This window comes from Oryctolagus cuniculus, chromosome 16 (genome assembly GCF_051225735.1).
Source record: "Oryctolagus cuniculus isolate XC-2025 breed Fujian yellow rabbit chromosome 16, ASM5122573v1, whole genome shotgun sequence".
Taxonomy (NCBI): Eukaryota; Metazoa; Chordata; class Mammalia; order Lagomorpha; family Leporidae; genus Oryctolagus; species Oryctolagus cuniculus.
The window spans coordinates 61807455-62094788 of NC_142882.1; the positions used below are offsets into that span (position 1 = coordinate 61807455).

General features: G+C 43.6%; 1 protein-coding gene across 1 annotated transcript; it reads left to right on the forward strand.

The window, feature by feature from the left end:
* The first annotated feature begins 64832 nt into the window (after positions 1-64832).
* NPSR1 (neuropeptide S receptor 1) lies at positions 64833-231728 on the forward strand. The gene is given in 9 exon segments (NM_001204444.1): positions 64833-64979; positions 97415-97547; positions 182835-182938; positions 193936-194029; positions 201428-201629; positions 213950-214026; positions 226992-227078; positions 230627-230807; positions 231638-231728. Coding segments are annotated over 9 exon segments (1116 nt in total).
* Positions 231729-287334: the final 55606 nt, after the last annotated feature.

The window sequence follows — 287334 nt, forward strand, 5'->3', positions numbered from 1 at the left end:
CAGCTGGATGCACAGAGAGGGAAGGAACTGATGGCACTGAAGCCATAACACACACTAAGGGCTGTCAGGGTTCTTGACAGTTGCTGCTGCTTATACATTTCAAGTCCACCTGCGTGTTGGACATGTTTCCATTAAGCAGTGTTGCTCTGGGCTCTGAGTGTATAATAAAGAGCACCCTGGCATGCACAGGATTAATAAAATTCTCCCCTGCTATGGCTTCTTATTGCTCTCAACTTACATAATGATATACAGAGCTTGTTATGCTTTGGCTTTTCAATGAAAAATGAGTCTCATGAAAGGTGAATCAGTGGAGCCTGAAGATTTTATTTGTAACAAGAGCCTCATATTCTTAATACTTAAAATCACCTCTTGAGTTTGAAAAGCTGTAGGAAAATTACCTTAATACATAATTTCTATATTTTTTTAAAAAGTGTTTTCTCATACATTATTGTATTTGACTTGTGGCAGTCCTGTGAGAGGCATAGATACAACACGTGCTGGGCCTGGAATAGAAACTTAGGCCTTCTCTCTTTAAAAATAAAATGGTCTTTTTGGAGGTAAAAACAACAAACATTCTTGTAAAAAAAAAACTAAACAAACAAAAAGCTTTATAATTAAATAATTCCATTAAAGTGCACCTCAGAGATAAGCAGTATTACCTTGTGCTTTAGCATCTAAGATGCTCTTATCTGTTCACACTTACCAGCAATAAAATGCTCTTAAAAACTTCCAACATCACATATAGACTTTCCAGTTGTAATCATTCCCTAACAGAGCAACATAGCTTTATTTCTACCTAGATTAGATCCTCTTTAAAACGTAATCAGTAAATGATACTTTTAATCTGACTGAATTGAATACATTATAAAATATTCAGGAGATACAGAGAAGTCACTAGAAGTTAACTTAAAAGTTCCCTGTATGCCCACTCCTTTTAGTGAACAACTGCTATCTTTTTGTTGTAAATCCTCCCAGAAATATGTTTTCTACTACAGGTAAAGAGATTGAAAGGTGTGGCCGACACAGTGGCATAGCAGGTAAAGCTGCTGCCTGCAGTGCTGGGGTTACATATGTAGGCTGGTTCAAGACCTGGCTACCCCAACTCCCTGCTAAAATGCCTGGGAAAGCAGTGGAAAATGGCCCAAGTCCTTGGGCCCCTGCACCCACGTAGGAGACCCAGAGGAAGCTCCTGGCTCCTGGCTTTGAATCCGCCCAATTCCGACCATTGCAGCCATTTTGGTAGTGAACCAGCAGGTGGAAGACCTCTCTCTCTGTCTCTCCCTCTCTCTCTGTAACTCTGCCTCTTAAATAAATAAATAAAACCTTTAAAAAAGAGAGATTGAAAGTGACATGCACAAATTTATCAACATCTATTTGCATATGTGTGTATATGTATGTGTACACACTATATGTGTGTATGTGTGTACACTATATATATGTATATATATTCAGTTTATATCTGAATACACACACAAGGCGGTTTCAAAAAGTTTATGGAAAATTTTTATCTTTGAATTCCAGTTTCCTACAAACATTTTGAAGAAACTTCATATATATTTTCTATGTACAATATTGTAATCATGCTAGAGACTGTTTTGTAACCATACTCCTTTTTATTGAAAAATACATGGTGATATGTTCCATTATCCCATGAAGCTGTGTTAAGACTGAAATGAAATAATGTCAGGAATTGCACTGTGTTAAGCTGATTTTTGAGCGTTCGTGATAACAGTGTGTTTTTCTTAAGGAGAAGCTCAAAGCTCTTCTCCATTTCACCACACTCTTGAGAAACAGGGATTGGGAGGAAGAGATCAAGGTTAAGAATGTTTTATTGCTCAGTGTCAGTGAATGGTATCTCATTGCCTTGTAGAAAGCTGAGCTCTTCCTCTGGTCCCTTAGTGTCGTTTTCCTGTGTTTGCCTTTTATACTGCAATCCTGTGTTGTTATGAAAATGTTCAAACACTTAGGAAAATATAAGGAGCTAGGAATTACACGCTTGTGTATTCTCCTACCTGAGTCCACCGACTGCAGTCGTCCATGCCCATTCTCGTTACTCCGTGTCTGAGGTCATTCCTGGTATTCTCTCCGGCACGTTCATCCTCCAGCCCAGGGAGGCCAGGTGGATCTTTGTTCCAGCACTCCACCTTTCCTCAGGGCTCCTTTCTATGTGTGTGCAGCTCTCTGACTTGTTAAGGCACCTGTAGAAGAAGGGATTTCAGTTCCAATACCAGTCAACGTGAGGAAGTCAGTCCCACAGATTCCCAAAATTCATTTTACAAATTAAGTGGACCTTATTCAAAATATGTGTGACCAGAAGTGCTTTAGATCTCAGAATTTTTCAGATTTTGGAATATTTGCATACATGTAGGGAGATACCTTGGGAATAGGACCCAAGTCAAAGTGTAAAATTCACTTACGTTTCATGTGTACCTTATACACATGGCCTGAAAGGAATTTCATGGAATAATTTTAGTGTGCCTGCGTTTTTATGGTATTTCATCACATGGGGTCAGATTTGGAATTTTCCTCTTGTGGTATCATATCATCCCTCAAAAACTTTTGTATTTTGGAGTATTTTGGACTTGGGATTTTCATATCAGGAATACTCAACCTGTACTACAAAGAAGTTGTTTTTGTTCTTGAAAATGGTTTGTATTGATCTTTTAGCCTTGATGCACATAATCTAAAATGTCAGACATGCCTGCTATTTCATAATGCAGTAATTCGCGAGGACAGCACAGGCATTTATCCTAAATATATTGACCATTAAAAGTACAGCATTTTAGGAAACAACTCTATGCCCAAATTCTGCATGGAACTGTCTCAGTGCCTGTGGTCTAAGTGGTATCCAAGCAGCTAAAAAAAAAATTGCAAGCAGAGAGCTGAGCCGATTCTCCTGGAGTTCAGTTCCCACCAAATGACACTACAGCATTAGAGGGACGGCTCAACTTTCTGTGAGGCAGTGAGATACCATTCACAGCCACTGAGCAATAAAATACTCTTTGACCTCTTCATCTCAACCCCTGTTTCTCAAGAGTGTGGTGAAATGGAGATGAGCTTTGAACTTCTACTTAAGAAAAACACGTTATTTTCATGAATGCTCAAAAATCAACTGACACAGTGCAGTTCCTGACATTCATTATTTCATTGGAGGCTTAATGCTGCTTTGTGAGATAATGGAAAATACCACTCAAATCTCAAACAGTGTGTTGGAGAGCAAGGCTCAGAGGCTAAGATGGGTGCTTACACTTAGCTCTTTTGACCCCTAATTCATGGCTCCTTCTATTACCTCCTTCTTATCTCTGCTCAAGAGTACAGAGAAACTTTGGTCAAGATAGAAGAAGATAACAGGTAAAGCAGATTTATTTGACAGCTTTCATCATTCCATAACATGATGTCTATAAAAGTCATCTTGCTTCAAGGAATTTAAGAAATTCAACCCTGAGGAAATGATTGAAGGGAACAGTGCTCTTGCATCAAGGCCCCTTAGCTCCCATTCTGCTAAGACGAAACGAGGCGCTAAGTGCCCACCTGAGAAACTTCCCTGCAGTAACGGGGCAGGAACCATTCATCAACAGGGCATTGTTGACACCATTCTGCTCTGGGCTCTCTGAGGAGCACCTCCGCAGCCTTTGAGATGCAGCGAAACCTCAGTAATCTGCAGTCATGAAAATGAAAAATCACTGAATGGGTGGCAAGTCAGTGGCTCCTGTGCAACTAATATGAAGTGACTCCTTTTTCCGTGCCCCAAAGCACTCTAATCAAAGGGTGGGACTAAGCCCTGGCATCTCCAAAGATTTGTCTCCTCGGTGTAAGTTGGTGGGAGTCCCTGAGTTGTTCTCAGGAGTCTGTTTCCAAGTATCTACCTCTCACATGCACTTTCATGGAGTTCTATTAAAACGTGTCTCTGGAAGACCCTGAGAAGTCGCCATGCCTTGCTTGGATACAGTGGGATTCGTTATCCATGAACTAAGAATACATTCAAAGGCATTTCAAAACATTGATGGAAAACAGAATTAAAAAGTTTATATTTGAGCAAAAGATTTTGAAAGCTATGCAGTTTTTTCTCGATATGCATTTTCCATGAACTTTCTGAACATCCCTCATATATTATTTCTACAATAATAGACCATCTTATTTTGTGCATTTTATTGGTTTTGGAAGGATTAAAAAAGCTCACACCTGGTGCCAGAGCTGTGATGTAGCAGGTAAAGTTGCCACCCGTGGTGCCAGCGTTTTCATATGGTCCCGGTTGCTCTACTTCCAATCCAGCTCCCAGCTAATGTGCCTGAGAAAGCAGTGGATGATGGCCCAAGTCCTTGGGACCCTGCACCCACATGGGAGATCTGGAAGCTCCAGGCTCTTGACTTTGGATCAGCCCAGCTCCAGCCACTGTGGCCATTTGGGGAGTGAACCAGTAGATGGAAGATTATCTGGAAGATTCTCTCTCTCTATCTCTCTCTCCTCTATCCTCTCTCTCTTTCTCTCTCTCTCTCTCTCTCCCTCTGTCTCTCTGTAACTCTGCCTAAAAAAAAAAATAAGTAAATCTTTAAAAAACAACCCTCACACCTGAGTCTCTGGAACTTAGGAATGATTCCTCCCTATGATTGAAAGAACATAAAGGAATAGAATGGTGAGAACTCAGAAGAAGTAGCTCCCTCCCCACATTGTCCAAATGAAGTAGATATGGAAACTCAGGTTTCAGTGCATTTTTGAAAATCCTACCCTAATATATTTGTACTCAAGTATTCAGCCCCTCTGATCTTAATTAAGTTTAGTTATCCAAGTATAAGGTTTCAAGAATTCAGCTGTCCCATTCATGGAAGCATCTACAGCAAACCTTATTCTCTTCAGAGACCAGATGTAAGCACCTTCTGACTTTCCTACTTGATTGAATTCTAGGATTGTTTCTCAATCAGCCACACTAAATCCTCTCTCTGTCTTACTTCCCAGTCAACATGGAAAATTAAGCAAAATCTAGTAATGATTCATGGCACGGTTTGGCTGCCCTGGCCCCACACAGTCACAGGCCCTGTCGCCTCACCTGTAAGATGACCTCTTCCACTGAATTACGGTGTTTCATTCATTGTGCTTGGTCCCTGACTTCCGCTCCTGCTGACCTTCTCCTGTTGCTGCCTCCATTTTTATTTTAATAACAGCCTGTGGTGCAGACATCAAGTGGTTTTTAGTTAGTCCTGGTGAATCACACAAAGAGAGTAGGAGAGAAATTTTGAAGGTTACCTAGTCAAATGTCTTCCTTTTTTAAATCCAGAAACGAAGTCTCAGGAAGTGAAGTAATTTTCCTAAGGTGTCACTGCTTGTTTTTTGACAGAAACCCAATGTGATCTCAGCACTATATTCTTCAGTCACACACCACTGGTCCAAAATATTTCTATCTGTTAGAATCTGTTATGAAGAAATACTCTGAGGAAGCCCAAATATGACGGGGGTAAACTCAACACAGAGGTGAGTCCTAGAGGTTCACCGGCTGGCACCTCTTGTCACTCCCTGCCCTGGCACCACCAGGACACTCTAGGGAAATGATAATACAAATGTTATGAGAGATCAGGGCCTGCGCCGTGGCTCACTAGGCTAATCCTCCGCCTTGCGGTGCCGGCACACAGGGTTCTAGTCCCGGTCGGGGTGCCAGATTCTGTCCCAGTTGCCACTCTTCCAGGCCAGCACTCTGCTGTGGCCAGGGAGTGCAGTGCAGGATGGCCCAAGTGCTTGGGCCCTGCACCCACATGGGAGACCAGGATAAGTACCTGGCTCCTGCCATCGGATCAGCACGGTGTGCCGGCCTCAGCGTGCTGGCCATGGTAGCCATTGGAAGGTGAACCAACGGCAAAGGAAGACTTTCTTTCTGTCTCTCTCTCTCTCACTGTCCACTCTGCCTATCAAAATATAAATAAATAAATAAATAAAATAAAAAACAAATGTTATGAGAGATCTACAGAAAATAATTGAAAGAGTTGCTCAGGACACAGGAAAAGTAATTTCTCCAAATGTAACATATAAATGGTCAATAAGCACATAAAAATATGTTCAACAGCAAAAATAATTAGGGAAAAGCAAACGAAAACCATAATAAGATACCACCTGACACCGTTTAGGATAATTGTTACCAAAAATGGCAGAAAATAGCAAGTGTTGGCAAGGACATGGAGAAACGCAGACCTTTGCACACTATTGGTAGGAATGTGAGATGGTACAGCCACTGCAGAACACGGTACAAGGTACCTCAGAAAGTTCCTGGACAATGGATATAAAAGGGTGAGCATGAAAGACATCAGCAAGGCACTGACTGGAAGCAGAGTGAGCCTTCACCAGACACTTCACGCATGAAGCTGGCACTTTGATCTTGGACTTCCCGGCCCATGAGAAATAAGTGTCTGCTGTTTATAGATTACCCAGTCTAAGACACCAAGTTACAGCTGCGACGCTTGGAGCACTCAGGTTAGGATGGAGAGTAAAAGCAACCACAATTAGAAAGTCAGGGATCCAGACCCCAGTGGGTCACGTTGCTCTCCTAGCTCTTGGAAATCATCAACCTTTAGAAGCCTCAGTTTCCTTGTACACAGCGTGTTGCTCAGTATAACTGTGGGGAATTCTAGGTTTTCTGCTATTTTAAATATTTCTGAGAGATGTTAGAATGAATGGAGGTGGTATATGAGCCTAGAGGCTCATTTGTTTTCTAAAGCCCTTGAAGGGTGAGAAAGGAAGCCTTGTTCTGAGATGCAAGGGGCAGTGATCCAATCCTCTTCAGGACTGACTAGCTCCCTGGTAGCTATCAGTAATGTCATGTGTTTATGTATTTATGGACAAAACTACTTGGTCAAGAAACAGTACCTTTATATCAAAACCGTTTGTTTCTTTCATTGCTTATTGTGAGTGTAAAAAATAACCAGGGACATAAAATAGATTCTATCCCAGAATTAACCTGTGTCTTTGTTTCAAGATGTATTTTATTTAACAAATACTTCTACAGCCATTACTATAGGAAGGGACCATTTGGAAAGCTCTATAGATATTTTCTAGTATGATGTAAATAATCCTTTTTATAGATGAGAAAACTGAGATGCAGAGAGGTTAAGTCATTTTCTCAGTTTCACAGATGGTAAGCAACGGGGTTAAATTTAAAACTCATAGCACATTAGAGAGCTTCTATTCTTACCTATTTCATTATTTGGCATCACTGAAAGTAAAATGTCATTTTTAAGAAGTTTCTTGACACTGTATAAACTGAAAACTGAAGTCACCAGCCTCAAACAATGTTCTGGGGGTGCTTGGGAGCCAACAACCAAAGTTAGAATGATTTCCCTAATCTCCTCTTGACTGTTGGAATGGTATAAGTACTTAATCCCCTTCCTGCAGAGTATTAATCGTTAGCAAGTGGGAACCTCCTGGAAATTCTGAGGGATAAAATAAAGTGGGTCTTGCAGGCAGAGCTGTATTTTAATTGCACTGCCTGGATTAGCAACATGATGAATGAGCAAGTCTGGGGCTATGGTAGAATCCCCTTCCACTAAGCTTTCCAGAGGTTGTTGGACCAGAAGCTGCACTCAACACTACAAACAAAAGGTTTGTAATGGCTTTAGGAGAGGTGACCACTTTCAGAGGGATAAGGAGGAGACTTTCTGTAATTAACTAAGTCAAAGCTCGAAAACCTAAAATGTCTGTTTGCTGTCCTTGCTGATATTAAAGAGAACTGGTCTCTCCTTACCACGCTTGTCTGAGAGTCCATCATAAGGGTACAGCCCAATAAGACATCAAGACAAGTGCCTGAATTGAAGCATAGAGAGGGCCTCTCCTTGCATGTAGGGGGTGGGTCTGCATCTGTGCTGACTCAGCTATCATGGGCTGAGTTGAGGAACAATGCAATTGCATCTTCAGTAGGGCAAATGTCATGTTAATGGGAGAGTTTTAATTCGTCAATTGAACCAACTCCAGTTTCTCTCTGGAAGAACGTACATAATCATGGTGGCTGTTTTCTGTTCTGGAAGCAGCCAGCTACACATTTCTTGATAGAAGAAGCAAACATGCAGTTTAACCCAAGTACTCTATTCCATGCCTGACAGCAAGTAATACATCCCTCCCCTCTTCACAATCAAAGAAAGTCTGGATGGAAAAAGATGACTTCATCAACAAAGAGCAGTAGACTAGGATTAGTGCTGGTTAGATATGGGGAGGGAGTCAGGAGTCAAGCAGATACGTTCGTTGCATGAGAAGACATGGACGGTCCTGAAGCAGGAGTCACAGGCGGGGAGGTGAAGCACAGGAAACTGTTCAGGTGGAGACAGTTGGTTTGGTTTGAAGACGGGCCGTCCCACACGGGACACTCTGCAAAGGTCATGCTTCTGATTTCTCCCCTAGTGTATCACTCTCCTCCCAAGAGTACACGAGTATGGATTAACCAGATGTTAGAACTCCCAGTCCTCAAATGCTGTACTGGTTTGGGATACTTACTTTAACCCTTTAATAAGGACAGTGGGGTGGGGAAATGGAGGTACTGATAAGACAGATATGCAAAAGCAAACAAAGCCCTGGTGTGTAGTATTTGCCAGTTTCCATGGAGTAAAACATTTGCTGATTTCAGTAATGGATGCCACTCAGTGCAGAGTTTGAAAGTGATGTCCCATCATTCTCTCCCACACCAGCGTCTGGGGTCCACATCTACTTCAGAAAGCAGTCAATGCCTATGAGTACTTAATATAAAATTGCATAAACTAGCAGAAGATGATACACACTTAATGGGTTATAGGTCAGTTTCCTTGATTTTGTTTTTCTTCCTGCAGAGGTTTTAAAGGAATGAGTATCATCCAGGTAATGGCCATGAAAATTTAAGGTGATTGTAATCTCTTTTCAGTGTCACAGTTCCATGACCCTCTGTGTTCACACAACCCAATTAGCCCTCTGCAACACCCAGGGACTAAGATCCACTCGGCCTGAAAAACAAGGCAAAGATTAAGCAAAATACCACTTCCATGCTGGCAGTGGTGCCAGCAACAGCACTGGAACAGGTAGCTTGAATCTGTGATCAACCCAGTTTAAATAGGAAATTCTGGAAGTCAGGGATCTGGGAGGCGTAGACATTTCTGAAATGGGAAGCATGAGGGGAGTAGCTGAGATTCCGTGTTCTCTGCAGGAAGAACAGCACATAGAGGGGCTTAGAGGGGGAGGCCATGGGAGAACGTGACAAGCTGAGCAGATGCTTACCCTCACACTAACAATACCAGGCCAGAGCCAGGTTCCTGAGACTTCCTATGGATTATTGCTCCTGCTGAGAATTGCAACAGAGGGAAGCATTGCCCAAAGGGCAGCGTTACCCATATGTACCTCCCCAAGCAGGTAAATTCAGATTCCTGCAAGTGGATGTCCTTCCCCATGAAAGAGGATAAAGAGATCACCCCACAACCTTCTCTGCACTTTTTTAAAAAAAATTGATTTTTTAATTATTTGAGAAGTGGAGTTACAGAGAGAGGGAGAGACAGAAAGAAAGGTCTTCCTTCTACTAGTTCACTCCCCAAATGGCCATAACTGCCAAAGCTGAGCTGATCCAAAGCCAGAAGCCAGGAGCTTCTTCAGGCTCTCCCACGTGGGTGCAGTGGCCCAAGGACATGGACCATCTTCCACTGCTTTCCCAAGTCATAGCAGAGAGCTGGATCGGAAGAGGAGCAGCTGGGACTTGAACCACTGCCCATAGGGGATGTCCATGCTGCAGGCAGAGGCTTAGCCTACTATGCCACAGCACCAGCTCTACCAAATTTATTTTTCCCTTAGCTTATTGTATTTGACTATTAAATTTTTGGTGACTGAGAAGTATGACTGCTCCATTAGGAGATAAAGTCAGCACAGATCTTTAGAGATGACCTGCTCCCACCTTCATTAGACCCCTCTCCAAGCAGGACCCCTGCTTCTCTCATATTCCAATGAGACTACTGATGGGTACTGCATAATTTGCCTCCACGACATTCAGAAATTGCCCAGATCAGTTAACTAATTGGGGCGAGTCCAAGGTCATTTGCTTCCCAAGTCTGAAAATGTGTTCTCTATTTTATTTCTTATTCCAAATTATGCCCAACCAGCATATTAGAGGTTCTGCAATGAAAACAAACGAAGGAAATGCCAGCCAAATAGATATATTCTGAATTCAATTATTAAAACTGCTCCCTTTGTCAAATTCTGGGCAGAAACTGAAGTTCAAAAAGTAACAAACACTCTTTGCTTATTGAAGTCCAAAGTTCACATCTTCTAATTTCATCCTCTGCTCATTTCAGTTCAAGAGGTCTCCTTAGAACTGTTAACACCTGTAATGGCTTCCGGCAGGACTCTGGAACAGTGGAAGGCCTCCGCCTTCACACTGCTGACTCAGATCCATCCAGTGTCTCAGACCCCTCGGGGAAGTCCTCAGGCCCAAGGCCCCTTGACGTGGCTTCTCATTAGCACATGAGCTCATTCTTTCTCATCTTCTGAATCTCTCCTGCCCCTCCCAAACTCCCAGGTCTCCCCTTCCTTTTTAGCCTCCTCTCCAAAAAAGAGTGTTAGGATGGAGTTAAAATGCATTGGTGTGCAGCTGACTCATCTCCAGCTCCTAAAAACACTCTCAATTGTTTAGGAAGAAGCCAGAAATTGGACTTTCATGTTGGATTTTAATCTGTTAGTAGAAAAGAGTAAAACCCAAACACTTTTCCTCTTCTGCTTTGGGGAGATTATAGTCCCTAGTGTTCATCCATTTGCCCTGATGAGCTACGTCGCCAGGCAAGACTCTCCTCTCCTTGCCTTCCAAGTGTTTCTGAGCATTAAATATGGAAGGAACAAAAAAAAAAAAAAAAAAAGAAAAGAAAAGAAAAAACAAAGCAAAACAAAACAAAACGGGAGGATTTTCCTGCTGGACTTCAGTAAAAGAAGCTTGGTAATGTCCTTTAGGGACCATGCCATATGAGGAAGGAGAGCCATTGGTTTAGAAACATTGTCTCACAGAGAAGAAAAGTAGTTTTACCTAAAACCCCAATACCAACTATTTTTTCCTAACTATAACATCCAACTTTGATTAGTAACTTCTGACATTTAAAATTCAGCTCTTCAATCTCCCTTCTCATTAAAAAGGATCTTTAAAAATAGCCCTCACTCCTGACCTTATTACTGAATGGTTGATTTTTTAAAAAGTATTTATTTCAAATGTAGAGTGACAGAGAGGAAGGGGGGAGAGGGAGAGAGGAAGAGAGGGAGAGAGAGAGAGAAGAATTTCCTATTGGATTGTTCACTCCCCAAATGCCTGAAACAAGTAGGGCTGGGATGGGCCAGGCCAGATCCAGGAGCCAGGAACTCCCGCTGTGGTCTCCCTTGTGGGTTGCAGGGACCAAGTACTTGGGTTATCATCTTCGGCCTTCCCAGGAACATTAGCAGGAAGCCAGATAGAAGTGGAGGAAATGGGACTCAGACTTGCACTCAGATATGGAATGTGGGCATCCCAAGTAGCAACTTATTCCTCCACTGCACCACAATGCCTGCTCTTGGATGGCTCCCTTGTTAAATAAAGGCTTTCACTACAAAAGTAGGACACGCATATTAAATATAATTTGAGACCCAGAAAAGTAGGCAAAAGGAAAAGAGCAGACTTATCCTTGTTACTAAAGAAAAACACTGTTCACATTTCAATGTATTCATTTAGATTTCTCCTCAGTTTTTATGCTTCTAAAGTATTTCTTTAGATTGAAAATAGGTCAATTACCAATAAATTAAGCTATTCATTTAATGTAATTCTAAATTGCAAGGCTTCATTAGAATGCAATTTTAACATAATTCCCTGTGGATTTCTTTTAGAACTTGATTAATTCTTTCTAAAATCAACTTAAGTATAAATGATTGAGTCCACAGTTTGGATACAAATGGAGTGTCCCCCCAAGGTATCATGTGTTGAAATTCAGTTCCCTGCTTAATGTGACTATGGTGCTTGGACATTGGGTCTTTAGAGAGTGATTAGAGTACATCATTAGGATGAAGTCCCCATAATTGAATCTTGTAGCTTTGTAAGAGAAAGACAGGCCAGACAGACACCCAGACAGACCCATGCACTCCCCGCCTCTGACTATGTGATGCCATGTGATACCCAGGGCCTTGCCAGCAAGATGGTGAGAGTGCTAGACTGGCACTCTCAGAAACATGATTGAAAATAAACCTCATGTTATAAAGTAGCCTGTCTCTGGTATTTCTTATAATTATAAAATGGACTACAGCATTGTACAAGAAAATATTTGTTTTTGTATTTTAAAATATTTCAAATAGTACAGGAAAGTATAAAGAAATTTCAACAAGCACACATAAATTTAACAACTTTTAACATTTTGCCATATTTGCTTCTTCTGTAAACATTATATATATAGGCAAATTTTAAAAAACAGGTGGATATATTAATATCATACAAAGATTGGAAAATGGTATATTATTACCTAAGGGGTATAAGTCAATGAAGACAACATATATAAATATCTAAATACCAAATATAGGACTTCCACATATTTTAATATATGTATATGCTACTTTATTATTGAGGGCTTAAAGCTTCTTTTTTCTATTTGTTCATTCAATATATCCTAGGATATTGCTAACTGTAGTCTTCCCCACTATGCTGTGTAACCCTAGAAACTTATTCCTTCAAGCTAACCTTGGTTTAGTACCCATTATCCTAACTCTCTACCACCCTTACCCCTCCAACCACTAGTAATCCACATTCTGTGTTTAGATTGAAGTTTTTTTAAAAAAAATCTCACTTATTAGGGATAAAATGTGGTAATTGTTTTTCTGTGTCTGCTTTTTTTCACATAACTTGATATCCACTTAGTTCTATCCATTTTTCTCTAAATGCCAGGATTTAATTCCTTTATAAGGTTGAATAGTATTCTATTATGTATATTTATCACATTTTCTTTTTTTAATACGCCTTTATTTGAAAGACAGAATTCCATATGGTGAGAGAGACAGAGAAAGAAAGGAAAGATATTTCAACTGCTGGTCTTAATCTAATTTTCTGATAATTGACACCTTGGCTGATTCCATATCTTGGCAATAAAGAAAACAATGCTGCAATAAACACAGTGGAGCAGGTATCACTTTGATACACTGATTTCATTTATTTTTGATGTGTGTTCAGCAGCAGGAATACCGGATTATATGGCAGTTCTATTTCCAGTTTTTAACTAAATCTTCATATTGTTTTCCATAATTGATGTATTAATTTGCATTTCTGCCAACAGTGTATAAGAGTTCCCCTATCAGGGCCGGCGCTGTGGCACAGCAGGTTAATGCCCTGGCCTGAAGCGCCAGCATCCCATATGGGCGTCGGTTCGAGACCAGGCTGCTCCACTTCCTATCCAGCTTTCTGCTGTGGCCTGGGAAAGCAGAAAATGGCCCAAGTCCTTGATCCCCTGCATCCACGTGGGAGACCTGGAAGAGGCTCCTGGCTCCTGAATTTGGATCAGAGCAGCGCCCGGCCATTGTGGCCAACTGGGGAGTGAACCAGAGGTTGGAAGACCTCTCTCTCTCTCTCTCTCTCTGTCTCTCTCTCTGCATCTCCTCTCTCTGTGTAACTCTGCCTTTCAAATAAATAAATAAATAAATAAATCTTAAAAAAAAAAAAAAGAGTTCCCCTATCTACATCTTGGCAAGCATTATTGTTTTCTGTCTTTTTTGTAACAACCATTCTTGACAGGGTGAGGCGCTATTTTGTTTTGTTTTGTTTTATTTTGATTTATATTTCCACGATAGCTAGGATGTTGAGCATTTTCCCCCTTTTATACTGAGCATTTTTCATGTATTTGTTAGCCATTTTAACTTCTTTTGAGAAATGTCTATTCACATCCTTTGCCCATTTCTTTGCTGGATTGGTTGTTTTTGTTGTTGAGGTTTTAAGTTCCCTGTGTATTCTGGATATCAATCCTTTGTAAAACAAGTAGATTGCCAATATTTTCTCCCCTTATGTTGGGTGTCTTTTCAGTCTATTGTTTCCTTTACTTGGCAGAAACTTCGTAGTTCGTTATAACCCCATTTATCTAGTTTTGCTTTTGTTGCCTGTGCTTTGGGGGTCTTATCCAATAAATCATTGCCTACACCAATGTCTTGAAATATTTCCCCAATGTTTTCTTCTAGAAATTTAATAGTTTCTGGTCTTACATTTGGGTATTTGATCCTCTACACCCAGAAGGGAGACTGAAAGAAGCTCCTGGCTCCTTCCTGGCTTGCAGTCATTTGGGTAGTGCACCAGAGGGTGCAAGATACCTTTCTCTCCCTCTCTCCCTCTCTCTCTCTCTCTCTCTCTCTCTTTCTCCCTCTCTCCCTCCTTCTGTCTCTGACTCTTCCTTTGTCTCTGTAACTCTTTCAAATAAATAAGTCTTAAAAAAATTACCTTGCTTTACTATTTGAAAAATCAATGTAATTCTGCACATTAATGAAAAAATTAAATATCATTTCAATAGATTCAGAAAAGATATCTGATGAGAAAATATTAAATGATAACAAAATATCTCGGCAAGCAGGTATAGAAGAGAGAGTCCTGGGGCCAGCATTGTAGTGTAGCAGCTCTCCGTGTCCAATCCAGCTTCCTGCTAATGTGCCTGGGAAGGCAGCAGAGCGTGGCCTGAGTGCTTGGGTCACTGCTCGCACATGAGAGATCCAGATGAAGCTCTTTGCCTCAGCTCCAGCCATTGTGGCTACTGGGGCATAAGAAGGATGAACCAGTGGATGGAAGATCTCCCTCCCTCCCTCCCTCCCTCTCTTTCTCTGTAACTCTGCCTTTCAAATAAATAAATAAATCTTAAAAAATGAAAGAGAAGAGAACTTCTTTAATTTGTAAAGAGTCTCTGTAAAAGCTCACAGAAAATACTAAATGCAGTCATGAAATGTTGAAAGTTTCTTCCTTGAAATCAAAGAGACAGGATATCAGTCTTTTTAAAATTTTTATTACTATAAAGAGAGCAATTTTAGATATTACATAGGCACATTATTTTTGTTTTGTTTTGTTTTGTTTTTTTGGACAGGCAGAGTGGACAGTGAGAGAGAGACAGAGAGAAAGGTCTTCCTTCCTTTGGTTCACCCTCCAATGGCCGCCATGGCTGGCGCGCTGCGGCCTGCACACCACGCTGATCCGATGGCAGGAGCCAGGTACTTCTCCTGGTCTCCCATGGGGTGCAGGGCCCAAGCACTTGGGCCATTCTCCACTGCCTTCCCGGGCCACAGCAGAGAGCTGGCCTGGAAGAGGAGCAACCGGGACAGAATCCAGCGCCCCAAGCGGGACTAGAACCCGGGGTGCCTGTGCCGCAGGCGGAGGATTAGCCTATTGAGCCGCGGCGCCGGCCGGCACATTATTTTTGACAGGCAGAGTCAGACAGTCAGAGAGAGAGAGACAGAAAGAAAGGTTTTCCTTCCTTTGGTTCACCCCCAAATGGCCGCTACGGCTGGCGCTGCACCGATCCGAAGCCAGGAGCCATGTGCCTCCTCCTGGTCTCCCATGCGGGTGCAGGGCCCAAGCACTTGGGCCATCCTCCACTGCCTTCCCCGGGCCACAGCAGAGAGCTGGACTGGAAGAGGAGCAACTGGGACAAGAGCCCAGGGTACCAGCACCGCAGGCAGAGGATTAGCCAAGTGAACTGCGGTACCGGCCTCATAGGTACAATTTTAAAAGTACAGTATTTTTCCTCCTCCTCCCTCCATCCCTCAATTCCCCTTCTTCCTTCCTTTCCTTTTTTCTTTAATTTTTGCAAAATACAATTTCAATCCTCTTTATTTTTTTATTTATTTTTTTATTTTTTTTAATTTTTGACAGGCAGAGTGGACAGTGAGAGAGAGAAACAGAGAGAAAGGTCCTCCTTTTTGCCATTGGTTCACCCTCCAATGGCCGCCGCGGCCGGGACTAGAACCCGGTGTGCCGGGGCCGGAAGGCAGAGGATTAGCCTATTGAGCCACGGCGCCGGCCTAATTTCAATCCTCTTTATAATTACAGGATTAATGCAGCACTAACCACAATATTCAACAAATAAAATGTAGAAAAACCACAGTTCCACAGGAGTATAAACAAGGACTAAAAACAACTGTCAAATCACAAGACGTTTATTTCATTCTTACACATTTTGTATTCTAAATTAATTCCCACATATCAGAGAAAACATGATATTTGTCTTTTGACAACTGGCTTATTTCACTTAGCATAATTGTTTCCAGTTGCATCCATTTTGTTGCAAGTCAGGATTTCATTCGTTATTATGGCTGAGTAATATTCCATACTGTGTATATACCACATTTTGATTATCCAGACATCAGTTGATGAACATCTGCATTGATTCCATATTTTAGCTAATGTGAATTGGGTTGCAATAAACTTGTGAGTAGAAAAAACTGTTTCATATTTCATTTGGTAAATTCCCAGGAGTGGGATGGCTTGGTTAGATGGCAGATCTATTTTCAGATTTCTGAAGAATCTCCATGCTACCTTCCATAATGGTTGTACTAGTTTACATTCCCACCAAGAGTGTATTAGGATACCTTTCCCCCATATCCTCATTATCATTTATTATTTTTTGATTTTTGGATGATAGTCATTCTAACAGACGTGAAGTAAAACTTCATTGTGGTTTTTTTTTTGGTTTTTTTTTTTTTTTTTTTTTTTTTTTTTACAGGCAGAGTGGACAGTGAGAGAGAGAGACAGAGAGAAAGGTCTTTGTTTGCCGTTGGTTCACCCTCCAGTGGCCTCTGCAGCCGGCACGCTGCGACCAGCACAGCGCACTGAACCGATGGCAGGAGCCAGGTACTTATCCTGGTCTCCCATGCGGGTGCAGGGCCCAAGCACTTGGGCCATCCTCCACTGCACTCCCTGGCCACAGCAGAGAGCTGGCCTGGAAGAGGGGCAACTGGGACAGAATCCGGCACCCCAACCGGGACTAGAACCCAGTGTGCTGGCGCCGCAAGGCGGAGGATTAGCCTAGTGAGCCGCAGCACCGGCCCTTCATTGTGGTTTTTATTTGCATTTCCCTGATGGCTAGTGACCCTCAGCATTTTTTTCATGTGTCCATTGGCCATTTGTACTTCATCCTTTAAAAAATGTCTGTTCATGTCCTTTGCCATTTCTTAACTGGATTGTTTTGTTGTTGAGTTTCTTGAGCTTTTTATAGATCCTGGATATTAATCCTTTATCAGTTGGCACAGTATGAAAATATTTTTTCCATTCTGTAGGTTGGTTATACCTTCACTTTGTTGAGTGTTTCCTTTGCAGTGCAAAAGCTTCATAGCTTGATGTAATACCATTTATCTTTTTTTGCTTTTATTGTTTGTGCTTCTGGAGTCTTTTCCAAGAAGTCTTGACCTATACTGATGTTTTGCAGTGTTTCCCCAATGTTTTCCTATAGTAATTTGATGGTATCAGGTCACAGATTTAGATCTTTGATCCATTTTGAGTTGATTTCTGTGTAAGATATAAAGAAAAGGTCTTGTTTCATACCTCTGAACGTGTAGATCCAATATTCCCAATACCATTTGTTTAAGAGACTGTATTTTTCTCCAGGGAAGGATTTTAGTTCACTTGTCAAAGATTAGTTGCTTGTAGATGCATGGATTAATTTCTGAAGTTTCTATTCTGTTCATTGGTCTATTTTTGTGCCAGTACCATGCTTTTTGATTATAACTGCCCTGTAGTATGTCATGAAATCTGGTATTGTGATGCTTCCGGCTTTGTTTTGGTTGTTTAAGATTGCTTCAGCTATTCAGGCTCTTTTGTGTTTCCATATGAATTTTGGATATTGTACAAGATTTCCTTCTCAAGGCAATAAGACAAGAAAAAAATAAATAACTAAAGCTACTTATGAAAGAAAGTTTTATTTCAGGTCATGCTTCTAAAGGCTCAAGTCCAAGATTGGTAGGCCCGACTATTTTGATATCTGGTGATGTTCTTGCAGGTAGAGTCCCAGGGTAGCGGAGTGAACATATGGCAAGAAAGAATATATCTGTCTGTCTATGTCTCTCCTTATAAAGTCATGAAGATTTAATCATGGAGGCTCCATTCTACCCGACAGATCCAACCCAATCATCTCCCCCCCAACAACAAAAAAAAAGAATCCCTAGATTTGAAGCCATAAGTCTAGCTTCCACCCCCTTAGTGCCATTCACATAAGACTTATAGGAAATGTTTACCATATGGCCTTTAGGAGACATTCAACATGCAAACTCATACCCAACCATAGCAGCATTTCATGGTGAAGTTTCCATCGACAGCTTCTGTCCTTTCCCCTAATGCTTATACCCTTTGGAGACCTCTCTGAGTGTGGAAGACTAGTTATTGGAAAGGGGCATTTTTGACACCATGTGCTCACAGTAATGGGTCTCAACTTCTCTGAAGCTGCTTGACCAAGAGGGAACACTTGGGTCTCTCTCCTTGGAAAGTTCTAGAGAAATGTTAAGGAAGAACTCCAATACTTGGGAAGTAGAAAAGAGGGATAAATTCCTTCCATGAGACATTTCTTCCTCCTGGAAAGTAAGCCTTGGGGATACTCTCAAGAGATCCTCGGAACAGATAGGACTTACTCAGTCTGGTGAACGGATCAGAGAAACATGACCCACTGATCTGATAGGGGTCTTCATTCTTTTTTTGTGTTTACCCTTATCAAAGTCAAATAAAATGAAGAGATGAACCTCCAATAAAGGAACTTTTATTTTGGAGTGGAAAACAGGATTGCAATCTGGGATACACATGTACAAGCTGGGGTGGCTTCTGGTATGGGCAGAGAACAGAGGAAAGTTTGGGTGCTTTATTAAGACCCCAAAACATGCACAAGTTATTATATCATTGGCAATTTCAGCAGTTGAGGGAGCCAGCAGGCTTTGATTAGCAAGTGTGATAGTTACTATAGAGAGCTAAGCAAAGACAGGGCAGGCTGTTCATTGCTTTGGTTCTGTGAGAGAGTTCTGGAGCAGATTCTGTGATCTGAGTGTTTCGCCTTCTTTCCTGTGGCCCCACTGGCTCATTGTAGTGGAGTATGATGTGAATGATACCATTTTTAGAATGAATTTGCACATTCTTCGTATCTCAGCTTATCATTCCAGTCATATAATAAGACTCACGTAGATGTGCAGGGCAATCCTTATCGAATTGTCATCATTTCTTCTGAAATGGTTTTTGAATAGGTTGCGCTCCCTCTGTATTTAGAACTGTGTGGTACACCACATTGTTCCCTTTCCCGTTAGTCCCTTGAATAGTCCAGGAACTTGGGCTAGAAAACTAAATATCCCCATTATTTTCACAATGTAAAAATAAGTATTTCAATATCTGACTTTATAAAAAGTTTTAGTTTGGTAAAAATTCTATTCACATACCTCATTATGAGAGCAAAGGAACAAATTTTCATAGAACTTTTAAAAATTATCCTTTCATCTCATTAAAAAACAAAATGCAAAAATCCATTAGGAATTTATGCTTCCTCTTTATATGAAAGGTTATTGTAGACAATACAGTAAGAAAGTGCAAATAAAAAAGGGAGAGCATCCTAATAAATATTCAGTTAGCAAAATATCCCAAATGTCAAATCCATATTTCTTTTATTTTCTTGCAATAAAAACTGAAACAGTAGCTGAATGAAAGTGTAGATCAAAATGAATTGTTTTGAAAGATTACACAGATCCTTTCTATCATAGAGGTCACAATTCATAAAGAGAACATGTTGAAAATATGTTTTGTGAGCTCAGCCTGACAAATTGTCTTATGTCCTTAGCTTTCAGAAAAGAATTTTAAAAAACAGAAGATGTTTCAGGGTTGGCTCTATTCCTAGTTTTGTTCTGGTCAATATTTTTGTTAATGGCTAGGAGGCGGACAGCGATGGTTTGCTGATCTAATAACCTTGGCTGCAGAGTGAGGAGAGGTTCATTCTGGCTACTCAAATGAGAAGTTGGAGAGGTCTTCAAAAATTTAATAGAGAATTCACATTGTCTTTAAATTCCATTTTCATGAAAAATTTTTTTTGACAGTCAGAATGGACAGTGAGAGAGAGAGAGAGACAGAGAGAGAAAGGGCTTCCTTTTTTTCCGTTGGTTCACCCCTCAATGGCTGTTGTGGCCGGCGCGCCGCGCTGATCCGAAGCTGATCCGAAGCCGAGAGTCAGTGCTTCTCCTGGTCTCCCATGCGGATGCAGGGCCCAAGGACTTGGGCCATTCTCCACTGCCTTCCCGGGCCACAGCAGAGAGCTGGCCTGGAAGAGGAGCAACCGGGACAGAATCCAGCGCCCCAAGCGGGACTAGAACCCGGGGTGCCTGTCCGCAGGCGGAGGATTAGCCTATTGAGCCGCGGTGCCGGCCAATGAAATTTTTGAATTGCCCTCATAGAAATTCATATATGAAAGGGTAGAGGCGGTGTCCAATATGGACCACCATATGAGAAGGGAGCCATGCCCTATCATCTAGCCATGTGTTTATTTGGCTGCAGATTCAATGTAGACAGTGCTGTGTGACTCCCAATGTAGTTAATGTAAGTCCTAGCTTCAAGTCAGTGTGTAAAAGTAAGGTCATAGTCCCAATGTGTGCTGATGCATGAAAAGGTTGAGTTTTAGATCCCAATCAGCACTGAAAGGTACTGGAGAACTGGATCAAGTTCAGGAAAGCTCAACCAACATGTTGAAGGCATCAAAATTGTCTGATGGAAGCTACTGAGAACTAAAGAAGAGGGAGCAGTTGTGGAAAACAAGATATGTTTCTTCATAGCTTTGAAGGGCTGTCATGTTAAGCTGCTGCCTGGGATACCAGCATCCCACATCACAGCACCAGTTCAAGCCTCAACCGTTCCACTTCCAACACAGTTCCCTGCTAATGTGCCTGAGAAGGCAGCAGGAAGTGGCTCAAGCACTTGGATCCATGCCATCCTGGGATCTTGGCTTCTTTGCAGCTGTTTGGGGAATGAAACAGTGGATGGAAGATTTCTTTCTCTGTCTCTCTATCCCTGTTTTTCTGCCTTTCAACTAAAATGAGTATTATAAGAACCCCACAGCAGGTACTGAAGCCAGGTGCTCTGCAAAGGCTGTCAAGGATTAGACTGGCTGCCATTGCAGAGGGAGGCAGACATGAAACCCACGCACTGAGAAGCTAGGAAAGAACAGTATGCCTAGGTTGGAAAGGAGGGCCCCATTACTGAGGCCAAGCAGATCTTTAGCGATGTTTGGGGATTACTTGGATTAAAAACAATGGGACTGGGGGCCGCCGCCGCGGCACCGGCACACCAGGTTCTAGTCCCAGTCGGGGCACCGGATTCTGTCCCGGTTGCCCCTCTTCCAGTCCAGCTCTCTGCTGTGGCCCGGGAGGGCAGTGGGCCCTACACTCGCATGGGAGACCAGGAGAAGCACCTGGCTCCTGGCTTCAGATCAGTGCTATGTGCTGGCCACGGCAGCCATTGGAGGGTGAACCAAAGGAAGGAAGACCTTTCTCTCTGTCTCTCTCTCTCTGACTGTCTAACTATGCCTGTCAAACACACACACACACACACACACCACACACATAATGGGACTGGGGTTGTCTAAATATTGGAGGGTTGGCTTGAGCTGCCTCTGTAATGTCCTCCATACCAAAACTCAGTAATGCAATACATGTGAATCAGGAGTGCCTGTGGTGTCTTCTTTCCACCTGTTATTGTCACATGAAAATTCTTCCTCTGTGTTCTGATTTCTTCAGGGACCGCAGTAGGAATTCTCTTTTCTCTTGCATTTAATTCCCCTTCTAGTACTCATTACATCCTGTCTTTTACTACCTTGCTAATTTTTATGTCTGTCATCTCCATTCAGTTGTGAGTCTGACATATTAGAGATGGGCTCTTGCTCACTGTCAATTGCATACACTTTGCCTCAGAGATTTTCAGACAGGAGTAAGTGCAGTTTTGTAAATAGTTACATAAGAAATTATAAAAAAAATCTCTGTAAGAAAAAGTGGTTGGTGAAAGACCTCAAAGACCTTTTACATGGAATGCAAAACTTGAGTAAGCTGAAGCTTAAATGCTCCATTATATAACCAAATGGCATTGTGCTTATGTAAAAAAAAATTGATTTCTTCTGAACTGGAAAACATCCATTACATGTTGAGAAAACTAATGTTTTCCAAGGTCAATTAGAACGCTTCTCAGAATGCAAAGAATAAAAAATCAAGAATTCAGAAAAACAGACAGGACTTGTTAGAGCCTTGTTTGAGCCCCAGCATTCTCATTAAGCTGAGTCAGACATGCTGGGCAACCAAACCCAGAGCCAACAATTGTCAGTCTCCAGAATCATTCTACCTACATGAACCTGAGGCCCAGAAATAACTTGTAAATTTGTGATCTTCACGCTGCAAGAAGAAGCTATAAGTTGTCTAGCCATCGAAAGTTGGGAAAACTTTAGCTATAAATGAAACCAGGGGAGCTGTCAACTTGTCCGCTACAGTTAAGCAAAGCCTAAGTGCTTGCACTAAGAAGAATAGGTAACCTTGACATAAATATATTTGAGACTGTCAAGGAAATTTATCAGAAAAGTTTCTTTTAATGGCAGAAACACAGTATTTGATATCATTGATTATAATCACTTTTAATTTTTAAATAATTTATCTGTGTCACTATTTGTCCATGCATTTACTATTCATCAACATCCATTACACATAGCAAGGGTCCAAAACACAGAATAAAGAATCCCTGTTGTCAGGGAGATGATAACCCCCTTGGGGTATAGATCTGAGGTTTAACAAAGGCTGGTGCTAGGAAACAAGGCACAGAGGAGAAGACAAGGGGATTGAAACCGTGAGCTCTCCTCTACCTCCTCTATCTCCTGCTGCTGCTGCTGCTGCTGAGAGGAACAGGCTATCTGGGCAACCTGGGAGCACGTGGTTTAAGCAAGGGTTATGGCAAAGGTGCCAAAACACTACCAGGGCAAAGAAGCAAAGTGATATCCAGACCCACCACCACCCAGCCTAATCCAGCTCAGTCTAGCCTGACCAAGCTCAATCCAGCACTGCTGAATGGCGCCATGCTTCTGATTGATCCAACTGTTTATGTCAGGAGCTCCTCTAAGGGCTGGGTGTGCTAGAACAGGAACTCTGCCTCTGAAGGAGCTCACAGGAACTGGCCATCATCAGAGTCAGTGGGGAGCACCAATGACACCACTCTCCAGGTTCTTCTAGATTGAAGTTCACGGCATGTTCTAGAGATGTGTGGTGGATGATGTTCACCTGCACACCATGAAGCCATGAATGTAACCCATCTGGGGAGTGAACTAGCAGACGGAAGACCTCTCTCCCTTTCTCTCTCCTCCCCACCCTTTAACTCTTCCTTTTGAATAAACAAAAAAAAGGGAAAAAGAAAAGAAAGCTATCTTTTCTGAGACTACCTATTTCAGTAGAGGTACTCATTCCCTTCTCTGGGCTGCATGGCTGTTGTTCATAACTCTCACAGGATTCATCATATGGCCTTTTGACTATTGTCATGTGTCATCTTTCCAGCTAGACTGTGAGTTCCTTGAGATGAGTCACTGTTCCCTTCACCTCTGTTTCCCCAAGGCTCATCCATGACTGGTACAAAGTTTACGTGCAGTAAACCTGTTCATACAAGCTAAAGAAAGGGAGCCTGTTCAATATTCTGTAGACCGCATTCTCAGCTTCTTGTAAGTGTCCTCAGCAGCTGAAATGGTCCTTCAGGACAAAGATGGTGACTTTTTAAGATCTGTGTAGCCCCAGGATAGCCAAGTGAATCATAGGTGCATGACAATCATTTGTGGAATGAATAAAAGGATACATTCTCAAAGTGGTTTCCTTAGAACATATGCTTTTTACTAACATGAAGTATAAACCAGTATTTTATATCAGATAAAGAGAATAGCAATCAAAATTAGATAGCATATTATAGGCAGCATGTTTACTTGATAGAATAAATCGGCAACCTTATGAGTATCCTAATCCTTGCTCCTCTAGCAAATTATGTCAGTGGATCACTCACTGAGCTTTCAAAACACGCAGTTTCAGATTCCACCTCAATTATTGAATCAATCTCTAAAAATGAGTTTATACAGATTTTTACCCAAATATCTCCAAGATTACCCAAATATCTCCAGGACTGAGAACCACTCTGGTCCCCTAATTTACTTTCCCTGTGATTTGAAGCCAATTTTTAATTTATCTAAGATTCCTCAATATTTTCATTTGTAAAAGGAAGATAATTGTTATGCCTAACTCCTAAGGTTGAGGAATACTGAAATGAAATAATCCCACAATGTTGAACATAGTGCCTAAAATACTGAAAGCATTGTTACTGTTTTATTAACAACTCCATTTTTCTTACTCTAGTAGAGGCCATGCCATTGCCTATGAGCCATTACTGCCATTTCTTGGCCAACTCTTGTCACTGCAGGCTCCTGTCCTTTGTACTTGAATACTCAATACTGCACCAAACTGCCAGGCCTCACTAAACATGTCAAGTAAGAGACAGGCATGTTTATAAAATTCCACCACTCTTCCTTCTATCAGTCTCTGTGGTAAAGTCCCAAGAGCTCCCAACTATTTCTACACATTAAATTATTTGAACCTCATTTAGTCTTGAGGTGACTTCTTGTTGAAGAAGGAAAAGCAACAGAAAATACTGTAGGATGAAACATTTTACTTCTCTCAAAGGGTGAAAATGGCCTGAGGAAAACTATTGCATTGGAAATTGTTTTGAAATATAATTTGGATTTATTCACTGATTTCTTGATATTATTCCTCTAAATGTCCTTATCTCTCTAGTGGACTTTTGTGGCATCAATTTCCATGGCATTAAAAAGGAGGCAAATGTGCACTCTCTGTGCAAATCACAACTCGCACAAACTCTAAGATAAGTTCAAAAGCCAATTTATATAACAGTATTAAGGAAAGCAGGTAAATATATCTAAGGAAAGTAAGTCCTTAAGCTAGGAAAATGAGTGTCATTGAAGACAACAGTCCAGAATTTCGAACATTCTAAGAGAGTGGAAATGAGAGGAAGGTAGAAACAATGTTCTAGAGTTGAAAAAAACCAGCCGAACTCAGCAATGGAAGAAGCATCAATATAGTGTCTACTATGCACATTGTTTGACGTATATGACGGTGCATCAAAAGGTTCATGAAAAACGAAAGTTCATCAAAATGTAAGTTTAATGAGTATAACGTTAATACGGGTACCTTTGTGTTGATGCAGTACCCTCGTAATCCGCTCTGCAGCTACTTCCCAGCTTTGTGTCTCGCCACATTTCCTCACAGCACACACACCTGGTAAGTTTGCCTCCTGGACCTCTCCTGCCCTTCAGTGCCCCAGACCCCAGGAAAATGTCCTGACTTACACGTTCTATTCATCTTTGCTCTTTGTCACCTCCTACATCAGCCATTTCAAAGATCAGTCCTTTTTTAAGACTCCCCCAACACACCCAGGCTGGCTGCCCTACAGAATCCCATCACACATCATTTATGCTTCCGTCAGCTCATCACTCATTAAGATTCAGTATCAATTTGCTGATGACTGTGCATTAGACTGTCAGCTCATTAAAAGCAGGGACTATGCCTGCTCATTGCTCAAATACCCTGCATTAGATTTAAGACAAGTTTTTATTGATTGAATGGATGAAGGATATAGCTGGAAGGGAGAATTATTTCTGGTAAACAGTTAAAAATCAGAGATTCAGAACAAAAAGAACTGCAGTATCCTAGTTGCCAAGTGAAGAGTGTCAGGAAGTCGATGTGGACTGAAGAGGGGAACTCAAAAATATGTAAGGAATCTATACCATACTTTTTGGCTCAGAAATCCCACTTCTAGGACTCTACTCTGAAAATAAACCTTTAAAACTAGGAAAAAGTATATACGTGTAGTTATGAATTGTTGCATTATATCAGTAACAAATCCATCGGTGAAGGGCCATAGCGTACTTAACAATGGATCATGATATGTATCTTAAAGAGATATGTGACCTCTATGCACTATTTAAATGATTACTAGGATATGCTTTCAAGTGAAAAATACATAACAGTGTTTATTGCATGCTACTTTTAGTTTAAGAAGAAAGAGCAGATATAATATATTTCTAGGAAACACAAATCAAGTATGTACATTTATATTTGCCAAATGTAAAAGAGATGGTGAGCCAAAGACATGAAAATGAGCACTTTGAAGAAATCTGATAATACCTTTAGTACTACATATGGTTCTGACCTTCAAATGAATGTGAATGTTTTCATATAGTCAAAAGTAAAATTAAATCAAAACAAAATACCAAATTTAAAACTAAACAAAAGAATATAAGCATATATACATATATATGCATATATATAAACAACAACAAAAATAATCAATGGAAAAATTATTTCAAGTAACTCTCAAATCAGAACTCCATATAGCTTTAATGTGATACAGAGCACAGCACTGTAACAACAAAATAAACAGCCAAGAAAGTTTAAATTTTGTTCAAGTTTAATCTCTATTCAGGTAATCAAACTGTTTGGATTTATTGTTATTAATTAAATTGGTATAATAATTTTTAAACTATTCTATGTGTACTACAAGATAAGGCAAATAAGCAAAAATATTAATGTAATTAGGGCATTAAAGAAATACATGTCAAAATTTAAGAAAAACTTTGTAATAAAAATATCAATTGGCATTTGCAATTTTTATTTTCTACTTCTGACATCAAATAGGATCTAGAAGCAGCGCCATCCTATTCGTACTAATATTGCTCTCCATCCCCAAATAAAAAGCAACAGAGATAGGAAGGAAAACATAAAAGCTCTTCTATACAAATACTGCTAAGTAATAAATGGAGAAGGGATTGTAGAATTATAAAAATCACTATTTTTAATTCTAAGTGTAATAATTGATCTGAACAGTGTTTAATGCCAATGGATGCTAAGACCATGAGAAGTAGTAGGGTCCCTCAAGATATTCTCCTGTGCTGAAATATCACAGGTTGATTTTCTAATGAACTGCAAATTGGGAAAGTTACTGTTACAGTGGAGCGATCTGATGGCTACCACATTAACTGAAAGATAAAAGAGCCTCATGAATAACCGATCAGTCTGTTATTATGGGGTTCTTGACATAATGTACCATAACAAATGTAACATCAGCTGTGAGGTAGTCTTACATACAATATTTACTCCCATCTAATTAAACGTCTAGATCTGGTTTTCAATGTACAGGAACTACAGATAGAGAATAATAACTAGCAGCACACAGAAAACAATGAGTCTGATCCAGATTTTGGAACAATCTGCCTGATAACTGATTTGGAGTCATCAAAGAAAAATGACAACATCATGGAAAACAATATGAAGGCTCTAGAGCTAATGAACATGAAGAGAGGGCAGTCATTGTGATGTGGGAGATTAAGCTGCTGCTTGTGGTGTCTGCATCCCACAGGAGAGTGCCTGGGCTCAGGCCCCATCTCCACACTCAATCCAGCTCCCTACTAATGCACAACTTTTGAAACAGCAGATGATGGCCCAAGTATTTGGGTCCCTGCCACCCACAAGGGAGACCCAGAGGAAGTTCCTAGTTCTTGGTTTTCACCTGGCCTAGCCCCAGCTATTGGGATACTTGGGAAATGAACCAGCAGATGGAAGATATCATTGTCTCTCTCTCCTTTGTCTTTCAAATTATTAAAAATTAAACAAACATAAAAAAGAAAAGAAATTTTAGGGGTCAGCGCCGTGGCTCACTTGGTTAATCCTCTGCCTGTGGCGCCAGATTGGCATCCCATATGGGCACCGGTTCTAGTCCTGGTTGCTCCTCTTCCAGTCCAGCTCTCTGCTGTGGCCCAGGAAGGCAGTGGAGGATGGCCCAAGTGCTTGGGGCTCCTGCACCCGCTTGGGAGACCAGGAAGAAGCACCTGGCTCCTGGCTTCGGATTGGCATAGCTCCAGCCATAGCGGCCATTTGCGGGGTGAACCAACAGAAGGAAGACCTTTCTCTCTGTCTCTCTGTCTAACTCTGCCTGTCAAATAAATAAAAAAAAGAAATAAAGAAAAAAAATTTTATAGCCAAGTAGAGTATGTCAATTTTTATTATATCTCTATTAAAATTTCTACATTATTACTATGGCATTATTTTCACAGAAATGGAAAAATCCACCCCAAAATTCACAGGGAATTATGAGCTACCACAATGCCTGCCCTTCTTTCAATCTCTTTGGGTAAATGTATTCCTAGATTTTTTTGTAGCTTTTAGAAATAGGGTTGCTTTCTTGATTTCTTTCTGAGTTGCTATTTATATATAACAGTGCCACTGGTTTTTGTATGCAGATTTTATATCCTGCAACTTTGCTGAATTCATTTATTAGTTCTAACAGGTGGCGTGTGGAACATATCACAAACAATGAATTTAATTTGCTTACTTCCCATTGAAATTCCTTTTTTTATTTCTCTTGCCTAATTGTCTAAGGCATCCATTACTATGTTGAATAAAATCAATAAAAGTGAGCATCCTTGTCTTGTTCCTGATTTTAGAGAGAAAGACTTCAGGTTATCCCAGTTCAGTATGGTGCTAGCTCTTGGTTTGTTCTATATGACCTTCCTTATGTTGAGATACGTCCCATCTATATCTAATTTGTCCAAAGATTTTATCATGAAAGGATGCTGGATTTTATCAAATGTCATTTTGGCATCTATTGAGATGATCATATGATCTTCCTTCTTCAGTCTATTGCTTTGCTTATCATGATTAGTGATTTGCATATGTTGAAGCATCCTTGCATCTCTAGATTATCTTTTTAATGTACTGTGGCCTTTAGTTTGCATTTGTTTAGCTTTGCATTGATGTTCATCAAGAATATTGGCCTATAGCTTTCATTTATGCCGTGTCTTTGTTTGATTTTGATTATCCAGGTAATGCTGGCCTCAAAGAATAAGTTTGGGAGAATTCCCTCTTTTTTCATTTCTCAGTATACTTTAAATTGATGTTATTTCTTCTTTAAATGACTGGTAGAATTTGGCATTGAAGCCTTTGTGTCTTGGACTTTCCCTTAGTTAGACTTTTAATTGCTGAGTCAATATTTCTATTCCTTCTCTGTTTAGGTATTCTGTTTCTTCATGACTGAGTATTGTTAAGGTTTATCTGCCCAAGAATGTGTCCATTTCCTCTAGGTTATTAAATGTGTTCCCATACGACTGTTCATAAAAATCTTTCATGATCATTTATCCTTTGGTAGTGTCAGTTGTAATGTCTACTGGTTTTACTTAATTGAGTGCTTTAATTCTTAATTGCTAGGGCCTTGTCAACTTTGTTTAGCTTTTCAAAGAAGTGGCTGTTTGTTTAGTTGATATTTTGTATTTTTTAGTCTCTATGCCATAAATTTCTGCTACAAGTTTTATTATTTCTTTTCTGCGACTAATTATGAGTTTGATTTGTTGTTGTTTTTCTAATTCCTTGAGTAGCAATGATCAGTTGTTTATTTGAGTTCTTACTTTTTGATGAATGTGTTGATGGTTATACATTTTCCTCTTGGTTTTACTTTTTCTATATGCCCTAGGTTTTGGCTTGTTGTGTTTCTATTTTCATTCTAATTTTATTGCATTGTGGTCAAAAAAGATACTCAATATTATTTATTTCTTTAAACATTTCTTGAGTTTTCTTTTGTGATCTACTATATTATCCACCGTGGAAAGTGTCATATGCTGTTGAGAATACTGTGCACTCTCCAGCTGTTAAGATAGAATGTTTTATAGATGTCTGTTTTGTCCAGTTTATCTAGGGTTCCATTTAATTCTGCTATTTCTTTGTTGATTTGAATTCTGGTGAATTCTTCTCTCCATTTATATCTTTTTAATATTTGTTTCATACATTTGGGTGTACCGAGCATGTATGTATTTACAATCGTTATATTCTATTGCTTGACTGAACTGAATCATTATGTACTAATACTCCTTATGTCTTCTTTTTTTTAAAAAAAGATTTATTTATTTATTTGAAAGTCAGAGTTACACAGAGAGAAAAGGAGAGGCAGAGAAAGAGCGAGAGAGAGGTCTTCCATCCACTGGTTCACTCTCCAGTTGGCCACAATGGCTGGAGCCGTGCCGTTCTGAAGGCAAGAGCCAGGAGCTTTTTCTGGGTCTCTCATGTGGGTACAGGGGCCCAAGGACTTGGGCCATCTTCTACTGCTTTCCCAGGCCATAGCAGGGAGTTGGATTGGAAATGGAGCAGCCGAGACTTGAACCGGCTCCCATATGGGATGCCAGCACTACAGGCAGTAGCTTTACCAGCTACACCACAACGCCAGCCTGAGAACATTCTTGATATGTGTGTATAGCTACCTTGCTAGTGAATTTTCTACTTTATGATACATTTTTCTTACTTGTTACCATCTCTTTATTTCAGTTTGAAGAATTCCCTGTAGTATTTCCTATAAGACAGGTCTGGTGGTGACAGACGCTCTCAGATTCTATTTGTGTAGAAATGTCTTCATCTTTCTTTCATACGTGAAGAATAGCTTTGCTGTTCTTTGGGTATATTCTTGGTGACAGTGTTTTTCCTTTGGTACTGTGAAAGTATTATTCTACTTGCTCATCACTTGTAGGATTTTTGCTGAGAAGTCTGCAATCAGCAAAACTGAGATACTTTTATGTTTTATTTCAGAATTCTCTCTTTATTTTCAACCTTGGGGAGATTGATAATAACATGAATTGGGATAGACTTGGCTGAGTTGAATCTGGTAACCTCTGACATTCCTGTACTTGGACAGTGTTTTGAATACACTTGTTATTGTTATCTCTTTGAGTATACTTTCTACCCCTTTGGCACTCTCAAGTTCCTCTAAATCCCCAGTAACTCATATTTTCTCTCTTCATACTGTCCCAACAGTTCTATAAACTTTCTCCATTCATCTCCATTGTTTTTCCTTTTTGTGCCCAACTGTGTATTTTTAAATAGTTTGCAATTTTGCTTGCTAATTCTTTCTTCTCTTTGATCATTCTGTGTAGATACCTTCTATTGCATTTTTCATTTCATTTAGTATACTGTCTGTCTAAGGACTTCTATTTTCTTTTTAAGATTACTTCCTTCTTTTGCTCAAATCTTACTTTTGGAGTATTACATTATTTCTCTGTGTTCTTTTGAATTTCATTGTTTGCTTAAAACAGCTATTTTGAATTCTTCATCTGAAAACCAGTTCCTGGCTTCATCTGAAAGTCAAGTGCTCATTTTGTTCATTAGGAGAGTTAATGGATCCCTGGAAATTCTTGAGTTCATTGTTTTAGAACATTCTGTGTACACTGAGAGATTATTTTCTTCTTGTCTTTGTAATTTGCCTTTATTTGTGTCTGTCTGCCAAAAATTCTCAGCAGATTACTCATTTTCTCTTAGCCTGTGGATTCCTCTGTTATTTCAGCATGAGATAGCACCCTAGGCTGGGGTTCACTATAAGTCTTCTGTTGTGACTGCTTTAGTTTTAGAGGACATCTCACACCCAGATTTGACCCAAATTGATAGCATGTGTGTTGTTCAGAATGAACTGGAGAAGTGTCCTAAAGGATAGTCTGTCCCCACAATTTTCATCCTGGGGCTTGTGTAGACCCAGATGTTTTGTCCAATGACCACCAATGTTGCAAAGCTAAATTTCCATAAATAAATTTAGCAGAAGCATAGTGCAAAAAAACTAAGAATTTTTGTTATAGCAACTTGAGAAAAATAAACACCAAGTGACAAATGTATTTATTATTCTCAAGTTATCCCGTAATTAACATAATTTCAATCAAAATGCCAATAATTCATTGTTGAACATGCAGATTTAGTGCTTCTCAAAAACCCTTTAAAATACAATTTCAAGAATACACATTTTTCAAATAAATCTGAGAAAAAACATGTACTAACATGCACTACTGCATGTAAATCACATGGTAATGTTAGAAGAAAAGCTGGCATTTAGTATTAGGTATGAAGAAAATATCAGTTATTGTTATCATCCTAATTTGTTCATTATTGTCATCATCATCTATTACTCCATTTTGGTAGTTATATGAAATATTTTAAGCTGGATTGAGGGAAATTGTGCAAAATTTTGTAAAAGCAAAAAAAAAAATCCAAAGATTCACCCTCTAACAGGTTCATTTCATCATAAGGAAACTGCCATTAGAATATAGTTAGACTGAGACCATGTCTCAGTAATGAACACATCCTACAGCCCCTGCCTCTGGAACTACGGTATTTTAAAAAATTCACAGAGGCCGGCGCCATGGCTCACTTGGCTAATCCTCTGCCTGAGGCGCAGGCACCCCGGGTTCTAGTCCCGATTGGGGTGCTGGATTCTGTCACTCTCTCACTGTCTATAACTCTACTTGTCAAATAAAAAAAATTCATGGAAAAATGGAATCAAAAGAGAAACATTTTTGTGTAAAAATTTTTGAAAAAACAGATGTATAGCTTTTTTATAAAGTGCATTTTCATAAACATTTTTTTATAGATTATTATTTTTTTTAAAGATTTTATTTATTTATTTGAGAAGTAGAGTTACAGAGAGTGAGAGGAAGAAACAGAGAGAAAGGTCTTCCATCCGTTGGTTCTCTCCACAATGGCCACAACGGTCGGAGCTGTGCTGATCTGAAGCCAGGAGCCAGGTGCTTCTTCCTGGTCTCCCATGTGGGTGCAGGGCCCAAGCACTTGAGCTGTCTTCTACTGCTTTCCCAGGCCACAGCAGAGAGCTGAATCAGAAGAGGAGCAGCCAGGACTAGAACCGGTGCCCATATGGGATGCCAGCGCTGCAGGTGGAAGATTAGCCTACTGCACCATGGCGCCGGCCCCCCCCCCATACGCTTTTTGAAGACGCCCCTCCCACCCCATATTTGGGTAATTGGAGAGACAGATAGGAATATGCAGGGCTGTAACTCAGTCTATGGAAAATTCTTCCAATCATCATATATGTAACAATTGTAAATGGGAATTCGGTTCTCAATAATGCCTAATCAAAGTGGAATTCTCTCTTGTCAGAAACATGTTAAATAATTCAGTGGTTACAATTATAAGCTCACTATGGTCTTTTTCTTTCTTTCTCTTTTTTGATGAGAATTACGTAAAATTGAGTTTCTCAGAATTCTTGCATTGTGCAGCCGTGAACTGCAGCAGGACTACTGGCAGCACTTACCTCTGTGTTTGAAGCAGCATCTTTTATGCCTTCCCATTGATTGGATCATGTCTTAGCATACGTCACGCACCTTGTATGGACAAAGTCTGTTGGTTCCAGATTAAATGGCACACAAAATTGCTAAGTAAAATACTTGATACTTTCTAAAAAAAAAAAAAGAATATAGTTAGACTAATGGGTAAAGATTGATGTTATAGCTTTGTAATGACAGAAATGGAGACATTCTAAGAATGAGGCATATTGAATATATTATGGCATATCTATAAAATAATGTTGTTTCAGCAACAGATTCATTGTTTGCCACAGTCCATCAAACTATTAGTGATAAAAATGAGAGAACTGAGAAGCCAAATAGGCTGAATGAGGTAGCACAGAATTTAGTAAGAGCAGAAACTGCTAACACCTCTGAGCCTGAATTGATTATGGGAGGAAGTGGTATTACTGGAACCAGAACTTGAGACTTCCTGGGTGAGCCACTGTTCTATTAGGGACCTGAGCAAAGTCCCAGAGAATCGTAAGTCCATAGGTGAGAAGTGTGTCCAAAGAAGTGACTCAGTTGCTGTCAGGAGTAACACACAAAGCAAACAGAAATACCCTGCCTTATCCTTTATAGTCTTCCACCAATTCCTTCTGTTAGTGACTCTACCTAGATACAAGAAACTAGATAGATAGATAGATAGATATAGATATAGATATAGATATAGATATAGATATAGATATATATCATACCAGGGTAATGGCTTTAATTATGGAGTTCATAGTTACCACAGAAATAAATAAATAGATAGATAAAAGGCAGAGTGACACAGAGAGAGAGAGAGAGAGGGAGCGAGATCTCCCATCCTCTGGTTCATCCCCCAGAGATCTCCACTGGGGTCTCCTCTGTGGGTAGTAGGGATGCAAGCATTTGGAGCATCATCTGCTGCTGCCCCAGGCACATTAGCTAGAACAGAAGCAGGGCAGCTGGGACTCAAACTGGCACTCTGATATAGGATGCCAGACAGTGGCCTCAATCATATTTATTTTTGTACTTAATTTTCTATATGGCTCTCAAATCAATTCACGTTCTTCACGCCCTTGACTCTTCTTGAGAATAGCTGTAGTAATTGAATCCTTCTTTCTGTAGCCCTTGAGGAATCTTCTCAATATGCATGTGCAAATTTGCTACATGACCACTTTTTCTTCTCATAATTATTCATTGAGTTGACATCTTGTTACTCTTTTCCCTAACTCATAAGATCTCAGAAAAGAACATATCTTCCATCCACGAATGTGAAGAATATTTGCTGTTCCTTGTATTTGGCAGAAGTAAAAATTGAAGGGCAAAAAGAAAGTGATTGGAACACTGACTCAGAGGCAGTGAAGAACAATGCTAGAATTATTGCAAATATCTAGGCTGATTAAAGCAAGTAGCCAGCAAACTCAAGCACCTCCATGATTTACTCTGGGCTCATGTGAGTCACTGTAATAAACAGCTCTCCGTTACTCTGTGGAGTTCCACATCAAAGGTCTCTAATCTTGAGGCCACAGAGGCTGATGACATGGTAACCCACTTCATGATCTCATTATTGCAGTCTTTGCTCTAGCAGAACTGAAAATGTCTGTGTCCTACTCAACTTCCTGGCCATATATTTAAAGGTTTGATTAGGCATTTCAAAAAGCCTTATGTAGGCAAGAAAAACACTACTACTATTGTTTCTTTTGTTAAGTTTTTTTTTTTTTTAAGGTAGCTAGACAGAGACAGGAAAACAGAAAGAGATGTCCCTCTTTGCTATTTCACTCCCTGAATACCTACAAGCACCAAAGCTGGGCAAGGCTGAAGCCAGGAGCCAGGAGCCAGGAACTCAGTCCAGGTTTCCCATGTTGGTGGTAAGGATGCAACTACTTGATCCGTTACCTGCTGCTTCCAAGAGTGCACATTAGTAGGGAGCTGGGATTGGAAGCAGAACTGGGACTCTAATTTAGACCCACCAGTGTGGGATTTGGGCATTTCTAAGGATATCTTAACTTCTTAACTGCTGCAACAAATACCCACTCTCCAACTGCAACTATTTCTATCTTAAATCTTAAATGATGTGCGTTGTTTCTCTTTGAAATTCCTTGGCTCAAGCTTCTTAGAAGTAAAATAGATAATCTCTCTCCAAAATGTGGTTACACACTCTTTCTTTTATGAATTCTAGACCTGATTAGAAACTTCATTTGCCATCTGGCTCATTTGTATGAATTCCAAAAAAACTGGATTTATGAATTAAAAAAAGTTACATCCTTCTATAAGTACCCTCTAGTAACAGTACCACGGTGAAGGTTGACAAGTGAGATTTTCATGCATAGGAAAGGGACTCTCAGCTTCCTGCCAAAGTCTGTTCCAGAGTTAGAGAATGCTAGGAATCAGACAGCACAACTTCAGCATAAATAGGACTCTTTGGTTCCAAAACAATTATGAAAGCATAAGGTGCCTTTTCAACTCCTAAATATTTTAAAGTATGCTCATATATCCTCCTGTGCACTATTTGACTCATTGTCTTCCAAATGATGCTTTAATTGGAATGAGCAACTTGGGGCCATGTGAATCTAGAGAATGGTCACAAATGGTTAATAATTAAAGTCCCATTCCATGGAAATCACTGAAAAACCACATGGAGATTAATGAATTCTTACCCAGGCAACATATGGTCTTTAACTACAACAGATATATGAATGTGTGCTATGTTTATAAATTTCTAATTTTTCAAAATGTTTCAACCAGTTCAAATTAATTTTAAGCATGTGTTGCTTCTTAAAACACACTCCATCTTTTGATTCACAACATAAAATTAATTTTTTTCACTTGAATCTTTCACTGATGTGAGTAATCAGATGTCAGCTGTGTAGAGAAACCCATTTCACTCAAATCACAGATAAATGACATGCTAGACCAATGATATTTATTTCTTCAAAAGGTTTTGCCTACCCTATTTTTTTTTTCATAGGCAGAGTGGACAGTGAGAGAGAGAGACAGAGAGAAAGGTCTTCCTTTGCCGTTGGTTCACCCTCCAATGGCCGCCGCAGCTGGCGCACTGCACTGATCTGATATTTTCCACACAGTTTCTTTCATTATAAGATCTATGTTATTCATTATTTTTCCCATGTTTTCCCAAAGAAAACTGTGGAGCCAAGAAGGAAAATGACTACCACCAGGGTCACACATGGCTCCCACTCTTTCCTGGAATTTCCTAATCTACTGTCTACATTTATTGATGAGGAAGGTGATGGTCATGATGATGATGATGATGACAACAATGATGATGATGATGCTGGTATTTTCTATTTCCTTCCATCAAAATCTAATTGGCTTGCACTATAATGCTTTTTATAGCACTTTTGCATTAATATACTTATTTAATTCATACATCCACTCTGGAATAGGTTGGAAAAATGTACTTTTGTCAGTCACGTAAAAAAATTAAACAGTTTCACAAAATTATACAGTTATTAAGGATAGGTGAGACCTCCTAACCTCCAGTAAGCAATGTCTCTGTGATATCCTGGGTAAAAATTGTGTTTTGATATTGCATGTACTTAGGTTGGAAGTTTTTCCCAAACTCTTTATTATCTGGGTAAATGTGAATTTAGAAAAACTCCTTAAAATGATCCCTGGGTTTCAGGGCCCTCAACAGCAAAATGGAGATAATAGGTAACACCCATCATATAAAACACTTGGCAGAGTTGTCTACACATCCTAGACTTTTAATGTGCAGTTGTGGAGATTCTACTGAGCGCCTTCCTTTCCAGTCAGTTAAAATCATCTTTCATTTCAAATGAGACTCTTACTAAATGAGAGTGGATTGATGCAATAAAGTATGTCTATAAATTAATTTCAATAATTCCTAACAATTGACATGGAGTTCCTATTATGTGCCATGTACTGACTATTCTAAAATGCTTTATGTATAAAGCTACGTATTACTGTTATCTTCATCTCATACATTAAGAAACTGAGGCACAAATAGCTAAAGTAATTTCCAAGAATCTTGTAACAAAGAGTGACAGCTGGGACTTGATCCAACTAACCAAGTACTAGAGTTCTCCAACTGTGTGTCTGTTCTGATATCTGATATAAACAGCAAGAATTAGTTTTAAAGCAATGAATCTTATTTTTAAGTGACAGATATCAGGCTGGTTAATTTTGTTTTCAATAAATGCTCCTTAATAATATTTTTACTGTGACAATATGGAGCATGATATTCTGATTCTACTAGAAATTTGTCATGCACTAGAGAAGGGAAAAGAAGAAAGGCTAGCAGTGTAGATAAGTTCACATTACCAAATAATTGGCAAAGCAGCTTTTCTATTTGAGGAAGATATAGGAGTGGAAATTGAAATCATTGACAAGAACTGAGAATGTTGAGAGGTTTTATTCTGGGACTGAAATTACTTAGCTGTGGTTGGCATCATCCTTGCCAAACTTGATGGTCATAATATAAACACTGAATAGGGGCTGTAACAGTTATCTCAGACTTAACGCAAATACCCAACACCCCACCCGCAGTTGACTTTGCCACCTTGTGGCTACAAATTGTGGCAGCAATTGATCTTCTTTTTTTTTTTTTATTTGACAGGTAGAATTGTAGAGAGTGAGTGAGAGAGAGAGAGAGACAGAGAGAAAGGTCTTCCCTCCATTGGTTCACTCCCTAAATGGCCGCCACGGCCAGCGCTGCGCCGCTCCGAACTCAGGAGCCAGGTGTTTCCTCCTGGTCTCCCATGTGGGTGCAGGGGCCCAAGCACTTGGGCCATCCTCCACTGCCCTCCTGGGCCACAGCAGAGAGCTGGACTGGAAGAGGAGCAACTGGGACTAGAACAGGTGCACATATAGGATGCCGGCGCCGCAGGCAGAGGATTAACCAAGTGAGCCACGTGTCAGCCCCAGATCCTCTTTTCATATGATCCAATTTTAAAATCCTTTCTTAGTTTATTTTCCCATAATACACATTAACCATAAAATTTTTGAAGACTTTCTATATGCATAGATGTCAAGAAAATTTTGCACCAAAATAATCTTTTAATTCCATTTTCCACCAGCCTTTTGGAGTAGCCTTGTACGTTGCCAGTGGACATTTTAACTATTGCTCTGTGGTTGGTATTCAATCTTTGCATCCTCTCTCTAAATACAATTACACTTACCCTGAGAGGTAGGGGTTCTGGAACTTGGAAGGGGACGATAAGATGAAACAGGAAAAGTTTGTTGTTAGAAAGTGGTTATCTACTTAAACATTTGGGAGATAGTGTAGGGACAGGTAAGGATGAGGATTTGAGAGGAGGCTCACACAACAAAACATTAAAAAAGCTAAAAGGTAACCAGGGAAGTAATTACTATGGCCCATTAGAGTAAGAGTAATCTATAGGACAAGCATTAAACACATGATAAACACTTAAAAATGAAAACTAATTAAAAATGTCACTGATACTGCCTAAGTTAAAGACAAATCACACTTGAGACTTTCGTGTTATTTGCATAAGGAAAGTTATTCATTTCTGAGAGAATTAAGAGAGCCTAACACTGAACTCAGGCAACAACCTGGTCAACCATGTGAGATTTACTCTCCTGTGGGGCTTTAAAACAGAAATTGTTTGACAGTCCTTCTGCAAAGAGATGGGATCCATGCTTGTCTCTGAATCGAGCTAGGTTCATGATTGCATTGTAGAGGACGGTACAGTAAGGAGGATACTAAATGATTTCAAAGGCTTGCTCACAAAAGGTCATGTAGTTGGGCCATGCTTGCTCTTGTATCCCTGAGCCACCAGGTATGGTGTTCAGTTGTCCTGGGGTTGCCGTGCTGTGAGGAAGCCCACGCTGCATGAACAGGCTGAGTGTGGGCACTTTGGTCAACATTTCCAGTTGAACTCAGCATTGGAGCCAAGCCAGCATAAGTACCAGACGTGTGAATGAAAGGTCTCTAAAAGATGTCAGCCCACCAACATTGTAGTCACGTGATGTTTTCATGCTTTCCTAGGGTGACTGTAGAGAAAACTGGATAGTAAAAAACCATTTGGGCTATGCCTTGTCCAAATTCCTGATGTATAGAATCTACACCCACAATCAAATGGTTGTACCACTAAGTTTTAGGGTGACTTGTTATACAGTAATAAACTTTTAAGCTAGGAAAATTATAATATTAACGTTTCAGGTATTTATAAAATGCTGTTTCATATTATCATGATTTAGATGCTTAGTGCTTGATAGGTATAATTCATCCCAATGACAGAAAGAAAGAAAAGTAAAAAGGTAACAGCTCAAGAAATTTCTACTAGTATAATTGAGTTTGGTTAAAGCAGACAGTGCATAGAAATAGCACACAAGTCTCTCCCCTAAAACCCTTACTAATTAAAGTTCCCTGGGAGTGGGTGTTTAACATAGTAATTAAGATACCTGTGTCGTCTTGGCTCAGTTCAAGAATCTGGCTCCTGATTCCAGCTTCCTGCCAGTATGGGTCCAGGAAGGCAGTGATGGCTCAAGTAAGTGGAGTTCCTGCAACCCACATGATGGTCTTCTACTGCAATCCCAAGTCCTGGCATATCCCTGACCACTGTGGACATTCGATAGGTGAACCTGTGGTGAACCTGTACTCATGCTTGTTTCTCTCTCTCTCTCTCTCTCTCTCTTCAAATAAATAAAAAGCAATAACAAATTTAAAGTTCCCTTAGTGCACCTTAGGTGCAGTGATTCTCAAACTTTGGTGTACATCAGATTCACCAGAGGAACTTGGTAAAAAACACATAAATCCAGGCCTGTGCCTACTCCATTAGCCTGATTCTCTCGTGGTTGTTAAGTCTTCTGGTGATTCTGAAATGCTGAAGTTGAGATTCACTAATGTGCTGTTAGGGAAGTTCAATAAAGAAACAAATGGGCTGTAGAAAAGATGGCAACATTTCCTGCCCTTCATCCTACTACATTTAGGAAAATCTTGAGGAACGGCCTAGCTGTAAGGCAAAGCAAGTGAAGTGGTTTTTTGCATCATATCTCACTGAGAAGCAAGTTTCTTTTCTTTTTTCTTTTTTTAAAGGTTGATTTATTTATTTGAGAGGCAGAGAGAGAGAAAGAGAGAGAAAGAGAAGTCTTTGATCCACTGGTTCACTCCCCAGATGGCCACAACGGCTGGAGCTGCACCAATTCAAAGCCAGGAGCCAGGAGCTTTCTTGGGGTCTCCCACATCGGTGCTGGAGCCCCAGGACTTGGGCATCCTCCACTGTCCTCCCAGGCCACAGCAGAGAGCTGGATCAGAAGCAGAGCAACCGGACTCGAACCAGCACCCACATGGGATGCCAGCACTGCAGGCAGCAGCTCCACCTGCTACGCGGCGGTGCCAGCCCTGACAGTTTCTTAATGGTAGTACCTTCCCACTTGATTTGAGGGACCACATAGTGTGCACACACACACTATTTATCCGACGCTGTGTGCCATGTCATCACAACAGGACAGACAAGACCAATTTACTTGCCAACCAAGTATATAGGGGCATGTTATCAATCCTTAAGACACAGAAAACCTCGGCCCCCAGTCAGATGCTCACAAGGGAAGCTGCTCCATCGGGGACTAAGGGAGCAATCTGCAATGTTAAGAATACTCTTTCTTTTGGAATATTTTCATAACTTGACATCAGATGAAGTGGTTGAAAGTATGAGAAAATACACATGAAGAAAAGCCTGAGATCTGTCTGTCCATACTCTTGCTCCTTTCTTATAGTCCTCAATCTAAACAGCAATGTTTAGTATCTACTTTTGAGGTGAAACACCTCACCACACCAGGATAGGGAAATAGCAAGGCTGTACAGAAGTGATTCTTTTCTAATGCGAGTAAAGTGATAAATAACGACAACACATTTAGAACCCAAAATATATAAGGAACTCTTAGAACTCAAGAAACAAATAAGAGCTGGCATTGTGGTGTAGTTGGCTAAGCCTTTGCCTGTGGTGCCAGCATCCCATATGGGCGCCAGTTCATGTCCCAGCTGCTCCACTTCTTTTTTTTTTTAAGGTTGATTTATTTATTTGAAAGGCAGAGCTACAGAGAGGCAGAGGCAGAGAGAGGTCTTCCATCCACTGGTTCACTCCCCCAGATGGCCTTAACAGCTGGAGCTGCACACATCTGAAACCAGGAACCAGGAGCTTCTTCCAGGTCTCCCACATGGGTGCAGGGGTCCAAAGACTTGGGCCATCTTCTATTGCATTCCCAGGCCATAGCAGAGAGCTGGATTGAAGTGGAGCAGCCAGGACTGAAACTGACACCCATATGGGGTAGGGGGAGTACTGGAACTGCTGGGGGTGACTTTGCCCACTACACCATAGTGCTGACCCCTGCTCCACTTATGATCCAGCTCTCTGCTATGGCCTGGGAAGGCAGTGGAAGATAGCCAAAATGCTTGGGCCTCCGCACCCACATGGGAGGCCCATACAGAGGAAGCTCCTGGCTCCTGGCTTTGAATCAGCCCAGTTCCGTGTAGTGAGCCAGTGAATGGAAGACCTTTCTCTCTGTCTCCTTCTCTCTGTCTCTAATTCTGCCTCTCAAATAAATAAATAAAATTTAAGAAGACAAATAACCCATTTTTCAAATGGGCAAAGGACTTGAATAAACACTTCAACAAAGAAGATCTTATTCAAAAGTATAAATAATTCAAATGTCTACCAGTCAGATTGAATAGGCAAAATGTGGTATGTACTTACAATGGAATACTTTTCAACAATAAAGATATAGGCTAAACTTTGGGTGAACCTCAGAATCATATACTGCATGGAAAAAGCCTTATGCAAAAAAAAAAAAAAGATTAATACAGCTACAGCTACAGTAAAGTGGTTAGTAGTGGCTTGGGGCTGGGATGGATAATATGAATGACTATAATTGGGCCTGATGAAAATGTGCTAAAATTGGATTGTGGTGATGGTTACATGCCTTTATAAATTTGTTAGAAGTCAATTTACTTGGTTTTTAAAATTTGTATTAATATAGAAAACAGATTTTATGTATTTCATAGATAAAATTCTAAGACAATAACCATAATCACCTTTCTTCTTCTCTCCCTCCCTCAATCCTCCTCCTTCTTTCTTTTCTTTTTCTTTAATTTTTGCAAAAACATAATATCAACCCACTCTATAGTCACAGGCTTAATGTACTTGTATATTTGACATGGGCAAATTTCATGGTATGTAAATTATATCAAAACAAAACTATTTTAAAAACCTCACTATAGAATCGACTTTAAAATTCTTCCAAAGTTAAAAAAAAATAAACTAGATATGTCATGAAAAAATAGTTTATTACTTTGAAAAAAATTGTTCCAGGATCAGGATAAATTCTTAAACTCTGAGAATTGTTTAAAGTACATAAACTAAGTAATAATAATATTAGATAAAAGTGTACTGAATCTTTATTATATACCAGGCACTGTTCCAAGTGTGTCATGTCATTTTATCCTACCAGGGATAAGATGTGGGCCATATAAGATCCACAAAGTCATTCAGTCTGGCCCTGCTACAGTAACCACAGGTTGAACTCAAAATTCATTAAGTCTATGATGAATTAATTCTTATGTTGAGGATTGTGTATGGCCCATTAACTATACACAAGATTGATATTGAATTCCTTTTACTTGTAAACACTGACGTCTGACTAGAGATGAAAGGTGAGATGTAGGATTGGACAGATTTATATGCAAATGAGGACTTTGGTGCCACCCAAGTTTGTCACAACAGTTATCTATAAATTTTTCAGTGTTATTTATGAAAACTATGGCTTACCCAGAGTAATACAGAAATAGCTGAGAAATGTCTTGGTCACTACATTTTTATCAGCCTCTGATTCTTGAAACACAGAGCCTCATAAATAAATAAATAAATATTACAAAATGCGAGTCATGAGGATATAAATTATTTTTTTAAAGTAAATGATAATTATCAGGGAGAGAAGTTCCTCTACTTAACAGTTTCATGTAAAGATAAGTAAATTTGATTCTTTGGGGGAAAAAAGGATTCGAGAGTTTTGAAACTTCTAGGAAAAAAAAACAAGTAGAAAGGATGGAATGAAAGACTCACTGCTGTCCGTCGTCCCTTCCTTCACTGCTCCAAGCCATGGCCCACAGTCAGTTGTGGCTTCAGCTTAATCCTATGTGTCAATCATGCTCACTTTCTTCTCCTGAGGAGACCTTCCAAAAGGCTGACAGTTGGTGGTACGATTCCATGGTTGTCTGTGATATTAGCATGATATTAAAGGAGAGAAAATGAAATGAAGACACATGGGAAAAAAACTAAATTTCAAAATGTCGAAAAAAATTGAAATCCATGCAGGTTTTTCATAAAGTTCACTTTCTATGAACTTTTTTGAAAATCTCTCATGTAATAGAAAAGATGATTTCATTTTAAGTTTTTTACTTATATCATTTTGTCTTTGAAAATTCTGAAAGCACCTATGAGAGACAACTCTCTGCCTGTCTAGTTAGAAAGCTCACAATATGAGTGACCAAAATAAGCTGGGCTACTTTGATGACCACAAAGGAGATTCAAATTCTTGTATTAAGAATGATACCTCAAAGAACTTGTTAAAGTGTTATTTAATACTTTTAAAGATCTCTGAAATTAATAGAGTCTTCGTTGTTAACTTATTCTTGCACTACTTCCTTCCAAGTTTACTGAGTGAATATTTTTCATTTCAATGTCGTAGCTCCTAGGTTGCATTCTGCCTGAGAGAATCTTATTATAACATTGGTTACACTAGTTTTGAAAAATCATACTGGGTTTTTTAAAGATTTATTTATTTATTTGAAAGGCAGAGTTACAAAGGGCAGAAGCAGAGAGAGAGAGAGAGAGAGAGAGATGAAGAGAGAGAGAGAGAAGTCTTCCATCCACTGGTTCATTCCCAAATGGCCGCAAGGGCTGGAGCTGCACTGATCTGAAGCCAGGAGCCAGGAGCTTCTTCCGGGTCTCCCACTGTTTTCCCAGGCCATAGCAGAGAGCTGGATTGGAAGCAGAGCAGCTGGATCTCAAGCCAGATCCCATATGGGATGCCAGCACTTAGGTGGCAGCTTTATCCACTATGCCACAGTACCAGCCCCTCGTATTGGATTTTAAAAACACATCTTCAAAAGCAGTAGAAGATGGCCCAAGTCCTTGGGCCCCTGCACCCATATGGGAGACCCGGAAGAAACTCCTGTCTTCTGGCTTTGGATCAGCCTAGTTCCAGCTGTTCCATTTAGTTGGAGAGTGAACCAGTGGATGGAAGGCCTCTCTCTTTCTGCCTCTCTGTAACTCTGCCTTTTGAATAAATAATCTAAAAAAAAAAAAAAAAAAAAAAAAACATAGAATGAAAAACTATTTTTTCCAATAAGACAAGTTGAGTCCACAAAAAGAAGAGACAATCTTGAAAATTTAACAAAGGGAAATAATGTCAAGACAACATGAAAACTAGAGAAAATTTTAAAACTATAGTAAAGGATATAAGCAGAGATAGGATTCAGGAAATATATACAGAGACTAAATATGGAATATTTAGAAGTAAATATGAATGGTTAAGCCATTTTTTTCATTAAAGGAAATAAGTAAATAAAAATCTATTTGCAAGATATATTCAAAGGCTGACATTGTGGCATAGGAAGTTAGGAGTCCCCCTGCAGCGCAAGCATCCCATATGGGCGCCATTTCAAAGCCCAGCTGCTCCACTTCTGATTCAGCTCCCTGCTAATGCATCTGGGATAGTAGGGGAGGATAGCCCAAGTCCTTGGGCCCCTGCAACCACTCAGGAGACCCAGATGAAGCTCCTGAATCCTGATTTCAGACTGGCCCAGCTCTGGCTGTTGCAGCCATCTGGGGGATAAACCAACCGATGGAAGATCTCTCTTTCTCTTCTTCTCTTTCTCTCTCTGTAACTCTTTCAAATAAAATTAATAAATCATATATATATATATGCAAAGCCAGGAACTAAGAAAGCTAGGGAACAAAAAGAATGATATAAAATAAATATTAATGGAAAAGCAGAAGGCATCTGTGGAAGAGATGGCTATCTGACAGTCCAGTAGTCCTGTGTAACGGATGACTTAAAGAATTCCAACTTTATGGGCCAAACTGAAGAGGCTGTGTGAATAGGTCTTGACCAAAGAAATACAAGTGAAAGCCGCAGGGGAACTTCCAAGCAAGCTTCTTTAGAAAGAACTAGGCCCCCTTTTACTCTGCCCCCTTCCTCCTTCCACTGGCTGGAAAGCTGACATTGTAAAGCCAGAGGGTCCTTTTTAGGACCACATGGTGACCTGCAGGATGGAAGCAGTTCACAAAGGATGCCAGAACAGGAAGATCCCAGGAGCCTGGGCCACTGATGATGTCATGGGGCCCCCTCACTCCCCGCCCCCTCCCCCTCACCATCTCAACTCTGTGTTACTTACAAGGGTTGGGGGGAGGACTATCCTTTTAAGCTATTCCTATTTAGGTCTCTGTTACTGACTCTCCAAAGCAGTTCTTAACTGATTCCAGATCATATTAATATACAGCAAGTTAAAATCCAAGGCTAAAACATAATAAATATGACAGAGCATGCTTCTACCTGCTGATTGATCTAATCCTACATGAATATGTATGTCATACATCCTCCTATGACAATAATATAACATCAAAACATACAGAGTAAAGCTTGTACAAAACACAAGGAGAAACTTACAGGATTTCCATAACAATGGGAAAGGGACAAATTTCTTTGTGTCTTTGACAAATCTGGAAAACAATGAGTAGATAAGGAAGTGAGATTCTTAAGATTATGGTAGAATCAATAATGGTATTTAACAACATGCATATGAACCATATGAACGTAATTGTGTGCACGTGTCTGTAATTGTCTTGTAAATAGCACTCCTGAAAACTCAGTGACACTTTAAATCCCAATTATTGTGGATATGATTAAATAAATCATAACAGAGAGACTCTAAAACAACTGTTATACTTCTTGATATAAAACCTATATCATGGGAAATCAAAAAGCTTAATACAAAGCACAGGATACAGAATCATGACACTAGAGCATCCAGGAATACATTAGCAGTTATTATAACTTGTATCTCTGCATGTGCAGCTACTTAGTCACCTTTTACATTAGAAAAAATGTAAAACCCTAAAAGCATGAACTACTAAACCATATTTCTTCAGATCCTCTTTAAAGTAGAGCATTGCATTCCATTTCTTTAGGGAATGTATCTCTTAATCACCATGAAGGTGTAACCTCTTGTTCCTATTAGCACAAGCAATTACTAAGTGTAATACTGCATTTATCTTTTCTCCAATATCTGAAGAATTTCTTCCTGACTTTAAAGCAGTTTTCTCGAACTCACTGAACAGTGGATGCTGTTATTTCTCACTACGATTTGGGGTCTCCACTGCCACATCAGAACACCAAGTAAAGAGGAAAAGGCCCCTTGAAAAGGTTCAGTAGTGTGCGGAGCCGACGATTGTTTCTAATTCTGTTTCTGCTTGAAAAACTCTCCTTTACTAAGCACTCTCTGCATCTTTTAAGTGGGGAGAGGAGCGCCCACTTTCAAGGATTATTCTGGGAATTAAACGTTGTGACATCTGTCAAACACGCTGTACAGTCACTAGATGGAATTCCTCCTTTTCTCTCCCCGTGTCCTTCCCTGACCCTCACTCTATAATTAAAACTCCTACAACCATCCACTCTTGCACAGCTTCGAGGAGAGGCACTTAGAGATTCAATGTCCAAATTCTACTGCTGGAATACAACAGTAGCTCAAAACCTTTCATGCAATGCATATTGTATTTTTTAAAAATGTATGGATTGAGGCCAGCATTGTGGTGCACCAGGTTGGGTCACTGCCTACAATGCTGGCACCCCATATTGACATCTGTTCAAGTCCCAGCTGCTCTGCTTGCAATCCAACTCCCTGCCAAGGCGCCTAGGAAAGCAGCAGATGATGGCCCAGGGGCTTGGGCCCCTGCCCCGCCATGGGAGACCCAGAAGGAGTTCTGCATTTCTGGTTTTGGCCTGTCCCAGCGTTGGCAGCTGGGGCCATTTGGAGAATAAACCAGCAAACAGAACATCTTTCTCACTCTGTCTCTACCTCTCTGTAAGTCTGCTTTCAAATAAGTAAATAAATCTTCACACATACACACACACACACAAAATGCATGAATTTCAAAACTTTCTTGTGCCTAAAGGAATGTATCTTATAATTCCATTTTTTCACAAATTTTTGAAGTATCAAGTCTACCATATTTAAGTAACAGATACAGTGTCGGGGCTATTTTAAGCTCAAATGATCAGCTTACTTCTTTGAGAGAAAAGTCAAGGAGGTGAGTGTCTATTCACACCTTAACCCTGAGAAACTTGATCTCTGCAGGCAGTGGCACATTCTGATATCAGAATATCAAAATCCCACTGGAAGTTAATTGTTTCAGAGTCTACACTTATTCACCATTCTCCACACAGGTGGAAAAAGAAGAGTTGCTGTCTTTATTCAAAATAACTGAAAATAGCAAACCCCAAATTTAAAACTCAAACCTCTGACCTCTGCTTCCTCTGAAATCAGAATTTTAATTCTGTTTATGAGTCACTTGGAGATTTATCAGACTGCCTCTGTCGCCTGTTGTGTTTGGGTTACTTTACTCTCTTTCATTGTTTAATCTGGAATGGTTACATCTATATTCTCAACCAAATGGTGGATTGGCCCACATCAGTTGCCCTCTGACAACATCTGATGGTAGACATTTTTCATTTGTCAATTGCTCAAAACACATTTATGATTGAATTTTTAGCCAGTAAAATTTTAAAATTCAATATATTACGCACTTTTTAAAATCACTTTGGAGGTGTCCAAAAAAAAAAAAACTTGAGACTTAGGTAGGAAGAGACTTTATAGGGCAGGATGAGTATGAGAGGGGAAGGGACATCCCAGTAACAGAGGGAGTATAGCGGCTGGCAGAACACTAACATGGTGAGATCTGCAAGCAGCTCAGGGGTTAGGTGGTGGCAGTTGTTTGAAAAGACAGACAGAGCTCCCATCCCCTGATTCACTCCTCAGATGCCTGCTATGGCTGAGGCTGGGCTGGGGCGGAGGTCAGGAGCTGGAAGTCAATCCAAACTTCTCAGCTGGATTGCAAGGTTAATTATTGGAGCCATCATCTGCTGCTTTCCAGTGCACACTGGAATCAAGACAGAGCTGGGTATGGAACTCAGGTCCTCTGATGTGGGGCACGGGCATCTTTCCAGATGTCTTAAGTGCTAGACCAACTGCCAATTCTATTGTTTTTATGGAGAGGAATAAACAAGGCTAGAAAGCGCAAGGTGTGGAGAAGTGGAGTTCTTGGGGTGGTGTGATCCGTCTGTAGACAAAGGAAAGGTCTGTACTAGGACTGAGCTGCCTGGTCCTGCGGGAGGTGAGTGAGGGGTTGGTTGCTGACTTAGGCTGAGAAAGAGCCTAAGTGCAGCCTGGAGGAAGCGCGGTCTTAAACAAAGTTTGTTTACCCAGCATTGTGTTCTGATTGGTCAGTGGGAATAATACAGTGTCGCTAACCACTTAGGAGTTGAAAAGGGAGGTGGGATTGGGAAGGCGTGTATCTGGCCTTATTCCACAAGGAGCATCTGCAGAGAGTTGAAATAAGTGGCTCTGGAACACAAAGGGACGGGACAATTCTCAACTCTCTCTGCTGTCCAGGATCACAGTTCAAAGTTCGAAAAAAGTTCAAAGCTATCAGAAGATGTACAAGAGAAAGAAAAAGCATCTTCTTTAGGAAATTTGGAGACTAGATAATGAACAAAAAAAAAAAATAGCCCACATTTAAAAAATGTAATGATTAAGGAGTGGGAAGGCAACTAACATCCATGGATAAGCATGTCTCATTTAATTCTCCAACATCTTTGTGATACAGACACTGTAGACTGCCCAGTTAATAGATGAGGAAAAAGAGACTTGGAGGTATTAAGTAAATAATGCAAGAACTCATAGACAGGAACCGGCAGAATCAATTTTGTTCCAGATCATGATAACAAAGTCACCATTAATGCAAGAAAATGCTGAGATTTCCACTTAAAATGTGTCCCACCAGCACTCTGGAAATACCTGGGAGCCACAGAATGTCCTATCTCACATAATGCAGGCGTAATAGAAACTTTTGGATCTCAGCGTGCAGTAAAGAACAGTGGTAATCCTCACTGAAATAACCAACAACAACCATTAAACATACATACACAAGAAGCAATGTTATGCTTACAATTTTGATTCCATAAGTTATTTCTTCCAAAACCTATATATTATGGTCAGAACTCTCATAATGAATGGATGGAATATGAAGCTGGAGGGAATTCATGGAACCTTGAACATCTCTCTTCCAAACTCTCCATCACCCTATTTGCTAAGACTGAAATATCTGTCCTAGAGGCAAAGCATTTTCTCCCAGGAAGGTCAAGACTTATAAAATAAATGCTTCTACCTAGCAACTCCAAGGGATACACAGCTGATATGAGACAGATTTTGAGCGAAGCTTTTTCTGGTGAAAATGGAGAAGGGAGCCAGTGACCTAAGAAATTTGACTTCATCTAGAAAAGTAAGAGAATGGATGTCCAGTTTTCTGAATACCAGATTTCAAAGAAGAAAAGTTGGAGAAAACAATACGGGAAGATACTGGAATACAGAACTAAAATGTCAATTTGAAAATTGATGTATTTTGTATCTTAATGGAATTGTGGGCCACTTTACTGGAAGATAAACAAAAATCTCAAATGAGTGATGTTAATACAATCCTTTTTGAAAATAAAGCCTCGTGGCCAGTGCCATGGCTCACTAGGCTAATCCTCTGCCTTGCGGCGCCAGCACCCCGGGTTCTAGTCCCGGTCAGGGCGCTGGATTCTGTCCCGGTTGCCCCTCTTCCAGACCAGCTCTCTGCTGTGGCCAGGGAGGGCAGTGGAGGATGGCCCAAGTGCTTGGGCCCTGCACCCCACGGGAGACAGGAGATGCACCCGGCTCTTGGCTTTGGATCAGCGTGGTGCGCTGGCTGCAGCGCACCGGCCGCGGCGGCCATTGGGGGATGAACCAAAGGAAAAGGAAGACCTTTCTCTCTGTCTCTCTCTCTCACTATCCACTCTGCCTGTCAAAAAATAAAATAAAATAAAGAAAAGAAAATAAAGCCTTGTTTGGTATATTTTTAAAAAAAAGAATATAAAAAGGTCTACAAGCAAAACTAATAAAATCCCAGTCCTTTATAATGATTGTAATATGGCAAGATATTTCAACTTATGCATTCCTTTGCCCCAACAGTTACAAAAGGCAGTTATTTGGAGCCCAAGACTAAAGAGGTGGGCCCTAGCTATCCACTGCTTTGGCTGAGAAAGGTCACTGTGGGACAGATAATTTGTGATTCAAGGGCAGAGGCCCTTTAGAAACCAAATCAGCTCCTAGCTGTTCTTTTGTTGGCGTCTGACAATGGCTCGCACTCAACATTGGTCAATACTAATTGTTCATACGACAAAACTCCACATTACCAATTGTTTGTAGGGAAAACCTTCACATTCAACCCACTCTGGCAATGGGAGGCCACCTGGGTGCAGAATCAGGCTGAATCCGTGTGATCGCAGATGTTGGCCACAGTGGACATTTGAGCTGAGGTTTTCAGATTTTCCATTCTCTGACTGGGGAGAGACTGCACATGTCTCAGGAGTGCTAGAGGTTGGAGAGTGAGCGAAGTGATGAGGGAGAGGGATGTTTCAGTGACTGCCATTGGACTATGTGAGACGCCTTCTGCTGATCTAGATGCTTGACTGACGTTGATTCGTAAGGAAGAGATAGGAAATCTGAGCAAAGGAGACTGGACGTGCACCAGGAACGAGGTGGATTAAAACAAGATGGAACTCCCAAGACACCACCTCTTTTCCAAAGCTTCACAACACAATGTGATTGTGCCCAAGAATAATAAAGTAAACCCATAAAGCAATGTTTTTTAAAAAGATTTGTTTTACTTGAAAGTCAGAGTTATAGAGAGGCAGAGGCAGAGAGAGAGAGTGAGAGAGAGGTCTTCCATCAGCTGGTTCACTCCCCAAATGGCCACAATGGCCAGAGCTGGGCCAATCTGAAGCCAGGAGCCAGTAGCTTCCTCTGGGTCTCCCACGTGGGTGCAGGGGCCCAAGGACTTTGGCCATCTTCTACTGCTTTCCCAGGCATAGCAGAGAACTGAATCGGAAGTGGAGCTGTTATGGAAATCCGAGGTGGGAAGACTCTCTTTGTTCAAATAGACACCAGAAAGACAGTGGAGGATCAAAGTAGTTTATTATGCCAGTGATCTCAGCTGGACTCATTTCCCATGAACTGAGCGACAATCCCAAGTTTCTTACAATATTTATAGGTTCATCGGCATCATACCTTAGCTGTTACAGCATTGGTGGGTTTAAATGGTAGCCTACGTGACTGGACCACACTTCCAATGGTCAGTGGGTCTGGTGTGTTTGTAGAAGAGATACCAGGGGCAGATTTATTAGGACAGATTTATGACTGGAGTTTACAGAAGCAGAACTTAGGATTTCTTTCCTCTGTAGCAAGATCACAGTGGGCAGCTGCTTCACGAGTTCGTTGCAAGCAGCCACTTTTCAAGGTCTGTGTTGGGAGGAGGGGGGTCTGCTTTTCTTTCTTTGTCTCTGCTTGTGGCTGTATTTCCTCTACAGAGCAGCCGAGACTTGAACTGGTGCCCATATGGGATGCCGGCACTATAGGCAGTGGCTTTATCCGCTATGCCACAGTGTCATCCCCCATAAAGTCGGTTCATAGTAGTTTGTGTGAATTTCTTTTTGGATATATCCAAGCCTTGACTGAGTCTTTTGAAATGCTATAGTCCCAGGCCTGGCATTGTGGTGCAGCAGGTTAAGCCAAGCCTGCAACTCCAGCATCCCATGTGGGCACTGGTTCAAGTCCAGGCTTCACCACTTCCTTTTTTTTTTTTTTAATTTTATTTAAGGTATACAAATTTCATGTATTTCAGATATACAGATTTAGGAACATAGTGATGCTTCCCACCTTATCCTCCCCTGCCCACTCTCCCACCAGCTTCCAATCCAGCTCCCTGCTAATGTACCTAGGAAAGTAGTTGAACATGGCCCAAATACTTGGTTCCCTGCACCCATCTGGGAGGCCTGGATGGAGTTCCATGCTCCTGGCTTCAATGTGGCCCAGCTGTGACCACTGCAGTCATTTTGGAGTAAACCAGCAGATGGAAGCTCTCTCTTTCTGTCTCTCTTCTTAGTAGCTTTGGGATCCGCAGAAGAGAAGGCCCACACTTCCGGGAATGGAGAGTCCCTACCCGCACTTCCAGGGATGAAAAGTCCTTGCCAAGATCCCTGCGGGTGCCTAAAGGTCAACCAATGAGGATCAGACCTGCCTCAACTTTTAACCCCCATGCCCTGTATCTACAAAAGGAGCCCTCCCAACCTCTGACACGCGACTTCTCCCAGCCCCCGCTCTGTTGGGACTGGTGAACCTGGCTGGGGAGCAGAATCCCAATAAAAGCTTGTGAATTAATTGACCCATCAGGCTGGGAAGATTTGTTACACACCGGACACCTTGCACTTCTCTCTATGTAACTCTGGGTTTCAAATAAATTAATAAATCTTTTAAAAAAGAAAACAAAGAAATGTCCCAGCCTGGAATCTTTTGCATTCTCAAGTATAAATACTAAACTGAAAAGCCCACCTTCCTGTAGTCAGAAAGGATAAATTACCGAGCAACCCCAGAGCAGAGGAAATCTAAGGGAATGTAGTTAGAATTTGTAAACTTTGTCTCTTCCTCACCTTGGCATTCTTCTTACAGGCTCAAGCAAGATATTTTTAAAGTAAGGCAATGCTTACTTCTAGAAAAAATTGGGGATTCACTATGACTCCCTATTGCTGGAAAAGAGAGAAGAGTATCTGTTGCTGTGGTTTGGAAATGGCTTTAGCGCATTCCCCCAAAGTTTCATGTGTTGCGAACCTGGAGCCCAGTGTGGGTATACTGGGGTGGTGGAACCTTTAAGAGATGAGGCCTGGTGTTGGTAATTAGGTCCAAGGGGCCTCCACCTTCAGGGCTGGATTGAAGCTGTCTCATGAGAGCAGATTGTTATGAAAAGATTGAGCCTGACCCTTCCCTGGTCTCTGGCTTCCTTGTTTGCACATCTGCCCATTCTGCAGGCAGCTGGTTCTCTGCCTCTCTGCCACGTGGTGACACAACCAGGAGCTCTCACCGAGATGCTGATGTCATGCACTTGGACTCTGCAGCCATCAGGACAGTGCGCCAAATAAGCCTATTTTCTTTATATTTTATTCAGCATCAGGTGTTGTTATAACAACATAAAGCAGACTAAGACAATTGTAGCCCAAAAAAACAAATATAACATTTCCCTCCCTCCTTCTCTCTGCACCTCTGAGACTTTGGGTGCCCATTATCTAAACCTGGGTCTCGGGAAAGAAGAGCACACAAATGAGGTCAAGTTCACTGTGCATCCAGGAATGTCAGAAGCAGCCCTCAGGACTAAGGACCAGGGAGGACCAGATAATTAGGAGAGTAGCTCCAGAATTAATACTGAGAAGCAGGCAACAAGGCATCGAAGACCTACCGTCTGTCCTCCCAGAGAAGGGATTTTTCCTCCCTGCGTGCACACTTGAGTCTCTTAGGGAGCTTTAATAAATCCCAGTGCTCAGGTTGTACCCCAGAACAATCTCTTCAGAACCTTTGTAGGTGGGACCAAAAATTGTCACTTTTTAAAGTGGCCCATGTTATTCCAATGTGCAGCAAGGATTGAGAACCTCACTCTGGTAAGCAGTAAACCTGCAAAATACAATACTTTGAGAGAGCCCCCAGTGTTCAGAGGTAACACAGAGCTGTGGTGTTCACTTGATTGTAACCTGTTAATAAACACTTGTCAAAAGCTTGTGTTAGTGGGGTGGAAAGGTGTGGAATGCTGAGCTACCTCTCGTGATATAGTTAGCAAGGACCAGAACTCTCCAACCAGAGTAGATCTCTAGGAGGGTAGTGGTCAGGATTTACCTTGAGCTCTAACCCACTTTTGTGGGATAGCCCGTCTCAAAATCCAGCAAGAATCAGAATCACCTGGAGGCTGTGTTAATTCCTGGGCCACACCCTCAGAGATTAGAATTTGCATTTCTAAGAGGCCCCCAGGTCATCAAGTAGGTCCTTCCAGTCCCTGTGGACATTTTATCTGTTCTAAAGCACTGGTTTTAAGAGGAAATTCCAACTAAATTACTACCCAGTTGAGGTCTTCTCCATTCTTTCCCCCCGACTGCAATATCGCAGGCTTCCGCAACAGGACGTAGCCTGGGATCTTCTACCCTGCAAGCGTTTCCTTTGTAATTCCTGGAAATGAAGTCCCAGAAGCAGGATTTCAGGTGTTGGCTATTGAACCTGGTGACCCTGACACTCTATTGTGGTGTCCTGATTCCCAAATAATACACGAATAGCAGTCACGGATGCAAAAAGCAGAGGATTTATTGCAGACGGCTGGGGCCTTTACCCACACGCATAGCGGTGCTGCGGTGTTGAGGCAGACTCCCTCTCCCCAGCAACTTTACATTCTCTAACAAACAAACACACACGTCACCACACACATAGGCTACTTCCTTATTCTCTATGTGGCAGCTACCTAAATCTGTGCATCTCATGGATGTATTTCAAATGTAAAGGGCTATACAGCACACCAGGGAAGTGGCGGGAAGCAAGGGGCCGTAAATTCCAGCAATTGTTTGCTGAACCTTTGTTTCCAAGAACAGGGCCTATCTCTTTTCTGACCTGAAATGAAGCCTGTCATGGAGGAACATCGGCTTCTCTCTCCAAGTGCTTGTATCTAGCTATTAAACAAGCTACGTAGTACGGAAGCGAGAAGCAGTTAATCCCTACTCTCTCTCTACACTATTATTTGAATTTGCTGTCTGGTCAATCTATACAGTTCTGCAATCATTGATGGAAGAAACTTAGACTCTATGTCAAAAAATATGTTTTTTTTTTTAAGTTATAAAAGCCATACCTTCATATATAAAATATATTTTGCTGTATAAATAGTGTCAACAAGTTTCTCAAACCATACAAGTTTTTTCCTTTTTTTAAAAAAAATCACTTGTTATTTTTATCAAGAACATTTGGCTTCACTTTGAAGCCGTGAATGTCAGAAAGAAATCATTAATTTCATACTCAGACATAAACTCTGGTCTTCCTGGATACAAGATTCTAGGTTTGAAAGTGTATTTTAAATCTTCACAAACACACATTTACCTTATCGCACCCAGAGTGGTTGCTGAGAATTCGTTTAACTTACTGATCTCTATGTGATGTTGCTGCTTTTTCTCTTTGAAGACTTTCAGAATTTTGCCATGCCTTCAATCTTTTTAAATTTTATTAATATTTGTCTACATTTTCCTTTTCCTCTGTATCACGCTTGCAATATCTTTTCAAGTTTTTACCTCTTTGTTTAATCCTAAGAAATTTTCAATAATTTCAAATATTTTCCTCTCTAATGTTTTCCAATTTTATTGGTATGGTAATTCCCAATATTTTAGAAAGGACTATTACAGTGCAAAGACATAAATATCTACTAGATTCTATCATTAATTTTGTTTTGTTTTATCACAGATCTTCACTCCAATAATCTATCAGTTAATCATTTTAGGGCTTTTAAATGCATTTTAGGGAGAGTGATCCAACATGGGAAGCGAGATACACAGCAGACTCATAGAATGGCAGATGTCCTAAACAGCACTCTGGCCTCAGAATCAGCCCTAAAGGCATTCAGATCCAGCTGAAAAGCCCATGAGAGTATTTCAGGCATGGAAAGCCAAGACACTCTGGCAAAAAAAAAAAAAAAAAAAAAAAAAAAAAACCACCCTAAATGAAAGATCTCTGTGAGATCCCAGTGGAAAGAACAGGTCTTCAAAGAAGGAGGTACCTTTCTCTGAAGGGAGGAGAGAACCTCCACTTTGACTATGACCTTGTCTAAATAAGATAAGAGTCGGAGAACTCAAAAGGCTTCCATAGCCTTGGCAACTCATGACTAGAGCCTAGGGAGATTACTGGTGCCATAAACAGGAGTGTCAATTTGTAAAGTCAACAACAGGAGTCACTGTGCACTTACTCCTCATGTAGGATCTCTGTCCTTAATGTGCTGTACATTGAGATGTAATGCTATAACGAGTACTCAAACAGTATTTTTCACTTTGTGTTTCTATGGGGGTGCAAACTGTTGAAATCTTTACTTAATGTATACTAAACTTATCTTCTGTATATAAAGAAAATTTAAAATGAATCTTGATATGAATGGAAGGGGAGAGAGAGCGGGAAAGGGGAGGGTTGCAGGTGGGAGGGAAGTCATGGGGGGCAGGGGGATGCCAATGTAGTCCATAAGCTGTACTTTGGAAATCTATATTCATTAAATAAAAGTTAAAAAAAATAAAATAAAAAATAAAAAAATGCATTTCAAATTATGCCATAGATATCAGTACATTTTCTTCCAAATATGTTGGTATGCAGATCATTAGATAAAGACATACTGATGTTTGTTTTGTTTTTTATTTTGTTCTTTTCAGCTAAAAAATTTGTTATAATGGGATGGCATTTTAGCCTAGTGGTTAATACACCTGCATCTTACACAGAGTATCTGAACTCAGTTCCCACCTCTAGATTATAACTCCAGCTTCCTAGAAATGTAGGCCCTGGGAAGCAGAAGTGATGGCTCCAGTAATTGTATTCCTGCCACCCACACGGGGGCCACTGAATGTATTACTGGTGCTCAGATTCAGCCTTGGCTCAGCCCCAGAAGTTGTGGGTATTTGGAGAGTTAACCAGTCAATGACAGCTCTTTTTCTTCTGTCTGCCTCACTTTCACTGTCTCTCTGCTCCTCAATTGAATGTTTTTAATTATACGTAATAAGATACACAAATCTTAATTGCATCATTCAGTGAATTTTGACAGATGCACACAGCTGTATAGACCCTGATCAAGATACAGAACATTAACCATCACCACAGAAAGTGTCTTTGTACCATTTCCAACCAATGCCCATAGACGCACCCAATGTTCTAAATGGTCTGTCATAGATTAGTTTTGCTTATTCTAAGCCTTAAGATAATTAAATCATATAAGATGTATTCATTTTTATAATATTTAATGTAGCATAATGATTTTGAAATTAACCCATGTTGCTGCATGTATTATCACTTTATTTCTTTTTGCTGCTGGGAAGTATTCCATTGTATGACTATATTCTGATTTATTTACTCATTTTCCTGCAGATGAACACATGGAATCTTTACAGTTTTGGGCTATTATGAATAAAACTGTGATAAACATTCTTGACAAGTCTTTTTGTGGACATATGAAAAGCCTGGGAATAGCTGTATTGGGTCACAGAGTAACTCATGTCCACTGTGCAGTAAATGTCCGGAACTCTCCACTGCGTGGTGTATTATTCTTTTTCTCCTTCTACCAGCATCATGCGAGAGTTCCATTTGCTCTACATCCTCACCAGCTTCTGGTGCTTTTAGTCATTCTGATGAGTATGCAGTGGCGTCTACTGTCCACCTCCCTGATGTTACGGGAAAACGAAGGCAGAGAAATTATGGTTACCTCGGTTGTTTGTCTCACATGAAAGAATTTCCAAGAGGATGGCAAAGAGATTTCAAAGTATTTATTAGAGTCAAAGTCCTCCAGCCAGAGCAGCTTGGAAGAGGGGCTTCAAGAGAGGAAAAACTCAAAGGGACTGGTGGTAGTGGGCTTTTTAAGTACAGTTTTTCGAAGGGAGAAAAAAAAAAAGCTTGAAAATCAGATTGGCATTCAGTTACCAGGTGGGGACAAAAACCATCAAAAGACCTCATTTACGGCCAGCGCTGTGGCTCACTTAGCTAATCCTCCGCCTGCGGCACCGGCACCCCGGGTCCTAGTCCCGGTTGGCCTTCTTCCAGTCCAGCTCTCTGCTATGGCCTGGGAGGACAGAGGAGGATGGCCCAAATGCTTGGATCCCTGCACCCGCATGGGAGACCAGGAGGAAGTACCCAGCTCCTGACTTCGGATCGGCGCAGCGCCAGCCATAGTGAACCAACAGAAGGGAGACCTTTCTCTCTGTCTCTCTCTCACTGTCTATAACTCTCTCTCTGTCTCTCTCTCTCACTGTCTAACTCTGCCTGGCAAAAAGTTAAAAAAAATAAAAGACCTCATTTACAATTCTCCTTCCTGTCTGGCCTGCAAAGGTGGGATAGGTAACTTGTTTTTACAATAATCTGTGAGCTCAGGAAGAGCTCCCTTGCTTTTCTCATGGTAAATTTGGAGATTCTGAAGGAAAGAGTGCAGCCTGTTTGTTCTTGCTAAAGAAAATGTTGTGCATAAGGAAGCAAATATTTTACACCCCAGATTCCACTGGGGTCCCCTGACTACCGATTACCACATCTGACTTCTCACACTGATAATGCACGGTATGAACACTTCTTCATTCCAGCCTCTGTGGGATTCCTGTATAAATCTCTCCATGTTAATTGTTGTGTCTTTTTATTAATGTTATTGACATATCTTTGATTCCGGACTTTTGTCAAATAGATGGAGGTACTTTAAAGCATCCATAGAGAATGTGAACAGATAGATAAGTTTATCTTGGTGCAAAAAAAAATTGAAATCCATGCATAGTTTTTTTCATAATCCACGCATAGTCATTTCTATGAAATTTTTGAAGTATCTTCGTATAGTTTACAAATAATTTCTCTAAACATTGCCTATATACTTTAATTTCTTTTCCAAAAGAGACATTTTCAAGTGTCATTGATGGCATAGACTTAATTTTAATAGAAGTCTAATTTATCCGTTTTCCTTTCTGATTATTGCTTTCTATATGAGGTTTGAGGAACATCTGCCAAGCAAGTAGTAAAAATCGTGTCTTGTGATTTTTTCTACAGCTTTATGGTTTTCAGTCTAAGATCCATACAGGGAGAATTTTGGTTGCAGTGTGAGACATGGGCTGAGGTTCATTTTCCTTTTTATTTGGATATTCAGGTGTTTGGCCCTATTTATTCAAAAGACATTTTATTTCCCATTACATTGTTTGTGCACCCTTGTCAAAAATCAGACACTTATTTAAAAAGCACTCTATTTCTGCATATATGAAGTGTTTTGTTGCAATAGTCTAGTCATCAATCCTTATGACATTTTCAAATGGTCTAGCATAGAAAATCTTGAAGTCAAGTAGTTTAAGTTTTCCAATGTCATTCTTCATTTCTAAGAGTATCTCACAAGGTATAGATTCATTGCACTTCTATATAAATTTTTGTATCACCTTATCAATTTATATTCAGAATCTTGATTTCAATATGACTGAATTTCATTAAATCTATAATCTATTTGCAAATAATTGACATCTGAACAGTAGTGCATCCGCAGCTCCTGCTGATACTTCTCTATTTTCTCGTGTCTTTATTCATTTCTCTCAACAGTGATTTTATAGTATTTAATATCTTTAGTTAAATATAATCCTAATAACTTGAAATCCCTATATTTAAATAATTCTTATGAATTACACATGAAATTATTTCATAAATCTTATTTTCCAATTCTTTCCAATTATTTTTAACTCTTCCATTGGCCCTCATTATAAGGATGTTCACACATTTTGTATTGTACATATTCCTTAACGATTTTTCTATTTTGTCATACTTATCACTTTCAATGTCTTCTGAGAGCTTTTCACCTGTCTTTTAGCTCATTATTTTTCTGCCAATCAAAACATCTATTCAGATTTTTTTAAAGATTTATTTATTTATTTGAAAGTCAGAGTTACAGAGAGAGGGAGAGACAGTGAGAGAACGAGATCTTCCATCCACTGTTTCACTCCACAGCTGTCTGCAATGGACAGTTCAAGACCAGGAGCCAGGAGCTTCATCCAGGTCTGCCATGTGGGTGCAGGGGCCCAAGCACTTGCACCATCTTCTGCTGCTATTTCCAGACCATTTGCAGGGAGCTGGATCAGAAGTGGAGCAGCCAGGACATGAACCGGTGCCTGAATGTGACACCAGAGTTGCAGGCGGTGGCCTACCCTGGTGGGACACAACGCTGGCCCCGATTGAGCTATTTCTCCCTGATGATTTACTTACAGAAGGAACCTCAGCATTTTCAGTTGGTGTTCCTTAGGTGTTCAGCTGCACTCCATCCTGGCCCGTTTCATATGCTTCCCCTCTCAGTCACGAGCACTGAGGGGAGTGTGGAGGGTAGACTTTAAGCCAGTCCATGACACTTGACTCCAGAATTCACACCTGCACGTGACCCTGCCTCTTACGTATGGGCACACTTGTGACTTGCTTCTGTTTTTATGATGGAATTTCTTTTTATTCGTGTTTGAAAACCGTGTAATCAGGTGCCTAAGTAAGAGCACACATCTTACCCAGTGGACCAGTGGTGTCTGTGCTTCAGCCGCCACCGCCACCTTCATGTGCAGTAACCCTCCCCCTGTGCTTATCTTCATGGCACTTAAAGCAACTCTGAGCTCTTCACAGACCCATGTGCAGACATGGACAGGCCCCAAATCCAGAGCAGAATGCTAGTGGATGCTGACCTGAAAAAGGCCATCCTCACAAAAGCCGAAGTGGACACATGGTCATTTACTGTAAGAAATCTGAGGCCAAGAGGAAACCAAATTTGGATAGTTTCTTTTCCTAAAGAAGCAAGGTAGCCTTCGACATTTCTCAGAGTACAGGTTGAAGGACAAATCCATCCAATCAGTGGAATCGATATGTTCATGATGTTTCCAGCAGACGGCTCAGCCGCACAACCTTGAAGTCCAGTTACTTCCAAAGTGTCTTGATTATCCAGTGCCCAAAATTCATTGTCCACTTGGTAGCAGGGCAGCAGTATTGTCCTCACTGACATTTCTATTGTATATTAGTGCCCAGAATGAGCTCTAGAGACAGAGCCCTAGGTTAAGATTCAAAATATCAAAATATATCAGGAACTCGTGTGAAGCTAAGAAGGCTACTCAAGGGGCCAGCACTGTGGCATAGCGGGTTAAACTGTTGCCTGCAGTGCTGGCATCCCATATTGGCACTGGTTCAAGTCCCGGCCACTAAACTTCCAATCCATGTCCCTGTTAATGTGCCTGGGAAAGCAGCAGAAGGTGGTCTAAGTGCTTGGGGCCCTGCACCCACGTGGAAGACCCAGAAGAAGCTCCTGGCTCCTGGCTTCAGATCATCCCAGCTCCAGCCATTTCAGCCATTTGGGGAGTGAACCAGCAGATGGAAAATATCTTTTTCTCTCTCTGACTCTGCCTTTCAAATAAATAGATCTTAGAAAAGGAAGGAAGGAAGGAAGGAAGGAAGGAAGGAAGGAAGGAAGGAAGGAAGGAAGAAAGGAAGAAAGGAAGGAAGGAAGGAAGGAAGACAGGCAAGCTACTCCAACTCTCCAAGCCTTAGTTTCCTTAACTGAGAACTGGGGTGGGTTCTTCTCTGCTATGCCACAGGCACACCTGTGAATTGCTCCTAACCAACAGAATGAGGCAAACATAATAGGATGCATGGGATCACACATATGTGGTTACGTAAAAGTGTTGTATCTGTCTCACTAAAGTGTCCCTTCTGCTGCAGTGGTCTGTTCATTGATTCTTGGGACAATTTCACACTGTCTAGAATTCTGTAGCTTGTACCTTCTGCATAATATTCTACTACGTAAATATGTACACACTTGTAGTTATACTTCATATAAATGAAAATACGCGTACTTGTTATTTTGCCTAATAGTAAGTTTATGGATTTCATCTATAGTGTTATTTTTGCCCACCTATCATTTTTTTTCTTGTTGCTCTACGGTATTTCATAGTATGATGATGTGAAAATTTATTTACTTAATGGATAGGTATACGGTAGTTTCCCCTTTGGAATATCTCACTGATTTTTATCATCGTGAATCTAGGTTGCTTTGATATGTTTCTTTTTTAAAAAAATATTTATTTATTTATTTATTTGAAAGTCAGAGTTACACAGAGAGAGAAAGAGAGGCAGAGGCAGTGAGCGAGGTCTTCCATCTGCTGGTTCACTTCGCAATTGGCCACAATGGCCGGAGCTGCGTTGATCCGAAGCCAGGTGCCAGGAGCTTCCTCTGGGTCTCCCACATGGGTGCAGCGTCCCAAGGACTTGGGCCATCTTCTACTGCTTTTTCAGGCCATAGCAGAGAGCTGGATCTGAAGTGGACCAGGCAGGACTTGAACCGGTGCCCATATGGGATGCCAGCACTGCAGGTGGCAGCTTTACCAGCTATACCACAGCACCAGCCCCAAAATATGTGTATTTTTAAAAGCATATACATTTTTTCCTCAATCTCGTCAACACTTAGGGGTAGCCATACCTTAGTTTCCCCGTGTGAATAGGGAAAAGTTCTTGTTTTAAGTTGCTTTTCGTTACTAGTTTGTCCACGTTGACTTGCCTGTTGCAATTTCCTTTGCTCACTTTGCTGTTGGATTGTTGTCCTCTTTTGGTCTTTGCCCTTAGAGCCCACAGCTCCACCAGTCTTCTGTTCTCCTGTTTGCTGCCGTCAGCGTGGATGAAATGTCTTCCCATCACTCTCACTGTTCCCACCTGGGGTTGTGTGGATTATGCTGACACTTGCCCATGTGATTTCATGGGGGCCATGGTGTTTAGTGCTGGTGGCTAAACAAGCTCCCTCTTAAACAAGATACCACAAAAGAGTGGCTTCACTGTGTTTTCAGTGTGCATCGCTGGGGGTGATGACTGGCAGCAACACAAGCAACCTGGTTCCTATGTTTTTTTGTTTGTTTTTTGTTTTTTTTTTTGACAGGCAGAGTGGACAGTGAGAGAGAGAGACAGAGAGAGAAAGGGCTTCCTTTTGCCGTTGGTTCATTGCCCGCGGTGGCTGGCGCGCTGTGGCCAGCGCACCGCGCTGATCTGAAGCCAGGAGACAGGTGCTTCTCCTGGTCTCCCATGGGGTGCAGGGCCCAAGCACTTGGACCATCCTCCACTGCACTCCCTGGCCACAGCAGAGAGCTGGCCTGGAAGAGGGGCAACCAGGACAGAATCTGGCGCCCTGGCCGGGACTAGAACCCGGTGTGCCGGCACCGCAAGGCGGAGGATTAGCCTAGTGAGCCGCGGCGCCAGCCCTATGGTTTTATATCTGGCCCACTACCCGTATTTGTGTTAACCCCATGCCCCAGCACCCCAGCAGGCATTTGAGGCTCCATGCAGATCAGTCTGTACTACAAGAAAAGCACCTCAGTCTTGGCAATCCTGAAGACGTGGTTGTCAGCTCATTTCCATCACCAGCTGGGGGACCTCGGGCAGCTCACATCCTATCTTGGAGCAGTCTCTTGTAGCGAAGAAGCAGAACATCAGGATGCTCTCCCTGCCTACCTTAGAGAGCTGTTTTGGAAACCAAAGGAAAGAACATGTAAATGCATCTTCCAGGGTCTTCTTTTGTCAAGTAGGAGCAGCTGTTACTATCTTTGCCTACCCCTCTCCAGAGTACCAAGGGTGCTGCCCTTACCTGCTTTCTGAGCTCACCCAAAGCACGGGACCTTGGCAGGAGCTGAGGCAAACACACCTGAGCCCTGAAGTCTTCCCTGGGCACTGCCCAGCCACAGCAGGAGGTCCCAACTTGTGGGCAGACATCGGCCTCGCTCTCTTTGGACTACTGCCCTGTGCAATCAAGATAGTACCACAGATGTCAAGTGTGTGGACACTTCAAAAAGTTTGTGAAAAAAATGGAATTAAAAGACAAGTTTATTTTTGGTGCTAAATGTTTAAAATCCTTGTATGGGCCGGCGCTGCGGCTCCCTTGGCTAAACCTCCGCCTGCGGCGTCGGCGCCCCGGGTTCTAGTGCCTGTTGGGGCGCTGGTTCTGTCCCGTTTGCTCCTCTTCAAGTCCAGCTCTCTGCTGTGGCCCGGGAAGGCAGTGGAGGATGGCCCAGGTGCTTGGGCCCTGCACCTGCATGGGAGACCAAGAGGAAGCACCTGGCTCCTGGCTCCTGGCTCCTGGCTTCGGATTGGTGCAGTGCGCTGGCCATAGCGGCCATTTGGGGAGTGAACCAATAGAAGGAAGACCTTTCTCTCTCTAACTCTGCCTGTCCAAAAAAAAAAAAAAAATCCTTGTATGGCTTTTTTTTTCAATAATACACATTTCTATGGACTTTTTGAATACCCTTTGGGCCAATGTACCATTTGGCTACATTTACTACAATAATGTACACACTGCTAAGCCAAGGGCAGGGTGAGAACTGGAGGTCACAAAGCAAGCTCAGCCGAAATAAATGCATAATTATGATTTGATTTCACAAGTGCAAATATGACCTCCATGAGTGGACCTGCTGATTAATCCAAATTCCTATATTTATAAGCAGGGCACAAGTGAGATTCCACAGTGGAAGTTAGGAAATGCAACTAGGCGATAGGCCTGTCCTTGGAAGTATGTAGAAATCTATGAGGGGCCCCAACCTGCCCTGGGAGGGACTGCGGGGGAAGGAGTGCTTTGCCGGCTACCGGCTCACAACCATCAAGGAGAGAGAGCTGGAGGATGCTCCCTGTTGTCAAGCAGAGCTCTTCAGTGAGGTGGGTTCAGGGAGGGCTCTGTGCCTCTGCTCAGCCGAGCTCCAGCCAGAAGCCTCGGGAGGCAGAGGAGGTGGCGAGCTGCAGCTGCTGCCCAGCTCTTGGGAGGTGAGCTGGACTCCCTTGCTTGCTGCAGGCGTGGGGACAGGAGGCTGAACCCCGCCGGAGCCATGCCAGCCAACCACACGGAGGGCAGCGCCCCTTCCACCCAGAGCACACTGACCCAAGGCTCTTCCCTGGCCACTTGCACAGAAACGGAGACTTTCACCGAAGTGGTGGAAGGGGAGGAGTGGGGCTCCTTCTACTACTCCTTTAAGGTAAGTCCTCGCCTGCCACGCTGACTTTAAGCAATAAGACAGAAGAACTTAAGGGGGCTAACATATCATATCATATTGTGCATGGGTGTCTAAAAAGGATTTAAAAAACAAAATAACAACCTGGGGGGGGGGGGGCTACAGCAGCAACTTCTTCAGTGTGTAACAATCTATATTGTAGCTTCCTGTGAATATACGCTATGTTTTTTGCTGCCGTTGGTTCTGCAAATGTGTGAATCACAAGTATCATTTATGAGTGGATGATTTTTTACTTTCTCCCCTTCCTTAGGCAAAAGCACGTTTAGCTAATCCCACAGCAAGGCTTGAAATGTCTGTTTCTGGTCGAAGTTAGAGCTGGGGACATTTTGCTAGGAACATCAGAGACAGGGAAAGCCCACATCCCGGGCAGTGCCTGATGCAGTGAGAGACGGCACTGAGTAAGGCAGCAAGGACCACAATTTCTTTGTTGATCCATTTCATTGAACACCAGTGAGAAATAGACTGTAGCCAGTGGTGCTCCTGCTTGCAACAAGTTGCCTCCTGGAACAAGTGAAAGAATTGATTTGCAGAGTTTCACCGTCACAGGATCTAAGAGCCACTTTGAGAAAATAATCCTCATTAAGCTACTACTGTTCCTTTTTGTAAAGCAAGACATTGTGAACAGGCACATACCAGGCACCTGGAAAACAGCAGTTTAGTGATTTCTTGGGTCGGAGTGCTGTCTTGTCGGGTTGCTTCCCACACTGTTACACGGCATGTGTAGTGTAAAGATAGTTGACAGGTCTCAAACTGGTTCTATACACAAAACAGGAAGCTACTCAAGGAACATTCTAGTTGTTGCTTTTTTTTTTTAAACCTCTTGATGTTCCTGAAATGATTTAGGTTTTACACGATAAGGTAAAATCACTGTAACATCCACCTCTGGACTGGAGGTTCGCTCCTTTGCGATAGCTCAGAGCAAAACTTTGAGCAGGGAGCTCTCCCCAAGGCGGCTTCACACTCAGGACAGAGATCTTGTAGCACGGCAGAGCCTGAACACATCACTTCCACGGGCTGCAGAGTCCCCTCCCACTGCATGCTCACGCACAGCCCGGCTGCTTAGCTCTGCCGTGTAGCACACAAGGTGCAGTTGGAGTTACCGTTGCCTGAACGACTGACTCCCTGTTTGAAATCAGCCTGCAGATCCAGAAAGCCTACGTTTGCAAGCTTTGTGCACCCAGGAAGCAACTGACTCCTCTCTGACGCTGCCTCTGTAGCCTTTGATATTTATAGAACATGACAGCAAACAGAATGAAGAGAGACTGCCCCTTGCAAAGGAGATAATCATCAGCAATAAGGCAGTTGTTCCGAGACTCAGGCAATAAGCACTCCCGGCTGAAATTTCATTTGCCCTTTTTTTGAATGTAGCACCTGAGGGGATGTTTTGAATACGGGAACGGATCCCTGCCCGCTCTCATCCAGTGTTTGTACTCTGTCCTGGCAACTCCATCGCAGCCCCACGTGGGAGCACGCCCTCTGCTCTCATTGCTGCTGAGCTGTTGGTGGGAAAACAATTGGACCACGGGAATACACAGAAAATCAGAAAGAAGGGAGTTATGTCTGGCCGGGAGCTTAGAATGTTTCACTTCGTCTTTGGAGAGAGGATTCAGTGGTTCCGAGTGACACGGAAGTCAGGGGCGGTGGGGGGCGGTGTTTGTGGGAGTCTGGCTGGCATTTCTTGGCATGATTTTTTCCCCTGGGCCTCCTGGAGCACACCCAGAGCACACATGCTCTGATGATACAGGAAGTTCTTCTGCGAAGCCCTGCTCACGGTAACTCCTTTCATCCTGCTTACCTCTTAAGGAGAAAACCAAAAACTGTGCCCTCTCTACTAGCACCCAAGGGTGTCCTGTAATCTCCGTTACCTTTGCAGAAAGTAGCAGAAAAATAAAAAACGGCCACAGCAGGAGAAGTAGCAGAAGCAACAAAAATAGCAAAAGCTGTGCATCAGCTTTGCTGTGACCTGTCTTGGTGTCAGAGCTGGCAGTGACCTCTGCGAAGTATCTCATTTAATTCTCACACCCTACAGTGTGTCTCTCCGTCTGGACCTGCGTTCCATCTTCACCGGTGTGTGTCTAAATTCTACCCATTCTTTAATGCTCAGCTTGGATTGCTTTCTCCCTGAAGCCCTTCTTGCTTCTTCCCTCCTCTGAATTTCTTTAGTGTCATGAACTGTACCTCTTCCTTGCCACTTACTGCATCACTGTCTAAAACTGCGGTTCCATCGTGTTTGGGGTGGACGTGTTAGAGACATGGGCACCGTGACCTTGGCAGAAAGGAATGCCTCCTGTTAGTTTCATGCACTCTCAAGGCCCCAGCACCAGACTAGGCAAACTCAATAAACATCACCGCTTAACCAAGTGCAGTGGTATTCTTCTGCCACCCACCGACATTTCTGTCAGAACAGGAAAAGAAAGTTTGCTTTCTCCATGACAGAGGCGGGAGTCTTATTGATCAGGATTCTGCCCATCAGTCCCTTCTGCCTGGCCTGGCCTCTTCCAGCTGTATGCACTGAGAGCCCGCTCGCCAGGCACGTTCAGCTCATCCCTAGCCTGTTTCTAAGAAAATGGGACCACAGTAAGCTATGGACACAGTGGGAGGGGTATGGAACCAGTTGTGTGCCACTGGCTGGCACCCAGTACCTGGTTTAGCCCTGGGGATTCACACCCACAGTGTTGTGGCCCTGCCTGGTCATGCCCCTGGGCTTCTAACTTAGTCTGCTACCCAGCACTCGAGCCCTTCCTCTCTGCACCCCAAAACTCTCCCAGCAGCAGACACGGCATCCCAGCCTAGAGCTTACTGGTCCTTCTCTGACAGGCTTCAAGCCTTTTCCTTCCTCCCATGTCTACCCCACGTGCTTGGCTCTGCTCTCACCACACTAACCCACTCAGCCATCCTACCCACCGTGGGGCTTGTTGGAGATCTGCAGGAAGATCAGGGTGAATTCCCCTGCCCTTTCCTTGATCCTGGGCTTTGTGTGACTTAACCCTGTGTGGCCTGGGCTCCAGGTTCTCAGCACAAGCCCTGCTTTGCTTCGCGTGTGCCCGTTTCTTGTGTGGTCAAGGTTCCGCTGAGCTCACCTCCTCAGTTTGCAGGCCACAGCATTAGGGAGCCCCGTGCGTTTCTCAGATCCAACAGAAGTTTCAAGGAAGGTGAGACCTGGCTCTTCAGATAGTGTATGGGGCACCTAGACACAAGGCCATCCAAAGACAAAGATGCACAAAAGCCCTTAATTTTACCAGAGAACTTGCTAGCAATGTTTGCTGAATCCTGCACACTTAGTGATGAGAAACCTAATTAAAAGTAACTGGGAGGGAGACCTGTCTGAACAAGTAAATTACCTAAATTATAAAATCATGCAAATGAAACTCAGTTTTATCACTCTTAGGTGAGGTGAGAAACACGACCCAAGATTGCTGAATGTTGTCTAATGAGGATCTTTCCTGGAACCTCCTTCAGCTGGTAGTTACAAATAATATGCAATTAGCCTAACTATGTTTTATATGTAAATGATGGCTTCTAAGTGCATTGGTGATTGGACACAGTTCGTTTCCTTTGTTTGTACACCCTCCCTGCCGTGCTGCCTTACTGTTAATTTTCTTAGCATACCCTTCTTCCACTTAGACAACAAAAGCACATTTCAGCTCAACCCGTATCCCAATTATCTCACTCTAAGCCTGAGCAAGAGCTTCTTTTAAGACTCTTAAGTGTGCTGTGCTTGTTTTCGCCACATTTAGGTTGGCTACGCATTCCCAAGACCTTGTTCTACCCGATGGGCACCCAGCATTTTCCCTTCTGTGACTGCTGTGTCAACTCCTCTTTCCCCACTCAACCATTCCTCTCAACCTCCCCTTCGCTCATCACGCCTGAGGAGGGACGTAAGATCAACCTAGTCTCCACGAAAAGCTTACATGTATCTGTGGCTTAGAAGGATTGCAAACCATGAGGCACCGAATTCATCAAATCTTGAAAATGTGCTCTGAGATTTTACAAAGCGGTGGCTTGTTTCCTAGCCTAAACAAGAAGGGTCGTTAACGACAGCTCTTGTTTTGGGGGGCATTACGATTGGCACAGCAAAGATCAAGCTTCCTTACAGGAAGGGGGCCGGGTACAGTCCCAGGAAGCAAGGGAGATGTTTCCACAAGCGGGTGTAAAGGCTCATGAATTTTGTTCCAGAAATAGCAGTGTGGCCCAGTTCATCAGCTCGGGGCACCCAGGCGAGTATGCACAAGCCAGGCCAGTTCACGAGTTCACCTGCAGACATGCCTGAGGCCCTTTTAAACAAGAGCCCCCAATTCCATTTTGAACACCCCAAATCCATGCTGCTCCACTTCAATCTTCTTCCATGGCCGTGCTCCTGGGCTTGCTTCCTGCCTTAGATCCCAGGACAATTTGTCAATGATGCCTCTCCCGAGACCCGGGAGCCCTCCTTTTCCCGACCTTTTAATGTATCTCCTGCAGTTTGTGATGAGGGGTCTTGCATGTACATCATGCATTTTTTACATCATGTATTTTTTATCCTCTTCTAATTGGGTTCACTGAAAATGTTCGCTTTTGAGTTTCTGCAGTTGAGTACTGCATCTGTTCTGAAGGGAATTACTACAGATTGTGCTCGGTTAAATAATTATTAAAGTTCTGATTTCTTCCTGCTGACTTCTGCCACCCTAACCTAACACTGCCTTTCCAGCCACTCACCCTGGGTAGACTCTCCCAGGCAGTGTGCCCAGTGCCACTCCAGGCAGCTGACAAAGGTGTACATGTTGCTCATTGGCTCGGCGGGGAGGGCATGCAATTTCCAAGCTATGTACTTCAGTGTGTCACTAATACATCTGAAGGCAGGAACCATAATCTCAGTTAATTCGGAATAAATAGTCATTGCCAAGGTTTTCAGACTAGGAAGGGGTTTCATACTCTCTGTCTCAGGGACAGAACTCCAAGGTCCGTGGCTTTGTGCGAGGTAGGGGTTACAGGGGACAAGAACTAGTGAGGGCTCTGGGTGAGTTGTCATCAGCTGAAATGAAGGGTCCTGTCTGGTCCTCAGAAGTGGTCGTGCTTGCTCGGGGCCCTTGTCCAGTCCCCATCTGGCTCCCATCAGCCCCACGCTCCCTTCTGCAGCAATGTCCCTTTGTCATAAACTGCCCCTCTCCCTCTCTCAATCCCAGTTTAATTTCTGCATCCTCACTTGGCATGGAAAATTGAGCAGCTCCCCACCTGACTGGGCTGCAGAGAACACAGTGGGATTATCTCTGGTCCTCTCTCTCTCTCTCTCTCTCTCTTCCTACATTGGCATTGCAATGATCCACACCTCATGATAACTGGCACAGTCCGGGGGCTGCCTTCCAGGTCAATGTGTAGCAAGTGCGCCTCAGCACCCTTCTAAACTTCTCTTCCCAAACTCAGCAGCATTCTCTCTTCCTTCCTTTTCGTGCTAACCTTTGCAAGGGGGCAAACAGCACACTCATCAGTGTCTACATTTCCCCACCGCTCTCTCCACATCCCTTGCCACTATTTTACCATTTACCCCTCCACGCTCCCTCGGTTTCCTTTCTCTTCTCTATTGTGGGAAAAATGACTACACAGTGTTCTTCCAAACTTGCTCGTCTAGGTTTTCCAGTCTCAAGCTCTAGAGACACATCCTCTTGCAATGGAAAAAGCCATTTCTCATCAAGCCATTTGTGATATTCCCTGAATTTGAAAGCCCAGTGCTGACTGGTTTCTCTCTGTCTGTATTGATAGAGTCAAGATTATATCTTGAGGACAGCAGGGTAGAGCTCTCAAGCTGCCCAAGAGAGATTGTATCAAGGAAATGGGACAAAGCACATCTACAAATGCTTCAAAATGTCACTCTGCCATCCTTAAATAATTTCCGGTTGATACAGTGGGTAGAATGTTTCAAAGTATGCACTCAAGTGGACAAAAAGTGCAGCTTTGTTTTTCTATAACAGCTCAGCTTCTCTCTGGGTCTCTCAACTGATTGCAGAAACCAGATTATTCATCCCTGGGTGAACATAGGTTCCCAAGGAATCCCATCATTGCAGCAGGGCTGTGCAGCCCAGAGCCCAGGCTCTGGAGCCAGACTGCTGGGGCCAAATCGCGGGGCTTCCACCATCTTGCTGTGGGACTTTTGGTTGTTTGCGTCTACCTGTGCCTTGGTTTACACACTGATATTGCGTGTGCTTCGGAGGGTTGTTGTGATAAAGCCTTTAAGAACAGCAAGCAGCCCAGAGTAGCATTTTGTATTAGCCAGTATATTTCCAGGAATTTCTGCTTTTGCTCTTTCCCAAGGCAGTGCCCTGAGAACTGAGGAGCCATCATCATCTAAACGGAAGAAGCTTCTAGAGAGACCACCTCGGCCCAAAGCTTCAGGAGGGCTTCACTGTGCATCCGGCCCTCAGATAACGGCAGGGAACTGAGCTGTTTCTTTTCTCTTTTTATTTTTAAATTAGACTACAAAAATGTAGAATAAAATGTAGCTATTTAGGGAAGATTTCACTTCTTAATTTGTTGTCCTGATATTATGTCTAACTTTTATCTGGAATGCTTAATGGCCCACTACATGAAGGGCTATTTGCAGAGGTGGGGAATTATGCCCTGTCTAGAGAAAGGGAGTGCACATCTCTACTGTGGCAAAAAGATTTTCCAGGCAAAATCACTCAAGGTTTGAGATGAAGCCGTAAGGGATGATGAGTATCTGTATTTTCCCATTTAGGCAATACTGATGGCTGCCTAAGAATGATGGATTTCTTACTCTTGCCAATACTTTGCAGTTTATTATATAATTTCACATGATCACATTTGAACCTCCCATCAGTTTTAGGGGAGGGAATTAAAAGAGCATACTTTTTCAAAGCCAGATATAAAAATGAAGACTGAGAGGAGTTAAGGTATAAACTCCTTAAAAATAATTTTAAAAATCAATAAAAAAAAAAAAAGAAAAAGTAAAAAGAAACAGGATTCTAAGCTGATCTGAGGGTGGATTTGGCTCTGCAACAGTAAAAATCTAAATCCAATAAGTTGAATGCACTGAAGGCTTTTTTGTTCTCACATGACATTTGCAAGCTGGTCACCTTGGACTAGGCCTTCCAGAATAAATGACTGCAAAGGGACATGCAAACCTTCTCTTCTTAGCTTTGGCCTGCAGTGACACACAACTTGAACTTGATCCTGTTAGCCTGGAAAATGTCCCCAGTATGGGAGACAGAACGTATTGCCTAAAGCTTTGCTGGACTTCTACAGGAAGAAACTCAGGTTCTTCAGTCAGGTCTTCTGGCCTTTCCTAGCCCATCCCTTCCCCGCTCCTCTCCTTGCATCCTGCACCCTTTGCAATGGATATCTCACCGTATTCCAAGGATCTAAGGTTCTGTTTACCTTCTCACAAGTGCATTTTTCCTTTGGACAACTCTCTAAGCTCAATTGTCCCTCTTCTGTGAAGACTTTAGGTTCATTTAACACCTGGCATCATCACGATCCCAATGCACAGTCTCTGTGCAACATGATTCATCTCTTGACACGTATGTTCACCTACACCACACACGCACACATACTGATGCACACATGTGCTAGCACATACACAAATACACACAGATTCATTCACACACACACACACACACACACGACACTATATGTCAGTCATTCAGGGACATCCCTACATCCACTACCTCTAGTATAGTGCCTGACACAAAGAGGACTTGTCAGTAAACATTTTATTGAATCAAAGAGCACATCAAGAAAGAATCTATAATGTAACTTTATTCCTAGGGTCTCAATAAGTTCATGTAAATGGATTATGGTGAGTGGAGCCTAACACTATATTCACCAGCCATTGGGCTTGAATTTTTAAAGTGTCACAATTGTTGTGGAGGATTCCTGACACTAGAGTAAGATGTGGTGTGGAGGATGCACAGACAGGCCTGCAGACCTGAAGCAAACAACACCTAAGGCCTCCTTTGTCCCCTTCCCATGCTGCCAGGTTCTTTCCAGGCTTTGGGACCATCCACCTGTGCGCCCCAAGATATCCCCAGATATTGAGCAAGGCACAATGTCAGCCTTCCCATCTCCACTCTCCATATATGGGTTCTGATGCCTGATTATAAAAGCACAGCCACACAGAACTGCAGGGCACGCAGGGCAGAGAGTACCATTTGTGGACGACGTAACTGCTCCAAAGGAGTGAGTGAATCCCAGCCTGTCTAGTAGAATTCTCAATGAGGCCGTCTCCTGCGAGTCGTGTCGCTGCCTCTGCGTACTTTCAGCAGACTGTCCTGGGAATAGTGAGGATGTAGTTGTTTTCTCTGTATTGGACCCTGTACCATGTGCTGGGGAGCCAGAGTATTGACTACTATGTTAAGGAACTAGTAAAACTAGGGTGATAAGTCAGGAAATACAATTAGAATGATTTTCAGCCTTTAAATTCCTAACACCTATGGATAAATATAAATATTTCTCACTCTTATTCAATTTAATTTAAATTTTAAAACAGATTAAATATCATGTCTAAAAATGTCACAGCATAGTAACATGGAATACATTCTTTTAAAGTATATTCTCTCCCTCCCAATGAGGATAGATATCCCTTTATCAAACTAAGTTGAGAATCACAGGAAGGCTTGACCAAGTTATGCTGAAGGCACTGGGGGATTCAGAAATGGACAAAGCAGGTATCTTGCCCACAGGCAGCTCTATATTGGGGGAAACAAGCATTTCATCAACAATTGCATCCAATGTTAAGTATAAGAGAAGAAGATGTAGTGGTGCTCAGGGAGAGATATAAAGAGAAATGAAGGGTTCCTGCATAGAAAGTCAAGGTGTTGTATATTGAATATAAGTAGACTGAAGTCGAGAGCTGTAGGGGAAGAGAGGTAAAAAGAACTGAGTGGACCATCAGATTACATCATATGGACTTTTTTATTGTAGGCAAGAAGAAATCTTTGAAGTTTTACTAGCAAACATACTGAGAGTTCCATGATTCCACGAGATTAATCAGGTTGAAGAGTACTGCATGGATTGCAGAGATGGACAGGGGGAAGGAAAGCCAATCATGTCAATCATGATGCTCTGAGTGTTGAGTGGTCAGTCAGACAAGTGTCTCTGAGATTTGAAAAAAAGAAACAGTGGAATGTCTCAATGCATCACATGTGGGGTTTGGGAGACCATAGAAGGTTGGAACCTCATATGATTGGAAAAGAGAGAGAAGGAAAATTAAATGAAAGTTCAAATTGATAAGCTGGTTCAACACTTATATGGAAGAAAAGGAATATGCATTATAAAATATAACAAAATTCTGAAAAAGATTTAAGCTGGAGAAGCCATGCTGGTTTATAGACTTCCATAAAGCTATCATGTGGTATTGAAGAAAGAATAAACACCCTGATCAATGGAACAGAACAGAAAGTCCAGAAAGAGGCCCACATATTTATGGTCAATTAGTTTTTGACAAAGGTAAAAAGGTAATTCAAAGAGAAAAGTAAAAATGGGGTTGGAACAAAGTCATATGTAAGAAGTGAGGCCCAGCCCATGCCTATCACTGATGAGAAATTAATCCACATGTTATAAACCTGGGAGTAAAACCTAATATAAAATATCTAGGAGAAAAAATGTGTGATCTTGGATTAAGCCAAGATTTCTTACACACAACATGAAAAGCACAATCCATAAAGGAAAATTTTGATGACCTGGGCTTCATTAAAATTAAGAACTCTGTTCTTTGAAAAAAATCTATTAAGAGAATAAAAAGACGAGCTCCATACTAGGAAGATATATCATAAACCTCACATCTAGTAAACTATTTATATCCAGAAAATATTTAGAGTTCAACAGGAAGAAAATAAACAACCCAATTAAAACCCAGAGAAAGATTTGAATAGACAAATCACCAAAGAAGTTACTCAAATTAAAAATAAGCACATAAAAGAAACTAAGTATTATTAGTTATTAAGCAAATCCAAAAAGACCACAATGAAATACCACCACATGCTTATTAGAATGGCTAACATAAAGGCATACAACATCAAGTACTGGCAAGGGTGTAGAGTAACTAGAACCAACATACATTGCTGGTAAAGGCATTTTGGAAATTTTTTTTTTCTGCCATTTTGTATAAATTTAAAGACACAGCACACAATCCAAAAATCCTATTTCTTGGTATTTGTCCAAGAAAATAAGACATATGCCTAAGCAAAAGACTGTATACAAATATTTATAGAGGCTTCATTTGAAATTGCCCAGAGTTAGGGGAAAAAAACCCAAACATTCCTCTGCTGGGAAATGGATAAATTAACTGTGACACGTCCATACGATGGAACATTCTTCAGCAGCGTAAAAGGAATAAAGTTACAGAAACACATGACAACTTGGCTGAATTTCAGATGTGTTTGTTATGCTAAGTGAAAGGAGCCAGACTCAAAATGCTATGTATTATAATGATTTTATTTGCATGACATTCTTGAAAGGGCAAAACACTAACAGCAGAAAAATAAATCAGTGGCTGTCATGGGGTAGGGGTAAGGGAGAGAGGCTGACTGGAAAAGGGGACCGGGGATCTTCATGGATGATGGGACAATTCTCTATGTGGATTGTCATGATGGTTACATATGTCAAAACTCAAGAAGCTGTGCGTAAAAGGGTGAGTGTTCCTCTGTACAAAGTAGACATTGAAAATTGTAATAGAGGCCGGCGCCGCGGCTCACTAGGCTAATCCTCCGCCTAGCGGCGCCGGCACACCGGGTTCTAGTCCCGGTCGGGGCGCCGGATTCTGTCCCGGTTGCCCCTCTTCCAGGCCAGCCCTCTGCTGTGGCCAGGGAGTGCAGTGGAGGATGGCCCAGGTGCTTGGGCCCTGCACCCCATGGGAGACCAGGAAAAGCACCTGGCTCCTGGCTCCTGCCATCGGATCAGCGCGGTGCGCCGGCCGCAGCGCGCCGGCCGCAGCGGCCATTGGAGGGTGAACCAACAGCAAAAGGAAGACCTTTCTCTCTGTCTCTCTCTCTCACTGTCCACTCTGCCTGTAAAAAATAAAAAAAAAAAATAAAAAAGAAAAAAAAATTGTAATAGAGATTTATATCATGAACTCAATTTTCAACATGTTTCATTTTAATTCATAAATCTCGAGTAAGAACATCTTGGTGATACGGAAATACAGCTGAATCATCAGGAGGACATGTAATGAAAAGTAGGCTTAGAAGACATTAGTGCAGGGGCCGGCACCGTGGCTCACTTGGTTAATCCTCCGCCTGTGGCGCTGGCATCCCATATGGGCACCGGTTCTAGTCCCGGTTGCCCCTCTTCCAGTCCAGCTCTCTGCTGTGGCCCAGGAAGGCAGTGAGGATGGCCCAAGTGCTTGGGCCCTGCACCCGCATGGGAGACCAAGATAAGCACCTGGCTCCTGGCTTTGGATCAGTGCAGCTCTGGTTGTTGCAGCCATCTGGGGAGTAAACCAGCAGAAAGAAGACCTTTCTCTCTGTCTCTCTCTCTCACTGTCTAACTCTATCTGTCAAATAAATAAAATATACGACATTAGTGCAGAATTGCACTTATGGATGAACCCCAAAAACAGCAAGCGTTGTTCCAAATGAGCAGAGCGACAAAGTCCTCACGGAACTTAGGTGTCGCTCAAATGTCACCTCCTCAAAGATCTCCTTTGATGTACCTATCAAAATACCGCACCATCCTAGTTTATTGTCTCTTTATTTTTCTTTTTTTTCTTTTCTTTTATTTTTATTTTTTTGACAGGCAGAGTGGACAGTGAGAGAGAGAGACAGAGAGAAAGGTCTTCCCTTTGCCGTTGGTTCACCCTCCAATGGCCGCTGCGGCTGGCGTGCTGCGGCTGGCGCGCTGCGGCCAGCGCACCACGCTGATCCGATGGCAGGAGCCAGGTGCTTCTCCTGGTCTCCCATGGGGTGCAGGGCCCAAGCACTTGGGCCATCCTCCACTGCACTCCTGGGCCACAGCAGAGAGCTGGCCTGGAAGAGGGGCAACCGGGACAGAATCCAGCACCCTGACCGGGACTAGAACCCGGTGTGCAGGCGCCGCAAGGTGGAGGATTAGCCTAGTGAGCCGCGGCGCCGGCCGTTTATTGTCTCTTACAGAACTCATGAGACATTTCATGCATGTTTGTGCAGGTGTTTTCTATCTCATAGTTTCTTTTCTTTTTTTTAAGATTTATTTTATTTATTTGATAGACGGAATTACAGAGAGAAGTAGAGACACAGAGAGGTCTTCCATCCGCTGGTTCACTCCCCAGATGGCTGCAAAGGCCAGAGCCGTGTCGATCTGAAGCCAGGAGCCAGGAGCTTCTTCCCGGTCTCCCACGTGGGTGCAGGAGCCCAAGGACTTGGGCCGTCTTCCACTGCCTTCCCAGGCCATAGCAGAGAGCTGGATTGGAAGAGGAGCAGCTGGGACTAGAATCGGTGCCTATATGGGATGCCGGCACTTCAGGCCAGGGTGTTAACCCACTGCGCCACAGCGCTGGCCCCTATCTCATAGTTTCTAAAAACAATCCCCATGTGTGCAGCAGCTTCACAGTTTCCCCATCTGTGACCTCAGTATGAATAATTATACCATTTTGAAGAATGAATGAGCCCTATCATGGACTTGGCAGTGTGTTAGGCACAAAGTGCCCATGAATTCAGGGCATAATTCTAAGAACATTTTCCAAGGGTCCTCTTTATCCTACCTTACAAAGAGATATCAGTCACTAGCTATTAACCATAAATCTTCAATGTATAATGCTTAGTATTGTGAGAAATGATAATGATGCCCACGAAGTTCAGGAAATACCAACAGGATTGGTGAGAGGAAGCAGAAAATGCGCCTGGAGAAGAGAAAGTGAGAAGGTTCCTGCAACCCATGGTCCCGTGTGACTGAGCCAATAGCTTGTTAGTCTCAGTCCTCTTCACACTTCCCCAGTTAAATCCTCATGTTCCTAGTCTCGCTCACCATTAAAGTCACACTGTTTGGAATACTTAATTGGAAATCTATTAGACACATAATAAAGGTTTTTCCTTTCCTGAAAAAAGGACAAAATCATGGCTGGCATTGTTACTTACCCTTACCCACTTCTTTCTTCCTTAAACTCAAGCACCATGCGCAGAGTTGAAGTAGTTATTTTGTGAGCGTGAGAATTTAAAAGCAAAGCAATTTCAGTGAATGGGGAAAAAATAGAATCCTTTCCTTAAAGATGATATAAAACTAAGAGAGTGTGACTTAGAGACATAGGCTTTGGGTCCAACAACAAGCTTTCTTGTACATTACACACTTTGGAAGTTGCTCTGCCTCCTGACTGCTCTTCTCTGGGCAAAACAATGACGACTTCGTTGCCTGAATGGTGAGGCAGGGATGGAGCTGGTTCTTATGTGGGAGCTAAAGTTTTAGGGGAGAGAAGGCAGGATGTGATCATGTTCATGGGCTTTTGTGAATGTGCAAAGGTTATATTTGCTTCTGGGTCCTCTTCAAGCACCCACTCCTCTCTGTAGGAGAGTTCTATTCACCAACCTCATGTAAGGATCCTCTCCGAACACAGAGTGAAAGGGAGGGAGGGAGGGCTGATTCCTTTCCCTTCAAAGATCAGCCTAATGGGCTCTCCATACACATAATCACCATACCTTTCTAGCTTTTGTACCCACCCAGACCACTCAAGCTATTTTTAAATATAAATAAAGAAGGAATTCCCAGGAACCCCACTCCTTTTTTTCTGTAGTCGGTCTGTCTATCTATCTATCTATCTATCTATCTATCTATCTATCTAGAAGTCCGAGTGACACAGACAGGGAGAGACAGAGAGAGATCTTCATCTGCTGAATCACTCCTCTAATGCCTGCAACCACTGAGGATGAATCAGGTCAAAGCCAGGAGCCAGGAACTCCATCCAAGTCTCCCATGTGTGTGTCAGGAGCCCAAGCAATTGGATCATCCTCTGCTGCCTCTGCGGTGCCTTAGCAGGAAGCTGGATTGAAAGTAGGCGTGGGACTCAACACCAGGCATATTGATGTGGGATATGCATGTCTCAAGTGGTTACATAACCTGCTATTCCAAATGCCCACTTCTCTTCTTCCTTTTGAATTTCATCTTTGAAAGAAAAAAACACAATTCTGCTACAGAGAGGAGTGGGCGCATGGAGAGGACCCAGAAGCAAACATAACCTTGACACATTCACAAAAGCCCAGATAAAGAGCTCTGCCTTCACACAAGGCAGCCTCCTCGGTTCTCATGCCCACATGGGAATTCAGCCTGGACCCTGCATGCTATTGAAAAAATGTTCTTCTCCGTCTTTTCCTCAGTCCTCCTTTTATCTCATCAAAACCTTTTTCTTCAGTAAGCCAATGCCAATTATTGGCCTAGTCACCGTTCTGAGTAGGCTGATCCTGTCCTGGAGGTGTTGCTCTCTGATAGCCCCCAGCCACCTATGGCTGGCAGCCCTTTGAGAAAGGCATTTGTTTGAGATGAATAAGCTCCTGCTCTCCTGAGCCCCCTGAGCATGAGGTCAGCAAAAAGGTCATAGAGGGTCTAAAGGATTCCAGCAGTTCCTTGAAGAAATGACTGCTCCTCTGTTTGACTAAAGCCATGATTTACCCAGGTCTTGGGATTAACACGACACCTCCCCCAGAACTGAGAATTTCACTACCATGCAGATATTGAACTGGAGTGTTTGCTCAAGGAACGTTATTCACAAGTCATTATTTAATAAAAAATGAAAGGGAATATTGTGAGTGCTCAAATGCTGGCTTCTCTTCTTTCATCTCAGTGTAGACTATCACCCTTGGCACACAGAAATTCAAGCAAATAGAAGATACTCTTGTGGCCAAGGATAAATTTGATTCTCTTTCCAATGCTTTTAGGCCTTTTGGAGAATTTGTAGGGTAGGTGAGGATGAGAATAAAAAGGGTATTCAAGAACACTATTAGCCTGTAATCAAGCTGAGAGTACTTTGCTGAATGCTAATTCTGCCAAGCACTTAGTCTCCCATTGATTTGTTGATTTACTCCTTCATTAATCAGATCAAGCTAGTCTATGCTGAGGTAACAAATCACTGAATATGTCCAGTGGGACAAGACTGTAGTGTTTTTCATGTTTATTTTCATCTTCTTAATTTTATTTATTTATTAAAAAGGCAGAGAGGCAGAGAGGCAGAGAGAGACAGACTGAGAGAAATCAACTAGACCACTCCCTAAATGCATGAACACCCAGGACTATACCTGGAAGAGCCAGGAGCTGGGATCCAGGTCTTCCATGTGAATGGCAGGGTCCTCCCTGCTTGAGTCATCACCTGCTGCCTCCAGGGGGCAAGTTAGCAGGAAGCTGGACTTGAACCCATGCACTTTGATACGAGATACAGGTATTCCAGATGGTGTCCTAACCACTATACCTAATGTCCAGCCATTCATGTTTATTTTCTACTTGTGCCACATGTCCACCACTGATTAATAAAAGGTTATTTTTTTACTGTAGCCTCTCAGGGACCTTGGCTGACTGAATCTCTATTTCAACCAGTCCTTGTGAAAGAGGGGTGGGGAGAGCAATATACAGAGAGAAACTTACTTCCCTGACTGTTATAGATTCTTCCCATAATTAACACCTATGGTCAAGTCCAATACCAATGGAGCAGAAAATATAATCCTCCTTCTGGGAAAGGCAGGGGATATTGGTGCTAGGTATCAGTCTACTGCAACCCCTCAAGCTCTGAGAGATCCATTATTATCCTTGATTTACAGAGAAGAAAGTGGCTCAGAGAAGACAAGTTTACTCTCAATAATCAACAATCCAGAACTCAGAGCTCACATCTGATTCAGAAGCACAGGATCCTTCCACCTTATCAAAGGTGCTTCACAGAATCTACTCAGGAGGGTTGCCAAACAAACCAAAGAAAACTGTTCCTGCCCCGAAGCTGGAACACAATTCATATTATGTACCACCGTATATTTAGAGGGTTTATTAGCATATTTAGGTCCATGGGAATTTTTATAATAAAGAAACTGATTTAATTCATCTTCATTTCCCAAATTTATCTGACTCCAGGACACTACAAGTTTATCTCTAATAAGCCACTGTGGAGTAAATAACCCCTGGAACACATATTCTCTCTCTAAGGAAGCTGCATGATAACCGAACAGAACCTACATATATCTGTATGTGCGTATTCAAGCAAGCACAGATTGAAAATATCCAAAATAAATTGTGTTTGTGTTGAATTCATACAGACTCTTTTCTTGCCATTATTCACTAAATAATACAGGACAATCATTTACATGCCATGTACATTGTATGCCTAGTAGGTATTATAAGTAATCTAGAGATTATTTCACACATACAAGAGAATATGTATTGATTATATATAAATATTATGCCATTTTTATGAGGCACTTGAGCACTATGGATTTTGATATCTGAGAAGGGTCCTGGAACTGATCCCCTATGGATATTAAGGGACAAATTATGAGTACTTTGATCTCTACTCTATTGTAGATATTTGGACCTAATAGACCCAAATGTCAGTTTTCTATATTTCAAGAGTCTAGAGCTTAAATACTAATTTGTATGTTAATCTCAGATCTTGGTACACAGCAGACACTTCAATTGTTTATTAAGCAAATATTAATTACTACATAGAGTTGCAGCCCAGTGGGTTATCCAATGATTACTAACATCTGTGGTCTGGTATATTATGGGAATTTAGATGAATTTTCAGAATTTAATTGACTCAAAGCCTCCAATGCAGTCTGTTGGTTAATCTAGAAGTCCCCTTGTGATCCAAGAAAGAATTGCAAGAAGGGCCTCCCACTAAGATGAATGCAGAACATGGATGCTTCTCTTTCTGGTGAAATGCAAGGATTCAGGCATCACCACAAAGCTAGATCAGAGAGTACACAAATGCAGTTCCGTGCTCCAAGTCCTGATTGGAATATGAGCAGTCAGGAAGCTAACAATTAACACTGCTGATAAAACACAATCTGTGCTCCACGGCCCTGATTATGAAACACTCCAGTCATAATCCCCTCGGGTCAGAGTGTAAGCAGTTGATTCTGTTATTCAGCATTTCCTGCCTTCTGACCTAAGAAATAAATATCAGGGAAGTGAGCCTTTGGCTTAGCAGTTAAGCCTCTGGTTGGGAAATCTGCATCCCATAATCGGCGTGCCTGAGTTCAAGTCCCAGATCCCTTCTCTATCCCAGCTTCCTGCTAATGTGAATCCAGGGGGACAGCAGATTATGGTTCAAGTTTCTGGGTCCCTGGCACCCACATGAGCCATTGGGGGATTTAGGCAGTGAACAAATAGATGATATTTCTCTCTCTCTCTCTCTCTCTCTCTCCCTCCCTCTCTCTCCTTTCACTCTTAAAGAAGTAATTTTTAAAGAAAGAAATATGCAGCAGTAGTAGAGTCTGATGAATCACTTCCCTGTTCAGTCCCTGTTGTGTTTTCAGACTTGTGATGACGATTGAGAGGTAGCCTAAAGGAGGCTTAGGCAATACAGGCAATTGAAAAGGGCTTCATGGGGCCAGCACTGTGGCTCAGTGGATTAAAACCCCGGTTTGCAGTGCCAGCATCCCATACAGGCGTTGGTTTGAGTGAAGATGGTCCAAGTCCTTGGGCCCCTGCACCCACATGGGAGATCTGAAACAAGATCCTGGCTCCCAGCTTCAGATCAGCCCAGCCCCAGTCATTTTGGCCATTTGGGGAGTGAACCAGTGGATGCAAGAACTCCCATTCTACCTCTGCCTCTCTGTAACTGTGCCTTTCAAATAAGTAAAAATAAATCAGAAAGAGAGAGAGAGAGAGAAAGGAAGGAAGGAAGGAAGGAACAAAGGAAGGAAGGAAGGAAGGAAGAAAGGAAGGAAGGAAGGAAGGAAGGAAGGGCCCTAAATGGGCAAAACATTTCTTTTTGGCAGCAAGTTCTTCTAACTCAAGACAATAGCCCAAGGCAGACCTTGTCCCACTTTCAGAAGAGTCAGTTCCCAGGACCTGCCCAGCTGCAATTTGTCATTATAAACCTTTCTCTGCTCTGTGGCTGAACTTAAGGGGGTCTTGGTGGCCACTGTCTGTCCTCATCCACCTGCAGTTCTCGCCCTCCTCCATCACTCATACTGTCACCAGGGACACCGCTTGTTGACTTGGCTACCTATACTCATTTATTCAGGCTCAGCAAACAGAGCAGTTACTGTAGGACTCACCTCTTTACCTGCAGTAACCAGCCCCTCCCCAACTTCTACTCCATGTGCTAAACTCTCTCCTTCATAGCAGCTCCCATTGCAAGATTTTTACATGCACTGCCTCTAGCATCTGACTACGAGCTCCTTGTCTTAGCTTTCCTTATAACAAAGCATGTCAAACTTTGCCACCAGATTATCAAAAATTGCTCATTGAACTTCTTACACAGACTAGACTACTGTGCTACTACTACAAGCCAATATAATCATGTCCACAGCTCTATGATTTCCAAGACAGTTTTGCACTTCTGACCTGACTATCATTTCTGCATCAAAGCATCTAAACCAAAGCTTTTCTCTCTGGGTAAATGCTTCCCCTCGTATTTACTATGTGAGAATCCACAGAATGGCTCTCACTTCATGACTGCTGGAGACCATGATGGTCCTTAGCCCCACGATTCACCTCAATAGGCCAAAGTTTCCACTGTACCTGCCATCTAATCCACCTTCTCTTTTATTCATGCAGGACACTTCCGTCAGCTTGTCCTGCCATCCCCTAGACAGATCCTGAGGCATTTCAGAGAGTGCAACCCCCATCTCACAGGGAGTCCTGTGAGTTCACATGCACACTTATATGTAGCTTTATCTAGTTTTCTCAGTTTCTGCCATTTTGATTCCATAAAGCCTTGTGATGCCTGTCATCTTAAGTGAGAATTAGAAATGAAGATGTCCTGGTCACAGGTAATTTCAGGAAGGTGGTTGTGTTGACAATAAGTCAACCGTATTTGCAAGGGTATCTACCAACTGGGTTACTCGAAGGGTGAGGAGAAGGCAGATTTTCAGAAAGGGACTCACCTGAAGGAGCTGGCTGTGGGCAAGAAGGAAGGAGCTCCTAGGGAGCCAAGTCCTGCCCCCCTCAGGACCTCTTCATTGGCCTTTACTGGTTATTGACCACCTAACAGTGCTTCCAAACTGGCAGCTGGCCAGAGGCCAAGAGAAGTTGGGCTATCTCTTGAACAAGAAGTTCCTGACTAGCTGGTTACCGCCCAGCTAGTGGGTCTCCATGTCCTTGCAGTGAGACTCATTCTCCAAGTCTAATTTAGCAGCTTTAAGAATCCAAAGCTTTGGGGTCTTTTCCCACCTGTCTCACCCACCATGACTCATCCTTAATGGAGTTAATGGTTTCAAATTTTTGCTTTTGATATTCCCAACTCACCTAAGGAAATTAATGAGGCTTTAATTGGGGCTCAGAGCACAGGGATTGCAAATGACAGAAACGGCCGGCACCGCGGCTCACTAGGCTAATCCTCCGCCTAGCGGTGCTGGCACACGGGGTTCTAGTCCCGGTCGGGGCGCCGGATTCTGTCCCGGTTGCCCCTCTTCCAGGCCAGCTCTCTGCTGTGGCCAGGGAGTGCAGTGGAGGATGGCCCAGGTGCTTGGGCCCTGCACCCCATGGGAGACCAGGAAAAGCACCTGGCTCCTGGCTCCTGCCATCGGATCAGCGCGGTGTGCCAGCCACAGCGCGCCAGCCGCGGCGGCCATTGGAGGGTGAACCAACGGCAAAGGAAGACCTTTCTCTCTGTCTCTCTCTCTCACTGTCCACTCTGCCTGTAAAGACAGAAACGACACAGTCCTCAGAAACAGGACAGTGGAGTCCTTTGCCTCTTCACTGAGAACTGATGCTGACTCACTGATCTTTCTTTTGAGACTTCATTTCCTGTCTTGGAAAGCAACATAGACTTGCTCCTTCCCAGGTGTGCAGAAAGCTCTGTACATCTGGGACAGATGATATGGCTGCATCTTGTGTGACATTTTTGACTACTATTGTATGATAGCCACGTGTTGTTACAGTGCCCATTCAAATACATTGCGCAGGGACCTTAATTTAGGTGTCACAGTTGTGAATCTGACCCAGCACTAGAAACCCAGCTTCAGACAAATTTTGGAGCAGATGGAAAATGGAGATTTGTATCTCACTTGAAATCTGAAAGTAAATAAGGTGACTTCACTGTCTCTGAACTGAAATGTGAACAGAAAACCAATACAGTAAGCGGTGCACTAACTTTTCAGTCAAGCAAAACTGTTCAGAACCCAGCTGCATCATTTACGAAGAAGGCAACTCAGACGAGTAAATTCTCTGCACCTCATTGCCTTACCTATTAGATTAATGGTGACAGCTCATTGATCAGGTTATGAAGGTCACATGAGCAGTCGTATGGAAAGCTTCTCAAGGGATGTTCGGCCCATCACAACCATCAACAGCAAACATCCATTGTTCTCCTAACACACCTTACAAAGTGATGAATGTGGTTAATTCAAAAAGCTTAGTTCTTATTCACCTTTTAATTGTTGAAGATACTTTAGAATTTTGATCTTCCTATGTCCAGTATCCCAGTGGAAAAGAGGATTGGCATTCCTTGGATCTGGGTAAATCATGCTTCCCTCTCCAAACAAACCAGAAAGATCCAGATTCAACACGAGCAGCGAAATTTTCCAAGATAATTATCAATTCAAATGTCCTTTCCTCTGATCCTAAGTACCTTGGCACTTCTCATCACGCATGTATTCTTCCAAGTGATATTTATTAGGCACTTCCCGTGGGCTAGGTAGATCTCAAACTTGGAGAGGTAACCCAGACCTAAGGGAGGCTTTCACGGGCATCCTTTTGGTATGGAAGGGTACATTGCCCGTGGAGCCAAATCTCAGGCGTCAGCACGGGTCTCATCAAGAAAACCTTGAAATTCTCCTCTCTCTAAATCCCAGCTTGTAATTCCCTGAGTCTACAGAGAGTCAGCGTCACTGCATGGCCTGGTTAATTTTAAGGTGAAAGCCAATCGGTCATGAGATACAAATCAAGAAATTGAGCTGAGAACATGCTAGAGCTAAGAACACGCTAGTCATCAGTCACTGAGAAATCCTAAATTCACCTACTCTTTTGAACCAGTATTTAAACATCTGCCTAGAATTGTGCCTCACATAACCACTAGGGGGCATTTAGTACCCAACTATATTCTGCCATAGACTTGAGAATGGTTTTGGGACACCATCAGTACTGGAATGGGAAGCATGGTAGTGTAGAAGTAACTGTTAGGCTTCAGTAAAATTCCAATGTAGTGATACTGAAAATAGAATGGACAGGGTGAATTCAGGCATTGTTATGAAAAGGTAATGAGTTATTCATCACTTTTCAAACCTTTTCCACATTACATAAAACTAAGGAAGAAAATAAACCAATTTTTGTACTTGTCTACTACACATCAGACACTCAGTTAGACATCACCTTCTTCATCATCTTACATGTCAATCCTTCTGCCCAGGGATAGCTTTTGTTTTTGTCTTCAAAAAGTTATGAGTTAGTAAACAAGTCAGAGAGATTATCATTTATGGTGTATCACAATTTAGTATCAACCAAAGACATTGTCTGCAAGCCAAGCTCTATCATACTGTTCTCTTGCTTATGATACACCAATTCCTTAATGTTTTCCACTTGATTCCCGCGACCATAACTCTCCCAGTCTTCATATAACTCAGGAGCGTGTGTGTGTGTGCACCTAAGAATGCTGCTAAGTGTTTTCATCCTTGATGAACCTTGTCCTGTTTGATTGAGTATAACTTACACACTCTCCATGTTCTATTCTTTCCTTATTACACATACACATTACCCTGTGTCTTGCACACACTAGAGAATAAACAGATATTGTATAAATTCATAAACAAATAAGAAACGTGGTTTTTAGGAAGACTCCAGAGACAGCAGTGGAAAACTTCTTCCATCTGGAAGTTCCCTGAAGCTTAGGATGTGAGGTGAGATGAGCTTTCAATAGAAAACTCCAAAGAGGGAGGAAGGGGATCTTCTTTCACAGGATCTGTTCGGCCTCCCCCACAGACATCACCAATCCCAAGGAGAATAGACCTCAACCTGTTTACAGAGATCCTTGAGCCTGCCAGCCCTCAGGTTCAGAAGAAAAAAGGCTCAGTTGAAGCTGTTACTAATTGTCTCAGCCCCACTGAAAGCTGACTTCCAATTCACAGCAACATCAAACTTGGCTAATTTGATTTGCAGTGTTGTTGCTCCATGCGTCCAGCAAGGCAGATCTGAACTCCAAGCCTACTTTGAAGAGATTGGACACCCTCAATCTGCATCATGCTATACAAGGTCAAGGAAAGCAGTCATTCCCAACCCACTGGCAGCCAGGGAGCTCTTGATTTCTGGAAATCTGAGATTTGGTGTCCAGAGCATACTCACCAACCTGCCATGTGAACTGCAAATCATTTACTCACTTCAGTGTTGGTTTTTTGGAGATGTGGCTTACCTGACAGGCAGTTGTGTGAGGAAAGAGAGGCACAGCACTGCCCTGCCATGCAACACGACTCTGAATCCCTTTGCTAAGTTATCTTCCTCTTGCTAAGTCTCAGACAAAAGACTATCAGAAAGTGTTGTAGTTGAAAAACATTCTGTTCCAGATTAGAAAATAAGGAAGGTTGACACAGGCTGAAAACTGGAGGAATTTCTGGAAGGTGCAGCATAGGTAGGACATTCTGAGATGGGGCAGTCCAACTCCCACTCTTTCTCACCTGAGATACAAGCGTCCCTGGGAAGTAAGGGGAAAGGATTCCAGCAGTTGAGACTGGGGCAACCACCAGCAAGCACATTTCTGTGAAGAGTTCACTGAATGCTGCAAATGGGAAGGGTGGTGGCGAATGCTTTCTCACAGCTGATGGGATGTGGACAGCCGGCTGAGTAACACTTGGAGAGGACTGTCCTATTAAGGAAGACTGCCACTTATCGGCCGCCATCTTGACACTGCTGTCACCTGCTGCCTTGACTTCTTCCAGACATTGCTGTCACCTCACCCACCATGTACACCTGGATTTCTGACTTAGCAAAGAAACATCACCAGCAAGCTGAAGTTTCCCTCCTTGTTCATGTGAGGCTGAAAGAGCTCAGCAGGAAATCCAAAGCCGTCCCAGACAAATGTAAAAATAACCCACCTACCACCACCATTACCCAGGCTGAGGAAAATTGCTGGCATGGTACAGTGTTCTGTAATTCAAAAAAAGAAATTGCTTGAGGTCGTCTAAATGCTTCTCCTCTTGAAACAGATTTCCTGAAAGAAATAGGAGAAAATCTTGGAAAATCTCTCATTTTTATTCTCATCAGGGCTTGAAAAGGACATAGCATCAAACGAAGGGACACACTAGAGTTCAGAAAATAGTGTTTTAGCTGGAAAATACACTTACTTCATTTTATTCGATCATTAAAATGTAAGAACACACAAGAGTAATATCAGAAAATTCACGATCAACAAGGGAAACCTGGTTATGAGGAGGGACAGGGAGTGGGGAAATGCAGGAAAATCCCATGGAAGCCATGCAACGAAATTCCAGAAGGGAGGCCAGAGAGGGAGAAAGCCTAGAAAAATGATGGAAGATGATCTACCCGGCTTCAAAAGTTGAGTCTTTAGTGCACAAAGGTTAGAAAGAAGATCTGATCCAAACCAATTAGTACCTATATTTTAACAATTTTTTTAAAAAAGAGGTTAGATAGGAAAATAAGTTACTGCAAAGAAAAAAAATGGATCTGGGCAACACAACAATGGAGACCGTAATGCATTCTTTCACTTCCACATTCATTCTGCAGATCTACAGAGCTAACAGGAAAACACTAGAATCTCAATATCAAATTCCAGGAAGGTGCAAGAGATGTTCCCTCAACATGTGAAAATTCAAACGTACTCTACACTTACTAAAAAAATTAAAATTGAGTGTATCACTCTACTCAGGAATTAATCTAAACAAAAAATTTAGAGTATCAGACATAATATAAAAGAACAATAAGTAAATGAAACATTGAATTAATAACTAAATAATTCTGGTGATATATTTATGAAACTTTAGTACAATTTTTTAAAATAATTTATGGAAAGAAACGTACAATATATGACAATATATGAAAATTTACAAATAATCTTGGTTTTAAAAATCACAAATTATTTTGACACAATCTGGGGGCATGTAGGGAAGACTAAAAGGTAAAAGGCATTTTTATTTATTATTTAGCAATACAAAGTGAAAATTTATTTTTTTATTTTTTTATTTTTTTGACAGGCAGAGTGGACAGTGAGAGAGAGAGAGAGAGAGAGAGAGAGAAAGGTCTTCCTTTGCCGTTGGTTCACCCTCCAATGGCCGCCGCGGCCGGCGCGCTGCGGCCATAGCACCGCGCTGATCCGATGGCAGGAGCCAGGTACTTCTCCTGGTCTCCCATGGGGTGCAGGGCCCAAGCACTTGGGCCATCCTCCACTGCACTCCCTGGCCACAGCAGAGAGCTGGCCTGGAAGAGGGGCAACCGGGACAGAATCCGGCGCCCCGACCGGGGCTAGAACCCGGTGTACCGGCGCCGCAAGGCGGAGGATCAGCCTAGTGAGCGGCGGCGCTGGCCACTGAAGTGAAAATTTAAATAATCCTTAATGGTTTTAGAAAAAATTAAACTTCACATATTTTCAATTCTTTTGAAGTTGGCTTGTGTGATAAGAGAATAAATAAGCATCAGATTACTAACAGACAAAAGTAATTAAAACACCAGTGACAAAGAAAGCATTAAAAAAATAGAAAAACATTGCTCATAATTTAAAAAAATTTTTTATTTATTTGAAAGACGATTTACATAGAGAGAGGTAGAGACAGAGAGAGAGGTCTTCCATCCGCTGGTTTACTCCCAAGGTGGCTACAACGGCCGGAGTTGGGCTGATCTGAAGCCAGGAGCCAGGAGCTTCTTCCGGGTCTCTCACTTGGGTGCAGGGGCCCAAGGACTTGGGCCATGTTCTACTGCTTTCCCAGGCCATAGTAAAGAGCTAGATCCGAAGAGGAGCAGCCAGGACTAGAACCAGCGCCTATATGGGATGCTAGTGCTTCAAGGCAGGGCTTTAACCCACTGCCCACAGAGTCGGCTCCAGCCTCATAATTTCTTACATTTCATTTACCATGATAAGTTACAATGGATTAAATATTCACAAATGTAGGCCAAGTTTATCAAAAACAAAAATTTGTACTATTTACAGGAGAAATACTTCATTGCAAGTGAAGATAAATGGTTAGAAATATACAGATAAACATAAAAATATACATATCATAAAATCAATATTAGAAAAATTAATATCAGGACAAAATACAAAATGTTAAAATTAATCACAAATAAGCTAAAAGAAACACCAGTAAATGATCTTATATAGATAATTCATTAACATCATAAAAGCAATTTCAGAAATCTTATTGTGTAAAAAGTTCCATCAACAAATACTTAACAAAATTCACATTGTATGACCATAATAAAGTAAAGCATCAGAGGCAACCCCACTGAGGTTACAAGCATAGCAAGATTACCATATATCATATAATTTGATCATTGTTTTGAAGGTTCTAACTAATACAATAAACTGATAAATATATATAAAATAGACATACATTTGAAAGTTAGAGAGAAAATGATTATTTGCCATTGATTTAGCAGTCTCCATTAAAAATACAGAAGGATTAATGAAACAAGTGCTAGAATTAGTGGAACAGCTTTTAACTTTACTGACTTCAAAGTAAATATATTCAAGTGAGTTATTTCCATGTAAACCAACATTAACTATTTGGAAAAATATAATGGTGTAGTGAAAGAAGCCATTTACAACAAAATTTTAAATATGAAATAACTACCTGTAAAAAAAAATAAAGAAAACTGAAAAACTACCCAAGCCATTATAGAAAGCATTTTGACGTTATCCAGCATTAAAGACTTACTCTTTCCTTGTACCAGAATTTCCTCACCTCGAAACACATACTAGAGAACAACATATCTTGATTGCCATAATAGCTCCAACCTGGAAGTCACCAAATGTCCATCAAGGTATGTGAGATAATAGCACGGTCATAGAATGGAGCACTTTCTTCAAATAAAAATGGAAAACCTACAGCTCTATGCAACCACAGGGATGGATTGTAAACCTAGAAGGCAAAATAGTGCGGTTCGGGTAGAGTTTGAATGTGCTTCTCAAAGATTCATATGCTCTGAGTTTGGTCTCTGGTGTGGCATGTTGAGTCATGGTAGGACCTCTAAGAGTGGGGCCTAGTGGGAGGTGGGTACATCGTGGGAGCTCCACCCTGGCAGGGATTCATGCTAGCGTCTTAGTGGGAAATGTTCCCCATAAAAGTGGTTTGTTACGAAAAGACCGAGCCTGTCTCCTGAGTCCCTCTTGCTGCCTGCTTCAACCTAAGATTCCCCCTCTGTAATATTCTCCCATTGTGTCGCTAACCATCACATTAGGATGTAGCTGGAAGGCCCTCCCCTTGGCCATGCCAATGTGGGCACTGAACTCTTCAAACTCCTCAACAGTGAGCTTTAATAAACCTTTTTATACATATCCTAGCATAAGTATTTTGTTATACCAAGTGAAAACCGACTAAGACACAAGCCATAATGAATACCCATGGTATAAAACCACCCATATAAAGTAAGAAAAATAGGCAACACTATTTATGGACTCAAATATAAGTAGCCACAGTAAAATTAAATCAAAGTCAAGTTAGAGCTCGGGGTTTCCTTCATGATGTTGGTAGTAATTACGGGAGTTCTTACTAGATGATTACTGGTTAATCTGTACATGTGTATTTTGTGCACTTTTTATGTGAATGTCTTGCAAGAAAAATACCATACAATAAAATACAGTTGCAAACTGTTAAAATACTTATCACTTATATTACTGAGATTATCCTTAAAGTGGAAGTTATTATTCTAAAAAATCCATCTAAAAGAAAGAAAAAATGAGCTTTTTCCAAATATATAATTTACAAAACAAGAAATGGTCAGTAAGTAGATGTTGAAATGTTAATGGTAATTCATAATAATAAAATATTATAAATATACCTGGGAAACATTAGCAAAAATGCATCCTGTTATTATGATTATTTTGACTTATTCATTTTTGTGTACTGGAAATGTGGATAATTTCTTGATAGAAATTAGTATGTAAGCAAAATCTTATTTCTTTCACTTTAATCTTTCACATCTAGGGGTTTTTATCTAGAAAATAGGCACTTTTGACATTATAAATAGATGTGTTCATAGTATTATTTATGATCGAAAAAAATAGCTGAAATTCAATATCCAAAATAGGCCTACTGAGTAAATTACAACTTACCTGTGTACTGGAGAACTGGCAACCACTGAAGCTATCAGGTGATGTTACGTGTGGGTATTGTCTGGGCATATTAGCAAACAGCTGGATTAAAAGAGGAGCAGCCGATATGGGAAGCTGGTGTTGCAGGTGGTGGCTTGACCCACTACACCACAGTGCTGGCCCCATAAATTACTATTTAAAAAACAAAAAGCCTACTTCTTTAGCTGACGGGAAGATTAAATAAAGTGATTTATGCCCAGTACTAGGAAGTTCTGAGTTCCATTTGCTGTGCTGTAAGAAAAAAAAAGCAAATTCCAAAACTGAACCTTGAAAAAGACCACAATTTGTGGTCAAGAGAGCAAGAGGCAGCAGATATAGATGTTGAGATACTGACTTTGGAATCCTATATCCTCAAATTGTAATGAATGATTTTTCGTTTCTTCTTTCTGTTTTTGTGTATCTTGTTTTGTTTCCAAACACATATTCTGATGATTTTTATTATGAGAAAGACTCTTACTAGGTCCCTCAAATCTAAATGCCACATGAAGCTCTGAGCTCCCCCTACCATGCGTGTGTGTGCGCGCGCACACACATACACACACACATGCACACAATAACCCAAGTCCTGGCCTGCTGCTTCCCTGAATTGTCCCTTCAGATATACCACCTGCTAGGCTTAAACTCTTCCTCTGCCACTTCTCAGTGTTGTCCAATGGGCCTCTTTAAGCTCTAGGATTTACAGCTTCAAGTTCAGCCTTGTAACCTCCTCAAGCTCAAGTCCCCAGAATCTGAACATCAGGGTTTGGTTTCCCTTTTGTGGGGATGGAAAATTCCAACATTCTTTCCATCTCCCCATTCCCCGGACACAGCCCTAGCGTGCAGAGGCCGTAGGGGATTGATGCATAGTCACACTTCACTGTGATGCTGGGAACAGGGCTGAGCACGGAGTCTTGTCCCTGGTAAAGTAAAAATTGAAATGACTTTTGATCAAGGAGAGAGAGAAAAAAATTTTTTTTTTGCACCAATAGGAACAGGATTTATTTAACAATGAGAGACAAAACACAAATTCATGCATGAGCATGGGCTATCCCACTTAAAGAAATACTCATCACAAGTGGGTCAGAGAGTTACCTATAAAAAAGAGAGGAAAAGCCTAAATAGAACCCCAACCAGAGTCTAGAACAAAAAAAGGGCTGTCCCCATTCTCAGCCTCTTTTATAAGGTAAGGAGTGGTATCTTAGCATGTGTTGCCATCTGGGAATTTTACGGCACCTCTATGTGGAGTTTACTGTGATCATAACATCTCCCCTTCTTAGTTCTGGATGAAGATGAGACACAGGGGCATCTTGGGAAGGTGGCCATTGTTGACTGACAGGTAATTCTTTTGGGAGCTACAGAGACCCTAAGGAACAAGGGACAAGTTGCTACACAGTCACTGTCAAAAACTGAAACCACCAGATGGAGCAGTTTTCTGGATTTTGTCAATACCCCGCGGGCCTGAGACATTCCACAAGTGACCAGTCTGTCCCTGGCCTGGCTGTTTCAGTGGACTTGCAAAATTTATAACTGCCCTGTTTGTGTCAGTTCCCAAGCACCAGACTTGATTGATTTTGCTTATCTCCTAAGAATGCTGAGTGTACGAAATCCCTTCCTTTCTCGTGTTAAAAAAAAGCTCCCACCCCTTCCCCGCAGTGGAACACTCATTCTGTTGTTAACCGAATCGGTGTCTGATGGTGTGCAAACCTGTTCTGCACCCACATCAAATTGCCTTTGCTTTCATTTTAAGCTCATGTAGATTTCCTGCTTCACGTCTCCCACCTCATTACAGTCCTGGTCAATTGCTGTTGACGGGTCCTCAGGTCACCCTCGCCCTGTGTCAGTGAACACCTCGCAACTTCACCCCGCCCTGTGGTCGTCCCACTCTCGTTCTGCACCCACCACCCTCAGCACTCCTTCATGTCCATCCTCTCTAACTTCTAAGGCCAAGCTTCCACCCTGGGCCCCAGAAACACACCTGTAAACCCAGGGTAGAGCACTGACGCATCACCTGGATGACTCAGGGGGATGTTGGCTTCAGTCTGGATTTCCGGCAAGGACAGGGGCTGGAGGATTAGCGGCAGGGAACTTCTCTTGTCTCTGAAACTGGTGGGACAGGATGGGGCTTCCTCCTGGCGGTCCCAGCATATCCTGTGCCTATTTGGCTCAGAGGGATTTCGAAGCTCCGAGAATCTGGGTGGACTGGAAGTGCTTATCAGTTCTCTCCTTTGCTCCAATCCATATACTCCCCGCCTCCTCAGCATATTTTGTTTTACTATTTTCAGTCCTTTTCTATATTCCATTCATTAACATCACATGAAACATCACTTTGACTTAAATATTCCTCCAAGTGGCAAAAAAACAACTTGCACAGCGTTGAGTATAGTAAACACAGTAAATAAAAAAACTAACCTCTACACAAAACACTACTGTGTATTTGCTCAGTGTGTTTATAAAATATTTTTTAGGCTGGCACTGCAGCTCACTAGGCTAATCCTCTGCCTGTGGTGCCGGCACCCCGGGGTTCTAGTCCTGGTTGGGGCAGTTCTGTCCCGGTTGCTCCTCTTCCAGTCCAGCTCTCTGCTGTGGCCCGGGAAGGCAGAGGAGGACGGAACAGGTCCTTGGGCCTTGCACCTGCATGGGAGACCAGGAGGAAACACCTGGCTCCTGGCTTCGGATCGGTGCAGCACTGGCCATAGCGGCCATTTGGGGGGTGAACCAATGGAAAGGAAGACCTTTCTCTCTGTCTCTCTCTCTCTCTCTCTCTCACTGTCTAATTCTGCCTGTCCAAAAGAAAAATAAAGAAACACAATATTTTTTAAAGGTTTGTTTTAGTTATTTGAAAGGCAAAGTTACAGAGACATTGAGAAGCAGAGAGAGAGAAATCTTCCATCTGCTGGTTCACTCCCCCAAACGGCTGTAATGGCCAAGGCTGGGCCAGACTGAAGCCAGGAGCCAGGAGCTTCTTCCAGGTCTTCCACATGGGTGCAAGGGCCCAAGCCATTGGGCCGTCATCCACTGCTTTCCCAGGCACATTAGCAGGGAACTGGATTGGGAGTGGAGTAGCAGGGACTTGAGCCATTGCCACAATGCCAGCCACTATAAAATATTTTACAAAGGATTAGGAGAATGTGCACTGCAACCCAAAAGATGTTTGCTGTCTGAGGAAGGGAATCGGTCCAAGTGGACAGCAGCGCCCAAAGAGGATTTGGTTTCATCTGAATTGTTCCAGTTCCCTAAAGAATTTAGTCTTCTGTCATGGAGGAATTTAAAAATAGGTTATTCAAACAATGAGGATAAAGTGCTGCCATGATGGCTAAGCTTAGCATTGAGAGTGTGTCGACCAGGATTCTCCAGCATTCTCCAGAAAAACAGAACCATACTACTATATACTAGTGGTGTGTGTGTGTGTGTGTGTGTGTGTGTAAAGAGAAAGATTTCTATATGTATATTATATTATACGCATAAACACGAGACTGCTTCAGAATTTTGTAGAAATAATGAAATTATCTTATGTTTATTTTGGTGCAAAAATTTTTGAAATCACACATTTTTTTCAGAATGTGAATCTTCCATAAATTTTTTGAAATAAAACATCTATGTCTAAATTTCCAAAATGTTTTGCACCAAAATCAAACTATCTTTTGTTGTTTTCCAAATATTTTGAAGTACCTTCAGAGAGAGAGAGAGAGAGACAACAGGAATTTGCTATGCAAGTGTGCAGGCTGACAACTCTGGGGTGCACAGGGCAGGGTGGAAACTCAGGTGTGGTTTTTATGTTACAGTCTTGGGGAAGAATTCCTTCTTTTCGAGGTAATGTCAGCTTTTGCTTTTAAGATCTTTATGTCGTGGGAGAAAGCCAGTCCACCTTATGGAGGGTCAACTGCTCTACTTAACGTCAATTGAGTGTAGGTGTCAATCACTTCTATAAAATACCACCACAGCAATGTGTTAGACTAGTGTTTGAGCAAACAGCTGGGCTCCACGGCCTAGCCAAGGTGATGTCTAGAAGGCGGCCACCGTGGGAAGTCCTGCAGGCTGCTCTCCTCTTCTGCAAACAGAAGCAGCACTGCGGGCTTCAGTCTCAGACGTGTGTTCTCACCTGGATTCTGCCCAGACCTTCTGGGCGGTGTCTCCATCGGGCCATTCTTCTTTGGATTGCCAGGCTTTCCCTTGGTGCCCTTTGGCCTCATGCTTTTTCCCCACAAAGCAGTCCTGTCCCACACCTGTGTCCAGTGATCCCACTGCCCTGGGCCTCTGCTTGTTCTGAGCTATGGATGTTAAACAGATGGAAAACTCTATTTGAAACAATCAAGGAAAACTTTCTATGAAGGACTTGGCATTTTAAATGAGTCCCATTCCTGCTTTTTAAAAATATTAATTATGCATTACTCAAAGGAACTTTAGTATTGCTATCTTGTGAATTCAATCAAAGGAATAAAAAAAGAAAGGCTAGCCCGTAATCATACGACCATAAAATAAGCACTCTTAACACTCTTCAGTCTTTCGCAGAGTTGTTTTATAGATAGATAGATAGATACAACAGAGTTGTAATCATACCCAAAATACAATTTTATCATATTTTCCCACTCACAGTTATAAATATTTTTCATGTTGCTAATAGTATTCATAGCCATCATTGTTAATAGCTACACAATAGTTCACTGAATTGAAGTACTTGATTTATTGAACCGTCCTGTTATCTTTAAACAAATTTCAATTTGTTGTTACACTAACTATGCCCATCTTTGGATTATAGTGGTTTTTTTTTCATCTTGACCTCTCATATAAAGTTAAAATTACTTAATTAGAGATTATACATACACATGGTTTTGCTTTGTTTTTGCTCTTTCAATGTATATTTTCAAAAAGACTTAAGGGTGCAACACTTTTTTCTGCTGCTGGTGTAAATGAGGTCTATTTGTCATTATTGTCTTGAGAGAAGAACTACTTCAACAGGTGACAGTAAGGGACCAGGAGGTAGATCTCCCAGCACCCTAGCCCAGGTCACACCTTCTGGAAGGAACTTGTTATCACCGCTGCATGGCTTTTGTGTTGCTGTTTCTTACAGACTGAGCAGCTGGTCACTCTGTGGGTCCTCTTTGTCTTCACCATTGTTGGGAACTCTGTCGTGCTGTTCTCCCTGTGGAGGAGAAAGAGGAAGTCGAGAATGACCTTCTTTGTGACCCAGCTGGCCATCACAGGTGAGTAACCTTGCAAGTGGGTGAGGAGGAAGCTGTGTGCAAGATCACTATGGCTCCCTACTTCCAATTATTTTCTCAATGGAGACATAATTCCAGCAGTCCAAAGGCATCAGCAAACCTGGAAGTACTTTCTATGGGGATATAAAATCCATATTTGAATATCATCACCAAAAAATCTAGCTCATTTGAATGTCCAGAAGATTCTGTCATAAAAAAAACCTTTATGGTATAGGCTTGGAAATACCAATATCAGCACCAACAATGGGTTCTATAGGTTTTCATTCCCCCATAGTCCTGTAAAGCCTACTCTATCGTTGACTAAGGTGACATCACCGGATCATCCCACATTGTGAGTTTAAGGAGTATATCCCAGAAAGTGGGCCAGAACCGTTTCTATTCAGTAATAAACAGGAAGCCTCGGTGCTTGGCAGGTGAAAGCTTGTGTTACTTTTGAAATACAAATGATGTGTAACACCACTGCTGGAGGCCGTGTAAGAAACAAGATAAAATCCCTATCGGGATGTTTAGTTTTGCAGACAGCCAATGCGGAGGCAGTGTTCGCACAGCTCCCCTAGAGGGTGAACGGTGAAATATTCTCAAAGAAGAAAGTGATCTGGGAAAGGAAAATACCTCTGGGGAGGAGTGGAGGCCAACAGTAGAGCTCCTGCTCATAAAGAAAAAGGTGAACCCAACCGCAGAGAGAACACTGGGGCACAGACCAGAGAAGAGAGCAGGCCAATGGAGTTCACATTGGTCAGCCTCAGTCAGTCCTGGAGTTTTGACTTCCATGACAGTTGGCTGTCATAATACCTTAATTTGGATCAAACTGTAGGTAAAATGAAAAAAAAATTTTTTAAAAGTGTTGTGTTAACAAGGAGGGATGGCAGATGACTGTCAGAGGGAACTGTCTGGAATGTTACAACCTCTCTGTCAGCTCAGTTGCAGTTGCATCCAGATATGAAAATGGTAACAATGTGACTCACAAGCAAAGCTGAGCCATGCATTGTTGATACCCTGAAACCCCCCTTTCTCTCCCTAATGGAGCATAGCAATTGCCTGGGCCTGACTGGGTTATGGTGGCCAAGGGTGCAAAACAAAGTCACCGTGACAAACTGAAAAAGCAAAGAGAAGGTAAAGTAATGTGAGTTGTAAATGTGGGACTTGTGATGGGGGAATCCTTCAACCTTTTTAACCTGAAGTCTGACTTTTCACTCCTGTGATACTAGGAGTAGAAAGCAATTAAGATCATCCAGCAAATGCTAACAGGCAAAATCCCAGGGTAAAGGTGTCATAGTTCGCTTTCATTGCATTTCTCCAGTTACAAGATTGCAATCTACATTCATTGTGGTTATATATTCTTTGAGAGGGTAAGAGGTTAGAGGTAGCAAGGGTAACACCTGGGAATCTCACATTTTACTACAAGTAATAAATGAACACTATAATTGGAATTTTGCCGCCTATTATCAAAGGGAAAAGTTGTATTTCTATTCTAACTCATAGTCTGTTGTATGAATATGGCTTAATTGCTTGTGCATGTTCTAAATAGTCTACTTCTATTAATTGATTCATCCTGCAAAAGCTCTGTGGAGGGGCTGGCACAGTGGTGCAGCAAGTTAAAGCCCCATCCCACAGTGCTGGCATCCAAAATGGGTGCCAGTTTGAGTCCTGGCTCCTCTACTTCTGATCCAGCTCCTTGCAAATGTGTTTGGGAAAGCAGTGGATGATGACTCAGGCACTTGGGCCCCTGCACCCACACCCAGCCCCAGTCATTGCTGCCATTTCGATAGTGAACCGGCCGATGGAAGACCTCTCTCTCTGTGTCTCTACCTCTCTCTGTAACTCTAACTTTCAAATAAATAAAAATAAATATTTTAAAAAAAAGCTCAATTGGGGCCAGCACTGTGGCATAGCAGGTAAAGGAAATCATTTCCAGAGATCTAAGATTAAAGCTCAAGGAACTAAGATTAGACTTCTTCCATAAGATATTAAAATGCACTCCAAACACATTTCCCTATGATCAGATTCTTTGGTCAAGGAGGTGAAAATAAATATCTGGGGCTTGCATATATTTATGAAAGTTACTCAAGCATCAACTGACATGCCCTATACATTGAGATTTATATAAATTTGGTCTGAGTCTCATCCTATTTCAGTTTTTCACCTGAGACTTCTCCCAATTGTCTGGACCTTATATTATAACCTTTCACTCTTGTTTTGTGCCTCCTACTTCCACTGGACTCTTATCCAACTTCACCAACATCTCATCTCCCTTAGCTCATCTTTGTTTGTTTTTAATCTCATACTGTTCCTAATAAGACACTCCGCCTCTCTTTTATTTGTTTTCCTTAAAATCATCCACAGAAACATGACTTTATATGTTTAAAATACTTTGCTGGATATTTCAGGCAATATAAGGATATTAAATCATTGAAAGGCAAATATCTTGAAATTGGTTATTTCATATTCTCAAAACTTCCAGCTGCCACAAGAAATTTCTCAGTTTTATCTTGCTCCAACCTTGTGTCTTATGTTTTCTTGGCTTCTTCTCTTTCTCTCCTCTAAATGTTTATTACCTTATGGCAATGAGTTTCAATTTTTTTCTGTTTTTTGTTTGTTTTGACTCCTACCAAATCATGACCTTAGAGATACCACATCTTCCAAAAACCAGTTACCAGGATGAACAGATGAACATACACATCCATATTTATATTTTCAAATGTGGTAGCTAAAAATAAATAGGACTGAGTTTTAAAAAATTGTAACATACATAGTGATAGCTCAAGAATAACTGATATGAATTGTTTTCAAAAACTTGGAAAACATTTAAGATCAGTACACCTATTTACAATAATTAGAAAGTCTGGACAAAATGTAAACGTTTCACAGAAGACATCACATAGCTACCAAGACAGCTAAGACTTGAAGGGCCAAGATGTCACAGTGCAGGAAACCCTGAGAGGTTAATTCGTTATTTAACACCACTTTTCCCCTCCAGAAAGTAGGTGATTTAGAAGTGTAAGCTGGAAGTCTGACAAGCTGAATAGAGTTTGAAGTCAGGTACTGTGATACCTCCAGCTTCATTGCTATTGTTTAGAATTGCTTCAGCTATTGGATTCTCTTATAATTCCACATCAATTTTTAAGGTCATTTTTTCCAGATCTAATAAAAATGTCTTTGGTATTTTGATTGGGATTACATTGAATCTGTAAATTGCTTTGGGAAGGATGGACCTTTTGTTTATATTAATTCTTCCAATCAATGTGAACAAGGGAGATTTCTCTATTTTTTGCATCTTCTTCTATTCCTTTCACTAATGTTTTACAGTTTTCATTGTAGAGATCTTTCACATCCTTGGTTATATTTATCCCAAGGTATTTAATATTTACTATAGCTATTGTGAATGATACTGATCTTACAAGTTCATTCTCAGCCATGGCAGTTTTTGCGCATGCAAAGGGTATTGATTTTTGTGTGTTGATTTTATATCCTGCAACTTTGCCAAACTCTCTCATGACTTCCAATAACCTTTTAGTGGAGTTTTTGGGTTATCCTATGTATAGGGTCATACAAATAGGGATAATTTGACTTATTCCTTTCCCATTTTTAAAAAAGATTTATTTGAAAGGCAGAGCTACACACACACACACAGAGGAAGAGACAGAGAGAGAGAGAGAGAGAGAGAGGTAAATGATCCTCCATTTGCTGGTTCACTTCCCCAAATAGCTCCAATGACTTGGGCTGGGCTAGGTGAAGCCAGAAGCCAGGAGCTTCTTCTGGGTGTCCCACATGGGTGGCAGGGGCCCTCCTTGGGGGCATCCTCCACTGCCCTCTCAGACGCATCAGCAGGGAGCTGGATTGGAAGGGGAGCAGCCAGCACTCAAACTGCTCCCATATGGGACGTTGGCGATGCAGGTAGTAGCTTCACCTGGTAGCCACAATGCCGGCCCCCCTCCTTTCCCATTTCTATCCCTTTGATTTCTCTTTTTTGTCTAATGGCTCTGGCTAAAACTTTCAGATCTATACTGAATAGTAATGGCAAAAGTAGGTATCCTTATCTGGTTCCAGATCTTAGTGGAAATGACTCCAGCTTTTCTTTATTCAATATGATACTGGTTATGGGTTTGTCATATATTGCCTTGGTTGTGTTGAGATATGTTCCTTCTATGACTTGCTTAAGGTTTTTATCATCTTAAGAGAGGGAAGTTGAAAGATAGAATGAAAGACTGAATGTCAAGCAGGTAATGCAAATGTGTGAAAGAACCATGGAGATGAGACAAGCAAAGTGTAAACCAAGGAGGACTGGAGAATTGAGACCCAGCCTCAAAGTGCTCAAACTCAATTTTTGTCAAAGGCAGTGCTGATCAAATAATCACACGTGCAAGCCACACTTGGCCTACGGGGTCACTTGTTTGCAATAACTAATATACGTATAATTTTAATAAAAATAAACTTTTTGAAAACCATGTCATTGTAAAGTTCTACCTTAAACCCCAAGTATGATTCCTACCTTTAATCTGGGAGATGGACGATTAAATGTTTTTGGTAGGGTTTGGAGGAATGAGAGCAGGGGAGTGGGGAAGCTTAACATGTCCAGTGAATTAGACAATCATACATTTGACAAAGTTTTAAAATCTATTCTCTTCAAGAAAGATGTTATAAGTTTAAAATTCCTGCTCCAGTTTATTTTATTAGATTTTTTTTGAAACTGAACCATTATATATCTCAGGATCTGTAGCAGTAGGAAATAAAAGTAGATTTTCCTAATGATATCAACTCCTGCCCACCCATACAACCTGAAGTCTTCATAATTATCAGATGACCACCTAGACCTAGATTAAGGATAATGGTGAGTACCCACCCATATTCATGTCTGCGTGTCACTGGAATCCTTCCATCAGAAGACCGGATGTTAGGCTCTTCTGTATGAGAAACACTGGTTCATCCTTACTGACCCAGTAAGGATGATATTAAAACAGAAGCTGCTGGCTTAAACTCAGCATGGGTGAGTTGTTCTTGCATAAAGATGCAGCTATTATTAGTGTTTCCATGCAAGGCTAAATGTGCTCACATAAATGGAGCTGTGATTTTATAGACGTTTTCCTCTTGGCATCCAGAAGCGAGCTGTTTTTGTCTGTCTGGCTTCCATAAGAAAATGCCACAGACTAGGTGATGTAAACAACAGAACTTATTTCCTCCCAGTGCTGGAGGCTGGAAATCCAACATCAGAGTGCCAACAGGTCAAGTTCAGGTAAGGACTCCTCCCGGCTTCCAGATGGCTCCTTCGTGCTGTGTCCTCACACGGCCTTTCCTCGAAGTCTGTGCTCATAGAGAAAGAGAGAGACGGTGAGCTCTCTCCTGTCATCCATAAACAGGGCCACAGGAATAGAAACTTTATGAAATGCTCACTGTGGATCAGCCCCTGTGCTAAATGTTTTATTAAACCCTCACAACAGGTCCAGGCTTGATATAACCATGATCCCCTTTTATAGTCACCGAAAGTAAGACTCAGGCAGATCTTATTCTATATTATGCAGTGAACGGTGGCCCAGAGGTGCAAACCCATGAATTCTTCCCCCAATCCTGAGCTTTCAGTTGCTACAGCATGCACCGCCTCAAGAGGCCCAAGTGTAGTATGGGTGAACTTCCTAAGGATGGTGGAAACCTGGCTAGTTGGGGCAACACTGAGAGCCTGTTATCTACACATGTAATAACAAGACTGAGCAGGCTTCAGCGTGAGGCACTAGGGGTGGAGAATACAAGGGCTGAGTATCAACCTGTGGGAGACATTTGATAATGCTGTGGTTCTTCTAAAATTATCTCTAGTGAACAGTTAGCTGGATTTCCATCCTGTGCAGTAGCACCAGGATTTTCTTCCTAGTGGACAATTACCCATGAAGGGCAAAGTCCTTTGCCCCACCCCCAATGTTTCCCAAATGTGTTCACTTTTTTTTAAGTTTACCTATTTATTTATTTATTTGAGAGTGTGTGAGAGAGAGCACTCAAATTGGTGGTTTACAGTCCCAAATGCTAACAATGGCCATAATTTGGCCAGGTCAAAGCCATGAGACACAAAGTCAATGCAAGGCTCCCACATAGTTAGCAGGGACTCAACTATTTGAGCCAGGACAGAAGTCCACACACTCCTATGTGAGAGATTGGCATCCCATTAGTGTTTTAACTGCTGGATCCAATACTCACCCAGAGAATCGCTTCTTTGAAAATACTCTACAATCATACACATCTCATGTTTCACCTTGTTATTGTCATCATCTGCCAGCATGCAAGAATTGCTAAGAGCATTGATTTCAATTCTCTGATAATGTGCATCCTGTAAGGCAGCAGGTAATGGCTCAAGAATTTGGATCCCTGTCACCCATGTGGGAGACCTGCATTGAGTTCATGTCTCCTGGCATCTGGCCTGCCCAACTATGGCCATTGTTGGCATCGCTAGCTGTGGGTGTTATTGCTACAGTTGTATAATTCATTGTAAAACTGATTAATTTAAATTAATTAAGCAACTTCTAAAGTTAAGTTTGCAGGTCAGAATTTCACTTACAACCTTCTTCGCTTCTTTAGCTCTTTTATTCAGGACAATGAACTTTGCCCAGTTGTGTCTTTGGCTCTCAAGTGTGGCTTTGAAGGAAGACCAAATTTTCTCCTACAGACTATTCAAGCTATGCTGCTTTAGTATATTGATTATTTTGAGCTTAAGGCACTTGAAAAAAGAGCAAATGCACATAGAAGCTGTCTCTGAATCCCTCTTATCTGCCTAAAGACAGAGCCTCCAAAAGGAATTAAATTGTCATAAATCCTCTACCTGGGAGTTTCGCTATCAGGGAAAATTGATTCTTGTCACTGGAGAGAACACTAAAAGTTTCCATCACAACCAGGCTGTCACATGCTATTGTATTCCCATCTGTTATCCCATTCAACTTCCTCCAAAAAAATTTATTCTCCCCAAAATGGCCTATACCACTCCCCTATCTCCCACCTGCCACTGCTAAGGCCGTAGATAAACTCTTAAATCTTATCACTTTTGGTGTACTCACTTTTTATCATAAGATGCCCCATGCATGTAGCACTAAAAATTAACAGATGTGTATATTTTCTCCTATTAATCTGCCTACTATTAGTTTATTTCATAGATTGGAACCTAGGAGGGTTGAGGGAAAATCTTTTGTCCCCTCTATTCTTTTTTTTTTTTTTTTTTTTTTTTTTTTTGACAGGCAGAATGGACAGTGAGAGAGAGAGACAGAGAGAAAGGTCTTCCTTTGCCGTTGGTTCACCCTCCAATGGCCGCCGCGGCCGGCGCGCTGCGGCCGGCGCACCGCGCTGATCCGATGGCAGGAGCCAGGAGCCAGGTACTTTTCCTGGTCTCCCATGGGGTGCAGGGCCCAAGCACCTGGGCCATCCTCCACTGCACTCCCGGGCCACAGCAGAGGGCTGGCCTGGAAGAGGGGCAACCGGGACAGAATCCTGCGCCCCGACCGGGACTAGAACCCGGTGTGCCGGCGCCGCAAGGTGGAGGATTAGCCTAGTGAGCCGCGGCGCCGGCCCCCCTCTATTCTTAAAGCATAATTCAGCTAGCATTATTGACAAAATATCTGAAACACTAATTTCAAGAGCATTTTACCTAGCGCTCCTGAGGGAGAAAAATAAACACTAAGAGGCATTGAAGGGTAAGGCAATACCAATGTTCTTCATTTAATAACATTTTTCATAATGACTCATATATTGAAAACAACCTACTTATAGACCAAAAGCTTTGAATGATCCTTTAAAGAACATTTTGATATCCATCTGGTGTTTGATTTATTTGATTGGCGACTAATGGGATTAGATTCACCCGTCATACATATAACCCAGGCAATGATGGCTTCGGTTTATAAGGATCTATTTTTAACTTATGTAAAGAAGCCCAAAAGTAGCTAATCTATGGCTCCCATGGAGTTTTCTTATATTGGAGACCCAGGATCTTCTGTATTTCTACTCTTTCATCCTCATGGTCAACTCCTGGATGACTCTTGGTTAAAGATGGCGGCTAAAACTGCTGCCATCATGTCCAACTTGTAGTCAGCATGGTAGAAGAGGGAAGGAAGGGCAGAAGGGCCACTCCAACTATGTGAACTCTTATTTGACATTCCTGGGACTCTCATCCATTGATTGTTCCTTGCACCTCATTTGTTGTTTCTAATTGAAGGAAAGCCTGAGAAATGTTTTTTTTTTTTTTTTTTTTTATGTTTGTGACTTGACACTTTGATCAGAATCAGGTTTCATTTCTTTAGAAAGGCAGAATATTAAGGTACTTTTAAAAGTCTATGGGGAAATGGAATTAAAAGATAAGCTTATTTTAGAGCAAAATTTTTTTTGAAATATACGCATCTGAGAGGTCTTCATAAAGTCAATGGAAAATATGTATTATGAAGAAACTATGCAAGTATTTCTAAAGAATTTATACCAGAATAAACTTATCTTTTGATTTCATTTTCCATGAACTTTGGGGAGCAAGCTTACAGAGGTAAGCCGAAGTCTCTGGCACAGGGTGACTTCCATACTTATCCTTCTGTCAGGAACTGAGAAGTTTGGACAATGAATCTGTTTGAATACTCATTTTCTGGCTTTGAGAGTGCTTCGTCCAGAGTGCCGGGCTCTCCTCCCCTGGCTGCCTGTCCTGGCACATCGTGATTAGCACATTCTCCATACGTTGTATTAACCGATTGGAACAGTGTCCTGCTAAGAAGACAAATGCCTGCTGCTGGAGGTTTATGCTTTTCCCCCAGTTTAAGCTATGATGGGCAATAAGTAGTCTCATAATTAAATATTTCAAAGCATGCATTATTATACATTTGGGGGAAGTTTGTAGAAGTGGACTTATTGTATTGAAGGGAGTCTTTTAAATTGTCTAATGCCCTTCTGGGTCGACGAAATCTAAAAGTATGCATAGGAATCTTGGCTGAAGGCTTAATCTTGAGATTGTAAAGAAAACAGAAGCTGCTATTTTGGTGTATTCGTAATTTTCAGCACATCCATTCTAACAGTTTTCTGGATGAATTTAATGACTGTTTACATTTTATGAGCTAAAGTGCCAATTAAAATGTATTAGTCATTTATCATCTTCAGAACTTACTTGTCTGTTTTGTTCAAACGCAATAAAGAAGGGGCGCTAATGAGAGTAATTCCCATTGAGTGTTCAACAAAAGAGAGAAAACATATTTCTTTGGCACACACTCAAATAATTTGTTTTCTCTGGTAGGGCCAAATCTTCTCATATTTGGAGAGGAAATTAGCTTTGCCTCAAAGCACTTTCTGTAGAGTGGTTTACTAATGAACCTAGGAATTCTCTTCTGTTACAACCCTCTGATACATTACCTGAAATGCAAGAGTGTTGGGAGGCTCAGAGAGGGACTGAGGCTGGGAGTGCAAGGTGTTCATGGCATCTGCATCTGTGGAGTTCACTGCCCCTTTCCCGTGTGCATTTCATTCACTTTTTCCGTGCTTTTGAGATGCACAATCAATTAAATTATTTATTTAATTCATATCCATACTAAAATACAGTTAAGACTATGAATTTTTTGAAGCCATACATGTTTATATGAGATTTGAGTGTGTTTATTTTCTAAATATTTTAGTGCTGAAGTATTTCCTTTTCTATACAAGGAAATATTTAGCTGTTGTTTTTGTCTTAACTTTTAGGTGGTTTTACTTTTATACAACATTTTATAATTTACATTTAATTGTAATGTCTTATGGTCGAAGAATATTTTTGAAAGGATTTATGCGCCTTGGAATTTATTGAAAGTGTCTTTGAGGAGTAATATGTATCATTATCTTGAAAACTGTTTAGTGTATACTAAAAATAGGACATAATTTATGTTGTAGAAATAAGCAAAGACCACCCAGATGAGAACAAGAAATGGTTATTTATTCATAGATTGTCATAGCAAGGGAATTAGCCACAATCGCTTGTGTTGGCAAGAACTGAAAGGTGGGCAAAGTGGAAAATCTTTATAATGGAAAATAAGGGAGGCTGTCTGCCTGAGAAAGTTCTAGGCAGGCTAACCAGAAGCACAGCATCCCAGGTGATTGGTTAGGGTACATAGTTGATGTTGGCCCAAAGTTAGAGGCAAGGGTAAATATTAGGGAATTGACCTGTTATTAATTACATTCTGGGGGTTCTGGGCCAATGACTGCATTAGTATTGTTTGGCTTCCCGGAGTAGTTTCTGTAGATAGTAATTTGACTAACGGGATTTGTTAAAGTAGACAGTAGGTTGGATTCCTGGGGTTGTTGCTGCAGGTTGTGAATCGGAATGCTATTTTTATATAGTCTGACTGTTGTCCACATCTATATCCAGTCTCTCTATATGCTCTTTCTAGTTATCTTTTAATGTTTCCTCACTAATTGTGATCTTTAAATTGTTTCCGTTTTTATGTATTTCTTGCCCATTTGATAATCACAAGTAACTAAAAGTGCTGTTAAAAAAACTTTATTTCTCTCATCTGCTCCTCATATGTTTGAATCAATAGTTGCTTTATACAGTTTGACAATTTATTATTTGATTCCTAAAGGCATACCATTCATATACATCCTTAAACTAACACATAAACACACATGCACACCTCTTTTTTTCACTTGCTAGCCTTGCTTTAAATTTTGCTTATATTATATCAATATTAAATTCATCTATCATTTTTATTACATTTGTTTGCCAAGCACTAGACTAAGCATTTGTAACATCCCATTAAAAATATTTTGGACATTTGCCTTCTGCTTTGTGACTATGCTTGCAATAATTATCAATGTGTATTTCTATGTTTAAGTGTTTCAATAATCACACAGAATTGGCTTGCCCATTCTTGGTTCCTCTATTCTGATACTGCTCTCAATTTTCTTCAGTACTTTGGATGGTAATTTTATTTTTCCTTTTTGAATGGGTACTTGGGTGGGATTCCCAACCACCTAGCATTTTTAAATAAGTTTTTCTCTTTCTTCCACAATTATGACAATATAAATAGTTCTGGAAATCTGGAACTCACAATTCAAATTTCCATAGATGTTTGTCTATTGACTTCTGGCATTTTGTGTTACAAAGGACAAGTCTAAAGACAGCCTGAGATTTCTGCCTTTATAGGTGATCAGAATTTGCCTTTTGTTTCTAGAGCTTTTGTTTTCTTAGAGAATTCATCATTTCCCCTGGTTTTGTCTATTTATTGGTCTATCAGTTCTGCTAGTTACAGAGTAAGCTCTTTTGATCTTCAGATTAAAGTGATTCCTTAGTTCATTTATTTATGTCTTGTACTTCTGACTGTCTTCCATTTGTTCTGATCTTATCTTTAATAACACTAACTATATGTTAGTATTTGTAATCTTCCTGCCTCATTTGAATGCCTAGGTTCTGTTCTTCTACTTCTGGAAAAATTATTTAACTTTTTAAATAATTGATTTGATTTTGAGTCCATTATTAGCAGTGTTAATTCTACTTTTTATTGTTTTCCTTTTGCATTTCATTTTCAAATGACACATAAATAATTGTATATACTTCTAGAGTACAGTGTGGTATATTAATATATGTTTACTATGTGAAATGATTAAATAAGATTATTTAAAACCTCATCACCCTACATATTTATAATTTTTCTGGTGAAAACATTTAATAGCTACTTCTTATCAATCTTAGCAGATACAATGCATTATTATTTTTTTTTGACAGGCAGAGTGGACAGTGAGAGAGAAAGACAGAGAGAAAGGTCATCCTTTGCCATTTTTTCACCCTCCAATGGCCGCCGCGGCTAGTGCGCTGCGGCCAGCGCGATGCGGCCGGTGCACTGCGCTGATCCGATGGCAGGAGCCAGGTGCTTCTCCTGGCCTCCCATGGGGTGCAGGGCCCAAGCACTTGGGCCATCCTCCACTGTACTCCCTGGCCACAGCAGAGAGCTGGCCTGGAAGAGGGGCAACCGGGACTGAATCTGGCACCCGACCAGGACTAGAACCCAGTGTGCCAGCACCGCAAGGCAGAGGATTAGCCTAGTGAGCCACGGCGCCGGCCAAATATGTACTTCTAAAACCTGAATTGTCTCTTCACTCTATTAATAGTTCCCTTCTGTGTGCAAAGGTGCTTTGGTTCCATGTAATTCCGCTTGCTTTCGCTTTTGTTGCCTATGTTTTGGAGTCATACCCAAGAAATATTCCTGCTATTTATTTTGAATTTCATTCCATTATGGTCTGAAAAGATACTCAGTGTAACTTCAGTGATTTTTATATATTAAGACTGTTTCGAGGACGGCGCCGCGGCTCACTAGGCTAATCCTCCGCCTTGCAGCGCCGGCACACTGGGTTCTAGTCCCGGTCGGGGCACCAGATTCTGTCCCGGTTGCCCCTCTTCCAGGCCAGCTCTCTGCTGTGGCCAGGGAGTGCAGTGGAGGATGGCCCAAGTGCTTGGGCCCTGCACCCCATGGGAGACCAGGAGAAGCACCTCATTCTTGGCTTCAGATCAGCACAGTGCCAGCCGTAGTGGCCATTTTGGGGGTGAACCAACAGAAGGAAGACCTTTTTCTCTGTCTCTCTCACACTGTCTAACTCTGCCTGTCAAAAAAAAAAAAAAAAAAGACTGTTTCGTGACTTAATATGTGATCTCTTTTGGAAAATGTCCCATGCGAGCTTCTGAAGATTGTGTATTATGCTGCTGTTGAGTGGAATTTGCTATCTATGTCCTGGGACAATTTGCTCTGAGGGGCTGCTCAAGTCTACTATTTCTATATTAATTTTCTGCCTTAATAACCTGTGTTGAAAGTAGAGTATTGAAGTCCTCTTCTATTATTGTACTGCAGTCTACTCTATTGTTCAGATCAATTAATAATTGCTGTGTATATTCATGTGTACTGATGTTTGGTGCATTTGTACTGATATTTGAATTGTTAGATTGTCCTGATCAAAAGATCCCCTCTATCTGAATATAATAATCTTTGTCTATTTTTAATTTGTTATGCACAGTCTATTTTGTCTGATAAAATTATACTTACCTTGCTTTCTTCTGGTTACAATTTCTCTAAAATATCTTTTTTCCCATCACTATTATCTATATGTTTCCTTAAAGCTGAAGTTAGTTTCTTGTAGGTAGCATATTGTTAATATTGGTTTTTCATCCATTCAACCACTCCTGTATTTTGATTGAGTAATTTAATCGATTTGCATTTAAAATAATTATTGGTAGGTAAGGACCTAGGATTGACATTCTGTTAATTCTTTATTGATTGTTTGGTAGTTCTTTTATTCTTTGTTTCCAGTCTTGCTGATTGTGACTTGTTGTATTTCTGTAGTGGCATGCTTTGATTTCTTTATCTTTTGTGCATGTTCTAGAGATTTTTTCATTGTGGTTAACATGAGGCTTACATAAAATATCTTATAGTCAAAATATACTAATTTCAGATGTTAGTTCCTTAATTCCAATTACATACAAAGATTCTTCACTTTTACTTCCTCCCTATTCTCACATTTTATGCTATTAAGGTCATACTTTACTTAAATTGTATATCTGCTAAGCAATTGTTTATAGCTAGAATTGTGTTTACTAGCACATTTATTTCTTAACTCCTTTTTTTAAAAATTTATTTGACAGGTAGAGTTATAGACAGTGAGAGAGAGAGAGACAGAAAGAAAGGTCTTCCTTTCGCTGGTTCACCCCCCAAATGGCTGCTACGGCCAGCACGCTGCACAGATCTGAAGCCAGGAGCCAGGTGCTTCTCCTGGTCTCCCATGCAGGTGCAGGGCCCAAGCACTTGGGCCATCCTCCACTGCCCTCCCAGGCCACAGCTGAGAGCTGGACTGGAAGAGGAGCAACCGGGACTAGAACCTGGTGCCCATATGGGATGCCGGCGCCACAGGTGGAAGATTAACCAAGTGAGCCATAGCGCCGGCCCCTATTTTTTAACTCTTAACACTAGAATTTTTTAAAAGATTTATTTATTTATTCAAAAGGCAGATTTACGTAGAGAGTCTTCCATTCACTGGTTCACTCTTCAAATGGCTACAATGGCTAGAGCTGGGCCAGTCTGAAGCCAGGAGCTTCTTCTGGGTCTCCTACATGGGTGCAGGGGCCCAAGAACTTGGGCCATCTCCTGCTTTCCCAGGCCATAGCAGGGAGGTGGATTGGAAGTGGAGCAACCGGTACTCAAACCAGCACCCATATGGGATGCCGGCACTGCAGGCAGCAGCTTTACCTGCTACACCACAGTGTCAGCCCCTTACACTAGATCTAAGAGCATTTGACACACCACCATTATTGTACTAGAGTATTATAAATTTGTTACCTGTGAGTTTTATATTTTCCTGTTTTCATATTATGACCTCATTCTTCCGTTTCAATTTGAAGAACTTCCTTTGGCATTTCTTGTAACTCCAGTCTTGCGGTCATAAACATCTTCAGATTTGGTTGGTGTTAGAATGTCTTTTTCTTTCCTTCACTTCTGAAGGACTGCTTTGTTGGCCACAGTATTTTTGGCAATTTTTTTCTTTTACCCCTTTAATGTTCCCTGCCACTCCTTCTGGCTTGCAAGATTTCTATTGAGAAGTCCACTGATAGCTTTATGGCAGATTCTTTACAAATATCCTTCAAAAAGCTTATGGAAAAATGGGCTTAACAGATAATTTTATTTTAATGCAAAAATTTTGAAAGCCCTGAATCATTTTTTCTTTATTTACATTTTTTTAAACTTCTATTTAATGAATATAAATTTCCAGAGTACAGCTTATGGATTACAATGGCTTCCCGCCCCATAACTTCCCTCCCTCCCTCTCCCCTTCCATTCACGTCAAGATTCATTTTCAATTCTCTTTATATACAGAAGATCAGTTTAGTATATATTAAGTAAAGATTTCAACAGTTTGCACCCCCATAGAAACACGAAGTGAAAAATACCGTTTCAGTAGTAGTTATAGCATTAAATCACAATGTACAGCACATTAAGGACAGAGATCCTACATGAGGAGTAAGTGCACAGTGACTCCTGTTGTTGACTTAACAAATTGACACTTTTGTTTCTGGCATCAGTAATCACCCTAGGCTCTTGTCATGAGCTGCCAAGGCTATGGAAGCCTTTTGAGTTCACCGACTCTGATCATATGTAGACAAGGTTGTAGTCAAAGTGGAAGTTCTCTTCTCCCTTCAGAGAAAGGTACCTCCTTATTTGATGACCTGTTCTTTCCACTGGCATCTCACTCACAGAGATCTTTCATTTAGGTAATTTTTTTTTTTTTTTTTTTGGCCAGGGTGTCTTGGCTTTCCATGCCTGAAATACTCTCATGGGCTTTTCAGCCAGATCCGCATGCCTTAAGGGCTGATTCTGAGGCCAGAGTGCTGTTTAGGACATCCGCCATTCTATGAGTCTGCTGTGTATCTCGCTTCCCGTGTTGGATCGTTCTCTCCCTTTTTTATTCTATTGGTTAGTATTTGCAGATACTAGTCTTGTTTATGTGATCCCTTTGACTCTTAGTCCTATCATTATGATCAATTGTGAACAGAAATTGATCACTGGGACTAGTGAGATGGCATTGGTACATGCCACCTTGATGGAATTGAATTGAATTATTTACATTTTTATGAACTCTTTGAAGATTTCTCATACATGTGGTAAGTTTTTTCTGTTTCTGCCTTCAAGATCTTCCTTCTGTTTTTGACTTTTGACAATGTGTTTATATGCAATGTGTCTCAGAATATTTTTGCTGAATTTATCTTTTTTGAGGTATTTTGAGCATCCTGATCTGCATGTGCATATACCTCTTACGATGTCAGCAGTTTCTAGACAGTTTTTATTTCTGCAAGTAAGTTTTCTGCCCCTTTGTTTCTCTCGTCTCCTTTAGATATTTGTATGGTTGATAGTGTTCATAGATCTCTTATAATTTCTTTGATTGTTAAAAAATTTGTAACTAGCTAAATTCAAAGTCATTTGTCTTCAAGGTCATTAATCCTTCAGTATCAGAGGTCTGTTATTTAGCTTTTCTATCATATTTTTCATTTTTCTCATTGTATTCTTCAGCTCTGGGATTTGTTTTAAAAAGACTTATTTATTTGTAAGACGGAGAGACAGAAACTCTTCCATTTACTGGTTTACTCCCCAAATGGTCTCAATGGCTGGGGCTGGGCCAGACAAAGCCAGGAGCCAAGAGCCAGGAGCCAGGAACCAGAAACTCCATCTATTCTCCTATGTGGGTAGCAGAGGCCCAAGCATTACATCTATCTGCTGCTGCTTTCCCAAGTGCATTAGCAGGGAGCTGGATCAGAAGTAGAGCAGCCAGGACTCAAACTGGCACCCATATTGGACACCGGTATCACAGGCAGCAGCTTAACTCACCATGCCACAATGACAGCCTCAGCACCAGGATACTTGATTGATTCTTTTTAGGGTTTATAATTCTTTAGTAAACTTCTCATTTTGTTTATGCACTGTTTCCTAACTTTCTTTAGTTATTTATGTATTTTCTTTCATGACATTGAACTTCTTTAGACTTAGTATTTTGAATTCTTTTTCAGAATATTCATGTATCTATTTCTTTGGGATTGGTTACTGGAACTTTATGACTTTCCTTTGGTGGTGTCATACCTGTGTGATTCTTTTTTATCTGTGTAACCTCGCATTTTAATATGCATTTGAAGGAGCAAATCCCTCACTCCATTTTTACCCACTGCTTTCAGCAAGACAGTCTTTTCCTGTTGTAGCTCCAGGTTGATGAGCTTGCATCTGGGATTGCAGTTGAGGGTTGTTGGATCCGGGTTGCAGGAATGATGGTGGAGATCACAGCTCGTGGGTTCATTCCCACAGGCTCTAGTCGATGCCAGTCATATCTGGGCCCTGGGTAGACTGGTCTATCCGAAGCATCTTTGTCTGAGTGGCTGACACCGATATGAGACTCTGTTTCTGGGATTGTAGAGAGCAAGCCTTTCTTTTACCAAGTGCACTAATGCTTCCTCTGCATGTCTGGCTTCCATTTGGATAACTGGATGGGTTGCTGAGCTGGCTATGTTGTCCCAGTCCATGGCTAAGATAACCTGGAACTGAGACAGTGTTGTTTCAGGTCCACAGCTTGGATCAAGAACTTCAGGCCTATCCCTGGGGCCATGGGTAGACTTGTCTCTTGATAGGTTCCTGGGTGAGTGGGCCTGTTCTTAGACTTCATGTGAGAAGAGCTGTAACCAATTAGTAGGGCCATTTCAAAATCTACAGTGGAACCAAGAGCAGTGTAAAAGTTTACTGGAACTCTTTCAGGTCCCACAGAAGGCAGAAATGCTCTCAATCTAGAGGAGAGGGACAAGCATTAATATCCAGGGCCATTTGAGGATCTGGTCAGAGACAAAAGTACGCTTGCCTGCCACGGTGATTCAGACAAGTGCATATCCCAGTGGGACACCAGCTGGACCGAACTGCTCCCAAACCACAGCTCATAGGAGCTGGAGCCAAGCATCAGAGCTAATTGAGAATCTGCTGTGGGCTTGGCAAGCCCAAACCTAGTGGCACTGGTAGGCAATACACACAGCAGTTCCTTATGTGGGTGGTATTGATCATAGACAACAGTTAAAAGGGACGGGAACTAAGATCCCAGACCCCTTCAGGAACTTCTGTGGCAGGCCTATCGAGGTGTGTCTTCTCAGGTTTTCCCACACAAGCAGGGTAACTCCAGGGCTATAGTAAAGATGGATCATAAAGGGTATATTCAGCATCTGCTGTGGAATGGAGGATGGCAAGCCCATCATAGTGGCAGACCCAGGCAAGCCCCCCAGGAGTTCCCTGTACAAGTGGGATACCTCCCCGGCTGCAGGTGAGAGTGGCTGGAGGCCAGACAGGGCCCCTTCAGGGTCTTCTATGGGAAGAAAGCCAGCAAGTCTGTTCCAGTGACAAAGAGATGTGAATCTCCCACCAGTTCTTTGCATCCAGGGTAATTTTATTCTTGGATTCTGACAGAGGAGTGCTGGAGCTGAGACAGAGCCTCTTTAACATCTGTTGTGGAACAGAGGCCAATGAGTCTGTCCTGGTAGCACAAATGGACAAGCCTCCCTCTGGTCCTTGGGTGAGAAGTACGAAGCCGGGATTGCAGCTGAGGTGACTGAAGCTGAGTTATAAAAGAACTTTTGGGTTCACAATCAAGAGTGATGCTGTTGTACAGGGAAGATGGACTGCTAAAGCGCTAGTGTGCCTGGTTCTTCTTAGATCCCTTGGCAGATGACTCAAGGCCAAACGTGGCTGCAGCCAAGCCCGTTGGGGCACGGGGCTATTTCTAAATCTGAATCTGAGACACAGTAGGTGAGTCAGCCACCTTGTTGGGGTCCACACTCTCTAAGCAACCCTCCCAGGTTTTGGGTCCCATCAATGTTTCACAATCCCAAGGCTTGCAGAAAGAGTTTTGCCTGAGGATGAGTATGGAATTCTCATTGTCAGGGGATGTGAGAGACCAACTTCTATTGTCATCATGGTGACGCACCTCTACTTTTTATTGTTTCTAGGGCATCTTTAGATTTGACTTGTCTACAATAAGTTTTTAAACATCCTTTCTAATGCCTTTTTATCTCTGTCAGCCCCTCAGTATTTCCCTTTTCACAACTTATCTAATGTCTAATTATCTTGTCTTTCATCTTTTATTCTACAATGTCAAAGTGTTCCCAGAAGGTAAAGGGAACACAAAACAGACATTACTTTAAACTTAAGTTTATTTCCTGAATTAAAGCTTTTAAAATATTTTTGCTTCTGACATTTTTGTGCTCTTGTCTTCTTACTTAATGCTGAGAATCTCTCTACCAGATCCTCACTCATTCTACCAAAAGTTGCTTAATTAGCTAACATCTGAGTCACTAAACGTGCCTTTTATTGAGATTATTCTTACAGCGGCTGCAGAATGCCATCATTGTTCCCCCTTTTGAGAAGAAATGGCCTAAGTTCATAAAGAAAATCAGTTTCTCTCAAGCAGGAAAAAAAGGGCATTGTCCTATCACTACGGGAATAATTTAACTAAAAGGAATCAACTCTTCTCCCAGTAAGTCTCTTTCTCCTTCAGGCAAATTGGGTTTATTCTCGTTCTTGTGTTTGCTCCACCATTAGCAGTCTGTGCCCTAAGACATGCATTTCACCTTCCTAAGTCTTCATCTTTTCATGTCTAAAATGAATAGCTTATCTCCATGATCTTTAGGAGGCCAGAAGCCATCCAGTTCCAATGGTCCTGTGCTTTTAATTAGAAATTTCCAACTGTAAATATTGAGGGGAGTTTTTACATTATAAGCCTGCTAATTAAACAATTTTTGCTATAGTGAGTGCCAGTCACCTTTATGAGGTGGCTTTGTCACTTAACCACGGAGATATCTGGCTTCTGGCCCATTCAGAAGGAATGTGGCTGAGCAACTAGAGCAATAAGGTTGACTCTGATTTGCCTTAGCCACTCAGCAAACATGGAAGGCAAAGGAGATCCAGATCCTAAGCCTTCCTCCCCATCCTGTTCATGCAATGCTGCATTCACTTGTTAGGTTTATCATTAAAATCACAGAGTAGGTGGTTTAAAGAGATTTCTTTTTTAATAAAGATTTATTTATATTTGAAAATCAAAGTTTCACAAAGAGAGAAGGAGAGGCAGAGAGAGAGGACTTCCATCTGTTGGTTCACTCCCCAACTGGCTGCAACGGCCAGAGCTATACCGATCCAAAGCCAGGAGCCAGAAGCTTCTTCCAGATCTCCCATGCGGGTACAGGGGCCCAAGGACTTGGGCCATCTTCTATTGCTTTCCCAGGCCACAGCAGCGAGCTGGATCGGAAGTGGAGCAGCCAGGTCTCCAACCGGCGCTCATTTGGGATGCCAGTGTTTCAGGCCAGGGTGTTAACCCACTGTACCACAGTGCCAGCCCCTAAAGAGATGTATTTTCTCAGCATTCTGAAAGCTAGAAGTCCACAGTAACACTGTTGCTGGGTTAATTTCACTGTGCCCCTCCTTACAGATGGCTGCACGTTCTGTTTTTCTCATGGCCATACCTCTGTGCATATGGATCTCTTTATTTTTTTTTTGATGTTTTAATGTATCTATTTATTTGAAAAGAAGATGGAGACAGAGACAGACAGAGATCTCCCACTTGCTTGTTCACACCCCACATGCCCAGAACAGCTGGGCCTAGCTATTGCCCAGCAGACAAGGAGCACTATCCAGGTCTCTCACTTGAGTGGCAATGACCCAAGTAATTGAGCCACCACATGATGCCCCCCAACACACCGTGTGCACATTAGCAGGAAGTCAGAACAGGGATCGGAACCAGGATTGGACATTCTCTGATAGGGTGCCTTAACCACTCCAGGAATGTTCTCTTTTTATAAGAACAAGTCATGTTGGATTAGGGGTCACCCAAAGAGCTCATTTTACCTAATGTTTTCAAGGATTTATCTCCAAATACAGTCACATTGTGAGGTCCTAGGATAAGGATTCCAAGACATGATTCTGGGAGAACAGAGTTCAGCCCCTGTCAGGTGCCTACTGACAACTCCTGGGGAGCTCTTGGACACATGCACAGAGAAAGGCTGTGTTTTCTGGAAACATTCTCAGGGAAGAAGGAATCCATCTCAACAGTGTTTTACCAACCTGCACAGGTGCCTCACTAACCTAACTTGAATTACATGCTCATATTTCAACTCTTCCATGTGCACAGCTATACCAATGAGTTGAGGCTGAAGTGAAACGCCCTACTTACAGTGCCTAGTTCAAGTCTCAGCTTCTCTCCTTCGGATCCAGCTTCCTGCTAATGTATACTCAGGGAGGCAGCAGATTCTGTCTCAAATAGCTGGGCTTCTGCCACCCATGTAGGAGACCAAGGTGGAGTTCTAGGCTCCTGGCACCGGCCTGGCCCAGACTTGGCCATGCAGACATATGTGGGAGTGAACGAATAGATGAAAGATCCTCTCCAACTGTTTAACTGTCTCTGTCTCTGTGTCTCTGCCTTTCAAGTGAAATAAAATAAACAAATATTTTTGTTAAATAATCTATTTCTAGAGATTCGACTTTCTCCAAAGCACATGGGTTGAGCAGGTGGAAGGAATAGTTGAGTTGAAAATCAGGAAATCAGGATACTTGAAGATGAAGTGAATTTCAATGTTCACTGCACATCACAAGAGGAAAATAAAGAGTTCCTAACATTCAGAAGCTTGTCGTTAGAGGACGGGACACTAAGATTTTTCTCCAGACATCTGTGCTGGAAAGCTGAGCAGGCAGTGCCTGGATTCCAGAACAGGGCAGGATTAACCTCTGCCCAGGGGTTGAGAGTCTTCTGAATGGTTTTAATATTAAAAAATTATAAAACTAAGAAACATAATATGTCTGGGATTATATATTTAGCCTACTCTATTCAACTCAGGGACACTCACACAAATAAACTACAATTGTGTCTTTTTTAAAGATTATTTATTTGAAAGTCAGAGTTACACAGAGAAAGAAGGAGAGGCAGAGAGAGGAAAAGAGAGGTCTTCCATCTGCTGGTTCACTCCCCAGTTGTCTGCAATGGCCAGAGCTGTGCCGATCCGAAGCCAGGAGCAGGAGCTTCCTCTGGGTCTCCCATGCGGGTGCAAGGGCCCAAGGACCTGGGCCATCCTCCACGGCTTTCCTAGGCCACAGCAGAGAGCTGGACAGGAAGAGGAGCAACCAGGACAGAATCCGGCACCCCAACCGGGACTAGAACTCGGGGTGCCAGCGCCGCAGGCAGAGGATTAGCCTAGAGAGCCGTGGCACCGGCCATGCCAAAGACTCTTAGCATTAAGGATTGTTGTCTGTTCCAAGTGTTCATAATTAAGAGAAGTTTTACAAATTCCGGTGACATTCAGTTCAGTTTGCCTTGGCTAACTATTTCTAAGGCAATCAAAATGTAGTCATTGGGCCGGCGCCGTGGCTCAATAGGCTAATCCTCTGCCTGTGGTGCCGGCACCCCGGGTTCTAGTCCCGGTCGGGGCGCCGGATTCTGTCCCGGTTACCCCTCTTCCAGGCCAGCTCTCTGCTGTGGCCAGGGAGTGCAGTGGAGGATGGCCCAAGTGCTTGGGCCCTGCACCCCATGGGAGACCAGGAGAAGCACCTGGCTCCTGGCTTCGGATCAGCGTGGTGCGCCGGCCGCAGCGCTCCGGCCATGGCGGCCATTGGAGGGTGAACCAACGGCAAAAGGAAGACCTTTCTCTCTGTCTCTCTCTCTCTCACTGTCCACTCTGCCTGTCAAAAAATAAAGGAAAATTTTTAAAAAAATTAAAAAATGTAGTCATTGTTATGGAGCCAGAGGCTAGGCATGATCTATGACTAACTTCTTAATGCTAATCTCACTGTGTCCTCCTTATTTCCCAAGGACTTTTTATTAAAATTTGTCATTGTTTCAGAATTTGAGTAATCAACACTTGCTTTTAAAATGTGTTCTCAGCATTCATTTCAGACTGAGCTAAGCTGTGACGCTCCGATTTATGTGCCTCCCCTCGTCACGCATGACTTTCTGCATCTCACTTGATGCAATTGCTTATAACGAACATGCAGCCTTTATAGACCCCACTTACTCTGTCCATCCAACTCTACATGAAAAAATAAATACTTAGGAAACCCAGCCACTCCTTTTAATATTTATAAATTTATTCATGCACTTATGTATTTGAAAGGCAGAGCTACAGAGAAAGAGAGAAAGAAAGAGAGTAAAATCTTCCATCCGTTGATTTATTCCCCACATGGCCAAAACAGCCAGGGCTTCGCCAATCTGAAGCCAGGAGCCAGGAGCTTCTGGGTCTCCCACGTTGTTGCACTTTGGCCACCTTCCACTGCTTTCCCAGGCGCATTAGCAGAGAGCTGGATCAGAAGTTTAGCACCAGGACTTGAACCAGTGCCCATATGTGATGCCAGCACTACAGCTGACCCTTTGGAGAAAATCTCTGCTGACCGCTTGACTGTTCTCAACTCAGCAGCGTGGTAGTTATTTTTGAAACAAATCTTGCTTCCGCTCACATCCCTCCCATGACTCCCTTCGCCACTCAAGGGTAAAATCCAAAAGGTCACAGAGACCTCTCAGGCTACATGATCTGACTTGTTCTTCAGCTCGTTTCCTTGCCTAGGACCCTTCCCCTCGTTCACTGCATTCTACCGTAAAGGACCCCTTGCTCTTATTCCATTGTTTTAGGCAAATTCCTACAGCAAGGACTTTGAACATGTGGTGTCTTCTTCCTGGAGGGCTCCTTCCCTATCTCATCGGCAGGCTCACTCCTTAGTGCCATTCAAATCCTTGCCCAAATATCAGTTTCTTACCATGATTTTTCTGAACAAGCTAAGCAATAAGCGTGAAATAGTAGTTATTCCATAAATATTTGCCGAGAAAGTGAGTGAATAAACGAATGAGTGAAAAGTGAATGGAAAAATTTATATGTTCTGACACTCCACTAAAAATATAAAAAAGTGATCTATTCCTTTATATTAAGAATTTATTACCATATGCACAGTTGAGGGAATTCAAGAACAGTACCTTGGAACCTAATTTGTACTAAAGTTCCCAGTATAACTAAATGTACAAAGCATATTTGAGTAAAAGAGAGCAAAGTAGAACATAATTTTTGAGAAATGTTCCTGGAAAAACATCCAGCATTTCCTGAAAAATGGAGAGAATTAAACAAATGGGAAACAGGTGTGCAAGGGGGATTCCATAGTATCTCAGGGCCCAGCATAACAAAGCCAAGGAAACAGGGAATAATAATCCATACGCTGCCTGATATTGGGCAAATTATTAGTCTGCCCTTGCTTGGCAGTTTAGTTTTAAAGTTCTGTTCTTGCTCAATCTGTCAATCAATCAGCAGGACACTGAGTGCTGGACAATGCTCCAGAAGGGACTGTGCAGTAAAGGCAAGCCCCGGAAGGGAGCACAGGGCCTTCTGGAGAATACAAGGTGCGGACTTGACTTTATTGGATGACACTCGGGGAGCCACTACCCCAAGACGTGGAAGTAGGGGATAAAAGGCTCTCTTGCCGGTGCCGCGGCTCACTAGGCTAATCCCCCACCTAGCGGCGCCGGCACACCAGGTTCTAGTCCCGGTTGGGGCGCCGGATTCTGTCCCGGTTGCCCCTCTTCCAGGCCAGCCCTCTGCTGTGGCCAGGGAGTGCAGTGGAGGATGGCCCAAGTGCTTGGGCCCTGCACCCCATGGGAGACCAGGAGAAGCACCTGGCTCCTGGCTTTGGATCAGTGTGGTGCACTGGCCACAGCACCCTGGCCGCGGCGGCCATTGGAGGGTGAACCAACAGCAAAAGGAAGACCTTTTTCTCTGTCTCTCTCACTGTCCACTCTGCCTGTCAAAAAAAAAAAAAAGGCTCTTTTATCTATGAAATTTACTAAACAATCAATGACAGGAAGTGACAGAGCCTTCTATACAATAGAACAGTTACTTCACCATGGCCTATTGGTGACATTTAACCTTCTAAAAATGTAAAATACTATATAGACGTATAATATATATGCAGATATATTACATCAACTTATATTTGTATCTTATTTATAATATACTATATATTATATAATATACAATATATACAAACATGTATTCTGCAGACATATATATGCCCAGATACCCATATATACATTAATAAAAGCATAACACTCAAAGAGATTAGTATTCTATACCTTTTTTTTTTTTTTTGACAGGCAGAGTGGACAGTGAGAGAGAGAGACAGAGAGAGAAAGGTCTTCCTTTGCCGTTGGTTCACCCTCCAATGGCCGCCGCTGCAGCCGGTGCACCGCGCTGATCCGATGGCAGGAGCCAGGAGCCAGGTGCTTTTCCTGGTCTCCCATGGGGTGCAGGGCCCAAGCACCTGGGCCATCCTCCACTGCACTCCCTGGCCATAGCAGAGAGCTGGCCTGGAAGAGGGGCAACCGGGACAGAATCCGGCACCCCGACCGGGACTAGAACCCGGTGTGCCAGCGCCGCAAGGTGGAGGATTAGCCTATTGAGCCACGGCGCCGGCCCTATACCTTTTTAATTTAAAAATTTGTGGAATTAAATATCTACTTCTGGGCAAGAGAGAAAAACTAAACTAGGTAACCAACATATTCACTCCTGCAAATCTGTGATAATGCATAAGGCAACACCATGGTCATATATTAATTCATTCAACCAAAACTCATTGAGCGCCTGCCATCACAAAGCTTGTGTTCAGCCGCAGGGACTGACTGGTGAGCAAGCAAGACAGTGCTCCCACCCTAGGAGCAGAAGTCTCGTTAGAGATGGGGGGCAGAGGAGGTGGAGGAAGCTCCAAGACCAGTCAAGCTTCTTGATGTAAGTTTGTTTTAATCTTGAAGCAACCTTCAGATAATTTCAGCATCTCTACAAATAAAAATAAAAATTCTTAGAAATTATGTGAGCCTGGGAAAGAGAGGTGAGTAGGAACGGCTGACTAGAAGCTCAGTCTTCAGTCCTGTCAGGCTGAGGAAAGTCCACCAGGGTTTTGAAAGCCACCTGTTAGTCTCCTGCAGGCCTGCCGAGAGACCTCATCCCACTTGCTACAATAGTCTTCCAGGAGAAATGTGTGTGTCAGATTGGGGGGACAGTAATTTCTTGCCATTTCCCATTTTACAATTTTAACATGTCTTCCTCTACCCCCAGCCCCCACCCCTGATATGTCTTCCCTAAAATGAACTGATCTTGACTTGGGTTAGTTTTGTCAGGTTGTCTGCTGTTCATTCAACATTGACACTGTCTCTAGACTTCCCTTCACATCACAGGAAAGAAGCTTACATTTATATCCCTGACTCACTTTTTCCACTTGTTTCCAGGTTAGTTCTTCCAGGTCAGTCACAAAAGGGTGCAGACATGAGTTTTGAGAAGTAGATGGGAAGAAGAAGCTGACATCCTCTGGTGGCAGGACTCACGGAGCATGAGCAGATGGCACACATCTTGTGGGCCAGTTCCCAGAAATCAGCTGACTTTGCAGTGCTTCCAAAGATTCCTAACATTTGCAGTGATGCGTGGGTGATTCCTGCAAACCACTTATTTAGTTCTGTAATTAGCTGAGGTCACCAGCAGTAGTTTTCTAGCTATTAGGCATGTTGGTTTTAGGAACTCAAATCATAGCTCCCATGACCTTTATTCCATAAGCCTTCTTTGGTATCTGTTTACACATACCCTAGATCCCTCTTATTAGGAATGCCTTGAAAGACTACTTTCTCATTAAAACTGAAAAGTTTGATAGGCATGTAGAGGAAGGATTGGGGATAATTCTTTTTGATATCCATCTCAAGATCTTTAGACTAAATATATGGTGGGAGAGAAAGCAGGAGAGAGTAGAGAGAAATCATTCTCTGTGAATTCCACTCCTAGATCCTACAAATAGTGACTAAACTTCACCTTGCACATCCTTTATTGGATGGTCAAAGAAGTCTCCTAGCCAATAAGGGAAAGCCAAGACTTCATATTTGTCCTGATATTGGATAACTGGCAGGAAATCTTTGTCTGATGGCCTGATCAAACTGAGGAATATGACTTCGGGATCCACCACACGCAGGGCATTCTGTGAGGCACGGCACGGAAGAGAACATTTATATGAAATAATTTTTCATTGAAGGCTTCTATTCAGGACAAAGTTGTAAGAAAAAAATAATCTTAGCAAGTACTAAGGAGTTTCAGAAAAGATAAGAGAATTCCAGAAAGACCTTTCTGGAAGCCATGGATCTGAAATTTTGGGTAGTTTCCCAAAGAGATAGATGAGAAGGTCCTTCTTCTGGCCTAGAAGCCGACACCAAGAGATATGTGGAGTTTTCAGAAAGTGGCAAACAAGTTTGCTCAGTGGGAGAACAGGGATTCCACAGAGGAGTGGATTCATAGATGCACTCATGCACCACTTAACAGCAGGTGCACATCATGAGAAATGTGTTATTAGAGGATTGCCTTCAATTGTGACCCACATAGCATGTACTTAGACGAATGTAGATGGCCCAGGCTAGCTATGGCCTCCCGATACAGTCAAAAGACTCAGTAATACATCAAAGAAAGTGAAGGCTGTTGCCAGCACGACTCAGTATGCTGTTTTTTTTAAAAGATTTATTTATTGATTTATTTGAAAGTCTGAGTTACATAGAGAGAGAAGAGGCAGAGAGAGAGAGAGAGAGAGAGGTCTTTCATCCGCTGGTTCACTCCCCAATTGGCTGCAATGGCTGGAGCTATGCCGATCAGGAGCCAGGAGCTTCCAGGTCTCCCACGTGGGTGCAGGGGCCCAAGGACTTGGGCCATTTTCTACTGCTTTCCCAGGCCACAGCAGAGAGCTGGATCAGAAGTAGAGCAGCCAAGACTCGAACTGGCACCCATATGGGATGCCGGCACTGCAGGCAGCAGCTTTACCCACTATGCCACAATGCCGGCCCCTCGGTATGCTGTTTTACAGCAAGCTTTGTTTTAAGTAAAAACGCACTCTAAAATAATGACAAAAAGAATAGTATAGTAAATATACACACCACTTACACAGTCATTTATTATCATCCACAAATATTGTGTACTGTACATGATTGCACAACCAGCAGCGTCAGCACACTCGGGAACAATGTCTTGTGCTGTAACTTCACGATGGTTATGCATCACTGGGCAACCCACAATTCAGCTCCATTAGAACCTTATGCCCCAGTATCGTATCTGCCTTCTGCCACTGAATAAAATGTTGTATGGGCCGTGGCTATGCTCATACAAGCTCTAGAGCACCTTATAGAATCCAAGAACAGTGATTAACATTCACCATCCTATAAGAGTCAACTGTAAGGGCAATTAAAACGTACACACACACACACACACACACACACACCAGCATCTGGGTCTGACGCCGTAGCCTGATTTCATTGGCCTGTGTCCGAATTAAGGCAATAGCTTTTCAGAGCTCCTTGGATGATTTTAACGTGCAGCCAGGGAGGAGGAACCATGCGCTTGAAGTGTTTAGTACAGCCTCTGCCCAGGAAACGGTAACTTTGTTTCTCTGCTGTCATTCTTTGGGAAAGTAGAGACTTGGGCCGGTGCTTCTTGGGGAAGTGTCCTTCCCATTGCCCCAGAACCACCTGGACGTGGTGGAAGAGCAGCTCTCAGCATTTCCCAGCACTGACTGCACAAGCAACTCAAAGGACAAGCCCAGCAAAAGTCCCGGGTCTACCCTGAGCGGTAAATCAGCATCTCTGGGGATGGAGCCCAGAGGTTGATGTTTCCCCATTAGTTTCCCCACAACCACCACCACGTGGCCTCATCTCTTGTTCCTCATTATAGCTGATCTGTATTTCTCTACACAATTTCAGTTTTCACAATGTGCCTTGTTCTGTAGCTACTTGTTTATATTCTCTGTTACCGTGAAGCCGTGGATATCAAGGACTTTGTTTTATTTTATTTTGTTTTATTTCTGTAAAATCTATTTCTTCTGTCCCTCAGAATACAGTAGAATTGTAACACATGGTATGTATTTAAGAACTGAATTGTATTGTCAGATACAACACATAATGAACCAAAATTCTACAGCCTCTCCACTGAAATATTCAATTTTCCGTTCTTACTTTGTGGCTGTTGTGTTTTATATCCTTTCTTTATGCTGTAGCCAAAGGGATATTTTCAAAGTTCAAATTCATCTAGCTACTAATCTCGGTGATAAGCATAGTAAGATAAATACAGTGGTATTATTACCATGCAGTTAGTTGTAACATTCCATTTGTTGTACTTGTATGAGGGCAAAAAATGATTTATACAGCTCCCTGGTGATTTAAAAATGCATTGAATGCTAAGAATTGCTGCTCCTGGAGTAGGTTAAGGCCAGACTGAAGAAGTCTCCAGGATAGAGAGTTGGAGTATAATAAGTTAGGTCATTGGATCATCAGTGAAATCTTTGAGCAGAGGAACAATGTAAACAGAGATGTATTTAAGCTTATGAGCCAAAATAAAACATGTGGATTTAAGAAGGAGACTTAATTACTTCTGAGGAAAGTCCTTTATTCATTTCTCAATGGGTTTATGTAATCATCTCAGTTCTGTCTCCAGTTTCCTTCCTTCCATAATTATTTTTTCTCCATTTACTTGCCCTGATAGCCTTATTCTCATTTGAGTATCTGTCAAAAGGCTACATTTCAGTATATTAATTCTCTTGCTGAATGGTACAGCTTGAAATTCCATCTGCTAGTTTTATTAAAATTTAAATGGAGAAAAACTCAGTATATTATCTAGGAGATCCATGTGAGCTGCTTGGACCCACAACACATTGTCTAGTGGAGATGGGTGACAAGCAGCAGTTTTTAGGACAGGGATCTTTGATGGTTATTTGGGGACACCTCCCTGAAAAGCAGCCACCATCATTGATTCCCACAGTAAACCAAATTTCAGTTGTCAGATCCATCCTGGCAGAGCAATAGACCACAACTCTGAATTTAATAATTCAGAAGCCAAGAACCTAATCTCTCTTTCCTGAATGAGTTTGCCTCTATATTTGCCTGTATATTCACAGTTTTGCCATCACAGTCTTTTGACATAGGGGAGAAATGTCCAAAAAGATAGAGAATCAAGTCAAAATGTCAGATGGAACAGCCTCTGAAATGCCTTCTTTGAAGCCTGCCATCAACCCCACTCCAAATTATAAAATCAAGAAAAAGAAGCATAATAATTTAAGTCAAGTACAGAAAAGAAAAATCTCCAGGGATTAGAAATGAAGCACCAATCTTGAGGTGGGAAGGCTGTGGGAGCTAAAGCACAGTGGGTAGAGGTGAGAGATCAGAGGCTGGTGTTTCCACTGCTCTGTGGAGAAGTCAGGACCTTAGGTATAGCTCATGGAAGTTTGGAGATGGCAAAGCTTGGCACAGGATGTTACAGGGAGGTGGAAAATCTCCCCTACACCCTGACTTGGAAGTCAGAGCTCTGTCCCAGACCTTTTCCAGGTTCCCTTCAGAAACAGGCACCTCAAGAAATAGGATCAAAAAACCTCCAAGGAATCATGTAAAATCTGGATGCATCCAGGAAGCATTGTTCACATAAACAAGCACCCTGGTTCTGGTCATTGATTGCTGTGTCCTAAGCCACCCCAAATGATAGTAGCTTCAAATACCAGCTTATTGGCTGTCATGTTTCTGAAGGTCAAGAATTAAAGCAAGCCTCAAGGAGGCCACATTTTTTCTTCACTCCATGATTTCTGGACTCAACTCTTGGACTATTGAATGGCATAACTGGCTGCTTGGCGCTGGCTGTTCCCCGTGAAGTTAGCAAGAGCCTCAGCACCAGCCAGGATTAAAGGTACCACACAAGGGTGTATATAACATGAAATGTGGCCTATTGTGGGCATATTTTGGGAGACTGGTAACCCTACCGCTGAAATTCAACAATGTGCCAGTATTTTCCTGTGATTATAGACATCCCAAAGCGAGAGCTAAATAGAAAACATGCAGTAAGAATCAGTCAACTCAATGGCACCCTCTGGGAGTGACCATAAGATGTTCCCATAGAAGAACCACCAAGTCTGCCTCAGAGTTGCCAAAGATGATGGGTCTGTAGGATGAACTTGAAAAGAAGGTAGATGCCTGCTACCAGATCTGGGCTGTGAGCTTCAAGCTGGACTCACTATAAAGCTTATCTGGTGAGGACCCACAGTTATCCAGTTAGACCCAGGCGGTTTTTCTTGATCAGCTGAAGGAGTAAGGCAGAGATGAGGGCTAGCTTGGTAGAGGAGATGTCACATGACTCTAGCTTTGCCTTCAGGAGTGCTGCAGAGACCAGGGGGCAAGTTAATAAAGATGTGCTATTATTTGGAAGGGCATGAGACCACATACACATCTCTAAGAACTTGTACAGGATCACAAACCTCCCATCTCAGCCCCACAGCGAGGATCTCTGAAAAGAAGCACCGCCCCACGGCCCAGGCTGGTGCAACTCACAGTGAGCTTGTGTGCAAAGGTGAGAAAAATGACAATTTCCTTCATGAACCCACTACTGGAGGCAGGTTAATTGAGGACCCCTAATGTGAGAACAGCGATAGGGAGACTGACTGTCAGAGCAGGCATTCTTCACTGAGCAAGGGTCTCTGACTGATCCTTCAGAATAGGGCAGAGAGGTGGTGGTCTCATAATTTGGGCTGCTTGAAAGGCAGCAAAGAAAGACACAATAACAAATTCAGTAAAATCAGGAAAGTTGGGCATGTAAAATGGGCTAGCTCCAAGCCAGCCTTGCTCTTAAAATAAGCAGATAGGAATGTGATTCCAGAAAGTTCTTCTCCCAAAGCCTATTTTTGAAAGCCAATTCAGCCAAAGTAGACAATAAAATAACCAAATACTGACACATTTAAGAAATTCAGGAAACCTTCACATCGTTGGAGTCTCTACTAAGGAAATGTCAGTCAGCCTTACAGAACATTCTATGTCGACTTACCTTAAACTTGTAGCAAAAGCAATGACAGACAATTGCAATATTCCATTTTCTAGTCTTCCTTTATGAATGAGGTCATGCAATGATTTCAGGCCAGTTAAATGTGAATAGAAGTGACTACATCCCTTCCAGATTGAGGACAAAAAAAGTCCTTATAAGATTGACTTGTCTGTCTCTCCACTTTCACTAGTGAGGGTGGAGGCTATGTGCTGAGAAGGCAGAGTTGTTGAATCAAAGTAACTTAGATCCTTGACTCACTGCATTTAAACTTGTTTGCTTCTATATGCACCTGACAACTCACAAATGCTGTTACTCTTGAGATTCAGTGGGCACATCTACGTGGTTCATGAGCACCAAGATTTTTGAGAGTCATCCGTGGGAACCGCACCTGGGTGGGAAAGCTCTATGTTCAGCTTGAAGGAGGAATGCTAGCTAATATAGACTAAGATGGACTTCCATGACAGGAAACTTGAGTGAAGTCAGGATGAGGAAGCTAGTATTTGTTAATTCCAGAGATGGAAGCATGGAAATCCTTGGAGGAGTATGGAGTGTTTGGCCTCCTGAGTTGAGAGTACAAGGATGTGCTACACATCATGCTCCAGACTGAGCTATAAAGGAGTGGGCAATCCATCCCTCAGTGCCCACTTAAAGGACAACCTACATGAGACAAAAAGCATGCCCAAGCCCTGTAGGTGGAATCTTGATGTTTGGATCCTGAGATGATGTCATAATGACACTGCTGTTCATCTGTCGTGGGAGGAAATGGCCACATGTGTAATTACAGATGTATAAAATGATGGCAGATACCACCACCCCCAGACACTGTATCTGGTAGCATGGAAAACTTTGAGGATTATCAGGAAACCACTGCCTTCCTACTTTAACTATTGCCTGAGAAGAGTAGGAGAGCACACAAGTTGGAAGCAAGCATCAGAGACAGGGTTTCTCCTTCAAGTCCCACTTTCCACTGAAAAATCATACAAGTTAATTGACTTTTTTTTCTTATTTTATTACCTCATCTATCAAATGCAGATCAAAGTAGCTCCTTTTTCATGAGGTCAATACAAGAAATATAGTGGGTCAGGACAGATGTTTAGGGCAACGGTTAAGACAAAGCTTGGGATACATACCTCCCATATCAAAAAGTCTGGGTTCAAGTCTCAGTTCTGCTTTTGATTCTAGCTTCCTGCTAATCCACACTCTGGGAGGCAGCAGGTGATGGCTCTCAAGTATTTGGGTCCCAACCTCCTACATGGGAAATTCAGGATTCAGTTATTGGCTCCTGATGTCAACCTGGCCCTGTCACAGCTATTGTGAGCAGAAGGGGAGACCAGCTGATAGAATAACCTTTCTTTTTTCTTCCTTCCTTCCTTCCTTCCTTCCTTCCTTCCTTCCTTCCTTCCTTCCTTCCTATCTTCCTTCCTTCTTTCCTTTCTTCTCCCCCTTTCAAATAAATAAAAATAAATTTTAAAAAATTTCGAAGATACACATATCTTCAATAAATGTTAGATATTATGTTTTTTCATGGATCCCTGAAGACATATGCCAGGCATCACACCCCGTGTTTACCTCTTGCGCTGCTGCATAATGTAGTGCAATCCCTAGGTCTCCCCTCTGGAATGGCATCATGATTGCTGAAGGGCCCTAATTCATTTCTCTGTGTCTCAATTCCCCAAGTCTCTAACTTCCTCTGCCCTTGTCTGCCTTGCACCAAGATAGAATGTCAGGAGCAAATTACCCAGAGTCCACCAGCTGCTGCTGCACTGATGAAAGCTTCCCTGGGAGGCAGGGAGGCCAAGTGATCCTCTCCTTGCTATGATGTAGTGGAAACCAGAAACTCTCCCCACAAGAGCACTTTACTATCCACTCACTTCCTAATGCTTAAAATTCTAGAGGGTCTGACATTTGGTCCAGCAATTAACACACTGCTAGGAATGCTCACATCCTGTATTGGAGTGCCTGGGATCCACTCCTGGCCCCACTTCCACTTCTAGCTCCCTGCTAATGTGCACCTTGGGAGGAAGTAGGTGATGACTCAAGTAGTTGAGTCTCTGCCACCCACAGAAAAATCCAGATTGAGTTCCAGGTTCCTGCTGTGGCCTGGTCCAGGCCCAGTCATCAGTCATTGCAAGCATGTGAGGAGTAAACCTGAGGTGAAAGACAGCTTGCTCTCTTGCACTCTCTCTCTCTTCCTTTCAAATAAAATGACAGAAAATGCATTTTAATTTTTTTTATATTCTAGAGGATAGGACATATTCATTTGGCTAAGATACAAAAATTCCAAGATTTCTGAGGGTACTTCAAAACATTCATGGAAAAGGGAATTAAAAGATAAGCTTATTTTGGTGCAAAAAGGATTTTAAATCTATGTATAATTTATTCATAGTATGCATTCTCCATGAACTTTTTGAAGATCTCTCAAATGAATGGATTTCAAAAAAAATTGCAACAAAATAAACTTATCCTTTAAATCTATTTTTTCACAAACTGGGCAAATCTTATCAGTCACTCATACTTGAGTATGAACAAGTTTCTCAGATTCCTTTACTGGAAGGAGGTTAGATGAGGGGGAAATGTAAGAAAGGGAGAGAGACTTGGACATTCGAGAGGCAGTGACAGAGGGAAAAGATCCAAAAGAGAGCCCTAGGGACCCCAGAGAGGATCACTGAAGAGGCACCCACTGGTGCAGAACTCCTTCTGCTGCAGCTCCCAGATGGCTGTGCCCCAAATGAGACAAACCCCAAAAGGCCCGGTGGGGCTCCCAGAGCCTTGCCCAGGAACAGCACAGCTTCCAACTCCAGGCTGCATAGTGCATCCTGGTGATCTGAGGACCTGGCGCTCATCACCCAGAGCAACAAGCAATCAGGTGCTTCTGGCGCTGCAGGCATTTCCACTAGTGTGGGTGTGTCCTGCAGGGAGACTGGAAGTGCCATCGACTCGGGAGATGCCTGTCCCCTGTTCACTTAGAGGACCCAGCTTCCTCTGAGGCAGGGAAAGTGCCACTGTGGCCCTGAAGGGAGTGTGTGCACAGGAATAAACAATGAATGGTCCAGTCTAGCCATGCAATATCCTGGTATCACATCGAGGGCAGTAGTTTGAAATTTTTTAGTGTACACTTAAAAATTACATTCAGAGCCACAAAAGGAATTTAAATAGTTGGATGAACTAATATCTACAGATACTTACCGTTTTAGAAATTAAAATGGATAAGTTGTAAAAAATATTTATATATAAATAATATTAACTAACAATAATATGTTAGCAAAAATAACATACCTTACCAAAAAAAAAAAAACATGATATTCTCCAAAACCACAAAAAATGATTATATTGCTTTACATCTTTGCACATGTCTTCCATGTCTGTTTGTATATCAAGGCATCACTCACTATATAGCCCCAGGAAACCTCCCTCATACACATGAGAGAGATTGAGGTGAAAAGGCAAATGGTGGCTTAGAATGGTTCTGAAAACAGTTTTGACTTTTCAGCACTCTGGAGACCCTGACGCCACTTGAAGAATCTGTTTGGGAACTTGGCTTTTGGTGACTGGGCTGTTCTGAAACTACCCATTCCTTGATTGCTAAATGCAAGTTTCCAGGACTGGAGGCCAAGGTCAGAAACAGCTCCTTTATGAGGAAGGGCAAGCCTGGGTTTCAGATAAGGAGTGTTGGAGTTGGTACAGTAATACAGTTTAGCGTGGGAGAGAATGGCTGCAGGATTCTTTGCTGCCCTGACTCTTTGCAAGGTTGGGATCCAAGGAAGAAGCAATCATGACCTGAGAAGCAAAGTACCAGGGTCTGCCACCAAACAGCCACAGAGATATAGGGAAGTTGTGACACGCAAGCTCTGAACTCTAGGTAGACATGAACTCAGTATGTAAGTCACACACACAGACCAGCACAATTCGGGAGATGTTGTTACCGTGTTTTACAGATGACAAATCACTTGCTCAACAAAATACCCAGGAGGCACAAAGTGGCAGCGTCCTAATTTGAGTGCAGCTTTACTTGATGTCAAGATCCATGCTTTTCCCAGCCCTCTCGTGCTGGTTTGGTGAGCAGTTGGCAGGGGGCAGAGAGAGATGGAAAATGCACTTGCTCTGGAAGTCTATCCAGAGCCCATGACAGGTGATAACTGTGTGACATGGCTTGGGTGTGCTGGAAGCTTGGCCCCAGTGTAACGATATTGAGAAATGGCAGGACCTTTAAGAGGCGGGACTTGCTGAAAGGTGATTGGGGCAAAAACACCCTAATGAGGGGATTAATGCTGATCTTTTGAAGTGGGGTGTGTGATCCCTTTAGAGTGAGCCGTTGTAAAAATAGCAAGACTGACCCATCCATAATCTTCTGCTTCCTCTCTTCCTTCTTATCTCTCCCACACATGCCTCACCACTCTCACATACGTTAGTTGTTATCATGTGACACCATCTAGCCTGTTGTAATGCATGAGGTCATTACCAGACACAGTTGCCCAACCTGACCTCCAGAATGAGAACAAAAGTAAACTTATTCCTGAAGTTCCCAGATACAGGTGTTTTGTTAAAGCTGCACAAAACAGACTGAGACACTGTGCCAGGAGTACCTGAGCACCCGGTACCTAATGACTGCAGGTGGGAGGTGTATGCCACAAGTGGAAAATAGAACAATGTTCTGACTGGCTGGCTGTGGGGCCAGGTGAGTCTCCCTCACTGTACACATCTGGAACATATCGCATCCCTCACTGAACACACCTGAGTATGCATAGTGTCTCCTGAACCTCAAAGAGGAGGGCTGGGGAGGCTGTTTCTTCCTCTCTCATCACTTATGCTGATGGCAAGCATAATTTGCTGCTTAGCATTTTTCTCTCTCATGAGTAAGTGAGGAGATTGGAAGCAGAGAGTTAGCATGCTGGATTGTTCCGCGCCTTGGCGAAGCAGCAGGTACCTAGAAAAGATCTTCCCTGAGGAACAAAAAACCATAGCACACTGTCCCTAGATAGTGATGACATTCTACTGTAGACACTGTTAGGTTTCAGAAATATTATGGGAAATATGGAAAGGATTTTTCAAACAGCTGGCAGCTCACTAAATAAATATATATTTCATACCTGTTCCTTTTAATGAGGACTCAAAATGTATTCTCATACTGCTGCCAGAGAATGTCCCTAAATCACAGACAGATTGTTCCTATTCTCTTATATATTAAAAAAAAATGCAGATGGCCTTTGGTTAAAGATTGTGCTTGGCTAACAGCCCTCAACACAACCTGTCCCATTTTCTCACTTTAAAAAATATAAGGAAAGGATGAAAACTCATTACTATGGAAAACCACCAGCAACAGACAATCGAATGTCAGAACCATAGAGGATTTGGCACTAATTAGAAGGCATATGGAGCTACACTAAGAAGCACCACGCCAAGGAACTCTCCCCGCCACACCCAGAGTAGCTTCACAGAACGGAGAGCCAGACAAAGGCAGGCACAGGCACAGATCCTCTGCTCAGGGACCTGACACTCAGATGCTGCCGGGCTATGAGGCAAGCAGAGCAGGGACTTCTACAGTACCGTCTACTTCCCGGAACGGAATACAAATCCTAGTGGGATCATTGGAAGAATGTACAGACACACAGGACATAATGTGGTGTGTTCTCCCACAAATCAAATGTGTGAGTTGGGAGAAGCTGTCTGATAACAGTGCTGTGTTGAGCATTATGAGTGTGTGTGTGTGTGTGTGTGTACCTAACAGCAATAATGAAGAATCCTAAACAGTTCTGGACATTTGGAACAACAATTAGGACCCCCACTACTAAGGATCCCACCAGAATGCCTAGGTTCGAAAGTCCCACGTTCAGCCTGGATTCTAGGCTAATGCACACCCTAAGAGGCAGTGGCAATGGCGCAAACACCTAAACCCCTCCTACCCATGCTGGATTGAGTAAACAGCTGTTGACTTCAATCTGGTCCCCATCCCAGCCATTGTAGGAAATTGCGAGAGTGACCAGCAGACGGGAGAGATCTCTTTCAATCTCTCTCTCTCTCTATCTCAATCTCCCCCACACACTTCAAATTAATAAATACTTTTAAAAAAAGAGTCATAGAGTGTCAGGTAATTGAAGGAGAGGAAAACTTCCACTAGACAAAGACCTATCAGAAACTTGGCATTGGCCGGGAGCTGAGCGTGTTGACCCAGCTCCAGATGTCCAGTAAGAAAGGGTGTTATTTGTTCACCATACGATAAGCAGAGAGCAGGAACAAGAGTCATTCACTTGCCATATCTGCTTCTAATTATCAAGTCTGAAGAAATTGGTAATTTTTTTAGAAAGAATAAAGAAGCCATAAATCATGTGGAACTGTAGAAGTGTACTTTATGTATCAACACAATGGGAAAAACATCTGGAAGGCTCAGAAGAAAAGGCTATCGCTTAAAATATATATCTTAGTAATTACAAACAGATATTTCAAGGAAACACTTTTTGAGGCATTGAATGATGTAAGAAGGCATAATAGGAACGGGGTCAAGGCAAAGGTGCAGGGAGGGAACAGAGGAGGACGATCTGAAAGAGCAAGGAGGGGGAAGAAGGCTCGGGGCAACATTCACCCAAGAAGGCACAGTGCATGATCCATCACGAGAATGCCCAGAGAAAGCATAAGCAAATGCAAACAATGCAGGGGAGAAATGGAGGGCAGCAAAGGGTGCATCAAGCAAGGAAAAAATGGGAGAGAGGCAGAACCAAAACGGTAACATGAGAAATCCTTCCTGAGCTTAATCAACCAGGGCAGGAGGACTTGTGGAGGAGCTCACCATTTGTTTTTTAAGATTTTTTTCATTTTATTTCATTTATTTGAAAGACAGAACTACAGAGAGAGGTAGAGACAGAGAGACAGGTCTTCCATCTGCTGCCCACTCCCCAGATGGCCTCAATGGCCAGAGCTGTACCTATCCGAAGCCAGGAGCCAGGAGCTTCTTCCGGTTCTCCCACATGGGCGCAGGGGCCCAAGGACTTGGGCCATCCTCCACCACCTTTCCAGGCCACAGCAGAGAGCTGGATCGGAAGAGGAGCAGTCAGGACTAGAACTGGTGCCCATATGGGATGCTGGCGCTTCAGGCCAGGGCTTTAACCCGCTGCGCTACAGCGCCGGCCCCAGAGCTCACCATTGGTAAGCACAGAAATAGAAAAGAGCGTAGGCCCCGGCTCCACCATCACACCTTGCCAAAGCGTTTTTATTCCTTCACCCAACAAATCCTTACTTTATGCCGACGCTCGTCCAAGCACTGCAATGGTAAATGCTAAAACAAAATAGCCTCCAAGTGTTAAGTAGAACAAAATTGTTTCCTCACAATACCCACAGTGATTTCAGATTTCTTTGAGAAACCAAATAGCAGAACATTGTGAGGAGACACCTACAGATTTTTTTTTTTTTTTTTTTTTTTTTTTTTTTTGACAGGCAGAGTGGACAGTGAGAGAGAGAGACAGAGAGAGAAAGGTCTTCCTTTGCCGTTGGTTCACCCTCCAATGGCCGCCGCTGCAGCCGGCGCACCGCGCTGATCCGATGGCAGGAGCCAGGATCCAGGTGCTTTTCCTGGTCTCCCATGGGGTGCAGGGCCCAAGCACCTGGGCCATCCTCCACTGCACTCCCTGGCCATAGCAGAGAGCTGGCCTGGAAGAGGGGCAACCGGGACAGAATCCGGCGCCCTGACCGGGACTAGAACCCGGTGTGCCGGCGCCGCAAGGTGGAGGATTAGCCTATTGAGCCACGGCGCCGGCAACACCTACAGATTTTTAAAAGGCTATGGTGGGGCTTGTGCTGTGGCGCAGCAGGTTAAAGCCCCAGCCTGCATCCCATAAGGACGCCAGTTTGAGTCCTGGCTCCTGGCTTCAGATTCGCTCAGCTCTGGCCATTGAGGTCGTTTGGGGAGTGAGCCAGAGGAATGGAAGGCTTCTCTCTCTCTGCCTCTATCTCTCTCTGTAACTCTAGCTTTCAAATAAATAAAATAAATCTTAAAAAAAAAAAAGGCCAGTTGGTGACCCAGGGATTGCATGTACTATCAAGTTAACTTTTATGTATGAAACAACAAACCGATATGCAGTGGTTTGAAAACCATGGCACTGATAATGAATGTTTCAAAAGATACATAAAGGTGTTGAACACCAGTGGAGAGCCAGATCAGAATTATAACCTACAATTGAAGGTGGCATGGTATAAAAGTCTGAAATTATTGAAATACAGAAAAGCACAAATAATTGGTAAATTCAGTTATAAACTAAACATGCATATCAAGTATTATAGTAGAAAAATAATGCACATACATGTATATACTTTTAACAATCAGAAGGAAAATTTCCCAATGAATTGTTTAAGAATGGGTATAAAAGTTTCTAAGTAAAGACTTAGTTAATAGTATGTGCTACACCAAAAAGGAAACCTGTTAAAGTGAAATGAACACTATGAGAAATGCTGACTTGATCAGCCCTTGCCCTGACTGTTGATGAACAACTTAATATGTTATCCCTCTTAGTATTTTTTTGTTTGTTCTACTTAATACTTTTCGTTGAATACTGTAATCAATACACAGTTATTCTTAAGTGTTGAAACTTAACTGAAAAGTGATCACTGTTAAATATAAGAGTGGGAATAAGAGAGGGAAGAGATGTGCAATTCGGGACATGCTCAAGCTGATTTATCTCAAACGGTAGAGTTAGAAACATACCAGGGGATTCCAATTCAACCCCATCGAGGTGGCATGTACCAATGCCATCTCACTAGTCCCAGTGATCAATTTCTATTCACAATTGATCATAATGATAGGACTAAGAGCCAAAGGGAGCACATAAACAAGACTAGTGTCTGCAAATACTAACTGATAGAATAAAAAAGGGAGAGAACAATCCAACATGGGAAACAAGATATACAGCAGACCCATAGAATGGCAGATGTCCTAACAGCACTCTGACCTCAGAATCAGCCCTTAAGGCATGTGGATCCGGCTGAAAAGCCCATGGGAGTATTTCAGGCATGGAAAGCCAAAACACTCTGGCAAATAAATAAATAAATAAACACCTAATTGAAAGATCTCCGCGAGTGAGATCCCAGTGGAAAGAACAGGTCATCAAAGAAGGAGGTACCTTTCTCTGAAGGGAGGAGGGAACTTCCACTTTGACTGTGACCTTGTCTAAATATGATCAGAGTCGGTGAACTCAAAAGGCTTCCATAGCCTTGGCAACTCATGACAAGAGCCTAGGGTGATTACTGAGGCCATAAACAAGAGTGTCAATTTGTTAAGTCAACAACAGGAGTCACTGTGCACTTACTCCTCATGTAGGATCTCTGTCCTTAATGTGCTGTACATTGTGATTTAATGCTATAACTAGTATTGAAACAGTATTTTTCACTTTGTGTTTCTATGTGGTTGCAAACTGTTGAAACCTTTACTTAATATATGCTAAACTGATCTTCTGTATATAAAGAGAATTGAAAATGAATCTTGATGTGAATGTAAGGAGAGAGGGAGCGGGAAAGGAGAAGGTTGCAGGTGGGAGGGAAGTTATGGGGGGGAAGCCATTGTAATCCATAAGCTGTACTTTGGAAATTTATATTCATTAAATAAAAGTTAAAAAAAATAGTATGTGCTACAAAGTAAAAAAAAAAAGAGTGGCTTGAAAAAAAATAAAATAATAGTGGGGTTGCTTATATAAATGTAGCTTCTACTCATTATAAAATATAATAGTAGAATGTAGATAAAATTAATTCATGCAGTAATAACCTATGAGATGTTATATTAAACAGCAAGTAAAACCCAATATTTCAGTATAATTCTATTTTGGAAAAATATGTGTATATAAATATACTCAAAATGTGTGTTGAAAATGAAATTACAAGATAAGTTTAGTTTGGGTACCAAAAAATGCCAACTCTGCAAGCTTCGTGAGGGCACAGCAGGTTAAGCTGCTGCTTGCGATGCTGGCGTCCCATATCAGAATGCCAATTGGAGTCTCAGTTGCTCCACTTCTAATCCAGCTCCCTGCTAATGCAACTGGTAAAACAGTGGAAGAAGGTTTAAATCTTTGGACCCCTGACTCCCATATGGAAGACCTGGATGGAGTCCCAGGCTCCTGGCTTAAGCCTGGACATGCCACAGCCATTATGGCCATTTGGAGAGCGAATAAGTGGCTGAAAGATTTCTTTCTCTCTGTCTCCCCCCCCCCCCCACCTCTAGCTCTGTTTTCAAATAAATAAAATAATTTTTTTCAAAATATGCTTTTTCATGAATTTTTTGAAAACCCCTTATAAGCATGAATCTTGAAAAATTTTTGCAACCCAATAAATTTATCTTTTAATCCCATTCTCCATAAACTTTTTAAAGTTCCCTCATAGGTATGTAAATAGAAAATAAAGTCCAGAAATTTCTGCAGTTAAATAGTAGTACATACAGCTGGATGAAAAGGTTTTACGTGCTTCTGGCTTCCTGTTTTATGCTGGTTTGTTTTGGACTCATTGGGACTTCATAATTTTCCTGTAACTTATATGTAAAAGGCTGTACTAATGACCATGCAATGCACCACTATCAATGCAAATCCAAGTGCTTTGACCACCAGGAGATCAGTCTGGAAAACAGAGGCTTCCCTGCTCTGAGTTTCACAAGAGGAGGAAGGGAGTGTGGGGCCACTGATTGTCTGGTGTCGCAGTGGCCTCTTCCAGCCACAATTACCAAACATGACACCAAATTTGAATTAACATTTCCAAGTGGAGAGTGGCGCACTGGTCCTGCTGGAAGCTGTGAGCAGTTACATCCGAGCGGATCCGTCCACCCTGGCTGCTGCAGTCCCCAGGCAGCACTGCCCAAGGCAAGAGTGCTGTGCAGAATTCTAGGGGTGAGTCTCTGCTGAGCACCTCATTACTCCTGAACGGAGAACTCCTGGGAATCCTAGCCCAGCCACGCACAGTGCAGTTGCTCTTTCTAAGAAAATTTCATTTGACCTCCAAGACTTCTAATAGCAGAATGATGTTCCAATGCGCGGTGATAATCACTCTGACTTTCATTAGGACGTCCCCAGGGACACACCACCCAGCACATCAGAGCTGCTGTCACAACGTGACGAGTCACTGCCCTGACGGCTTCTCCCTGAGGACTCCAAGTGCCAGTGAATTTGAACAAAGCATCGCTTCATGTGCAGAAAGAGGGGGAGCAAATTTCTAAATAGCAAAAAATAAAGGTGACCTATAATGAGCATCTTTAGCAGACATTTGCAGTAAGAATAAGTCATTAAGATGTCCATTGCAAGTCTCCATTGAAATGCTTTACCACAGAAGTCTTTTCTCTTGTCTATTCAGCATTTATACATTATAGTTTATAACCACAATGATACTTATAATAGGCTCATGTCTCATTTTATCTTTATTTTATTTTTTTAAAGATTTATTTATTTATTTATTTGAAAGTCGGAGTTATACAGAGAGAGAAGGAGAGAGAGAGAGAGAGGTCTGCTGGTTCACTCCCCAGATGATCGCAGCGGCCGGAGCTGCACTAATCTGAAGCTAGGAGCCAGGAGCTTCCTCCAGGTCTCCCACATGGGTGCAGGGGCCCAAGGACTTGGGCTATCCTCTACTGCTTTCCCAAGCCATAGCAGAGAGCTGGATTGGAAGTGGAGCAGCTGGGATACAAGCTGGCACCCATATGGGATGCCAGCACTGCAGGCGACGGCTTTACTTGCTATGCCACAGTGCCAACTCCAAAGAAATGTTATCTTTTTTGTTTTAAGATCTATTTATTTATATGGGGGGGGGGGAGAAGGAGCAGCCAGGACCTGAACTGGTGCCCACATAGGATGATGGTTAGCAGGCAGCAACTTAACCCACTATGCCTCAGCGCCGGCCCTCATTTTATTTTTATAACAATCACATGAAGCAGGTAACTCAGTTTCTTCCTATGTCATAGAAAAAATTTATCCATTTAGTTGAATTGAAACTCACCTCCCTCATTAATGAATTCCTCTTTTTTTTTTTTTTGGTCAGGCAGAATGGACAGTGAGAGAGAGAGAGACAGAGAGAAAGGTCTTCCTTTGCCGTTGGGTCACCCTCCAATGGCCGCCACGGCCGGCACGCTGCACTGATCCGAAGGCAGGAACCAGGTGCTTCTGGTCTCCCATGCGGGTGCAGGGCCTAAGCACTTGGGCCATCCTCAACTGCACTCCCGGGCCATAGCAGAGAGCCGGCCTGGAAGAGGGGCAACCGGGACAGAGTCCGGCGCCCCGACCAGGACTAGAACCCGGTGTGCTGGCGCCGCAAGGCAGAGGATTAGCCTAGTGAGCCACGGCGCCAGCCAGGAATTCCTCTTTTAAAGAATGTACTGTTGTCAATAATGTGGTGCATGGTTCAAAAGATCTAGAAGACAGGGTTTTGTATACAAAGGAATGATAAAAGTCTAAGGTGATGTATGTATATGCTCATCACCCTTATTTGATCATTATATACTATATACATGTATCAAAATTTCATATTGCACCCCATAAAAATGTAGTTAGTATGTGTCAATCATAACTATTACTTAAAAAAGAATATGTCATTATCAAGAAAGATAGTTATCCATTATACTTTCATTTTGACCTTGTTCCCCCAAACTTGAATTATTAGCTGGTCTTTCCAGAAGTAGAATTAATTGACTTTATTTAAGATTTTTTTGAAAGATTTACAGACAGAAAGAAGGAGAGGGAGAGAGAGAGAGAGAGAGAGAGAAAATCTTCCATTTGCTGGTTCACTTCCCAAATGGCTGCAACTCCATTCAGGTCTCCCACATGGGTGCAGGGTCCAAGCACTTGGACCATATTCCACTGTTTTCCCAGGCACATTAACGGGGAGCTGGATTAAAGTGGAGCAGCCGAGACTCAAACAGGCAGCTATATGAGATGCCAGCATTGCAGTTGGTGACTTAACCCCCTATGCCACAATTCTGGCCTCACTTTGTTTTTATTACTTTGTATAATGAGATCTTGAAAATGGTATAGCTAGCAAAAAGGAAAACTCTAAATACCAGAGTGATATGGCCACAGAAGCAGATTTGGAAAAACAAACTACATTTTTATGGGGTGCAATATGAAATTTTGATACATGTATATAGTATATAATGATCAAATAAGGGTGATGAGCATATACATACATCACCTTAGACTTTTATCATTCCTTTGTATACAAAACCCTGTCTTCTAGATCTTTTGAACCATGCACCACATTATTGACAACAGTACATTCTTTAAAAGAGGAATTCCTGGCTGGCGCCGTGGCTCACTAGGCTAATCCTCTGCCTTGCGGCGCCAGCACACCGGGTTCTAGTCCTGGTCGGGGCGCCGGACTCTGTCCCGGTTGCCCCTCTTCCAGGCCGGCTCTCTGCTATGGCCCGGGAGTGCAGTTGAGGATGGCCCAAGTGCTTGGGCCCTGCACCCGCATGGGAGACCAGAAGCACCTGGTTCCTGCCTTCGGATCAGTGCAGCGTGCCGGCCGTGGCGGCCATTGGAGGGTGACCCAACGGCAAAGGAAGACCTTTCTCTCTGTCTCTCTCTCTCTCACTGTCCATTCTGCCTGACCAAAAAAAAAAAAAAGAGGAATTCATTAATGAGGGAGGTGAGTTTCAATTCAACTAAATAGATGTTATGCAAGTTTTGCTCTAGAACTGACGATCTTTGTTCAGCACTGGCCATGAACTCATTCAGTTCTATCCACAAGCCCACCCAGCTTCACTTCCTGACATCTGTCCTTTTCTGGAAGTTTCCTCTTTTCTGATAACACATGAAGTGCTTGTGCGAATCAGGTGTGTTCAGAATGAGAGAAAAAGTGGGCAGCTTGACTCAGCAGGCCCGAGGTAGGACCCAGAAAGCTGGATTTTCTTAACTCCCTCCTTCAAAGTTTTTCTTATTCAGGTGGTTTGGAGACAAGGCTTTGACACCCTCTGGAGGGCAGTGTTTGGGGGTAGGCACCAAGTGGCTGGGGACATGGAATCACAGAGTCTAGGGTCAAATCCTATCTCAGTGTCTAGCCAGCTGGGTGAACCTGACAAGTTAATTCACCATCTAAGCCTCTTTCCCAGTTTTTCTAAGGAGGGAGATAATACCTGAAGACTAAATGGGACAGCATGCAATGCAAAGTGCCTTAGCACTGTGTACAGATTATTTAGGTGAACAATAAACTGATTCTTCTCATTATTATCACCACAATAGGACAATTACAAAGCAATGTGCATCGTAGTACGCAGTGAAGCCCTCATTTTGTTGAACAGAAGTGGTTCCACAAAAATCCTAGAATGTCTGTTGCCTGTGGGGCTGGGTGAGGGAGATGTCTAATGCAACAGATATGCTACACAAATGGATGATCTATTTAAATTTCGACTTGGAAAGGTGCAAAAAGGGGTAAGGGTCTCCAAAACCTTCCTCAGTACAAACCCTGCTCAGAACAGTACACTGCTGGCTGCCACGGGGCCGTGCAGAAATGACTGTCACAACCACTCCCCAAACTAGCTATAGTCCAAGAAGAGAAAGTGCTCATAAGACTAAAACTTAGTAACGAAGTTGCCATAGACAAGCAGGGCATTTCCATACCACCCACAATGACACTTATGGGGAATTCACTGCATCTTGTCAATTGCAACTGATCTTCCACTGGGATTAGATCATTTTACTCTGAGGTCAGTGCTGATTTTATCGCCAACTATAATTGAGGGGCAAAGAGATTCATTAGCTTACCCAGCTGGTTCATAATGGAACCAGGATTCATGCTCAGATTAACAGATCCCGGAGGCTGCACTTACAACCAGAACCCTCACATGAACTGTGCAGGCAGGTGAGCAAGGATGTGGTAGGGTTTCCAGAATGTGGGTGAAACTCAATTGAGAGACTGTTTTCTGCTTTATATCAGCTAATTGTTCTCACCAGCTTAGTATCAAAAAGGAGTTGGATGAAGAAAATGAGAATATAAGTCATAGACTCAGGGAAAATATTTGCATAATAATCGTTAAGGGACTATTACCCAAAATATGACTACAAATAACCCTTAAAATTCAATAACAAGGAAATGCATGTCCCAAACTTCAAAATTGCTAAAAACATGAACAGAAACCTCACCAAAGAAGCTGTACACATGGTAAATAAGCATATGAAAAGATGCCCACATGTCACCAAAGACGTGCAAATTGAAATAACAAGATACCACCACACATGCATTAGGATGGGCAAAATCTAGAACACTGACAGCATCAAATGCTATCAAGGATATGGAGCAACAGGAACTGTCATTTATTATGGGTAGGAGTGCAAAATGGGATGGCCACTTTAGAAGACAGTGTGGCAGTTTCTTGTAAAACCAAACATATTCTTACCATATGACCCAGCAATCACATCCAAAGTATTAATCCAAAGAAATTAAAGCTTAAGGCCATAAAAAACCCACACGGATGCTTACTGCAAGTTTATTATGATTTCCCGAAGTCTTGAGCTAAGAGCTGTTTCTGAATGCATGGCTTTGGACTGCCCCACCACACTACGTAAGGTCCTGCCTTCCACTTCAACTTGCCTACTGAATCTGAGAGGGATACTGGGGCTCTGCAGTCAGGCGAAGAGCAGGTGAGATGGAAAGCCACCATATGGAATAAAAAAGAAAAGCCTCTCTTTGTAGTAAGTGTAAGGATCCTCAACAAGCCTCCATTTTCTACCCCAGAATTCAAAAAACCGAGGGCTGGAGGTATAAAGCGTTCTGGGTGAGATACAGAAGAGATGCACAGAGCCTGTCACACAGCTGCAGATCTGGCATCCTCCCAGTCTACACTAGTAGAGGTGGTGTGCTGGAGGTGAGTAGATGGGGTGGGGAGGGCAGAGCCAGGGCCCACCCAGAACAGTGATGGTAACTTGCAAGGTGAGATGGTATTTCAGCCTCCAGCAAATCTCCAAAGTTCCAGGTAGAGCAAGTGCTCTGCGTGTAACTGGACTGGCAGGTGTTTGCCCTAGGGATTAAAGTGCTGGTTAAGACGCTTGTATCCCACATTGCAGTGCTTTGGTGCGATGTGGAGATTCAGTCCCAGCTCCTGTCTCTAGCTTCTTCCTCATACAGCAGTGATGGCTTAGGACACTGGGTTCTGCCACCCACATGGGAGACCTGGATTGAGTTGCAGTTCCCAGCCTTAACCTGGCCATTGCAGACATTTAAGGAATGAACCAGAAGATGAGAACTAAGGAGCACTCTCTCACCTCTCTCTCTCTTTCTCTCTCTTAAATAAGTAAATATAAATTCAAACTCAGTAAGAAAATAACTGGACCTCGATCTTCCAAACGGACCCAGAAAAAAAAAATTCTCCCTCTTCTCCTGTCTGCTTACCTAAGGTCTTCAGGAAACAGTCAAGCTTTTGAACAGGGCAGCATCACCTGTGATAGAAATAATCTGCGCTGTAGACCTGGTATTGTGAAAGACCCTCAGGAAAACCCCCTGCACTGGGCTGGAGCGCCCTGCCGACCGCATGCTCTGGCTGTCTTCTCTCGGAGAGCCAGTGGAGCTGAAGACTGTGGGCGGCCCATCATGGTCCCTGTGAGATTCTCCCAAGATAAGCTGCAGCCGGGAACAAAGAGAGAATGTGCAAAGGCTGAACATTCTCCTCACAGCCCTTCTGTGTTTGCAAAGCGCTTTGCTCACCTTTTCTGTTTCCATGAAAGAAGAGAGAAAAACGTGCTCGTCAGTCCCCGGAGAGAAGAATGCAAGTTAGATTAGAACTCACCATGGACAGAGTTTCTGACCTAAGAGCTTTCATCAAGGAGCCCCAGACCTTCTCTTCTGAACCTCTCCCAGGGAGCCACAGCAAGCCCGGATCCAGCACCACTCTGCCTTGTCAAGAGGCTTGCCCTGAGCAAGGTTGTCGCAGTGCAGGTGACATCAGGGACTGCTCAGCGTTTAGGCTTAAGAAGGAATGAAGACCATGGTCTCTCTTTGTCCCTTTTTGTCCTGAAATTCCCATTTCCTTGCGAATAAAACACCAAAGTATGTTCGATCGCAGAGAAAAGTTGAATTTTGCTAAGTTCAGAGCTCATGAAATTGATCACGCTCTGAAAAGATGAGAGCAATAGAAAGATCAATGAACACATAAGAAGAGTCAGTAGTTCAAAAAGAATCCAAGGAAATTAGCTAATGCAATTCCATAAGAAAACAACATAATGAAAATATAAGTGAAAAATGAGTGAAATTATCAGTCTGCAAATGATGTGATTGTCGAAGAAGAAAACACAAGATTGCTTTTGATGAATCAATGGGTCAAATAAGAGATTTAATCAAAGAAGCTGATTACAAACCCCAAAAATATATAAAGCAATTAACTTTTCTATATACTAGCAATAACCAATTAGAAAATATAATAAAAAGATTAAATTTTCAGTACCAATCAAAATACAAAATGCATATGAATAAAATGAAATAATTATAGTGATTTATATGAAGAAGATTTTGAAAGTTTACTGAATGACATTTAAAAATTTTAATAACTGAAAATCCATTAGTAAGGGAACAGAATCAAAAGCCAGAAACAAATCAAATATATATAAGAATTTGCAATTTAAGAAAAATACATTTGAGATGAAAAGAGAGAGCAAGGTGTGAGAAATAAATAGAGGCAAGTCTCTGTGAACCAGCAAATTGATGTCCCTGTCTTTTGATATTTTTTTAAGATTTTATTTTATTTATTTGAGAGGTAGAGTTACAGACAGTGAGAGGGAGAGACAGAGAGAAAGGTCTTCCTTCTGTTTGTTCACTCCCCAGATGGCTGCGCTGATCTGAAGCCAGGAGCCGGGTGCTTCTTCTGGGTCTCCCACGTGGGTTCAGGGGCACAAGAACTTCTACTGCTTTCCCAGGCCATAGCAGAGCGCTGAATTGAAAGAGGAGCAGCTGGGACTAGAACCTGCACCCATATAGGATGCCGGCACCACAGGCGGTCGATTAACCTACTGCGCCATGGCGCCGGCCCTTGTCCCTGCCTTTTGAACACACTTAACCCCAGGCTGCATGAAGCCCTCTGTGCTCATTATTCCTTAGACCTCAACCCTCTTCCTCGAAAGCCTGTTGCTGGCCTCTGATCAATGTTCCTCCAAGGTGTAGAGTCCAGGACCTGTGCTCATCCATGTATGACTAGCAGATGTTGGGCACAGTTCTACAGAGTACATGTGCAAAGCAGGCAGATTCTAAATGGCTAGAAATCTGTTTATTTGGGCAATGTTTAAAACAATTGGATGTGTAAAAATCTGGGTCTGGTGCCAGTAGACGTTTGAGCTAATAGAGTTCAGCCCGCTATGAACAAGTAAGAATTCCTGGGAGCCAGCACACAGAAGCCATACTTCATCATTGGGTACAACAGCTATTTCTATGTGATGTTATAATCTATTTATTTGGTTTAGTGCTTATTATGTTTTTCTCATTAAAATATCAACTCTATGGAGACAAGAACTGTGCCAACACTGTTCATTGCATTTCCTCATTGCCAAAAAATGGAATGACTGAACAGGATGGAGATTTAATAGACAGTCACTAAAGAAAGTTAAGGAGGAAAAGAGGGATGGAGGGAATTTACTAAAATAGGTTAAAGACTCCAAGCCAACCATGAACTTGTTTTTAGGAAATAACCGTCAATAATGAGAGTGGGGGAAAATTTCTCTAAGCATGCCAAGGTAGAAATCATTAAGAAAGACTAACAAGATATGACTGACAAATACAGAATTTATAAAATTAAAATTCAAAGTTACATTTTTAAAATTTAAATGATGTAATTATGTATGAAAGAGAGAGAGAGAGCATGTGAGACAGAAAGCTCCGCCCTATGTGTCAACCCCCCCAAATGTTTGCAATGATCAGGAATGAACTGGGCCAAAGCCAGGTGGTGGCAACACAATCCGGGCTTCCCATGTAGGTGACAGGAAGCCAATTACTTGAGCAATTACCACTGCCTCACAGAGTTTGCATCAGCAGGAAGCTGGAGTCAGGGCCAGAGTCTGGTATTGAACCCAGGCACTCTGATAGGGCACATAGGTGTTTTCACCGGTGTCTTTTTTTTTTTTTTTTTTTTTTTTGACAGGCAGAGTGGACAGTGAGAGAGAGACAGAGAGAAAGGTCTTCCTTTGCCGTTGGGTCACCCTCTAATGGCTGCCGTGGCTGGCACACTGCAGCTGGCACACCGCGCTGATCCGAAGCCAGGAGCCAGGTGCTTCTCCTGGTCTCCCATGGGGTGCAGGGCCCAAGCACTTGGGCCATCCTCCACTGCACTCCCTGGCCACAGCAGAGAGCTGGCCTGGAAGAGGGGCAACCGGAACAGAATCCGGCACCCCGACCGGGACTAGAACCTGGTGTGCCAGTGCCACAAGGCAGAGGATTAGCCTAGTGAGCCACGGCACCGGCTTTCACCGGTGTCTTAACCACTAGGCTTATCACCTGCCTCTAAACTTAAATGTTTCAAAATAAAAATAAAATTATAAACTATTTTAAACATGTATAGCATAAATAATATTTACATAAGTGATAAAGAAGTAGTATACTCATATAGTAAGGACTTTCTACAAATCAATATTTGTAGGCTACGTTCTTAATAATACTTATGGCGGCCATCTGAGGAATAAACAGTGTAGGCAGAAGGTTTCTCTCTCCATTTCTATCACTCCACCTTTCAAATAAATAAGTGAATAAATCTTTTTTAAAAAGTCTTATATTAACAGATAAGACACAAAAAGAAAAGTAATTTATCAGTAAATCTATTTTTAAAATTTAATTTTGCTACACACTAAACAACTGCAATGATAACAATGAACTGACATATTTTCTGGTGTGAAAGAAAGTAGCTTTCAAGAAATTGTAGCGTGTTCAGCCATTTTTATTAAACTGAAATGGTATCAACAAAACATAAAAAAGTACATAGGTTTACATTTTTAGATAATGTCTCATTATTCACCAATATCTATCACTTATGTATAAAAAGTAATTATACACAAAAAATAAATAGTGTGGTCAACCTGTAGCTACCAGTGTGGAGCAATCAAAAAAATAAATACATAAATAATGCCCCAGTACTGAGAACTGCCCCGCTATGTTGTACAGGTCAGTAGCACGGAGAAGAGGTGAGTGTTCTCTGCTTTGGATGAGGGCTGGGAGATGAGAGGTATAGTGCATAGATTGGAAAAACAAATAGAGATTTTCCAGGGAAAGGGACTAACTACAGTCAGATGAATAGAATGTGCAAAGGACAGGACACGAGGCAATGCGGGGCAACGGCAAATGTAGCAAAAACAAGTGAAACTTCAAATTCTCAGTCTCTAGAATTCACAAATGGATATTCAGAGTCTGGCACGGCCCCGGGCTCAGGATGGCTTCTCCCTCGCTGATTATGGGTACAAGGGTTTGATGAGGCTTCTGAAGCCGGGTCTGCAAGAGAGCCAGCAGCGTGCTTCTGCGGTCTCTGCCCCTGTGCAGCGCTGGCACAGTCGTGCGTGTGCCTTCAGGAGAGGGACTCGGCTCCTTTCTTCCGGAAAGATTGCTCACGTTTCTGTTTTTAGCAAGAGAGAGGACAAGTTCGGCAGAGGGAGGAAGGTATGATGGCGGCAGGAAGTGGATGCCTTTAGCACTAGGAAGTGCGACCTAGATGTCAGTGCGTATGGCAGTCAGTTGCCAGCTCACGCCCCCAGGAAGTCGAGTGCAGGAGCAGCCCCCACTCCCGATCTCGGGGAAAACCCACGGCCCTCGCGGCCTCACCATCCAGGAAACCCAACAAGAATCCCCAAGGTCACGTTTTGAGTATTCTCTTTGCCATACCAGAGATTCATGACATTTTATTAATTTTAATGTTAATGAGGCTGGATTTGACTTACCCATGCTTAAAGGGGACTGTGCAGAGAACATCTCTTAAACAAACGAACCTAGTGATCACCCAGCAGTCAAGTTTCAACCAGCCTCCTTTTTGTGTGTCAATCAGCACACACATATACACTGATACAATGAAGCTGCTGTTATGAGAGAGGTACTCAGAAAAGTAGGCTAATTCCTAATGGTAGTGGAGGCCATCTGGAGAGACAAAAAAGGAATTTATAGATAAATGCCCAAGGAGAAAAATATTAACTCATCTAAAGGCTCGAATGTGAACTCGTCCAGCATTTGGAAAGAAGCAAAGGTGATTCATGAAACTGTTCTTGATGATTGCCTGAACCAGTCCAAAACTTGCTCTTCAGAGGCCAGCAATGTCACACAGTGGGTTAAGCACTGCTCATGATGCCAGCATCCCACATCCGAGTGCCAGGTCAAGTCCCTGTTGCTCTGCTACCAATGCAGCTTCCTGCAAATATGCCTAGGAAGGCAGCAGGGGGTGGCCCCTGCAATCCCCATGGGAGACCAGGATCGAATCCCAGGCTGAAGGCTTCTGCCTGGCCAAGCCCCCATCATTGCAGCCATTCGGGGAGTAAACCAGTGGGTAGAAGCTCTTTCTATCTCCATTTCTATCATTCTGCCTTTCAAATAAATAGTGACTAAATCTTTAAAAAATTCTTTCAACTTATATGTAAAATAAATGAATGATAAAATAGTGGTTAACAGGTATCTGATGCTTTACAAGAACACAAACAGAGCAAAAGAAGCACATGATGCAAAGTAGAAGTTAGTTAGAAGCTTTGGAAAATAATTTTCTGTATAGAATTTAGATATTAGCCCTTTGTGAGAAGAGGGCTTCATAATCACACCTCTATACAAATGTGGACTCTATAGGAATAATTAACATCATTCATCACTCCTGGCCAGTGTTACTATAGAGATGGAATGCAATATTATGCTGAGGCTATATTCATGAAAAATATACTGTAATTTTTATTTAAAATTACATTAGTTCTGCACTTACAGGATCATTACAGAAGTCACAGATTTTTCAGCTATAATTGATTGCATTGTATGAAAAGACAATTATGTGACATTCAAAAAAATGGAGTTTCACAACGTCTTGACATATTTCTCTTACGAATGCCAGAGACTAATTTGCTACTTCTGTAGGAAAAACATGGCGGGAAGGGGGACAGGAGATGACACGGAGGAGACTGGCATGAAGCAGGCACGCAGCTGCCTCCTAGGACAGGCATGGTGGTTGGGGTCATAGAAGTGCCACAGTCATGGGAGACTGGTGTTCCACAAGTTCTCCTCTGGAGATGGTATGGAGGACAGACGGGAAAGGAAGCAGGCTTGGGGGAGGCAAGGCAGAAACTCGAAAGAGTAGTTCAACTGCGCTGAACAGCTGGTGAGCAGGTAAAGTTAGCTCAAACATCAGGGTTCTCAACCCTGGCTGGATACAGAAGTCGGCTGGACAACTTCCGAATCTTCCAATTCTCGACTCTACCATTCCTGAATGATTACTCCAGATTATCTGGGGCTGACACTGAAGCATCAATATTTTTTTAAAGCTACTCAGACAATTTGGATGCAAGATGAAAATGTAGAATGTTACCCTAAATGAAGAAATGACAGTCAAAGATAGTTAAAAAGAATTCAGCAGCTAGAACTTGATGATGCCTGACTGGTTGGAATGCAGGAATAGGAAGGGTTTAATCTCAAGGTGCAGGTCTTGGGCATCTTGAAGGATAAAATAGAAATTATTAAGATGCAAAACACTTCTCAGAGTTGAACCCATTTCAAGCTTTGAATACATTTCAAAGTGTAGTCTCTTCAAAATCTAATGTGCTCTATAATCCCACAGACTTGGAGCAGAAATCAGCAAGGAAAACTGCCATTATTTGAAAAAAAAATCACTTTTTGCTGTTGTTGGGAAATTTACATCTCAAAAGTCATCCAAAAGGTGACTTGACTGTAGATGCTAGTTCTACAGGGATATCTGAATGCTGAAATAGCAACACATAATTATGAGGATTTTACTCCAGTGTGAAATTAGACTGACTGCTGTATAATTGTTAGTTGTTATTTACTTGAGAGGCAGAGAGACAGACAGACAGAGCTCTCATTGCCTGCAACAGCCAGGGTTTGGTCAGGGCCAGACCCAGGGGCCAGGAGCTTAATCCAAGTTTCCCGTGCGGGTGGCAGGAACCCAACCAATCAAACCCTCACTGCTGCCTCCCAGGGTAAGCTTTCGGAGGAAACATGACTAGGAGCCAGAGCCAGAGGCTGAACCCAGACACAGCAGTGTGGGACGCAGGCGTCTTCACTGCTAAACTAAGCCCTCGCTCCCGGTTGATGATTTCTTTAATAATAAGTGGAGCAAGACCCCTCAGAGGACAGCGTTCCTCAACAAGGTGTTCAAAGTGGTCACACCACCTCATACTGATTATTGGATTTCAGTCTCCTTGAGAATCCATGTCCACCCACAGGCATGTCCTCTGTCACCTCCCACTGGCCTTAACTGTTTCTCTCTTTCTCACTCTCCGCTTAATGTCTGCATTTCCCTTGGAAATAGTGTTTCTCTCAGGCATAATGTCTCCACAAGGGGCCAGTGCAGCAGGAGGCCTATATCATTCTTAGAGCTATCAACCAGTCGCCATGGCCACAGGGTGGACTACTCTGATTGGCCGGGCTTGTCTCAGGAGTCCACCTTTGCAGAGAATAGAGTCAGCACTACCTAAATAATCTAATCATTGAGATACTGCTGTCAGAGAAAATACAGAGAGCAGATAAAAACAGCAGAGGCTGAGTAGGACTTCAAGGGGGAGGGGGCAATTTTCCATTTTCCTGACTCACCAAGACTGCGCCCTCCAAGAGTGATCCTGGGATTACGGAGTTCCCTCCCTGGTCTCCATGCATGGTCGTGTGTGGAGGGAAAGATGGCCATGCCTGAGGGGAAGCCCTGGAGGATTCTGGGAATGAAGGTTGAAGCTAGAGTGAAGGTCATTCTTGGCAGGGCCATCCATTTTGCTTTTTAGTCCAGAGCCCAGGTCCCATCCTCTATTTTTCTGACTTTGATAAATGAGTAAGTGTGTGCTTGGGAACACATACGTCCCACACCTGCTCCACGCCAAGCCTTCCTGCTTTCCTCCACAGAATAAACTGAGTGGCCAGCATTTAGTGCAAGGGTGAAGCTGCCGCTTGGGGTGCCCACATCCCATTTCAGAGTGCCTGGCTTGAGTCCTGGCTCTGCTTCTAATTCCTGGCTCTGCTTCTAATTCCAGACTCCTGCTAATGTTCCCCTGGGAGGCAGCAGGTGATGGCTCAAGTACCTGGGTCCCTTCTACACACATGGGAGACCCAAAATTAGTGTCAGGCTCCTGGTTTCAGCCTGGTACAGCTCCAGCTGTGCAGGCATTTGAGAAGTGAACAAGTGCATGGAAGATGTCTCTGTCTCTCTACCTCTCACATAAATTAATGAAGACTTTGGCACACGGAATTAATTGATTACTGGACTATAAAAGCCTAAAAAGGGGACAGCTCTCTCTGCTCAGTTCCTAGAGAAAACAGAAGCAGAGCTTCACGAGTTAATTTCCAAGAAGCAGAGTTTTAAAATGTTCTTCTCTTTGAGACAGTAGTTAAAGTTTTGATAATTATCCAGAAGAAGTTATCTAAAACTGCTGATGAAGCTTTTGGCAAAGAGATCTTCGTCGCAGAGCTATTTTAAACAGCAGAAAATTGTAAACAACGTAAATGTCCAACATTGAAAGAGAAGTTAAATAACATGACAAACTCCACTCAAAGAATATTGAGTATGATTGAAAATAATGTTAATAACACATTTTAATAATGTAGAAAAATCTCCAAAGAAAATAAGAAGCATGGTAGAAAATCAAATGTGCACTATGGACTACAGCCATGCAAAATTGTGAAGCTTTTCATGAAAGAAGGTGATGGGAGCCTGTGAGTATTCTCTCCGGACTCCCAGTTAACTGTTAGTGAGGAAGGGTCTTCCCACCTCATCTGCTCAGACACGTAGGCCACTCTCAGAGACACACTCAAAGCAATGGCTTTCAGGTTTCTAGGTATCCTTTAATCCAACCAAGTTAACTGAAATCAACCTAATGGACCTGCATAATCATCTTCTCCCCGGCTTCCTGATATAGGATGTTTTGTCCTCAGACTTTTACTCTTCTGTGGACTCCTGTGTCTCTGGTGACCTCGCACAGCAGCCTGACTTTCAATGTAATGGGTCCACCGAGGGCTCTCTTACTCATAACCTCAAGACGACACCTCTGTCCTGGAGTCTACACTTGAACACACAAGCTTTGTACGCATCTCCACAGAAAGACATTCCAAGCAAGTCCTGTCCCAACCTGAGTTCCTGGTCTTTTCTCCCTGTGCCTACTCCACCTGGGTCCTTTCTCATCTGTAGACATCTAGGATTGGTTGAGAGCCACTCAGATCATTCAGGGAATAAGGGGATTTGGTGGATAAACTGGTGTTTCTCCAAGGGTGGGCAGATATGGAAGAGTGACGAACAAGCAGATGGAAGCCAGAAGTTTGAGGAAAGTCCCTCCAAAGCCGGTGGTCCTCGTAAGTTCTCTGGGGAACTGAAGCCATTCCCACGCTCGGTACAGAGCTGCCGCTTTACTGCCTCGGCTCCGACAGCAAAGCAGCGTCAGCAAAAGCAAAGAAGCTCCAGCGAGCTCTCAGCTGCCCCAATGGTGTCGCCCTGTGGCCCGGTGACGGTGCTGGCCTCTCCGCACACTTCCTACGTTAAACCTTCTCCATACGGCTGCAGATGAGAGTTTCCCTGTGAGCAGGACATTTGGGAAGCAAACTGAGGGAAGGCCAGGACCTGCACGAGGCCACAGAGCGACACTGTTGGGGCAGCTGAAGACTCGCGGGAGTTTTTTGCTTTTGCAGGCGCTGCTCTAACCTGCAGCCATACGAAGAAGGTTTAACCTAGGAAATGTGATTCCTGGATTCTCCCGTTCATGCAGAGTAGAGAGAGGAGTGCATTTGGCAACTAATAATCCAGCACACCATCTCAATGGACGGCAAGGCTCTTCTAGTTTCTCAGGCCAAAAACCTTAGCTATACATTTAGCCTCATGTGCTCCATATTCCTGCCATTTTGCTTATAGGGGAAGAGCCTGGGGTATGTTCTTCTCAGGGTTATGGAAGAATCCCATGAGAGCAAGCCAACCACAAACAAATGTTGCAATCATGCACTTGCTTGTGTCAAGTCATGTCTACCTGCATTTACTTGGCCAAAGCAAGTCAGACGCCTAACTATGATTTCAATAAGGCTGTCTTCCCAGGCATATTAGTAGGGAGCTGGATCAGAAGGTAAAGAGCCAGGACTGGAACCAGCACTCCATTATGGGATGCAGGCATCCAAAGCAATGGCTTAACCAACTACCTCACAATACTGGCTTCAGTACTATACTCTTTTTACTTATAATTCTGTTAGTGCTTTCTAACTTAATTGCCTGCAATTTTTAGATTTTTTTTAAAAATAGGTGAAATTTGACATATTGACTAATGCATAATAATTTGTATTATTCCATGTACCCTGGAAAACATGTATTCTCCAGATCTGAGAAGTTTTAGTTTATATCTTTACATTAGGCCTAGTTTGTTTACAGTGCTGATCAATCCTTCTACAACTTGGCAGATTTTTTTTAATTTACTTGATCTGGAAATAAGTAAGAGATGTTGCTGAAATCTGAAATTATGGTAGTGGATTTGTCTATTTCTCCCTGTGGTTCTATTAATTTTTTTTCTTTGTTTATTCTAACAGATTTAGAATTGCTACATCTTCCTGGTGAATTGAACATTTAATCAATACACCATAGCATTCTTTCTCTCTACTAATGCTTTTAGCTTTAAAGAAGACTTTATCTTATATTGATGCAGCTACAGAATCTCTCCGTTAGTTAATATTTGCATCATGTATCCTTTCGTAAATTTTAGCATTCTACATCCTTATGTTTTAAGTCCCTTCTTTTTCTTTCCTTTCCTGAGAACAATTTTTGTGTGCCAGACCTTATGTCTTGTGTGCTTCCTACCACAATGGTATTAGTAGACCTCAGAACGAAAGGAACAGGGAGAGAGCAAAGAGGGGAGGGAGCCTTAGTGCTGGATGACTCTCCTGGCACCTGGCAAGGCTTCAATCGATGTTCATTGACCTATCAAGGTGAATTAGATGTCTGGGCCTTCTTCCTAGTGATATACTTGGACACAAATAGTCTCTTCACGCATTCTTTGTGTTTGAAACTCAGTGTCAAATGGGGAACCCTGAACACCCTGCCCCTAATCAGTTCCTGACCGAGTCTGTGAGGCAAACAACAATCCATCATCTCTGTGAAAATGTTGCTCATGCCACAGCGGAGGCGTTGTCTGACAGTCAGGTGGGAGCCCTAAGACCAGGACCTTGTCAGGTGTCCCGTAGTCGAATACTGGCATCCTTCATCAGTTACGGAAATTTCATGACCTCTAATCTCAGTGCCTCTTTCCCGTCCTCTTTATTATCTCCTTCTGGCACTCCAATGAGATTGCACTTTCTCGTTGTGTTCACTATGCCTCTTAATATCGCTTTGATTTACCACTTTGTCTTTTTCTATTGCCTTCTGGGTCATTTCTCTGGACCAATCTTCAAGTTGAGTAATTTTCTTTTCATCTGGTTCCAATCTTCTAATTAACATGGCCATTGAGATTCTAACTTTAATTAATAAATCTGCTTTTCTAAAAGTTCTATTTCATTCTTGTATAAATATTGCCGGCCAATTAGAACCGTTCTTTAATTTCATCAAATTTGCATCCCTGTCTTAATTTCTTTTGGCATACTTAAAAATATTATGTAATATTGTTTATCTGATATCTCTAGTATGTAAAATTACGCACCTTATTTTTGTGTTAACTCAGATGTTCATGTTGGTACAATGGAGTTTTCCAAAGGCCACAGTATGTGCATTAGAAAATGAATGTAAAAAAAATAAAGTCAGTGTTACTATGAAAATGATTTTGATCTGATGGATTTGGGGTCTCAGTGACCCTCAGAGGGCCTCAGACCATGCTGTGAGACCACTTCCCTAAATATCCATTGATTTAATGAGATTTACTGCCACACTGCACAGTAATTAAGGGAACATGAGGAACAAAATAGTCTTGGTTTCTGAGTTTCATTTGATTTGGAAGAAAAGATGGAAACCCAGACTATCTGAAACCAAGAATGGGAAAGAGAAAGGGTCAAGGGATAGAATATAATAACTTCGACATGGAAGCATTGCTGAGAAAGAGAGCTTGAGTCTGGTGTCAGCCCAGGGTCATGGGATCTGGTGCAGGAACTGTAGATTGGAGAAATTCAAGAGCATTCTATCCACTTTTCCCAAGAGATAATCCAGGGAATCGGTAAGGCACTGGGTCCCTCCACCCAGCATTGAACATGAGAAGTACTGAGTATTTGAGTGTCTTGGCAGAGAACCTGAAGCAGCCACATAGTGGCCCCCACAACCTGTAGCAGTCTGGCCAACCACAGCCGTACCTTTGTGGCAGAGAGAGCCTGTGGCCTGAAGACATCCTACAATCAGAATGAAGTAGGGACCACTTTGACCTGTTGAAAACCAAAAGCCAGACAGGTCCAGAAACATCTCAGTAAATACCCATGACAGGAGTTGACACCAAGGACCTAGTGCCACACACACACACACACCCACACACACACCATGATACTGTGTGAAAGAGCTTTCTAGAACCTCAAAATGACTGAGGAGACAGGGAAAAGTAAACAAATGATTGCAATGAAATTTTTGATAGGAGTTCACATTAGCAATTAATTTCAATTTTAGGAAATAAAGGACATTATTTTTCTCATACAACTACCAACAATGTTCAGATTCCAGGATCTTTGGGGTCTGGTTACAGGTAGGAGGAGGTGAAGAGGATCCTTGGGGTCTGGTGGCAGGTAGGTGGAGGTGAGAAAGGGTTGAGGGCAGCGATCTGGACATTGCTGCCTCACCACCTTCTTTGTTTTAAGACCACAGCACAAACGAGGCCCCTGGTGGCTTCAAGTGTGTTTACTGCCTGGCCCTGCGCAAGAAGGCCCTCGGCCGGGGAGCATAATTGATGTGTACAGAGCTGGAGGCCTTGCCAGCTCCTGGAGGTAGGGCCTCTGATTCAGAGAAAAGGGAGTTGGGCCCATGCCAGTCGTGCACCTTTTATGCTTGCGTGTGGGCATCCGTCAGACCCTGATTTCAGTCTGACAAACTAGGAAAAATAAAACTGTCAGAACCAAGGCACACTCTTTACTGGGGCTGTTAGCCTGGTAATGGAGAAGAATGTTATTGCTCCAGGCATCTGCATAATATCTATTGATCAAGCCTCCTCAAAGCTGCTATTTTTCATGTCACCTTCTGGCAGTGAGGGACGAGGGTTTCAGGTGTCACAGTCACAGCCGCTTCATACTCGGGCCCAGCCACTGTGTGGGACAGGAATTCCACAGGGTGGGCAAAAGAGGAGATAGCCCCAGGCAGGGGCAAGAGAGTGAGACTGAGAATTAGGGCAGCTGGGTTTTGTTCATACTTTGCTGTGTGACCTTGGGCAGGCTGCCAGCCCTTCTGTTCCTCTCTGGATTCTACACTGCCTGGAATCCCCCCCCCCCCCCCATTACAGAGTCACTCCTTGGCTAAGGTTTGATGACCTCATTAAAATGAAAATGCTGTCTGGAGAATCACTGGCCGTAGTTGTTAACTTAGCAAAATTATTTCATCAGTGAAACTTGCTTACGACTGAGACCTCTTTTAGGGGAAGTGTAGAGGCTTGCTGGAGTGTAGGGAATCTCCTGCCTGGGAGTGAGGTGGGTGATGAGCCAAGTGAGTCATTGTTAACTCATGGACACTCGGATCCAGGAGACACAGCACAAGTCATTGCACCCCTCTCCCTGCAATCCTGAGTCACTGACAAACAAACCGAGGGCCCTTGATGATGACCTTGAGTGAGGGGATAATCGCCTCCTCCTAAGGCAATCTCCTTGGAAGCTGCAAGATTCTGCTGAGGAAGGACCCTGAGCCCAGCCTTCATCTGCATCTGATGCTTCTTCCAAGTGGCAGCCCTTGGGAATGTGTGTGACGGGCACCCTGCCCCAGGTCTCCTCTTCTTCCAGATGAATAATACCCATCCTTTCCCTGGAACACGTGCAGCCCAAACAAAGCTGAGCTTCCTTGTGGCCCGACTCAGCCTGATGTGCCCCGAGAAGCCTCAGTCTCCTAACTCTTGGTGAAAGGGTGCATGCCAACTGCAGGAGACACAACAAGATGTCTTAGAATTCCTCTCTACCCAACCGTCTCCCCAGAATCTGCCTCAGCTGCTTGGAGTCTCATTCTCTTTCTTCTAGGCTCTCTCTTCCCAAAACTTCCAAGATAAAAAGGAGGGAGATAGAAGGGAAAGTAGAGAACAACAGAAAAGACTGCTAATGCCATTGGGAGCCTATTGTGCTCCAAACTGTGATGACATTTAATCTTGACAAAGTGTAGTTATCTCAAATCTATAAGGTAGCAGTTACAACCCACGATGTCTAAGTAAGTTGTCCAAGGTCACAGAGCAATTAAGTGGCAAACAATGGATTTAGGTAGTGATAATAACACAGGCCAGACCCAATTACACTCAAAATAATTCACGTCTTCATGAGAGGCAAGCCCTGGGGACCTGGAAGGCTGTGTTGAATAAAACAGAAAGTATTGAGCAGACAAGTTCTAATCATAATTTGGCCCTGATTATAATAACTGCTACAGGTAAAGCTCAATTTTGTACCCTTAGAAGGCTTCCTTTATATTGCAAGTCTGATAAGATGTTCATATTCTACAAATGGAAATTTGCTGAATGTTCAAAATCACCTCCTCCAGTAAGTATTCTAAGATGGCTGTCCCTGATTTTGTCTTTAATCTTTGATTTCTCTTTAATTTGACTGTACAGAATTTTACTAGATGTTTGGGAAAGAGGGAAAAAGAGAAGCCTAAATCAGGAATCTTATCTATCAATCTCTCACAATCAAGTTGGAATGATTAGCAAATTCAATGACAAATAAAATGATAATTGGCAATCTGTGGTTCATACTTCCGTACCTTGCCAGGTGCTTCCTTGCAAGAAATACAAGGTGTCTTCCCAGGTATTTCATGGTGGTTCTGATTTCAAATATCCCCTTCTACTATCAAACCATGTCGCCTCTTTACCCAGATGTTCGTCTCGCCTCTGTTCTTTCTAGCAAAATCCTACTCCTTCTTTAAGATACAAAGCACAAGAAGCACTCTGTGTTGACTGAAATAAAGTTGACGATTATTCAGGAGTCAATCTGAGGATTGAAACCCAGAAACAGCAAGTCAGTTGCCAGAGTTGGCTGCTCTGCAACCCTAAGTTCAGTTACAAGTTTTATACTTTCCTTTCATGCATTGAATCAGGTTAGAACAATGCAGATTTATGTGTGATTATCAATCACATAGAAAATCAAAGAAAAACTCATTGAAAGTCAATGAACACTTGGTAATAGTTAGCAGACTTGCTTATTGATTAAGAAGGAGAAGGGTATTCCCACACTCAGGGTGATCCATATGCAGGGAGATGCAAAGTTAGTCACCTTCCTACAATGGCCCCAAGATGAAAAGCCCATTTCTTCATAAGGTATAGCTTTCTTGGTCATGGTGAGAGTTTGTTGAAAGGTCATGTTACCTGGGAACCCACTTCAGGGTATCTTCCCAAGACAAGACAGCATCCCTGAGGCCCTCTGTGGTCACCAGTCCACAGAAGCCTGGCTGGTCCCCTTGGCTCCTCCTCTTGCACAAATAACATGAAGCATTTCATTTCATTATTTTACATGTCCCCCTTTAAAACTAGAATGTGAATTAGTTAAAGATAGGAACAAATATTCTTTGTTGGATTTCTACTACTTGGCACAGTACCTGAAGCCAAGTAGTTGGAAATCAATAGTTACTAACTGATGAGTGTTTCATGAAGTACTAAAGGAACTCGTGATACACATCAGGTTCCTCCAGGGAAAAATGGGGACATCATGGAAGAACTGGAGCTTGCATTGAGCCCTATTGGAATCACATTTGAGGTTGTTGTCCTGCCAAAGATACAGAAGAAAGCCACCGATGAGAAAGATAAGAAGGAATAAATGGCAAGAAATACAAGTATGTCTTCCAGGTGTTTCTTGGCAGCCATGGTTTCAAATATTGTACTCAAATAACACCCTAGCATCAGGGTGAGGAAAATGGTTTTGCAGAGAATATGGAAATGTTATTTTGAGTCACAGACCCAGCTGGATGCACAAGAACAGAAGGTTTTGGGAACCAGGGCTGCCTAAAGAGAGAGTTGAAGTTTTAAGCACAAAGAAGTCATGCAGTATCTTTATCTGGGTTCAAGGCCAACAGGAGGAAGAATAGTTTGAAGATATCTTGAAGCCTCTAAACTCCCATTGACAATTCTGTGAACATTTGCTGAAATCCTGGCAGCTCCATGAAGGTCACTCAGCATGGGGATCCTCCCCAGGTTCTCTGTCTCTCTGTGCTTCTCCTTTGTAGAAAGAGGACTTTGTCCAGGGCTGGACAAAAAGGTAGGCATATCGGAGTTTTCTCTCAGGGGATAAGAAGAAAAGAAATCTATACCCCATACACACGCACACATGTTCTTGTGCATCTGTAACAGTCTCTGGGTAGTCTGTCTAAATATACCATTTAATGAAAACAGTAATTGCTCTGAGGGAGGGACTGGGTAATTGGGATTCATGAGTAGGAGGGGGTTCCTTTTTATTCTTAGATTTATTATTTTCATTGAAATACAAAATCTGAACTTTTACACACCCTACAACTATCAGCTGATAAATTTTCAGAAATTGAACATATATATATATCTAACTAGCACCTGGATCAAGAAGTAGAACACTACCAGTTGTCCACAAGGCCCCTGCCATCTTCGAGTCACAACCTTTCACCCTCACCAAGAGTAAACCCTGAGCACAGACAAGCTTCGCCTGATCTTAAAATTTCTGTAAATGGAACCTACAGTATGTGGCCAGCAGTGTCTGGTTTCTTTTGTGCAGCATTGTGTTCATGAAATTCTCAGCATTTTTGTAGGTGGCTATAGACTGTTACTCTGCTTATTGAGCTGTGCTGTGCTCCACTGTGTGAATATACTACCATTGATTTCTCCGTGCTGTTAGTGATTGGCATCTGGGTCATTTCCAGTGGAGGGCTATTATGAAGAGCACTGCCTTGAACATTCCAGAACACACTGTTTTATGAGGTGTTTACTCTTGTTATTTGTTCTTGAATTTTGTAGGATGTGCATGAGTTACTTTAAAAAATGTTTTACAAACCCCTTCCAGGGATTTTTAAATAGGATCAGAGACTTAGCTCCTTCCCTGCTGACAGCTAGGTAGAAAAAAAAAATAATAGTAGGGTATTAGCAGATATTTACTTAATGCTCACTGGGCCAATTCTTTGGGGAAAAAAATCTTTGCATTTATTTTCTCATTTAATGCTCCAAGTTACCCAGAACTATAGGTACACTCAGTACTCCCATTTTAGACCTTAGGACCTGAAATGGAGAGAAGTTAAACCATTTGCACAAAGTCACACAGCTGGCAGATGGGCACCACGGTACAAACGCGGGTCTCTGACTCCAAAGCTTATGTATTCAACCTCCAACTACACAGCGTTGTCTCAGACAAGTCAAGGAGCTGCAGGAGCCTCCAGATGTGGGGAGGTGGAGCCGAAATACAGCAGCTCAGCCCAGCACATCATGGATTGTTCCTTTCCCCCTTTCATATCCTAATTAATAAAATTCTCTTGAACATGAAAGAGAATGAGACTGGAATTTTGTTAAAATGAATGAAAGAAATCTTCCCATCTGGCACCACCAAAACACTCCCATTTAAGCCAGTAAAAAGCATTTCAGTGCAACCTGCATGGAAATTTAAGAATTTCTCAGGAAGATTTGGCAATGTTGCCATCAGTCTGGATCCACCAAGACACGAGCAGAGATCAAAGGGTCAAAGGGCCACCCACTTTTCCTATAAAGGACCATATATTAAATAATTTAGGCTTTGCAATTTGTATAATCTCTGTCCTGACTACTTCTGCTATTATGGTATGAAAGCAACCTTGGGCAACATAGAAGCAAATGGGCACAGCTGTGTACCCATAACATTTTATTTGTAGATAGTGAAATTCAAGTTTCATATAATGTTCATGTGCCAAGTAATATCTTTTCTTTTTTTTTCAGCTAATGGAACATGTAAAAGACATTCTTAGTCTGAAAGCTGTGTAAATCTAGGGGTGGAGTCTGGAGAGTTGGGTACAAATCCTGGCTCTACCATTTATTATGTTTGTGGCTTGAATTCCCCAAGCTTCATTTTTCCTCAAAGAATTGAGCAGATCAGGCACCGTGTGTTCAGTCTTCCTTGTGGCTGCCACTGGGCCATGTGCTTTATATGCTTTACCTAATGTAAGTGTCATGAAGACCACAAGGGGCTGAAGTGACATCCTACCTTTCCTTGGATAATTGCAGTGGTTAAAAGAGAGAGTGTATGCAATGGTGCATGACCTAGACTTCATTGTTCATTGTTGCTTCCGTTTGGACGCACAAGTCTCTATGTTGCTTCAGTGAAAGTGGCCTTGCTACTTCTAACATTCTTTGACTATATTAAGTATCTATAGTTGCATGGCACTAAGAGTGACTCATTAGCTAATCATATTCTTCTGGTCTATTAAAATTGCATCGTGCTCCAGTTTACACTCCACATTTCACTGAAGTGAACGCTGGAGGCACGCTCTGAGTGGTCCCTACTTTTTTTTTTTTTTTTTTTTTTTTGACAGGCAGAGTTAGAGAGAGAGAGACAGAGAGAAAGGTCTTCCTTCTGTTGGTTCACCCCCCAAATGGCCGCTATGGCTGGCACTGCGCCAATATGAAGCCAGGAGCCAGGTGCTTCTCATGGTCTCCCATGCAGGTGCAGGGTCCAAGGACTTGGGCCATCCTCCACTGCCTTCCCGGGCCACAGCAGAGAGCTTGACTGGAAGAGGAGCAACCGGGACAGAATCCCGCGCCCCAACCAGGACTAGAACCCGGTGTGCCGGCGCCCCAGGGAATAGCTAAGTGAGCCGCGGTGCCGGCCAGGTCCCTACTTCTATTCTTGTGCACAGTAGGCAATTCTGCTCATGCTCCTTCAAAACACCGTATCAGATAAGAGCATAAAAGTTATATATCCAGTTCAGCTTCTGGCACACAAGTGTCAGTCAGTATTTGTTCCCACCTTCCCTAGTGACAAAGATCAGACTCAGAGCAATTTGGGGGAAATCTATCTGAGAGACAAAGCCAAGGTCTTTGCAGGGAAATTAGTCCAAAATGACCTGTGTGTGAGCTTCTGCAGCTGGCCAGGTCTGTTGTTCCCAGACCAATTCCCAGTTCCTGTCTTGAGCAATCACACGGTAGCCTAGGCATTGCTTTCTTCCCCTAGGTAGGGATCTATCCTGGGCTAGAATCCTGCAGTTTCTTCTACTGGTCCTGGGCCATCTGGAAATGTGGGTCTTTGGAGTTATCACAAAAATGGGAACCTTGGAAAGGAGATGACGCTGGCACCTGTAAGCACAGTCCAGAAGTGTGAAATTCCCTGTACTGCACAGGTCCGTCTAACCTAACAAAGAATTGCTTTGCAAACATCATCTCTGCCAGCACATAGTGGTCCAGTCCCAGAGCCACTCGTCACAGCTTAGCTTTCCTGTGTTCTGTTCTCTGAAGGAATGGCTTGATTCTTTTCACCTTGTCAGCCATCTGGTAATTTAATCAGCACTGTTTTCTCAATGGACTTCAAATGTATTACATTAAGTAGCATGCGTTATAGCAGATAAAATAGCCAGTCTTTAATATAGGTCTAGTTTAAACAAAGCATATACACCTATTTAAGCATTTTTTTTCCAGAAAACTCTCTTCCAGCAACTTGGCCAGGAACCAAGGACCTTTGATGCCCAGTCCTGCCTAGTCACCAGCCATGTTCATTGCATCAACACCAGTAGTAGGTACCAAGGGTTTATGAGCCAAGCATTTGGCTAAGCACTTTATGTGTAGTATCTTGTTTAATCTTCACGATAGCCCTAAAAGTCAGGCACTTCTATTATCTGATTGCACAAAGACCCTGGGGTTGGTATGTCACATGCCCAAGGTTGCACAGCCATCAGGTGGCAGGGCCAGCAGTCAAAACTATATAGTGAGGCTCCAGCATCCACGAAGAACATAGCCAATAAAATGAAACATACAAAGTGAAATAGAGGGTAGTGGAAAATATTAAGCCAAACCTGCAGAGAATGAAAAAGAACCAAATTTGGGCTTCAAAGTACCACAAAATCACTTCAGCTGAGTCATATTTCATTCTGTGCTTCTGAATGGCCACAACCAAGGGCAAAATTAACCAGACTTGATTTGCTGTAGCCTGAGGGAAATACATAGCAAAATGTTTTCTTATCAAGAAAATTGGTCTCATGGAGCTCTATAAGACAGGACTTTGGAAATGCAGCAGGAAATATGTGCAAAAATCCCTACAATGAGTGAGTCAGTGATTCTTACAAACCTGCAATAGAAGCCAAAAATGTGATGTCCAAATGCAGGCAGACAGGTCACATGGCAGATAGGCTGTGGGCATAGAAGTCTTCATGGTGGTAATTTCTAGAATATTGGTAACTCTATCAACAATTTTGGTTTTGAAGAAAGCAAAGATCTTAGAAGATACAATAGAGGCAGCCACAAAGACTACTCCTAAACAAGGAAAGGATATCGGGTCCTTCTTGCCTTGCCTCCTGCTACATGTTGGGCTCACTGGGAAGCAGCTGCTACAACAGAAGTAAGCATACAGAGATTTCAGGGGAAGTGGCACAGGAAAATAAAAGGACAAGAGGACCCGTGGGAGCATGCCACCATCCTGACGGCCTCTGCCTGCTCACGGTAGCTGTCTCCTGTGAGGTGGAAATGACTAGACACTTCTACCCACATTTCTCTTAAGTCATTGGCAGAGACTCTACCAAGAACAGCAGGATTGCAACTAGAAAACTAGGGCAAACCTGTAGAAACCTAACAACTGTGGGATGCCTGTGAATCAGCTCCTTAAACTGGGCAGTCAGGTCTTGAAGGGGAATCTCAATGTCTGCCTCACCCCCAGTAGGGTACTTCAAAAAGTTCATGGAAACTTTATTTAAGTGATACTTATTCTGGGTGCAGAATAATTTAAAACCCGTGCATAGTTTTTTCCTAATGCATGTTTTCCATGAACTTTCTGCAGATCCCTGCTTTTCTGCCAGCCTCTAGGTGGGTGCAGCAAGAGGAGATGAAAGCCAAATATGTCTTGCGATCATGAGAACCTACAACTTCACTTTCCTTGGGTAAGAACTGCAAAAGGAAAAAGTCACTTGGAAAACTAGCCTCCTAGTTAACCACAAATGAAACTCCCCTCTCATTCACTTGGGATTCTAACCACCCCAGATCACTGTTGTGTTTTTCTCCCTAGGAAAACAAAAGCTCTTGAAAGGAAGAAACGGGTTGTCCATCTCTTACAAAAACAGTCAGAGTCAGTTTGAGCCCCGTATTGTACAATGATGATACACACTACCAAGCCTCAAAATAGTTTTTCTTAAATCGGATCGAGGAGGAGGAAGTAGCGGTGGCGTAATACCTATCTTCCCTGATTTCAAGGCAACACTTGCTCTTGATGCACCTGACGCTGGCACACATGAGCACGAGAGCTCTTCACCACCCAGCAATGAGCAACAAGCCAAGCAGGACAGTTGGCCTCCCCTCGTGAGAGTTTTGGTTTCTATACACAACAAAGGCAAAGAGAATCCGTTTTATGAGGACTTGGGTTTCTTTAATTAAACAGTTGGTTTTTAATTGCCTGCAGGGACTAATGGAGAAAGAGAGACACTAGTGGCATGTGTGACTTGTTAAGACTAATTGAAAATCTCAGGAACAAAACTTTCCAGGAAGAGAATGCTCTAATGAGAATGAATGTGATGATTATTTACCTAATAGAGCGGTAATGACTGAGGTGTGGGCTGCTTTCCTGGGATTCGTAAAGAGCCAGGGAGTTGACAATTCAGGCCATTAAGCTCATCTGTTACTTAATCTTGGTGGAGATGAACATGGCAGAATCATATTAATATTGTAAAGAGAGTCCAAAGCAAAGCTTTTTTCCTTTGTTTCTTTTTATTCAAGAGTCAGAGAAAGAATTCCCATCTGCTGGTCCGCCTCCCCACATGCCCACAAGGACGCAGACGGCACAAGGTGGGAGCCAGGAACTCTGTTTAGGTCTCACCTGTAGATGCAGGGATTCAGTCACTTGAACCATCACCTCCACTGCCTCCCGGGGTTTGCATAAGCAGGAAACTGGGACTGAGAGCTGCAGCTGGGAACTCAGGCACTCTGACAGGAGACATAGGCATCTGAACTGGTGGCTTAACCCCTAGACCAAATGCCCACCCTGGGACACAAGTTTATTTGACAGCCAAGTACCTGACATCAGGTTGGGCAGTACAAATTCTATTGTCAAGCAAATTTTCACACAAAGTCTTTAGAGTGTCTTCTGTTATTTGGTTGTTAAGAAAAGAAAAGTAGAGGGAGAGGGACCCTTAGCAATATCAAAAATAAGTTTGTATGCAACTAAACACATTCAATCAAACTATTCATTCCCCCTCCCTTGTTTTAAAGACAACACTAAAGACACCTATCTGAAGATAGGTAGGTGACATTGTCACCCGCGATGTCTCTTTCAGGAAAGCCATGGCAATCACTTCTCGGCCTTTTGGCTAAGATCAAGTGTAGGAAAGCCACAGCACAACTCACCCATAACACTGCAGGTAAACAGAAAGAACTGTATTATCAGAAAGAGAAATGTCGTCATAAAAATTACGTTTATAGTCAATATTCCCCTCACCTGGTATGATGAATGTCCATGTGCTACTCACCTGTTAAGAAAAAAATTGCTCAGTTTGCAACATACTCATTATTTCTGTGGCTTTGTCCTGGATTCAGAAGTCCAAAAAGTGATGAGAGCAAGCAGGAATCTAGGAAATGGTAACTCAACTGGCTGTGTGTGCAAGGGAAATCCTATAATGGTGGCCTTTGCATTTTAGAAGTTTGCAAAAATATATATTAAATTCCCTCCTTTAATTTGCAAGCACTGGGTATCGTGCCAGACCCTGTGAAAAGGCACAAGCCTATTAGCATGCATGGAGCACAAACCGTGCCGATCAGGAAAGCAGAGATCTCAGAGTCCAGGAGCCCTTTCAGAAATCTGCTTAAGAATCAAAATTACTAATCATGCTCCTCATTCCAGAATCTTGATTTCATAATCATTATTTTAATCTGCATTGAAGGAGATGATTAATGTAACCCAATCTATTCTGTGAAATTACCTATGCTGTAGTCAGCCAATCAAGCAACAGCAATAATAATGTATTAATACATTTAATGGAAATTTACCAAGTTGTGATATCACAATTCTAGTAGCTGGAGATGTAGGGCTGGATGCAAAATAATCTCTCCTCCCGTAATGTGGTAGAGCAGGAGAGAAATATAAATAGTTAATGCATTAATTTATTATAGGTGCTGTAATAGTAGTGTAGGGAGAGGTACAGAGAAAGGGATAGCTAAGCCAATCTCAATAGTCAGAAGCCATAAAGGAGTTAGTCTTGAATTAAATCTTGTAGAAATAGGAGATGTTCTTCAGGTAAACGTGCTTACGGGGGTTCCAAGCCAATGGAGCAGTGTGAAGAAAGAGCATGGTGGAGTGAATTGTTGGGTGTGGTTAAGAAAGAGTAAAATTCTGAGTAGAAGCTCTCTCAACTACATCTTCTAACTGCACACTACATTAGTTCACACTCTCCATTGTGTCAGCAAAACCCTCCAACTGAGCGTGGACAACTTGCAGAGGCTCTAATGAGCTTGTCTGTTTCTGCACCCACCTCTTAGGTTAGATGAGTCAGAGGTGTTTCCTCCAAAACCAGTCTATGCCAGATATACTCATTATGAAAATCATTATGAAAGTCATATGATTTAGCTAACAAGAAAGAGTTGTTGTTTCTGTGAAAATTAAGACGGATATTTTGGAAAGACTGGACTTTTTTAGTCTCTGAAAAAGCTGCAATTGAATTAAGGTCAGGAAATACAACTATAAAAGATGGAGGAGGGGCCAGTGCTGCGGCTCAATAGGCTAATCCTCTGCCTGCAGCGCCGGCACACTGGGTTCTAGTCCCGGTCGGGGCGCCCGATTCTGTCCCGGTTGCCCCTCTTCCAGGCCAGCTCTCTGCTGTGGCCCGGGAGTGCAGTGGAGGATGGCCCAAGTGCTTGGGCCCTGCACCCCATGGGAGACCAGGAGAAGCACCTGGCTCCTGGCTTCAGATCAGCGTGGTGCGCCGGCCGCAGCGCGCTGGCTGGAGCGGCCACTGGGGGGTGAACCAACAGCAAAGGAAGACCTTTCTCTCTGTCTCTCTCTCTCTCTCACTGTCCACTCTGCCTGTCAAAAAAAATTTAAAAAAAGATGGAGGATTATAAAAATTCCTGAAATGAGGGGCCGCTGCTGTGGCATAGTGCATAAAGCTGCCACCTGCAGTGCCTGCATTCCACATGGGCACTAGTTCAAGTCCCAGCTGCTCCACTTCCAATCCAGCTCTCTACTATGGCCTGGGAAAGCAGTAGAAGATGGCCCAAGTCCTTGGGCTCCTGTACCCATGTGGGAGACCAGGAAGAAGTTCCTGGCTCCTGGCTTTGGGTCAGTTCAGCTCCAGCCTTTGCTGCCAACTAGGGAGTGAACTAGCAGACAGAAAACTCTCTCTCTCTCTCTCTCTCTCTCTCTCTGCCTCTCCTTCTCTCTCTGTGTAACTCTGACTTTCAAGTAAATAAATAAATTTTTTTTAAAAAATCCCTGAAATGAGATTCTGCTTCAGATTTCTCTATTGGCACCAGAGATTCTTACCCTGCTGCGAGGAAACCAAAACTGGAAATTAAAAAAAATGTATTCCAAGTATATATTTTATACAAAAATGATGCATGTAATCAAAGTCTTGGCCACATATATTTTTTAAGAATCACAAATAAACATATATTTATGTTTCATATTGAAACAATGTAGGGCAAGTCTGTATGCTTCATTTCCTTTTTTTAAAGATTTATTTATTTATTTGAGAGACAAAGTTAGAAACAGAGAGGAAGAGACCCAGAGAGAAGTCTTCTATCACTGGTTCACTCCACAAATGGCCACAATGGCCAGAACTGGGCCAATCTGAAGCCAGGAGCCAGGAACTTCCTCAGGGTCTTCCATACGGGTGCAGGAGCCCAATTACTTGTGCCATCCTCAGCTGCTTTCCCAGCCCATCAGCATGGAGCTGGATAGGAAGTGGAGCAGCCAGGACTCAAACCAGTGCCCATGTGGGATGCCAGCACTGCAGGCAGGTGCTTAACTTACTACACCACAGCGCCAGTCCCTGTGTGCTTCATTTCCATAGCCAATGTTTGGATCAATCAACCAGCTACCAATATCAATGTGTTGGTTCAGAGAATTTCTCTTATAGCATAAATTTAGGCTAGGATTAGGAAAGAGCAGACTGAAGAGAAAGGCAGGAAATTTTCTAAAATCTCAATGGAGCATGTGGAGTTTATTCTGTCTAGCAAGGGTTGACAAACTATAGCCTGTAGGCCAAATCCAACCTGCAGCTTACTTTCACAAATAAAGTTTTATTGGAATGTAGCCATACCTGTTCAGGTACAGCATTGTCTATGGCTGCTTCCACACTAACTAACAGAGCTGAGTAATTGTTACAGAGATCAGTTCTCCTAACAAAAACTGTAAGCCACTATGGACCAATCACTGTTGCCTCCAGAGCACCAGTAAAAACAGGCAAACAATAGAAACTCCTCATTTTTCAGGGACAGACCAGAAATGGCAACACCAATACCACTGGAATTCTCCCACTACTGGGCAAGGACAGGAAACTCTCTCAAATATGAGACGCACCATGGAAAAAGGCAGGGGTTTGCTTTTCGTGGGTAGGAAGAATTGCAACACTGAAAGTATCCCACCCTGAAGGCCCAGGCACATCATGAGACTGAGGCAGAGACGGGACACAAGAGAAGCCGACAGTCACCAGCTTAGCAAGCAGTTAGTAATAGGCAGCAGCAGTGTCACAGCAAAGCAACGCAACTGCTAGACCCTCTACACCACTCCCGCCCTGGTAGAGTAGCCTAAGAGGAATTGGAAACCCCTGGGATACTGAAAATGACTATAGCAACAGAAAGCCTCAAGTTTAGCCAGTCTCTTGAGTAGATTAAACTGAACACCCTCCTTCTAACAGTCATGTAGAAATAAGTCCACTTTCAGACATAAATACTATTTATTGCAATCTCATATTTTCTTTTATTTATTTATTTATTTATTTATTTGACAGGTAGAGTTATAGACAGTGAGAGAGAGAGAGAGACAGGGAGAAAGGTCTTTCTTCCATTGGTTTACTCCTCAAATGGCAGCTACGGCCAGTGTTGCACCGATCTGAAGCCAGGAGCCAGGTGCTTCTCCTGGTCTCCCATGCAGGTGCAGGGCCCAAGCACTTGGGCCATCCTCCACTGCCCTTCCAGGCCACAGCAGAGAGCTGGACTGGAAGAGGAGCAACTGGGACTAGAACCAGAGCCCATATGGGATGCCAGCGCCACAGGCGGAGGATTAACCAAGTGAGCCACGGCGCCAGCCCCACAATCTCATATTTTCTACACACAATGTCTATCATCAACTCAAAATATATGAGATTTAAAATGCAACCCAGTGTTAAGGACCAAAGCAATCAACAGAATCAGACAGAGAGATGATCAAACTGAGAACTCTAAGATAAGGAACTTAAAGTAATTATTATTATAAGTGGGGAAAATATTTTTTGAAACTTCATGAAAGAGGGTATATCAATGATAAATAATCACATGAAGGGGTGGGCATTTGGTCTACCAGGTAAGTTACTAATGAGATGCCTGCATCCCATATTAGAGCTTGGGTCTGGGTTTCAGCTCGGTGCCTGATCGCAGGTTCCCACTAATACATACACTTAGCAGCAGCAGGTGATGGCTCAACTCATTGAGTCCCTGCCACCTGGGTGGGAAACCCAAATAGAGTTCCTGTCTCTTGGCTTTGACCTGGCTCAGCCCTGGTTGTTGTGGACATTTGGGAATAAACAAGTTGATGGGAGCTGTTCCTGATTATCTTTTTTCTTCATTCTCTCTGTCTTTCCTTGTCCCTCTCTTTCTCTCTCTCCCTCATTGCTATTTCTGCCTCCATCTCTCTCTCTCTCTCTCTCTCTCTCTCAATATCTCTCTGTTTTTACCTCTGTCTACCTCCCAAATGAATAAAAAAAGAATCAAAAAATGAAGAGGTGTTCAATATCATCATTATGGAAAACAAAATTCAGCCCTGAGGAGCTATTAGAACATACCCTAGGAGAACAACTAAAAGAAAACATGTTGCCAATACCAAGCGCTGATAATGTGACAGAAAAACAGGTGGGAATACAAAGTGGTGCAGCAGCTCTGGAAAACTATTTTTGTTTTTTTAAAGAATTATTTTATTTATTTGAAAGACAGAGTTACAGAGAGAGGCAAAGCCAAGGAGAGATATCTTCCATTCCACTGGTTCACTCCCCAAATGACCGCAACAGCCAGAGTTGAGCCGATCTGAAGCTAGGACCCAGGAGCTTCCTCTAGGTCTCCCACGTGGATGCAGGGGCCCAAGGACTTGGGCCATCCTCCACTGCTCACCCAGGCCACAGCAGAGAGCTGGATTGGAATAGGAGCAGCCAGGACTCGAACCGGCGCCCACATGGGATGCTGGCGCTGCAGGCTGGGGCTTTAGCCCACTGTGCCACAACACCAGCCGCATCTGGAAAACTATTGGACAGTGTTTTTATGAAGTTAAACATAAACTGAACAATTTCACTTGTGGATATTTATCCTAGAAAAATGAAAAGTTATGTTCACTCAAAAATCTATGCATTGGGGCCGGCTCCGTAGTGCAGTGGGTTAATCCTCCGCCTGCGGCACCTATATCCCATATAGGCACCGGTTCTAGTCCCGGATGCTCCTCTTCCAATCCAGCTCTCTGCTGTGGCCTGGGAAAGCAGTAGAAGATGGCCCAAGTTCTTGGACCCCTGCACCCACGTGGGAGACTGGGAAGAAGCTCCTGGCTCCTGGCTTCAGCACAGCTCCGGCTGTTGCGGCCATTTGGGGAGTGAACCAATGGTAGGAAGACCTTTGTCTCTGTCTCTTCCTCTCACTGTCTTTAACTCTACCTCTCAAGTAAATAAATAAAAATCTTTTAAAAAATCTGTGCATTATGGTTTATATAGCTTTTTTGGAATTGCTGAAAACCAGAAACAATGTAAGTATCTTTCAGTGCATGGATAGGTAAACAAACTATGATACATCACACTATACCTCAATAAGAAAGAACAAATCATTCACATAACAACTTAGATGGCCCTTCAAGCCATTAAATAGTGTCTAGGCCGGCGCCGCAGCTCAATAGGCTAATCCTCCACCTGCGGCGCCGGCACACCGGGTTCTAGTCCCAGTCGGGGCGCCCGACTCTGTACCGGTTGCCCCTCTTCCAGGCCAGCTTTCTGCTGTGGCCAGGGAGTGCAGTGGAGGATGGCCCAGGTGCTTGGGCCCTGCACCCCATGGGAGACCAGGAGAAGCACCTGGCTCCTGCCTTCGGATCGGAGCGGTGCCATTGGAGGGTGAACCAATGGCAAAAAGGAGGACCTTTCTCTCTCTCTCACTGTCCACTCTGCCTGTAAAAAAAAAAAAAGCTAGTGTCTAAAGGGTACATACTGTATGATTCCATTAATATAAAATTATCAAAATGACAAAAATGTAATGATATAGATTAGCAGATGTTAGGAAATAGGGAGAAGAGAACACTGTGACTAACACAATAGTAGAATTGTTCTGGGGCTGATGCTGTGGTACAGTGGGTTAACGCCCTGGCCTGAAGTGCCAGCATCCCATATGGGTTCAAGTCCCAGCTGCTCCACTTCCAATATAGCTCTCTGCTATGGCCTGGGAGAGCAGTAGAAGATGGCCCAAGTCCTTGAGCCTCTGCACCCACATGGGAGACCCAGAAAAAGTTCCTGGCTCCTGGCTTTGGTGCAGCTCCGGCCATTGCGGCCAACTGGAGAGTGAACTATCAGATGAAAGACCTCTCTCTCTCTGCCTCTACTCTCTCTGTGTAACTCTGACTTTCAAATAAATAAATAAAACTTAAAAAAAAAGTCCTATCTTGTTAGTGATATGACTACATATAAAGGTGCTTCAAAAACTTTATGGAAATAGAATGAATAGATAAATTTGCCATGTTCCAAAACCATTTTGAAATCCATGTCTGGCTTTTTCATAATATGTATTTTCCACAAGCTTTTTGAAGACTTCTCACATAATGTAAGATTAAACTATACTCAAAAGAGTACTTATAAAGCTGGTGATATCCTAATAAGTTCTGTAGTTTAGTTACTAGTATTATATCAATGTCAGTTTCCTAGTTTCTGTCATCATTATACTATAGTTGGCTGAATAGAGTGTATTAATAAAGTGTGAAAGAATATTTTCCATATTATTTTTGCAATTTCAATTTGAGCCTAAAATGATTTCAAAATGAACATCTTTTAAAAGTTTCCCTGATGATCCTGGTGAACAACACCCCAGCAGAAGGATTAGGCCATCAAGGAGAGAGGCACCTTTCTCTGAAGGGAGGAAGGAACCTCCACTGTGATATGGCCTTGACTAAACAAATTCAGAGTTGGTGAACTCAAGGGGCTTCCATAGCCTAGACAGCTCATAGCAAGAGTCTCGGGTGATTGCTAACGTCATAAATAAGAGTGCCAATTGTTAAATCAACAACGGGAGTCACTGGGTTCATGCTCCCCACGCAGGATCTCTCTCCTTAATATGTTTATCTATGAAACTCAAAAACAACACTACTAGTCGAACAATACCCTATACCTGGTTTGGTTGTGTGAGTGCAACCTGTTGAAATCCCTGCTTAGTATATACTAAATTGATCTTCGGTATATGAAGATAATTAAAAATGAAACGTGATGAAGGACAGGATGGGAGAGGAAGTGGGTGAGGGGAGGGCCACGGGAGGGAGGGAGGTTGGGGGGAAGCCACAACAATACAAAAGATGCATTTTATATTCTACTTAAAACTATTGGTTGAACTCTGTAATTAATACACAATTACTCTTAGGTGTTTAATCAATGCTATAACTAGTACTCAAATAGTATTTTACACTTTGTGTTTCTGTGTGGGAGCAAAATGTGGAAATCTTTACTTAACATACGCTAAATTGATCTTCTGTATATAAAGATAATTGAAAATCGTGATGTGAAGGGGAAGGGGAGAGGGAGTGGGAGAGGGGAGCGTTGTGGATGGGAGGGAAGACACGGGGGGGGGGGAGGAGGCTATTGTGGTCCATAAGCTGTACTTTGGAAATTTATGCTCATTAAATAAAAAAAAAAGTTTCCCTGATGAATAACTACATTAAATAGGATAAAGTTTCTAGGGAAAAAAGTGGTCAAGAGATGAACAGTTGAGTAACTTCAATACTATAAACAAGTTTTGAGTGAAAATGTGAGAATAAATAAATGGAAGTAATTCTATGAATTGATTCAAGGAATCATTGTAGACTTACCACAGCCAAATGAAGACTCAGATAATTTTAAGATATATCAATAAAATTTTTCAAAATGAAACTCAGTGAGAGAGAGAGAAAACTAACAGAGTGATAGATTAGAACAGAGCATTCAAGAACAGTGGGTCAATATCAAGTGGTCTAGCATATGTCACTGGAAACACAGAAAGAAAGGAGAAAGAGAATCAGCCAAATAAGTATTTGAATGATAGCTAGAATTTTCCAAAAATAATGAAAAGCATCAAATCATGGACCAAAAATTTTAAATAACCTGAAGCAGGATTTTTTTTTCAAGCAAACATATCTTATTTAAACTGCTAGAAAAAGATAAAGGGCAAAACTTGAAGGCAACCGGGGGAAAAGAGGTGGACTTATTAAATACCAAGAAACAAAGGTAAGAATGACTGCAGACTTCCTGTCTGAAATAATTCAAGCCACTTCCAAGTTTATGAAGATACAATATCTTTAAAACTGATCGGGTGTACAAATATCACCTAGAATTCTATATCTAGCAAAAATACTCATTAAAAGTGAAGGTGAAATCGACTATTCAAAAATTTTGATGATCAGCAACAACATGAGGAAAACTTATTAGCAGTAGACCTGTACTTCATGAAACAGCCAAGGAAGCTCTGACCTAAGGAACATGACACCACACTAGAAACTTGACCTACAGGAAGGTATGAAGAGCTCTGGAAAGACTAACACTGAATATTTATGTTAAAAATATTTTTCTTATTTTTAAATAGCTCTGAAAGTTAGTTGTTTAAAGCAAAATTGTAAAAATGTGTTTATATAATATTACATGAAAGGAACCATGGTAAGTTAAGGATATGCATTGTAAATCCTAGGTCAACACTAAAAGAAATAGAAAAAAAGACATATATAAGAAGCCAAAACTAAAATCATGAAAATGCTCAATTTATATGCCATATATATATATATATGTGTGTGTGTGTGTGTGTATATATACACAATGGAATACTACATAGCAGTTAAAAAAATGAAATCGTATCATTTGCAACAAATGGATGTAACTGGAAACCATTTTAGCAAAATAAACCAGTCCTCAAAAGACAAATACCATCTGTTCTCCCTGATCTGTGGTAACTAACAGAGCACCTAAAAAGTAATCTACAGGAGTGAACTTGACACTTTGAGATGCAATGTTCTTTAACACCCTTGTCTCAACTCATGAGGAACAGCATTTTTGCTTTTGTTTTTTTCTACAAACTATTTGTTGAGCTCTTTACTTAGTGTAGGGTTAATCTTAGGAGTATAGCGTTAACTGAAAGTAGGTCTTTGTAAAAAAATAAGAATGGGAATAGGAGAGGGGAAGGAAGAAGGGTGGGAGCGTAGGCGGGAAGGAAGGCAGGGTGGAAAGTATCGCTATGTTGCTGAATCTCTATATACGAAATACATGAAATTTGCATACCTTAAATAAAATTTTTAACAAAGGAAAAAAGTGTTCAATTTATCCAGGCAAAGATAGAAGGAAAACTAGAACAAAAAAAAAAAAAGAAGCAATGAAATTTGGTACATTTCAATCCAATCACGTAAACAAGAGCATTTTAGGTATATTACCTACCATGCTAATTAAAATCCACAATTATTAATTTTTCATCTATTGAGTTTATGCTCCTGTATTCTTTTGATCGATATAAGCCCCCAAACTGTGAAAGTAATGACAGTTTTGGGTTCTTGGAAATGGTCATGCAGAAGGCACAGATGTAGACACTGCTGGTGTGTGTTCCAAAGCAGTTCAGATCGTACAGGGTTTTTGAAGGCGGAGAGAAGTAGAAAACAAAGGAAGTTTCAGACAGCTTCGGCTTCACAACACTAGGTCATGTATGATTGCTGCAGCGTCTCCAGGTAAGAAGTTCGTCTGTGACAGTTACGGGTGTAACATTCATTACAGAATGCTAATGGCTTTAGAAGATGAGGCCCATTTTAAAAATTTGCATATTGGGTAGCAGCTAGAAACTTGCACAGGTCCTGCTTCCTGAATGGCTTCTCAAGTCCATTTTGAAATGTTCTTTCACATTTGCTGTTCATCATCATTTTCTTCTATATTTCATAATTCTCAGAGTCATTGATGGCACCTCCCTCTCCCGGGGACACAAGCCAGGAAGCTGTAATACAGTACAGACCCCTCCCTCTTTCTCATGTTCAAAAATCTAATACTGGGGCTGGTGATGTTGCGTAGCAGGTGAAGTCGCTGCCTACAGTGCTTGCATCCCATATGGGCACTGGTTTGAGTCCCTGCTGCTCCGCTTCTGATCCAGCTCTCTGCTATGGCCTGGGAAAGCAGCAGAAGATGGCCCAAGTCCTTGGGCCCCTGCACCCACATGGGAGACTCAGAAGAAGTGCCTGGCACACAGCTCTGATCGTGTGGTCATCTGGGGAGTGAACCAGGGGATGGAAGACTCTCTCTCTCTCTCTGCCTCTGCTTCTCTCTAACTCTGCCTTTCAAATAAATAAATATACCTAAAAAAAAACACTAATACTCAGCCACCGAATTCTCCTAATTTCTTATAAGCTATATATCAAAGTTGCAGATCTCTATATCCTACTTTTAGTTGACATACAGTAGGTACTGATTGCCTCTTTCTTGAACTCCTTTAGAGTTCCCTAACTATTCTAAATGGTAATTCCAGTATCAGAACTACCAAATTGATCTTCCTCATATTAACTAAAGAAATATGTATAAGATACATATTTGAGATATGAATGTTTAGTTGCTCCCATAGTATAAAGGGAAAACAGCACGCTCCTTTAACTGGCACATGAAATCCTAAGAGATCTCAATTCTTCCTCTTTCTTGAGCCACATTTTTTGCCACTTCCTAGCTACTATTTTAGTCTTTGGCAACAACAAATAAATCACTTCATCAACATAAGCCATGTGGTTTCTCATTTCACTTTCTTCCTTTTTTTAAAGATTTTATTTATTTACTTATTTATATATTTGAAAGGCAGAGTGACACAGAGTAGGAGAGACAGAGGGAGAACTTCCATTTGCTGATTGACTCCCCCAGATGCCTGCAAGAGATAGGCTGGTCCAGGCTGAAGCCAGGAGACACAACTCCATAAGGATCTCCCACGTGAGTGGCAGGAGCACAGCCATCTGCTACCTTCCAGATGTAATAGCAGGAAGTTGGATGAGAAGTGGGGGCAAGACGCAATACCAGGCACTCCCGTATGAGATGCAGGGATCCCAAGCAGAAGCTTAACCCATTGCACCACAACCCCCAGCCCTCAGCTCATTTTTCTTACCCCCATAACTTTGCTCTTACTGTTATCTATTCCAGGTATCAATGTCCTTGGCCCCTTTTTCACCCTACCAATCCTTGTGGGTCTTCAGGTTTCTGCTCCATTATCTCGGTCTTGATTTCTCTCCACTACAATCAGATTTGCACTCCAACTAGGAATCCATGTCCATGTTGAAAGGATATCCTCAAAGGAAAACTAAAGCACACTACAAGTCTGTTTCAGTTGTCTGAGTATTACATTTTCCTAGGGTTCTTCCACCAAACCAATTTTAAAAAGCAAGAGTCATACATGGAAGTGATTAAGCCTTGAAAATGTACCCTTTGTTCCCCAAGTCCTGTTAATTACCACTTAGGAGCATCTTATTTGCAATGTACTGAATTACTTAGGTAACCAAATAGCTTCTTACTGATCTGATTGTGCATCATTTGCCTAATAACAACTAATAAACGCTGTGGCACAGTTCTGTGGATAGTTTACTCCCAGAAATAGGTTTATTTAAGATTGAGCTACAAGGGGAAGAATAGATGTTAGTAGAATGCATCATAATTTTTCCTGTAGTCACTTAGATCTAGAGAAACATGTTAATATTTCTCATTATTTTTTACATTAGGACATAAATTAGCCCAAACACAGTATCAAGCAACTCCAACATCCATTCCAGTTCATTTATTCTGTCCATTCTTGTTGAGAAAAGTTCCGTGACATTTTATTTACTCAGTCACCACCCCTAACTCTCAAATCCATGCTCAGATCTGATCTTCCCAGTGAGAATTCCTCTGCAACCCAGAACTATCATGAGATTTTTCTTCTCCAGTTTTGGGCACCTTTTGTTGTAGTTTGCATGTGCCTGCCAGTGCTTTGTATTGTTGTTACCTGTAGAGAAGTCAACAAGGAGAGACAAGAAGAGAGGCAAGGATTGGGAGGACCACGTATCTTTGGCAGTGGACCATACCATGTGAATGGTCTAGGAAAACATGCGGAGAAAGAGACATATTCACTAGATATGAAAGATAGGCATCCTATAGGCTGATAAATAGGGAATTCATTCCAAGCAGAAAGAATGCATATCTCAAAGCATGGATTTGTGATCAATATGGTGTCCATGGCGTCCAACATTAAAATGCCAACTGGGGACCTGACAAAAGGTAGAAGTTTTTTGGTTTTTTTTTGTTTTTTGTTTTTGACAGGCAGAGTTAGACAGTGAGAGAGAGAGACAGAGAGAAAGGTCTTCCTTCTGTTGGTTCACCCCAAATGGCTGCTGTGGCCGGCGCACTGCACCGATCCAAAGCCAGGAGCCAGGTGCTTCCTCCTGGTCTCCCATGCAGGTGCAGGGCCCAAGCACTTGGGTCATCCTCCACTGCCCTCCCTGGCCACAGCAGAGAACTGGACTGGAAGAAGAGCAACCAGGACAGAACTGGCGCCCCAAATGGAACTAGAACCCAGAGTACCGGTGCCACAGGCAGAGAATTAACCTAGTGAGCCATGGCGCCGGCCAAAAGGTTGTAGTCTTAGTCTACCAGGTGCCACTAAAACAGAACACCACCCCTGGGTTATTTATGCACATACACATACCAGCACGCAGTCCTGGAGGCTGGGAAGCCTCGGGTCAAGGTGCCAGTGGGTTTGGCCTCTGGGGAGACAACTGTCTTCTTCCAAGGTGGTATCTGGCACGCTTCCAGGATCCTAACATGGCTAAAGGACAAAGGGCAAGAATGCAAGCCCCTCTTCCAAGTCTTTATTATAAAGATGTTCATCTCTTTTTGAATGTGCCCTAAACATCTCCCATGAGGCCCCACCTCCCAACAGTGACACATTGGGGATTAGGCTTCTAACACATACATTCTGTAAAATCATAGCAGTAGGTAAAAGTGGATTGTGAATAGCTTTTATGCCAAGCTGGGGGCCTCAGACTTTATCCTGCTGACAGCGAAGAGCCAGAAAAGGGAGGTTTACCTGCCCAGGTCTCTGAAGATGCAAGCATGTGGATGGAGTGGCTCTATTCATCAAAGGGCCCAAAAAAGAAAGACTGACAGAGTAGGGAATGAATGGATGGAAGAAAGACAGGGGTGCATGTCTATACATCAGGGGATAAAACAGAACAAAACAGCAAGGACTTAAAGACAGAAGGAAAAAAAATAATAATTAGGTAGTGAGACAGTGAAGATTATGAACACTGACACTCAAAAGTCTGGGTTAAAAGCTTGCCTTTACCCTTAACTTCTGACTTAGAACCTTAAGAGTTATATATACTGCTTTATAATATCCCTTTAACCATGTTCAATGTTGTATACATGCCTGCATTGAGAGTCATAATCGCCTCAAACCACAAAGCCTACGTACAAAGATGTGAGTGTTCGGGATGCTGAGTGACAGGTGCTGGAAACCTCTTTGTACTATTTTTGTGACTTCTCATGAACCTTTAATTATTCTAAAATAAAAAGTTGTTTATGTCTGTGTTGTGGGGGGGAAAGGGCTTTCAAAACCACTGTGACGATTTATTCAACAACTGCATCCTCGCACCTCCACCTACATGCCATGCCCTATCGAGATGCTATGCTCCCTTCTGTGCCGTTATTAATAAACCTCGTTTTCCAGTATTCACAAAAGTAATTACCCAAATGATAGTGTGATTTTCAGTGTTTGCTCTTCCTCTTTAGCAGAATCACAGCAATAAAAACAAGCTATTGTAAGTGGAAATCTGAGTATCCCAGCTTCATCCCCAAGGCTGATACTTCTTCTGTTGTTCTGCTGTTGATTTTACTGACAGCCTGAACCTACTCACATTCGTATTCTATTTCTGAGTAGGGGTCTGCTCGATCTTTTGTCTGGATAGAATTGCACAGAAACCTCGAAACTTCTCCGGTAGTACCTAGCAATGTTTCTCAGCAGAGGCCTCTTTGGAATATTGAACTGAAAATGTATCATAGGGTACAGTCCATGGCTAGTCAAGGACAACACTGATGCTTGACTTGTGCAGTCTGAAGCCAGGGAGCCTGTTTCTGTGAAAGTAACGAAGACCCTCATGCCAGTTGAAGTTCTCAAGAAATACTACCATTTTGGTAGTTCTTGGAACTGCCATTTGCTATTCTTTGAATGTGATTTGTTCCCTGAAGGCTCATGTGTTGGAAGTGTGGTCTCCAATGTGGTGGTGTTAAAAGATAGTGAATTTTAAGGGGTGAGGTGTACTGCAAGGTAATGAGGTCATTGGAGACATCATCCTTGGAAGGGACTCATGCTGGGCTCGTGGAGTGAGGCAGTTTCCACAAGAATAGGCTGTTATTTTTCAAAAATGCCTGGCCAGGATTCCCTCTGGCTCCCTGTCATGCCATGTGATCCCTTCCACACCTACTTCCACCATCTGGATGCTGTCCACAATGAGACGTTGATCAGATCCAAGCCACAGCTGATGCCATGATCTTGGACCTCCAAAACTGTGAGCTAAATATACTTCTTTTCTTTATAAGAACCCAGCCTCAAGTATTCTGTTATAGCAAAGGAAAATGAACCATTGGAGGGCCTCTATCGTTCAACTAATCATTGAACTAATAGATCGTGCACTCTATGTATTTCCCTAGGGCAGATGTTGAAAGGGTAATGGAAAAGAAAGCAGAGGAACCTGGTGGGAGGGGAACTGAGACTGCTTAGTCCCAGCTATAAAATAGCAGGTGCAGAAGGGAGGATTCCAAGGGGTTTTCCCAAACAGAAAGGTAAACCTTTCCCTATCCTGATTTTGTGCTTTCTTGACTTTCTCACAACGCTTGCTTTAGGACAGATCTAGACTCCCTTTAAATGCCTCTTGTATGAGTTGAAAGGTCAACTCTGTTGGTGTGACCCCTCTTCCGTGATTACTACAGTCCTCTGCAGGAAGTTAGGTCCAAGTGGTAACAAACCCCAGTACTAAAGGCCAAGGGACTTCTGCCTTGCCCTGCTTTTCCTCAGTGGCCACCTGCTAAGCCAGGGGGAAATATCTCCTCCGACGTTCATTTCTACAAATTCCAGTTCGAAGTTGAAAGACTGAAAGTAAGTACCTGTGTGTTTTGTTAGACTCTTTCACAGGACTAGTCAACATCTTGACAGATATAATCTGGCGATTCACTGGAGACTTTATGGCGCCTGACCTGGTTTGCCGAGTGGTCCGCTACCTGCAGGTATGTAGCACCTTCCAAATGTGATGACGCAATCTGACGTCAAAGTCAGTTCTTGGGTTCTTCCTAGGGGACTCCTGCACCCCCATGCAGCAAACTCTCCACTTCTTTACAAATGAAAAACAAGCAAAATGTGTAAACTCGTTAATGTGTTTTCTTTGTTAAAAATAATACATCTGGGGCCAGCATTGAGGTTTAGCAAACAGAGCTGCCACCTGCGAGGCGTCTGCTTTGCCACTTGCCACATCGCTATGTGCTCCAGTTTGTGTTCTGGCTGCTCCACATCCGATCCAGCTCCCGGCTAACGGCCTGGGAAAAGCTGCGGGAGATGGTCCGAGGGTTCAGACCCCTACTGCCTGTGTGGGGGACCCAGATGGAGCTCTGGCTCCTGGCTTTAGCCTGGCTCATCCCTGGTCATTGAGGTCATCCAGGGAATGTACCAGGAGATGGAAGATCTCTCTGTCTTTCCCTCTCTCTCTGTAACTCTGTCTTCCAAATAAATAAATAAATCTTTTTTTAAAAGTACATTCACAAAACCATAAACAGTAATAAAAATTAACTAAAATTTTAGAGTCAATATTAAGATTTCTGATATTAGCAATAAATAATCTCCAGAAAACTTGTCAATTATATTTCACTTTTAACCTTCAAACTAACACCACACTGGCCAGGAATACTGTTGTTTAAAAAAAAAAAAAAAACTTTGGCAATTCATTAGAAAATAAGGATTACTTATTTAAATAGAACCCAAATGGCAATTTTTCAAATATCTATTGACATTTTAACTTCGTCTACTCAAAGTTGTTTAATATACTTTTTCAACGTTTTTATAAGTGGGATATTATTTTCTGAGTTTTGCTAAGATCCATTTTGAGATCAAGTATATCTATATTTTGCCTGCCAATATGCCTCAATTTAAGTAACATGTATGCATAACATATATTTGATTTAAAGTAATACATATGTACTACTTACTTGTAGTATACATATAGCACCTATGTGAATGAGTGTTATATAGATCCAGACATTTCAACTGAGTGTAGAAGGAATGGCGCATTTAATAGCTGGTGTCAGGCTTGATGTGCTGTGTTCCTAATTCTTCAAATTATGCTCCATGAATGTATTTCTATTCTGATGTCAGTACTTTAGGTCTAAGTTGGTAGCTTTATAGGTGTATGACACATTGCTGAGAAACACTACCCTATAAGGTTTCACTTGGGATTTTTGAGATTTTTCATCTATAAACATAAGTGAAATTATAATCTTTTATTTTACCATTTTCAGAGCTTGGTGATGGAGTTATTCCACCTTCAGAGAATGAGCAGGGAATAGTTACAATTATAATCTTCTTTTGTTCATAACCTTGAATTTTTGTTAGGTGGGGATGGTAAATTTTTAAAAGATATTTCAATTCCTTCTTGAGGATTTTACTTCCTTATTGATACATGTTTCCAATTGCTTACTGTGTCACAGAGACACATTAGCACAAAGCTTAGCGGCTTAAGACAATAGGCATTTATTATCTCCAAGTTTCTATAGTCGCAGTGGAGGAGAAGCGGGGCTGGGCGGAGCTGGAGGCAGGCGTGTTTGCAGATCGGCGCAGACGTCTTGCGGAACTGCGGTCCGTGGAAGGCTGGGCGGGAACTGCACTGCGGGCTTTTACCCGCGTGGGTGAGGCGGAGGGCGGGGTACACACGTCACCGGCAAGTTAGGTGCTGGGTTTTAGTTGAATATTCAGTTCTTCTCCGCATAGACCTCTCCATAGACAAACTTCAGGGTCCTCACAGCATAGCAACGGCCTTTTCCAATAGCAACCTATTCGAGGGACTGAAGCAGAAGAGCAATGTATGTGTATGACCTACTCTCAGAGACCTTATCCCACTACCTCACATTATTCCGTTGGCTGCCTACGCCAACCCTGACCCAGTATGGGCAGAAGGGAGCCACAGAAGGAACTGCAACCTAGAGCGTGACTCGGGACAAGCTGCAGGTTGACAGCCACTCAGACCATCACATTTTTCAGAAGTATGTTATGGAGTTATGCTTTTTTCTAATTGTTAACTTTAAGATGCCTTCTTGATCCGGAGATTATTCGTGTCATTAGCATTTTTTCTAACTATACATATGATGACTATTAAGATAATACTATAAATAAAATATATCTTGATACTATAGCAAAACTTTCTGAGAAAGAAATTCGGGTAATTCTTCCTTCATAAAGGCAGAAAGAAAAATTGCAAAGCTTCTTAGACTTAAATTTTTCAGCACTCTAGAAATTAACCAAATACCTGAAACAATTCTGGGAATATTTGTTCAAGAAAATGTCTAAAACTCAATCAGAAAAATAAGCGCTGTGGTGGCTTAGCTTGCATTATCCTCCTCTCCCAGGATCCAGCTCTGTGGTAGCCTTGGAAATTAACAGCTCTCATTCACAGCGAAAACAAACCGTGTGGCAGCTGCAGGAGAGAGCAGAACACAGCCAGAACTCCTTCAAGGCCTGATTCCCGGAACACTGCCTTTATTTGACATAGCTGTCAGTCTCCCCGAAGACCCTTACTCGCAAGGCTGGCTATATTTTCCTTTATTCTGAACTCTCCCAACTGTGAAAAACCTTTTCCCTCTGGGAATTTGTCAAAAACAGTTATGAGCAATTGATTAACTTCACAGATGCCTGCGGTATCAGCGACAGTTGGGAAAGCAATAGACTAACCAAATCTTCAAAAACATAATCTGAGTAATGAGCTGTTCATCGGGGCTTTGAAAATCTCTGACGTACTTCTAAGAATCTAGAAGACCAAGTATGCATGTGCCCAGAACTGTGCCTGAGCTCAAGGAGACACAGAGAAGGCCCTTCGCTGCTGTCTTTGACTGACTTGAGGCATTTGACAAAATTCAACATCTTTTCAGTTAAAAAAATAATCAACAAGTTATGTATGGAAAGAATGTAGCTCAACACAATAAAGGCTTTAGATGACGCGGCCACAGGTAACATCTACTCAAGAGCAATAAGTTCAATAATTTTTTTTTTCTCTAAGATCAGGAACAAAACAAGGATATTCACTCTCATCATTTCTGTTCAGCAGGGCACTGGAAGTCCTGGCCAGAACAATTAAGCAAGAGAGAAATAAAAGGCTTCCAAAGCAGGAATGAAGTCTCTGCTTGCAGATAATGTGATCTTACAGTGAAAAAACTCGAAGGACTCCGTAAAAGAAACTTAATAAATCCAGTAAAGTTTTAATAATATCAAGATTGCGGGGCCAGTACTGGGGCATAGCAGGTAAATCCATTGCCTGAGATGCAGCATCCCATATGGGTGCCAGTTCATGTCCCAGCTGCTCCACTTCTGATCCAGCTCCCTGCCAATGGCCTGGGAAAGCTGTAGAGACTGGCCCAAGAGCTTGGGTTCTTGCACCCAAGTGGGAGACCTGGATGAAGCTCCTGGATCCTGGCTCTGACCTGGCCCAGCCATGGCTGTTATAGCCACCTGGGGAATGAACCAGCAGATGGAATATCAATTTTTCCTTTGTGTGTGTGTGTGTGTGTGTGTTTGTCTCCCTCCCTCCCTCTGTAACTCTTTCAAATAAAATAAATAAATTTTTAAATAATAATAAAAAATAGTATGACATAAGATAGTTAGCTTGACTTAGCAACCCCACATATATATATATAAACATCATATACAGCATAAATATAATTTATATTTTCCAATTACACAATGAATTGAGAAATGAAATCATTAAATTAAAAACAGAAAGCCAATAATGCAAATCAACTAAATGAATTATCTGTTTCATTGAAAAATATAATAAAATTGATAAATTTCAATCCAGGATAACCAAGAAAAGAAGATGGAAGAAACAAATTGCCAATATCAGAAATGAGCAAAGGTCACCACCACTGCTCCCATGAATATGATGAGTCATAAGTGAACATTCTGAACAACTCAGTGCTCACAGGTTTAGTAAGTTAGATGAAATGGAATAATTCATCAGAAGATATAATCCACCAAAAATCACATAAAGCAAAATAGATCTGAATAGGCTTAAAAGTATTAAAGAACATATCAATAATTAATGATCTTCCAAGAAAGGATTAGGCCCAAATAGGTGCTCTGGTAAATTCTACAAGCATTTAAAGAAGAAATAGTTCTCCTAAATCTCTTCTAGAAAGCAGAAGCAACATTTCCCAGGTCATTCCATGGGGCCATCATTCCCCTAATACTGAAACCCAAAATGTTACCAAAAAAGGAAAAGTACAGACCAGCATCCCTCATGAACACAAATGCAAAAAATTTCAACAATTATTAGCAAATTGAATCCAATAAGATAAATAAAAGACTGTGCACCATTCCCAAATAGGATTTATTCTAGGTATGCAAATCTGCTTAAATATTTGAAAATCAATCTAGTCCTTCATATTAGCAAGGTTAAAAAAGAAAAATTATGTGATTAATCAGTATAAGGATACAACAAAAAGTTTGTGGACAAATTGAATTAAAAAGAAAGTTTATTTGGGGGGCAAGTTTTGAAATTCATATATAGTTTTTCTTTCAAATGGGAATTTTCCATGAATTTTTAAAGATTCTTTATAGTTGCAGAAAAATATATAACAACATTCTGTCTATCATAAAAATTCAGAAAATTAGGAATAGAGGAACTTCCTCAACTTGATCAATAATATCTATAAAATATCAACAGCTAACCTTATAGCTAATGAAGAGAAATTAAGTGATTTCCTCCTAGGATTGGGAACAAGGCAAGAAGGCCCTCTCTCTTCCCTGCCCCATTCAAAATTGTACTAAATTTCCTATCTAATTTAAGAAAATAAGAAATAGAAATACAAGAGTTGAATATTGGAAAACAGAAAATGAAAATGTGTTTTTCCATAGATAGATGATTGTCTATGTCGAAAATAAAAGAGTAAACCAAAAAAAGGTCTGGATGTAGTAGGCGAAAATAGCAGGTTTGCAGAATACAAGGGTAACAAACATCCATTGTCTCTTCCAGCAATGAATAATTTGAATTTGATACACAAAAGCATTTGAATTTGAAATTTAAAGATATAATTGATGTGAGCACCAGAAAGGTAGAAATTTTAGTTTGAATCTATCATCATATATACAAGATACACACACACAAAATGCTGATAAGTAGCATAAAATAGAGCTATGTTCCATATTCATGGATGGGAAGATTCATTATCCCCTTGAGATGCGTTGTGCCCAACATGATCAGTAAATTCAACACAATCCCAATCATAATGCCAGAAAGTTATTTTTGGGATATAGACAAACTCAATATTTTATAGGAAATGGCAAAAAAAAAAAAAAAAAAAGACTAGCCAATACAATGCTGGAAAAGAAGGAATTTGTAGGACTGGCACTGTTTGACGTCAGGACTTATTGTAAAGCTACAGTAATTGAGTAGCATGGTAGTCAACAAATGCATCAGCAGAACAGAGTCCAGAAATAGACAAAGAGAGTCAACCAATCTTTGATAAGGGAGCAAAGGCACACAGAGACAGCCTTTTCAAGAAAGTGTGCTAGAGCAATTGAAAATCACACACATGCAAAGTTATCTAAGCACAAACTTTACACATGACATGAAAAACTCATATGTATTATACGTAAAAATGCAATACACAATACAATAAAATTAATAGAAGGAAACATAGTAGAAGATCTCGAAATCTTGGGCTTATCAATAAATTTTAGATACAACATCAAAAGCACAATAAATGAAAGAAAAATTGAAATGTTGAGTATTCTGAAAATTAAAATTTTATCTGCAAAAGACACTAATTAAGAGAATGAAAAGTCAACCCACAGAATGGGAGATAACATTTGTAAAATATATATATCATAAAGGATTTCTACCCAAAATACACAAAGCACCCTTAAAATGCAACAATAAAGAAACAAGCCATTATAAATGGGCAAAATATCCAGATATCCCACCAAAAAATATGGCAAACAAACATATGGAGAGAAATTCAACATCATAAGTTATTAGGGAATCACAAATTAAACAACAATGATACCACTACACACACACTATAAAATAGCTAAAATTCAAAATCTCATGATACCATATACTGGTAAGGGTGGATATTAACAGGAACTCTCAGTCATGGCTGATGGGGGTTTAAAATGGTATACCCATTTGGGAAGATAATTTATCAGGTTTTTCTTTTCTTTCTTACTCAAAGTTTTTCATTTATACATTCTCAGCACTATTCTCACAAACATTTGCCACACATATCCTGGTCCCATAGTGAGTCATTTTGTTTATCTGAAAATTCTTTACATATTCTACTGATGTATCCTTTACTTGATCTACTGATACAACCTTTATTTCAATGGCCAACAAGTTTATCTTCAACATTTATTCCTGTCAGAAGTTCTAATAATCAAGAGTAAGTCAGTGTAATCTGTTTTCTCTCAACCATTTAAATGTTCACTTCACCATTTCTTATTTGTCAATAAATACTTGGTACTGAATCTGAGCTCCCATACAGGGAATGCAGGTGCTGGGTACCACCAGGTCCAGCCTCCCTTCCTCAACTAGGGTGTCCTTGCCTGGGTTTATTATGTCTTTTGATTGATACAAAGAGAACAGATTTCATGTGCTTTAAAGATACAATTCTAAGAACATAAAGATACTTTCCTCTCTCTTCCTTCCTTTTTTTCTTTCAATTTTTGCAATAATGCATTTTCAATTTATTCCATAACTATTAGCTTAATACTCCACTAAATATCAATGAGCAAAAAGTAGAAAAACCACTCTTCCACAGGAGTATAGCCAAGGAGCCAAGGGCTATAAAACAATAATCAAATCATAAGATGTCAATTTCACTCATATACATTAATTTTCTTGTACTCTATATATTAGCTAACACAAATCAGAAAAAAACATGATATTTGTCTTTTTAGGTCTGTCTTATTTCACTAAGCACAATGGTCTCCAATTGCATCTATTTTGTTGCAAAAGACAAGATTTAATTATTTTTTATGGCTGAGTAGCAGCTTATTACAAACTAAATATAGCCCCACCATAGGATCCAACCATAGTGATCCTAGTTCCTTTTGCAAATGAGTTGACGATTTACTTCCACACAAAACTCTGCATAAGATTGTTTACAAAAATTTCATTCATATTCATACAAAACTGGAGGCAACCACAATGTCCCTCAAAAGCAGAATAGATTAATAAACTATGGTACATCCAAAGAATGAAATATTATTTGGTGATAGAACAAAATGAGCTAGTGAGCTATGAAAAGGTGGGGAAGAATCTTAAATGTACATTGTTACATAGAAGAAGCAAGCCTGATACGTCTATGTACTGTATGTTTCCCACAATATTACACTCTCGATCAAAGCTATAGGACAGTAAAAATCATAATCATAATCATAAGTGGTTTCCAGGAGATCTTTAGCACAGTGAAACTCTCCTGTGCGCCACTGTAACGGTGGATGGTACATGACATTAGGCAATTGTCAAAACCTAGAGAACTGTACTTATGGTTAATAATCGTGTTTGGTTCATCCTTTTAACAAATGTACCACATTCATACAACACGTTAGTAATAGTGAGTGGGAGAGGTGTCTATGGGAACTGTGTACTATCTGTAATATTTTGTAAATATAAAATTTTCCTAAAATAAAGTAGATTTTTTTAAAGTCAGTCCAGGCATCTTCCTTTATATGCAACCAATCTGGCACTTTTCTAAGTCAAGTTTGTATGTTTCCAGCATTTAAGTCTCACTTGTCTGTGTGAGATTTTCCTTAGTTTCATATTTCCTAGGTCATTTCTGTCAGAAGTAAGGGGTGGGGTAGTGAGAATTCAGACATATGTCCTCATGCTGCCATCTGTTCCCTGAGTGGTATCCCATATGTTGTTGGTGTGTAGAGTTTTCATTGTTGACATTTATGAATTGACTATAATTGTACTTTGATTTCCTTCTTGACTTGAGCTAATTATGAGGTGTTTAAATTTCCAAGTGATTTTTTGTAAATGTTGCTAATTTCAGTTCTTTGCTGGTTGTTTTAAATATGTGAATTACATAAGTTCTGGTTTTCGGAATCTATTGAGTTTTCTTTTTGAGCAATTTAGTATATGACAAAGTTTTAAATGTCATCTAGATATTTTATAATATCTTATGTTACAATGTATAATTTTTTCTATTTATATATTTTTATGTTTTTTCCCTCTGTAAAATACTGAACATTTTTATGTAAGTATTTATGTAGGGGTATGTTACTTATTACAGAGTAATTTATGAATATTCTGTTGCCATATATATTGTATCTTTTATCAAAATAAAAATCCCCTTATCACATGTAATTCTATTTCCCTGATGTAACAAAGAGAGATGTATCAAAGAAGAGAAGGCATTGTGACAGTGAGGCAGAAACTGGACTCTTGTGGCCACAAGCCCGAGAGAGCTAAACAGCCACCTGAAAATAGAAGAGGCAAGGGATCAAGTCTCACTAGAGTCTCTGAAGAGACTGTGGCCATGGTCCATGCCAGGATTTCAACAGTTTCTTCAATGAAACCTTCCCTAACTATTTTCATAATTATTTTGTGGACATTTGTGTTTTTTAAAAACTTTATTGCTTACCATAGTTAAAAGTATTTTATCCCCTTTCCTCTTCATGAGCTCTTAAGTTCTATTTGAAAGTCAAAGTTACACAGAGAGAGAAGGAGAGGCAGAGAGAGGCCTTCTATCCGCTGGTCCATTCCCCAACTGGCTGCAAGAACCAGAGCTGTGCCCATCCGAAGCCAGGAGCCAGGAGCCAGGAGCCAAGAGACTCTTCCAGGTCTCCTATGAGGGTGCAGGGGCACAAGGACTTGGGCCATCTTCCACTGCTTTCACTGACCATAACGGAGAGCTGGATTGGAAGTGGAACAGCCAGGTCTTGAACCGGCGCCCACATGGCATGCCAGCACTGCAGGCGGCAGCCTTACCCGCCACGCCACAGCGCCGGCCCCAAGCTCTTAATTTTTTGACACAACTCTCAATCAACTGAAGGATTTCCTTGAGGAGGACTGCAGAAAAGAGTGTGCGATGCTATATTTTCTTCCCTCTTATATATGAGAAAATTGTTATGTGCCCTGGCACAGAAATGATATTTACAAGATTTTTGGATTATACTTTTTTCTTCAAAACTCTGAACATGTTGTTATAATTTTTTCTGGCATTTATGCTTATGAAGAGGAATGAAAACTTGAAATACATCTCTTTTAGATAACCTTTATTTTTTTTTTAGCCTATCTAAATATTTGAGGAGGCTTAATCTCTTTTTTTATTGTACCTCAAAGTTGATCTCTTTTTTATTAACACCACCTGCTCCTCCAGAAACCCTTGCTTCTGACTCTTGCTCCTACTCTAGATTCTGAACTGTGTCGGCCACTTCTGCCCATACGGTGCAGATGCCCGAGAGTCTTAGAATCTGCTCACAGTGGTCATCCCAACGGGTTCTGCCACTGGGTGTTGCCTCTGCCATCCTTCTCTGAAGCCTCCTCAATGGAGTGAGAGCAGCCCCAGTAATTCTGAATTCATGAATCACATGCAGAAACTTCAGTTGTTTGTTTTTCTTATCTTAATTGTCAATATTCTTTTTTCCATTTATCACCTTTTCCCCAAGAAGAGAATTTCTTCTTAGATCCCTCTGCAGAGCCTTCAATCTCTGATCATTCCACAGAACTCCCTGATATGCCCCTGTGAGAGTGTTCCTGAAATAAAATAATAAAGAATGATAATATATACATGGCCCCCAACTTAATGATGGTCAAACTTACAAGCTTTTGCCTTTTGATGGTGCTAAAACCATCATTCTATTTTTCATTTTCAGTACATGATTCAATAAATGGCATAAAATATTCAAGATTTTGTTATGAAATAGACTTTGTGTTAGATGATGTTGTCTATCCACCAGCTGGACATGTGTCGTGAGCACTTTAAGACAGGCTAAGCTAAGCCACGCCATTTGGTGGATTAGACATAGCAGCCACATTTCATCCCATGATATATTCCACATACACTGGGTTTATCAGTCCTGTAAACTGAGTAGCAACTGTCATTGGTTTTTACTCATCTGACCCAGGGGAAAAACCAAAAAAGACACAAATTCAAAATAAAGGTGAATGCTAAGAAGAAAGTCAGACCATACACTCACCCACAGACTTCCATCTTCAGGTTAATCTTCTGTGACCTCTAGATTTTACCCCAAGTTCCCAGAGCAGAGACAGAGCGGACTCTTGGAAAAGTAAGGCTTGAACTTATCAGAAAAATGTCCATCTTGATCGTCCTTTCAGAGATCTTTCATTTAATCACTTCCTAAATATGCACCTCACAAAGATATTAACTTACTACATCCCAATTTCCTTGTCATCAAAATATGCAAATAATACTGTACACGGGATAATTAAAGGTTAATAAAAGAGTGAGTGGGAGGGAGGAAGAGGAGACCCAGGGACTGACCCCAGCGACCAGAAGAAGCGGGGAGCTCCGGCCACGTCAGTCCTGATGATGATCAATGATTCAGACCAGTACGTGGCCTCCCTGGAACCGGCACCCTTCTATCATCCCTCAACAATTCACACCGGTAAAAAGGCAAATGAATTTTTGTCTCTAATAATGCTGGAATGTCAATTGTGGCCGAGAAAATTAGTTTAGTTTTAAAAGTCAATTACAAATAAATGTACCATGCAAATGTCACAAGGGACTGATCCTGAATTATGGCGGCTCCGAGAAACCAAGTGAACCAGAGAGCAATTCAGGCCTGCAGCCATACGTCATTGCGAGTGAGGCCAGTTCCAGCACCAAGGCCCACACCGTGTCCCCAGCACGGAGCTGGTTATTCCACTCCCTATTCCAACTTGCGTCCCTGCCTTGGGTCAGTCCCCAGGTTTCTAAGCAGCATAAAACATGCTCGCCATTGTGTGTGTTCCCTCACTGCTATGAAATCACACGCTTCCTGTCATGTCTGCCTGCAGGTTGTGCTGCTCTACGCCTCCACCTATGTCCTGGTGTCCCTCAGCATAGACAGGTACCACGCCATCGTCCACCCCATGAAGTTCCTGCAAGGAGGTGAGCTGGCTCCGCCAAGTGCTCTTCTGGGTCCTCCTTGATTGCGGGTAGGACTGTTTTCATGAAAAATCTCCTCTCGATCATCCTCTTCCTCCTCATTTTCTCCTCCTCCTCTTCCCCTTTGTCCTTCTCTGCCCCATGGGTCTGAGTGTCCAAAAGCAGGTAGAAGAGAAAGGTTTGGTACCTGGAAAAAAATGCAGATGATCCCAAGGATGACCCAGAGTCCCCGAGGAGAGGCTGGCTGGGCCCCCTTGCAGTCGTTCGTCTTGGTGCAATATACCCACTTAGCTCCTTTAGACTCATGTCGACACACATGAGTGCGCCGTGGCTCACTAGGCTAATCTTCCGCCTTGCGGCGCCAGCACACCGGATTCTAGTCCCGGTCGGGGCGCCGGATTCTGTCCCGGTTGCCCCTCTTCCAGGCCAGCTCTCTGCTGTGGCCAGGGAGTGCAGTGGAGGATGGCCCAAGTGCTTGGGCCCTGCACCCCATGGGAGACCAGGAGAAGCACCTGGCTCCTGCCTTCGGATCAGCGCGATGCGCCGGCCACAGCGCACCAGCCACAGCGACCATTGAGGGGTGAACCAACGGCAAAGGAAGACCTTTCTCTCTGTCTCTCTCTCTCACTGTCCACTCTGCCTGTCAAAAAGAAAAGAAATGAGCAGTCCCCCTCAACTTGTTCATTTTCCAGAAGCAAATATGGTGTCTTACTTTCCCCCAAACCACAGAAATCATCCAAAAGATATTTTTAATTGGTGATCATCCTGGAAAGAAGGGAAACCCTCCTTGATTCAGAACTGCTGAGGGTCCCTGAAAGAAAGCAGCATTCGGGTCAGAGAAACCACAGCTCGCAACAGCCCCGGTGAGGCTGCCATCGCGTGAGAGAAGTTATAAGAGCATTTTCTGAACAGACCACACGAATCCCCAGAGGCGGCGAGCAGCCAGGCAATGCTGGCCGGCCTGAAGCCCACCATGGGGGGACATCCCAGCAGGCCTCCCTGTCCATCGCAGGTGGGCAGTGGGGTTGGAAATCCCTGCTCCCCATGCTGGGCTTGAAATGACAAAGGGTCCTGGGGAGCAGCAATGCCCTGGCAGGACGGTGGTGCCCAGGTCCAGAACGGGCGCCCACTGCTCTGCCCGCAGGCAGACCCCACCCTTCACACCCCCTGAACAGGAGCAGGAGCCCAGCACTCAGCCCTCTGCAGTACCCTCCGCCTGTGACAACTGATGGACTGAAGACCTTAACAGGAAGTCTTTACTGCAAAGAGGAGGGGCCAAGAGATATTACAAAACGTCTGGCAAAGTCAACTCTGGGAAATTCATATCACATTTAAAATTCCATCCACGGGATTTACCCCGGAGAAAGCAACATTAATGGTCTGAGTAGATCTTTAGCATAAGCAAGCTTAGTCAGTGCCAGCAGAGGGCTTTAAGAAAGCAGGAAATTGGGGTAATTTTTGGACAATGATATAAGCTGGTAAAAATAACTGAAAGGAATTTTTGATTTTGACAGGCAGAGCAGACAGTGAGAGAGAGACAGAGAGAAAGGTCTTCCTTTGCCGTTGGTTCACCCTCCAATGGCCGCTCCAAGTGGGCGCACCACACCGATCCGAAGGCAGGAGTCAGGTGCTTCTCCTGGTCTCCCATGGGGTGCAGGGCCCAAGCACTTGGGCCATCCTCCACTGCACTCCCTGGCCATAGCAGAGAGCTGGCCTGGAAGAGGGGCAACCGGGACAGAATCCGGCGCCCCTATCAGGACTAGAAACTGGGGTGCCAGTGCCGCAGGCGGAGGATTAGCCTAGTGAGCTGCGGCGCCGGCCAGGAATATTTTCTAAAATTGGTTTTTAAAATGTTTTAAATTGGTTTCTTTCTCTCTCTCAGCCTCTCCTTCTCTTGTGTAACTGACTTTCCAATAAATAAATAAATCTTAAAAAAAAAGAAACATAAATCTGAGGATAAAAATTAGGAAAATATCAATTATGATGAAGAGGAAATATGTAGTGTTAGACATTAAAACATAATATAAAGCTGATAATTAGAATAGCATAATACCAGATCCATAAAGTACATAAAATTTCAATTCAGTTAGAAGAGAATGAGTTATTCAGTATATGATGTTGGAATAGCTGAATATTCATTATAAAAAATATTAGATCATCACATGTCTCAGCTAATTACACGATAAATTCTAGTTGTATTTTATAAAGTAACCATTTTAAACATAAAAGCACTAAAATAACATCCAGGTAAAACTTTTATTTGGTAATCATTATATTTGACGAGGGGAAAAACCTTTCTAGGAACATACCAAACCAGAAACAATAAGAGAAATAGAGATTTTTTACTACAGCAAATTTTTGAAATTATTTACACAAATAATAGAAGACACAAACAAAAAGGAAAAGAGTGAATAGCAAATACTTGTACAGAAGAGAGTTAATATTCTTCTTATAAAGAACTATACAAAGAAATAAGAACATTTCAGTTGAAAAATAGGCCAAGAACATGACCAAAATATTAAGAAGCAAAGAAACACAAATGAGTGGAAAATACATAGAAATGCTTATTTTGATGAGTAATTAAATTACCACAAGATTAAACATTGGGATAGGAAATTTTACCAACCAAGTGAAAAGACTGGAAGGAAGATTCCTCTCAGTGTTGGGAGAATATAGTGGAATGAAAATGTGGTAACCATAAATTGTAGACACTTTTGGAGGCAGTGTAACAATATTAGTCAAAAGCTAATAAATATGATGCTTGTAAGAATTCATACTAAGGAAATAAGCAGAGTTGTGCAGAGAGGTACATAGAAAGTATTTGTAAAGGAAAATATTTGGAAATGAAATACTTGTAGTAGACTATTGAGGAAATTGGAGCTGAGTGTAACCATGGGAAATGTTACTTATCATACTTTTCAAATCCCACGTCACACGCTGGTCCTCAAAAGAGCTCATTTTATGGAACTGCTCCAGGGAAGGTCTGGGAGGTGCTGATGTCACCCAGCTTCGAGCCTTCCTCACATTTTTTTATTCTAAGCTCAAAATAAAATTCTATTTGAAGAAAGGCTCTTGCTGCCAAATGTCACTTGTACAGATATAGCTTTTGATAATATGAAAAGATGATAATAACATCCTTTCTCAGTGGAGAAAAAGTAGGTTGCAAAGCAGCATTTATATTATAATCTCATTTAGATATTATATTATATGAAGGCATTATCAAAAATTAAACTATCATAGCCATATATTTTTCTTATTATCATTACTTTTATTTGTTAGTGCTTCTATAATCATGTGTAACTTACATGATTGTTTAAAGCATTGTGTGTTACATAGAAAGGGAGAAGCCTGAGACAGAGAACAGAACTGGACAAGAGCAGGAGGAAGAGGGTGTCTGACTTTCTGTGGATGAGAGACACAAAAGACAGTCCAGCGGGTGCTCAGGCTTGCGTTGCATCTGATCTGCTCCGGGCTGGAGCCCCAAGCTCAGATGGGCGCAGCTGCCTGGGAGGCCAGCATTGTTCCCTCTGCTGTGTGTTCGCAAGCTGCACACCTGGTCGAGTCAGAGCCTCACCTCGTGGGCCTTTCCCAGGATAACCCAGCCACTGGTGCAGCGATAACAGCTCCAAGCATGAGCCCTGCTGGGATTATGTTCTCAGTTACTGTGGCAGAGTTCAATCGTAAGCATCATTTTGTGTTCTATTTGATTATTTGCATCCCCACCCCTATTAAAAGACACTGCACTGTTTAGCCACCAAGTAGAATCTGAGTAAGACCCAAACATCACAGATTCTCCTGCAAGTCAAAGGCCTAAGGTCTATAGAACAAGATGACATTCAGATTCTGACCACTGAAGAACAACAGCACCCAGGAACAATTGACATCCTCCGTAGAATCCTACCAGCCTTCCCAACACTGCCATCAAAAAAATGCTTCCAGTCACATCGTCTGCTTAAAACCCCATCCCGTGTCTTCCCTGATCCAAACGCTCACTGCTCCCCATACCCAAAATTTTTCATTATTCCTTTGGGAATCAACTCCCCTACACTCTCTGTCTCTTCAAAACAGGTTTCTTCCACCTTCTGTCCCCCGAGATACTTGAGTTCCCTAAAATCTCTCAAGAGAATGCTTCTCAGCTTTGCTCTTGGGTTCCTCACAGCCTGGTGGTGGTGGCAACACGTTTCTGCCTCCAGGAACCACCTCCTGAATATTTCCCCTCTCCTATTGCACGTGCATGTCCTCTCTCCCTTTGGTGCTCATGTTATCAGCTTAGACTGGCTCCTACAATACCTCCTCTATGTCGCTACCCCGTATGGTCAAGGCCCTCATGCAGAGAAGATGTTGACACTGAATCTTGCCCTCTTGCCTGTCACACTGTCCCTATCCCAGGTGACTTGATGTCTACGTGGACAAACCAGCCAACATCATGACCTCTCGGATTCTTGATCTCCTTAAATCTAGGCAGAGGGGCTTCCCATGACAACTCAAAGAGCTTGCTGTGTGTTTCTCATGTGACCAATTACTCACTCACGCCAGAGGAATCTAAAAGGAGAGAGGGAGATGTAGAAGGGGACATTTAAGTTTGTGGAAAAATCCATATTATGAAAAAAATATGCATGAATTTCAAAATTTTTGTACTAAAATAAATTTTTTAAATTATTTTTTGACAGGCAGAGTTAGACAGTGAGAGAGAGAGATAGAGAGAAAGATCTTCCTTTTTCCGCTGGTTCACTCCCCAAGTGGCCGCTACGGCCGGCACCAATCTAAAGCCAGGAGCCAGGGCCTCCTCCTGGTCTCCCATGCGGGTGCAGGGCCCAAGCACTTGGACCATCCTCCATTGCCCTCCCTGGCCGCAGCAGAGAGCTGCACTGGAAGAGGAGCAACCAGGACAGAATCCGGTGCCCCAACCAGGACTAGAACTGGGGTGCCGGTGCCGCGGGTGGAGGATTAGCCTAGCGAGCGGTGACACCAGCCATAAATTTGTCTTTTAATTGAATTTTTCCATGAAGGAAGGCACTATTTGAAGTACCCCTGTGGAACTTCTGATAAGAAGCTTTTCTAGGTCTGGGGGAAAAGATTCTTCCCCAGAAATGTCTACCAACGAGTACGAGACTCCAGAGGAGGAGGCTGGAGGTTGCAGAGAGGAAGAGAAAGACACTGACTGCAGTAGTCGCTTTTGTCACTGTAGTTAAAGTAACCGAGTAAAGCTGACTCGCACAGGAGAACACTTAGTTTCACTCATGGTTTTTGGGGTCCACAGCGCAGGATGCGGTGGGCCCAATCGGTTCGGACATCTGGTGAGGCCGGAGACAGGTGACTGGCAGTGGCAGACCATGTTGTAGAGCATCGATCACATGGCAAACCAGAAAGCAGAGAGAGTGGCTGGGCCCTTCCAGGCTTTCACCACAACTCTCTCCTGAGAACTCCCTTCTGAGGTCACATCCCCCAGTGAACCAAGGACCTCGCACTGGTTGCCTACTAAAAACTACAGTTGGATCAAACGCTTCTCAATACCATAGTCACTGGATGACTGAATCAATGGATTAACGCCAGGGACAAACCAAATCAAATAGCAGTTGAAATTCTAACTCAAGACTTCAAATTGTCCAGTGGGCCAGTGACATCTCTTTTGTAAACATCCCAGTGTGTGCAATTCAGCAAGAACAGAGCCCCAGCTGTTCTCTCGAATCTTTCAGATGCACGATTCTGTGAGTCTCTAGTTTCTGCTAGAATGTAAGTCCAACCCCTTCAAACTTAGAGTCAAGAGGAGATGACTAGTATTTCTTGACGATTTCATTACTTTTGGCTCTTTTTTTTAAAGATTTTTTATTTATTTATTTGACAGGTAGAGTTACAGACAGTGTGAGAGAGAGACAGAAAGGTCTTCCCTCCATTGGTTCACTCCCCAAATGACCGCAACGGCTGGCGCTGTGCCGATCCAAAGCCAGGAGTCATGTGCTTCTTCCTGGTCTCCCATGCGGGTGCAGGGGCCCAAGCACCTGGGCCATCCTCCACTGCCCTCCTGGGCCACAGCAGAGAACTGGACTGGAAGAGGAGCAATCAGGAGTAGAACCCGGCACCTATATGGGATGCCAGCGCCACAGGCAGAGGATCAACCAAATGAGCCACAGCACCAGCCCCTCCTTTTGGCTCTTTGACTAAACCGGCATACTGGGCCCTGCCACCTAAAGATAGATGCCCACCATCAGGTTCAAAGGCTGGGAGTGAAGGTGGCTTCCTGTCTCCAAGGAGCATGGCCCAGGACCAGTCAGCCCAGCCAGCCAGGTGGAGGATTAAAATGATGAATGTTGACAACAGCTTAACAGAAAGCACGATGATTATTTTTTTAAAACATTCCTGTGGGACCAGCTTTGTTGCACAAAGCAAGTTAAGCCATTGCTTGCAATAGCAGCATCCCACATCAGAAGACCCTTTCAAATCCTATCTGCTCCACTTCTAATCCACCCCCTGCTAATGCAGTAGGGAAAGCAGTGGATGATGGCTCACGTGCTTGGGCCCCTGTCACCGACATGGGAGACCCAGATGGAGTTCCTAGCCTGGCCTGGCCCAGCTTTGGCTTTGGGGAGTGAACCAGCAGATGGAAGACTTCTCTCTGTCTCTCTCTCTGCTGTTCTGCCTGTCAAATAAATAAATAATTCTTTAAAAATATAGACTGTTAAGTGCATTTTTTTTCTCTGCTGTCCCATAGTGACCTGCTTCGGTGGCCAGAGTGGGTATTTTTAAATTCCATTTTAAAGGGGAAGAAGTGAGGCTGAGACTGAGTGGTTTGCTCAAGGTCAGAATGTTGCATCTGAAGCCAGTGTGCAGGATCATGGCTTCCAGGCAGCAGGACGTGAATACAACAAACCTTACTCTCTCGAACCAAGTCCAGACAAAAGAAGGCTCACTATCTTTGGCAAATAGCTCTCAAAGATTGCCTCAAAGATTTGTAGCACCGGGTACAATGAAAGGATGCTGGAGTGACAAAAGGCCACATCCCTGCCTTGTAACCAGAAACATGGGCTGCGTGTTGAAGGACACAACTTAGCATTCGCACAATATATTACGTAGCAAATGCAAGTGGCACAGGCTGAGCTGAGCTCCCTTATGCCACCCCACATTGCGAGTCAGACAGCTGAATAGGCGAAGGTAAAAGGAAGTAGAAATTGGGAAACACAAACCTCACGCCAGGCAGTAGCTATCAGCCGTACAGGCTTCTCTTATTCTTCACAAGAGCCAACATGTAGGCACCGTCATGCCTTCTGACTCAGAGCAAACAGGCGCTGGGAGACCCAGGGAGCTCCAGGGTGGTTCTCAGTGATCCTGTCCTGCATAGACGCCAAGTGTGCTCCCACAAGGTGCGTCCAGTTTCCCAGCTCTATTTCTCTTTCCTTTGAGCAGAAAAGCAAGCCAAGGTGCTTATCGGGATTGCTTGGAGCCTGTCTTTCCTGTTCTCCATCCCCACCCTGATCATATTTGGGAAAAGGACCCTCTCCAACGGCGAAGTACAGTGCTGGGCCCTATGGCCTGATGACTCTTACTGGACACCGTACATGACCATTGTGGCCTTCCTGGTGTATTTCATCCCTCTGACAATCATCAGGTAAGAGACCAGCAGGCCAGACTCACGTGGGGGCTTTCCGGGTTCACCAACTGGTGCTCTCCTCCCCTATAGGCCACTTGTTCGTGCTAGCATCCTTGGGGGACTAGCCAGGCCACCGGATTTTATCTAAAGCTATGATGGTTGGGGGCTGGGGGGTGCTGTGAGTCCAACCCCTTCAAAGCAGAGTCAGGAAGAGAACTAAAATGCCCTGAGTACATACTACAGGACAGGGACTGTGCTGAGGGATTAATAACTACCCCATTAACCACAGCAGAACCCTATGAAATAACTACTGTTCCCCCATCTGATAAGTGATGAAATTGAAGCTCAAAGAGGTTTGAAACTTGGGGTTGTCAGACTTCATACTCAGTTCTTTCTGTTGTATCAGGCACCCTTTCAAATACAGGCTATAACACTAGTTTCAGGGATGTGGTTTCTGCCTGGCAACCAGGAGTCAGAAGGAGTGGTGGGGCAGCGAGTGGACAGGCAGGCAAGGCCAGGAGAGGAGAAGCTGGCAATGACCCCCTTGTAGCAGCTGAGGGGAAGCTCATTTGTGAAGGGCCTCGGTGACCAAGCACAGGCTGTCCCCTATTCCCTGTGGCCAGGGGTGATCTGGAGATTGACGTTCTGCAGAAATAAGCCCAACAATCTGATCAAGGCAAGTCTCATTTGGTCACGTAGCAAGGCCACCATGAGACGGTGGCTCTGGGTGTGTGGATGGGATGGAGAACTATGGAACACCTGTTGAGGGTGTTCACGGGCTATGTTGATCCTGTCCCTCTTGAGTGATCCCATGTCTACCAAGGTATGTCACATAAGTCCTGAGCAAGCGACAAGTGGCTTTTAGGTTTTGGTAGGTACAGCATTGTGATAAAAATCCTAAATTTAAGATTGTACAGGGGCCAGCGCTGTGGCTCACTAGGCTAATCCTCCGCCTGCGGCACTGGCACCCTGGGTTCTAGTCCCGGTTGGGGCGCCGGATTCTGTCCCGGTTGTTCCTCTTCAAGTCCAGCTGTCTGCTGTGGCCCGGGAGTGCAGTGGAGGATGGCCCAAGTGCTTGGGCCCTGCACCCCATGGGAGACCAGGAGAAGCACCTGGCTCCTGCCTTCGGATCAGCTCGGTGCACCGGCCGCATCGCGCCATTAGGGGGTGAACCAACGGAAAAAGGAAGACCTTTCTCTCTGTCTCTCTCTCTCACTGTCCACTCTGCCTGTCAAATATGTCAAAAAAAAAAAAAAAGATTGTACAGGAGGAGTGAACATTTGGCTAGCAGTTAATTTGCCAGTTAGGGAGCCTGCATCTACATCAGAGTAGCGAGTTTCAATCCCCATCAACAACTCCTGATTCCAGCTTCCTGCCAATACGGACCCTGTGAGGCAGTGGTGACACTTCAGCGAGTGTGTTCCTGCCACCCGTGTGGGAGGCCTGCACTGAGCTCTTAGCTCCCAGCTTCGCCCTGACCTAGCCTTAGCCATTTGGGAAGTGAATCAGTGGATAAGAGCTCTCTCATGTTCTCTCTCTCCTCACTCCCCGCTGTGTGTGTGTGTGTGTGTGTGTGTGTGTGTGTGTGACTCTTTCAAATAAAATAGATGAATAAATCTTTTCAAAAATCTTTGCTAACATAAGAGGTTTTAAAAAACTCATTATTGTAATATGCATTTCTTTAATTAAGCTGATTGATCATTTTTCAAATGTTTTATGACATTATAGGAATCACCTTTTCTTGCTCATTCTTCATCTTTAGTCTCAGGAAATACTAAAGCCAGGAGAAAGGTCATCCATCATACTGTCCAACCCCTGAACTTATCACCAGAATAGACTTAGGACGAGAAGAAGCTAGATGCCTGCTCCCCTTCACAGGTGCAGCCGGGTAGGAACCGTGACCCCACCAGCCAGAGCTGCAGCCTGTCTGACTTTTCATGTTGTCCCATCATCTCTGCCAAATCACCAAATTAACATCTACATTGTATTTCAATAGAATAACCTTCGCCAAGTCAAATGCAGGAGGATGCTTGAAAGAGAGATGAAGTTTATTTAGAACCAATCTAATGTTTGTCCCAACAACATTGGAAAGTGCACGTGGGAGAGGAGAGAGGCTCAGTGGAAAGAAAGCATTCAGAAGGCAGCAGCTCACGCCATCGCGTGCCACCGAGGCATCGATTCCCGCAGCCCCACGCGTCTCAACGTCACTCTTGATTGATTGCCCATTCGTGCAAGAATGCGGCACCCGTGAAAGCCCTCCTCCAAGCAGGGCAGCTGCAGGAGCCTGCGAGCCACACAGCTCGGGGCGCTCTGTGTCTGGCCAGATCTGTTGCTCAGTCCTGTGCTGCCTGAAATTCCCCCACCAGGACTTGCGCTCACATCGGCCTGCAGCCTGACTTGTCCTTGAAAAGGCAAAGCATCATGTGTTTGCTGATGAAAGGGAACGATTTCAAAAGCAGGCTTCCCTCGGCTCTCACCAAACAGGCTTCCCAAGGCCTGCTGTTGCTCCTTGCTTCCAGCCGTGGTGGAGCTGTGAAAACCGTCCTGGCCCACTTCCGCTGGAGCTGCTCCAAAGTATTTCCTACCCGACAAGAAGCCCACTGCTCACCCAGCCTCCTTGCCTTTCTGGGGGCAGGGAGCCGGCTGCTGTCTCTGGCAGCCGGGGCACCCCCAACCTCTCAGCAGCAGCTTCTGTCCTGAACCAAGACCAGGCCCAGGTAGAATTTGGTGAGGATCTGGTTTTCCGAATAATCCCTGCTGTGGTTGTTATGATTCCATAGCTCTCAGAGCTAAGGGTCATGCCCTCCCCCACTCTCTCTCTCTCTCTCTCTCTCTGTGTGTGTGTGTGTGTGTCTTTCTTATCTCCTCTCTCCAAATATAATTCACACACACATGCTTATATCTCTCAGAGCTAAGATTCAAATTCTTTTCCTTTCTTTCTTCCTTCAAAAGGTGGAGCAACAGAGAAAGAAGGAAGAGAGAGAGAGACAGAGAGAGAGATTGATTTTCTATCCTCTGGTTCACTCCCCAGATGCCCACAACAGCTGGGAATGGGCCCGTCCAGTTAGGAGTCAGGAACTCCATCTGGGTCTCCCATGTAGGTAGCAGGGACCCAAGTACTTGTCCAATCATCCATTCCCTTGCTAGACGTGTTAGCAGGGAGCTGGATCAGAAGCAGAGGAGCAGGACTTGAACTGGCATTCCAGTAAGGGGTGCTGTTGTCCTAAGCAGCTGGTCATCCTGCAGTAACTCAATGCCCACCCCCTTTTTCCACCCTCTCTCCCTTCCTTTTTCATTCCCTCCCATACTGTAGCCCCCCCAGACTTGATCCTCTTGCTTATACCTCTTTTAGGTAAGCTTAAACTCTTAATTCCAAGTTTAAGTAGACAAAAGGAGCACCTCAAAGATATTTGCTCAGTTTGTTACCCACATCATAGTTGTCCATGCATGCTGCATACCTGGGTACCCTAAAACGTTCACAGAAATGTGGAATTAAAAGATAATGCTCATTTTCCATGATCATTTTGAAGACTCATATATCTACATATCTTTACCAAATCTATAAAGGGGGAAGAGGCAGCATTTCTTTGGTGTTTTTGTTTGAATTTCTTTCATTACATATGAGACGGAATATATTTTATACAATTTTAAAGCACTTATTCATATGGCTTTACCTATTTTTATTTGAATGTTTTCATTTTCTCTGATCTCTAACTTTAGAAGTATTCTTTATAAAATAACATTTTCCTGTTTTAATATGTTGTGAATATTTTCCTAGAATGACTTTTGTCTACTCATATTGAATATCTTTTCCATTAATAGCAATAAAATAGCAATAAACATAATTAAGAAAAGGAGAGCATGAGTAACTAAATTAGTGGTTTTTCTCCCACAAATGCCACATAATTTTACTTATTATAGCTTTATTTTTGTTTAATATCCACCGGATAGGATCACTCGTCTTTTTCAAAGACTCCCTGTCTATACCAGGCTGAATTGTAGCTGCCCCCTGCTTGCATCCAGCGCTCCAGCTGTGACAAACTGTGCTCTGCTCAACACCGTGTCTTTGTGTGCATCATTCCTCATAGCTGAACTCTCCCAAGGTCACTGTCCCTTGCTTCCGGCAAGCTTGTTCACAAATTTGTTCATTTCTCATCTACAATATCAACTCCACAATGGAGCTGTCCAGGCCAACCCCACACCACATGTGCATTCCATAACCTCAACTTGACTTTGCTCTTGTTGTCATGAAGAATCCATGGTAGTGTAGCTGTCTGCTTGTGTGGCTATATCTCATGAGTGCAAGGACTATTGTCTCTTAATTTCTAAATTCCAAACCTGGCACTCAATAGACACTTGGTGAACACTGGGTTGAATGAACAGTGCAGGCCTGACTGACAAACTGCACCAACAGATGTCACTCCCCCTACACACAGGCACACGCACACACACACACACACACATGCCTGTTTGGGGCATATGGTAGCTCCTCCATAAATATACTTGAAAGGAAAGTAGACAGGGAGGAAGGAAAGGAATCGGGGGACAGGCAGGGAGGGAGGGGAGAGGAAGGAAGGAGCTGCGCCGTCTGTGGCAAACTCTCATGAGGACTGTGTATGAATAAAGATGTAGCTGTTCCATCATCAACTAAATCAGGCTCTCAGGGACTGGAAACCATAGTGACTGACAGGCAAGGCAACATATTGCTTTTCTGGGTCAAAACAACTCCTGTGGTTTCAAAATTCACTTGATGTGACTGTGTAATTGTTGTAGGAGAGGTTATTAGCCCTGGTGTAATTGCTTTACTTTAGCTGTGCTTCTTTTCTTGCTACCTAATTGATTTCTCATCCTCCTATCATTTTTATCTCAATGAGATAAAGGTACAGGCAGGAAAAAAATCCATAGCCAACAATTTTGAAGGAATAAGTGGAAAAATGCACATTAGTCATAGAGCACTGATTTGTGATTTGTAAGAAAAATTCTATTGTGCTTGGGGAATGGGGATCAGACTGTGGGAAAAACCCCTGTTGGTTTGGTCCAACTCTGTGGAGTACAGGATCTTGGTGGGTAATGAGGGCCCAGCAGTGTGGCCATCTCTATCCATGGCATGAGATCCAAGGCCAAGGAGGATGACAGGGCCTGGATCAACAACTGCACCAGGAAAAGAAGGGTAACCCTTCGTATTATTAACCCAGAGGTGGCGAGAGGAATGCCTTTTCTTTTTTTCTTTTTTTTTTTTTTTTTTTTTTTTTTTTTTGACAGGCAGAGTGGACAGTGAGAGAGAGACAGAGAGAAAGGTCTTCCTTTTGCCGTTGGTTCACCCTCCAATGGCCGCCGCGGCTGGCGCACCGTGTTGATCTGAAGGCAGGAGCCAGGTGCTTCTCCTGGTCTCCCATGGGGTGCAGGGCCCAAGTACTTGGGCCATCCTCCACTGCCCTCCCTGGCCACAGCAGAGAGCTGGCCTGGAAGAGGGGCAACCGGGACAGAATCCGGCACCCCGACCGGGACTAGAACCCGGTGTGCCGGCGCCGCAAGGCAGAGGATTAGCCTATTGAGCCGCGGCACCAGCATGAGGAATGCCTTTTGAAAAAATGCTCACTAATTGGTTTGCTGTGTTATGGTAGAGGTTGGTGGTTGAACTTCCAACTTGCATTCCACCTCCATTCTAGGCTGCTCGTGAACTCACCCACAACTCTGCCCTGGTCGTGTGAACGAATCAGGAAGGGCTACGGGATCCCATCTGGCCAGTGGATTACAGGGAGTGTTTCTTCTCCTACTTCATATGTGACATCACAGAAAAAGAGCTTGTGTGAAACAAAAACCACAAATAATCTGTACCAAGACCACGTTAGCTGATGGAGAGCATGAGACAAAGAATCTAAAGTGATTCATGGAGGGACGGGCCCGAATCCCTCCTGATCACGCCCTCCATGGGTACCTGGGTGAGAGGTGGGGCGCGTGACTCTTGCTCTTATCTTGGGATTTCTGAGCCAAACGATGTGGGCTGCTTCTGCGTAAGGTCACTCTATTGCAGTCACTTCACTATGAGGGGGAATAAAATTCAAGGACGACTGAGTCATTCCACACTGCCCTGATTGTCAACATGTTCTGCCCAGTCTGGTGCAATAGCTTCCTTTCTATTTTCTACCTTTTGCGTCCCTGTTCCACATCATAGCCAGAGTTACATTTGGTGTGGAGAATTGCTAAGTACGCAAAAGACAATAAAATGAGTAATAAAAATCCTCCTCCCACTTGCTCTCTTGTCTTATTCCTTAGAACTGCCACTGCTAATAATTCCTTGTATACCCTGCCAATTCTGCCCAATCCCTATAATTTTATGTATTTTTTGCGCAAATGGAAGCAAATTATTCCTTATGAACAATGTCTGATCTTTTACAAAAGCGGCTATGAATCATTCCACTTTTCTGCTTGTAGTCCCTCAGTGGGTGTCCACTGTTTCAGGATAAAGTTCAAAACCATTTACCCAGCCCACAAGGCCATTTAAGAAGTAGTTACTGCCCCACTTTCTGTCTTCTTGGGCTGAGCAAGCTTCTTTACTCTCCGTGTTGTTCAAATGTATCACGCTCCTCCTGCCTCAGAGCCTTTGCACATGCTATCCCCTTGCCTCCATGATCATCTCTTAGGTATTGATAAAATATTTTAATTTTGATATGTTTTAATTAACCCAGTAATTATGCATAATTGTGGAGTATGCCATGGCATTTCAATCCATGCATGCAATGTAAACTGATCAGATCAAGGTAAACAAAATTCTCTCTGTGAACTCCTTGAGGAAACCTTTGTGTCCCTCAGATCTCAGCAAAAACTCTGGGAATGCTTACTTGAGCCCAGCACACACCAAGGCCCCTCTGATGTACCATGCGTGTTATCTTCACAACCCATTGCTCTTTTGCTATCATATCATACGTGTGTCCTCATTTTATTATTGTCTCTCTTCCCAAATAAATGTGAGTTCCATAGGGCTAGGACCTTGTAGCTTTGCCTAGCACAGTATACATAATGGTCCAGCCAGTGCCTGGGGTAAAGCAGGTGCCCAAATAAATATCCTGATGTTAACCGATGAAGGACAGAGCCACCGTGAGCCAGGATGTGTCCTTAAGGCCTCTGCCCAGAGAAGACAGAAAAGGGCCTTATCACGTCGTGCACCTGGTCTCCATCCACCCTCCCCACGCTTGGCAGAACACAGGGGCCTTTGGCCTCTAAGCAGGTCTGCAGGGCACAACTGGACATAATCTCAGAACCCCCGTGAGTCAGGAAAGCCAAACTGGCAGAAACAGAGCGCTAGGCCCCTGCTGGCTCTAAAGCTCTGTGGCTCCAAGACTCGTGAGCATCGGTTAAGTCCCCAGCTGTGCTGAACCCCGTGGGAGCCATGGAGGGAGTGTCGATGCTCTGAGTGGAACGCTGTCCACTGTGTCTTGTGGAGAGAGACGTGTTTGTTCTGCTTCCTGGACATTCCTCCCACATGACCCAGGACCAGGAAGAAGGGACCAGCCTCAGGCATGGCCTCCTGTGACAGCCCTGCAGGCCTCCCTCCGGCCGTGCAGGCTCTCCCACTCTCCCACATCATGAGCTGCCTCTGTGAGCAAATGAGGGAATCCAGAGCTTTGTCTGGCTGCACGTTCACAAAATCTGAAATAAACCAGTGAGTTTCAGGGGCCAGGCACTTTCTGCAATCCGGGTAACCCTTCAGTCTTCAAATTTCTAGGAATCGTACAGAAGAGCTAAACCTGGAGAGAGTGAAGATAGTGCTAACACACAGGAGAAGCTGCACCCAAGACAATGAGGATGACTTTTCTTCACTCTGCCTATGAGAATGGAATATTTCTATATGTTGATCATTAAGACGTGGTTGCCACAGATGGGCACAGTGTAACGAGTGCTACACCAGCACAAAGGCCACAAGGAAGGGGGAGCTAAGTATCACTGGGAGCAGGGGTAACTCAAAAAGATTTTGCAGCTAATGATGTGTGGAGAATGAACTGAAAAGAATGAAAATGCATTCCAGGGAGAAGCCGAGGTAGGCACAGAGCGGTGGAAAGGGCTGGAGCTGACGCTTGCAGAGAACCCCTGAGGTTGGGTGAGTTTGGTTGGCCTGCTCCTGTGGACCGAGCAGACCAACACAGGGGGAAGATGCACCCAGAGACAGTGGGGTTGAGGGAGCAGGAAGATTGAGAAAGAGGCAGGCAAGGCAAAGGAACCCAGTGGGAGTCTCGCCTGCTCCGCCAAGGGGACTGGATATTATCTTGCGGAAACGTGGCTTGAAGTCAGGGAAGGGGGAAGCCAGGTTCCCCTGATTTGGAGCAGGTGAGAAGCCAGTGATTTTCCATCATCTGCAGAAAATGATTTGAAGCATGCAAATGGCTCTCTGTCCCGAAGTTCCAGCTCCCAAGGGGCAAGGGATTTAAAGACAGCAGCAGAGTGGGGTGTTAAACAATTACGACAGTAATCAGGCAGGAGATTAACTGGGGTTCTTGCATTAGCAGCACATGTACCAAGTTTGCATTGTGAGAGATCAGCGCGGCCCCTGAGCAAGGATGACACAAAATTCAGGAAGTGTCCTGGAGTCTTGTGTTTGATGAATACAGAGTTTCAGCTGCAGGCAGACAGTGGTGATGGCTGCACAGTAATGTGAACACACTGAATGCTACAGAACTGGACAATTAAAAATGGCCAGAACAGCAACTTTTATGTATATTTTACCACTGCAAAAGAAATCATCAACATATGCTTCTACAATATAGCAAAATACGTGCTGCTGCCATTAAACAAGGTATCACAGTGAATTGAGAGATGGCAGAGTCCTGATTAATACTGAAGAGGAGAGAGGAAGAAGAAGGGGTGGGAAATTGTCAGTGTGAAGGAGCAATCCTCGAACTACCTGATGGATGAGATGCAGGACGTGAGAAAAGAGAGAGGCATCGTGGAGGTCTCTCTGAGGCAAGACCACTGCCCTGTAGGAAGTTGCCCGGTTGGGGCAATAAGTGTTAGAGGCACTGGAGTTAGTGGGTGTCTTCCTGGCTAACAGTTAAAACTAGTACTGGCTTCCCACTCGTCTGATTGGTCCTACGTAGAACAAGAGGGACTGACTTGGGACCAGATCCCCATTGCATAAGACCTTGGTTAACTTTTCCATTTTATTTACAGCTAATGTTCAATAAATCTTTGAATGGCTGATCAGTTGAATACTGGGGTTAGAACTGCCACACTCCAGGAGCATGTCATGCTGGTAGTTACCTTGCCTTGCATTTCATTTATCTGGGAAGCAAGGTGAATATTCAACTTCGGATGAAGAGTAGACTCACTAAGAACTTCGTTGCATAGTAAAGGCAGACATACTCCAGAAAAGCCCTGGACAGGTGTATGAAAAAGAAGAGAGATGTTCCAAAAGCGTCCTGAGCTCTGCCGGAGTAATCAGTAGGGTTTGCTGAGCAAGAACAGGAAAAGACAATAGGAACAGAGGAATTTAGCACAGTCATTAATTAAGTTATAGTCTAAAGATCATTAAAAGCAATTAGTGCTTTGTCAGCTACTGCCAACTGGAGCTGGGATTTTCCTTTCTTTTTTTTTTTTTTTTAACTCATGATCTCAACAAAGAAGACTGCACAGTCTTAAAATTAAGCAGCACTTTGTCCCAAAGTTTTTGATTGAGGTTTTTAATAAATTTGATAGGTCAAATAATATTTAAAAACAGTCCCGGGGGAGCCTTGTGATGCAGTGGATTAAGCTGCCACTTGGGACGCTCATGCTCCGTATTGGAGTACTGGTTTGAGCCTCAGCTGTTCTGCTTCCGATACTTAACTAATAAGTCCTGGGAGGCAGCAGATCATGGCCCAGCAATTGGGCCCCTGCCCCGCACGTGGGAGATCTGAATGGCGCCCTAGGCTCTGGGCTTCACCCTGTCCAGCCATGGCTGTTGTGGGCATTTGAGAGGTGAACCAGTAGACTGAAGAGCTCTGGCTCTCTCTCTGTCACTCTGCCTTTCAAATGGATAGGGGGAGCAGGGGGAGTCACTTTTTAAAAGGAGGATATAAATTTTTATATTTATCAAAAGAGACAGTATACAAAATTTACTAATGGTTGTGAGTCATCACCATTTTGATTTCCTGTTAGGCACAGCATACATTATGCAAGAGTGGATGTGACATACAGTAAAAAGTATGCAAAAAGACAGGAACGGAGGGGTGGACACCTGGCTTAGTGATTCAGACGCTAATGTCCCACATCAGAGTGCCCGCATTTGATGCCCAATTTTGATACCCGATTCTAGCTTCCTGCAAATGTGGACCCTTGGAAGTAGTAATGATGGCTCAAGTAATTGATTTTCTACCACCTGTGTGAAAGTTCTGGACTGAGTTCCTGGCTCCAGGCTTCGGCCCCCAGCCCAGGGCAGTTAGAAGCACTTTGGTTTTTTTGGTTTTTTTTTAACTTTTATTTAATAAATATAAATTTCCAAAGTACAGCTTTTAGATTACAATGGCTTCCCTCCCCCCATAACTTCCCTCCCACCCGCAACCCTCCCATCTCCTGCTCCCTCTCCCATTCCATTCACATCAAGATTCATTTTCAATTATCATTATATACAGAAGATCAATTTAGTATATATTAAGTAAAGATTTCAACAGTTTGCACCCACACAGAAACACAAAGTGTGAAGCACTGTTTGAGTACTAGTTATAGCATTAATTCACATTGTACAACACATTAAGGACAGAGATCCTACATGGGGAGTAAGTGCACAGTGACTCCTGTTGTTGACTTAACAATTGACACTCTTGTTTATGGCATCAGTAATCACCCTAGACTCTTGTCATGAGTTGTCAAGGCTATGGAAGCCTTTTGAGTTCGCTGACTTCGATCTTATTTAGACAAGGTTATAGTTAAAAGTGGAAGTTTTCTCCTCCCTTCAGAGAAAGGTATCTCCTTTGATGGCCCATTCTTTCCACTGGGATCTCACTCACAGAGATCTTTCATTTAGGTTTTGGGTTTTTTTTGCTTTTTCGTTTTGTTTTGGTTTGTTTTGTTTTTGCCAGAGTGTCTTGGCCTAAAATACTCTCATGGGCTCTCCAGCCAGATCCAAATGCCTTAAGGGATGATTCTGAGGCCAGAGTGCTGTTTAGGACATCTGCCATTCTATGAGTTTGCTGTGTGTCCCACTTCCCATGTTGGATGGTTCTTTCCTTTTTAATTCTATCAGTTAGTATTAGCAGACACTAGTCTTGTTTATGTGATCCCTTTGACATTTAATCCTATCATTATGATCAATTGTGAACTGAAATTGATCACTTTGACTAGTGAGATGGCATTGGTACATGCCACCTTGATGGGGTTGAATTGGAATTCCCTGGCACATTGTTAGAAGCATTTTGAAAGTGAACCAGTAGTTAGGAGCACTCTTTTTCTGCCTCTCAAATAAATAGTGATAAATTTTAAAGGGAGGAAGTGGGGGAGTAACTGCATATTTTAAGTCCATGAATTTTTAAGCACCGTGCTTGGCATGTTAAGTGTTATCACATTTGATACTCAAAAAATCTAGGAAGTTGGTATTACAAACTCATGTTACACTGTCTCAGCTGAGGTTCAGTGTATTGGTTATCTTTGGTTGTATAGCAAATTATCACAAGCCTAGTGACCCAAAACCATACATTCATTATCTCGGAGTTTCTGTGGGTCAGGAGTCTTGACATGGGTTAACTGTTTAGGCAAGAAAGCTCTCAAGGTGTTAGCCAGGGCTGAGGAGCCATCAGAGGCTTCATTAGCAAAGGACCTTTCTAAGCTCCCTCAGATTCTCAACCAAATTAATTTCTCTGGGGCTGCAGAGCCAGCAGTAGAGAGACTGGCGAGACAAGCAGTGCACTCTCTCATCACGTGTGCTGCCATGGCTTGGCGAGAGGCAAGCTGTGGGTCCCGCCCACACTTGAAAGGAGAGGATGGAGGCATGGATATTAGGGGCAGGGGTCACAGAGGTCCCTTAAAGACTGAGTCCAAGCCAAGCAACAGCAAACAGGAGAGGACACAAACCCAGGGCCTTCCGGCTCCGAACCCGGGCTTCAGTTCTAACCAGGATTATCCTTCCAAGCACCTGGTTTACCTGGTGGAGACTGTTGAACTTTGCCGGCCCTCTGCCTCCTCACGTAAGAAAGAAGCAGCTCCACTGAGCTGGTCTTTCTGGACACTTTTGGTCTTAGTAAGCACAGGGGGAAGGTATGGCTAAGGGACCCCTCCCGCCAAGGATTTGAGACTCCTCGCAGGAGGGAGCCACCTGTCACCACACAGGCGACCCACCAGTCGTTGTAACACGCCTTTGATCTTCCCTGCAGTGTCATCTACGGCATCGTGATTCGAACTATTTGGGTTAAAAGCAAAGCTCGTGAGACTGTGAACTCCAACTGCTCAGGTACGTTTCTAATCTGCACCGCCCAACTGGTCGGCCAAAGCTTCCTGCAGAAAATGTTAGCCCGTTATGCAAACCTCGTCATGATTGCGTTAGTCTGGTGTGTGTGTGTGTGTGTGTGTGTGTGTGTGTGTGTGATTATAATAAACTATTCTGGGACTGGGTAACTTCATATAGTGAAGGGGTTTCTTTGGCTCTCCTCTGGTGAGGACTTCAGGAAGGACAGCATCACAGCAGATGTGTGTGGGTAGAAGATACCACATCACCAAACAGGGAGCTAGAGAGCAAGTCAGGGGTAGGGTTTATTCGCTTTTGTACTGTTTGGGTTTTTTTAATTTTTTTAAAGATTTTATTTATTTTATTTGAGAGTTAGAGTTACTGACAGTGAGAGGGAGAGACAAAGAGAAAGGTCTTCCTTCGTTGGTTCACTCCCCAGATGGCCGCAATGGCCGGAGCTGCGCTGATCCAAAGCCAGGAGCCAGGTGCTTCTTCCTGGTCTCCCACATGGGTGCAGGTGTCCAAGGACTTGGGCCATCTTTTACTGCTTTCTCAGGACATAGCAGAGAGCTGGACTGGAAGAGGGGCAGCCAGGACTAGAACTGGCACCCATATGGGATGCAGGCGCCGCAGGCAGAGGATTAACTAAGTGAGCCACAGCGCCAACCCCTCTGTTTGGTTTTAAGATTTGTTTAATACTGAGTTACAGAGAGAGGGAGAGACAGAGAGAGAGAGAGCTGAATTAGAAGTAGAGCAACCAGGACTCAAACTGGTACCTATATGGGATGCTAGTGTTGCAGGCAGTGGCTTAACCCACTGCACCACAATGCTGGCCCCTGGGCTCATTTCTTTCATTTTTTTAAAGATTTGTTTACATATATGAAAGGTAGAGTTAAAGAGAAAGGAGGAGAGAAAGAGAAAGAGCAATTTTCTCTCTGCTGGTTCACTCCCCAGGGCCACAATGGCCAGGATTAGGCAGACTGAAGCCAGGAGCTTCATGTGGATCTCCCATGTGGGTGGCAGGGGCCCAGATACTTGGGACATCTTCCACTTCTTTTCCCAGGTCATTAGCAGCAAACTGGATTGGAATTGGAGCAGCTGGGACACAAACCACAATGCCTGGGTCACAGGCAGCATTTCCACCTGCTATGCCACAATGCCAGCTAGGGCTCAGTCTTCTCACAACCTGTTCATTACAGCTCATAAAAGTCTTGGGGCCACACTCAGACCGTATCCAAACTGGAAGAATTGTGTACGGCCTGCACAGTTATAACAGGACCCTGCTGGCAGACCAAGCCCACTTGGCCTCTCTGAAAACTGAGAGAAGGAACAGGGACACTGGGCCTGGACAAGCTATGCCAATACAGTCCCCTGAAGCAGCCCCTGAGGAAGGATCCCAGGAGTGCCCCAGTCTCAGGCCTAGCAGAGAAGCACCCTGGAGGGCACAGAATGAGGGAGCCGCTGCTCAGGGAGGATGCACGTGTTCAGCCAACATGGCGATGGACTTTTCTATTTGGCTGGAATGTAGAGACCATTAAGCTGTCATCTGTCTGGAGGATGATCCTGGACCCAATGCCTACCAAGCCTGGTCAGTCTCTCCCTGCTTCCCCAGTACAGCAACTCAGCCCACACTGAGCCTGAGGTCACCCACAGCAACCCTCTGCCAAGTTCAAGTCAATAAGTCTGGATGCCAAGCACCTCCTATGTGATGAGCTCTGAGACCTGGAGGCCTGTCCTGCTTCTCGGGCAAACAGTACTGCCCCCGACTCGGGTCAATCTGAGAAAACACAGCAAACCAAAGCTTAAGTCTGGTTTGGTGGTAGGTTGGCTTCCGGCATTGGTTACCATAGATAGTGGACTGGTTTCCTAGGCTGGCAGCTACAGAGTGTGGGTCAGAGTTCTACGTTATTGTGGCTCGCCGTTGTCCATTGTATCTGCTCAGAGCAGATAGTGTCAGCACCCAGGCCAGTCCTGTCCTGGCATTAGCATCCGTAAGCCTGAGTGATGCCTCCAAGATCAACCATCTTTTTCAGAACAAAAGAGAAGCTCACAGGGTAAGCGATTTGCTTGCTCCCACACACAGCACGTGACATGACCAGGATGTAAATGGACATAGGACTGACCAGAAATCCCATGTTTTCTCCCCTCCATCAGGCTGCCTCCCAAAAAAAGGAGGACATTATCAAAAGAGAGATGGTGGGTGATTGGGAAAAAAGAGCTTAAAATTAAGAAAAAATTTTAAGATTAAAAACCCAAACTCAACTGCTTCTGGAGTTCTGCCATCAGGGTGCTATTCCATCTTAGGTTCTGAGGTTTCTGTCTTGATGTATTTAAAATATAAACAGTGATGGGGCCAGCGCTATGGCACAGTAGGTTAATGTTCCGCCTGCAGCGCCTGTGATGGGTGCCAGTTCTAGTCCTGGCTGCTCCTATTCCGATCCAGCTCTCTGCTGTGGCCTGGGAAAGCAGTAGAAGGTGGCCCAAGTCCTTGGGCCCTGCACCCACGTGGGAGACCTGGAAGAAGCTCCTGGCTCTTGGCTTCGGATCGGTGCATCTCCGGCTGTTGCAGCCATTTGCGGAGTGAACTAGCAGAAGGAAGACCTTTCTCTTTCTCTCTCATTCGCTGTAACTCTACCTCTCAAATAAATAACTAAAATCTTTTAAAAAATAACATTAAATAAATAAATAAAATATAAATAGTGAGATATGGCTCGTAGGTTCGGGGCTAATTTAGTAGAGGTAGCTGAGGTGGTCCTGTACTCTCACGTTTCAGTCAGATCAGTTTAAACCCTTTTCTTGTGGTTTCTAGCAGTCCCAGAGGCTGGGCTGCTCCTCCTGCCTGTCCCACGGACTCCTGGGCTCCCTGTCTCTCCTCCCACGGCCCTCTGTTCCCTCCACTGCCCGCCCAATGGACCAGGGAACCGAGTGCTCACCACTGACAACAGAGCATGCAGCAGGCCCCGCTGGAGGGCTGGGGAGACGCGAGGCTTCCACATCCAGCCAGCGGGCCCACCCCTCTCTCAGCAGACGTCCACCAGCTGTGGCTGAGCTCCTGTCTCTCTCCACAGTCCCCGATAGCTCCCTGCTTCTGTGCATTCTGGTCCTGCTGATGTGGGTGCACCATTACCCCCCCCCCAAAGATAGAAACAGTCGCAGTCTCTTCTGTTCCATAACATACTCTTCTATCTCCATGACTCTTATTTCTTAGAGTCCGTGGTTGTTATTACCATCAGTGACCTGCTTCCGAAATGAGGGCAGCTGGTAGTCTCAAAAGCTCGTATATCCTCAGTATCTTATTCATACCTGGAGCTCACTTGATTTCCAGCCTGTCGAGACGGCCCGGCAGCTCTGCGGCCGCCTGGTAAATGGGGTCTCCGGCAGGATTATTGTTCATCAAGAAGCGGACATTAGCCATGATTAGTGTGAGCAGAAGCTCACTTTGTAAACACTGGCTGCAAAACTCAAGCCATCCTTTGGGTAAGAACCACTTTTCTTGCTGACAAATATGTCTATTTTCTTGCACTCAAAGGCTGACAGAAAGAAAAACACCTGCTTCATACATGATCTAAAGTCTTTCCCACAAATGAGCGTGGAGGGTGAGACAGAAAGGAATGAGGTTTCCGATCGTACATATATTATCTTTTCTAAGCAAGCACGCCGCCGTTGATGCCCTGGGCTATCTACGTCCATAAAATAGAATATTTACTGCACGGGGCCAGGAGTTCAGGGAGGGCCCACCCACAGAACAGACAAGGAGGGTCCACCCACAGAACAAAGTCTAATATGAGTACAGGTGGAGATAACTGGCTCTAGCTGTTCATGACTTGACAGGTGTCATGTAATCCATGCTAGCTCCAAGCTGCATGTTTAAAAGGAAATGAGAGAGAAGGGGATGGAGAAAAAAGCTGTGGATTAGGAGCTGGGTGGGAATCCTATTCATTTTCTACCTTAATAAACTTAAGATAAGCTCATTAACTATTCTCATCAGTGACAGTGGATAAAATGACTTTTCTACAAGCAACTACATTAACATAAGAACTCAAGGAAAACAAAGGCACAAATAAATAAAGGTTATTACATGCTCCCAGAGAGTAAGATTCAGTATTATAGATGTTGACTTTCCCAGCTGATCTACAAGTTAATGCAATCCCAATCAAAAGTGAATTAAAACATTTTGCTGAACTTGATAAGTCTATTTTAAAAAATTTACATGGAGAGCTGGGGTTTGGCATAGCAGTTAAGATGTCACTTGGAATGCCAGCCTCACAGATTAGAGTGCCGGGTTCAAGTCGCAGCTCCACTCCTGATTCCAGCTTCTGCTAATGCGCACACTGTGGGAGGGGGTCGGCGCTGTGGAGTAGTGGGTAAAGCTGCGGCCTGCAGTGCCTGCATCCCATATGGGCACCGGTTCAAGTCCCGGCTGCTCCATTTCCAATCCAGCTCTCTGCGATGGCCTGGGAAAGCAGTAGAAGATGGCCCAAGTGCTTGGTTCCCTACACCCGCGTGGGAGACCCGGAGGAAGCTCTTGGCTCCTGGCTTCAGATCAGCACAACTCTGGCTGTTGCAGCCAATTAGGGAATGAACCAGTGGTTGGAAGACCTCTCTCTCTCTCTCTCTCTCTCTCTCTCTCTCTGCCTCTGCCTCTCTAACTCTGCCTTTCAAATAAGTAAATAAATCTTAAAAAAAAAAAAAAAGAATTTGGGCAGCTGACATCCACATAGGAGACCAAGATTGAATTCTCAGCTCCTGGCTTCCACCTGGCCCAGCCCCAGCTGTGTGGGCATTTGGTGAGTAAATCAGATGATGGGCCATCTCTCTCTCTCTCTCTCTCTCTCTCTCTCTGTCTCGGTATCTCTCTGTCTCTGCTCTCTTCCTCTCAAATAAATTAAATAAAAATGCAAATCATAGGTTCACTAAAAATATTTTATAAGTAAGGGAAGGAAGTAAGGAAGGAAGGGAGGGAGGGAGGGAGGGAGGAAGGGAGGGAGGAAAGATATGGAATAATTCAAGAGCCAAGAATAGCCACGAAGTTTCTGGAGAAATTAGAACAAGGAAGGGGAGAAGGCTTGCTATATCAAATATTTAAGTGTATTATTAAAGTCCGAGTGACTTAATAAAGTGAGGTATTGGCACAAATAGAAAATAAAACAATTCCAAAAAAATACCTATATGTATGAGAACTTGATATACAAGGGTATATTCACAGAAAATGCATACTCTGAAAACTCTACATGAATTTCAATATTTTTGTACCAAAAGAAACTTTTAATTCTGCTTTTCCATGAAATTGAACCTTCATATATCAGAAGATCGGAGAAAGAAATAAAAAATTGACCTTTATTTAAATCCATACGCAAAAATCAAATACCAGGTGAATTAGAGACTTTTGTGTGAGAGAAAAAAAAAGACTTCTAAATCTTTTAAAGGGGCCAGCATTGCGGCACAGCAGGTAAAGCCACTGCCTGCCATCCCAGCATCCCATATGGTCACCAGTTCACGTCCTGACTGCTCCACTTCCAATCCAGCCTCCTGTTAATGGCCTGGGAAAGCAATGGAAGATGGTGCAAGTGTTTGGCCCCTGCCACCCAAGTGAGAGACCCTGATAAAGCTCCTAACCTCTAGCTTCAGTCTGGTTCAACGCTGCCCTTTGAGGCCATGTAGGAGTAAACCAACAGATGGAAGCTCGCTTGCGCTCTCTCTCTCTCTCTCTCTCTCTCTATATATATATATATACATATATATATATATATAGTGTGCGTGTGTGTGTGTATCTCTCCATTAATCTGAATTTCAAAAAAAAAACAGTAAATCTTTTTAAAAATTTTTTAAAACCTTTTTTTAAAGATTTTTATTTATTTATTTAGGAGAGTTACACAGAGAGAGACAGACAGAAAGGTCTTCCATCTGCTGGTTCACTCCCCAAATGGCTGCAATGGCTGGAGCTGGGCAGATCCAAAGCCAGGAGACAGGAGCTACTTCTGGGTCTCCCATGTGGGTGCAGGGGCCCAAGCACTTGGGCCATCTTCTACTGCTTTCCCAGGCCATAGCAGAGAACTGGATTGGAAGAGGAGCAGCTGGGACACAAACCAGTGCCCATATGGGATTCTGGCACCACAGGCAAAGGTTTAGCCTGCTATGCCACAGCGCTAGCCCCTTTAAAACCTTTTAAAACAAAATGTAGAGTGGTATCTTTATGACATGGGATAATGAAGGATCTCTTAAACAAGGTAGATGATACATTAAACTATCAAAGAAAGAAAAATTTGGCTGTGTTAACACTGGGAAAAAAAGTCAATCCACAAAGTAGGTAAAGCTATTTGCAATATATATACCTGGAAAAAGATTAGTACATAGAGGACAGGATGACTATCTAAAAATGAAATTTGAAAAGATTATTTTAAAAGACAAATAGAGTGTAAAAATAGGAAGTCACAAACAGGCATTTCATTGAAAAGGAAACTGGAATGGCCAAAATTAAGATGCTTGGCCTCACTAAGAATCAGGAAAGTACATGTTTAATTAAATACAATTTTCTACCCACAGGACAGATTAAATCCTAAAAGTCTGGTAATTCTAAGTGTTGGCAAAGGTAAAAATCTCTTGGCTTATTTGGCAATGTAATTCTTCAAATCTTATAAGCCCTCTGTTCTATTTGCTTCCAGTCAGGTTCACAAACCAGCGGAGTCTTTCTGAACATAATTCTCAGATCTGATTTGTTTCTTGGCTCTGTCTCTCAACTCAATGGAGTTAGCTTGATCCCATCTTCAGCAGTAGGTGGGGGACCACATCCTTAGTCTCCTCCTGGTCTCCAGGATGAGCCTTAAAGGGTATTTGCTGGTTAAATCTCTCACTGTTACATAATATGGAGGCCAGGGTCAGCTTTATTGGCTGCAATCTGCATAGTTAGAAGGAGCTCACATTTGGTTGAATTCTCTGCCTGCATTTTAATTCTGCACTGAGCCAAACAAAGCATGTAGCCAGTACTGTCCTGGAGCGAAAGAAGCTGGAATTCACAATTCCTCAAGATTCCAAATTGAGGACTTTTCTTAATTCCCCTTCACTTTTGTCCATAAACCAACTAACTCTTTTCTCATCTTGTAACAGTCAATATACACCGTGAACGCTATTTCCCCAGGCCCAGGTTCAGTAGGCACACAGTTTGCCTTCCTGGGCGTCGGCTGGGATACTATTGAACAGATCTCCTGTGTCTCAGCTGCCAACCTCACTTTTCTTGCCACCTGCTGCCATTCTACTAAGCCAATGCTACCAGTTAGAGGTTTTCATTAAGGCAGACTGCGTAGAAGAGACCAATTTCTGCTTTAGTTGGGGAAACACTTGTAATGGATGAACTGCAAAGTATCAGTAGCCTTAGCACAATAGAAATTTACTTGTTGCTTAATTAAAGTCTCACTGGTGAAAAGAATCAAAAAGGATGGCATTGTTCCACTACACAGTCAATTCAGAAATCCAGGCAGGTAGAGAGCCTGCCATGTTTGGCAGGCAGCTGCTGGAGCATCCCTCAGTGGCTATGTGGGGCATGGGCAGGGTGGAAGGAGGGGAGGAGTGCAGGGTTACCCAGGTGGTTTACCTGAGCTGGGACTGGGGATGCTAGACATGGTCTCCTCTTGCTCCGTTGGGCTGACCTCAGGCACAGGACTACACCCCGCTCCAGACCACTCGTGGAAAATGTCGTCTAGCCGTGTGCCTGGGAAGAGCAGGTTGTGTAGGCAGCTCACCCATCTCTGCACAGTTCTTTGAGGCCTGCCAGGGTTCCTGGGTCTGGCAGAGCTGTGGTGCCAAGGCACAGAGAAGGCTGCCAGGTCCGTTGAGTGGTACCTTCTCCTCTCTAGCGGTGACTTCCTAATTGCTCTAAGAACCTCCGAAGAAAAGAACTGAACCCACTTCCATCTTGAAAGTTCAGACACGGGCAGGCATTTGCAGCTGCAGGTGGGAGAGGAAGCACCTCAGAAGGGGACCGTAAGTTTTCTGAACGTAGAAACGTTCTGCAGAGGATGGGGTCAGGCAGTAGGAGAGCGAATTAGGGGAAGAGCTGAAGGTCAAAAGAAAATACAATTTCTGGGTCAGGTGAATGCATTCCAACTGAACCACTCGAGCTAAAACTTGCAGATGTCTAGGGAGAAAAAAAAAAAAAAAAAAAAAAAAAAAAAAAAAAAACAACAACCTTGTGTGAAGCCAAAGCATAGAGGGCAGTCGACCTAGCAGTTCAGACGGCACTTAGGGTACCTGGGCCCCATGTTGCGGTGCCTGGGTTCGAACCTTAGCTCCTCTCCTGATTCCAGCTTCTTGCTAATGTGCAGCTGGGGAAGCAGCAGGTAATAACTCAAGTACTTTGGCCCCTGCCACCCATGTGGGGGCCCTGGATTGAGTTCTATTGCAGACATTTGGGAAATGAACCAGTGGATAGGAATTCTCTCTCTCCCTCTATCCCTCGCTCCCTGTCTCTTTCTCCCTCTTTTTCATGAGCATACACTCCACCTTTTAAATAGATAGATGGATAGAAACTGCAAGTGTGGGGGACAGCAAAGTACAAGGGAGCCAAGCCATTGCCCTGCCTCCTGGCAGAGCTCCGGCAGCAGGATCCCAGGGTAGGGCAGTGATGCTGAATAATCCACAGCTGAGGACAGAACTGAGGCCAAAGGAGGTGGAGTGGAGAGCACAGCAACCACAGAGGGGTACAGCCACAATGACGGGGCTCACAGCGGGGGGCGGGAGGCTTAGCCGTGACCGTGGCTACTGAGCAGATGGCGCCACAGCACAGCCACTCCACAGGTGGTGGCTACAGAGGGCCGGTCTGCCTGGAGTGCCCAGGGCAGCTGCAGGGACCGTGGAAAACACGATGCAGACAGAGTTGGCGCAGAGGAGTAAGCTGTGGCTTGAGCAGGTCCTGGGACACTGAGCTACCCCCTCGGGTCCACCAGAAACAAAACTAGGGGATCACAACAATCCCGGGAAGGAAAGGGTCAAAGTCTCACAGCTAAACAAAGAGCCCAAGACACTAAAAATATTTAACTCATAGCTTCGGGGAGTACTCAGGTTACAGTGGTCCGTAGAGAGGCTGTCACTGACCCAAAATGAATTTCAAATAGGACAAAGCCTAAAAATCAGGAAAAACTGCTGAAATGTGCTTAACTCCTTAAATCAACCCAAAGCACATGAAATTCCCAGGTTTGCAATGTGTTTATTTGCAACTATTGCCAGTTAGACCTCCCCGTCCCTAACAAATCGCCTGCAATCGAGGTTCACAGTTGGGCCCTCCCACCCCTGAGAGAGAAACTCAGCCTCCATTGAAAACCCCAGGGAACCAATGTCTCTGGCTTCAGGTGCTTTGCCTACACGAAGCACAGGACCTGAACCCTTGGGAAGATAAACCGGAACCGACCCCTTGGAGACTACAATTCCAGCACGGCCCCCATGGGGGACGCTCCGCAGAACTAATGCAGCCTGAGTCTACGTGCTTCTTCCAGTCCCGAGTCTAATGGACCTGCCGCCCCCAGGCTGCGCAAGCTACTAACACGCAGTGACAGCCAGATTTTACTGCTTTTCACTCCAGCTCAGCGCCGAGGCCTGAGTAGAAATAATCCTTTTATCTCCCAATAAAGGAGAATTACCGGCATTCTGTAGCTCGCTCTCTTTGAAGAGCCATCTTTAGAAGCCGGAGGCTTTGCATTTCCTGGAGTGGTCAGATTAAAGGGGCTTCTTACTGATCTCATTGGGAGATCGGCGGGCAGGTGGCTGATTATATTGTCACCCAGGTGCCCTATGGAAAGTACTGAGAGTTTCCGTCTTAAACAGGTTTCAGAGCACAAATGTCATTCTCAAAAACTTTTCTGAAAGACCCACTAAGTCTTCAGAACCATACTGTTTAGGGGCTGCTGTTCCCTGCTGCCAGAACGTGGGCACTCTTTGAAAGCATGTAACTGGCTCTGCTGTCCTCTTTCCTGGTCCCCCGTGGAGATAATTCTAGCCTGATAATTTCCTGCTGTCTATAATTCCTGCACAGATAACATTGTATAACAGACGATCTAAGCTAGTGAAACCTTCTGCTCCCTTCCCGAGAGACATACTGCTTCTGAAATCGCGGAAGAACTTCATTCGTCCCAACAGACATCCTCAGCATGGGACGTGATGCCTCGAATACTGTATTTTCTGTTAATGTTTGAACTAGCTCTGTGAGTCTGGTGCTGGACACCTCAGTTTCCAATTGGGGAAACTGAGGCTGGGAATGTTAGTGACTTGCCAGTCAGCAGTGGAAGAGGCGCCTGTGTCCTCCCCACAGATGCTGCCCTGGGTACCAGGGGTTTTCTCCTGGACACCTTCTGCATTTTGGATCGTAAGCCTTTGTTGGGGGAGGCTGCCCTGTGCATTGGCTATTGAGCTGAGTTCCTGGCCTCTACACACTAGATACTAGCAGTACCTGTAAACTCATAGCTGTGTCCACCAAAACTGTGTCCAGATATTGCCAAAAGCCCCCCAGGACGGCAAGCCCCGACCCAGCTAAAAATGCTGCCAGTCAGAGCTTCCAAAGCATTAACCTCCTTGCAGTGCTAAGGTTCTGTGGTTCTATGAGAAGCACAGAGTAATTGAAAACCCTACAGGGGAGACTTCAAGAAATACAAATCAATCATAATTTTCATTTTTACACCTAAAAAGCCCCCATTCTTATTATTCCTGATGTTAGTTTGTCTCCTCCAAAGAGCAGATGCTGATACTACACAAGCACACCGGAGCTTCTAGGGCCGGAATTCAGCTCCAACTCCTCAGAAAGAGTTCAAGTTCCTCCTCCTTTGTTCTGGGTTCATTTCTTTTTCTTTCTCTCTCTCTCTTTTTTTTTTTTTATTTAGTAAATGTAAATTTCCAAAGTACAGTTTATGGATTACAATGGCTTCCCCCCCCATAATTTCCCTCCCACTCACACCCCTCCCATCTCCCGCTCCCTCTCCCATTCCATTCACATCGAGATTCATTTTCAATTCTCTTTATATACAGAAGATCGAATTAGTATATATTAAGTGAAGATTTCATTGGTTTGCAATGGGTGCATTTCTCTACCCCTAAACACCACACACTAGCAGCAAGATGACTCACCTGGGTCCAAAGACAGCCTACATTTTCTTGCCCTCTGCTTCCTGCATCTTTCCCTGTCCAGTGCTCGCACCCCACTTCAGCCTTTGGAGTACTTACCACGTCATTCAAACTATGCTCTGCGTCTTCCATTCATTTCCCCCAGCACAGCAGCTCTCTGTGCACAGTTGGGTTACAAATTCTCATCTCACCCAGCTGTGTGGACACTGTGTGATCTTTCCTCTAGATTGAAAATTCCTAGAGAACACGAACGGTATCATTTTAGCCCTTAAATTCAATTTGTACCTAGAATAGTTACGTTACATGTATTGGATTAGGCCAGATTACACTGGAGCTGGGATTGGAAGAACAGTACAAAAGTAAGCTTCTCATCCATGTCCATGCAGAGAGACGTAAGTCGTGAGGACTATCAAGCACAGCAGTTGACCTCTGCTGTGTACAGGTGCCCTGCCCCCTCTGACCTAGGTGCTCTGGGTGGGCCTGTGACCTAGGCTGTCATAGGATTGTGCCTGGTGAGCCCTCCTCGCTGAGCCCTGGGACTGCTGCCTGTCCTTACTTCTCTCCAGGGCAAGTTTGTGTCCATTCAGAGGAAGAACCCCTTTTCTAAGTTTTTACAGCACCGCCATGCGAGTTGGCAGAAACCCTCATTGTAAAACCTCTTCCACAAAGGCAAGGGGCCCTGAGGCCAATCCCTCACCCCCACATCTGCTTTCTGTCCACTCTTTTCTTAAGACCTAGTGTACTGGATTTTGCCCATCCTAATCAACCTTTGTTTTACCACTGCTTCATGATTAATGGGAAGTTGGCACTGACTCACTCAACAAACATGTATGAAGCACTCAACTCTAGGCTACAGGAGTAGGAAAAAAAAAAAAACCACTGGTCTTCACTGAGCTTATATTCCAGTGGGTTCATATATATATATATATATATATATATATTTAAGATTTGTTTATTTATTTGAAAGTCAGAGTTACAGATAGAAAGAGGAAAAGACAGAGCAAGAGAAATCTTCCATCCACTGGTTCACTCCCTAGATGGCCACCATGGCCAGGGCTGGACCAAGCCAAAGCCAGGAGCCAGGAGCCAGGAGCATCTTCCAGGTCTCCCACACAGGTATCAAGGCCCAAGCATTCAAGCCATCTTCAGCTGCTTCCCAAGGCCATTAGCAGGGTGCTTGATTGAAAATGGAGCTGCTGAGTCTTGACTCTGCACCCATATGGGATGCCAGGATCACAGGTGGCAGCTTAACCTGCTGTGCCACAGTGCTGGGCCTCCACTGGGTTCCTATATTCACCTCTCAGGTGTCTCACCTTCCAATGACAGCCCCAGTGTGATTACATTTAATCCCAGGCTCCCATTTTGGGACAGCTATTTTGTTAGCCTTGGCTTGAGCTTTCATTGAGAGTGGAGTCTCTGAGTTAGATGAATGAGTTGATCTGGGGCAGTTATTCTAAGAAAATAACTTTTCTCAGGTTGCTGAAGCAACAGTATGGGTGTCACCATATAGTCGGGAGCTCAGAGAACAGCCCTGCCTGGAGAAAGCCTCAGTCCCTCCGTGGTCCCATGATCTAGTTCCAGCTGCAAACGGATCAAGCTATCTGACCAACTCTCCTGAGAGAGTATGGGCATCTTCTAGCACTTGCACCTTACATGAAGTTGCAAACTGGGCAGTTTCTAACAACCAGCCCAGAGCTGTGTTCACCCTGCAGTTGTCTGCAAAGGACTTTCTGGACATGGCGAGCAGGCTATAAGTGGGGCTGTCCCTGTGAAAACTGTGGGTGTGATCCTCGACGTTCCTCTTGGCCTAAACATAAATTGTGGCATCATGAGCACTTCATTTTACTGTTCCCCTATTGTATATGCAGATGGGAAACTGTGCACCAGCTACAACCGAGGGCTCATCTCGAAGGCAAAAATCAAAGCTGTCAAGTATAGTGCCGCCATCATTCTTGGTAAGCAATATCCCTCCCTCTGTTGCAGAACTGTGTGAACACGCCAAAGCCCAACTTGCACCTAGTGGCAGAAAGCCCACGTGAGAAAGGAATTTGTCTATTGGCACTTCTGCCTTTGTCAAATTGGAAAGGAAGGTGGGGGGAATGTATGAGTCTATCTGTGACTCCTGGCAGGGTGGATATTTTTGTTCCTAATCCCTCTCCTTATGAACATAGTTGTTCACCAAGGCTATGGTTTGGATATTTTAGAGAAAATCGAAGTAAGACCTTCCTCTTTAAAGCTGATGCTTACATCACCCTAAGACGCAGTTTCATCTTTGAAGACACACTCTTTTCCATGACTGAAGTTCATGAGCAAAGAGAAGATAGAAATGCATTCCATTTCTTCTGAATATTTGATTTCAAGGTCACTGCAAGTCCCTCCCTTATGGTTCCCTTATCTGCCCTTCCACCCCCATGTCTCTGCCCCTCCTTTGTCTTTCTCTTGTCAGTATACACTCTTGCTGCATTGAACCCCAGCCTGTTGCATGGCTTACTCCCTTGCCTCATTCTGTTCCCCAACAAGGCCACCTCCCTGAGACCTCCTCCACGAGTCTTTGTAAGTAGTCCTTCTCTAGTCTCACACTACCTAGTTTTCTTCATGGCTCCTACTTTTACCTGGCATTGTAGGATTTATATTGATATTCTATTGTCTAGCTCTTCTGCTGGAATAATAAATGCATGGGAAGAATGACCTTGCTTTTGTCTTATGCCATTATTTCCAGCATCTAAAATAAGGTCATGCACTCACCACTCAATTGATGTTGGTTAAATGAATGAATGACTGGATGAAGATATGTAAAAAGAAAGGCACTGTGCTTTCCACTTAGCTCAGATACCTGCCTCTCGGCCCCTCCAGCGTCTCTTGAAAGCTTGAGAAAGTACAGCTCTCACATTTGCTGCATCTCAAATTAGTAGAACCGTCCATCTTCCCTTTCTGAAGCGTAGCTGTGAAATGCCAGACAGACCACTCGCGGTGTGACTCAGCCAGCAGCATATAGGCACAAAGCAAGACTGCAAGCTGACAGAGCGAAAAGCAGCCACAACCCACCAGGGCTCTGAGAAGTCGTTCTCACAGCCTTCTAAGGTGGATCAAAGACTCTTTTGCCTTCCCAGTCAGAATTACAGATACACATTCCCTGGGTGTTGACCAGGAAGTGCATGCTTGTACATGTGTACCAGGGTCTGCACAGTCCTTTAAGCAGAAACCATATCGCAGGCCCTGTGGGATCCGTTCCATCTTTAAGCAGGATGCCCACAGGAGGGTCAGCAAGTGTCAACATTTCTATCAGAACACAATGGCCCTCTCTATAACAGATATTGCATCCTGAAATGAACTGTATAAAAGTGCACAATACTGCTTACCCATCACCATTCTTCAGAAACAATGTGCTTCCCAATAATATAATGGAAGAATAGCAATAAAATAATTCATATTAAAACAATACCGATTTTCATGTGTAAATACTTGAGCATACATACACTAGAGGAATAAAGAAGCAGTCAGGTGCTTATACCCAGCACTATGTAACAGCCACAAAGGAAGAGCAGCATAGTATATTTTCATGGAAACATAAGAAATATAACCAATACTGCTGTCAATGGCTTGAGTTTCTGAGCAGGTAAACAAAAAAGTGGTAATGTTCTAAATTTAAAGAGTAATCTTTCCTCCATTTACAAGGGAATTGCATTTCTGGAAAGTTCAGTATTATGTTTTCATTGATAAAACAAATTTCCACGCTGAGAAAATTATAAACAAGGTATTCAAAGGATGTGTGAGGTGTGGACAAGTCTTTGTTGGCTGGGATACCTGTGCCACACAGGACTGGCATTCTCAAGACAACCAAACCTCTACTCATCACATACAAGTGCCAGTACACAAGCAAACCAGGCAATTTTACCTCTCTGTGCCCCAGAAGCACGTTTTTGTTCCAGTGTTGGAATTAACCACCCAGATCCAGATACATAGTGATTTTTGTGTTTGAATTTCTCTGGTTTAGTACATTGCCAAGGCCTTGGGGAAAGCCAGAAGTCAGTTACAAACTCCCCAGCAAGTTATAGAATACCCATTGCAGGTGTCCAAGGAAGCCAAACTTCTACTTTGAGGAAAAATCCTATGGTTGAGGAAAGTGACAAAGGAGGGTACAGATACTATGGTAAGAGAATATGGAACTGTATGTGCACATTCAGTCAACCAAGAGTGTGTAGCTTTGTATATTAGTCTAGGTTTTCCAAATAAATAGATATAATAATAAATAGATGGTAGAGATAGATAGATAGATAGATAGATAGAAAAAGATACAGATTTATTAACATGAAGTAGTCTAGGCTTTCCAGATAAATAGGATACTGTAGATATAGATAGGAAGTAGATACAAATAGATAGACACAGATAGATGATAGATACACAGAAAGATGGATAACCAGATTAAATTAGATCAGATCATTGATTGGGTTAGATTCAGTTGATGCTGATTTATTAGCAGGAATTGGCTCACATTATTATGAAGGATGAGAAGCCCCAAACTCTACAGCTGATGATCGAGAGATCCAGGGAAGCCAACAGTGTGAACTCTAGTCCAAGTTCGAGTTGAAAGTTCTGAGAACTAGGAAAGTTGAAGTTCCAGTCTGAATCCAAAGGTAAAGCAGAAGATAAATGTCACAGTTCAGAGAGTTAATCAGAAAGAATGAAACCTCTCTCACACTCAGCATTTTTCTTCTATTCAAGTCTTCAACAAATTGGAAGAAGTTCACCCACACTGGAGAGAACAATCTACTTTTGTCACTTTACTGATTCAAACCTTAATCTCACCTGGATACACCCTTAGAACACACTTACAGATACATCCACAAAAAATGTTAACCAAATATCTGGGCATCCTGTTGGCCCAGTCAAATTAACACAGTAAATTAACCATCCCACTCCAGGTCATCATTTTCTTTGAATCAAACAGAATCCAAGTCACACGATCCAGTTGATTTGCAGTGGAGATTGAGTGGATGTTGTCTTGAAAGACTCTTAATTATGAAAAAGAAAATGGAGAACATTGTAATTAAACGATGCTGTGCTTTGAAAATATTGAGATCATCCCTTTCCACTGCCATACCCTAAAACCTGAAGTCATTATCTGGTCAAACATTTGTCATTCTTTCCCAGAGATTTTCCAAAGGAATTTATTGGGTTTTCCTCAGCATTGTATTAGGTGAGAAACTGTAGCCATATCCTGCAGTTCCAGGCTTTCAGTAAAGAAATAACAACAGTGAAAAACCAGGCCCTTCTCTGCAGAAAAACTGCAGTATGTATGTTTGTACTTAAATGTATGTGTGGGTTTAAGTAAACTCACCAACCAGGCCAGCACACACAATAGCCTTAGCCTATCCCAACTCTCACATTTCTGAGAGCTCCCAGGTGCCAAAGAACTCATTGATTGAAACTCCAGTCGTGGCCAACCAGGAGAGGGCCCTGAGCTCTGGCCTGCCGTGATGCTAATGACCCTCTTCTCCCCTAGCCTTCATCTGCTGTTGGAGTCCATATTTCCTCTTTGACATTTTGGATAATTTCAACCTCCTTCCAAACACCAAGGAGCGTTTCTATGCCTCTGTGATCATCCAGAACCTGCCGGCACTGAATAGTGCCATCAACCCCCTCATCTACTGTGTCTTCAGCAGCACCGTCTGTTTCCCTTTTAGGTAAGAGGTGCTCTTGCTTGAGTTGAACACTGTCAACCACCACACTTGAATTCTAAAGTGTATGTTCCTTATTCAAAACTATGGCAGCCTGCAGAATCCCCATTTTATATATGAAATACTTGAGAGTCAAAGGGTTTCTGCTAGAGTGACAAATTCAAGCCCAGCCCCAGACTGTGGCCAATGCCCTTTTTCCTAGACAATATCACCTCCTACAGCAACCACCTTAATCATGACACATTTAGATCTTTCTTTCATTTAAATCTCCATGTGAACCTCTTCAATATAATCCTGAGTGATAGCAAGACATAGAGTTTTATTATCATTTTACAGGTTAGTGAAATAAGGCTCATGGAGGTTTAGTGACACTGCTGGGCTTATATAAATAATTAGTAACACAGCTGAAGTTAAATCCTCCCAACAACTACTATTGTTCTGCCATTTTTCGGTTGTTTTCCTGCAAAAGCTACAGAGAGAAGGTGCTGAAATTCACAGGAGATAGAATGGTTTAAGGCTTGTGGGTTAATGCCAACAGCTGAGATTCAATTTTTGCCATTGCCTATTTACAGCTATGTGTGGCCATGCAAGTCATTTAACCTCCACAAATCTCACTTTCCTCATCTGTAAAGTGGGGCTAATAGTATGTCTACCTGTTGGTCAGGGCTTTGGTGAAGAGGATGGAGGAGAAAGGTGAGGTGCGAGTGTCACATAGACGTGCCTATATACCTGTCAGATTTTTACTGTGTTCTCCATAAGCATTCTCTCTTAACGTCTGTAATCACTTTCACCAGGGCAAATGTTTTCCTTCCCTCCTTTATTCCGACTTTCTCTAGGGAGCGGAGGTCACAGGATTCCAGAATGACCTGCCGGGAGAGAACTGAGAGGCATGAGATGCAGACTCTGGCCAAGCCAGAATTCCTCTAGAGCCTGGAGCAGTGACAGTGCCACACCGAACCCCCTCAGCTCACCTGAGTCCCTGCCGTCGGCTTGGGCACGTGCATGGAGCCTGAGCTGACTTCTCCACCCTGATCTCGTCATCACTTGGGCACAGCACGAGGCAGACATTCCAGCCAGATGTTTCACCTGCATTGACAAGTATTGGCCCGCAAAAACTCACCAGTAATTCGAATAAAGCCAGCCAGGAAATACCCTGCCCCTTCCCTTCCTCACCATTTTCAGCTCTCCTTCGTACTGTGAGCACCTGAATACAATGGGCAGAGACATCACTGGCCCATGGTCCTGGCTCAGAGGAGCTGAGGAGACAGACATGCTGAGGGGATAAAACAAGCAAGGTTATACATTAGTTTTCTAATTACAGTTTAAGGAGTAAATAAAAGACTTAACCAAGTCTAGAGGTTTTTTTTTTTTCCACAAGCTTTGGATTGGAGCTTTGGTGACTGTAGCCAAGATGCTTGTCCTTATAATGCCAACAAATCCATTTCCAGGCATTGGCTCTTTGCACCTCCTCTGCAGATAGCCTGCTTTGCAGATGGATGTGTTGGCAGCAGTCAAGTTCACACTCCCATTGTATCAACAAATGATTTGCACAAAGAGCACAACTGCCGGCCCCCCGAACAAGATTGAAATTGAAGGATATTTTCTCTGATAGGGAAAAAAAAATTGTGCTAGGAAGCCATGGAGCCCTGCCCTCCGATATCAGAGAGCTGAGACCTGGAACTCACTTGTCTTTGAAGCTCTCTGCAGGCTCCTCCCTCTACATCCAACCTTCGGGCCACACTGCACTCCCTCCCTCGCACCTCAGGGACGCTTCTTCCCACTTGAGCGCCTGCAGCCCTCTCTTTAGCTGGGAGCCGAATCCCTGTGGCTTTTCCAGGCTTGATGTTGCTATCTCCTCTTTATCCCTTCTGCATGTTGCAGCCTTTGTCTATCTGAAACCCCAGCCGGGAAATGCTGGTGGGGCTTGTTTTGACAGAACTGGAGTTTGGTATTTATAAGTGGAATCCGAGTGAAATATGACTAAATGGTTTCCAGCCAATTTCTTCCATCAGGTTTTTCCATAAGTGGAAATGGAATAATTTAATTTGATTATGTATACATCCCCACCCACGGCTCTGGGATGCGTGTGAGCGCCTTATTTTTAGCATCACATACATTCTTGACATTAAAATCTCCTTGGCAAAATCCTCCTTCCCAGAATTATTCAGAGTGTATCTCTCTCTCTCTCTCTCTCTCTCTCTCTCTCTCTCTCTTTCTCCCATCTACTGTTAGTGCAGTCATTAAAATTTTCAGTATATTTTAATTGCAATTCATTTTTCTTTATGGGGTCAACTCAAAGTGCATGTGTAAAGTCATAGTGGAATGTTTGCCATAAACTGCCCTTCCGATTCCACTTGACCTTAGGAAAAGAGTCTGTTTGGGCAGAAATCAGACTCCTTGGAGGCCACCCCTCTGAGGAATTGCTCTCAGAATTTGAGGGGCCTCATTCATCTGGTTTTACATCAACATGACTGTTTTTGAAGACTGCCTCCTTCTTTGCAATCAGCAAAACTTGAGCAACCCTGGAAGCTGTCAGTGGTTGGGAAGTGCTTTTCAGCATTTCACTTTAAATCAAGATGTGCCACAGAAGACCCGTGGAATTGTTGCCAAAATAGTTGCCTGCACAGAAGCCAATTAACAGAGCAAAATCTGGCGAGCGTCCTAGACAGCCGTACAGGAGGCCCAGGGTCTCCTGACAGATGCTTTCCATCTCTGTCAAGTTCTGGTCTGCAAAAGATGTCACATGCCTACCTCAGCCATCAATCAACTCCTAATGTGAAGGAGAGGATGAAATGAGGGGCTTCGTGCGCTCAGATCTGTGAATGGCGCGCTGTAGTGGTGGGACTGTGGGCTGGAGGTCGGGGAGATGGTGGGCCAGGCTGCTGCAGGATAAGCTGCTGTTAATATGAACCTCGTTTTGCATGGAATGAATCAGGAATCCGCATCTCCGTGTATTTGCTGAGCGTGGGGAAGCATAATTTAAACATTATGGGAACTCTGGTCATTATTAGTCTTATGACCTTAAGCAAATCATTTCCTGTGTCTGGGTGTCCACGGTCTCATCCGTAAATGGGGACAACATAAGGCTGGCGTGGAGGCTCCTCACAGACACAGGCTGTGTCGGTTTCAGTGACATCCTGAGTGAGAACTTCTGGAATTCTTTTCCCCGGGATCAATGACTCAGCGCCTTGTTGCTGAGTCATTTTTGCGTTAGTGTGACTTCCCTATCTTTCACTGTGAACTCATAAATATCATTACCCAGCCGGGAGATATAGTTTGAGGTCTCAGAGGAAATTAGAAGTTTAGGGCTATGACGCCACTGTTTGTAGCTTTTGATGCTCAAACGGGGTCAGAGAAGCCAGCAGGGTGGTTTACAAACCATGGGGACTTATTTCTGCAGTAAGATGTCAAAGACCTCTGCTTACATTATCACCACGTTTCAGGGACAGGTGGAAATTTAGGATAACAAGAGGAGGTATGTTTAATATATTCAGCCACATTAGAAAAAAGTGTTCCCACTTTGCTGAACTAAATGAAATATGAATGTTAAAACTTCTACGCTTTCAGAACATATGTGGAGCATAATTTAATTGAAATTTAATTTCACCAAGCAACATCTCCTACCTTTTTTCCCGCAGAAAGTGGTAATAACTTTCTAATGGCTTTCATTTGTGATTAATTGTGAAAAATAAAGTGTCCCTTTTAAACGAGACCTACATGCATCTTAACTTTCCTTCCTAGCTTCATTCCAACACCTCTGAAAACAGAAATGACCTTGCCTCTGCCTTCAGCACCCACACTGTCACAAAGGACCCCAAGCCTGGGTCTGCTGAGGCAACAGCAAAGCACATGTATTTTTAGCAAAAAATAAAAGTGATTCTGCTCCTCTAGAATCATGCGTGAGCAGTAGACCCGTTGGCAGCTCCAGTTCTTGTTTTTTGTCACCATTTGAGTGTAACTCATCTTAAATGCTGATCTACTAGTGTTCCCAAAAGATTTTCAATTATATTTGATTGAAAAAAGATGGCTCCAACTGTTCAGGTGCCAACCTCCTGGATTTTTTTTGAAATATGAAAATCCATGCCTCATTTATCTATAATTGCATTCTAAGACTCTGCTATCCACAGCAGGGCTGGCCCAGTTTACACTTTTAAGTGCAAATCCTGGCTTGTTGAAGGTTAAAGTGGACAGTCTTACAGTTTTTTGTAAAGCAGTTGCAAAGAGGTTACTCCACATTAATAGTCCTGCACAAAACAATGACATCTGCAGGGGACTGAACCAAGTTCAGTTGTTTCAGCGTCCTTGAATTACCATGAATGATGGTAAAATTGGATTAAGATTAGACATTGATACCTAAGAATGCATGTTATCATACCAGCGTAATCACTTAAAGAATACAAATATGAAGGGTAAAATTTCAAACTAAAAAAGAACGAAAATTGGATGATAAAATCACTCAAACTTTCCCTATCCTTCTATGCTCCCATACTGCCCAGCCTCTGATAATACCTATTCTGTTCTCTACTTCTGTGACATCAGCTATTGTATTTTCCATGTATGAATGAGAACATGTGGCACTTGTCTTTCTCTGTCTGCCTCATTTCATCTTGTTTCATCCATATTGTTGCAAATGACAGAATTTCATCTTTTATGGCTGAATACGATTTCATTGTGGATATATGCCCAATTTCTTTGCCCATTCATCTGTTGATGGATATTTTGGTTGATTCTGCATTTTGGCTATTGTGAATAGTGCTGCAATAACACAGGAATTTATCTGTACAGTTTTTGTCTATCACTTAAAAATAAAGAAAACCACTCAAACCATCCAAAATAAGGCAAGAAGAGGGAGATACAGAAACATGGAACAGCTGGGACAAATAGAAAGTACATACGAAGCTGGCAGATTTTTTTAATCCAAATATATAAGTAATTATAATAAATGGGAAGAGATTAAATGTTCCTGATAATAATCAAGGATTTTTAGACCAGTTTTTTTAAATAACTATGTAATTTACAAATGGCATACCTAAAACACAAAGATACAGAAAGTTTGAAAATAAAAAAATAGTCCAAAGTATTCCACAGAAATGGTAACCCAAAGAAAGTTGGTTGCCTATATTAATATAAAGACTAAAAGACTAAAGCAACTTTAAGATCAAAAATATTAATAGCATGAAATAGGAACATTTTGTAACAATAAGTGCTTTAGTTTATTAAAGTAAAATAATAATTCTAAATTTCTATGCCTTTAAAAACATGTTTTCAAAATAATAATTTAAATAGCTTCCAGAACTCTAAGACAAACAGAAAATCCACAGCCATGGTGGGGAATTTTATTACAGATGATTCCAATGATTAAAGCAGACAAAATTTAGGAGTGATCTGGACAATTTGAACAACTTCACTCTCCCAGCCCTAAGTGAGCGTTTGTCCCAAGCACACGGGATGCAGTTACCGAAGCTGATCACTTACCAGGCTGTAATGCAAGCTTCCAGTCTTCCACAAGATTCAGCTCACGCAGCTGGTTTTTCTGATCACAATGCAATTATGCTTGAACTCAAGAGTAGGATGATAACTAGAAAATTCCCAGAGGAGTGGAAATTCAGAAATATATAGACCAAGGAACTTATGGTCAAACCAGACAAAACTTGCTGAAAAACTAATAGAAGTATTACATAGCAACATGTGTGGGATACAGATGAAACAATACTTTTTTTTTTTTTTTTGACAGGTAGAGTAGACAGTGAGAGAGAGAGAAAGAGAGAAAGGTCTTGCTTTACCGTTGGTTCACCCCCCAATGGCCACTGTAGCCAGCGCGCTGCGGCCAGCGCACCGTGCTGATCCGAAGCCAGGAGCCAGGTACTTATCCTGGTCTCCCATGGGGTGCAGGGCCCAAGGACCTGGGCCATCCTCCACTGCCTTCCCAGGCCACAGCGGAGAGCTGGACTGGAAGAGGGCAACCGGGACAGAATCCGGCGCCCCGACCGGGACTAGAACCTGCGGTGCCAGCGCCGCAGGCGGAGGATTAGCCTAGTGAGCCGCGGTGCCGGCCCAGATGAAACAATACTTAAGGGGAAACCAGTAAACAAAGCATCCTTCTCATGAAGGTAGAAAAATTCACGAAAATAAACACAAAGGAAGTAGAAGAAAGACAAGAAGAGTAGAAGTGAAATTAATGGAAAACAAACGTAACAAAAAGTCTCAACAAAGATAAAATTCCATTCTTGGGAAACTAATGAAATGAGTCAGCCTCTGCTGAGACTGGGCAAAGGAGGAGAAGGAGAAAGCACAGATCGGCAGCGAGGCTCCGAGGCTGCCACCACGCTCCCTGGGGCTGGGGGGAGACGGGAAGAGAATGTTATGGCAAGTTGTGTCTAAGCAACGGAAAATAATAACTGGACAATTGGCTAAAGTTGATGCAAAAAGACACAGAAAATCCGGATGGCACCATCACTACCAAAGAAAGAATATGCTTTCGTCGGTGAGCTCTCTCAACTCTCATTTTACAATCTCTCTAGGAGTACAGAAAACAGTGACTTCTAAGATGATTTATTAGAGAAAAAAAAAAAAAAACCTTAAAACAAAAACCCTACAGACATTGCAAGAATGAAAACTACAAGTCAATTTTGCCATGAAAATAAATACAAAACTTTGAAAAAAATACCGGCAATCGAATTTAGCAGAATATCATGAGGCTGTAAATAAGAGTGTTAATTGTTAAATTAACAACAGGAGTCACTGTGCACCTACTCCCCATGTAGGACCTCTGTCCTTAATAAGTTGTATTATGAGAATTAACTGCAAAACTCGTTCTCAAACAGTTCTGTCTATGTTGTGTGTGTATGTGTGTGTGTGTGTGCAAACTGTTGAAATCTTTACTTAATATAGAGTGGGTTTCCTGTATATAAAGTTAATTAAAAATGAATCTTAATGAAGAATGGGATGGGAGAGGGAGTAGGTGGTGGGACAGGAGTGGAGGGTGGGAGGGTGGGTATGGGGAGAAAAACCACTATATTCCTAAGGTTGTACCTATGAAAATTGTATTCATTAAATAAAACTTTTAAAAAATGAATATAATGAAGCCAGCAGATATGATCAAACTGGATTCATGCCAGGAAGGCAATGTCGGCTTAATATTAGAAAATTATCCAACTCATTACCTTAATAGATTACAGGGTAAAAATAACATTATCAATTTGATAGATGCAAGAAAAATGCCTGACAAAATTGTTCAGCCTTCAGGCATGATAAAATATATTTGCAAGTGTGGAATATAAGGAAATTCCCTAAAACTCTGAAATGTATGCACAAAACACCTAACTGGTGGCAACTTTGAAGGTGAAACTTTGAAGGGGTTCCCTTTGAAATAAAGCAGCAGTGGAGAATGCCAGCATCATCACTTCTTTCAGCATCGCACTGAGACACCACTGGAAGCAGGAAAGTAAGAAAAAAAAAATAAGACAAATGATATATGGCTTGGCAATGAATAATAAAAACTGACAGTGGTGATATAATTACACAGTGGAACATCCAAAATAATATGCAGATAAATTATTAGAATTAACCAGAAAGTTTAATAAGGTTTCAGGACATAAACTCAATATACAGAAATCAATATCATTTCCACAAGTTAGCAATAAGTAGAAAATTAATTTTTGTTATTTATAATACCTTAAAAGATGAGGTTTCTAGGAATAAATTCACAAATGTGTGCAACTGTCTGTGGAGAAACCATAATACTATTAAGAAATATTAAAGAAAAACAAATTAAATATTAAAAACATCATGATTGTTATTTGGAAGACTAATATCACAAACTAATCAACTCTTCTAAAATGGAACTATAAAGATTCAGTGCAATGCCAATCAAGCTGATAACAGGAATTTTGGAGACTGTGACAAAGTACCTCTAAGATTTATAGGGAAGTGAAAACTATTAAGAATACTTTTGTGTCTGCTAATACTAACTGATAGAATCACAAAGGGAGAGAATGATCCAACATGGGAAGCGAGATACACAGCAGACTCATAGAATGGCAGATGTCCTAAATAGCACTCTGGCCTCAGAATCAGCCCTTAAGGCATTCGGATCTGGCTGAAGAGCCCATGAGAGTATTTCAAGCATGGAAAGCCAAGACACTCTGGGGAAAAAAAAAAAAAAAGAAGACCTAAATGAAAGATCTCTGCGAGTGAGATCCCAGTGGAAAGAACGGGGCCATCAAAGAAGGAGGTGCCTTTCTCTGGAGGGAGGAGGGAACTTCCACTTTGACTAAGGCCCTGTCTGAATAAGATCGAAGTCAGCAAACTCAAAAGGCTTCCATAGCCTTGGCAACTCATGACTAGAGCCTAGGGAGATTACTGACACCATAAACAAGAGTGTCAAATTGTTAAGTCAACAACAGGAGTCACTGTGTACTTACTCCTCATGTGGGATCTGCCCTTAATGTGTTGTCCGATGTGAAGTAATGCTATAACTAGTACTGAAACAGTATTTTACACTCTGTGTTTCTGTGTGGGTGCAAACTGATGAAATCTTTACTTAACATATACTAAATTGATTTTTTGTATATAAAGATAATTGAAAATGAATCTTGATGTGCATGGAATGGGAGAGGGAGCGGGAGATGGGAGGGGTGCGAGTTGGGGGGAAGCCATTGTAATCCATAAACTACTTTGGAAATTTATATTTACTAAATAAAAGTTAAAAAAAAAAAAAAAAGAATAGCCAAGGGGCTGGCGCTGTGGCGCAGTGGGTTAAAGCCCTGGCCTGAAGTGCCGGCATCCCATATGGGCACCAGTTCTAGTCCCGGCTGCTCCTCTTCCAATCCAGCTCTCTGCTGTGGCCTGGGAAGGCAGTAAAAGATGGCCCCAAGTCCTTGGGCCCCTGCACCCTTGTGGGAGACCTGGAAGAAGCTCCTGGATCCTGGCTTCAGATCGGCACAGTTCCGGCCATTTAAGCCATCTGGGGAGTGAACCAGCAGGTGGAAGACCTCTCTCTCTGTCTCTACCTCTCTCTGTAATTCTGTCTTTCAAATAAATAAAATAAATTTAAAAAAAAAATAGCCAAGACATTCTTAACTAAGAAGAAAAACAGTGGGAGAGTTTGACCAACCATATATCAAAGCTTATCATGAAGTGATAGTGATGGGGCTGTGTTATTAGCTCTAAAGCAGACACACTGAAATGTGGAATAGAAAAAATAGTCTAGCCGCAGCCATGGTGCAAATCTGGGGAGGGAACCCATGGATGGGAGTGCACTCTTCTGTCACTCTCTCTTTCTCTCTCTGCCCATCTCGCTCCTCCCTCCTTCTTTCTCCCTCTCAAATAAACAATACAAATGTAATATAAAGAGGCCAGAGAGAGAAAGAGAGTGAGAGATAAATGGCCACATACAGGAAAGTTTGATTTATTTCATTAATAGCATTTTAAAAGAATTGGGAAAGGATATTCTTTGCAATGAATGATGCTAGGGAATTGGGCATTTATATGAGAAAAATTAAGATGAATGACTATTGGATTATGTGTAAAATGAGTTCCAGGAGGATCTAAATTATACATCTAAGCACAAAAGACAAAGAAACTTTGAAGAAACAATATAAGGAATATTTTAACATATCAGGGAAAGAAAGGAGCTTGTAAATAAAGCACAAGATTACTGTTCATAAAGGAAAATGCTGATAAGATTGATTATTTAAAAGTGGAAATTTTTTTCACCAAAAGACATAAAAAAAATGTGAAAAGACAAATTACATTCACAACATTTGTAACTGATAAAGACCTAATACTTAGAATAGTGAACACTCACATGGTTCAGTAGGACAAAGGCAACACAAATACAAAATGAGCAATACTTGACTTAGGAAAAAAGTTACCCGAATGATCATGAGACATGAAAAGAGGTGTTTAATCTCATTAAAAAGCATGAGCAGGGCCAGTGCTGTGGCGTAGCAGGTAAAGCTGCTGCCTGCAGTTCAAGTCCTGGCTACTCCACTTCCGATCCAGCTCTCTGCTATGGCCTGGAAAAGCAGTATAAGATGGCCCAAGTCCTTGGGCCCCTGCACCCACATGGAAGATCCAGAGGAAGCTCCTGGCTCCCAGCTTCAGATCTGTGCAGCTCCAGCCACTGCGGCCATCTGTGGAGTGAACCAGCACATGGGAGACCTCTCTCTCTCTCACTCAGCCTCTGCCTCTCTGTAATTCTGACTTTCAAATAAATAAATAAATCTTAAAAAAAAACTAGATCTAAATATACATTTAAAAAAAGCATGAGCAAGTAAGTAATTTAAACCACACTGAGACATAAATATTTACCCACCAGACTGGCAAAAACTAAAAACACTGACAATATCAGGTTAGCGAGGATGTGAAGTACCGGAAATTCTCATCACGCTCTGGTGAGATGTGCCTTTCACTGGTAAAATGAAGTTTTTTATCCCTTGTAACCTGGAAATTCCATTCTGAGTACATGCCCTACATACGTATACAATTATGTGTACCATAATACACATGAAAGGACATTTATAATGCCATTGAGTATAATAGCACCAAATTAGAGACAAAGCAAATACCCATCAAATAAAAGAGAAATAAAGTATGGTGTACCTCTGGAATAGTTTATAGTGAGACAGATAATGGAGACGCCACAGCTGCTTGAAATGATATGAAAAAAATCTTTTCAAATAATATAACGGTAAGGAGAAAGACACCAAGATATACCATATGGTTCCATTTCTATAAAGTTCTGAACTAGTCAACATTAAACTATCATGTTTGGCACTGCAGATAGGTAGGTAGGTAGATTAGATGATAGATAGATAGATGGATAGATAGATAGATAGATAGATAGATAGATAATACAATAAAACTCTAAAGCAAAACAAGAGAATTCCTTTTCATCAGACTCCACATTGGAGCCCCTTTGTGGAGAGGGAGCGAGGTGCGTTTGGACACGCAGCACAGGGGTGGCAGGAGGCCATTGCTTGCTCTGAGTGTCGGACTCAAGGGTGTTCATTTATTCTGGAGCTATGGCAGAGAAGGCAGCCAGACTAGAAAGAGGGAGGTGACCACCGGGTCTCAGTTACACGCAGAAAGAGCATAGACAGCTGAAAGATCCTTCTCCCTTCTCCGCATCAAGAGCCATCATCTGTCGTGAGCATCCAGCGATAGCGCGAGCGTTGATGCCAACATTTTTCAAAGTCTGAAGCAACATCTTGGCTCCTCTGCAAAGCCTTGTGACTCAGTTCAGCAGAAATCAATATCCATCTCCTGTTTGCTTCCTGCCTGACAAGAGGCCCTGCAGCCCTTTAGCTCTTGCTCCTGGTCTCCCATTTCCGTCCCCACCCTAAAACGTCTCCTGCTGCTTGTCCCCAGTCTCCCTGCCCTTCTTCAGTGCTCTGGGTGGAGCAGGTGTATAACACCCCCACTAAGACGTTACTCCCCGAGCACAGCCGAATGCAGCACCCCCCAGAGAGGGTTTTCCGTGCACCAGGAATGCTGGAGACAGAACTACCCAACTCCAAGGAGCTAATCCCCAAAGGCAGGTACTCTGGGCCTGCGTCAGGAGACTTGGAGACATATTTGAGGCAAACAACGCAACTCACACATCTTGGTAACTACCTGTCAGACATGGAGGAGGCTGATAAAAGGGTTCCGAAGCCAATTTCATCATGAATCACCCAAGGAGTTAAAAAAAATACACAGAAACAGATGTCTGGATCCCCAGCTCCAGAGATCCTGATTCTTTTTGTTTCTTTGGAAATCTCTATTTATAACAACCAATGCAGATGGTTCTAGTGCAATGGCTCTAGTGCAGCTCTTCTGGGGGTTGGAGCTTAAGTTCTGTGGCTGGGAACTCCACAGGCTCCCTTTGCTACATCAATCCAGTTCCCCTGGGGCCATCGGAGAACAGTATGTTCTCCTAAGAAGCCAACTCTGCCACCCCTTGCAACTATCCTTACCAACTATTGATAAACTGAGGCCATCACTAATTCTTCAGTTTCTGATTGAAAGCATTCTTTACATGAAAATAGGCCTTAATCTAAAGACATTATGCATGCCTATAGACACACAAAAGAGCCAAATTGGGAAATACATACATGTGTTTATGTAATGCCTTGGAACAAGGAAGGACGCCCCCAAAGAGGTCTCTGGAGGGCTGTGGCGTAACGCGTAGATGTGATACCACATCAGATTCTCTGGAGCAGCCGTTCTCAAACATTCAGGCTTCAAAAGATAAAACAAATCTTGTATGCTTGTTCATGTCGATTATGTCCATTGATGTTTAGTACATTAATCTTTAAAACCAGGGACATTTTTAATATTTTTAGGAATCATTTAAAAATAATACTAAGCACATTATACACTAGCAAAAATATATCTAATAGGAAAAGTTACTGTATTTCAAAAAAATTTCAATGAGAAGAATGACATCATTTTAATTTTTGCAAATCTCTTTAAGTTTGACTTAATAGAAGACAGCTGGATTTCCATATCTTCTGCATTCAATCTGTTGCAATATGTTGTTTTGATGGAAATATATAAAGAAAATCGGGCCTCACACAAATATGTAGTTAGCAAAAAAAAGGAGTATTTTAATCTGCTTCTGCACTTAATCTGTTGTGCTGTACATGCCAAGTAACCTTTGGAAATTTCTATAGTACACAAGAGAAAACGACAAATGCAAATAATGCCTGAAAGTTGTTATGCAAATAGTGTTTTAAAATTTTTATGAATTCATTTTATTTATTTGAAAGGCGGACAGACAAACAGAGATCTCCCAACCACTAGTTCATTTCCCAAATGCATGCAATAGCTAGGCCAGGCCAATGCTAGGAGCCCAGAATTAAATCCAGGTCTCTCACACGGGTGGCAAGGACCCAAACACTTGAGCCATTCCCTGCTGCCTCCCAGAGTGTGCATTGGCAGGAAATTGGAAGAGGGAGCAGAGCTGAGACTTTAACCCAAGCCCTGCCTCCAACACGGAATGCAGGCATCCCAAGCAGCATCTTAAGCACTAGGCCAAATTCCTGGTCCTGAAAATAGTGTTAACCTTACAAAAAACCTGAAACATTCTCAGGGTGTTGGCTTGTCACCCCCACACCACTTCTGGATCACATTTCAGTGGCTGCGTCTGTAAAGAAAAACAATGTTCTCCATTGGCTGCCAATGTACAGCCATTGCTGTGATACTGATGTGTTACAAAGCGTAGGCGGGCGATGTGGACAAGCTTGGAGACCGTTCCTCTCTGTTTGCGGAGCTGATTGAAGCGCTGAGGAAAGCCAGTGCTGACTGAGGCTCTGCTCAGCCAGTCAACACCTCGGCAGATTCTACCGGTGATGAAAACTGCCTCCGCGGCGGTGGCCAGCCTGTACGCACAGCTGCCCCAGAGTGCGGGCAGTGCTTGCTTGGACTGAGGAAGAGAATGGCAAGTGTTCACCATCAAAGCCTATGGTACTTGATATGGTTCTAAGGATGGGCAACCAACAGCACCCATCCTCTTGTTGGGCCTCTGACCATCCCCACCCCCACCCCCACCCCCGTACTCTCAGATCTCTTCGCTCCTGCTGTCCCCATCACTCTCTCCACTCCAGCTCCACTGGCCTCCTTGCTGTACCTCAAATGCACCAAGTACGACACACGCTGGGCTTTGCAGAGCTCTTCACCCTCCAAGAATGCACCACACCCCCTCCCCAATACACACACACATCTGTTTGTCCAACTCGCTTGTCTTCTCTGAATGTTTGCACAGATGACAGTTTCGAGGTAACACACCCAGACTACCTGGTTTAATGCTGCCACTGGCAGCCAATCATTCCTCATTCCCTTGACTGTTTTGGATTTATTCTTTTGCAGTAGCATCTATCACCTTTGAACATAGTATCTAATGTGCTTGTGGGTTATATTTAATGTTTATTGTCTGTGTCTCCCATGAAGCCAGGAACTTCATCTGTTTTGCTCACTGTCGTATCCCCAAAGACCAGAACAGTGCTAGGAATAGTGTAGGTCCCCATAAACATAAGTTGAATGAGTGAGCAAATAAGATGTACATAAGGACAGGCATAAGAGAGTGTTAGCTTCCTACAGGCAGCCTGCTGTCAAGAGAAGGAAGGTTGAACTAAGTATGCACAGCCTTTGGTCAAATTCATGAATTCAAGGTTAGGCCACCCTCCTCCCCTGGGGGATTGAAGGGTAAATAGAATGTGGGAATATAACAAGTCCTCATGAAAAAATATTAGAAATAGAAAAGAAGGCCCCCCCACCACCGACACACACAAACATCCCCTTACTGTGTTTTCTCAGCTTAAGCCGATGGCCAGCCCGGGCTGTAGGGATGCCCAGAGGCAGATATCAGAATTTCCTTCCAGACTCTCTGCTCTATCTTCCCCAGGGCGAGTCACAGTTCCTGTGCCCTTCATTTCCCCGTTATTTCTCAGCCCCAAGACCACCCTTCCATGCACTCTTGATGCTAGGGCTGTGATTCAGCAAACCATGTTTCTCAGGCTCCCTCAATAGTTGGCCTCCTCTTGGGTCTGCTAATGGGAGACAGAAGAATGGAAGGAAGGACATCACTTGGGGAGGTGATGGAGTCCTCTTTCCTGCCGGCGCCACAGCTCAATAGGCTAATCCTCCACCTGCGGCACCGGCACACCAGGTTCTAGTCCCGGTCGGGGCACCGGATTCTGTCCCGGTTGCCCCTCTTCCAGGCCAGCCCTCTGCTATGGCCAGGGAGTGCAGTGGAGGATGGCCCAAGTGCTTGGGCCCTGCACCCGCATGGGAGACCAGGAGAAGCACCTGGCTCCTGGCTTCAGATCAGCGCGGTGCTGGCTGCAGCGGCCATTAGAGGGTGAACCAACGGCAAAGGAAGACCTTTCTCTCTGTCTCTCTCTCTCTGTCCACTCTGCCTGTCAAAAAAAAAAAAAAAAGTGTCCTCTTTCCTGTCTCCCAAGCACCGGTTTCACCCTCTTCTCAGTTACTAGCAACATCTAATTCCCAGCCCCAGCCCCGGGGAGCTCCTCTGAACCCCTGGGATAACTTTAGCTTTCTCCTTTTGTTGCCCTAGTCTTGGGGATGGCAGCAGCTTCCTGCATTATTAATCTGTATGTTACCCCTCCTTGTTGCTCTCCCAGCCCCCCAACACTGTGAAACCAATTCCTTGCCTTGTGTCCCCTTTGTCAGAGATACCTACTGTAGTCTCTCTTTGCCAGCCTGTGTGAACCCTAACTAACTCAGCTTCATTATGATCCTTCTGGAACCACAAGTGAACAAGTTAGAATTTAGCTCCATAGAGTTCTCCTGCGAGTCAGAAAATTCCCTTGATTAAATCTACATCAAGCCTGGAAATCCATAACTTACTCATTTCTCTTTACTAATTATGTCCTTCCACACTGCCCACTATAGCTAGAGTAAGCATACATCCCAATTCACCTAAGACAGTCCAGTTTTACCTGTTGTCCAAGTATAATTATTAATACAGTCTCTTTTCTCCCTCAATTCTATCCTAGATTGGGTGATAAATTATGTGGTCGCTTTAAATGTAGACTGTTACAAGTTCTATAGTGAAATTCAATGACAACATTAAGATACTCCAGCAATAAAATACCAATTACAAGATGTTCCAGATATGAATATGAACCCCTTCTCATCATGAATTTCCTGGAAAGAAATTAAAGTTCAATGATTAAATTCAATGATTAAGTTAAAGTACAAGATATTAAAGTCCAAAGGATTTAAAGTCCAAAATCATATTCACTGTCCCTTGTGATTTAAAGTTCAAAGAAAATTAAATTCTGTAATCATCCCAATTTATTATTCAACTCCTATGTTTTATTTCCCAATGTTCCTAGGCTGTGCACCAAATATTATAGTTGAGGGAGTCCAAAAATAGCCTCTTTCTTTCCCAGGAGAGTTTTGAATAGATTATAAAATAAAAACAAAGGATGACAGAGGGAAGATTAAAACAACAACTTTAGTGCCAATAAATGTAAGATGTTGCACTACAAGGAGAAGAGTCTACTAAGAATGAACACTTCAGCAGGTCAGAGCCTCACTGGGGCATACATCGCTTCTACCCACCAATATCTGCAGCCCACCCTTCCTCTGGGCACAACAGCACTACACATGGTTAGTTCAAAAAGCTCATGCAAAAAAGTTGAATTAAGAGATATGTGTAATTTGGTACAAAAACATCTTGAAAGCCAGTTTTTCACACTGTGCATTTTCCACAAACTTTTTAAAGACCTCTCGTATTTCTCAGTCCCTCTTCCAGTTATGTATAACTATGCTGTGTACTTGGCTTACACACTGTAAGTGATTAATGTATTTGCCATGGCCCCTTGATTGAGTTTTGGCCAATAGAATGTAAGAAAAGTTATGTGTGCCCACCTAGCATGAGCCATACAAATTTTCAAGTGCGTTTCTCATGCTTTCACAGCCATCCACCATGCCCTTTTGCAACCTGAATGGAGAGGACTCTGAGGACTTAGAAGAGGGCAAAGTCACAAACTGAAAAAAGAAATATTGCATAGAAGAGAGCCTGTCTCATTACCACCACCCCCACTGATCAGTGACGTGAATGAGAAATATGTATTTTTGTTTAGTCATCGTGTTTGTAGAAGCTATTTCTTATAGTAGTTAGCCTGCACCTTGACAGCCCACCCCAAGAGAAAGAGGGTGGAGCTGAGCTGAGCATGCTCAGTGCAATCTTCCCACCTTCACTCCAAGCAAGTTAACCCAGCTCTGCTCCCTCACAGCATAGACAGACTGTTTCCAGAAGCTAACACAATCACACCTCCATACAGATGGAAATAACTCCCCACTAAAAATATGTTTTACTTTTGTAAACTCTTTACTTGATTTCTAGAAATATTTGTCTTTGCTCCCTATCCAGATTTCATATATTCCTTCCACAGACACACTACCATCTAGCTTCCTTAATAGGTATGCAATAGAGGGGGAACTACTGCATTTCTCTCTTCTGCCTCATCCATGGAAGGCCAGAAGATAGATTTCTTGGGAACAGCTGGACAAGACTTAAAGGAGAAACTGCCATTTTTGATCCCTCTCTCCACCTGCTCCAAATTCCTGAGTCCAGGAAGGGTCATTTTTTTTAAAGATTTTATTTATTTATTTGAGAGGCAGAATCATAGACAAAGAGAGAGAGAGGGAAGAAAGAAAGGTCTTCCATCTGCTCGTTCATTCCCCTAAACGGCTGCAAAGGCCAGAACAGAGCTGATTCAAAGCCAGAAGCCAGGAGCTTCTTCTGGATCTCCCACGTAGGTGTAGAAGCACAAACACTTGGGCCATCCTTCACTGCTTTCTCAGGCCATTAGCAGAGAACTGAATTGGAAGAGGAGCAGTCAGGACATGAACCAGTGCCCATATGGGATGCTGACACTGCAGGTGGAGGCTTAGCCTACTACACCACAGCACAGGCCCTGAAGGATCATTCTTAATTAGCTGTTAGAGAAAGGCAAATGGTGGGAGGCGTGGCGAGGGACTGTGGGATTGGTGTCAAGAGGTAACAGGAGATCCAGGGTCCTCCTAAAGGAAATTTGTGCCTCAGCAACTTTCAAAGCCAACCTGTCCCATGGTCCTACTTTCCTTCTCCAGACTTCGTTTGAAAGGGGAGAGGAAAGCTCAAATCTTTAGAATAGCAGAGATAATGCTGAGATGGGCCAATTTCAATGTGCTTGACATACCCACAGTCCCCATTGAGTCCTGCTCTGCCCTTAACACTTGGCCAACATTTGGTCCCAGGTGGCCTCGCACCTCCCAGTCAAAGCAAATCAGACAGAGGTGGGTTCCAATCCATGGACTCCATGAGTGTGCATCCATGGACTGGTCCATGAACTATGACCAACAGATGGAGCCATTTGATGGGATTTGAAGCTCAAAGTTCATGATGTCAGAGTCAAATTGGAGAGATCATAAGGAACCATCTCCAGCCCATAAGAGAACAGGACCCGTGGGTAAGCAGGGGCAGGTAGATGATAGAAGGAGGACAACGGCGCAGCAATGCAGAGAATGCAAATGCTGAAATAGAGGACGCATGTGTAAGAATGGGAGAGAAATATAACTTGGAGGGAAGCATCTGTGGAGGTGCCTTTTTTTCTTTTTTTTAAGATTCTATTTATTTATTTGACAGGTAGAGTTACAGACAGTGAGAGGGAGAGACAGAGAGAAAGGTCTTCCTTCCGCTGGTTCACTCCGCAATCGCAGGAGCTGTGCCAATCCGAAGCCAGGAGCCAGGAGCCAGGAGCTTCTTCCCAGTTTCCCACATAGATGCAGGGGTCCAAGGACTTGGGCCATCTTCTATGCTTTCCCAGACCATAGCAGAGAGCTGGATCGGAAGAGGAGCAGCCAGGACTAGAACCAGCGCCCATATGGGATGCGTGAAGGATTAACCTACTGCACCACAGCACCACCCCCACAGAGGCATCTTGTAACCTGAGAGTTGCTTGATTCTTCCTATTTCTGTCATTATAATAACTCCTTTTGTCCTTGACCTGGCTTGAGTGTGCCACTGTACCTTGCCTGACTGGAGCACTCATTTCTACAGTTGTGTCATCAGACCTTGAGATCCCTTAGAAAACCATGATGTGGACTTATCCCGCTACCAGATGCCTGTAGATACAAATTTCGAGAAGAAGATTTTGTAAGAGTTAACTGAGATTTGCACTTTGGGAAGGAAATAGAATAAGGTAGGTGTATCTTTGGGGTATTCTTTGGGTTAAAATGAAGTTTGGAGTTAGGTTTAAAAAAAAAAAGTCACCTACAGTAAAATGCATACCAAATTGAAAAATTTTCCAGGCCACATAAAGTAAACTAAGGACATTTCTTCAAGGACACTGTGGTACTGGTAAGAAATGATTTTCACTTTTTTTTTTTTTTTGACAGGCAGAGTGGACAGTGAGAGAGAGAGACAGAGAGAAAGGTCTTCCTTTGCCATTGGTTCACCCTCCAATGGCCGCTGCAGCCAGCGCACCACGCTGATCCGAAGGCAGGAGCCAGGTGCTTCTCTTGGTCTCCCATGGGGTGCAGGGCCCAAGCACTTGGGCCATCCTCCACTGCACTAACCTGGCCACAGCAGAGAGCTGGACTGGAAGAGGGGCAACCGGGACAGAATCCGGCGCCCCGACCGGGACTAGAACCCGGTGTGCCGGCGCCGCAAGGCGGAGGATTAGCCTAGTGAGCCGCGGCGCCGGATTTTCACTTCTGAGGCTGGGAAAGCGAGAACGAAAGCATGTCCTCAGGATCACCTTTCCACCCCGGGGGTGGGGGGGGTGGGGGGGTGGGGGGGCTCATCCCTTCCACCGTGGGATGTTGAAGCATGGACGTGAACCCTTCCAAGCAAAGGTAAAAACGGCTGTGAGAACAGACGCCTATAAGCACGCACTGCTGTGAGGTAGGAACCCAGAATCCCGATCATCAGGAAATGTTCCCAAGAAAGGAACAAGTTGCCCCAACAGAGTTTTAAGAGCCACGAGACTTTGTAAACCCAAAAACCTCCAAAGCAGAAATTTTAGGAGGAGGCATAGTTAAGAGCATGTGTTTCCAAGGCAAGCCCTAGAAAGGATGGCGATTTAGACAGGCTGGTAGATGCGAATCCCCACGGGAGGCAGGGTTTCCTGGCTGATGCCTCACAGAAACCTGCCCTGTGCTAACTCTTTCCGCTTCCTGTCCCTCTCTCCAAGAAAGGCTTGAGTCCATTTGGCACCTGGAAGCCAGGAGCTGGAGGAGCGGTTGATTAGCCAAGTCATCTCATCAGCCCAAGGAATGCCGACCTGGAGACAATGCCCACGTGCCAGTAACAGCAGAGAACCACGTCCCCACCCCGTGACCATGGCTGTCACAGCTGTGAAGCAGTGTCCTCTCTCCTCCTCCAGATCTCCCATGTTGCCCCGGGGCAACACGGGTAGTTGATGTTGGTCTGGAAATAAGAAAAAGGCCACTGGGAGCACCACTGGAAATAGAGCTTCTTCAAGAAGCAGTATCTCCTAGGAAATTAGAAAGCAAGTGCTTTCCCCTGCTCGCCAGAGTCCTTGTGGCGGAGTGGCAGTCTGGTTTCAGGGAAAGTTCAAAACGGTCTTGCATTCAATAAGGGAGCTCACTTAATAGAAAAAGAGCTATTCTGAAATCTGCCTTCCAATAAACTAATGAGGCACACCATCCCAGATGGAGAAAGCCCAGTCAGTGGCATTAAAAATTCATAGCATGGGAAACTATCATATTCCTCTATTGCATTATCTCAAAAACAAAATGAGTGAGGAAATCTAATGAGATGAACCCAAGACTGACAGTTCAGCTAACCAAACAGCCAAGTGACGTGGCAATCTAGTGAAAGGTTATTAAATAAAGCCTTGATGAATTTCCCTTAAAGAGCAAGAAGTCAGCAAAAGAAAGGCAGATTTCAGAAGCCCTGCGAGAATTTGAACCTTACAGCATTGGCCAGAAGTGTAAGTGAGGAAGGGTCTAGAACTCCTGCTCTTCCTCCTCCTCTGCTAGAAAGCTGTGTCCCTGGGGAGGGAGGGGCCAGACAGCAGCCCCCCTCTACCACTCACAGTGCTCCCTTACACTTCCCGGCCCATCAGACTCTCTCTCCCTTAGCCCCACAAGTAACTGTCATCAAAGTGGGGAGAAAATTCACACTGAGAATTTCAGCAACAGTAACCAAGGAGGGCTGAGGATAATCCCTGAGTCAAGGAAATGGATTGAGATCTGAGCCTATGGCTGCACCTGACACTCAGCCGGAACCCTGCAGAACCAACCACTGGGCACAGTAGGACCTGTTCTTGTGCAGCAAATACCGGGGTAAGCCTACGGTGGCCTGAGAAGGGGAATGCACACCAAGGAGGAAGGGGCTGGGTGCACGGCTGTCCTGTAAGGCCAGCTTTCATCCTAAGAGAAGAGAGGCAGGTTGGGGGACAGTGGTCTCAGTGGCTCATGTTGTTCCTTGCATCACTTCCGTGGACTGCAGCTTTACCCCGGAGGCAGAACAGGCAGGCATCAGGACGAGGAGCCTGCTTGACGGAGGCGAGTGCTCCAGGGGGTCTGGAGCCCTGCCTGAGGCACTGGGAAGACATCACAAACGCAGCTCACAGCTTCCCACATCCAGCATCCGGGTTCAGAGAGTGCGTCCCATGATGCCCGTGGGCAGGCGTTTACCCAGCTTGCCGTCCTCCAACACTGCACTGGCCAGGATGGTAGCAGGCAGCACCCTCCACGAATGACACCCTCCGGAAACTGCTGGGGAGGAAGTGTCCCGCATTATTAGTGGTGGCAAAAGTCAGCAAAACACAGATCAGACAATAAAACAATTCAAGTGAAACAACAAAATAATTCAAAGGGAGAAAACACAGGCCCAGTCACCCACAGCGCTTTACAGGGATTGTTCGGAAATGCAAATCTGATGACTTCAGATGCTGTTTAAAATTTCTGACTGTTCTCCATGTCCACGCACCCTGCCATAGCTCAGACACAATTAACTATTGCCAAGGCTATTGGAGCAGTTTTCCAACTGCCAGCCTCGCCTCTGCTTTCAGGAAAAAAAGTCTTGATGCGTCTCGAAACTCATGCTATCACTCCTCACCTCTAGAAAAGCACGTGGCTTCCTAAAGTCTACATGCCCCGCAGGTCTCTAACGCCCTCATTTTACTCATTCAGTGTAGAGTGCCTACTCCACACCAAACTGCTGTGAAGGGAGTGAGGGAGATAGCAGTGAACCAAAGCCCGAAAGTCCCTGACTTTGGGAAGACAATCTAGGGACAGAATTATTACCCCTCTGTTCTCAGCCTCTTCTGCAACCTGCAAGGAGGGGTGCTGGCAAGGGCGCCAGCTCAGGAGGACCACAAGGGCCTATGTCTGCCCCGACGACACTGAGAGCGCTTTGCTGGCCGGAAATCAGTCCTGGAGAGAGCATTTATACCACAGGGATCGGCAGGAACCACCAATCAGCAGACACTGGGTTCTTTCTTTCTTTTTTTTTTTAAGTTTTAATTTTTATTTTTTGAAAGAGTTATGGAGAGAGGTAGAGACAGAGAGAGACAGCGAGAGAGAGGTTTTCCACCCGCTGGTTCACTCCCCAAGTGCTGCAATGTCTGGAGCTGAGCCAATCTGAAGTCAGGAGCCAGGAGCTTCATCCAGGTCTCCCATGTGAGTGCAGGGGCCCAAGGACTTGTGCCATCCTCTGCTGCTTTCCCAGGCCATAGCAGAGAGCTGGATCCGAAGTGAAGCAGCCGGGACTAGAACCAGCGCCCATATGGGATGTCCAGTGCTTTAGGCCAGGGCTTTAACCCATTGTGCCACAGCGCCGGTCCCGAGTTCTTTCTTCATTTCCTTTTTTTCCTCTCCTTTTTGAGACAGGTTATTAAACATTACCAGCATAGCCTTGCTTACATTCCAACAATACAAAACCATTTGCAATTCCAAAAATATTCCAAATTAATACGCTTCTATGCCTTAGCCCCTGATATTTATGAGACTTAAATAAATAATTTCAGGTCCAAGAGATAGAATAGACGACTCTTTGCTTTCATCCTCCTTCTTATCCCCCTCCTTCTCACTCCTCAGTGCCGCCTCTGCACCAAACACACAACTCAACACCTGCGGCATCCACCTAGTCATGTAAGCATATCCCCACTCCACTGTCGATTTCTTGAAGCCAAGACCACATCTGATACATCAATATCCTCTGTTGCTAGGATGGTACCTGGCCCAGTTCCTGAACCACTTTAAAATAAATCCTTGTTGAGTGAATTTGAAGCTGAGAAAAATAAATATATCTTATTTTAACAGCTGTCATCAGCCTTCATTTTAGAAAAGGAATCAGGAGTGAGCTGAGATGTGGCTGAGCCTAATATGTGGAAATGACCATGGGATTCTTAGCATAGGAACATGTAACACTAGGAGTTTTCTTTTCTGTGCTAAAATTATTCCATATCTATAGGACCTTAGCAATGTGAGTGTCTTTTGTGACTGATAGGGGTGGTGGTTATTAAGGAAAACAGCTGAGTTATGCAACTGAATTAATGGGGTGCAGACCAGGGAGACACAAGCCATGTGCAAGGTAAACCCTAGACCAAATCTACTCAGCAGGGTACAGGATCCTGGAGACAGAGGTGAGGGCAAATATAAGCCTCCTGGATACTTATGGAAATTTGAAGAAGGCTCTGGACTTTTCATAAACCTTAGAATGGGACTTGAAATCCATCTTATCTAGATGTGAATGTACAGGGTGGCCCAATTTGACAAGTTGGTCGGGAAGGAGTGGATGGGATGAATGGGTGAGAACATGGATAGATGGGTGGATGGGTAAATGAAAGGCTGGGAGGTGGATGGGTGGATGAGTGGATGGGTGGATAGATGGGTGGGTGGGTGGGTAGAAGGATGGATAGTTGGATAGATGAGTGGGTAGGTAGAGGGGTGGATGGGTGTATAGATGGGTGGGTGGGTAGAGGGGTGGATGGGTGGATAGATGGGTGGGTGGGTAGGTGGATGGGTAGGTGAACAAATCAATGAATGAGTAGCTGGATGAATGAGTGGGTGGGTGAGTGGATCTCTAGATGAATGCCAAGACGGCCAGACTAGAGATCTGGTGGTCGAGCCAGGAGCCGCATGCAGGACTTCAGGGACAAGCTATGCCGAAACAAGAGACAGTGGAGAGCAAAGCAGTTCTTCGCCAGTCAGCTTTCCCTGGTTGCAGTAGGGAGCTTGTGCCAACCCAAAACTGACCATGGGTAAAGAGCTACAGTCATAATAACTTGAACCTATTATGGCCACTGCGAGTTAGAACTGGCAAGGGCCCTGATGTCACACATTCTTGTTACGAAGGACACGCTGAGGTCCAGGGGGACTGGTAAATTTCCCAAGGAGCAGAGGGCCACTCATGGGCTCCTGGATTCCCAGGCGTGGCTGGAACTCCTGGAACCAGACGAGGGCACGGAATGTTTCAAAGGACAGGAGACAGTGCCACAGCCGCCGCAAGCTGAGTTGCAGTCACAGCGCTTACCTGGGCCTCCCTTTGCTCGCATTTGATGGAGAAAACAGTAGTACTGCCTGTCAGAATTAAAGGAGCCCACGCTCTGAAACAGAGGAGTGTGCTGTTTGAGCCCAGGTCAGCCTGAGATCCACACCACCAGAGGCTGCTTTAAGGAAAGTGCCGCCTCCCAGGACAAGCGCCTAAGGAAATGTGTGTATGAAAGAGAACGATCCGGCTTGGGGCAGAGTGGTGGTTGTCATTCACGTTGTCGCCTGAAATTATCCAACAGCCACGTTAGTCAAAATGGGGTTGTTTCGTGGATGTTCGCTGAAATTCTGCGGGCCATCTGGAAGCTGAAGAGGCTGGGTTTATGGGGTTCCTGGCTGACATCTGCTGGAGACCCCAGGAACGGTGTACGGGGGAGACAGGGAGCAGAGAGGGGAGTGCTTCAGCCGAGCGGAGCCAGACATGATGGGTTCACAGGTGACCGCGGAAACCTCCGTGCCCACGTGGAGACACGTGGCGCCCAGCACCTGCACAGGCTGCGTCAGTTCCCGCCCCCCCTCCCCGCCTCCTCCAGGCCTCAGCACGCCATTGGCCTCTGTTTCCCTCTGTTGCTGCCTTGACCGCTTCTCCCTCTCTCAGCTGTGAATGCGTTTGTCAAGATCTCACCCCTGGGAAACACTCCCTCTATGGTTCCCTTTATCCCACTTGACACACTGTGCCCTAATTATAGGCTTAATTGCCTGCTTCCACTCCCGACAGCTACAGACAGCGACATTCTGTCTTCATCCCTGTGCTATGATCACTGCTGAACAATAGTAGGCATTCCTTGCCTATTTACTGAATGGACGGGAGAATGAACGTATGAAACTCCTCTTGACAATGTAGCGCAGACCCTAGTCCCATGAATAAATAATTAAAGATCAAAGTGACCAGAATAAGCAAGTCCCCAGGCCCTGGCTGCTAAAAACATGGTCACAGGAACAGCAACGTCGGTCCCCCTTGGAAGCTCGTTAGAAACACAGGATCTCAGGCTGAGTCCAAGCCTGCGTTTTAACAAGATCCTCAGGGATTGCTATGTACACTGAAGTTCAGGGAGCCCTGTTCTAGGGGTTAATGTCTTCCAAACAGCATGGCTGCTTCTGGCGGCTGACACACTGTCCTGACTCAGGCGATGAGACAGGAGACGGCAGTGAGGCAGAGCATTGGGAGGCCTGGGCTCACTGCTCCATCACCAGTCCACCCCCCACCCCAGGTTGACTTGAAGGTCCCCAAGTTCAAGGTAAGGAATCAAACCCTTCTTCAAGCACCTCCTGGAGGCCCCCCAGGTAAGGAGTCAAGGTCCTGGCAGCACCTTAGCTGCTAGTATTAGGGGAACTAAGGACCCGCGGGCACAGGGACACAGCCAGTGCTGAGTGAGAAGCAAGACTTCTGTCTGAATTCAGAATGACAGGCCCAGTTCTGTTTGGGAAACCGGAACAACAGCCCTTTATTCCAGGATTTCAATGGCAGGAACTGGCCAAATGGGCCCGGAAATGATTAAGAGACAAAAGGCAAGGCATTGTGTGTGTACCAGACCCCTGCTGTAACCGCCGGTGTTCCCACAGCTCCTACCCGGCTCATCGCCTTCATCAGAATTACTGCGGATGCCTGGGCAACCATGCTCGCGGAAAGCGGGGAGCTATGGCGCACTAGGCCAGGCTCTGGGAGACCTGGTGAGGAAGGGGGAGCTCAGGAAATGGGGAAGAGGTGAGCAGACGGTGACACAGATCACAAGTGGGTCAGGGGAGGGATGCAGATAACAGGACTCATACGTGTTACATTGCAACAGGAGAAGGACTAGGGTAGGGACATAGCAGCCCTGCCCCCACACCATGGGACCACGCCCCATGAAGCCCAAGTTCAATTCCCCGACTCTGTTACCGACTATGTCATTCGGGCATTTTGCTTACCGTTTGCAGGTCTCATTTTCCTGATCAGCAAAATGTAGATATTGATATTTGCCTCATGAGATGACAATGAAATTAAATGAAACAAAGCATACAAAAGTACTTAGCACAGCACTTGGCACACACATCGTGAAGTCTGGGTCAGAAAGAACCACGAGTCGCTTTCCACGACCTGTCAACTAATCAACACCACCCCCAGCCCTGCCACTGCCACCCTGAGAAATGCAAAAGGAGTGACTCCTCCCAAGAGGCGTGGACTCAAATGGGGACAGAGTCAATGGCTTCTGACTCAAAAGAAAGACTCTAATGGTGGCCATGTTATCAGGAGGACTGGGAAGCCCCTGGGCTGGTGTCTGCGGGTGACACCTCTTACCCAGCGTCTGTCAGGTCCACTGCCTTCACCGAGCAAGGTCAGAGAGAGAAATGCATGCGAGCAGAGTGGGCTTGCAATGCAGGGCTCTAAGCTGCAGGGCTCTAGCAGGGGCTCTGGGGAGACAGGAGCGAGTGAGGACCAGGCCTGGGAGAGCTGGGAGTGCAGGCGGCACGGCAGAGCTGATGCGTCCCTCAGCCAGCCCCAGCTCCCTGCCTGTAGTCCCCAGTAGCCACTGGCCTAGAGGAGCTGGGGTGTTAGGAGTTCCAAGTGGGGCTCACAAGTCACAGGATAGATTCATCAAGATGACACTCATTTGGAGGCCCAAAAAGGACCTTGACCTGACATGGATGAGCCATGAGTGCTGATGGCCCACAGATTTCATGGTGGAGGTGGGACAGGGCCGGGAGGGGAGCTTGCAACAGTGCGAACCCAAACTGAGACCAAAGCAGTGGCCCCTAGGACTCTGAGCCCAAGGCTGACACGGACAGGCAGAGCTACTCCTGCATCCTTGCAGCGACGTACGGAGGAGGGCAACAGCTCCTTGAGAGAATGCTGCAGCCACGAGCCAGGGGTTGGAGCAAGTGTTTACTACACTGTCCAGGGCTGGGGGACTGGGGAGGAGGTCAAGGTCAGGGGCACAGCCTCTAAAACACTGAGCAGAACAAGGAGAGGGTCCAGGTGGCAGGCTGCGTCAGATGGGAGTGAGCCCACCCACCCTGGGGGTGCACAGAGACCACAGGAAGACGGGTGGGTCAGCTGCCTTGCGGTAGCCCTGCTGGCAGGATAGGTGACAGATAGTGGAGAAAATGCTGGTGCCCAGTGAAATTGTGACACTGGAATTCCTGAGGAGTCACTAGACCAATGCTGACCTTCAGCAGTGGGCTTGGAGCCGACATCACACAGGGCACGCAAAGCTTCAGGCAAGTTGCTCAGTAGCCAAGCAACGCTGTCCACATTCAGCTGGAGTGACCAAGGGGCCACTTGTCCCTTTCAAACAGACACTTAGAATAGGCACCAGGGGCCAGGAAAAATTGGGGCAGGATAAAAGAAAAGGAGATGTCAAACCCCAACCCCAAGAAAAGATATCTGTAGTGGTTATTATAGAAAGTGAAAAACCAAGGTGGACTCTGTATTATGAAGAATTACCAAAATGAGGTCACACATGCTCCCTCTTAGGCAAACAAGAGGGCCCAGGCCCTTACCCATTTCAATAAGCCTTTCTCTTTCCAGGGTTCCCTCCCAGGTCAACTCCGTGCTCTGTCCTCAAGCGGAGAGCCAGAAGGAGGCTCAGCCAGCCAAGCTTTCCTGAGCACCTCCCAAGCGCCAGCTCGCACCGGTGCTGCAGGTGGCCCTGTGCCTGGCGCCCCTTCCCACTCCTTGCACTGCCACAGGGATACCTGCAGCTCCAGAAATGAGTCACAGCGAGACAGGCTGCATCGGAATCAGCAGGGAGCCCTTTAAAAATGCAACTTTCTAAACCTGGAGATTCTGATGCAATACTTTGTAGGTAAGAGTCCAGCAACTTGCAAAAATATTTAAACTCCCCAGGTGATCATGAAACACAGCCAAACTTGCAAAGTACTGACTTACACAAAATAACACTACTAGCCAGCTATTAAGGATGACTTAACAAAAGGTGTAGCTAAATGCTGAGATTTTAACTACTACAATTCCAATTTTGGAAATATATACAAGAACAGTTTTAAAAGTTTGTGGAAAATGGAATGTAAAGATGACTTCTTTTTATTAAAAGATTTATTTATTTGTTTGGAAGGCAGAGTTACAGAGAGGCAGAGGCAGAGAGAGAGGTCTTCCATCTGCTGGTTCATTCCCCAGATGGCTGCAATGCCTAGAGCTGGGCCGATCTGAAGCCAGAAGCCTGGAGCTTCCCACATGGGTGCAGGAACCCAAGGGCTTGGGCCAACCTCTGCTGCTCTCCCAGGCACACCAGCAGGGAGCTGCATCAGAAATGGAACATCGAACCGGCGCCCATATGGGATGTCAGCACTGCAGGTGGCAGCTTTACCCACTACACCACAGCGCCAGCCCCAAGATAGGTTTATTTGAATGCAAAAACTTTTTGAAACCAGGCATGGTGTTTTTATAATACGCGTTTTCCAAGAACTTTTTGATGATCCCATGTCAAAAATGTTTTGCAGCAGATAAATTTATCTTTTGATCCCATTTCTATGAACTTGTTGAAGTACCAATGTATATATAGCTTGTGGTGTATAATAAGTAGTATAACTCTAATTTTCTAAATGTACACAAGTGACAGATAAATAGTTGGAGATAAAAAAGATGGATGGCTGGGTGATCCATAGATGCATGGCTAGAGAGGGGAGGAGAGAGAGAGAATTGATAGATGCCAGACAGATGACAGCTAGATGACAGATGGCGGCTACATAGAGAAGCACACAAGCACATCTCCGGGTGTGAGGAAGACACGGTTGCAGGGCTTTGTCTTTCTATTCATTTCTAATATCCCAGATTGTCTCCAATAGAGTTGGGTTCTGTTTGTAATGAAAATGTATTTCTGTGACCACTGGGGAGCAGATTATGACATATTTGTAATGACAGAGTGGCTTAGCCAAGACTCGGTGTGCGCGTTTCCTGGGAACACAATGGCTCCCCCAGATGCATGCTGCTCTTGGCTTTCTCCTGGAGAGTTCACCCCACACGTGTCTGCTTCAATGCACTTTCTTCATTCTGATGAGCAGATTGCATGGCTGGCTTTTGGAAATGGGTCGTCACTTCGCTAGATTAACTAAGTAGGTTGCCGCTTCTTTATTAACAAGAGTTAAGGAGGAGTTCAGAGACTTTGGCTTGCATTCAAAACAGGGCTGTAGTCATCAGGAAATGGGAGGACTGGCAGAGAAGCTGAGACTGAGAGCAACATGGCTGTAAGAAGGGGCAGTGGGATAGTGGGAGGCTTCCAAGCTGCCCAGACCCCCGTCATCCAGAGCCCTGCCATGCTGAGTCTGCTGGGTGAGGAGAGGAGAGGGGAGGGGGGGAGGGGGGAGGGGAGGAGAGGGGAGGAGAGGGGAGGGGGGAGGGGAGGAGAGGCAGAGGGGAGAAGGGAGGGGAGGGGAGGGGGGATGAGAGTGGGGAGGGGAGGAGAGGGGAGAGGGAAGGGAGGGGAGGGGAGGGGAGGGGAGGATGTGGACTGACAGTGGCCTGAGTACCCACCAGCAGGAGCTGATCTTGGGTGCACAGCTGAATGCTTTTCCTTTACTTCTCAGGTGCAAATGGGAAGAGCCAAGCCCACCTCAAAGTCAGAGTGGTGCTATAGTAAGGGACAGGATCTGAAAGCTGTGGCACCTGGTGCACAGAGGGCCCTCAGTCAACACCCCTCCACTGCCATCAAGATGGGCTCAGCTGGCATAGTGGGTGTGAAACTGCAGGGGGCTTCCTGGAGGCTCTGGGAAGGGAAGGCACTGACAACAGACAATGCCAGGCCGTTTGTCACCTGCTCAGTTCTGCACACCCTCCCCAGAGCATTTCAGAGGCGCAATCCTTCTCCATGCTCCTGCTGCCCAGAAGATGGGGCGACCTGGGGCTCCTCTTACTTGTGGCTGAATGTTGGTCAAGAGAACATAGGCAGGTACAGTCAGGGAGGCCCAAGTGCAACAGACCCAGGAACCAGTGCTAGCTTTGAAAGTTAAAGCTGGGCAAGGGACCGCCTCATTCTGTGCCTCAGTTTCTCCATTTGCTAACCAAGGCTAAACGGTGCCTTCTTTAGGCATCTGGTGTGTGACTTTGTACAGAGTGCAAAGTCAGTGTACAACAAAACTTTTTCCTTCCTAATCTCTTTACTGGCAGGAAGAAAATCTCTGTTTGATTCCAGTGAATCTGTACAGCGACAAATGATACTTCTTGTCCGTATTTCTGAGAGTTACAGGTGCTCTATGAATAACCGTGAAATTTATGAACTGCTGCCTGGCCGAGCCCTGACCCTGTAAGGAGCATCCCAGCCTGCTTCCCCTGGATCCAAAGCCACTCTTCCACTGGGTTCCCTCCCAGAAAAGGGAGAAAGAGGTTCTTCTGTTGCCAAGCCCACAACACCCACACGCACTTCCTCTCCCTCCCTCCCAGACACCCCACTGAGGTCCTTACAAAGCACAGTGCATGGCCAATTGCAGAGTAATATGTCTTGAATATGCCAGGAAATTTTGAAGGTGGACACAGACATCGTCGGTGCTCCCCGGCCGTCTCTGAATGATGGTCAGCATAATTTCAGCATCAACTTGCACAAAGCACTTTCACGCATTTTGCTTTGCTTAACTTCATAGCCATTCAGCAGATAGGCTTTTCATCTCCATTTGCTTCATAGAGAAACAGCCGAGAGTGGGGTTTGCAGTGAGGGGAATGAAAAATGAGGGACAAGCGAGCATGTGTTCAGCTCTTCCACAGGGACAGGAGGTATTTCTTTAATTCTGCTCCAGGTGCTGAAGCCCCAAAGCTAAGCCTACTTTGGGAGGCACTTTGAGAATGGTAAGAGAAAACAGGTTAATAAATTAAACATCTCCCAAAATGTAACATCAGAACTGTGTTAATGCCTCAAGAAAACACCTCTATGCCCCGTGAGGACACCTCCAGAAGCCCAAAGCCAATGTCCACCTTATCAACCATGCAGCCCTGAGCTGGGGCTCAGAGCTGTTTCCTTGACCACAGCAGTCCTACGGGATGCCAGGACCTAGCGTCCTTCACACAGGTTCTGACCGACCCTCCTCCCCACCCTGCAGGCCCACGTCCTGTTGGCCACAGCATCAGACCCCAACAATATCAGAAGGCACAGCACAGAGGAGCCAGAAAGATAAATGGTTGGGGGTGGTTAGGAAAATCCCCACGATGTGGGTCTTACCTGTCCACCCACCTGAGGCCACTTCACTACTGCCCTAGCAGGAGCGTGGGGCAGATTGGGCAAGAAGGGTGTGCTGGCATCACAAAGACCTGGGTTCAAATCCAGACCCGACACTGCACATTCAATCAAGTGGCTGACATCACCACTCAGTTCCCTGCTGTCTGTTAGGTACCAGAGCAGCATCTGCTCCAGTGACTGTCTGTTAGGAGAATTCAGGGCTGTGTGCCAAGCATGAGGCACGCTGCTGCTAGTCTGTGGTCTGACCGCTGCCTAAGAGCAGCGCCCCGCAGTGGTCAGGACTCGGGACAGCATCTGACCCAGCAGGGAGGGGAGGGGATGCCACGGAGCCCAGGTGGAGGAGGCGGCTCCGGTGACTGTTGTCAGTGAAGGACAGGGAACTGTGGAAGGTGTCCTGAAGACCGAGCACATCTTCAACACCTGGGAGCCGGTCTAGGGCAGGCTTGATCAGTTGAAGCAATAGCCCTGTGCTTTTAACATCTTCTGCCGGTGCCTAGACAGGAATGTGGCTGCCTTCACCAAGAACTTCAGAGACACTTGGTGGAGGTCAAGAGCTGAGCAGTGCTCTGCCCTCTTGGGTCTCGCTGGCTTTGCATGGGTGCTTGCTATGGAAACAGGCCCTTTCTCTCAATGGAAAGCAGAAATGGCAAAGTAAATGCCTAAGTGTCATCCTCAGGAAACAGCACAAGCAGGAAGAACAGAGAACTTTAAAGAGGACATAATGAGACGTCGGGTGAACACATCACAGCCATGTCACAGCTCCCACAGGCTCCATGGGCACCCAGCTTCCTCGGGAGGGGGTAACAGCAGGTGCCTGCTCTGGAGCCTGGGCTGGCGATGAAAAGCAGCAGGAGGTAAAGGTATTGGATGTTTGTTCCTCTCCAGCCATTGAGGAGATGCAAGGGGTCTTCAGAAAGTTGTGCAAATCTACAGTTATGAAAAAACTATGCATGGATTTCAAGTTTTTGTATCAAAATAAATACCTTTTAAAATTTTAATAAATTTTTATGATTTATAGCTAACCATATCTTTTTAAAGATTTATTTATTTATTTATTTATTTATTTGAAAATCAGAGTTACACAGGGAGAGGAGAGGAGAGAGACAGAGAGAGACAGAGAGAGAGACAGAGAAAGAAAGGTCTTCCGTCTGCTGGTTCACTCCCCAGATAGCCACAATGGCTGGAACTACGCTAATCTGAAGCCAGGAGCCAGGAGCTTCTTCTGGGTCTCCCATATGCAGTGCAAGGGCCCAAGGGCTTGGGCCATCCTCTACTGCTTTCCTAGGCCATAGCAGAGAGCTGGATTGGAAGTGGAGCAGCGGGGACTCAAACTGGCAGCTATATGGGATGCCAGCACTGCAGGTGGCAGCTTCACCCACCTTGCCACAATGCTGGCCCCTAAACATATCTTTTTTAAGAATTACTTTTTTTTATTTTAAAGGCACAATGATAGGAAGACAAACAAAAAAAGAGAGAAGACTCCCATCCACTAGTTCACTCCGACAAATGCTCACAACAGCCAGGTCTGGGCCAGGCCAAAGCCAAGAACTGAGAACTCAGTCCAGGTCTCCCACTTGGGTGACAGGGACACAACCACTTGAGCCATCACCTGCTATCTCCCAGGATGCACATCCACAGGAAACTGGAATTGAGAGCAGAGTCGGAACTCCAACAACTAGGCTCTCTGATACGAGCTGCAGGTGTCCCAGGCAGCGTCATAACCACCGGGCAATCCCCCAGAATTTTGTTTTAGGGGCAGACATTTGACACCGTGTGAAGTTGCCTCTTGGAATGCCCACTCCTGTATCACAGTCCCTGAGTGTGAGTGCTGCCTCCACTTCTGATGCAGCTTCCTGCTAGAGTCTACCCTGGGTGGCAGCAAGTGACGACTCCAGTGGGTGGATCCCTGCCTCCACATGGGAAACCCAGGTTGAATTCTAGGATCCTGGCTTTGGCCTGGCCCAGCTGCTGCAAGCATCTGTCTCTCTCTCTCTCTCCTCTCTTCCTTTCAAATACTTAAACTACTTTTTAAAATACCTACCCTTCTATAAGATATAATATCTCTATGAATTCTCACAACAATTTTTAAGCCCATTTTACAGATGAGGGACCCAAGACTCATAGAGGTAAAGCACCTTGCTCAGGAGCATCCAACTTAAAGAGAGTCAGAGTCGAGTTTCTAACTCAAGTGTACCTGGCTCTCGAACCTGGGCCTTTCCGATACACTATAGTCTTTATCACACTGCACATCCCTTCCTGCCTCTGCCCTCACTGTTCACCTGCTTGGAGATATAAATGAGCAAACAGAAAGTGGGTAATGCCTTGTTCAATAGCATATAGGAAAAAAACAGTCAACGGGTTTTGAAATTGGGACTTCGAATAAAAAAAATCTTTATTAACCATCTTACCTCTCAACCATGTGCATGGAGAAGGAGACGGAGAGATAAAGAGAAGAGGAGAGGGAGAAGGAGTAGTGGAGAGAGGGAGAGAGGGAGAGGGAGAGGGAGAGAGAGAGGGCGGGGGAGGGAGAAAGACGCGAGTAGCTCTGGGAGTTAGCAGGATATGGATCTGGAGAATTGTGATTGTGATGAAATGGATGCTAACAGAATCAGATCTTCAATCCAGTGACCTAGAAGAAAGAAAAGGACTTTTCTGCATAGGTCGTCTGTTTCCTGTCACCTGGCAGGGATATTTAAGGTCAAGAAGCCCAAACCTTGCATCCACAGACACAGCATCTGTCTTCTTGGCCTGGGAAAGTTCCCTGCGTTTCCCACTGAAAATGTCAAGGCTGCCGTCCCAGACACTCACCTCTGTGATTGATTTCACCAAGGTCATGGCTATGAGGAAGAGGCTGAGATGGCACTGCAATCACTTATTTCCCTTCTTTGCCCAGAGCCATTGGCAAGGGTGGTAAATATTGTGTAGGGGGGTGAAAATCACCACTCTGTATGTGAGGTTCACAGCCCTGGAACCTGTAAAGGTTCTAAGGACAAAGCCAGTGCATCCTAATGTGTGGCTGCATGCAAGATCTTGACATGGGGAGATTATCCCAGACTGTCTGGGTGGGCCCGGAATTCAGTCACAGGGGGCCTGGTAGGAAGCAGAGAGTGGGTGATCAAGCACAGAGGAGAGGGCCCTGTGAGACTGGAGTGCAGTAGCCCTGAGGTAGGGGATGTTGGCTGCCACAGGAAGCTGGAAGTGGCAAGGGACAGATTCTCTCCAAAGCCCCCAAGGCACTGTCTTGCTGATGCTTCAGTTTAGTCCATGACACTCATTTCAGACCTGTGCCCTCCTGCATGGGAGAGAATCCAGTTCTGTGGTTTAAGCCACTACGTTTTTGAGACTTCGTGAGACCATCCTGTCATACAGGTAGTGAGAGATATGCCCCACTAAGAAGTGAGCAGGGCTCTCTCCAGCACACGCGGGTCTTCTGGCTCACAGCCACATCACAGTGGGAACCAGGGGCTGTCTGGTGATGCCCACGTGCTCATCTCTGAAGAAAAGAAAATCCATCAATGCTCTGGGTCTCCATCCAATTAAGAAGGAAGTTAGGGTTAAAAGAAACCAACGTGGAGCTTAATGACCTCATTTTTCAGAAGAGGAAAATGAGATCCAGGGAGAGAATTTAATCTGTCTACGAGCAATTAAATAGTCCTTAATGATTTAAGGCAGTGTTTGGACTTTAGACTCAATCTACAGGAGGACTTTTTTATACACACACACACACACACACACACACAATTAGGTCATAAGGAAAGAATACTTTCAACGAAATAATGATAAAAGTAGTAAAAAAAAAAGACATGATCTGAGCAAAGCATGATTAAAAGTAGAAGATTAAGATCAAAGAAAAATCTTAGTGAACTGTACAAACCTTTGCAGACCAATAGAATTATCTATAGTTAAGTTTCAAAATAGATCTCTCCTAGAAAGAAAGAAAGGGACAGGCATTTGGTGCGATGGTTAAGATGCCACTTGGGATGCCCGCATCCCACATCAGATTCCTTGGGTCTGAGTCCTGCATTTGCCTGAGATCACAGCTTCCTGCCAGTGCACACCTTGGGAGGCAGAAGGCGATGGTTCCAGTAGTTGAGTCCAGCTTTAGCCAGGCCCATCTCTAACTGTTGCAGGCATTTTGGGGGTAACCCAGAAGATCTCTCTCTCTCTCTCTCTTTCTCTTTCTCTCTCTCTCCCCTTTCAAATAAACAATTTTTAGCAAAGAAAAAAGAACAGACTTCCAACTTTCTAGGAACCAATGCAAAAGAGGGGCAGGACCAGTTGCAAAGAGAAAGTATGCCCCCATTTCCTCAGGAAAACCAAGTATTTTCTTGCGTTAATTTTAAATGTCATTTGTCATACGAGACTTTGCTTAGGAGACACTAGGAAATGTAATAGATGGTGACCTTGGTAATAGTTTTACAGTACAGGAATAACAGCTGCATTTTGCAGTGACCTTTAGTTGATGGAAGCCTCTGGCAAATCATTAAGACAACTCTGAAATGACGCTTCTATGAATGAATTGTGCATGGAGGATTGGGTGGTGTACTGATCCATTCAAAGACCTCCTAATGACACTTCCATCAACTGGGCATTTTTTAACACCTATGTGAACCAAGCAGACTGCCCCGGACTAGGGTACAGAGTACAAATCCTGCCCTTGACTAAAGAGAACCAACCTTGCAAATGATACGGCTGACTCCCTTTCTTTAACAGGAAGGAAAAGCCACCTAACCTCCACAAGATGTACTTGAGAGTGAGGTTGGAATCTTCCTCTGGGAGGAAGTTACCTCTGCAGAGTCATCTCAATACACAGCAGCAGTATGACCTGCTGGCCAGCAAAATAACACCTTTTCAGGCTTCAGCACGGGAAGGGAGAGTAAGAGGGTTGAAGGCGATAATGATGCATTACCCTGCTCTGTGCTGTCATTTGGATGTACCTAGAGTACTGTGGGGAAACCCATGAGCACCTGTACTGGATCTCCTTTTATTGCAAGTGACAAGGACTCTAACCCACTTAAGCAATAAAATTTATTAATTCAAATAATTGCACGATCTGTAGGAGAGCTGCTTTACACCCACCTGGATGCAGGGGCTCAAATAATGGCACTAGGATCTTCTCAGGCTCTTAGTCCATCTCATGCCCTCAGGCTGATGACTCCGCTCTCACCTGGAGTCTCCACTTGGTAGACAAGATGGCCAGTAGCAGCCCCAAACCTATATTGTGGGGAGCAACTCGGACTAGACTAAGTTACTCGAATTAAGACTTATTCTATGCATCTGCTCTCCCACAATATGGCGCTGGGAGAGGAGTAAACAGCTTCTACACAGCTGCCTCCAGTTCGACCAATAACCTGCAGGAGCTGATCCTGCTCCTGATTGGAGGAGAGCAGCATACTCGGCGTGTGGGTAGCAGAGTTGGGATTGGTGGAAGAGGACTATAAAGGAGGAGAGAGGCCGGCGCCGCAGCTCACTAGGCTAATCCTCCGCCTAGTGGCGCCAGCACACCGGGTTCTAGTCCCGGTCGGGGTGCCGGATTCTGTCCCGGTTGTCCCTCTTCCAGGCCAGCTCTCTGCTGTGGCCAGGGAGTGCAGTGGAGGATGGCCCAGGTGCTTGGGCCCTGCACCCCATGGGAGACCAGGAAAAGCACCTGGCTCCTGGCTTCAGATCAGCGCGGTGCGCCGGCCGCAGCGTGCCGGCCGCGGCGGCCATTGGAGGGTGAACCAACGGCAAAGGAAGACCTTTCTCTCTGTCTCTCTCTCTCACTGTCCACTCTGCCTGTCAAAAAATAAAAAAATAAATAAAAAAATAAAAAAATAATAAAAAAAAATATAAAGGAGGAGAGAGACAACATGCACCAGGAACATCTAAAGGGAACATCCGGATAACATCTGAGCAGCCCCCAAGAGAGCCGGCCGGCGGTGTGCCGCTCCCCTGCGGAAGTGGGGAAAGTGGCAGGGGGAGCCGCCCTTCCACGGAGGTGGAGGGACGGTAGCCAACCCGGGAAGAACCAGCAGCAAACCCGGGGAGGGCCGAGCAGACAGAAGAACAGCGCAGGGTCCTGTGTCGTTCCTCCGCGAAGAGGGGGAGCGACACTATATCCTTGTTTTGTAATCAAAAAAGAAAAGAATTTCCTCTTCCTAGTACCCATGGAGGGCAACTCACGGAAGGGTTCTTTCTGCTCCGACTTGGTGCACTAGTCCATCTCCAGATTCATCCATTTATTCAACAAATCCATATGTGGTGTGTGTTGTGCGCTGTCCTAGTGTAGGGATACAGCCACAAAACATATCACTGTTCTTCCTTCTTGGGGCTTACTTTCCAGTCGAAGACAAGCTATCAAGAATGTAGGACTTGATACGCCATGTGCTGATACGTGGGATGAGGGAGAAGACAGCACGGTGAGGGGATGCAGAAGTGAGGGGCTGTGGCACGTGTGATGGCAGAGGCGGCCTCTGTGACCACGAAGGAGTTGAGCGAAGGCCTGAAGGAAGTGAGAATGTGAGCAGGAGAGCAGTCTGCCCCTGGAAAGAGCAGACTACAGAGGCTCTGAGACAGGAGGTCTCAGACAGAAGCTGTGCATCCTGTTGAGGAAAACGCTGCATCTAGAGACGCGGGGGAGAAAAGGGAGAGAATCATAGATGAGGTTCAGGGTTGGAAGGTGACTGTTACAGAGCCGTGTAGCCCATGACAAGTACTTTGGGCTTTGTTATAAGAAAGACAGGAGGCCGGCGCCGTGGCTCAATAGGCTAATCCTCCACCTGCGGCTCAGGCACCCCGGGGTTCTAGTCCTGGTCGGGACGTCAGATTCTGTCTCGGTTGCCCCTCTTCCAGGCCAGCTCTCTGCTGTGGCCAGGGAGTGCCGTGGAGGATGGCCCAAGTGCTTGGGCCCTGCACCCCATGGGAGACCAGGAGAAGCACCTGGCTCCTGGCTTCGGATCAGCGCGGAGTGCCGGCTGCAGCATGTTGGCCGCGGCGGCCATTGGAGGGTGAACCAACGGCAAAGGAAGACCTTTCTCTCTGTCTTTCTCTCTCTCTCTCACTGTCCACCTTGCCTGTCAAAAAAAAAAAAAAAATACAGGAAGACATTGAACAGCAAAAGAGTGATAGGATCCAATGCGTTAGTAGGGAACCTTTTTTTCTGTTCAGGGTCATTTGGACATTTATAACTTCATTCATGGGCCATACAAAATTACCAGCTTAAACATTAGCCTGCTACAAGTGCCAGCCCTTGTAACAGGTAAAGCTGATACCTGCGATGCCAGCATCCCCTATGGGCACCGATTCATGTCCTAGCTGCTCCACTTCTGATTCAGCTCCCTGTTATGGCCTGGAAAAAGCAGTTGAGGATGGCCCAAGTGCTTGGGCCCCTGCCACCAATTTGGGAGACCTGGATGAAGCTCTGGTTTCTGCCTGGACCAGCCCTGGCCACTGTGGCCATCTGGAGAGTGAACCAGCAGAAGGAAGATCTCTCTCTCTGTCTCTGCCTCTCTGGTGCTCCCCCTCTGTAACTCTGACTTTCAAACAAAATAAATAAATCTTTTTTTTAAATTAGCCTGCTGTAGACCTGCTGAATTTCGAGTCCTGCTTGGGACTGCCTTGGCAAGGCCAGGCCAGATGATTTCCGAGACGTGCTATGGCCTGTGGGTCAGACGATTCCTACCCTGCAAGAAGGATCGGTGCTGTGCTGCAGAGATTAGACTGCAGAGTGTCCGTGTCCTCCTGCTGACTGCCACCTGTTTACAGTTCAGTGTTCCTGACTTGCCACGACGTGAAGTGTGGGGTGTCTCAATGAAAGGGCATTAGGAAGCACTTACTGCTTGCAGGATGTAGAGCTCTGTCGAGTGATTTGAGGGTGCAGGTTTAAACTGTCGAGCTAATCTTTGATTGTGTGTCTTAATAATTCTCTTGAGGAAACCAGAGTGAGGCTGAAGCTGTGATTGGTAAGAAGAAGCCGGCAATCGTGTCAACCAGACTAGGAAGGTGTTTTGGCCCTTCTGTGCTTTGGACAGTGTTCTCGTTTCTGTCTGGATCCACCGCAGTCACAGAGCGGCTGTATCAGATGTGTTTCCGTGTGTGACGCCAGGCAGATCTTAGCTATCAGGGCTTGCTTTCCTCTTCCTTGGGTGACAAGGGAGGGTCAGAGAAACAGCTAGTGGGCTATTGTTGCAATTGTCACAGTGATTTCCATCAAGATTATGGCATTTCAAGTAGCAGGATTCAGGGCAACTTTTGAAAGTACAGATGATGGATGGCATTTTCTGATAGATTGCGTGAGAAAAGGTAAGGAGTTCAAGGTGAAGCCGAGTTTCAAAGAGATGAAGTGGAGTTACTGCTTATAAAAATGCAGGGAATAATTGTAGGAGCACACGGAGCAAGGTGGTATGTGGAGAGCAGCTTCAGGCATGCTGAATTTTAGATGCGCATTAGCCTAGTCGAGTAGGCAGCTATGAATGGATTGGGACTTCAGGGGAGCAGGACAGGCTAGAGAATCTATTTGCAAGTTCCTGTGACCCAGATAATGTTTGGAGCCATGGCACTGAATATCGCCTGGAGATGAAGGGTAGATAGAGAAAGAAAATGGATGTCCCTTGAGCTATGGCTCCAAGGTCTGACACGCAGCACGGTGACTGAGCTGGGACTATTCAGGGTAGCCAGCCTGGTCACGTTCCACACCTCGCAAGAGAATGACAGCTCCAGCAAACCTACAGGGAGTGGAACAGAGGTGACTTCCGACAGTAAAGAATGTTGACTCAACAGATACCATTTGCCCCTTTTGGCATCTAATGTGGATTCCCCTAATTTTTTTTTTCATCTGAATTGCTTGTTTACTTAACAGACTGTTCAACAGTGTACCTGTGCTGTGAGTTTACAGAGGTTTTAAGAGCATATGACAGGAATACTTGTCATCTTAGCAATGAGAATGCAAGACTCTCCTTCCATATTAGAAAGGGATCTGGTTTCTTCTGCGTAGTCCCGTAAGAAGAAATAATTACCAAACGATTGGTGCTTCAGGACAACCCAGCGGACCATAAATCAGAAGTTCCTAACTACAGACCCCTTCACAAGTGGGGCCCAGCTTCCCAAATGGTGAGCGCTCTGTCTCCGCAGCTGCGGGCGCCAGGGCTGCACTCCCACCCCGATGCAAGGCTGCAGGGCATTGTAAGCATCCTAGGGTGGATGAGTGATCTCTGGTGATCGACAGCCCGTTAACAATTTGAAGACAATGGCATTTGACTTGTTGCCCTCATTTGTCGGTTTTCTGTGTGTTATGATCTTTTTTAAAAAAATATGTATGTATGTATGTATTTGAAAGGCAGAGTTACAGAGAGAGAGAGAGAGAGAGAGAGAGAGAGAGAGAGAGATCTTCCATCTGCTGGTTCACTCAGATAGCCGCAATGGCTGAAGCTGAGCTGATCAGCCAGGAGCCAGGAGCTTCCTCCGGGTCTTCCACACGGGTGCAGGGGCCCAAGGACTTGGGCACTCATCTACTGCTTTCCCAGGCCATAGCAGAGAGCTGGATCGGATGTGGAGCAGCCAGGTCTCGAACCAGCTCCCACATGGGATGCCGGTACTGCAGGCAGTGGTTTTATCTGCTATGCCACAGCGCTGGCCCCTGTTATGATTTTGTGACATCTTTTTGAAATACCTCTTTCCAGCTGGGAAGAGGCTGTTCTCTCCAGGACTGGCCAATTCCTAGAGGCAGGGCAGGGCAGGGCAGGGCAGGGCATGCCTTTGACACAGTACCTAATCAAATCAGACAGTCCTCCTGCATCTGACTCCTATTCTGCAGTGCTGATCATCCCAGGACTGGCTACTGGGCACCTAGGAACCAACCTTATGGCTTCGAAACCACCCAAAGTATTCAGACGAGCCTCTTATCCCACCCTCGCTTGCCTTCCTACAAGAACCATAATAAAGGCTTGGCCTGGCCTGTGCAGCCCCTCACAGCCATCTTCTGCCTGCTCACCACGCTGGTGACTTTCCTGAGTGATCCTCTGTGGCTGCCACGCTGCCTGTCTCATAATAATAAACTTGGTTTTCCTGAACCTCTCCTGTCTCCCTTCTCGTGGACACATCTGTGTGATCATCATCTAAGAGAACTCAAACTGTTTCTAGCACTGCCCACAAGATCACCCTTAAAAGAGGTGAGGTCAGGGCCCAGGAAGATGTCTTTGAAATCCCCCTCCAGGTTGGCAGCAGTGCATGGCCGTTCGGCCAGTCCTACACTTCTTACCTGAAACGGGACTCATTTCACTTCTCACCATGCAGGCAAGGGGGCAGGTACTAGGGAGTGCTATGCTTTTTTTTTTTTTTTTTTTTAAGATTTTATCTATTTATTTGAGAGGTAGAGTTACAGACGGTGTGAGGGAGGGACAGAGAGAAAGGTCTTCCTCCCATTGGTTCACTCCCTAAATGGTCTCTATGGCCAGAGCTTCGCTGATACGAAGCCAGGAGTCAGGAGCTTATTCTGGGTCTCCCATGTGGACGCAGGGGCCCAAGTACTTGGGCCATCTTCTACTGCTTTCTCAGGCCACAGCAGACAGCTGGATTGGAAGAAGAGCAGCCGGGACTAGAACCTGTGCCCATATGGGATGCCGGCGCCGCCACAGGTGGAGGATTAACCTACTGCACCACGTTGCCGGCCAGGGAGTGCTAGTCTTTACTGTCTCATATTCAGGCAGAGCAAAGAGAGCCAAAGACAGTGACTGCAGCTGAAAGGAGGGGTGCTTCACCAGGCCCACTGAGGCCAGCATCCTGCCACAAACCTGCTAATGGCCCCTGCCAATGGCAACCAGCATCCCATTTGCTTGCAAATTGCAGGTGAAGAGATAGGAGACTTCTGGCTGCCAGCAGCCTCCACATCCCACGCTGTGCATCCCAGTCCACTCATAAAAGCAATTTTCAGGCCGCCTCCCTGCAGAGTGTTTGTGTAGCAGTCTGGGCTCTGGCAGTACCATCCTGATTCTCCCATCTGAAGCACACGCTCACTGTAGACTTCCTTTCAAGTAAGTCATATTGCTCTTTCCAAAGGAAAATAGCTCTCCAGGCTCACCTAACAACCCAGGAAGGACTCAGCACCGCGGCCTCACTGTCCAAATTCAAATAGTGCCTGGAATTACAGCTCCCACAATCAGGACCACAGAGCAGCAGGTGCACGCGCAGGGGCATCGGAGCTTGCAGGCATCCACCCTCCTTGTTCGGGCCTGCAGCACGAGGCAGTTGGTTGGCAGGAGCCCCAGCCCAGGCCCTGGCAGGCTGTACAAGGTGGTCATCTCAGAAGCCATGAATGATTCTTTATCCTAAGGTCCCCAAACTCTAGCAAGCCCCTTCAGGGCAAGTTCAGCTCTCTAAGACAAAGCTAACTCAACTCACGTGAGCCAAAGCCGCCTTCTGCCTAATTGTCTAAGTGGGGCTAAGAGAGGAGGAAATGGCCCTTGGTTGGTCAGAGCCCAACCCCTCCACCTGGGTGTGTTTAATTAGTGGGAAGAGACCCTGGGCCTTAAAGGTCAGTGCCCCTGTGCATTCACTCATGGATACCCTGTTCCCGAGAGAGAGAGCGAGAGAGAGAGAGAATCTTCCATCTGCTTGTTCATTCCCCAGACGGCCACAATGGCAGGGATGGGCGAGGTCAAAAGCAGGAGCCAGGAGCTTCATGTGGGTCTCCCGCTTGGGTGGCAGGGGCCCAAGCACTTGCTCCATCTTCTGCTGCTTTTTCCACGCCATTAGCAGGGAATTGGATGGGAAGCAGAGCAGCCAGAACCTGAACCGGTGCCCATATGGGATGCTGGCATCAAAGGCAGTGGCTTTACTGGTTATGCGGCAATGCCAGACCCTCTATTTGATCCTTAATTTCTGTGGATTTGTCCTTCATCTGGTAGCCACACTGGGAGGAAGGTGTGATTGAGCTCAGAGCTGGTACTGGTTCCTGCAACTCGGAAAATAATGCCCTCAGAGGCTCTATGTGGTGCCCGTGGTCAGCAAGGAACTAATTCAAAGGGAATGATCTCAGTGGCATATCTCAAGCAGTCCACACTTAGTTCTGTTAAAATCTTATCATGGGGGCAGGCACTGTGGCATAGCAGGTGGAGCCACGACTTGCGGTGCCAGTTCGAGTCCCGGCTATTCCACTTCCGGTCCAACTCTCCGCTATGGCCCAGGAAAGCAGTAAAAGATGGCCCAGGTCTTTGGGCCTTTGCACCTGCATGGTGTGGGGAGCAACTGAGACTAGACTAAATTACTGTAACTGCTAAGACTAACACTATGTATCTGATCTCCCATTATATGGCGCTGAGAGAGAGTAAACAACTTCCACACAGCTGCCTCACCAATTCGACTAACAAACTGCAGGAGCTGATCCTGCTTCTGATTGGAGGAGAGCAGCATGCTCAGCGTGTGGGCAGCAGAGCATGGATTGGTGGAAGAGGACTATAAAGGAGGAGGAGACAACATGCACCAGGAACATCTGAGCAACCCCTGAGAGAGCCGGCCAGCGGTGTGCCGCTCCTCCGCGGAAGTCGGGGAAGCAGTGGGGGTGCTGCCCCTCCGTGGAAGCGGGGGGGCGGCAGCAAACCCAGGAAGGGCCGGGGAAAGAGAACAGCGCAGGGTCCAGTGTCGTTCCTCCGCGGGTTGGGGAGCGACACATGGGAAGACCCAGAGGAAGCTCCTGGCTCCTGGCTTTGGATCGGCACAGCTCCAGCTGTTGCAGCCATCCTGGGAGTGAACCAGCGGATGAAAGACCTCTCTCTCTCTGCCTCTCCTTCTCTCTCTGTGTAACTGACTTTCAAATAAATAAATAAATCTTTAAAAAAAAAATCCTACCATGGTACTCAGGCATTAGTAAATGATTTGAAAATCAGTCTTGATAAATCCAGCAAATGCTTTTGATTTAGGATTGGATTGTGGCCAAGGCAGACCAAGAAGGAGCTGGCCAGACATGGCTGAAGCAGGACGTTAGTGCTTCTGGAAGCTGGAAATGGAGTCTCCCCTATGGGCGCCACGGGACCCTGCCACCACGTTCACTGTGTCCCTGTGAGACCTGTTTCAGACGTGGGCCCTCACATACGACACGTAAGACAAGATGTGTGCTGTTTTAAGGCCCTGTGTGTGTGTGGAATTTGTGGGAATTTGTCACAGTCACCATGCGAAACTGAGGCACCCTCTCCCCATGCGTTTCTTAGCTGCAGCAAAGTTTACCCTTGGGTGTGGAGAAGTCTTTGTGGTGAGGCGTGTCCTGTGACTTGTAGAGTATCTCACAGGATCCCTAACCTCCACCCGCTGGATGAAGTAGAGCTCCCGCTACCGCCACCACCAAGTTGTACCGACCAAAAATGTCTGCAGCAGTTTTCCTGCAGGGAGACAAAAAAATCATGCCTGGTTCAGAACCTGGTTCAGGACTCATGGCTGCTGCTCACTGACTTTGTGTGCATGGAAGTTTCTAGACGAGGCTTTGGTGCTGGTTGGGCAGTATGTGCCTAGGGAGGTGACGCACAAAGCTTTCTCTGGTCTTTGGTGCCTCTGGACGAGTTTGCATCATGTCAGTCATCCTGGTGTGATGCAGAGAGGAGAGAGGGAAACTCAACCTGTTAGTATAGAGAAGGACTTAGCACTGAGCACCACACAGGTGTAAGATGTCCACCACATGCAACACTGTGTTAACCAAGTCCCAGGCTGGCTCTGGGCTGCAGGACACCAACGAGGAAAGCATGGTTTCCGCTTGAAGCCCCACACTGTCTCAGAGGGTACAAGTGCACATTTTAGTTTCAAATCCTCAATAGCCATTGAAAGGGCTATGAACATATATGTTAAGAGCTGTAAGAAAGTACCCAGACTGTCTCAGAAATGTGGACCCCAGGGTCACTGAAGAACTCAGTGTGCAGGTGAAGCCCTGGGCAGACCTGGAAAGTGGTGAGTGGTTCATAACTGTCCTGATTAGCATGACTGAAAGCATTATCATTGCCACTGCTTAAATAATGGTTGGACTGCAGCAAGCTGCAGGAGTCCTTGCTACAGGGCAGAGCGTTAAGTCCAGTCCCCCGTGGACCAGCACACACTGCTTGGGGAGAGATCAGAGGGTAGGAAGAGCAGCCATGGCCTGGAGCATTCACGGGAGGAGGCCCCTGTGAAGCCCTGTGCAGGAAATGCACATCTCCTTGGCCCTCAGGAAAGGTGCCTTGTGTGTTTACAGCCTCATCTGCGTCCCCAGGGGCTCACACTGCTATAGCCTTGCACTTACCCTCCAGGGCCCTTCACAGTGCAATCATTAAGGACTTCTCAATACGTGTCCAGGATGGACATTAGGGAATGGTGGGGTTTGTGGTAAACTGGGGATGCAGACGCCTTTGGAAGGCATCAGTTCCAGACAACTGATGTCATATCAGAATATTAGATTTTCTTGGGTTTTTTAAGATTTACTTATTTGTTTTGAAAGCCAGAGTTACACACAGAGAGAAGGAGAGGCAGAGAGAGGTCTTCCATCTGCCGGTTCACTCCCCAGATGGCTGTAATGGCCAGAGCTGCACCGATCTGAAGCCAGGAGCCAGGAGCCAGGAGCCAGGAGCTTCTTTTGGGTCTCCCACGTGGGTGCAGGGGCCCAAGGACATGGGCCATCTTCCACTGCTTTCCCAGGCCACAGCAGAGAGCTGGATCGGAAGTGGAGCAGCTGGTACTTGAACCGGCGCCCAGATGGTATGCCAGCACTGCAGGCAGTGGCTTTACCCTCTATGCCATAGCGCCAGTCCCAGATTTTCTTGTTTTTTTAAGACAGGAAGGAAATGAGACATTTTGCAGGCAATTTCCCAGTTTGAAAATGCAGGCTACACTAGCTGGTTGGTGGGCAAGCCAGTTTCCACCTGCAGGTCATGCCTGTGAGACCCTGGGCTAGAGGCTTGTGAAATAATCCCCGTGCCATGCCCTTGGGTGTGGAAGCACCACTGTCAGGAAGTCCGGATGCTTTTCTCGTAAGCCCCTAATGGGTCCCAGAGGCAAAAATTATTTCTGGCTTTTCTCTAGAAGAATCTATATATTGATTAAAGGGGTGTTACTACTTTAACACCACTTCTACCACCATTACGGCGTCAGTCGGCAGCTGGCCAGCTCCTTCAACACCGAGACCCTGAACGTCACTTACCCCCTCCTTGCCTTCCCTTCCTTCATGGGCTTTGTGCCCCACACAGAGATCGGGTCACTTGGGCCCCTGCTAGATCGACTGCGTGTGCTGACGTTCCAGGCCAGGCCGTCCCCTTGCTGAAGTCCTGATGGTACTTCCCAACAGGCCCCGCGTGTCCGCCCACACCCTGCACTCTGAGAAGTTAGCATCCAAAGCACCCACTAGCCAAGGGTGTCAGGCCTAGAGCGCTCAGGGACTCCCTGTCCCTGACACACAAAATCTGAACTGCTGGGTACAACATGTAGGTCCGGGAGTGGAGTCATTGGCCGTGCCTGGAGGACTGCAGGCTTCAGAGGCCAGGAACCTCGGGCCAGGTCCAGATTGTAAAGAGCCTTGAACGCCACGCTAAGGGCTTCCGGCTGCCCTGCAGAGGTAACGGAGAGCTACGGAAGATTTGAAGCAGAGAACTGCAAATCTCAACTCCCTGCGTCCTTCACAGCACATATCACAGTCAGTAAGTATTTTGTTGGCTTGGTGTGTTTTTTCCCCATGTCTCCCACTAAATTCCAGGACAGGATTCCCGTCTGCTTTGTTCATGTTTATTTCTCTGCTGTCCTGGAAGTGCCTGGAACATACTATAAATTCAATAAAGCGTCATTAAATAAATGAGTGAATGGGGACAAATGTGGGAAGGGATGGGTAGAATCAGCACCACACTAACCACGAGTTCCACCCAGCCCATCTCCTCACTGCTCTTGTTTACAGCTAAGATTCTTCCAAGCTCCATGGGGCGGGAGCGCCTGTGAGCAGAGGGTCTGAGACAGGGGGCACGGCAGCAGCGACCGGGCGCAGATAAAGGGCCTCCTAGTGCATACAGCTCAATGCAGAGCAGCAACCAGCAGGACACTGCAGGAATAAGGCCTTCAAAAGTGCACACAGGGCACAGTTAATTTTAAAAACCTGTGGGTTCTACTGGGAGCATAAATGCCAAGCCTTGGTATTCAACTTGTTCCATCAGTCTAAAGGATCTTTGTTCAGATATAACTTCCTTTCATTCAAATCAGTCAAGGTGTTTTTAAAAAAAAAATTTTGGACATAAAAATTTTGGGGGTCTTCTTCAGATACTGGAGTTTTCTCATTTACTCAAAATTTTCATAATATGTTTGCATGACTTTTAAAGGCTGGGGTGGGCATTTGACATAGTAATTAGGACTCCAGTTAAGACGCCCACATCCCATGTCAAGGTACCTGGGTTCGATACCAGCTCCTGACTCCAGCTTCCTGTTGGTGTCTTGCCAGTGCTTACAGGCAGTGATGATGGCTAAAATTACTGGGTTCCTGCCTCCCACACGGAAAACATGAATTGAGTTCTCAGCTCCGGCTTTGGCCTGGCCCAACCCATATCATCACAGGCCATGGGAGGTGAACCAGCGGATGAGAGCCCTCTCCTTCTCTTTATCTCTATCTCTCTGCCTCTCAAATACATACATGAGAAATTTTTAAATAAGCAATAAAATGTTAAGAAATGATTTTTATAAGCAAATCAATTTATTATGTGTTGTCTGAAGCCCTGTAATAAATATTTTCCAAATCCTTTTAATAGCATTTTTAGAGTAGGTGACTAGCTCACAACGTCCTCTGGTTAGAGCTCCCTTTTGTTTCACAGGTAAGTATTTGTGTACCCGATGTTCCTCCCCTACTGCCAATCATGGAAGTGGGTGGAGGGATCTGAGAGGCTAAAGAACAAGATGCAGAGTAACTCAAGTCACTGGTTTCTCTGAAAACAGTACTTAATGCAGACATGTTCACACAGCACAAGCAGGGACTAATACATGACTTCTGCTGAGTAGACATTTGTTCTTTTTACCTAGGACCTCCAGCCAAGAGAATAGGTAGATTTGGAGCTGTCATTCAAACCCAGAGTGATAGATGTGCCTGGCCTAACCCCATTCTCCTTCCCAAAGGAGAATTAAGCCAAAAATGAGCCTTGTATCTGCTGCAGGTTTGAATTCACTTTCTGTCACATTCATCAGAAAGAATCCTTAAATAACCACCCATGCCTGATGCCCCCCGCCCACGTGTTCAGGTGTCCAAGCACCAGGTCTCCACGATAGCCCTGGGGTTCTGATGCCTACAGTGTGTGTGTTCATCATCTCTTACATTCGACTTAAACTGTCTCCTGGAATTTTGCTAAGGATTTCTGTTTCTACCTGAGATAGAATAACCATACTAAATATGAAATAATCCAGAGGAATATGAAGTAGATGCAACTAAGATTTTTAGGGCCCTGGCTATTAGGCAACACAGAACAGCAGTCCTGGAGATGGCTGACTAATGAGGTGAGCCTTATAATGGCCGCAGATTGTCGCTCTCACAGGGCTGACAGGCTACAGCATCAGGAGGCAGAGCCCAGAGAGAGTCCAGTGGACTCCCTGAAGTGAGGAAATGGAGCTGAGAGTCCAGGGAGATGAAGAGCGAGCGAGCTTATAAGACAGAATACTAAACAGCAGAGAGCTGCACAAAGAGTGAGCTGCAGAGGGCTAATTAGCATATGTGTTTAAGGAAACTACCCAAGGCTGGGGGAAAACCATCTGGAAGGAGGAGAGAATGGTGCCCAGTGCACACGCAGGGCTGTGAATAGTGCCTGTTGCTACCAGCCAGCCTGGGAAAACACGCAATTCACGACACAGGGGAAGAGAAGTCGGGGAGCTCACGCCTCCGTTATAGGGAATGATTACCCCGAGATGGAGCATGGCTCTGGGCACACCCAAGAAACCATAGAGCAAGACCCAAAGCATCAAATTGTCTCAAAGCAGCTTAACTGCATCCCAGAACAAGGTTTAAGGATATTGGTATGGATATAAAAATAACCAGCACTAAACTGGTTGAAATTCATAATGTCTGGCATCTAATCAAAGAATACAAGATATGCAAAAAAGGGAGTGAATAATCAATCACTAGAAATTGATACAGATGGTAGAACAAGCAGAGGACATTAAAGCATTTAATATAAATGTATTCCAATGTGTTCACAAAACTAAGTAGAGATGTGGAAGATACAAAAATAATAATAGCCACCCAATGGAGCTTCAGGGAATGAAAAGTATGATTTCTGAGATGAGAAACGCACTAGATGACATTGACAGCAAACCAGACATTCCAAAGCGAAAGGTTCCTAGACTGAAAGCCATAGCAATAGAAAACGATCCAAAATGAAACCTGGGGAGCAAAGGGAACCCCTCCCCACCCAGCCCCCCAGCCCTGCCGCCTGGAGAGCAGTGCCAGAGAGCTGCAGGACGGTTACAAGCAGCTGACACCTATGTAGGCAGAATCTCCAGAACAGACAATAGAAAGAGGGATACTGACAGAAAATATATTTGAATAAATAATAGCCAAAAATATTTGAACTGATGAAAACCGTAAGTTCATGGATCAAAGAATCTCAATAAAACCCAAGCACAAGAAACATGAAGAGAGCTATACCAAGACACATCCCAATCAAATTGCTTAAAACCAATGACAGAGGGCAAATATTTTTAAATTTTTATTTATCGAGGGCCGGGGCTGTGGCATAATAGGCTAAGCTTCTACCCGTGGTGCTTGTGTCCCATATTTGTGCTGGTTTGTGTTCTGGCTGCTCCTCTTCCAGTCCAGCTCTCTGCTGTGGCCTGGGAAAGCAGTAGAAGATGGCCCAAGTGCTTGGGCCCTTGCACACGCTTGGGAGACCCAGAGGAAGCACCTGGCTCCTGGCTTTGGATCGGCCCAGCTGCGGCCATTGTGGCCATTTGGGGAGTGAACCAGCAAATGGAAGAACTTTCTCTCTGTCTCTCCCTCTCTCTGTCTGTACCTGTACCTCACAAAATAAATAAATAAAATCTTAAAAAGAAAAAGAATGCCTGTCTATTAAAAAGATTTATTTATTTATTTGAAAATCACAGAGAGGAGAGACAGAGAAAGAGAGAGAGATCGATCTTCTATTCACTGGTCCATTCCCCAATGGCCACAACAGCCCATGCTGGGCCAAGCTGAAGCCAGGAGCCAGGAGCTTCTTTTAGGTCTCCCACATGGGTAGCAGGGGCACAGGCACTTGGGCCATCTTCCACTGTTTTTCCCAGGTCATTAGCAAGCAGCTAGATTGGAAGTGGAGCAGCTGGGACTCAATCCAGAGCCCATGAGGGATGCTGGCACAGCAGGCAGAGGCTTAGCCCATTACGCCACAATGACAGTTCAAGGGCAAATATTAGAAGCACCCAGAGGATAATGACATATTCTATACAGAGGAGCAAACTTCTCCTTGGAAACAGAGCAGGGAGAAGGTGGAACACCACCTTTAAATTACTGAAAGAAAAAACTCCCTGTAAATATAGAGTTCTAAATGGCCTAAAATATATCCCCATAGCAGGGCAAAATGAAGATATTTCCAGTCACACAAATCTGAAAGAATTCACCACCAGCATACATGCGCTACAAGAAATGCTAAAGGATGGCCTTCAGGCGGCACGAAAATGATAGCAGATGGAAATGGGTTTCTACACAAAGCACGGAAACCAGGGGAACAGGCGCTGGCCTGGGCAGATAGCGGAGACGGTTTCTCGTTATTGAAATGTTACACCACTCTTTCCTCTCCTGATCCGCCATGGCCTCCAGTTCTTCATTGAAGCCCTTCATGTAAGTGGACATCCATCAAATGGCCTTTTACCCATGTCTCCTGTTTCATATCCTCATATCTATGGTGCATATTTTTCTTTATTTTTAAAGATTTATTTATTTATTTGAAAGTCAAGAGTTACACAGAGAGCTGGCGCCGCGGCTCACTAGGTTAATCCTCTGCCTGTGGCGCCGGCACCCCGGGTTCTAGTCCCGGTTGTGGTGCCAGATTCTGTCCCAGTTGCTCCTCTTCCAGTCCAGCTCTCTGTTGTGGCCCGGGAAGGTAGTGGAGGATGGCCCAAGTGCTTGGGCCCTGCACCCACATGGGAGACCGGGAAGAAACACTGGGCTCCTGGCTTCAGATCGGTGCTGTGCGCCAGCCTTAGTGGCCATTTGGGGGGTGAACCAATGGAAGGAAGACCTTTCTCTCTGTCTCTCTCTCTCACTGTCTAAATCTGCCTGTCAAATAAAAAAAAAAAGAGTTACACAGAGAAAGGAGAGGCAGAGAGGTCTTCCATATGATGGTTCATTCCCCACTTGGCCGTGACGGGCAGAGCTGCGCTGATCCAAAGCCAGGAGCCAGGAGCTTCCTCCTGGTCTCCCATGCAGGTGCAGGGGCCCAAGGACTTGGGCCATCTTCCACTGCTTTCCCAGGCCATTGCAGAGAGCTAGATCGAAAGTGGAGCAGCCAGGCCTCGAACCGGCGTCCATATGCAATGCCGGTGCTTCAGGCCGGGACATTAACCCACTGTGCCACAGCGCCGGCCCTGGTACATATTTTTTCTTACAAGATTCCCTTTCTGCTCCTTTAGGACTTGTGCCACCCCTTATGCCTCCTCTGGTGTCTCCACACCTCCTCGAACTGTGGGCCCAAGTGTTTTACACAAGCACCATGTGTGCCGATAAAACCATCTGTGGCTTGACTGCCACCTGCTCCGTTAGTGGACTCCTGGTTGTTCAGGTGCACGTGTATGAACTTATCCCAGAGTCATGGTGTACATTAGCATATTAAAGTTTCTGGGAAGGTCATAACTTAAGTATTAAATTGCGAGCTATTTATCTCAGCAGTGCTTCGACCTATGGACCCCAGAATCCTTGGCGCACAGCATGAAAATGATTGATTTCATTTAATGTCCTTACTTGATAGTGGAGAAAACGGAACTACCAGGAAGTAGAGCAATTCGCCCAAGATCACACGAGGCGTTAGCAGAGACCTGTGGTCAAGTCTCTGGAAAAGTCCAGTGTTCTTTCCTCAGCATTTACCCAGCAACCTTGGGATTCTTGGAATTTTCCTTAGGAATTTTTTGATCTCTTCAAATCAGTCTCACAGCCTGCAACCTTGCCTTTCTTGGCTAGTCTGTCTGTTTCTGTTCTTTTTTTCCCCCACCATAAAACGCCACAACTCTAAGAATCCGTGCTTGCCAGGGCGTCTGGACAGGAATGCAATCGGGATCACAACGCTCACGCTGTGCAAGCCATTGTGAAAGCGGCCTTGGGAAAGACTGTGCTGTGCCTCTCAGAGGCGGCGGTTCTCCGTGGGGAGGGCAGCGGTTCCCTTGTCACCACCACCGACACTCCCCGCTCAGCTCAGAGCGCCAGCCGCCGGGCTGAGCAGAGCCTCCAGCCCAGCCCCCCCAGCCAGGCTGAGTGAGGGGGCCAAGTGTGGCCCAGATTATGTTGACTAGCCATTCATCTTCACCCTGCCTCTCCCATTAAGGACGCGTTCATGGCCACGAGTTTGGACAAATCATTTCTATTCTCAATGAAAAGCAAAAAGCAATGGCGAGAAATGATTCCCCGTGGGTTGGGGAGACGCTTGGGAGGGAAGGAACCAAAAGAAAATCTCAGAGGTTTTCGGTGATAAACATGGTGAGCCATCAGATGCGGCACCCAGCCCACTCTGCTCCTCTCAGTAAGGAAAGGGAGGGGGTGGAAGACATCCTTAAAGCGGCTGCCATTTAAGCCTGATGGGCAGGAAATTCATCTTAAAGAGTCCTCATGCTCTGGTTGGAAAACACAACCTAAGGGACACATTTGGTTATGACCATGAACCCCTCTGAGGACAGAGAACCTTGATGAGAAGGTGTAGACACAGAGGAAATCAGCCGCTCTGCAGGTGGCTTCCTAAGGGCTATAAGTTGGAGGGGGCCGTTGGCCAAAGGAGGAACGAGCGTCTAGGGGAGCACAGGACAGTGCGCAGCAGGAGGATGGGAGGCAGGGGCCAAAGGAAGGAAGTGTGGCCAGGAAGCAATTGCCCATGGTAAAGGTGACCACAGCACTGTAGCCCTGTGACCCAGCCCCTTCTCTCACCCACAACCGCAGGGAAGGCTTTGACACATTGCACCTTGAGTTGGAGGGGCTTAAAGGGTAACAGGCTGCCTGCCCAGCTCAGGAACAGAGCAGAGCAAAGACAATGGTATTGTCAAAAGCCAGCAGTTCCACACAGGGACACAGGTGTGCGCATCCCCAGGCCATCTTTACTTTATATTAATGGAAGAAAGGCACTGAGAGCTGGTAGTAACTTGGCCACCAATGTAAGATCGCATTTAAACCTCACACCTAGGCTATGCTGAATTGCTACTCTCTGTTACAGACATGGAAACAGAACTTCAGAAAGACTAAGGCATCACCCAAGAGCACTGTGCTTTTGCCAGCGAACAGCCACACCAGGCTGCATCCCCTGCTCCAACCAACTCCAATGCATGAGCTTTTAGCCAGTCTACCCTTGATGAAACTTTCAAGGCCTTGAACTTCATTCTGGAACTGCTTGGTGATAGAAGTGCCACTAATTTATCCTAAAATGCTTTCCCAGTGCCTGGCATGCAACAGGTACTTAATATGTGTTTAGAAAATTAGGACCAAGAAATGAATGGAAATCCTACAAGTTCTGTCATCAGCAATATCCCTGAGCTAGCTCAAAAGTAAATTAATTTGCCTGAGGTCGTATAGCAAGAAGGTGACCCCAATCTGTCTCAGAAATTAAACACTTATTGAGTCCCTCACATGTGCCAGGCACACGACATGTCAACAGGGATACACATGTGGAATATTATTTATTTTACTTGAAAGGCAGAGTTATAGAGAGAGGAGGAGAGACAGAGACAGACAGACAGAGATCTTCCATCTACTGGTTCACTGCCCAAATGGCTGCAACAGCCAGGAATGGGCCAAGCTGAAGCCAGGAGCCCAGACTTCTTTTGTCTTGCACGTGGGTGCAGGGGCCCAAGCACTTGGCCATCTTCTGCAGCTTTCCCAGGCCACAGCAGAGAGCTGGACTGGAAGTGGAACAGTTAGGTCTCAAACTGGCACCCATATGGGACGCTGGGCATTGCAGGCAAAGGCCTAGCCTTCTATGCCACAATGCTAAGCCCTGTGGGATGCTTTTGATGTGAATACTCTGCCTTGTGTTGCGACTAGCTCTCACAACTCTGCAAGGTAAGTAGTATTGAGTCACGTAAGTGAAGGGTTTCAGATAGTAAATGGCCAAGCTAGCATTAGAAGCCAGGTGCACTTGGCTCATGACTGTGACCTCCCTGTGGTCCAGAATCTACTGTTAATGACTCAGAGGGGTTACTGTGTTATTGAAACACCTTCAATGGGATTTTTTTCTTTTCCAGAAAGTACTGGAAATGATAATAAATTGAAAGTCTGTCTTTCTAATGTGGAAATGTTGATAAACAGTGGAAGTCACATTTTGGGGAGGCAATTTGCTTGGAACCCCAGCTAACCTCTCAATGGCCTTTTGCAGGAGGCACCTCCCTCCCAAACTTCTCTGGGACAAGCAAAAAATCTGAGAGGGAGTAGAATGACACGTCACAAAGTGCCCCTGAGGGCACAATGTCCAGCGGATTCTTTCCCACCCAGGATGAGATCCCAAAGTCAGGGCAAAACAGAAGGGAAGGAGAGGTGGTTTTCGTGGAGAAATCACTCGAGGAAGTCCTTCTTCCACAGCAAAAAAAGGCTTTGCACACAGAAGGAAGGATAAAGCCTCCCAGCTTCAGGAAATTGATTCTGGGCAGAAATCTTTGTTCAGCTTGGTTCTTTAGGTTCCCACAGGGATCTCTGGGTGATAACAAATGCATCGTGTGCCAGGGATAAACAGAATACTACAACAATTGTTTGCACAATGCAAAGTGAATGTTTAGTCATTGGCAACAAGAAATAAGTTCATTATAAATATCTGAAACAACAAGCAGGGGCACCAAGACGACAATGAATGATAAATGCTGATGTGTCCTACTGTGTGCAAGCACTCCGAGAGGCACGGTGTCCTTAACCTCCTGTGTGAGCCTGGTGCTGGCCTTCCTGGGCTCAGGAGAACATTGCAGCCTCCTCAGCTGCTGCCACACTGGGAAGCACACAGAGGAAAGAGCTCGTTCTACAGAATGTTTGCAGGAAATGCCTCGCGCAACCTTCCTAGCCGCCATATGGAACCAGCATTATTTCTTATCCCCATTTGATCCAGGAGGAAATGGACTTTCAGGAATGTAATTGATGTGTGCAGGCCCACACAGCTGCATCTGAGCCTGAATTCCAATCCAGATTCAACATATGCCCACGTCCACGTCCTGACCACACGTACTGTGGTGAATGGAGTGTCTTGGGCTAGGACCCAGGGACCAACTTTCTAAGATGAGTTCCACTACTAAGGACCAAGGTCTTAGCCGTCTGCAAGGTATTCCTTTGCAAATAGAAGATGTTGGCTTCAACCTTGTTGGTGGCCATGTCTTCTAATACTCAGAGGTTTTATTATCCTAAGTGGTCACTGCTGGCCTCATGACTAGGACAACTGTATCCTCCATTTGGCTTTTACCTGCACACTCAACTGAGGGTCTCCCAAGGCACCCAGGGAAAGGTCATTTACAAGTTCTGATTGCTGGAGAAACTGAGTCTTGCCTCTGAAGATTCCTGTTGTAGACTATCCTTTTCATGTGTATTAGTGCCCGAGAATGTCTAATTGTTTTTCAATGTTGAATACATGCTGAGAGATATCTACAAAATAGGACTGTGGTAAAAATAATTACAGACTGTCCCCAATTTAGGATGGTTCATCTTACAATTTTTAAACTTTATAATGAACCCAAAGTGCTAGCATTCAGTAGAAACTGCACTTGGAATTTTGAATTCTGACCTCTGCCTGGGCTAGCAATAAGCAGGACAGTCTTCCTCCATGATGCAGACTTTGGTACAGCCTCAGCTCCCAGCTGGGGACACAATCCCGAGGGAAAACAGCCCAGGCTCCCCAGTGTGCTGTGTTGCTAAGCTAGGGTGTTCCATGGTCAGCTGCATTAAATGCATTTCCCATTTAGGATATTTTCAACCTAACATGCTCATCAGGATACAGTCCCTGCAGGAAGTCAAAGAGCATCCACGACCTTGAAGACTCCCAGGCATCCACGACCTTGAACACCCCAAGGCACTCCTGTCCCATTCCATCCCCTTGCCTAATTTGGTGCTTACCACTCAATAGTTTTTCTTCATATTTTACATTTTAATCCATCAAAAATATATTGTTTAACTTTTCATGTTCTTGAGCTTTCTATAAATGAACTCACATGTGTCCTCTGCAAAGTAGGGTTTTTTGCCTTTGTTTTGC